General features: G+C 37.4%; 2 protein-coding genes, 1 long non-coding RNA gene and 1 pseudogene across 13 annotated transcripts; 2 read left to right on the top strand and 2 right to left on the bottom strand.

Annotated features, from left to right (window-relative positions):
* Positions 1–10714: 10714 nt before the first annotated feature.
* Eea1 (early endosome antigen 1) lies at positions 10715–113290 on the top strand. 2 transcript variants are annotated; one of them, XM_069989751.1, is made up of 30 exons: positions 10715–10910; positions 39973–40065; positions 48742–48867; positions 50939–51066; positions 52446–52500; positions 52854–52919; positions 54298–54337; positions 55232–55345; positions 56275–56396; positions 57455–57610; positions 63387–63503; positions 67033–67371; positions 73714–73863; positions 74724–74843; positions 80027–80230; positions 81784–81984; positions 84661–84774; positions 87445–87600; positions 89008–89147; positions 93154–93484; positions 95258–95359; positions 97450–97644; positions 98897–99079; positions 102738–102923; positions 104410–104541; positions 105953–106138; positions 107459–107697; positions 107949–108069; positions 108756–108854; positions 109697–113290. In XM_069989751.1, the coding sequence occupies exons 1-30, from the start codon at positions 10887–10889 to the stop codon at positions 109817–109819; spliced, it is 4362 nt and encodes a 1453-aa protein (XP_069845852.1). In that variant the 5' UTR covers positions 10715–10886; the 3' UTR covers positions 109820–113290. The 2 variants fall into 2 exon arrangements, with proteins under 2 accessions (XP_069845852.1, XP_069845861.1); XM_069989760.1 differs by lacking the exon at positions 48742–48867.
* LOC138838001 (cell division control protein 42 homolog pseudogene) lies at positions 29893–30954 on the bottom strand (annotated as a pseudogene). Its single transcript, XR_011375535.1, has one exon. The product of XR_011375535.1 is annotated as a cell division control protein 42 homolog pseudogene (transcript).
* A 3399-nt stretch (positions 113291–116689) lies between the features above and the next one.
* On the top strand, positions 116690–151569 carry LOC138805230 (uncharacterized). Its single transcript, XR_011365472.1, has 3 exons — positions 116690–116773; positions 134158–134326; positions 151439–151569. It is a non-coding gene; the product is annotated as an uncharacterized lncRNA (long non-coding RNA).
* Positions 116748–166985, bottom strand: Plekhg7 (pleckstrin homology and RhoGEF domain containing G7). 9 transcript variants are annotated; one of them, XM_069989774.1, is made up of 17 exons: positions 166689–166985; positions 162176–162891; positions 161665–161687; positions 151861–151988; positions 148549–148589; positions 143085–143183; positions 142027–142170; positions 138466–138561; positions 137190–137291; positions 134122–134235; positions 129753–129927; positions 127421–127536; positions 126989–127082; positions 123967–124046; positions 120646–120799; positions 118301–118398; positions 116748–116960 (listed from the first exon to the last, which is right to left on the bottom strand). In XM_069989774.1, exons 1-17 carry the CDS (start codon positions 166735–166737, stop codon positions 116853–116855), a joined length of 2337 nt encoding a protein of 778 aa, XP_069845875.1. In that variant the 5' UTR covers positions 166738–166985; the 3' UTR covers positions 116748–116852. The 9 variants fall into 9 exon arrangements, with proteins under 9 accessions (XP_069845875.1, XP_069845886.1, XP_069845891.1 ...); XM_069989785.1 differs by having other exon boundaries at positions 143085–143180; XM_069989790.1 differs by having other exon boundaries at positions 162176–162873.
* Positions 166986–249957: the final 82972 nt, after the last annotated feature.

Genomic DNA, 249957 nt, shown 5'->3' with positions numbered 1-249957 from the left:
CCCAAGCTGAAATGAAAGCTGTGAGTTGATAGTGAAGGGCACAGAGATACGTCATTTCTTTCTTATCAAGGCCTGCTTTTCTAATGAATCTATGAAGGTAGAAGGTGAGGTACTAGAGAAGAGACAAGTCAGATAGTAGAAAACTAAATCAAGACTTAAGAATGATGGCTTTTATCTTCTTCCTTTTGTCCTATTCTTCTTCCTCCCTTCATTTCTCCATAAACATCTGTCGAGTAGTGAGCCTGGAGTGCTTCAAGGTATGCACATTCTATGTCTAGAATACTTAGAGAGAGGTGTATTTAGCCTGCCATGTGCTAGTTACCTCATTGTGCTTCAGTTGGCCCATAAAAGCAGGTATCCAGAAGGATCTCCCATCATTTTAAATTCTACTCCAGCCTATGTTGATGTAAGAGTTGATCTTGTTTTCTTCCAGACTTATCCATGGATACTGATTCACCACTGTGCAGCTCTTAGTTAACTGTTTGCTCCTACTGTGATTGAGAACAAAATAAAATTGTTCTCTGATGACTCTTCAGTGAGTCAGTAGGTCTTCTTTTCATTTCTTAATTCTTATTCTACATAAGACTCCAATAAGCAATTCCTCTACCCAGCAATTACAATTAAACCCATTAATTAAAAATATAAACAGACCATAACACATCAGTTACCATGGTTATAGGATGTATTCAATAAAGCATGAGAATTAAACAAGTATGTAGTTGTATGTACAAATGTGGAAATGTTAGAGACAGAGTCTTATTTCCTCATTAAAAATATTTTTATTATCTTTAAGTAGTTGTACTTTATTATCTTTAAGTAGTTGCCATTCAACAAAGCAGTTTATGAACACAGTGCATCTTGATCAATTCTCACCCACACCTTCCAACCCTTCCTTCACTTAATTTTTTAAGACATGTATTGAACTTTTTTGCCATTTAACAAAGAGCAGTTTATGTATATATTGCCTCTTGTTCTATGTCATCCCTTTAACATTTTCATTCTCCTTCAATCCACCCCTTCCCTTATTTTTCTCAATTCTGTAAGCAACTTAGTTAGTAGGTCAATATAGCTGCTTCCTTATTTCCTACTGACTTTAGAAATATTTTTTTTCTTTTTTATATTGATTGTGTATTTGATAGACCACACAGGTTTTTCTAAGAACAGAAGACAAGAATTTGTTAGTTTAGGGGCATGATACATTCCACTGATACATGGAAATATGTTATGCAAATTTAAGCCTAAGTCATTCATTTAAAAATAAACTAGAAAATCCTGTAGAAGTAGCATGTATACCAAGTCAAGGATAAATTTTAATATACTTGTGTGAATATGAATATAGATTTGAATTTTCCTGTTGCCCAGAATTTAGAATAAATAACTTTAGTATTGCCAATAATGGAGTCTCTTCATATTTTAAAGAGGGACACTTAACACATGCTCAGACTTTACTATAACACTAATTTTGATGGAGTAACCATCACTCCCAGTAGCCTACCATGGAGAAGCTAGAGATTCATTAGGACAAGTGTTGTTGTTGTTGTTGTTCTTGGGACTTGATCTCTGGGCCTGGGTGCTGTCCCTCAGCTCTTCAGCTCAAGGCTGGTGCTCTACCACTTGAGCCCCAGTGCCACTTCCGATTTTCTGGTGGTTTATTGGAGATAAGAGTCTTACAACCTTTCCTGCCTGGGCTGGCTTTGAACCATGATCCTCAGATCTCACCTCCTGAGTAGCTAGGATTACAGGCCTGAGTTACTGGCACCTGGCTACAAGTGCATTTTTTTTTTTCTGTTTTGCTTATGTGGTGCTGAGGAATCGAACCCAGGGCCTCATGCATGCAAGGCAAGCGCTCTACCACTGAGCCACCTTCCCAGCCCCAAGTGCATTTTTTTTTTTAAAGGAACCATTCAAAAGGAAAGAGTGACAGAGCCAAACAGAAGGAGGCAGCAAGAGAACTCTAAAGCAAGAGTTCTTTAAATAGAACTTAGGATGCTAGCCATAAAGGCGTTTTAGACTTTTATTCCTGGCCAGATGTTGGCTGTGCAGGAGGAGTATAGAGCTGACTTTAGCCCCTATACCAGTGGAAGGCAGGGGAGTTGGAGGAAGAACTTGACAAGGATCCCCTGGAGTGTGAAGGGTCTAGAGAACTGTGAAGAACAAAGGCAGAAGGGTGCTTCCCTAGCAGCAGAGCAACATCAGAGGTTGCCATGAGAGCAATTTACACTGCTACCACTTGGCTGGAAAAAGTATACAAACCTCAGGAACATCATAGAGACTGCCCAACAAAGGAAATCAAACAGGCACTGTGCAATTTCCTCCATATTGGTCTCCATCTATGAGCTATAATAGGAGAGGGGAAAGGAAGAAGTGTTTTGAATTGAGCAAAAAATTAATGTTTAATTTAGACTGTACTAAAAATTTCTATAGTTAATTCTTCTCACCCCTGAGAGTGATTTCAAAGCTATACAATCTGCCCAATATGTCATCCAGGGGCAAAAGGGAGCTGTGCGTGTGTGAAGTTAGTTCTAAAGAGGGAAAAGCAGTATACAGATTCCTAATCACAGATTTGGCATGCTTAAGACATTAGTTACATAGCTTATTTTAAAAGTAAGCTGTTATATCTGCAATTGGCCATATTTGTCCAAAACAATTAAAAAAATTTTTTTTTGCCAATCCTGGGATTTGAACTCAGGGTCTGTGCCTGTCCCTGTGCCTCTCTGTGCTCAAGGCTACCACTCTACCACTTGAGCCACAGTGCACTTCTAGCCTTTTCTGTTTATGTGGTAATGAGGAATCAAACCCCGGGCTTCATGCACGCTAGGCAAGCACTCTACCACTAAGTCACATTCCCAGGCCAATTTTTAAATTTTGAAAATTATTATAAATTGTTATTATAAAAATAATTTTTAAAATTGTTATTATACAGTTACATAATTCAGATAGAGAGTCCATTTCATCCCTTTCTCTCGCCCAGTTTTCCCTCCTGTCCCATCCACAAGTTGTATACTTCATTTTCAACATAGTATCTAGTGAGTACCACTATTGCATTTGTTCATCCTTTGTAAATGGATGAAATCTTCTGTATGGTAAAAATGCTACAACTGCCATCACTATAAACAGTACCTAATTAATAAACCACAAATACTGGCATTGTTCATAAAATTTAACAGGCTTAAATGAAATTTTATAAAGTTCAACTGATGAAGCTTGTTCACTGAAATGTTTTGACTTGCACTGGTATTTAAAAAAAATTTTATTGTGAAAATACTGTACAGAGGGGATACAATTACATGGGCAAGGTAATGAGTACATTTCTTATCAAGCATTGTTGCCTCCTCCTTTGTTTCCCCTTCCCATCTTCCTCCCCCCCACCATGGGCATTTTTTATCCCTGCATTTATATTAAAAATTCACACAGACAAAAAGGAAAAAAAATGCCAATACCTGACTTCTGCCTCAAATTTTTCTACTTGCAATGGGGAAAAATACATTCAGAACTACTGATAACAGGAAGAGAAAAAAAAAAGAATGCAATGTTTCTGATCATAATGAATTATTCATGACTTTTTCCAATATGTGGAATGATCATCAGTATTTTCAGCACAATTGTTATACATTTGGTACACATGTTGAATCTTTTAAAAGGTCAATTAAAAGCCGAGTGTGGTTATGTACACCTCTAGCCCAGCACTTCAGAGTCTGAGGCCAAGAGTGCTGAGCTTTGAGGCCAGCCTGTGTCAAAAAAAGAAAAAAATAAAATAAAGATAAAAGCCACCCACAGATATGCCTCAGTTGCTTCAGGCAAAGTAGTAATAGCTAGGTCTGCTTTGAAGTCCTGAACAACTTCTCAAACCAGACGTTTGAATGGGAGTTTGGGAATCAGAAGGTCAGTGAGCTTCTGAGTGTGTCTAATTTCAAGAAAGCCAGAATACCAGGTTCATGATGACATTTCTTCGCCCCTCCATTAGAGGGTGCACTCTTACCGTACACTTTTCTAATTGTTTTCTGGGTGCTTTACCAAGGATGGATTTGTGCATTGTATAAACTGTGGTATACTTACTCCATTTCCTTACCTCACTTTTCTTGTGTGTGTATTTCAAAAGCTTTAATTTCTACAGTCTCATTATATAAGTTTAATTACATCTCCTATATATCTTTTAAAAATGTACTTTATTGTTATTTTAGAGGTGCTATACAGCAGGGTTATATTTACATATATCAGGTAACACATTCCTTTCGCAAAGTATCATCTGTGCCCTCATTCTCTCCCTCCCATCTACACTCACGAGTTGCATAGCTCACTTTCATCAATGTCCAGTGCGCTCCACTGCTGCACCTTTTCACTCTTTTCCCTCTGATTCTGTGCCCTTTCCCTACCCTTCCACAGATGCGCACACGAACACATTCTATGTAAGAATACGAATACAGAGTCATCAGAAAAAGAAAAAAACAAATCAAGAAAAAAGTCCTCTGTTTCCATATCTTTGGAGCTCCTTTCAGTATGTATATTATTTTATCTACGTATGAAGAAGAGATGCTTGGGTATTACACTTTTGTGATTCCCTCACTGTATGTATCTAGAATCCTGTGTAGGAAGTGGCACTGTAGCTCAAGCTGTAGAGCACTTGCCTTGAGCTGAAGGGCACAGGGACAGTGCTCAAGCCCAGAGTTCAAGCCCCACAACTGACAAAAATGGTACTAGAATCCTGTGTAATTTGTCATATCCCAGTGCATTTTTTGGATCTGACTTCTGCATATCAGGGAGAACATGCGCCATTTGTTTGTCTGATCTTGGCTTACTTCACTTAACATGATTTGTTCTAGTTCCATTTCCCTGCAAATGGCATTATTTTATTCTTTCTAATGGCTGTATAAAATTCCATTGTATAGAGATACCACAGTTTGGGGATCCACTCATTTATTATGGGGCACCTGGGTTCCTTCTGTATCTTGGCTATTGTGAATAGTGTGGCAATGAACCTGGATGTGCAGGTGTCCTTATCATATCCTTCAGGAAAAGGTGAGAGGGAGTGTGTCACTCTCATCTTGGGCCTCAGAGTGAGAGGTGAGTAGATATCCTACAGGCTAAGCTTTATTTCTCTATCTCAGCACATGCACCCTACTCACCTTTTAGTGAGCAGAGAATTCTTCTGTTCAGACAACATTCTGAGAGCTTGGACATCCTTCACACCACTAACTTAATTATTTTATGCTAGTCTACTTTTATTCTGTGGATTCAGTTTCAAACAGCTTGTATGTTTAAGGCAGAACTGAACTACAGCCTCTATTTATAGTCATTTATTTATTGTACACATATTTATTTACTTATGTAGTCAGTTGTGGAGCTTGAACTCTGGGCCTGGGATCTGTCCTTAAGCTCTCTTTGCTCAAGCCTAGTGCTCTTCCACTTTGAGCCACACCACCACTTCTGGTTTTCTGGTGGTTAACTGGAGAACTAATTCAGCAATGATACTCACTAGATACTATGTTGGAAATGAACTATACAACTTGGGGTGTGGGGGTTGGGACAGGAAAAACTGGGAGATAATGAGGGAGTGACACTGTTCCAAAAGTACTCATTACCTAACTTATGTAACTGTAACTCCTCTGTATATCACCTTTACAATTAAAAAAAAATCCAGTTTAAAAAGAAAGACTCTCAGGGCTTTCTTGGCTATGCTAGCTTTGAACTGTGATCTTCAGATCTCAGCCTTCTGAGTGAGGAGTGAGCCACCAGTACATGGCTTGCACACATATTTTACAGTATTGACTATGTGCCAGCAATTTTCTAGGTACTGAGGATGTAATAGCGTACAAAAGGGAACAAATGTCAGCCTTTTATTGTAATGGAGGCAAGAGAAAATAAAGAATAAAGAATGTCAACATGTAATGTATGTCACAGGATAGACAGTGATAATTGTAAGAGTTGAATTGTGCAGACAATGATGCAAACTTTTTTGTTCCAGAGGTACAGACATGTTGTGTAAGAAATTACAATTCAATTAGTTAAATTGTCACATATAGTATCATCTGGTTTTATGTAGTTTTTCATAATCTTATCCCAATATTTTTTCTTTCAGTGACTATAAATACATGTCTTACGCTCCATTAAATTGGCTTTATCATTCTATTGACTCTCTTATTCACAAGCTTTTTGCCTCTTTATGTATGTACTATGTGAGCCATGTTTATCTTTTCATAGTTACACATGGTGTGGCAGCACACACCTGTAACCAGGAGGCACTTGGAAAGAGGAAGCACCATATTCATGAGTTTGAGTCCAAGTTGGACTGTATGGTAAATTCCAGGCCACTCTAGGCTACAAAGAAAGACTCTGGTCTCTGCCACTCCCCTCAAATTGACTATTGACATATAGAATACAGTTGATATGCTCCTGATTTGTTATATATTTCTTTAATGGACAAAAATATTAAGTATGGGGCTGGGAAGGTAGCTCAGCGGTAGAGTGCATGCCTTGCAAGCATGAGGCCCTGGGTTCGATTCCTCAGCACCACATAAACAGAAAAAGCCGGAAGTGGCACTGTGGCTCCAGTGATAGAGCACTAGCCTTGAGCTGAAGAGCTGAGGGACAGTGCCCAGGCCCAGAGTTAATGCCCATGACCAGCAAAAAAAAAAAAAAAAAAAATTAAGTATGTATTAAAACAAGACATTTGATATAAAATCCTGTGGATGAATTTTTCCATACTCTAAATTGATACACTAAAAGGCATTAAAAATGAAAATTATGGGAGTCTTTAATTCCAATTTCCTGCATAGGGACAGGAAAAGATTTTCTCTTTTTCTGTTTTTTTTTTCTCTCTCTAATCCTATTATACTAAAATAAATTCTTGCTAAAAAAAAGAAAATTAAATATGCCTGTAAATGTAGCTTCTCAGTGATAGAGTACTTGTCTTGTTTGTACACTGCCTAGTTTATGCTGGGTTTGTAAGTCTAGCACACAGAAAAAGATATTATGAAGGCCATAAAGTTAAAGATGATAAAAACTTAGGAGCTTTTCTTTTCTTTTCTCTCTCTCTTTTTTTCCTTCCCTCCCTCCCTCCCTTCCTTTTTGCCAGTCCTGAGGCTTGAACTCAGGGCGTGGGCACTGTCCCTGACCTTCTTTTGTCCAAGGCTAGCACTCTACCACTTGAGCCACAGTGCCACTTCTGGCTTTTTCTGCTTATGTCGCACTGAGGAATCGAACCCAGGGCTTCATGTATGCTAGGCAAGCACTGAGCCAATACATTCCCAGCCCTAGGCTCATGTTTTTAAATACTCTAATAAGTAAATACTTAATTGGAAACAATATTGTGTAATATACTCTCAATAAAATGGTATTTGTCTTTTGACAAAACTTTCAGTGTGCTGACAAAAATTCAAGTTTTGAATCTGTAAAGCAAAGACTCAGAGCCTGAGCCTGCATCATAGTAAATGAACTTTCTGAGGGAAGTTCATCCTTTAACTCCCATCCTCCTCCTTCTTATTCTCGCTCCCTCCCCCCCCCAAAAAAATCCAAACTAAGTTCTGTGGCTACTGAAGTAAAACAGATCCAATAATATAGATTATAGATTTCTACATGTGTATCTGGAGATGTTAAGCTGTTCCTGTGCAGCAGAGTACATGGACAGCTGAATTTAACTAGGGTTTTAACTTGGATAGATGAAAATAATAGAGGAATGAGATAGAAGTGCAAAAGTCAAACATTTGTAAGAGTGCCTACAAAGTTGGATCATGGATTTTAACTTGTTTTTTTTTTTCTTTGAGACAGAGTCATAACTATGCTGCCTAGATAATCCTTCAGTTTACCATTTACCAAGTAGCTGAGGCTGTCTTTGAATCTGAAGCTCTCCTGTACCATTTTTGTGAGAACTTGGATTACAGATGTGAGACGCCATGCCTCCTGATTTTTAAACTGGCATTTGATGTAAATAAAAAGTTAAAGAAATGACTGCTACAAAGTAAGAAGGACCAATGGATTAGAGGCCTTAGGGAGGGTATAAATTAGTGATAGTTTTTGTGATGTTAATTTAAGAAAAATAAATGGATAGGGATTCGTGGTCACATAGGGTAAGAAGAACTATATGTGTAGGATTAGTGAAAGGGATTCTTATATGATTATGTTTTAACCACTGCTTAGTTTTTGGAATAATCAAGTTTTCAAGTGCATTATTCCAGTTATGAAGTTATTATAAATTGCAGAGAAGTACAATGTTTTTTGAACAAACTATACAGGTGAGCAGTAGGTATGAGCTCCTTTTAATAGTCAAAAAGATTCTACATAAGAACTCTAGAAGAAGGAAATGGCATATACTATTAATTAGTAGTTTTTTTTTTTTTTTTTTTTAAATCGGTCGTGGGGCTTGAACTCTGGGCTTGGGCGCTGTCCTTGTGCTCTTCAGCTCAAGGCGAGCGATCTACCACTTGAGCCACAACACCACTTCCGGTCTTCTAGCGGTTTATTGGAGATAAGAGTCTCACGAACTTTCCTGCCCCGGCTGGCTTTGAACCGCGATCCTTGATCCTCTGATCTCAGCCTCCTGAGTAGCTAGGATTACAGGTGTGAGCCACCGGCGCCCAGCTAATTAGTAGTTTTAAAACAAATCTTTTTTTTTTTTTTTTTGTCGGTCATGGGGTTTGAACTCTGGGCCTTCAGCTCTTCAGTTCCAGGCGAGTGCTCTACCACTTAAGCTACAGCACCACTTCCAGTTTTCTGGTGGTTTATTGGAGATAGAAATCTCACACTTTCCTGCCCGGGCTGGCTTTGAACCGCGATCCTCAGATCTCAGCCTCCTGAGTAGCTAGGATTACAGGCGTGAGCCTCCAGTGCCCGGCTTAAAATAAATCTTGATCCAGGCCAATGTCTGTAATCTTAACTACTCAGGAGGATGAGATTAGAAGATTTGGTTAAGCCAGCCCAGGCAGGAAATTCTGTGAGGCTCTTGTCTCTAATTAACCTGCAAGTCAAGTTGTGGCTCAAGTGGTAGAGTTCTAGCCTTCAGCAAGAAAGCTCAGGGACAGTGCCTAGGCCCCCAGTTCAAGCCTCAGAACCAGCACACAGATACACACATACACACATACACACACACACACACACACACACACACACACACACACACAGACATTTTGAAAAACAAACACAAAAAGTCACTTTAATTGAGAGGGGATATTTCTCATATTCCTTAAAAGAAAGTCCTTGGAGTATAGAAAGATGGAAATATATGCTTTGTAAGTAATTGCCAATAGTGATTAATAATGAATTAGTTGTGTTACACTGTTCTGTTCTGCTATACTATAGAGACAAACAGTAAAAACAAAATCTATTTGGGAAGAAATATGTATTATATAATTTTCCACACGTTACTAAAATATTTTCACATTCATCAACTCATTTGAAAATATTAACTTGAAAATATAGCTATTCAAAAGTTCTGTAAGTACTTTTTAATAAACTTTCCATTCATAGCTTGGCAGACTATTTAAGCATTATTAAACGTTTCTTCTTTTTCTGCTTTTTTCCCCCCAGCCCAGTGTTCAAATTGAGCCTCTAAGCTTGTAAACAGTGGCAGAATGGTAGGATTTAGGAGCTTTGATTTTCAAGCTTCAGTAATGACATTGACCCGGAGGTCAGTTCCAAGTCCACGCCCAGTTTCAGCACAGTATTTATCTATGACCTTATTTTCTCTTAATCTGTAAATCACAGGCATAAATGATGATTTATTTCATGTAACTCTTCAGAATAGGATTTAAAAATTCCTTAAAAGAGCCTAAGCATGGCTTTTAGAAGGTGCTGAAACTGGTTATGAAGAGAATGAGACTGATCCAAGTACACTGCCTATGGACCTGTGAACATGTCACCCCGTGTGCTGATGCTAAAAAAATGCTCAAATAATTCTTCACACATAAAAGGCACTCCATGTTAACATTATCAGTCCATTAAGTACTGCTATGATCCAAGAAAGGCAGCGCCCAACTTTTTTTGCCAAGTGCAGTTGCAGCTTCTCATCCCTTTAAATTACTTTTTTTTTTTGTCGGCAGTGGGGCTTGATCTCAGGGCCTAGGTGACGTCCCCGGGTTTTCGGAGTCCCAGGTCCACTTCCATGTTTTTTGGAAAGGCAGAGGGAAGCCCCAGCAGACCTCTGAAGCAGGTCTGCTTCTCTCCCGTCTGCGGGAACCCAGGGGCCGAGCACCCAAGTCAGCAAGAGGATCCCGCTCAGGATGGCGTCTCGCGTCCAGAGCCAGGAGTAAACAAGGGACGGGACGCGCTGACACATTTCACAGAAGGGCCAACCACTGTACCTCGCGGGTGTCTCCTCCTTCCGCCCTGGGCAGGGACATCCCCAGGTCGGGCTCCAGGAGTCTCTCTCAGCCCGTCAGCGGGGATGGCCCTGACAGTGCGCGCGCGCGGCCCTCTGACGGAGCCCCAGCGTGCGCTCCGCTGTCCCCGAGTCCTCCGGCCTGCCGGAAGAAGCCGCGGCGCCAGCGTCCGGCCGCTTGTCCGTCACGCAGCCGCCCACTCTCCCGCTGCTTCTGATTGGTCGCAGGCCGTGGCCAGCCCCCTATCAGGCCTACCCACCCCGGACGGACAGGCCGGGGAGGGCGGGGCGGCAGTGGCTCCGCCCCTCCCCACAGCCTCAGCTCGGGTCCGCCCAGCTGTCAGTTACGGGGGCGGCCCGGCGGGCGGGCGCTCGCAGGCTACCTCGTTGCTCGCACGCTCTCGCTCCCTCTCGCCGCCTGTGGGGAAGTCCGGGCCGCCCGAGCGGCCGCCACCACCACCTCCGTCCCTTCCTCCTCCCTCGCCTCCCCCTCTCGGCCCTCGCGACCCCGGAGTCTCGAGTCGCTCCGCGAAGGGTCCGGAGAGTCACCGCGGCGGCGCCGGGTGCGGGGTAAACCATGTTGAGGCGGATTTTGCAGAGGGTAAGAGAGGGAAACCGTCTTCCGGCAGCACGTGAGCGGGGCGGGCCGGAGTCGGCGGGCCGCGGACCGGGTGTCGAGGCGGCAGCGCGGGCCGCCTTCCTTCCCTAGGCCCCGCAGCCCGCAGGCCGCTGGGGCCTGCTCGTCCGGCTCGGGGGCGGGCCGCGGGGCGCAGGCCGGAGCCGCGGGCGGCTGTCACCGCGAGCGCGCGTGGCGCGGGCGGCCGGCCGGCCGGAGGGTGTGGTGGCCGCGCGGCTCTCCCAGAATCCCAGGATGAGATTGAAAATGGAGAGTTGAGTGGCGGAGACCGGCGGGGCTGGAAAACGCCCCGTGGGGGAGACGGGGAGGGGCGGCTTGCCGAGCTCTCCTCCGCCCTCCCCTCCCGCCGTGACACCCGGGCTCCCCTCGGTCTGACACGACCACGCACCTGACACGCCGCTTCCAGACCACGGCGCTGGCCGAGGGGAGACCTGGCCTAGTCCGGGCCCGATCTTGGGACTAACATCTGGCACAGTCAGCTGAGAAGGAAGCTATTACTCACTGTTGGAAACTTTTCCTTTTTAATTAAAAATGCATTTCCCCCTCCAAGCCACAGTACCTTATTTTAGCTGTCCAAAAAAGAAAAGAAAAGAATCTACCAGAAGCTTGATCAAATGGTGTACACTTCTTTACTTCCTACCAGTGCTATTTCGACTTGAAATCTGGAAAATCTTGAAGCTAAAGCTTTGGAACGTGATTAGATGCATTATTTGGGCAGCTTCTAGAATAACAATTAAAGTCTTTTTCTCTGAATTACTGTTTTTATTTTCCTTTTCGGTAAAGTGCAACGAAATGTAAATGATTTTTAAAGGGGCTCAGGACAGAATTTGTGGTACTCAGTCAAGGAATGTGCAGGAGAGTTGAGTCATCCAGTATATAAGAAAGGAATGTTTTTGCTTCTCCCAACTTTTTTGAACTTTTAAAGTCATACGAAACTTAGTTATATATCGGGAGTAAAAATTGATTTCTGTCTCTAACCCCATCGAATGACATTATGATGATGATGATGATATTTTGCATTGGTTTTGCCAAGGGTTTGAAATCTTGGATCAGCAGTGGTTTGGCAGTAGCAAGGATATGGCCTTTAGACCTGCCATCAGTTCTTTTGTTCAACAGTAGACATCTGTGTATGATTTACTTTAAGCACTTAAAGATATTTTCTTTTTATCAGACCTTGAGGAACTGATTACCTCATGCCTTGGATTTGTTTTTGCGCTAGTTCCACAAGTGAAAAATTAGTTTGCCTGTGCTTTTCTTTAAAGTTTATAAATAAACCAAGTGTTTCCTTATTTGAGGTTAGCTTCTGGTAGTTACAGATTAGCTGTTAAAAAATGTCAGAGGATTAATGTTAAGCATTGGGATTAGATAAAAACCACTTTTAGTGTTGTTTGCATACACATCTGCTGAGGACATTTTTATGGAAACTACAAAGTTGGCTTATTGTACTTATTGCTGAGATATATTATCAAATAATCATATTTGAAAAACACAGTTTGAATTGAATTTAATCATATTGAAACAACTCAGAAGTGTGATTAGATAATTCTTTGTTGTGGGGTGCTATCATACTGGGCACTGTAGGAAGTTAACAGCACTAGAGGCTAGGACCATTCTCTCAAATACTCCTTTGCCTCTGTGATAACCCAAAGTATCTCCGGCCTGTACTCAGATGTATTCTAGAGGCAAAACTTCTCCTGGTTGATAGATGTATGCACTCTTTTATAGAAAAGTTTGAAGTGATTCCCACAATTAACTTTCGGTGAAGTTTTACTGAAGGGAGGCTGAATAATGACATTTAGGAAATGAGATGAGATGCAGGGATTGGTGGGAGTTGAGGATACTCTGGTGGCTAAAGACCAGGTTTTGAGAGGACCTGGAGTCCCTTTGAAGGAGTTCAGCTTTTTATCTTGTAGATGGGTCAGTAGTATTACCTGATTTTGGTAGGAGTATTTTGATAAAAGTTTTAAATCTTGTGATTTACATGACTATTTTAGAATTTAGAATATATAACTTATTAACTTCGTAGGTGGTATTTACTAACAAGGAGAACTTGAATACTTAAATCATGTAACATGGCAACTTTTATTTTACCCCACCCTGATAACCTTATTTTATAGCATTGGTATTAAGACATAAAAATATGCTCTCTGATTTAGAGATTGTATGTGTGTGTGTGTTGGTCAACTTTCTTGCTTATGACTGGTTTTCTGCTACTGATTCACTGGCTTTTTGTTGGCTAATTGGAGACGGAGTCTTGCAGACTTCTCTGCTTGGGCTGATTTTTAAGCTCGGTCCTCCAGATTTTAGCCTTCTGTGTTGCTAGAATTATAGGTGTAAGCCACTGGCACCTGGCTAGAGATTTGTTTGAAACAGTCTTTATGCTTTGAAATCATTTTTCATTTCTTTAACAGTCTGTTTTTAGGTGACCTTTAATGATCATTTTCTTCTGAATTATGTCATTTAAATAACAAGTTTGAAAGAAGAAAGGGACAATGCATTTGTAATCAGTTACAACTCAGTCTTTGAATATTGCCAATAAGGTCATAGAAGTTTGGCTTCTGAATATTGCCAATAAGGTCATAGAAGTTTGGCTTCAGTGCCGCCTCCTCCTCTTCCTCCTCCTTCTCCATTCTCCTTCTTCATTCTCCTTTCCTTTTTTCCCGTTGGCCTTCTTTTCTCTTTCATTAGCTTACTAAAATAAAGATGTCACGCTGATGCTTAGAATGGTCTAGTGAAACATTAAGGGTGATGTGGTAGCTCCAATATGTATGTACTGAGTATTTTGCCTATAGTTCTGTGAAGACAAACCTGACTTTAAAAGGCTTGATGTCCAGAAAAATGATTAGCATTTACTACCTTAGGCAGTTTGTAAACTTTGCTGCCATTTCTTTCTCAAGGAATTTAGTAATAGTAGAATATTAGATTTCTTTTTCATTGGTAAATATAAAGGATATATCTATATCTATATCTATATCTATATCTATATATATATATTTTGGGTCTAGTCGTGGGGCCTGAACTCTGGGTCTGGGCGCTGTCCCTCAGCTCTTCAGCTCAAGGCTAGCGCTCTACCACTTGAGCCACAGCGCCACTTCTGGCTTTTTTCTTTTTGCTTATGTGCTGCTGAGGAATTGAACCCAGGGCCTCAGGCATGCAAGGCAAGCGCTCTACCACGGAGCCACCTTCCCAGCCCTAAAGGATATTGTTAAAGAATGGATTAAATTATTCCAGAATTGTAAAATAGAAGAGCTTACATGATTACCTGGTCTGTATCTTTGATTTTAAAAGTTAGGAAGTAAAAACTGAATGATAGTGATTTATGTAAAGTAACAGTTAAATACTAAAGACATCTAGGGACTAGAGTCAAATCTCCCAGTTCTGATCCATTTCTGTTTTTTTTTTTTTTTTTTTGGCCATTACACCCCTTTCTCCTCATTGCCCAATTGATATGATTAGTGCTATGCTAGTTATTGTGGAATATAAGGGATAAATTTCTGCTTAAAGGAACTTATATGTTAAGTGCTAAAGTAAATGATATCAGTAGAGGCTATAGTAGTACAGAAAAATGGGCAGAATGGATTTGTGTGTGTGTGTGTGTGTGTGTGTGTGTGTGTGTGTGTGTGTGTGTGTGTGTACACTTTGGAGAAAATTGTGAGATGAAGAATATATATTGAGGGACTGGGAAGGTGGCTTAGTGGTAGAGTGCTTGCCTTGCATGCATGAGGCCCTGGGTTCGATTCCTTAGCACCACATAAGCAAAAAAAAAAAAAGCTGTAAGTGGCACTGTGGCTCAAGTGGTAGAATGCTAGCCTTGAGCTGAAGAGCTGAGGGACAGCGCCCAGGCCCAGAGTTCAGGCCCCATGACCGGACACCCCTCCCCCCCCCAAAAGAAAATATACATTGAAGAGGCAAAGTTTCAGTGTAGGAAGGTGTTATAAGCAAAGATTCAGATATGAGAGTGAGTTAATTTCTCTCTTACTTATCCTTCTTTAGCATAATGCCTTTCAACAAATAGTTATTTATATTTTCTATGTGCTAGATTACTGGAGACAGCAATGAATAGACACTGTCACTACTCTTAACTTGCTTAAAATCAAGTGACTTTTAAAGAAAAAAGATAGAAAGAAAGTAAAAATGGAATGACGATTAATCTTGAAAATACTATATTATTTAACCTGGTATATTTAAGATATTTTTACAGGCAATCAATATATAGTTGTCAACATATTTTACATTTTTTATTTTGTATCTATTGGCACATCTCAATTTGAGTAACCACATTTAACCTGTTAAGCAGCCTCATATAGTTAGGGGCACTGTTTTGGACAATAAAGGTTAGTTGAATGTATACAGTACTTTTTTTTTTCGTTTGTTTGTTTTTGGGTCCAGTTGTGGGGCCTGAACCCTGGGCCTGGGCGCTGTCCCTCAGCTCTTCAGCTCAAGGCTAGCGCTCTACCACTTGAGCCACAGGGCCACTTCCGGCTTTTTTCTTTTTGCTTATGTGGTGCTGAGGAATCGAACCCAGGGCCTCAGGCATGCAAGGCAAGCGGTCTACCACTGAGCCAACTTCCCAGCCCCTGTATACAGTACTTTTAAACTTCTTACTTGTACTAAACTTTAAACTTATAGAATGTTTCAAGAGTTAAATAATGCAATAAACACTTACATTCTTTACCCAGATTCACCGGTTGTTATCATTTTACCTTATTTGCTTTAACATTTGCTCTCTCTCTCTGTCTCTCTGTCTCTCTGTGTCCCTGTGTCTCTCTTGTGTCTCTCTCTGGTCTCTCTGTCTCTGTCTCTCTGTCTGTCTGTCTGTCTGTCTGTCTGTCTCTCTCTCTCTCTTTTGGTGGTTGTGGGGCTTGAACCAGGGTCTGAGGGCTGTCCCTGAACCTCTTTGTGCTTGTCTGTACTCCACCACTTAAGCCCCAGTGCTACTTTTGGATTTTGTGTGGTTAATTGGAGATAAGAGTCTCATGTGGACTTTTCTGCCTGGACTGGCTTTGAACAGTGATACTCAGATCTCAGTCTCCTGAGTAGCTAGGATTTCAAGCATGAGCCACCAGTGCCTGGCATGCTCACTTTTTTTTTTTCCCTTCTTCCTTCTTTTTCTCTATGAATGATTTTTCCCCAGAGTCGCTCTCCTTTCTTTTTCTCTATGAATGTTTTTTCCCCAGAGTCATTTATTAATTACTCATATGCCTTCATTTTGAATACTTCCATTAAAAAATAGAAAAAAACAACTACAGTATAGTTGTCACCTTCATAATTTTATGTTAATTCAGTTTACTATCCATAATTCCAATCTTGTAGTTTATCTGATCATGTCCTTTGTTTCATATATGCTACTGTTAGTATGGGAATCAGAACTACATTTTATATCTAGCTGATATTTAGTAGGCATTGTATTTAGTTATTTTAATTTGGCCTCTCTGCATCCGGAATATTTTACAGTATTTGTTTTTATTCTATGACATTTTTGAAGAATATATTTCCTTTTCCTCTTCGTTTTGTGTTACTATAACAAAATACTTCAGGCCAGGTCATTTGTAAAGAAATGCAATTTGTTTCTTATATTTCTGGAGGCTGAGAGGTTCAAGATTGAAGGGCCCATGTCTGGTAAGGGCCTTCTGTGTTATCACACGGCATTAAGTGGAAGGGAAAAGAGAAAGAGGAGGACTGAGTTTACTTTTGTAACAACTAACTCTTTTAATAGTGAATCTACTCTTGTAATAATGACATTAATCCACTTATGAGGGCACTCTGCCCTCATGACTTTCCAATACTGTTGCATTGAGGATGAAGTTTCTAATATATAAACTTTAGGACATATCACAAACTTTTCCTCTTTAAGGGGACAGGTTCTGTATCTCCACACCATTTACTATATGGTTTTCGGAACCTATCTATACATATTACATACTACTAGTGTTGGTATTTTGCTGTAATAATAATAATAATAATTATTAAATACTATAATTTTTTGAATACTTAAAAAAATCACTGCATGCTGTAGTTTGGATATGACTTGCCCCCACCAAATGTCATGTTGACTCTCAGTCAACATGGGAGGTGATTAGGTCATAGGAACACTGTCTTTATTTATTTATTTTTTTTAATTTTTTTATTGTAAAGATACTATACAGAGGGTTACAGTTAGATGAGTGAGGTAATGAGTACACTTCCTCTTGAGCATTGTTACCCCTCCATTGTTTTCCCCCTACCATCCCCTCCCTCCCTCCCTTCCCCAAGGTTCTTTTTTTTTTTTTTTTTGATTGTGATTAAGTGATTACTTAATTTCCGGTAATTCACAGTATTGTGGAATAATGATGCTCGTTTAAAGTCACAAGTTCATTCTAACTTTCCTGGAGCAAATTGTCTATCACAGTCTGTAATATATAACGGTGCTCACGTGTTATATACCATATATATGATCAGCAGCATGGGGATATTTGGTAGTGGTTCAACCAGATGAGTGGGAGTTCTTTGTTTCTTAAGTCCTGTTAGTTTTGTCATATCACCTAACATTTTGGATTTATCATCCACTTATCAGGGAGACCATGTACTGTTTGTCTCTTCGTTCTTGGCTTACCTCGCTCAACATGATTCCTTCTAGCTCCATCCATTTCCTTCAAATGCCATTATTTTGTCATTTCTAATGGCTGCATAATATTCCATTGGGAACACTGTCTTTATAAGTAGATTAATGTCTTTCTTAAGAGACTAGGTTATTTCTTTAAAACTAGATTAGAACCTTTGAGAATAGGTTGTTATAACGTGAAGCTGGTGCTTCTCCTGGATCTGTCTTGTCCTCTCTTCTGCAGCTGTCTGCATCCCTTACCCCTTCTGTTGTACTGCTATACAGGGAGCAGCAGCAGAGTTCCTTATCAAATGCCAACACACTTTGCTGTCTGTCTGCAAATCCCTTCCCTATCCCCTTTTTAAAATGTATTGTCCATCTTCAGGTGTACTATTATAGCAAAAGAAAATAGACTAAGACATTATTTGTTTTGTTTAATACATTAAATTTTTTTTTATAGATGAGAGCTCCAGAGTATATATTTTGACATTCATTTAACATGTTGTTGTTGATCATGTATTCTTTGCTAACTACTGTGGCTGGGCTTTGGGATTAAAACACCCCAAGAATAAAACATGTGAGTTTAATGGAGATGATAGTTACTTATAGGTATAATGCAATCAGTGTAGTAGTTATACTGAGGAAGGGTTTGGAGCACAATCATAACTAATTCTGTTGTGCAATAAATTTGGGGTGGGGAAATGCAGAAAATGGAGATTATTGAAAAGTATGCAGAGACTGAAAGTGATTCAAGGAAGGAGAGGCAAGGGAGAGAAGGCTGTTTTGAAAATGTACCAGGCAAACATGAGTGTCATATAGCCTCATACTGAATAGGGGGACTGTATTTCAGCATGTGGATGGGGATACTTAATAAACTTTTCTGATGTATACTGTGGGCAGTTAGGGTCCTCCTAAAGATCTTTTTGGAAGGAAGATCTTCCAAAAATATGTTCTGTGAATCTATTAAAAGCAAGTCAGTGTTGTCATTTTTCTACCTAAAATTTGTTAGTGATTACTCAAGCCTCAGCATTAGTCTTTTGTCTCTGTGGCAGAAAACCTGAACAGACAATTTAAAGGAGGAAAAGTTTATTTAGGTTCATGTGTTTCAGAGTTTTTATAAAATCTCTTGGCCCATCATTGTTGACCTTTGCTGAGGTAGAATACAATAGGGGAGATTGCTTAGTGAAGCAGAGCTTTTCACCTCTTGCAGCCAGGATATGGAGAGAAAGCCAGGGAGGAATTACAGATGAGATATACTCATCAAAGGCACACCCCCAGTTACCTAGTCTTCTAATAGTTCCTAACTCCTAATGTTCAGTTATAAACTTAATAGTGGATTAAAATCATTGACTAAGTTATTGACCTCAAGATACAGTTACCTCTAAATAACACCACCACCTATAGACAAAATTTTCACCACATAAGTCTTTTGGGGAGATATTTCTTACCCATATCTTAACCATGTCTATAGGAGACACCTATACTTTAACTTATCATTCTAGCCCTTAATTCCCTGGTCCCTTTACACATACTGGGGCATCATCCTTACATACTCTGTGTATACACTGACTTTGCCATCCCTTGCTAATTGTTGTCCATTTGTTTACTGTTCAATTCAAGTGACACTAAGGGCCATTTGTCCAAAGCATCCTGTACTAATTGAGAGCATTAAGCCATCATTTAAGCTCTGGGTTTCTCTACTCATGGGGGTAAATCGGATGCAAAGTTTAAAGTAGTTACCATACTACCCAGCATTTTAACAAATACTGTATAATATCAATTAAAATTTTTAGAAAGTTTAATCAGTTTTTTTAAATTTTATTTTTTGTTGGTTGTGGGGCCTGAACTCTGGGCTTGGGTACCATCCCTCCAGCTCTTCAGCTCAAGGCTAGTACTCTACCACTTGAGCCACAGCGCCACTTCCAGCTTTTTCTGTTTATGTGGTGCTGAGGAATCGAACCCAGGGCCTCATGCATGCGAGGCAAGCACTCTACCATTGAGCCACCTTCCCAGCCCAGTTTATTTTTGAGGCCAGGTCTCACTATTTAATCAAAGCTGGCATTAAGCTCTCTGCGTAGCCCATTCTGGTCTTAAACTTGTAATCCTCCTATCTCAGCTGCCTGAGTATACTACTCCATTGGTTTTGTAATTTATTTATTTGACTTCTCTCCTTCCAGACTGTGAAGGAGATTTTATTTATTTTCTTAAGTGTTTCTGGGGTCCAATGTGGTGCTTGATGCTTGGTAGTTCAGTAACATATGTGACTTCTTTTTTTTTTTTTAATTTAATTTTATTTTATTTGAGAACATACTGTACAGAGAGGCTACAATTACATGGGCAGGATAATGCATACATTTCTTACCAAGCATTGCAGCCTCCTCCTTTGTTTACCCTTCACCTCCCTTCCCAGCCTCCCCCCTCCCCCCACCCAATTATACCCCCTTCCCCCCCCCCCACACTGACATTGTAAAGTTGGTTTTGACATGATATTTTGTACTTCTCATTGTTGCAACAGGTCCACCTGAATCCTTAAACGACTTGTTTGTCCCCATCTCCTCCACATGTTATACTGACATCAAATATAGTGAAAGCGGGGGTTACACTGTGGGGGAGGGACATACAAAGCAACAAAGAAATAATCTTATAAATGCGTTAGAAACACATGCATGAAAGAAACGAAAACATTAAAATACATATTTAAGGGTTCATTTTCCTAACATCACATTATCTGACCTTTTCCGCTTGACTCATACCTATACTAGATATTGCAAATAAGGGAAACCATGGGACCTATGCTTCTTTGGGCCTGGCTTACTTCACTTAATATAATTTTTTCCAAACCTTTCCATTTCCTAACAAATGGGGCAATGTCATTCTTTCTGATGGAGGCATAGAATTCCATTGTGTATATATACCACATTTTCTTGATCCATTCATCTACTGAGGGGCATCTGGGTTGGTTCCATATCTTAGCTATGGTAAATAACATATGTGACTTCTTGATGGTTGCTTTGTAGAAAGGATTTCATTAAGGAAAAGACCAGCCAGAAAGTTACTGTATTTGCTAAAATACACATTAGAATTATTTTTTTCAGTGCTTTAGACTGAACCTATAGCTTTGTGTATTTGAGGCAGGTACTCTACATGGCCCTTAAAAAAAGGACTCGAAGTTCTTATCAAATCAAAATTTCGGGGACCTCTGACTATAACTCTGGGAGATGATGAAAGCTCAAGTTCACCTCAGCCAATCAGCTTATAAAGAAAAAAAGTTTATTTTGACTCATGGTTTCACGTACTTCAGTTAGTAGGTCCTTTTCTTTCAGACCTATGACAAGGCAGAATATAATGGCCAGGAACATTTGGCAGAAGTTCGCTCACTTTATGGTAGCTGGGAGTCAAAGAGAAGGGCCAAAGTCCCCTATCCTTTGTATGTCCCCTATCCTTTGTATGACTGGCATCTCACCTTTAAAAGATTCTGTTATCTTCCAAGTAGTTCCTTGGCTGGTGACCAAGCCTTTAACATGGCTGTCCATGGTTATCTAAATCATAAGAACATCTTTTCTAGATCATTCTTCTATAAATAAACTTTACTATGGATCTGAAAAAGTGACAGTAACTCTGATTATTTTGGTTCTGAGAATAAGAGATTGCTGGCCACCGTGGTAAACACCTGTAATCCTAGCTACTCAATAGGCTGAGATCTGAGGATCATTGTTCAAAGCCAGCCTGGGCAGGAAAAGCTATGAAACTCTTATGTCCAGTAAACTACCAGAAAACCGGAAGTAGTGCTGTGGCTCAAGTGGTAGAGCGCTAGCCTTGAGCTGAAGAGCTGAGGGACAGTGCTTAGGCCCAGAGTTCAAGCCCCATGACTGACAAAAAAAGAATAAGAGATCTGTCAAGTTAGTTCAATAATAGGATAAGGATGCTTAGAAAGCTGTACTCCACAATAATAAATGTGTTACCTGCAACCGGGGCAGCATGACAGGATACTGGAGCTGAAGAAATGAGAAAGGAGACAGAGAATGGAAAAGTGAGGTACCAAGGGGCCCAGTGCTCACTGGCTTCTGAACCCTGAGCTCCCATTAAAAAGCTTATTTAGTTCAATACAGGGAAGGTGACTACAGGTAGGTACAGAAAATAGGGTATCAATTTATCTGTGTTTACAGCCATTAACATGAAGTATAGTATGTATATATATATATATATATATATATATATATATACATATATATATAGTGATAATTGACTTCTGTATTAATAGGGAGCAGAGGGAGTAGTAAACATTTAACTGGAACACATTCATCTAACTTAGTCTCAAGATCTCAAGTTTTTTGGAGCCAGGCGCCAGTGGCTCATGCCTATAATCCTGGTTGCTCAGGCCATTGAGATCTGAGGATCGCAGTTCAAAGCCAGCCTGGGCAGGAAAGTCCGTGAGACTCTTATCTCCAATTAACCACCAGAAAATAGGAAGTGTGGCTATGGCTCAAGTGGTAGAACACCAGCCTTGAGCTGTGTGAACTAGAGGTCTAGATATACCAGTGGAAATAAGATGTTCTGTGTCCAAGTAGAAATACAGGTCTGGCATTCAGGGGACAAGTCGAGGCAAGTGTTAGATATGTACAACTCTAACTTAAACATCTTAGGGTCCAGTTAATTGTGATTTAAATATTTGTCTTGCCTTGTCTGTTTGACCTTTCCAAGGTCCAGTTCTCAGCCTTCTGAGCACTGAAGAGGTGAGATTCCAACCTCTTAACCCTTCCCTAGTCTCACAGGTAAGCTCCAGAGTTCCCTACAAATAAAGATTAGACTTTAATAGAAGTCCAGAAGCAAAAATGTTATATGGGACAGAGCCTCTGAAACCTTTCTTTTTTAAACTGGAAGGCTTCACAGGATTCAGTGCAGTACAGTTCAGGACCTTCATGAAGGGTGTGATGCTTAATCTTGATTTTCAGTTTGATTGGATTGAGCAATGGTTAGGAAATTAGTAAAGCACACCTCAAAGCATCTCTGTGAGGGTATTTCCAAGGATGATTAACTGAGAAGGGAAGATCTGCTTTGAATGTAAGTGGCACATCCATATGCTTGGACTAAGATGAAATGGAAAAAATGAGAAAGCTAGTTGATACTGGTATTTTCTCCACTTTCTTTCTGCCATGCATGAACTATGTGCTACCTTGCCGTACCTTTCTTGCTATGACAAACTCATTTAAACTTTGAGTCAAAATATATATTTCTTTCTTAAATTGTTTTGTCCAGACATTTTGTCAGTAACAAAGGTCTGATTATATATAGATTTTATATAGATTATATAGACTATATTATAGATTTTTACTATAGAGTTCAGCTGTTAAATAGACTTGGTGTGTGCTCTTTTGTTTCTGATTACAGTTTGTTTTCCTGTCTACATAGCTTTTGCACATTCAGAATCTATGGTAATTTCAAACTTTGGCTGGTTTATAACTTTGCATATCTTTTTTTTTTTTTTTTTTGTCGGTTGCGGGGCCTGAACTCTGCCTGGGCACTGTCCCTCAGTTCTTCAGCTCAAGGCTAGGGCTCTACCACTTGAGCCACAATGCCACTTCTGGCCTTTTCTGCTTATGTGGTGTGGAGGAATTGAACCCAGGGCCTCATGCATACAAGGCAGGCACTCTACCACTGAGCCACCTTCCCAGCCCCTGGTTTATAACTTTGATTTGCTCAATTTTAGCTCATGACTGCAATTTTAGCTCAGAAGCCAATCATTTTCTGCTCACACTTTGCAATTAAAAATCCTAAACATAGGATCCATTAATTCATTCTTGTATTGGGAGCTCTTTATTTACTGCCACTGAGCCATTTTAGTGCTAGCTTGTGCCCAGCTGCTGCTGGGTCCAGGCAGTCATCTGGTTAATAAGCAAGAGGTATGAAATCATAAAACCTGGCTGTCTTGAGCTTTGTTCTTAAAGTGAAGCATGGTAGAGAAGCTTACTTTGGGATGCATCATAGCCACTCATGCCAGAAGATTAATTCATATATTTAATGAGTAACATGAACAATTTAGTTGCATAGATTTAGTTGCATATGATTAAGTAGTGCATGAGCATAGCAGTAGGCTCAGTTTAATAAAAATCACATCATTTTTTTCATCTTAGTTTTCTATATCAGACTGTGGATGAGTTTTACCTAAATCTATTAACCTGAATGTTTTCTGGTATCTCATTTGGGTTTTAATATCTAAATAATATTTGAAAAATATTTTATTATTTTTATTTTTTGTCGGTTGTGGGGCTTGAACTCTGGGCCTGGGCACTGTCCCTCATCTCTTCAGCTCAAGACAAAGGCTCTACCGCTTGAGCCACAGTTTTCTAGTAGTTTATTGGAGAGAAGAGTTTCAAGGACTTTATTGCCTGGGCTGGCTTTGTACTACGATCCTCAGATCTCAGCCTCCTGAGTAGCTAGGATTACAGGCGTGAGCCACTGGCTCCCGGCTGAAAAATATTTTAAACCTTATACTTTTCTATATCCAAACACATTTCTATGGGAGTTACATTAACTGGTAGGCCATATTGAGTTAGATCTCTAAAAAGAATTTATTTAGTTTGTTCTGTAAGATTTTTTTGTAGTGCTGGGCAGGCATAGTGACATTCACCTGGAATTCAGTCAGTACTCAGGAGGCTGAGGCAAGAGGATTATGAAGATGAATAATGGACATCAGGAAAATTTGGAAAGCTGAGAAAAGAAATTGAGAAATAGCTTAGGACTGTGGCATCCACTATCAGGTGGAATCCAAGTCATGCTTAATATTGGATTTGTGATCTTAACTAACAATAGCTTGTTTGAGGCTACTTTTTGTTTTTTGATCAGTTGTAGGTCTTGAACTCGGGGTCTGGGTGCTTTCCCTGAACCTCTTTTTGCTCAAGGCTAGTGCTGTACCACTTGAGCCACAGTGCCACTTCTGGGTTTTGAGTGGCTAATTGGAGGTAATAGTCTCACGGGGAATTTTCTGCCCTGGGCTGGCAACTGTGATCCTCAGATCTCAGTCTCCTGAGTAGCTAGGATTACAGGCATGAGGCATCAGTGTCTGGCTGACCTTATTTTTACCTTGGCTAAATATGAACAATCTTTTATTTTTAGTTAGGATTATTATGAGTATTAAACAATATGAAGCAAATAAAGTACCTAGGGTTGTGATTGTTATTTACTATATATGTTAGCTATTATTAATATTAAATATTTCTTCCAGTAGATTATCATTTTACATTCCTTTAATGTAAAACTCAAATTTCTCATTTTCTGAACTTTTACAAAAAATATTCTTACCTCATGATTATTTTGACTTTATTAAGCTTTTTGATTGTAAGGTACCAGAGCAAGTAGAGAAATCACTGAATTTAGAATCAAAAGGTTTGAGTTCAAGTTCTACTTCTGTTACCATCATGATTAGGAAATTTTCCTCTTCTTTTTAACTGTCCAATAAAGACATCACCTAGCTAATATCTAAAGTGCTTTTCAGGCAAAAGTTTTAGTTGAATACAAAGGAAGAACCAGGATCTTGAGTATGTAGATTATTTGTATCCTCTACCTAGTGTTTTAGGTATGTTATATCATTTAGGTATGTTATATCATTTTTATTGAGAAAAAGCAGATATCTTTAAGCAATGGTATAATTCATTGATATAGCTCATGTAAGGTGATGATGACAGCATCTTTCACATAGTAAGATCTAGGAGCTATCAGGCTATGTCCTCTGCTGAGACCTTTTCTCCCCACAGTGTTTCCCACACATGGTATCTCACATGCAAGTAAGGTTCATTATTGTAGTGTGATACCTATATCCCCATTTAGGGTGGAGACACGTTCCCCTGGAGTTATAGCTACATCTTTTTCCCCCCAGGGAATTGTCCTGGCAGAAGAAAGCTTCTTTCCCTAAGCTTATATCTCCTGGAAGAATCATCTCTTTGTCTTAATTAGGGACCTTTGTGAAGGGCCATTCCAACTTTACAATTCTTAAGTCTAGTGCTACTTGTGGTTCCAATTGTGTACTGTTTAACTTCTCTCTTTGTCCAGTCAGTCTTCTTTCCACCTAGTACTACTTCCCAAGAATCCTCCTACATGAAGATTTCTTTTTTTTTTTTTTTTTGGGTCCCATCATGAGGCTTAAACTCTGGGCCTGGGCGCTGTCCCTCAGCTCTTCAGCTCATGGCTAGTGCTCTACCACTTGAGCCACAGCGCCACTTCTGGCTTTTTTTTCTTTTTGCTTATATGGTGCTAAGGAATCGAACCCAGGGCCTCAGGCTTGCAAGGCAAGCGCTCTACCACTGAGCCACCTTCCCAGCCTACATGAAGATTTCTGTCTAGATTTTTTCTATAACCTGAATTATGAGAGTCATCTACTATTTGGATAGCCTTTCTCTGGGATTCTTGCATCTTTAAACTAATTATATTCAGGATAGATACTGATTTTTATGACATCTTCAGATTTTGTTGAATGTACCTAGGGCCTTGTGTATTTTAGGCAAGTGTTTTACTACTGAGCTATATACCTCTAGCCAAATATTGAAGGTGGTATTCTATGTATCTTTTATAGTAAGCTTCATACACAGAGAATTAAAATTTGTTACATTATAAAGTGCTACGTAATAGATTTTTAAATTCTATTAGATTGGAATTTGAGGAGGCTTGTCCATGCCATATTAAGAAACTTTACTGTTAAGACTCTTTCTTTGTTCTTCTAGGTGATTTTTGAGGAAATTCTCAAAACTAGACTGAAAGTTCTTATTTTGAGTATTTTAGGGCTCACTATTTGAGAGTCAAGACATTCTATACCCAAAACTTGTTTAAAATATGTCAATTCATTTTTTGTTAGATATTTAGAAAATTTTTAATCTTTATATTAAGTTGTTTATGATGTCTGTAAACCCAATTTAGTTAGTAGTAATATATAATCTATAATTAGTTGTGATTGTCCCAGTCTCTTGGCTGCATTGGAGAGGAAAATTGCTTTTATGTAACCATTAATAACCACCAAGTTAACTTTTAGTTTTGAAAATAGCTGTAAGAGAAGTAAGCGTATATAATAATTGGTAGTACATTTGATTTAGTTTCTATAGATAAACTTTTAAATTGGCCAATCTAAGGTTCAAACAAATGGCGGAGTTACAATTTTGGAACCTTTAAGGGCTTTATGTTCTTGCTGTGTCTTTGTAGTTTATCAGTGGAATTTAAACAAGAGAAGTTGTCTTGATTGCTTTGGGAACTATGAATGAGAAACATGTTGAGATTATAGAGAGACTGTTGATTGAGACCTTGGAAATGTAAATTTTAGTTGCAACTTTATTGTTAGATACCATAATGATATCAGGCAAGCAAGTTATTCTTGCTAGGGCTTAGTTTTTCAATTATGAAGTAATGTAGCTCTTAATGGATGATTTTGAGTGCCTTCTGTCTTTCAGATTTTGAATTTAGACCTCTTTATTTGGAGAACTTACAGTCATGTGTCTATTATTTGTAGTTGATTTACCACAAAATCAGGTACTGATTTAAACATTTTCCTTTTATTATTATTTAACCTGCATATTACTTTAGTGAAGCTATTATTTGTACCACTTTACAAAGGGAAATTTCATACTTAAGAAAGTTAAATTTAGGAAGCTTCTAAATGGCTAACTATAAGTTGGATAAGCTGAGTCACTATATCTAGATTTAGTTGGACCTTTGTTTTTGGAGCATTTACTTGTTCTTAAGAAAACACATCCAGTTGCAGTTAGATGGATATATGATGCTTCTGACTCTTTTCTCCTGTCTAGTATTGTGTGTTTATAGGTTTAGGCAGGAAGGACTTAGAGGCAGATAAGTGTTATGTGTTGTTACATGGGAGAAATTTTGTTGGAGAAGTAGAAGTTGAATCCAATACAACAGGGTGGATAACCAGCCTCTTAGGTGGTCTTCAAGAGGCAAATTGAATAGGTTTGCATTCAATTCACCATAAACAATATTGCAATGTAGCTCCATATTTGCTTGCTTAAAGTTGTAAATGTTGAGATACAGTTGAGAAAATAGAAATTATATTCAACTGAAAGTTGTAAATGTTGATAAAACTCAGAAAATAGAAATTATATTCAATGGAAAGCTGATCTAAATACATTAGGGCTAAATGTAGTATATTTTGAAAGATACTTTCTGTTGCACATGTTTTATGATGGATTGAAAAGCATCTGTGAAGTTACATGGAGAGTTCTATGATACCATAATTTTTCTAGATAAGGTCATATTGCAAAACCCTGATTAAGCTTTCTGATTAAGGATTTGATATTGATTGGGATATATTCAGTTTTAAGAAATTCAAGAAATTAGAAGGATCTGAAGACAATAAAAAGATTAGCAATGAATTATGAAGAAAGCTTAAATTTAGGGTTATAATGCCAATTGGAATGAGAAGCGTTTTCTCAAGGGTGAAAATTTAAAGCAAAAGGAAAAGAACTTAAAAAAAATTTTGTATGGGGGCTGGGAAGGTGGCTCAGTGGTAGAGCGCTTGCCTTGCAAGCCTGAGGCCCTGGGTTCGATTCCTCAGCACCATATAAGCAAAAAGAAAAAAGCCGGAAGTGGCGCTGTGGCTCAAGTGGTAGAGCGCTAGCCTTGAGCTGAAGAGCTGAGGGACAGCGCCCAGGCCCAGAGTTCAGGCCCCACAACCGGACCCAAAAAAAAAAAAAAAAAAAAAATTTTGTATGAAGTTTTGTGCTAAGAGTTTGGAATTAGGTTTAGGAGTACAAGAGGTACGAAATGAAAAGAAAATATTTTCCCCAGTAATCATTGTTAATGTTTTTCTAGGTATTCTTTCATAAATTTGGTTGCTGTCCATTAAGATGATCATGCTCTTTATATGAGTTTCTATTTTTCCCTTGTAATAGTTTTCAAATCTTTCAGCATCAGCACGGTCAGAACTAGTTTTACTTTTAATAACTGTATTATATTCATATGTAAATTATTGAAATTTATTTAACTAATCCCCCATTGAAGATCATGCTGTAAATGACATGCTAGTAACAATTTGGGGTATGTAAGTTTTTTATACTCCCATTAATAATATTTGGGAGTCCTATATTCTAACACCTTTTGACTATAAATATTATCAAAGAATAAAAACATTTTGATTTTAATTTAATGCCTTCTACCCAGGTTGGTAGTTTTTTTTTAGACTTCTAGTTTTTTTTTTCTCATTAATAGAAGGGAGAATTTTTATTGAAAGGCTTCTGGGACTAGAATCAGAATGTTTGATGGACAGTGAAGGTTCAGGAAGGCCTAGCTCAATGGTGCTGTTACCCTCTGTCAGGCTTTCTAACTTCTCTTTAGGAGAGGATGCTACAGGTATGATTGAATTCCCTTGAAACCGATCAGTTATTTTGCTTGAACACTGTAGCCATTTCTGCCTTTCTTCAATAGTTCTACCACAGCTGGTGTAGCCTTAGAGCCCCTTCTCAAATCCAATCTGGTTCTTCCTCCCTTTTCACAGAAGGCTTTAGGAACCTTACCTTTCTTTTTTCTCTGTATTGCCATCAACTATGCCATCATTTAGGTGATTTTCTCTTCTTAAAATGACCTGTGGAAAATAAAATAAAATACAATTAAAAAAAAATGACCTGTGGAGTAGAAAGGGATCAGAAAAAGAAAAAGAACATTTATATTACATGCCAACTAAAACCATTAAATAATAATGGCAATAGGATATGATGACAAAGCTTTTGGTCCTTGCCAAATATCAAAAGAGCAATAATCTTTGGTTACAATGATTAAACATAAATGCAGCCCCAGTCTGAGGTTGAACAGACAGTGAACAAGCATATTTCCTTATAAAAGTACTTTGTATATAAGGTTGTAGTGGCTTCTGATAGTTACTATCTGGTAACCATGTATAATGACCTTTTTTTGTTATAAGTCTCTGGTTCTAATTTCCTTCCTTCCTTCCTTCCTTCCTTCCTTCCTTCCTTCCTTCCTTCCTTCCTTCCTTTATTCCTTCCTTCCTTTCTTCCTTCCTTCCTTCCTTCCTTCCTTCCTCCCTTCCTTCCTTCCCCCCCCCCCCCCCCCCCCCCCCCCCGTAGAGCGCTAGCCTTAAGCTGAAGAGCTGAGGGACAGCGCCCAGGCCCAGAATTCAGGCCCCATGACCAGACCCCTCCCCCCCCCAAAAAAAGGAGTATGTTACTAAATGAGGCATTTACTATACTCCTTCCTAAGCACCAGATGGGGAACACATTTTCTATGCTAGTTCTAGGAAGTAGAATGTGGAATTAATCCGTCTTCCTCCCTGAAGAGCTCTCCACTGGTTAATTTCTTTTTTTAAAAAATACTAAAAAATGGATCCCCCACACATGACCCTCACCCCACCCCCTGAAAAAGTCTCTAAAATGTCCCAGATTACTGTCTAAAATGGAACCAGGGAGCAGCTTCAACAATTCAAAATTAGTCTGTTACAGTCATCACAAGCATGCCTTACTTTTAAACAAACAAAAAAGTTTTTTTTAAACAACAAAAACTAGTACTGATCACTTTCTGACAATACACAATTATCAAAATTAACTAGTACTTGGAAGGCGAAGCGGGGCATACCGACAGGCCTTGTCTCACATGAGTGCATGTGGGTAGGTGCAGGACATTTGTCATTATTGCAGAAACAAATTTTAATTTTTAATTTTAGTTTTATTTAAACATTGCTTTTAATTTGATGCTGAGACCAGCTGTGCTGAAAGGCTCTGAAGAGATGTTCAGCAGCATACACCTGCGGCTCTTCTTTGGCTCTGGAGGCTCCAAGGCAGCCAATATTGCTTCGTCAAACACATTCTTTAGGCCTTTCTGTATAAGTGCAGAACACTCCACATACTTGACAGCCTTCAGATCATGTGCCAACTTTTCAGCAGTCTCTGGAGTAATAGGCTTCTGTTTGTTCTTGGCAAGTGTCTCAGTAGTGGAAGGGTCATCTCTAAGATCAGTTTGGGGCCCAACAAGCAGGAAAGGAGTCTTTGGACTGTGGTGAGTAATCTCAGGCACCCACTTTTCTTTCACATTTTCAAATGAAGACGTAGAAACCACTGAAAAACAGACTAGAAATACATCTGTTTGTGGATAACTCAGTGGTCGTAATCTGTCATAATCTTCTTGCCCTACAATATCAAAAAGTCTAAGAGTATATGGCTCTCTACCAATCATAACTGTGACTGCATAGTTGTCAAAAACAGTTGGTACATATTCAGATGGAAACTTATTTGTTGTATTAGATATCAGGAGACATGTTTTACCAACAGCACCATCGCCCACAACAACACACTTAATTGTCTGCATGACAGAAATAGTTTTGTATCCACTTTAAATAATTCAAAGTTGATGATGACCTCAGCTTCTCTGCTGAGGCGTTGGCAGCACTGTGCGGGGTCTCCTCGCTTGCCAGATGGGGGCACGCGCCTGACCTCAAAATAGTTATTTTTTTTATGTAGTTATACTATTAATACCAAATTGAGTTTCTTTAAAAAATAGGGTTGGTGTATTATTACCTTAATAGTAAAGTGCTTGCTTGGCATGTCAAACTTTTCCCCCGCCTAAGAACAAAACAAAACCTCTAAACTTATTTCTGTGGGTGTACCTATCTATGGTGGTGTCCATCTGTAGTCTCAGCCACTTGGAATGCTGAGTTGGCAAAATCAGTTCATTCCATGAATTGGAGACCAGCCTGGGGAATATAATGAAATACTCTTCCTAGTAAATACATAACATGGGCTGGGAAGGTGGCTCAGTGGTAGAGTGCTTGGCCTTGCATGCTCTAGGCGTTGGGTTCGATTCTTCAGCACCACATAAGCAAAAAGAAAAAAGCTGGAAGTGGCACTGTGGCTCAACTGGTAGAGCGCTAGCCTTGAGCTGAAGAGCTGAGGGACAGCGCCCAGGCCGAGTTCAAGCCCCATGACGGGACCCAAAAAAAAAAAAAAGTAAATACATAACATAAGATGTACAAAACTAAGTGATATTCATTGTATTCCATTATTATATAATCATCACATCCATTAATTCCTGTAACTTTTCCACCATCTCAAAGGGAAACTCTATGTCCTATAAATAATAACACTGTATTCTTCTCCTGCTCCTGAGATCTTGGTAACCACTATTCTACTTTTTGCCTCTATGAATTTGATTATTCTTAGGTGTTAAAAGTGTAGTCAAGCAATAGTAATACTTTGTGTTTAGATCATTTCACTGAGCTTATGCTTTTATTTTTCATCTTTTTCACTTAATATTCTCTTGTGATTATATGCTATGTTTTTCTGTTCACCCATCTGTTGATGGACACTGGTTGTTTCTACTGTTCAGCTGTTGCAAATTGTGCTGCATTGAATTTTGGTGTGCAAATACCTGCTTGGTTTAGATTTTAATTGAGGTTTTTAAGAAGTAAGGATGTTATTAACTAAGCTAGAGAATATAATTTCCCCTCCCTGAGATGTATGGTAAAGAAGTGAGATATGAAAGAAGGGGTATTGGCTGTGATACATTTGATACCTTCTAGAAAATCCATTACTTGTTGTCTTAGGAAACAGTTCTGTTTTAGTTACTTTATGTTGTGTGACAAAATAACTGGCATAAACAGCTTAAAAGAATCGAAGGTTTATTTTGGCTCAGGATTTAATAAATTCTAGCTTATACTTTTTGGATGCTTTGATTCTGGACCCATGGTGAAGCTAAACATAATGGTGACTAGGATATGTGGAGAAGGTTGTTCACCTACGAGTAAACAGGAAGTAGGGAAAGAGGGACTAGAGACAAGATATAACCTTCAAATGCACACCCTCAATGATCTGTATTTCAGACAGGCTTTCCACCTGAAGTTTCATGATTTCCAAAATAGAATCATCACCAAGCATTCAACACATGAGCCTGTGGAAGACATTCCATATTTAAAACATAACATTCTGTGCCTGTCCTCCAAAGTCTTAGGGTTATCTCATAGTGCAAAATTCATTTAGCCCATATATTAGGCCAAATCAAGACTGAAATCACAAGGCAAGCATTAAATAACATAGCTCCATGTCTGGAATTTATGGGGAGGGACACACTATAGTGGCATGATATAAGCTCCAGGAGCTTATGCATTCCTGCCCCCACAGCCTCTTTCTTGGACTGGCATCACTCATTCCCCACAGTGTTCCTCAATAGACAGTCTGCATTTTATTATAAGGCTTCACCCTCACAGCTTCATCACTCTCTGTGCTATCCTACAGGGGATCTGACCCTGGTACACATAGCCTGGCCTCTCATGATTTCCTCTGGAATCTGAGTGGAAGCCTCCATGACCATACAACACTATATGCCTACAAGACCCACATCAATCTGTTGCCAGTTTGAACAGTAACTGGCCCCCCTTGGACCATGGCTGCAGTGGCCTCTGTGCTGTTAAGTGACTGAGCATGGTGAAGTGAATCCTTGAAAACCCATTTCTTACATTGCTCTGTATGAGCATGTGCCATGGAGCTCTTTTCTCAAGGTAAAGTTTTTTTTTCTTGTTTTATAAGTCAGGTTATGAGTAGAATGCTTCTTGGGCATTTTCACCTTCTTTCACTTTCCCCCTTCTGCCCCCTTCCATCCTTACCTAGTTCATTTTTTTTTTATCATAATGTATATTGAATACAATTACTGCATTTGCTTTCCCTTCTTCTGTCCATTCCTGTGCCCCTCCTTTGTCTACCATACCCCCCACAAGGAAAACAAAACCAAACAAATTAAAACAACATAAAAACAAAAGCAACAACATAAAAATGTTGCCATTTTTGGGAGTTTGTTTGATAAATAGTGCTTTAGATGTTCAGAGCTATTATGCATTTGGCTTTTCACCCTTCATATACCTTCCTTCAGTCAGCCCATTCATGGGTAAATACATAAAGCCCTGTATAAATGATAATGTTTAGTTTTATATGAGATCTAGCTTCCACATATGAGTTTGGCTTATATCACTTGACATGATTTATTCTATTTAGCTCTGTCCATTCCCTGTAAATCACATAATATTGTTCTTTCTGATGGATGAGTAAAATTCTATTATGTATATGTACCACAGTTTTTTGATCCACTCATCTATTGTAGGGCATCTTGGCAGTTTCTGTAACTTGGCTAATGTGAATAGCACAGCAATGAACATATCCTAACTTGTAAAGTTCTAAGTAGATGTCTAAGAGTAGTATGGCTGGATTATAGGGCTATGTTTAACTTTTTTGAGGAATTTCCAAACTACCCTCCAGAATGGTTGTATTGGTTTATACTCCCACCAACAGGTACAATAGGGTTCCTTTTCCCCATATTCCTGTCAGCATTTGCTATTGGTTGAATTCTTATGCAGGCCAGTCTCACTAGGGTGAGATGGAATCTCAGTGTTTTGATTTGTATTTCTTTTAAAGCCAGGGATGTTGAGCATTTCCTCAAAGCTTTATTGGCCATTCCATTCTTACTTCTGAGAAGTCTCTAGTTCCTTTGTTCTTTTATTGATTCATTTATTCATTTTTCTTTTTGTGTTGTTGGTCTTGGGGCTTGAACTCTGGGTCTGGGCGCTGTCCTTGAGCTCTTCAGCTCAAGGCAAGCACTCTACCACTTTAGCCACAGAGCCACTTCTGGTTTTCTGCTAGTTAATTGGAGATAAGAGTCTCTGGACTTTCCTGCCTGGGCAGGCTTTGAGCCATGATACTCAGATCTCAGCCTCCTGAGTAGCTAGGATTACAGGCATGAGCCACCAGTGCCTAGAAAATTTATTCACTTTTTATGTGGGGGTTTCTTGAGCTCCTTGTATATTTTGGATATTTTGTTGATGTAATAACTGGTAAAAATTGTCTCCCAGTCTGTTGGCTGTCTTTCTAGTTGTGCAATTTGTCCTTTGCTGTGTGTTAATTTGATATAATTCCATCTGTCAAGTCTCTCTTCTATTTGCAGTGTCCCAGGGACTCTCTTTCAAAAAGTTCCTGCCTATTCCTATAAGTTGTAATGTTTCTCCCACTCTATCTTTTAGTTTCAGAATATTGAGGTCTTTAATCTACTTTGATTTGACACTTGTGCATAGAGACCAACAGATTTAATATCCAGTTTTGTCCATATGGACATCCAGTTTTCCCAACACTAATTATTATTTATTTTTTAATGTTTTTATAAAGGTGATATACAGAGGGGTTACAGTTACAAAGGTCAGGTGAAGAGTACATTTCTTTTTGGACAGTGTCACCTCTACCCTCACTGCTAGCTTTTCCCTCCCATCCTTACCCATTTCAACACTAATTATTGAAGAGATGTTTTACCAACTTATATTTTGGCTTCCATATCTAATGTCAGATAACCGTAAATATATAGTTTTATCTCTGGGTTTTCTGTTCTGTTCCATGGTTCTTTAGGCCTGTTTTTGTGCCGGTAGTAAAGTAGTTCTGTAGTAAAGTTTGAGGTTTGGAATTGTGATACCTCCAGTATTGCTTTTTTGCCTAAAATTGCTTTGGCTTGTGGTTTTTTGTTGTTCATGTGAATTTTTGGATTGTTTTCTCTATCTCAGTGAAAAATGTCTTTGTGATTGTGAGGGGGATAGCACTGAATTTATAGATCACTTTTGGCAGTATGGCTATTTTCATGATATTACTTCTACCTATCCATGAACATGGGAGGTCTTTCCATTTCTGATGTCTTTCAGATCATTATAGTTCCACTGGAGATCTTTGGCTTCCTTGGTTAGACTTATTCCTAAGGGTTTTTATTTTGTTGTTATTTGTTTGTTTTGAGACTATTGCAAATGGGATTGTTTTTCAAGGTAAAGTTTTTTTTTTCTTTTTAATGAGTTAAACCTTTACAATTATTTGAGGGTCACTAATTCCAACATCTAAGAGACTAAGGTGTGAGTATTGCAAGTTTGAGACTAGCTTGGACTGCATAGTGATACCCTTTTTTAAAGAACTTGGTTATTTAATCCATTACTTTTAGATTCATCCTCAGAGTCATGGACAAAACGTAGACAAATGTTTTATTAGAACATAAAAATGGTCTCAAGTCTAGTTCCCAAGAGTCCTAATTTCCACCTGAAAGCTTTTGAGCACAGTCTTTATTGTCTGTATTTCTGTTGAAGAACGTAAAAAAAAATCATATATATATATATATATATGACAGCACCTAACAGCCATTTTTGCTTCTGTATGAATTGCTTTGTGCTAGATGATTGTATGGTTTTTGTATGATTTTAACTGTGACTGGTTTTAGTTACTCAGTAGTGGAATGTCAGCCTGGGAGCCTAGAATGCTTAGTAAAAGACTTCAAAGGGTTTACAGCCCTGACCAAGGGGGCAAAGTCCTCAGAATTATCCCCCCACAGCTGCAACACCCCTCCCAGAGGCCGAGGCAGTAAGGCCCTAGGGAAGAAATATAATGTTTTAAGAAACCTAAGCAACTCCATTTTTGTTTAACACTCCATCTCAGTTCTGCGATTTAACTCATGATCCACTTTAGCCCCAATGCTAGGAATTTATGACAGAAAGCCATGCACAATTCTTGGAGCCATAGATGGCGTTTGCTTAAGGCAGGTGTTAGCCCCCAAGTTGTGTTGCCCCCCAGCAACCTAGGACTAAGAGTTTCTAACCAACCCGTTCTTCAGAGCCCAGGGCGAGACATACCATACATTCTGTTGGTCCTTTCTGTCAAGCTATGGACCAAGGACATTTTTCTGTAAAGGTCAACCAATCATTATTTGCCCAGGTTAGCTTGCTTTAAATGTAAATGTTAACCAGTCATGTAATTTCTTATGTAAAAGTTCCTTAAAGTTGTTTGTTTAATACTATAAAAACTGCGCTGATTCTATGCTCAGGGCCTCTTAGCGTCACCGGTTACCATGTGCGCGGAGGACCAAGCTTGAGCTTGCAATAAACCTGCTCTTTGTTGCTTACATTGATCGTGGTCTCTGGTGGTCTTCTGGGGGTCCCCGAATTTCGGTATAACACTGTCAGCATTTTAATCTTCTGAGCTCCCATCAGAATTGTCTGTTAAGCTGAGTTTACAGAGGTTAATATTGTTTTATATTGATTTTGTAGGTTTTTCTTTGTGGTGTTGAATTGAACTCAAGGCTTTCTTTTTACTAGGCTGATGATGTAATGCTTGAATTACGCATCCAGCCTCTTTAATTATTTTTTGAATAGAGTTTTACATTTCTATCTGAGCAGGTCTGGAATGTGACCCATCTCTATATTCTATGGTTGGGATGTCAACTCATTCCACTATGCCTTGCTTTTTATTGGTTGAGATGAAGTCTTGTTAATTTTCGTTCAGGTTGGCCTTGCACTGCAATCCTCTGATCTCTGTCTCCCAGCCAAGTAGCTAGAGTTACATGCCACACTGATTTTGTAGTTTTTCCTAATGTGATTCTATTTATATATTACCAACGATCTAGTGTATTTTGTATGTTGTGGGCATCTGTTACTTGCTTGAATAAGTTTGTTTCCTAATTTCTACTATTGATGTGACACTGTGTTATAATAAGAAATAGATGTTGGAATTTCTTCCCACTTTATGGCAGAAAGCTCCTAAAACTGGAATTTTCTAAGTGATAAGAAGAGTGAAAGAGAGCTTGCTTCTTTTATTACTTATAATAAACCCTCTACTGCTGTACCTTAGTTTATGCTAATGAAATAGCTTAATGATTCTTTGGTTAGGTAGCTTTAGGTTGGGGATTGTTGTGTTACTTGACTCAAAGTCCAGCTGCTTACTGTACAATAGGATAATGGAGACAAGGTATCAGGATAAGGAAGATGGCTTTTTCAAAAAGCTGACTAGACAGAAAATAGGGGGCTCTAGGTACTCAGTTCCTCTTGCTAAGAAGCTGGTCTCATTTATATGTAGATGGTTTACAAGTATTGGTAGAGTGGTGGGCACTTTTCACAATGGGTAAGTATAGATTGGGGTGTACCATCTCATACTGGGTGGGACAGATGATTCACATGACTTGTGTAAATATCAAAAACAAAGATCATAGCTGGGTGGTGGTGGCTCACGTCTGTAATCCTACCTACTCAGGAAGCTGAGATCTGAGGATTTCGGTTCAAAGCCAGCCTGGGCAGGAAAATCTTATGAGACTCTTATCTCCAGTTAACTACCGGAAGATTAGAGGCTTGGAACTTTCAGCTAACTATACCTCTTACCCCCAGGAATAAAGAGAGGCTAGGAATTTAGTTAATCACCGATAGTGAATGATTGAAGTAATCATTTCTACTTAATAGAACCTCCATAAAAACCTTACATTTTAGGATCTGGAGACTATACAGGTTGTTGAACAAATCACTATTCTACCAGGATACTTCTTACGCTTAAGATTTTTCTAAATCTTGTTCTTTATACTCCTTCATCTGGTAGTTCATTTTTACCGTTTAAATATCCTTCATAGCAAGTCTAAGTAAAATGTTTCTCTGCATTATTTGAGGTGTTAGAGAAAATTATTGAATCAGAGGAGGAGATTGTGGGAAACACTGATCTGTTGCCACGTTTGACAGAACTGTGGATAATCTGGCAAATCTATTATATTTTTTGGTATGGAAAACCACACATTTAGTTCAGACCAGTAAACACAGTACATGGTTGGATTTTTTTTTTCACATGTCAAAAGACAATAGCCTTGGCCGACTTTCTACATTCTCATAGTAGGCCTGGATTCTTGCTTTTTTCTTTCTTTCCTTCCTTCCTTCCTTCCTTCCCTCCCTCCCTCCCTTTCTCCCTCCCTCCTTTCCTCTTTCCCTCCTTCTCTCTCTCCCTCCTCTCTCTCCCTGTCTCCCTCCCTCCCATCTTCCTTCCTTTCTTCTCCTTGTGTCCTATATCTCTCCTCTTTCTCCTCTCTTTCCCCTCTCTCCGCTCTCCTTTCTCTCCTCTAGGTCCTTGTACTCTCCATGATTTTTTTCACTCACAATTGGTGCTCTGCCACTTGAGCCATATCTCCAGTTCCAGCATTTCATTGATTAAGTGGAGAGGAGTCTCTTGAATTTGTCTGCTATGCCTAGCTCTGACCTGCAATCATTAGCTTTCAGTTTCCTGAGTAGCTAGTATTAGAGGCATGAGCGACTGATGCCCAGCTTAATTAAGGAGTTTACTTAAAATAGTTGTAGCAAACAATGATATATGTAAGCCCAAAAGACATGGAAAGTAGAAGAAAAACAAAACAAAACCATTATAAGGTAGGAGATTTAATTTTATATTTTTTGAAATCTCTAAAGGCTATATAAGAGGCTACAATTTAACATGTCTAAGTACTTGTCCAGTGCTTCTTAATCAGAGTCACCCCTTCCTGACTGTTCCTTGCCCCCAAACTCTTTTTGCTTTTTCCATTTTCTTTATCACATATGTACATTGAGTATTCTTCCTATATTTGTTCTCTATTTTCATCCATCCATTCCTCTTTTACAACTTGATGGAGACTTCTCATGTGTAGTTCCTTTCATTGTCTTTTAGTTTTGGCCAGAGATTTGTTTTTGTATTTTTCATCTTCAGTACTTATCAAAATCCTATGGATAACAAAATACTTTGGATAACAAAATACTTTGGACAACAAAGTACAGCCTCACTAACACTTTTGGGTTATAGTAGTTGCTGTTCTGAGGTGGGATACAGCTGTGAACTCTTTCTCTCTGTAATTGTTCCTTTTGAATTGTACCTTTAGTGTTTTCTAGCATATGTGTTGAAAGCATAGTTTTACAACTAATATTCTTCCCTTGTTTGTCTTATTAGACTTTCATAGACCACCAAGTCTCAGAATTCTGAAGAACATAAGAACAGATTTAATATCCCTTATTGGAAATTTTTGGAACCAAAAGTGTTTGTTGGATTTCAGATATTTTTCATACTTATATGTATGCAATATCTTGGGAAAGACAACCCAGTCTTAACACCAATGGTTAGGTTCTTACATGAAATTTATGTTTATATATATATGTATATATAATACATATAACCTGGAGGTAATTTTATACAATAGTAAGATAATTTTATGCATGAAATAGTTTAATATGGCATTTCTTCTTATATGTATGATAATACATATAAGATGTATAGATGTCGTGATTTACACAGGAAGTCTTCCATAAAGGATGCTCTTAGTATTATTGTTGGTTTTTTTTTTTTTTTGGGTCCGGTTGTGGGGCCTGAACTCTGGGCCTGGGCGCTGTCCCTCAGCTCTTCAGCTCAAGGCTAGCACTCTACCACTTGAGCCACAGCGCCACTTCCGGCTTTTTTCTTTTTGCTTATGTGGTGCTGAGGAATCAAACCCAGGGCCTCAGGCATGCAAGGCAAGTGCTCTACCACTGAGCCACCTTCCCAGCCCCAAGTATTATTGTTTATTATTATTGTGAAGACATTTATTCTCCTTATGAGAAAAGGTTTATATTGATACATGGTTTATGAATATATTGTAAATATCTGATTTGATTTTTCTCCTTTGTTTATATTTCAGACTCCTGGGAGAGTTGGCTCTCAAGGTTCTGATTTAGATTCTTCAGCAACTCCCATAAATGCAGTGGATGTGAATAATGAAAGCTCTTCAGAGGTATAAAATTATACTTTGGTGGCAAAATTCATTATCATTTAAAGGAAAATTAGCAACTATTTTTAGCAATAATTGATGACTTATTTTTATAGGAAAAGTTCTCAATGTTGTGTCTGTTGCCAATAAGAACATTACTTTTGAAGTGTATATACCTGTCAGTTGTGAGACTGAGAAAGTGCGTATTACTGCCAATTTGTCTCCCATGCTTCGGTCATCTTGATTTAATGAAGCTTTTTTCAGTCTTCTAATAAAGAATTAGTGGTCAATTCATATCTCCTTGTTTTATGTGTTTGTACTATCATGAACCATTCAGGGTAATGAAACTTAGGTTGTCTTTAAAATGTATTCAAGACCAATTTTATAGAAAGTTGCATTAGTATTCTTATTTTTAACAAGTAGTATTTGCTCATGTTAGAAAATGGAGATAAGGAAGAGAAGAACAAAAAACTCATCCATACTGCTGCCAAGAGAACTAGGACAAGACTGAAGTGGTAGAATACCTGCAAGCCCAATGTCCTGAGTTCAACCCCCAGTATTGCCACTAAAAGTAGTTTTTTTCTTTGGTGGTACATTACCAAGGATTGAACACTGGGCCCCATTCATGTTAGGCAAGTGTTCTAATACTCAGTTATCCACATAGCCCCAGTATTTTATATTTATTGTCTTTTGTGTTCATAAGTTACATAAGTTGTTTTGTATTGTTGCTACTTAGATTTTTCTATATTATTCATTCTTGTATCTTTAACCTTCCAGTTGCACTGTCTTCTTCATAATACATCCTTTTGATTGTCTTTTATGAAGGTTGACTTTCTAGATTCTAGGTTTTATTATAAAATTTATTTATTTAATTTTTTGTTTGTCAGCTGTGGGGCTTGAGCTCTGGGCCTGGGCACTGTCCCTCAGCTCTTCAGCTCAAGGCTAGTGCTCTACCACTTGAACTACAGTGCCATCTCCAGTTTTCTGAGTGGTTTATTGGAAATAAGAGTCTCATGGACTTTCCTACCGGGCTGGCTTTGAACCTCGATCCTCAGATTTCAGCCTTCTAAGTAGCTAGGATTACAGGCATGAGCCATTGGTGCCTGGCTAAAATTTTTTTTATTTCATGCTCGTTCTTGAAATAAGATTTTGCCAAGTGTAAAATTGTACATATTTTTTCCATATATTGAGCATATCCATCTCTTTCCTTTCTGGGTAACACTGTACTGCTTTCAATCTATTGTATGTTGTTTTTAGATAGTCTTTTCTTCTACTCCTCCAGTTGTTTTTATAATCAAGCAACCAACCCTGTCTGTATCTCTTTCTCTCATATTTCTGATTGTTATTTTATCCAGCTTGGGATTCACTGGGCTTCCTGCACCTATAAATGTGTTTTTGAAGTGTAGATGATTATCTTTGAATATTGCTTCTTTTTTTGTTATTGCTACTTGAAATGCAGATTAAATTTTTTGCTAAAATTTCTTATTCTATTCTTCATTCTATTTTTTTAAAATATATTTTTTGTCTGTTTTAAATTCCAGATTAAAAGATATATGTTATCCAACTTACTATTGTTTTCTGGAATGAAGCTACTACTTAATCATCCTACTTGTTTTTAATGTATTCCTTTTTGGTCCTAAAAGTTGTTTTCATGTCTGATCTTTGTAGTATTTTTAAAATTTTTCTTTTATTTAAGTATACGAAATATGATTATGTTTTCACCTGTTAATTTTATGAAGCTATTAAGCTATTTGAATCTTTGCAGGTTTGACTATTGCTGGTTCTTTCTTCTCGTTATTGTCCCTAACTCCTTATTTTCTTATATATTCTATGATTTATTTTTCTTAAATCTTAATGTCAAAATAAATGTAGTAAGCATTTGCACAGTTAGTACAATGATCCCATGTTCCCTTCACCTAGTTTTCCTGGTGGTTACATGCTACATGATGTTAGAGCACCATAAAAGCAGTTGACATTTGTACAATGTATGTGAATGATTTTTATGCCATTATAATACACACCATAGACTTGTGTAACTACTACTACACACAAGAGGTAGAACTCTCCATTACTATAGAGATCTCCCTGTGCTATCCAAGAGTGAGTTGTCACCATGCTTATGATTTATTTTTGAAATGGGTTCTCCCTGTATAGCTCCTTCTGGCCCCAAACTCTTGATCTCTGACTGTGTCTCTAGTAGCTGGGATTATATTATAGGTATGAACCACCAAACCTGAATAAAAAAAATGAATTTATGCTCAGGAGGCTGAGATGTGACATGGTTACAAACCAGCTGGGGCAGAGAGTCTGCAAGACTTCATCTCCAGTTAACCAGCAAAATTCTAGCCTAGAGGCATGGCTTAAGTGGTAGAGTGCCAGAGGTGAGCAAGAAACCAAACACAAAGACCTTACATCAAGCCCTGTTACCAACACTAAACAACAATAAATGGTTAATTAGCTCTTTATAATTGAATTGTAAGAATTCCTTATTCTTTATCAAATTTAAATCTTTTTTTTTTTTTTTGTCGGTGGTGGGGCTTGATCTCTGGGCTTGGGCGCTGTCCCTCAGCTCTTCAGCTCAAGGCGAGAACTCTACCGCTTGAGGTACAGTGGTTTATTGGAGATAAGAGTCTCACAGACTTTCCTGCCCGGGGTGGCTTTGAACCTCGATCCTCAGATCTCAGCCTCCTGAGTAGCTAGGATTACAGGCGTGAGCCACCAGTGCCCGGCTTAAAATAAATCTTGATCCAGGCCAATGCCTGTAATCCTAGCTACTCTGGAGGATGAGATTTGAAGATTTGGCTAAGCCAGCCCAGTCAGGAAATTCTGTGAGGCTCTTGTCTCTAATTAACCTGGAAGTCAGTTGTGGCTCAAGTGGTAGAGTTCTAGCCTTCAGCAAGAAAGCTCAGGGACAGCACACAGATACACATTCTCTCTCTCTCTCTCTCTCTCTCTCTCTCTCTCTCTCTCTCTCTCTTTCTCTCTCTCTCTCTCTCTCTCTCTCTCTCTCTCTCTCTCTCTCTCTCTCTCTGTCTCTCTCTTAAATCTTTTGTTGGTGTTTTATTATGGAATGTCTGAACATTGGATGGATGTGATACATAGCAACTTATTTGGCAATATATTCACAGCCTTGAGGTGGATACCAAATGACAGGGAGTGCTACTTGAAGATTGTACTTGGGAACAAAATGAGCAGTCAATGGCTGTGGGAGGCAGGCTTTACAGTATCAAGAGGATGAAATACCTCCTTGTTTCTAGAGGAGGTATGATTCACTCGTTTGAATAATTCCAGGGGCTGGCAGAGAATTAAAACCCTCTAATCAAGGATAAGCAGGCACTGTGCCTGGTCCCTATGATAACAAGCATTTGACTAGGGGGACTTATCTGCTAGAGCAGAGTGGGGAGAGGAAATTGTGGATAGGACATTTGAAGCCCTCCCCATCATATGTCAAGGAAGCACTCAAAATTTGGACTTAATTTTAGGTAGCATATAAAATACAGTTGTGGAGAGCAGTTATCTTGTTTTGTTTCTGAACCTAGAAGACTAGTATTTAAGGCTTTTTTTTTTTTTATTAAGAATGATAGTAGACATATTTTTCCTCTATGAATGAGGGTTTCTATTCTTTTTTTTTTTTTTTGGGTCCGGTCGTGGGGCCTGAACTCTGGGCTTGGGCGCTGTCCCTCAGATCTAGGTTAGAGCTCTACCACTTGAGCCACAGCACCACTTCCAGCTTTTTTCTTTTTGCTTATGTGGTGCTGAGGAATCAAACCCAGGGCCTCAGGCATGCAAGGCAAGCGCTCTACCACTGAGCCACCTTCCCAGCTCCTGAGGGTTTCTATTCTTTTTTTTTGGTATTGCATTTGTTCTTTTTTTTTTTTTTTTTTTTAATTTATTTGTGAACATACTGTGCAGAGGGGTTACAATTACATGGGCAAGATAATGCATACATTTCTTACCAAGCATTGCAGCCTCCTCCTTTGTTTACCCTTCACCTCCCTTCCCAGCCTCCCCCCTCGCCCCCCACCCAATCCTCCCCCCCCTCCCCCCTACCGACATTGTAAAGCTCCTTTTTGACATGACAATTTGTACTTCTCATTGTTGCAACAGGTCCACCTGAATCCTTAAATGACTTGTTTTTCCCCATCTCCTCCATAAGTTATACTGACATCAAATATAGTGAAAGCGGGGGTTATACTGTGGGGGAGGGACATACAAAGCAACAAAGAAATAAACTTATAAATGCGTTAGAAACACATGCATGAAAGAAAAAAAAACATTAAAATACCTATCTAAGGATTCATTTTCCTAACATCACATTATCTGACTTTTTCTGCTTGACTCATACATATACTAGATATTGCAAATAAGGGAAACCATGGGACCTGTGTTTCTTTGTGTCTGGCTTACTTCACTTAATATAATTTTTTCCAAGTTTTTCCATTTCCTAACAAATGGGGCAATGTCATTCTTTCTGATGGAGGCATAGAATTCCATTGTGTATATATACCACATTTTCTTGATCCATTCATCTACTGAAGGGCATCTGGGTTGGTTCCATATCTTAGCTATGGTAAATAATGCTGCAGTAAACATAGTTGTGCTGGTAACTTTAGTGTGGTCTTATTTGTGAACATTTGAGTAAATGCCCAAAAGTGGGATTGCTGGGTCATAGGGGAGCTCTATGTGAAGTCTTTTGAGGAACCTCCATACTTCTTTCCAAAGTGGTTGAACAAGTTTACATTCCCACCAACAATGAAGTAAGGTTCCCTTCTGTCCACATCCCCTCCAGCATCTGTTGTTAGAGTTCTTGATTTTTGTCATTCTAACTGGAGTGAGGTGGTATCTCAATGTTGCTTTGATTTGCATTTCTTTTATGGACTCCACTCCCAAATTACTCAAGCTGATTCAAAACTTTGCAAAGTAGCAGGTTATAAAATTAACCCCCAAAAATCAATGGCTTTTCTGTATGCCAACAATGAGAAAAGTGTGGCTGAAATTAGGAAAGCAACTCCATTTGTAATAGCCCCACAAAAAATAAAATACCTAGGAATTAACTTAACCAAAGAAGTGAAGGACCTCTATGATGAAAACTTTAAAATCTTGAAAAAGGAAATCAACACAGAACTTAAAAAATGGCAAAACCTCCCATGCTCCTGGATTGGAAAGATTAACATCGTGAAAATGGCAATACTTCCCAAGGCTATCTACAAATTCAACGCAATACCTATCAAATTTCCAACCTCATTCTTCAAGGAAATAGAAGAGGCAATCCAAAAATTCATATGGAACAATAAAAGACCCCGAATAGCAAAAACGCTCCTCAATGGAAAGAACACTGCTGGAGGAATATCAATACCAAATTTCAAACTCTACTATAAAGCCATAGTAATCAAAACAGCTTGGTATTGGCATAAGAACAGACCTCAGGACCAATGGAATAGAATTGAAAACCCAGAAATGAACCCACAGACCTATCGCCATCTAATCTTCGATAAGGGAGCTAAAACAATAGAATGGAAGAAAGACAGCCTCTTCAGTAAATGGTGCTGGCAAAATTGGTTAACTACATGTAGAAAACTAAAGCTAGATCCTTATATATCACCCTGCACCAGAATCAACTCCAAATGGATCAAAGACCTCGAAGTCAAAGCAGAAACTCTGAAAACATTACAGGATGGAATAGGAGAAACCCTAGGTCTCCTTGGCTCAGGCCGAAATTTTCTGAATAGAGACCCGGAAACACAACAAATCAAAGAAAGGTTGGCCAAATGGGATTGCATAAAGTTGCAGAGCTTCTGCATGGCAAACGACATAGCTAGCATGATCAATAGAAAGCCCATGGATTGGGAGAAGATCTTTACTAGCCATACAACGGACAAGGGTCTCATATCTAAAATATACTTGGAACTCAAAAAATTAAATCCCCCAACAACAAATCCTCAAAGAAACAACTGCCCAATAAATAAGTGGGCTAAATACTTAAAGAGAAACTTCTCTGAAGAAGAAAGAAGGATGGCCAATAGACTCATGAAGAAATGCTCAACATCCCTAGCCATAAAAGAAATGCAAATCAAAGGGTTTCTATTCTAATGATGTTTTCTATTCAGTTTCCTTGAACACATGAGCCTTTTGGGGGAAAGACTTCATTTCCAAGCCATAACACATTTATTCTAATTTAATTGTCATGAGACCTATATATAGTACTTATTACTGTTAAATCACTTAACAGTTGAGGAAATTGAAGGTCACCCAGCTACTCCAAGTGCTATGAATCAGGATTTAAGCCTACCCTAGGGGCGTCCCCCCCACACCTTTTTTGATACTAGGGTTTGATCTCAGGGCCTCATACTTTTTAAGCTTGCTTTACTCAGCAGTTACTCTACCATTTAAGCCATATCTACAGCCCTACTATTTTCTGGTTATTTCAGAGATAGAGTCTCACAGACCTTGCTGTGTGGAATAGCCTCAAATTGTGATTTTCTGAATCTCAGCCTCCTGAATAGCTAGAATTATGGGTATGACCTAGTCAGGTCTGATTTGTATTTATTTTTATTATCATAAGTAGCTAAATAAAGTGGTTTCAATCAACATATCCATTTATTTGTGCATCTTCATCAATATCTTCCCTTCCATTGTTCTTTTTCATTTCTCTGAACCTCGTCTATCCCTTCAAGTTACCTGGTCCCATTTTTATATATGTATAGTGAATATTATGATTATATCTGCCTACTTTTGTTCTCTCCATTCATTTGCCCTTCTCTTGACCTCCCTCCTTCCCAACATGTTTCAACTTCCTGGTATTCATTTTATTAATTGATGAGTTAGTTGTTTGAAGGAGTTGTGTCATTGCAACTCTCCCTAACATATACTATCCTTTAGAAGAAAAGTTTGTGTGTATAAGCATATAACCCTGTATATGTTTTCTCATTTTTTCCTGTATATGTTTTCAAATGTTCATAATTTAAACCTAACTTCCACATATGAGAGAAAACATGCTCCCTTTGTCTCTAAGTCAGGCCTAACTCTTATTTGCTATCTTGACATACCTCCTACTTTTGAAACTTACCTTTTGTCTTTCTATACTTCCTTGCTGTTATCTTAAGTGAAATCTAGTGACTCAAGGAGCAGTGTACCTCTCCAGTTCTTGATGTTGCCAGTTCCAATAATCTTCATTACTTCTTTCCTAGCTACTTAGTTCTGTTAATACCTGTTTGTTTCTCATCAGCTTAACCTAAAATATTAAAATCATTATCTCTTCATTTTCTGTGTGTGTATGTGTATGTGTGTCTGTTTGTGTGTGTGTGTGTGTGTTTGTGTGTGTGTGTGTGTGTGTTTGTGTGTGTGTGTGTGTGTGTGTGTGTGTGTGTGTGTGTGTGTGTGGTTACGAAGGGTTGAAATTGATCTTTGCATTTGCCGGCAAGTACTCTATATGAGCCACACTCAAGCCCCTCCCCCCCCCTTTTTTTTTCAAACAGAGTCACCCTTTCTATTTGGGCCATCCTGAATTAAGGTCTTCCAATTAATGCTTCCTCCTACTTAGCTAGGATGACAAGCCAATCTGGCTTTTTGTTGGTTTGTATGGCATCTTGCATGCTTTTTGCCTGGGTTATCCTTGAACCAGCATTTTCCAGTCTAAACTAGGGAGACTATGTCAGGCTGAGATAAATAATATCTCCTTATTCTTTCCCTTGTCAGTCCTTTCAGAAATTTTCTTTCTCATATTCTCACTACTTAATTTCTTTGGTTTTGCTGAGTAACCCAGGTTTTTAATTGCCATTTTTATTTCAACTCTGTCTTTTCCTTGCTTTATTTCCTTTTATCATCAAGTATTTACATTTATGGGCAGTTGATACTTGTTAAGCACTAATAGAATCTTAACATTTTAACAACTTAGGCATTTTATGTGCACAGTAACTCTAGTAGAATAGGTGATTTATTTTATAGACTTGGAAACTAACACAAAGTAAGTTCCTACAAATCATATAATCAGCTTTTGTTAGGACTTAAATCTACATCTGTTTTTAATAACATTATAGCATTTTGTCTTTGTTATTGTACTTTAATTTTCTTACTTTGCTCTTGATATTTTAAATTTTCTTATTTTTCTCATCCTCTATCATTCTTATCTGCTAAAACATCAAGCCATAGATTAGTGTAACAGCTTACATTTAAAGCTTACATATTACTAGCTATAAGGTATTTGAAAGATCATTTAAAAATGCTTTTACTAAGTTTAGAATTGGATAGAATGATTATTTTTGGGAGTTACTGATATGCTTAGGCTAGTATGTTATGGTAATGACTGAAAATGGCTTTCATTCAGAAACTCTTGAGACTATTGTATCACAAAAAAGTATTTGCTGTGTATTATAGTAATTTCTTCATCTAAAATAAAAGATAACTTGCCAATAATAGGTCGTGGGCAAGAATGAAATATCATAAACAAAAGAATATATTCTAATCAAAGCAACTTTGTACCTTAATAAAAATAGGAGCCAATGAAAAATTATAGTGTGAGAATGGGAGCTAATTTTAGATCCTGCTTTGGATGAATCTTTCATCTTTTGTACAGTTACCACTTGCAAGTTTTCCTTAAATAAAGGTAATGCAAATTATTTTCGTGTGATAACTGTTTGCATGTTTACATTTTGTTTCATAAAATTTTTAGTGTATGTCCTTCTAAAAGTTGTTATTTCACAGGGTTTCATCTGCCCATTATGTATGAAAAGATGTATAACTGCTATTGACTTGTCGGAACATTATCAGAAAGTACATGCAGAAAATGAAACAAGAGGACAGGAGCTTCTTAATGACTCCAGTGTTACTGTGGGTCCTGTGTATTTCATTTTAGCAGCTTGGTTATGGGTTGCTCAAAATAGCTTTGTTTTTCCCTGCCTGGGTGTTGGTTACCTTTTATGCTACAAGGGAGTATGGATTGCTTTGATTGTGCATGCTTAAATGAAGGCTCAATAAGAAAAATAGTCTCTTGCATCATCTGCTCGGTTTCTCTTACTGTTTGCAACAACCCTTTTGTGAACTTGTAAATAAATATAAAAATCAAGTTAATATTTTTACGTACATTTTGTCATAACATTTGAAACATTTTGCCATAACATTTGAAATGTAAAGTGGTATAACTTCAGCATTTGTAAAGTATTCCATTTTATGTTTGCATCCATAATAGAGAAACATTTTATGTATTTGATGAAAAATTTTTTTTGCTTCAAATGAGTAGAATTGGATCTTTAGTAAAGAATGTTTTTTTTTTATAAAGCCCCATTTTATCACTGAATTAATGAATGACCTTCAGTATTCTTTAACATATGATAACCAAATACATTGTATAGGGATATTCTTGTGAGTTTGTGTTCAAGAAAGCTTTTTTTTTTTTTTATCTTTGTTATTATAAAGGTGATGTACATAGTGGTTACATTTATAAAAATCAGGTAATGAGTACTTTTTAAAAATCTTTGTTGAGAAGGTGATGAGTAGGGGAGGGTGTTACAGTTACATACATAAGGTAATGGTTACATTTGTTTTTAAACACTGTTACCCCATCCCTTCAGTACATTTCTTTTCGGACAGTGTCACTCCTGTTCCAGTTTTCTTCCAGTTTTTTGCAACATTCCCACCTTCAAGTACATAGTTCACTTTATACATAGAGCTTATTCTATTTTTTTTTAAATTGATAGGTTCTTGCTTCCTTTTGCATCCTCCATCTCTGCCTCCTGAGTAGATGGGATTGCAGGCTTGACCCCTGAACTATTTTTGTTTCGTTTTTGACTTTAATTTGTGATCACCCTCCTTCAGCCCCTCTTGTGCTGGTATTATAGTAGTCATTCCACCCACCATGCATGGATAGAATGGCTGATTTCATTACTGTCCATTAGAATTTTTGAGTGCAAATGATTTAGAGAAGTTTAAAGTTGAAAGATATTACTATTGTGTATTTGATTGATTATGCTAATATCTAATATTATAAATACTACTGACAATTGAATGTTATAGAAATCATATAAATACTTTTCTTTTTTTTTTTTTTTTTTTGTCGGTCGTGGGGCTTGAACTCTGGGCCTGGGCGCTGTCCCTCAGCTCTTCAGCTCAAGGCGAGCGCTCTACCACTTGAGCCACAGCGCCACTTCCGGTTTTCTGGTGGTTTATTGGAGATAGGAGTCTCACGGTCTCTCCTGCCCGGGCTGGCTTTGAACCGCGATCCTCAGATCTCAGCCTCCTGAGTAGCTAGGATTACAGGCGTGAGCCACCAGCGCCCGGCTCTAGAGAACAAACAACTAGAGAGAAATCTATTTTAGTCTTTGACTTGTTAATACATTTTTGTAGGTGTGTATATATATATATATATATATATATATATATATATGTATTTAATTTTAATGCACCCAGTTAATCATTAATTCAGTTTCATAAAAAGATACTTTTTCATATGTGTATAGTCTGTCTTCTCAGTTTATTGAAGGCTGAGATTGTATTTTACAAATTATATCCTCCACAGAACTATCATAGAATTTAAATGATACCAGATGGGGCTGGGAAGGTGGCTCAGTGGTAGAGCGCATGCCTTGCATGCCAGAGGCCCTGGGTTCGATTCCTCAGCACCACATAAGCAAAAAGAAAAAAGCCAGAAGTGGCGCTGTGGCTCAAGTGGTAGAGCGCTACCTTGAGCTGAAGAGCTGAGGGACAGCGCGCAGGCCCAGAGTTCAGGCCCCATGACCGGACCCCAAAAAACAAAAAAACAAACAAATAAAATTATACCAGAACTTGGACTTTAAACAGTAAATTACAGTATGAGTTATGACTATATTTTTATATATAAATTGTCGTGTTATATAAATAGTATTTTGAAAGTTTTTCTCTGCCCCCCCCCCCTTTTTTTTAATAGGGCTTTATATGTCCCCAGTGTATGAAATCTCTTGGATCTGCTGATGAGCTTTTCAAACACTACCAGGCAGTTCATGATACTGATAATGATTCTAGTCATGGAGGGGAGGCTAATCTGGCTTTGAAGAGGTACAATATGATAATTTGGATATGAAATATTGCTATGGAATGTGAATGTCATATGTCATAATTCATAATTAGTTTTGAAATAACTCTTTTCAGCCAGGTATGTTGACATAGTTCTATTATCCCAGGCTGAAGTAGGAGTATTATGAATTTAAGAACAGCTTGAACTTCATAATGATATCTTATAAAAACAAAAAATCCTTTCTTGAGTCCTGTTGGTTGTGACTATTATCTTTATTCCTATTTTTATTTCTATTATAAAACTGAGAGTTATGTATAACATTTACTTACGTACATGCTTCTTTTGTTAGAATGCACAACTTGAGAGTTTGGCATAGATAATTCATGACTGTTGAGTAAGGACTCATTTCTTCTTTTTTTATACTAGCTCTATTTTACAGATGAAACTGTCATACTGTCATATATCCTGTCTGCTCCTATCACCAGCCTAGAATATTGCTCTCCTACCAGTCTATCCCATGATTTTTCAAAATCTTGCTAATACATTTTACCTCTGCTAGAGTAGGCTTGCCTTTCTTAATTGTTCAAACTGGCCATTCTCTTCTATTCCTTTTTTTTTTTTTTCTTTTTTTTTCCCCCCAGGGCTGAGGACCGAACCCAGGGCCTTGCGTGTGCCGGGTAGGCGCCCTTCCGCTGGACTAAACCCCCAGCCCTTCTTCTATTCCCTTTAAGACTCATTCAATTCATTGGAATTTTCCTACTCAACTCCTGTTTTTGTATTTTCTATCATGGCTGCCATTGGTAGTGAGATGGAGCAATGAGGATGCCATTATTTACTGTTTACTGTTCAATAGAGGAAGATACATTCTTGACATCCATAATAATAATCTTAAATGAGAGATTCACATGGACTCTGTCCTGCATTTGGGCCTAGCAAAATGTACTTACAATTCTTTGTCAGTTTGTGTCTTAGATGAAGGTAGTGAGAAGCTTCTGAGACAGAAAAGAGAATGTCATACTCAAGGAACAGAAACAATTTAAATGAATAAAGGGGATAATTCTAGATCATCTACATCTTGTCCTTATTAATAAATTTAGATTTCATGCTAACTGCATAGGAAGCCATGAATGTATTGATGGTAAACTAATAAAAGATATTTTGCTTCTGCTCTAGTCACTTGAAGGTGTGTAATTATTTCTTTGAGCAAATTTTTTGGTTTGTTTTATAAAACATGAACTTTGAAATTATTTTTCTAAGAGCTTATATATATATATATGGTGTTGTACAATCTTTAGTAGTTTTTAAAAAAATAATTTGGAAAACTACAGTATTAGTATCTAGTAGTTATTTTTTAAGAGATAAGTGTGTAACTTAAAGAAGATTAACTATTATTTTCTTCCTTCTACCCATACATATTTAGAGATGATATAACACTACTCAGACAAGAGGTACAGGACTTACAGGCTTCACTTAAGGTGAGAATTAAAATGATACTTGTTTATTTTCAGTGTTTCAGATTAAAAATATTTTATTTTTATTTTTATTTTTTTTAAATTTAATTTTATTTTATTTGAGAACATACTGTACAGAGGGGCTACAATTACATGGGCAGGATAATGCATACATTTCTTACCAAGCATTGCAGCCTCCTCCTTTGTTTACCCTTCACCTCCCTTCCCAGCCTCCCCCCTCCCTCCACCCAATTATACCCCCCTCCCCCCCCACACCGACATTGTAAAACTGGTTTTGACATGACATTTTGTACTTCTCATTGTTGCAACAGGTAAAAATATTTTAAAATTTACTAATCAAAAATCTCTTTAATTAGGAAGAAAAATGGTACTCAGAAGAATTAAAGAAAGAACTAGAAAAATATCAAGGACTGCAGCAGCAAGTAATTGCTTTTTTTATTGGCTTATGTTAGCTGTATATGGGGAGATTTCTTTGTTACATTACCACACATGTTTACCTTGTATTCCAATCAATTTCACCCCTATCTATTATACTTCCTGCCCCCTAGTAACTTTCTTGAATACTTGAAATGTGTTTTTTTTTTCTTTTTTTTTTTAATTGTGAAAATACTATTCAGAGGGGTTACAATTACATGGGCAAGATAATGAGTACATTTCTTATCAAGCATTGTTGCCTCCTCCTACTTGTTTATTTTCATTGATGAAAATTAAGCATAAAACCTTTTTGTAGTAACAATATAATTTTAGAATTTGATTTTCTGTGTTTAATAGCCTATAACATATTCTTTGTAATTCTTATGAATGGAAAGAAATGTATGAGACAAGCTCCCACAGAGTTTAACCCAAAGAAAAATGAAAAAAAAAAAAAAAAAAAGTCTCCCTTTCCCTTGCTCTCTCCTAGTTTTCACTGCTGTCACCACCTGCAAGTTATATAGTTCATTTTTCCATGATTTTAAAAAAATATTAATTATTTTAGTGGTGATAGTTTAATGACATTCTAGCTTATTACTTTCATATGATGTTTTATACGGTAACAATAAGGAGACTAGCAAGGTATGATTTTATAATCATATGGTTTATTACTATACAAAGAAGTTTCTTAGATCTACAATGCTTAAACAAGGGTATAATAATGTTAACAAATCCCACAGAAAATATACCCAATAGATGACATACATTAATTATATAGTGGGTTCCATAATTATTAAGTTCTTAATTGCTGAATGATGTTAGAAGCATGTCTCTGTGGAAGGTAAAGTTAATTAAATTTTGAGATATTTCTTTTGAGTAGTCTCTTGGGAGTGATATCCAACCTAGTAGGGAGAGATCACTTGCTGCTAAATGAAGGTACAGATGATACTTCAGAGTTAAAGGCCAAGTGAGCCTGAGCTATGTATGGGTTTTGGAAAGGTAGTTGAGAGAGTTCTTGCCTGCTTGGGTGTGCTGGATTTAAGCTTTTACTCAAGCTGAGTGCTGGACTTAAAGCTGTGAGACTCAGGTTTAAATATAGTAGTTGAGGTTAGTACCTCACAGATGGGATTTTATAAGCTCTGATATCATATATATATATATATTTACATAATTCTATCTTTGAACTGGTAAACTGGTTGTTAAATCACTGTTAGTCTGTCTAATTACATCTTAAGGATATGGAATAATGAGAACTCCTAAACTTTAATTTTCGACAAAATCTTGCTATTTAACCTAGACGACCTGGCTATCGGACATAATTTTAAGACTGAAAATTATACAGTGCTGCCTTCTCTTTTTCTAATGCATTTGTCTTTTTTCCCCACCAAGGAGCCAAAGCCTGATGGACTGGTGGCTGATTCATCATCAGGTAAACTTAAAACTTTTCATTTTGCTTTTATTTTCTCATTCTGTTTTTTTGTTTGTTTAATGCCTACTAGAGGAATTTTATTAGTAGTTGTACTTTAAGGCTGGAAAACACTCAAGATAATTCTAGATGTAGAAAGTTACCTGTGTACTTCATACTTACTTGGACAGTTGACTAAAATCTTGATGTTTTAGTTCATTATATCCTGAAGTTATAAACTTCTAAAGCATTACCACAATATTATTGTTTAATACAAATTTAAGTCTGTATTAAAGAATGATACAGTTTTTGTCCCTTGAAGTAAATTGATGAAACTAACATTGTTGTGTCTTTAGAGGAATGCTCAACAAATACTTAAAATTAGATTGTGATATTAGATGTTGTATTTAAAAAAGCTCTTTTAAGAATGAAGCAATAGTGGGGTACCATGGCTTATGCCTGTAAACCTAGGTATTCAGTATGCTGAGATCTGAGGATTGCAGTTTGAAGCCAGCCTTGGCAGAAAAGTCCCTGTGAGAGTTATCGCCAATCAGCCACTCAAAATGGAAGTGCAGTTGTGACTCAAAGTGGTAGAGAGCTATCCTTGAGTAGAAAAGAGCTCAGGGCAGCACCCAGGCCCTGAGTTCAAGTCCCACAATGGATCAAAAAACACACACAAAAAAAAGAAACAATTTTATAGATTTGATTGTATACTCGAATTTTTTCAAGTACTTGATCTTAACCATTTCTAATTTCATCTCTTTTTTTTTAACTTATAAGAAGAGCAGAATTTCTACTTCTAATTAGATAATAGACATGTTGGTTGTTATTACTACTACAATAATTATGATATAGTTAATAACAGTTTCATATATGCAACTAGGATTGCATTTAAATAACTGCTATACATTTTTGTAGAACTGCAGTCTTTGGAACAACAATTAGAAGAAGCTCAAACAGAAAATTTTAATATTAAACAAATGAAAGATTTATTTGAACAGAAAGCAGCCCAACTTGCTACTGAAATTGCAGGTAAATTTATTAGAATATTTTAGCTAAGTATTCAGTCTTACTATCTTTTCTTACTACATATTCTAGAAAAAGCCATAGTGTTTCAATGTAATAGGGTGATTGCTATAATGGTGATTATTCAGTGGAATTTAATGATAGTACAATTGCTTCTTCAAAGGACTTTTTTTTTCCTGTAGATTTTTATTGAAATTTACAGAAGATAGATTTTCTCTTGTGGTATTCTAAATGAATAAAAGATAATATTTTAAATAATTACATAATGTAATAGGCATTTAATGCTTGGTTTTGCCAGCAGGTACACGTAACTGTAGAGTTTTTTATTTTTGCTTGTTACCACTATAAAATTTTTTAAATTACCTTTTAAGTAGTTGTACAAATGCATTGCTGTTTATGAATATAAAACATTGAATGTGATTAAGTATATATTAAAATGCTCATTGGCTTAGTGTTGGGGGGAATTTATGTAGACAAAAATATTTCACTGCTTTTTTTTCCACTGATCATTTAATGTAACCAGAAGTGTAATTTTATTGTGCATATTTATAATTACATAAAGAATGTGAATTAGATGGGAGCTGGTGTCTCACACCTGTAATCCTAACTACTCAGGAGGCTGAGATCTGAGGATTGCTGTTCAAAGCCAGCCCAGGCAAGAAAGTCTCTGAGACTCGTATCTCCAGTTAAGTAACAGAAAACCAGAAGTGGCACTGTGGCTGAAGTAGTAGAAAGCTCGTCTTGAGCTGAAGAACTGAGGGACATCACCCAGGCCCAGAATTCAAGCCCTATGACCGACCAAAGGAAAATAAAAAAGAATGTGAATTAGAATTAGAGTGGCATATAGATATGTAGAGTACTATATAAGAATTTAAAAAACTGTCTTTTAGAGTTAATGTCATAAAGCTAATATTTATATTATTATATATGATTAGATTTAAAGTCAAAATATGATGAGGAAAGGAGTCTTCGAGAAGCTGCTGAACAAAAAGTGATACATTTGACAGAAGAATTAAACAAACAGGCCACTGTCATTCAAGATCTGAAAACTGAGCTGGTAATTTAGAAACTGTTTATTGGAATTGTACCTTTCTAGAGTAAAATGAAATGAAAACTCTGAAGATTCTTTTTTTTTCAATTGCTTTTATGGTGCTGAGGAATATACTTTGAGCATCATATATATTGTAGAATATACTCTTTCATATGCTGAAGAAATATTTTAAAATTAGTTAGAATAAACGGAGGAAAGTAAAAAAATAACCTATATCTTGCCATCTGTGATAAATACTGAAAACAAAAATGGTATATTATTATGCATAACTTATTACCTTAACATTTTTGTTATTTAAATATAATGTCTTTTTAGTGTTTTCCATATCTTATTTTTCCTCACAGTTTAGTTCTATAAAAACACACCTACTTTTAGGATACCTTCAGTTTGATTTCTAGCTTTCATTTAAATTTAATTTAAAATTAACTTCGTATAAAATCCAAGCCATCATATTTCTTCCATGACTGCATTTCTCTCATTGCTACCATAATTTACATTCTCCCAGGCTTCACAGCCTTGAGTTAATCTTTGACTTCTTTTTTTCCTTTATAAATATATGAATCAATTAATTAATTATAAACCTTAATGATGCTCACATCTTTTCCTTTTTAAAATATATTTTGTTGTTGTTGCTTATAATGCTGGGGATAAAATCCAGAACCTTATGCATGCTAGGCATAAGCTCTACCATTGACGTACATTCTTTAATTTTCATTTCTAGTTTCCTAGGATAGAAATGGGAAGACTACAACATTTATCAAGTCATTGTTATTACTAATGTATACTATTTGTGAAGGAAAAGATAGCAAATAAAATAGTAAAGATAAGTAAAGATAATGTGCAGTTGTGACATTAAACCTCTAAGTTGTAATACTATTAAATACAAGGTAACATGGGAAGAGTAGGTTGCCTCATTAGGGAGGAATTGGTGCTCAATATTTGGAGTAAAAAGTTAATAGTAAGGATTTCTTTCATTCTGATTTCCTTTTAGTGAAACTATTCTAAAGATTGGCAACTAGTTGTAATTTTTTGCTGTAAATTTTAAATAAAATCTGTTTTCATAGCTTCAGAGGCCTGGTATAGAAGATGTTGCTGTGCTAAAGAAAGAACTGGTCCAAGTTCAAACTCTAATGGATAATATGACATTGGAGCGTGAGAGAGAATCTGAAAAACTCAAAGATGAATGTAAAAAGTTACAAGAAGAATATGCTAACACAGAGGTAATGAAGTCAGCATATTTAAATGTAATTGAGAGTATAGAGTTTATTATTGAGTAAAGCCTGCATTTGAAATTTTGCTGAGTGGCCTTTCAAAATGCCATCATTTCATTTGATCTGAATGGTTTATATCTGCAGTCATTGTGGTTTGATAGTGTGTCTTAATTTTATTTTATAAAGATTGACACTTGGAGTGGAATGTTTTTATAATAGATTATTAATTTGGTAAATAAATGACACAAGAAAAGATTGTATTTAAAGTTAAATTTATTCAAGGCTAGTTAATAAATTGTAATTGAGATTATCTTAATTTTGTAGGAATAAAGGAAGAATGATACTTAATTCATATTCTACAATTATACCTATATTATAAATACTGTTTGTTTTGTTTATTTGGAGGCTTGAACTTAGGCTGTAAGCTTTTGGTCTACTTGTTTGTTCATGGCCATTTCAGATGGTCTGATAATTGCCTTATAAATGAATTTCTGCTATTTAAAAAAATTATTACCTTTGTATTTTCCCAAATTATTTAATATATTTGTTATAAGTCGAGAACCAGTGGCTCATGCCTGTAATCCTAGCTACTCAGTAGGCTGAGAGCTGAGGATCGTGGTTCAAAGCTAGCCTGGACAGGAAATCTGTGAGACTCTTATCTCCAAGAAACTACTCAAAAAAGCATGAAGTGTCACTGTGGCTCAAGTGGTACAACATTCACCTTCAGCAAAAGAAGCTCAGAGACAACACCCTGTGTTCAGGTCCCCCTCCCCAAATTTTTTTTAACAATAACTTGAAATGTTTTTGAATTGTATCTTTCACCATTTCTGTATGAAAAAATTAGTTTGATTCCTTGATCTCATTTATTTGTTTATAACTTAATTAGTTTTTAGCTTTTATTTTTTTCTGAATCTGTTGTGTGCATTTTATGAATTTATTAATATTTAGTCCTACTTATTCTTGCTATAGCACTGAACCATATGAACTTAAATATTTAAGCCAACAGTAAAGCCCATTAAAAACCATTAAAGAGGGAAAAACTGAGAGAGAATGAGCGAAGGGATGACGTTGTGCAAAAGAAATGCATTCATTACCTGACTCATGTACTGTAACTCCTCTCTATACAATAAAAATTAAAAATTAAAAAAGCCATTAAAGATACTTAAGATCCAAGAATTTATCACTTGGCATTTCTAGTTGGAACTGAAGACACAGAGAATGATTTATGTTATTATATGTCTTAGTGTTCATTGTTTTTATTGAAAGTATTTACCTTGTGAATTGATTGGAAATGGAGGATTTAAAGGTTACATGTTATTTCATAAAATATATATATAATTTAAAATACTAAAGTTTAACAGTGGGTGTGATCTTCAATGGAAATTATTTAAGAAATTTTTATTTGTATTCCAGTACATTCATTTGCAGCCTGTGTTTTTTTTTTTTTTTGGTTGGTCGTGGTCCTTGAACTCTGGCCTGGGCACTGTCCCTGTGCTCTTCAGCTCAAGGCTCCCGCTCTACCACTTGAGCCACAGTGCCACTTCTGGCTTTCTGGTGGTTAATTGAGATGAGAGTCTCATAGACTTTCCTGCCTGGGCTGGCTTTGAACCATGATTCTCAGATCTCAGCCTCCTGAGTAGCTAGGATTACAGGTGTGAGCTCCTGGTACCTGGCTGCATCCTGGTTTTAAGTGCAAAGTGGTTTATATCAGTATAGAATATGTATGTTAAAAGCCATGCAAAGTTTTTAGGGCATTTAAAAATTAATATTTATATGTATTATATATATATAGTAATTTGAAACCATATTCATAGGCATATTTGGTCATTTATATTATGTGCTCTATGTGTGTTTTTGTCAGTCTTGTCTTCCATCTTTCATCCATCATTTTATTATTTTTCTGCTTTCTAATGGAGATGCTTAAATTTGAGGTAATGTGTTTTTAAAAGCTTTTTAATATTAATAATATGCCTAACATTTCACCTTTTCATGTCTTAAGACAATGTTATGTTTTAAGTCAATCTCAGAACTTCAAAGACATACTTATTTTTTGATTTGCTATCAAGCAAATTTTCTAACATATAAAAATGATTTTTTCAATGCTAGTAGAATATTAAAGCAATACTTCTAATGTATTTAAAGTACCAACAGGATTTTTGATCAAAGTATTGTTCCTTAAAACAATTCATATTGAGTGACTGGGAAGGTGGCTCAGTGATAGACTGCTTGCCTTGCATTCATGAGGCCCTGGGGTTGATTTCTCAATACCACATTAGCAGAAAAAGCTGTGGCTCAAGTAGTAGAATGCTAACCTTGAGCTGAAGAGCTGAGGGACAGCGCCCAGGCCCAGGGTTCAGGCTCCATTACTGGCAAAAGAAAACAAAAAATCATATTGAATTCAATAACATATAGTATCAAGGAAATGCAAACTTGTATAGGATCTAATATGCTGTTTCTGTGATAATAGCTATCAGGTGAGTAGAATTGTGATCTTTTTGGAGTGCGTATTAAGTGGCAGGAACTACTTTAAGTGTGAGAAATATAACACTGAATATGAGTGCCTGATCTTAAAAGACTTACATTCCTTTGTGGAACTCAAACAGTATATAATTAAACTATTTGGGACATCTAGTGTGTGGGTTTTCACTGCTGTGAAAGACACTTGAGAGAAGCAATTTAAAATGAAGAAAGATTTGTTTGTCTCACTTTTTCAGAGGTTTCACTTGAAGATTGGTTGAATCACTTGCTTTGACCTTGATGTGAGACAGAATATCATGACAGTGGGAGTGTGTAGCAGAGGCTATTTTCTTCATAACAGACAAGTAGCAGAGAGGAAGGGGTTTGGGGACAGAATAGACCCACCAAAGATATGCTCCCAGTGACCTCCTTCCTTCCACTAGGCTCTACCCCTGAAAGTTTCCATCACCTCCCAGTAAGGTCAGCAAATAGATTCCATCAGTAGACCAATTCATTGATTAGGTTTAGGTCCTCACAATCCATTCAACTATCAACGATTGGATCCATCATGTGAGTCCATCACCTGAGTCTAGTCCCTCTAGCTCTTGAGTCTTTTGGCGGGGGGATCTTTCATATCCAAACTGTAATGTGACAGAAAGAACAAAGATGTTATGAAGATTGCACATTGCTTGTGCCATGATGGAACATTTGGGGAAATTTTAAATAGAATGGTCAGGAATCATCTCAAGGAGGATCTAAGTGATAATAAAGTTAGGTAGAATCATGGTGAAGCACTGAGTGTGAAGATCTCTGGGAAGAAGTACAACAGATGTTGAAATCAAAGGTGTAGATGAGCCTGTCTGTTAAGCTGCAAGGAGATTCAATGGAACAAAAGCTGAGATCCTAGAGTTTCAATTATTGTGACATATGAAGAGGGAACATATTTTATTCCTTTGAAACTGGTCTTTCTTTAATATTTTATAAAAGATTGAAACAATTGTAATTCATCTTCTTCCTCCCCTTCCTTATGGTTAAGTCTACCTTTTAGTATGTACTCCTCCCATGCTTTTCATTTTTGGAAGAGACTTCATCTTGACCAAATTATCTTTGTAAAAATTTTAGATTTTTAAAAAATAATAAAATTTAGTGTACAAAAGGTAAATACGATACCTAAATTTCTAGTTCTTTAGTTGTTTAGTTTGTATCACTATCACAATGAATTAGTAGCCTATTCATCTTTAAAATTAAAGCACTCATTTGTAACATATGCATGTGTAACTATTAATATGTTAAGAATGTTCTAAAATTATTTCTTACCAGTAATACAAAATTTATTCAGTAAAAAAGATACAGGCAATGGAAAAACTAACTTTAACAATATAAAAAGCAAAACCAGCAAACAATATTAGAAATACAGATTTCTTTGTTCATGTGATTTGCAGGAAACCATTCTTAAAAAACAGTAGCTGCCGCGGACCGGGTTCTGTCGGGACGAAGGAGGATACCTAGGGGAGGAACCTGGAATAGGACGGGGAGATGGCAAACAGACAACTCACACACATTAGGAGTGGATGCTGAGTGCTGAGTGCTGAGTGCGATTTAATGCAGAGGATAACAAACTTTTATAGCAAAAAGTCTCCATAAGAAAGGACAAAAGGTTACATAATCTTGCTGCAGGGCTTCATTCTTGGGCGGTCACCAGCTGGTCGCCTGAAAGGCACTTGTTTCCGGCTTTACCTCTATTTTTAAGAAATACAATTGGTTTCGATGATTGTCACCAATTAACCACTACTTTTTTCTATAGAGGCCTTAACTGTCCCATTAAGATCTTTCCTGTTCCTTCTTTAATAGTAAGCACCAAGGAGACTTAGATTTAGCAAGTCTCTTAGTAAATGAGGAAGTTCTTTCTCCTAAGTAGTTATCTCAGCAATTGCCATACATTCTTTCTGTTCTAGCCGCGCCTACAACTTTTTGTAAATCTCTTACAAACAATTCCTTCTGCTGAAGTGACTTTGTGAAACCCCCAATACTTTTATATTTACTTATAACTTGTCTACTAGCCTCCATAAGAGGGGTTTCAGGGTAGCACTTAACTCTGGTGAGTTAGTCATATTTTTAAGACACTCATCAGATATTGGAGTCGTCAAACACTCTTAAGAGCTTTGAATAAGGGAACGTTGACAATGAGTAAGTACAATGAGCAGTAGAAACAGTAAAAGATTAATAGGCACTCTTATGAGGAAAAGATAGGCAGAAACACATCTTTTCCAGGGGTTTTGCCAGCCTTTTCCCAGGAGTAGGCCTCTTAGAAGCCCTATTCTCCGAGGTAGACTTCGGTGAAGTCCCAAAACTTGGAGATAGGTTTCTGTAAAGCCCCGTTCTCTGAGGTAGACTTCGGTGAAGTCCCAAAACTCAGAGATAGGTCTCGAGGCCCCTATCATGGTCTGATAGATGGTTTCCCATGCTAAGCAGACTCTACTGGGGTCGGCGTGGCAAGTAGCCTTTTAAATGTTTGAACTAATTGAAAGTTCACGTTGCCAATATCTTTGCTTATTTGATTTTCTCATTTTTTGAAAAATAAGCAGTTATTTTAATAATAAACATTAATTTTTGTTTTTTAAAAATGTTAAAATACATTAAAGCATTTTTTTTATGCTAATACTGGGGCTTGAACTCAAGGCTTCACATTCTTGCTTGGCTTTTTGTCTTAAAGTTGGCACTCTGTCATTTGAGCCACATGTACATCTCTGGACTCTTGCTGGTTAATTGGAGACACTAAAGCAAAGTTTTTTTTTTGTTGTTGTTGTTGTTTTTTGTTTTCCAACTTTTATACCTGACCATTGAGTGATCTAGCTTAATGAAACCACATGTAATTTTAGTTAGAAACTTCTTAGGACAAATAATTAGAAAGGTGATTCGCAAAGATCAAAGATGTTTGAATATATATGCCTTAAAAGGAAAAGCTTTTGCTATGGAAATTCAGAGAAATTAAAAATGTAATATCAGAGAATTGAAGAATACCATTTAAAAACCAATAAAGTTCCCAGCTGGTCTCTGGATAGATTAAAATGTTTCATTTCATGTATCAGTGAATAAATGAAGTTGTGCATCTTGGGTAAATATTAAATTAATTTTAAACATCTCCTAAAAGGGTGAGGCAGAAGAGAGAGTGTTCAAGTAAAGAAAGAATTTGGAAGTTCTACGTATTATTTCAGTTTAATCACATCAAAATAAATAAATAAATAAATAAATATGTAATCTTAAGGTCTTTGTTTTCTTTCATGTACTTTTTCACTTAGTTTACTCTTGTTATTATTTTATTTTGTAGGCTACAATAAGTCAGCTAAAGAGTGAACTTGCCAAAGGCCCTCAAGAAGTTGCTGTGTATGTACAAGAACTACAAAAACTTAAAAGTTCAATTAATGAATTAACACAAAAAAATCAGGTGAGAACTTTAAACCTACATATGATCAATTCATTTTTATCTATCTTAAATTTTAATTTTTATGTTTTATTTGTATTCTAGTTCAAGACAATGTCCTTATGTATGTATATTTATTTATGTTGTATGCATGTATATTAATGCTCATAGTTTTGGAGCAGGGATTAATACTAATTCTTTTCCCCTATTCCTGTATTTTCTTGGTGGTGAGAAAGTACAGAGCTATTTAAAAAAAACTCTTTAGGGGCTGGGAAGGTGGCTCAGTGGTAGAGCGCTTGCTTTGCATGCTCAAGGCCCTGGGTTTGATTCCTCAGCACCACATAAGCAAAAAGAAAAAAGCCGGAAGTGGTGCTGTGGCTCAAGTGGTAGAGCGCTAGCCTTGAGCTGAAGAGCTGAGGTACAGTGCCCAGGCCCAGAGTTCAGGCTCCATGACTGGACCCCCCCCCCCCCAAAAAAAAAAAAACTCTTCAAAGATATGATGAATATATTGGCTTTGCTTTAATTACTTCAACCTAATATTTTGGTGGACTATCACATGGGAAAGTAAAAAAAGAAAAAAAATGATGGTAGGGAAAATTGATAAACATAATTGTCTATAAGTATTAAGCCTTCTTCCACAAGCGTGTGAGTGAGCTTTGAAGCTCATTCTTCACTCCTACCATGGTCTTGAGAAACTGTAGCTCTATTCCCACTTCGTGAGAGACTATGGATCCACCCATTTAATCTATTGATCCTCAGACATTATGTGAGGCAGTAGATGTTGTAAAGAGTGCGGCAAAGGTTGAGGGACATTTGTTGCTTGTGTCTTTGACTAGTAGTTCTCTTTGTACTCTCAAATATATTAAAGATTCTAAAACATTTATTGGATGGTATGGAGGAGAGATTACATCTGTAGATACTTCCTATATTATAAATTTTTAAAGAAGTAATTAATTTTTTTTTTTTTGTTTGGTCATGGGGCCAGAACTCTGGGCCTGGGTGCTGTCCCTCAGCTCTTCAGCTCAAGGCTAGGCTCTTCCACTTGAGCCACAGTGCCACTTCCAGCTTATTTTCTGCTTATGTGGTGCTAAGGAATTGAACCTTGGGCCTCATACATGCAAGGCAAGCACTCTACCACTGAGCCACCTTCCCAGCCCCTTACTTTATTTATAAGTGTTAACTACTTAAATCTTTTTTTTTTTTTTTTTTTTGGGTCCGGTCGTGGGGCCTGAACTCTGGGCCTGGGCACTGTCCCTCAGCTCTTCAGCTCAAGGCTAGTGCTCTGCCACTTGAGCCACAGCACCACTTCCGGCTTTTTGCTTATGTGGTGCTGAGGAATCGAACCCAGGGTCTCAGGCATGCAAGGCAAGCGCTCTACCACTGAGCCACCTTCCCAGCCCCAACTACTTAAATCTTAACCTAATGTTTCTTAAAAAAAATTCAGTTAGACTAGTGATATTTTCTCAAGTTTTTTTTAAATACCTGGCTTAATAGAAGACGGATGAATTGTGACATAGTTGAAGTAAATGAGGAAAACTCAACCTAACAGAGATAGGTAGAAAAAAGAGAAATATCCAATAGCTTTTTCAGGTAGTTGTATCTATTTTTATTTGACACTATATTAAAACTTAGTAAGAGGTGCTTTCTCAAAATGTAGTAACAATGTAGAATATAAAACCATGTCAATTGACATTAAAATTCATTGGTCTGCTTTGCATTTTTAGTTTATCTTTTCTTTTGCATGATTTTGTAGCATCATCTATTATGTGGAAAATATTGGCTCACTGAGCTGTTGCATCTTGTAATGTTGACACATCTCATTGTGTAATACAAAAACAATGACATCCTTTAGTATCATAGTCTCAGAATAGGCTTTAAATATGAGGAGACTGTCAAGCTCATGATAGTGGATACAAGTTTTCCATGATTCTAACTTTCATTCTAAGTTCATTTGAATTTTAGCAATGATATAAATACTAAAAATTTTATTCCTCAAATTGACACGTTTTTTCCCTCCACAAATGTGAATAATTTTTTTATTTTTTCCATTGCCTGGCTTTTTAGTTCATTCTTGATTGTGCATTGTGTTTTAACTTTTTTAGAAAATACTTTTGGATATGCTTGTTTCATTTAGATTACAGTTTGTTTAGGGTACAGAGGTTTTTTTAAAAAAATTGTCCTTATTTCTTTATTATCCCATTTCAGACCACTGCATATAATAAATGTACCCTCTTTTTAAGTTTATTTTTGAATTAACATACACTTTTAGTGTGAGGGGGTTTCACTGGGATATTTCCATCTATAAACACAATGCACTAACTTCCACCATATTTCTATTCCTCCTTATAGTACTCTCTTATCCTTGCTCTTTTTCTTACAGGAGTTAAAATTTGGATCCGTATTTTATGCATTAACTTGTTAATTTGAAATCTTTAATGTTATTTGAACTGGGAGTCTAGATTTGACATTTAAGTTAACTGATCTAGATTTTTGAGGGTTTTAGTTATATTTCACACATGATACTGTTGAGCAAAATAAAATACGAGGCAGGAAAGTGTTATTTTTAGGTCATATTAGTATATTCTTATATACTCAATAATTTTGGTCTAGTTTTAGTCTTTATCAGAAAAAGAAAAATGTTTAGTCAATGGGAATAGACACACTAGCACAGTGATGATAATTGTGATGTTGTGGCTCTAATCAACTGAAATTACAAAGTCCAAACCAGAATTGGCATGATGTATGTATCTGTTTCTAATTTTTAACTCATATGGAAATAAACATTCTTGGAAATAAACTTATTTATTTCCATATATTGCATATCCAAAAGAATTCAGTAGATTTTAGTATTTTCAGTTTATGTCACATTTTCTTTGCACTTTCTATGTAAGTTTACTCATGTGGACCAATAATAAAATCATGTTAGAATATAATTCTTGACTAGAATGGTTTATTTTACCTTGTAATATTGGCAAACATTTAATAGCAGATAGTGTGGCCCCAAAATTGTTTTAAAAATTGGATAAATTATCTACATAACATTTTGTACATCTCGAAAATGAACTTTACAACTTTGGCGCAGGAGGGGAGGGGAAGAGGAGGGTGGGGGAGATGGGAAGGGGTGGTAAGGGGAAACAAAGGAGGAGGCAACAATGCTTGATAAGAAATGCACTCATTACCTTGCCATGTAATTGTAACCCCTCTGTACAGCATTTTCACAATTTAAAAAAAAGGAAAAAAATGGATAAATTAAAAATAGCAGGAAAATAATAATTTTTTTTTTTTTTTTGTCGGTCGTGGGGCTTGAACTCTGGGCTTGGGTGCTGTCCCTCAGCTCTTCAGCTCAAGGCGAGCGCTCTACCACTTGAGCCACAGCGCCACTTCCGATTTTCTGGTGGTTTATTGGAGATAGGAGTCTCACGGTCTCTCCTGCCCGGGCTGGCTTTGAACCGCGATCCTCAGATCTCAGCCTCCTGAGTAGCTAGGATTATAGGCGTGAGCCACCAGCGCCCAGCTGAAAATAATAAATTTTTAAATTGATTTTGTTTTTCAGAATTTAACAGAAAAGCTGCTAAAGAAAGAACTGGATTATACCCAGTTAGAGGAGAAGCATAATGAAGAATCTATGAGTAAAAAGAATTTACAAGTAATCTTTCATCAAAAGGACCTAGATTGTCAACAGCTTCAGTCAAGGTTATCTGCATCTGAAACTTCATTGCAGAGGATACAGGCAGAACTAAGTGAGAAAGGAGAGGCTACACAAAAGCTCAAAGAAGAATTATCTGAAGTAGAGACCAAGTACCAGCATCTTAAAGCAGAATTCAAACAACTACAACAACAAAGAGAAGAAAAGGAACAGCATGGGTTACAACTCCAAAGTGAAATTAATCAAGTAAGAGATCTTGGGATTTTTTAGAACATTTTTTAATAGCATATATTAGATATACAGAAAAATTTCATTGTGGCATTTCCATGTATACAAACTACGTACCCTGATCAAACTCACTCTTTCTTTGTCAGTTGTTGGGCTTTAACTCAAGGCCTGGGCAGTGTCCCTGAGCTCTTTTGCTTAAGGCTAATATTCTACTGCTTTGAGCCACAGCTCCACTTCCTATATTCTGGTGGTTAATTGGGAGATAGGAGACTCACAGACTTCCCTGACTGAGCTGGCTATTATCCACAATCCTCAAATCTCAGCCTCTGAGTAGCTAGGATTACAGGCAGGAGCCAGTGAGTGGCTCCTGGCAAACTCACTCCCATTAAAGGTATTAGTTTTATTTATGGTTTCCTCTTGGTGTACTTAATTGATACTTGATAATAACATAATTTTATACCCTCAATTGTCAGATTTTTTTTTTTTTGTCAGTCGTGGGGCCTGAACTCTGAGCCTGGGTACTGTCCCTCAGCTCTTTAGCTCAAGGATAGTGGTCTACCACTTGAGCCATAGCACCACTTCTGGCTTTTTCTGCTTATGTGGTGCTGAGGAATTGAACCCAGGACCTCATACATGCGAGGCAAGCACTCTACCACTGAGCCACCTTCTCAGCCCGCCAGATCTCTATTTCTTTTAAATTTGTTTTTTTAAAGAAGAAAGGTAGTCTATAGCATTATTGTGAAGCATTTATGATTTAATACAGATAAATTGCTTATAATGTTATCTGGCATATGATCGATACCTGCTAAGTTTTAGTTAATAAGAAGGTGAGTATTCTTACAGGTGAGGATTCTTTTCTCTTTTTTGTTTTAAAATATATTTATTATAAATCTAGTAGCATAAATATTAGGTATTTTAAAGGTACTTTACACTGTTAATAGTTTTTTTAATTTGCATATTGCATTCATCCATCACCCTCATAGGGCTGTGAACTTTACAATTTGAGAAATTTATTTCATTTTATACTCTGAAAGCCTCTTGATGCAAAGATTTCAATAAGAAAACTTTCCCCTTTCCTTTTTTAATATCTTTAAAGACAGTAGGTATGATTTGTTTTATGCTCCACTGTATTATTAGCACCTTCTACAGTGCTGGTAAAATAAGGTAGCTGACAATTGTCAGGACTTAGTATATATGTTTGTGTTCATGAGCACATCTAAAATAACCAGAGAGAGATAAGGATTTATTACTAAAAGATTGGATGTCATCAATTTATTTTTTATTTATTTATTTTTTGCTGGTCAGTGGCTCAAGCTCAAGGACTCAGGTCTTTCCATTTACTCAGGTCTTTCCATTTTCTTAAAATTTGAGCTATACCTCCAATTTCAGCATCTTGCTAGTTAATTGGAAATAAGAGTCTCTCAGGTTTGTCTGCCCAGGCTGGCATCAAAGTATAATCTTCAGACTATTTAATTCTTTTTTTAAATTGTTATTGTAAAGTTGATATACAGATAATGAGTACATTTCTGTTTGATCATTGTCACCTTTTCCCTCATTTTCTTCCAGTTTTTTCCTCCTGAACCCTCCACAGGTTGTATAGTTCATTTTCAACGTAGTGTCTAGTGAGTATCTGCTGCATTCGTAACCCTTTGTCCCAACATTTCTGTGCTTCTCCTTGGCCTCCCCCAAACAAATGAAATTATACATAAGACAAAAAGTACAGAAAACAAAACAACAACATAGGAGAAACAAAAACCCGAACCAAAAAGCAAAATAACAATAAACGTCATTTCTATTTCTTGGAGTTCATTTTGATAAACATCTTTTTTTATGATCATATGCATGTAGTTGTTGAGCCTTTGTGATCCTCTCCTGAGAACATCCTCCTCTAGTCTCACTGTGAATGTCATGAGTCCTGTATAATTTATCATGTCTAAGTATATTTTTGTCTTTTGCCATCTAGTATATCTACTTGTATATTTATAGGCACATTTTAGTTACAACAAATAAGGGAAACCATACAATCTATGTTTCTTTGGGTCTGGCTTACTTTGCTTAATATAATTTTTTCCAAGTCTTTCCATTTCCTTATGAATGGTGCAAACTGATTGTTTCTGAAGGAAGCATAGAATCCCATTCTGTATATATACCACATTTTCTTGGTCAATTTGTCCACAGAGAGGCATCTGGGTTAAGAACAGTGTTAGAGGAATATCAATACCAAACTTCAAGATTTTTTACAAAGCCATAGTAATAAAAACAGCTTGATAGCAAAAGAATAGGCCTGAGTACCAATGGAACAGAAGACAAGACCCAGAAATGAACCCACAGACATATGGCCACCTAATATTTGGTAAGGGAGCTAGAAACACAGAATGGAAGAAAGACAAACGGTGCTTCAACAGATGGTGCTAGCAGAATTGGCTATTCACATGTAGAAAATGGAAGCTAGATCCTTATATATGATCCTGCACCAGAATCAATTCTAAATGGATTAAAGACCTCACTGTTAAGCCAGATATCATAAACATATTACAGTAAGGGATGGGGAAAACACTAGAGCTTCTTGACACTGGTTAAAATTTCCTAAGAAAAGATCCAGAATCGCAGCAAATCAAAGAAAGACTGGATAAGTGGGATTGCATCAAACTGAAGAGTTTCTGCATGGCAAAGGACTTAGCAAGTTAAGTAGTCCACAAAATTGGAGAAAAATTTTTTATTAGCTATGCATTCAGACAAGAGTTTCCTATCTAAAATATACTTAGAGATAAAAAAATTAACCTCTCCCCCAAAATAAATCTTAAAGAAGCAACAAACCAATTAATAAATGGGCTAAAGACTTAAAGAGAGATTTCTTAGGAGAAAAAGTAAGAATGGCCAATAGATGCATGAAGAAATATTCAACATCTCTGGCCATATTAGAAATAAATACAAATGAAGACCACATTGAGATTCCACCTCACCCCAGTTAGAATGGCCATTATCAAGAAAACCAACAGTAACAGATGTTGGAGGGAATGTGGCCAAAACGCTATTACACTGCTGGTATATCTCATTTGAGAACATGATAAACTTGTTCAGCCACTCTGGAAAGCAGTATAGAAGCTCCTCAAAAGACTAAAAATAAAGTTTCCCTATGACCCAGAAATTCCACTCCTGGGCGTTTTCCCAATAGACCACAAACACGGCCACACTAAAGTTACCAGCACAACCATATTCACTGAAGTATTATTTAATTCAATTATTTTATTAATTATAACTTTTATAAAATAATTTTATTAATTTATTAAATTGAATTGTTTAATTAAAAATTATCTAGAGCCAGGTGCCTGTGGCTCACATCTGTAATCCTAGCTACTTAGGAGGCTGAGAGCTGAGGATCACAATTCAAAGACAGCCTGGGCAAGAAACTCCATGAGACTCTTATCTCTAATAAACCACTCAGAAAACTGGAAGTGGCACTGTGGCTCAAGTAGAGCACTCACCTTGAGCTGCAGAGCTGAGGGACAGCGTCCAAGTCCAGAGTTAAAGCCCCACAACCGACCCCCAAAATTATATATATATATATATATATATATATATATATAAAACATATATAATATACATATTATATATATAATATATATGTGTGTGTATATATAAATATATATACATATATAAAACATGCCATCTCAAATAGCATAGTGGTTGATAAGCATGGACTGGAATACCAACAGCCTGAGTTCTAGTTCAATAGGCTGCAAGTTGTGTGATCATGAGCAAACTACGTAGTCTGTGCCTTAGTTTATTCATCTGTAAAATGAGAAGAATAATGAAACTTTCTTCATAAGGTTGTTGTAAAGATTAGTTTTTTGTGAGATATGTAGAAGATTGTTTGAAACCTAAACATTGCTAGGGGTATAATTAATACAACCCTATATAAATATTTAAAACTAAGTTTATTCAAAATATGTTTCACAGTATGACAATATAGACCATCCAATGTGTATTATTTTCATATTGGTATTAACACCTTTGTTCTCAAATGATACAGGCATTATTGTTAAGGTGACTTTGGTCTACTTCCATCTACTGACAGCTTTGAAATTCATTGCTTTGTTAAAGATTTAGGACTTATCCAGAGTTGTAGAGCAATAAATAAGAAAGCTGTATTTATAATATAAATCTCACCCTTCAGTCCTCATTATGGAACAAGAGTTGTCTTTAATTCAGTGGTAATCAAATTTGATCTTATATAAAAAGCACAGGGGTGATTTTAATAATGACCCTTGTTCAGGGCCTCATTCTTGGACCTCTTAAATATTAATTTCTGGCATAAGCCTGGGTATCAATATATTTAAAAGTTTCCTCTATATTGTACTGTTCAGCCAAGATTGAAAATTGAGGCTTTTTAAATTGCTACTGTTTTGGCAACTAATTTGTGAGCTTTCCTGAAACTAGATTTTGACTGGTTCTTCTGAAAACATAGATTCTTGGGCTTCAGTGCATATATATTAAGCTTAAATTACTAGGGGAGAAGTCTTATTTCTGTATGTATTGACAGTGACATCAGGAGATACTAAGGCAACACATTCAGGCACTATGCGTGTACGATGCCTCTGTGTAAGACATCAGATATGAAGATGCTTGAAATATGAACTTGTTGTACAGGCTTCTTTGTTTTCAGCTATCAGGGTTGAGTCTTCTAGTAAGGCCAGTAGTAGTTACTGCAATAAAGCATTTTCTCTTTGCTGGTTATCTTAGTTTATGTCTCTCAACCAAAACAATAAGGAAAAGAATAAAAAGATCTGTCAGGGTGCTGTGAAAAACAAGGGCAAAAGAAACATGTTTTCTGTAAATAGTGTTTTAATTAGACATAAGATGTGTTTTACTTTAGGAATATAAATTCTATTTTATTCTTACATTCTGATAGCTACATATAGTTTCATTGCATCAGAAAGAATGAGTATTTCAGTTTTCTTACAGAATTATTTTTTCATTGCAAGTATGAATTTTCATGAAGAAATATGTGAGTATAAAAATTTGTACACAAAACAAATGTAAACATTTATGGATAGAGTTTATAGAGTATAGAAAATATGATAGAAGACTAAAAATTCTTAATATTTTCAGATTTAACTTGAAGAGTTCTGCTAAAAGCAATGAGATAGTGTTTTGTTACTTTGCAAGTCTGTCCAGTGCATCCTCTTCTCCATCCTCTTCTCCTTTGTTCTATACTCCCATCATTTGTTCAATAATTTTTCCTAAATTAACACAAGCTTTGTTCTTTTTTAATTAAAGAAGAAAAAATAAAAGCTTCTTTCTCCCTAGTTCTTCTAAGAAAAGGACAACTATTATTTCTGGTAGTATTAGAGAAAACAATTGAGAAAATGATAGTTCCTGGCTTCAGGGCAAATTTCTTCTTTAGTTTTAATACCTCTCTTCACCCTCATGCTGAGAAATAAACCCAGAGCTTTATATGTAAGTTCTGAAGTATATACTGTACAGCCCCTGGGTAACGTTTTTAAATGTAATAAAGTGAGAATTACCTAGTTTTTTTTTTTAGTTGGTCGTGGGGTTTGAACTCTGGGCTAAGCGCTGTCCCTCAGCTCTTCAGCTCAAGGCTAATGCTCTACCGCTTGAGCTACGGCGCCACTTCTGAGAATTATCTAGTTTTTAAATTAATAAAATTGTTTATTCTATTTACAAATTATGTACCAATTTAAGGACTTAGGAATGCCTTGAGCTTTATTTAAAACCCCAAACTGAAAGGTCAAGTGTGGTTCTTCTTTTTTTGGGGGGGGGTCGATTGTGGGGTCTGAACTCTGGGCCTGGGCACTGTCCCTCTGCTCTTCAGCTCAAGACTAGCACTCTATCACTTGAGCCACAGCACCACTTCCGGCTTTTTTTCTGCTTATGTGGTGCTGAGGAATCGAACCTGGGGCCTCATGCATTACCACTGAGCCATCTTCACAGCCCAAGTGTGGTTGTTCTTAATATGATATAATTCGAACAGTAATCACTCTGGATTTTTTTAAAACACTTGTGAAGTAGGTCTTTGTGTGACGTGAGTATCATAAATTTGTTTCATTTTATTATTTTAAGTTTCTCAAATGATAACAATACTTAAATCCAAATGAGAACACCTGGTTCCCAGTATTTTTTAAAAGAGCAAAAAGACAAAAATCTATAATGCTTGCTCATAATCTTACATTATTTATTATAAGTATGTGATTAAAATTTAGTTGCAATTTAACTTATTATGTATTTCTTAGGTTTCTTGAGTATAAGATAGTATACTGGTGAAAAATAAGATATGATTTGGAAAGTAGTGTTTACACTCATATACATATTTATACTATTTTGATTTCCTTTTTAAAGTTACATAACAAACTTTTGGAGACTGAACGCCAACTAGGGGAAGCCCATGGTAGACTGAAAGAGCAGAGACAGCTTTCAAGTGAAAAGTTAATGGATAAAGAACAACAAGTAGCTGATTTACAACTCAAACTTTCTCGCTTAGAAGAGCAGGTAAGCTGACATTTTTAGTGTGTAAATGCTAGAAAGTTCATTAGTAAACTTGAGGCATCTTAAATATGGGAATGGTTCATTAATCCTTTATCAAGAACTTTATTGGACTTTTTTCACTTTAAATCACATTTTATTTCTCCCCAATAAAACCATCCTATTTATTGACCACATTTTTGCTTGTTTGTTTGAGACAAGGTCTTGCTATGTAACATAGTTCAGGTTAGTATTGAACTTAATATCCTCCTGCCTCAGGCTCTCAAAACTAAGATTATAAGTATGTACTATCATGCCTATTAACTACATTTTTAAGTATGTGACTGAATTCTATCCTAATTAAGTTTTCACAAGGACACCCTTATGTGGTTAGAATAAACATTATCTTCAAATGATATATTTTATTTGAACAAATACTCAAGATTAAGATCTGTATTGTTAACAATAGATTTCCTTTAATTTAGAGCTAATATTTTAGATGTGATATATGATTAATTTTATTTCTAATAAGTGATAACTGACTATTATAGAAAAAAGTAAAAAATACTTGTACTGTTTTAGTTTATTGTTACAAATAAAGTATACATTATTCCTTGATGATATTAGTATACAAAAAAAATAATGAACTAAATAGCTTGAAGGGAGTTTTACTTTTGTAGGATAAATCTATTTCTAGAGAATATGTTCTTCATCATGAAATTAAAAATTTATAAATAATGAGATATTGCTTTTCAAATTGCTTTACTATATTATTTGAATTAATTTTTTGGTTCAGGTTTGAGAATTCCAGTAATAAATATCAGATGTTTATGGATGAGAGCATTATACACTAAGTTGTTAACTGACAGTCTACATTTTTTTTTAAGTTGAAGGAAAAAGTAACAAACTCCACAGAATTACAACATCAATTAGAGAAAACAAAGCAACATCATCAAGAACAACAAGCCCTTCAGCAAAGCACAACAGCAAAACTTCGAGAAGCTCAGGTAAACACTGTGTTAATAATTAATCTGTTAACAAAAATTAAACCAAATTATTTTATTGTGATAGAACTAGACAATGAAAAATACTTGATTATAGGAGTTTTGATTATTTTCAGTGTCTTACAGTCAAGAAATTATTTTTGTCCATGGTGAAAGTTAAAATTTCTTATTTATTATAAAAATTTATTATATATTTATATAAGATATTTTATTTATTGAATTTTATTATATTGTTTTATGTTAAATGTACCCAGCTTAATACAGTCTATTGAAATTATTGATATTTTTGTTTATTGAAATATACCTCATTAAACATAAAAACATTCAAATAAAATTTCTTGTTTTCTTAGCTCAGTAAATAAAGAACATTTCATATTTTCCACAATGGAACTTATTATTTATTGGTGATGCCTTTTACTTATTAATATTAATCTGAACATTGTACTTATAGGTATAGAAAATTAATTGAGTTAAGTTTATACAGTTTCTCCTGCAAAGCTTAAAAGGTTTAGATAAGTTTATTTTTTAGTAAGGGAAGTATTCTAAAGTGCTTAAAGTGAGTTTGATTTTAGTAGTCATTTATTTTTCTTTTGTTATTCCATTAATTAATCAAATACTATTGAGCACTGTATGTCAGACACTGTGATCAGCACTGAGAATAAAGTGGCACAGTGCCTGCCATTTAGGAATCTAATGGTTTGTATTGGGAATAATTGTGGAGTCTGAGGGGGCAGGAAGTAATTTTTACATTTTGAATTTGGAGTATGGCACAGAAATCAGACAAATAGAGATGAAAATATTGGATTCATTTGTCTGTTCTTTTATTCAGTCAGTCAACAAGTATTTATGTCTACTCTCAGCCAAGGAACTGATTTTGTGACTATGGCAGCGAACAAAACAGACAAAAATGTCTGCTCTCATGAAGCTTAGTAAGGGAGGCAAACAATAACCAAGGTAAATAAGTAAAATATATAGTATGTTAAATGGTGATAATGCTGTAGAGATGAAAATAAAAGGAAAGAAAAGAAAGGAGGGTGACACTTAGACATAGCAGCAAGGATGTAGTAGATAAAAGTGGGATTGTTATGTTAGGTAGATGACTAGGAAAGACTTCTCTAAGATAAAAGACCTGAAACAGGGTGAGTGTGAGTCATGAATATCAGAGAGACAATCATTAGAAGAACATTAGAAGGGCCTATGGCAGGAGCAAGTCTCAGCAATGATAGGAAGTCAGTGGCTGAGGTGGTGTGAATGATGATTTAAAAGGGGGCATAGAGGTCACAGGGAATCAAAACATGGAAGGTAATTCATAGACAATTTTAAGAAATTGATATTTATTAATCTTTGAGTAAGATGAGAGAAATCATTGGCAGGTTCTGAGGAAAGGCATGACATGATATGATTTACCATTTCGCAGGATTACTCTGAATTCTTTGTACTTTCTATAATAGAACTTAGTATTGAGAGTAGATTCTAGGGGTATAGAAGTAGAAACAGACAGATTAGCCAAGAGAAACTATGATAATTTAAACAATGAATTTTGTGATTTAGACCCAAGTGGAAACAGTTTAGGTAGTGAGAATTGGTCTGATTTCAGACAGATTTTGAAGATGAACTTAATTTCCTATAGACTGATATAGAGTATTGAGTGAGAAAACAAGATAACAAGGGCTTTGGGCCTGATGAATCAGAAGGATAGAGGTCAAGCAAGGTAAAAACTGACAATTTCATTGTATTGGCCATCAGTCTTTGAGGACCTTCATAAGAAGAATTTGGGTAGAGAAGTGGGATGAAAGCTTTATTAAAAGATTTCAAGAGAGAACTGAAAGAGAGAAGTCTGATTATGTTTGAGAAGTTTGAAGTTGGATCTTTATGGGATTTTACTATATGTAGGGTAGTAAAGCTAACATGGAGAATTTGACATAAATCAGCATCCAAATGGACTTTTTAATATTGTATACTTAAGGTTTATTCATTTAATTGTATTCAAAGATGGAAATACAGTCTTTAAAATTCTTACATGAAGGGAGAAAATGGGGCTCAGTTGAGCATGTTTAGTTTCTTATTCCACACTTACCAATAATTTTAAATTCTTACATTCTGAGGACTAATAAGAAAGAGATGAAAATAGAGGCCAAGCATAACCTCTTATTCTGGAAATATGAAAGTCCTAAAAATTAAGTGAGAATAGTTCTGAATTTTGGCATGTAGATAAAATTATTATGGAAACACAGATGAAAGTTACCAAACCCAAACAGAGTCTTGAAAAGAGGAGTCACAGGAAACTTTAGAAGTGATAATCTGAGTTACTGGGAGATAGTTCTGGGGTACAAAGATAGTAATAGTGTTATGTGCCAGCTAGAAGCCTCAAGTTTGAAGAAAGAGAAACTAGTCTGCTTTAAAATGTTAGGTTATGTTGGAGTTTAATATGTGAGAGAAATTTTTAATTCAGTATGAGTATAAGATGGAATGCCCAATATGATCAGTGAAAGTAAAGATTTAAAAACAGGTGGGTAACCTTGTTCAGTACAGTTTCGATAAAGTGATAGAAATGGAAATCTGATGTTTGATTGATGAGGAGTGACAGATGAGAGAGTTGGGAAAATAAGTATAAATTACTTTTGAAATTTAAATTTGAATTTTATAATGATGGGGTAGAAATGAAAGTGAACTTTATCTAGGTAGTATTTTTGAGAAAAACAGAGTATGTTTCTAGTCCAGGACAAAGACTATGGTAGAAAGGGAATTATTAAAGATATTGGACTCAGATAATAATAAAAAGAAGCTATGATGTGCCTCATACAGTGGGGGAATACATTTGAATTTACCCACTGAAACTTGAGAATGGGAAGTAAATAGGAGACACACATATACACATACATCCATATGTAGTTCTATTGATAGGAGAATAGAAAGCGAAGATACATGATTCCTGACAATCTTATGCTTCAGCATAGAGCTAGTGATAGTAATAGCTGAGTATTAGGTAAGCAGAGATTGAGAACTTGGAGAAAATATTTTAATATTAAAGTAGTTACTGAGGAGAATGATTGAGGATGAGGATTTCATTCAGATGAAAGGATTGAAATGATTCTCAGTAAAATGGAAGTTGGAATCAAGAAATTTGAAGTGGCAAAATTTTATGGAGGTGTGTGCTTTTTTTGGTACTGGGCTTTGAGCTAAGGACTTGGTATTTGCTCATCTTGCTACCTTAGTCCTCTGCTGACATTCTACCGCTTGAGCCATACCTCCAGCCTACTTTTTGCTGATAGTTTTAGAGTTGGAGTTTCATTGATTTTATTGCCTAAGCTGACTTTGAACCATGCTTGTTTAATCTCAGTTTCCTGAGTAGCTAGGATTAAGGTTTGATCTGTAACTTTTCCAGTATTTTTAACCTAAATTTATGAGAAGTATAGAGTGGAGAAAATAGATTGTACATTGTATCTCATATTATGATTTTTGGGAGATAGTTGCCTTGGAAATATTGAAGTGAAAGGAAATAGAGGATGTAGTTGAAATAATTGTTAAGATCATATTCATGTGAAAGTTTTAGAAAGATAAGCTAAGTATATAGTGAATAATCTAGAAGGAAAATGATGTCTCTGGCTTGGAGATGAGGTCATGAAATTGGAAGGTAGTCAGGAAGATGTGGTAACAGTAAGTTGGAAGTTTTTAGCTGGAACAGTTTTAGGATATTATAAGCTCCTATGTTAATGATTGCAATATGGAATGAATTAAGGTCCAGGAATAAAGACTATATGAATATGAAGGCTGTACTGTTAATTCTGTGTGCATTTTGTATTTCCCAGGAAATTGGCAGAAATTGGGATTGAGAGAAAAACTAAATCAGGTCTCAAGTCTTCAGTGAATGAGGTAGGGATTTTTAGACAATAGCAGTAGGGTATAGGAGATAGCTTAGGTAAGAATGGTTAATTTTTCAAAGCGGTACAAAGCTTTTACATGAAAGAAAGAATGGTGACAACAAAAAACAAGGAAACAGCCAACTTTGTGTGCTTACTTGGTGAGTAAGCCTTTCTGACCAGAGATAGTAAGGGGAAATTGGAGTCTGTAAAGGGAAGATCCACATTTCAATCAAGACTTAGAAACAGTGACTCTTCTGGAAATAAGCTTACAACTGAAACTATAGTTCTAGTTAGAGGAATGTGGAGAGAGGAATTATTGGTGGCAGGAACAGAAGCTGAAAGTAGAGAGGTTATGCTGGTTTTCATTATTTCGTGACTGAAGCCTAGAAGAATGACAAGTGTGTTTGAAAGTGACTTTAAATACATTAATATTGGCACAACTCATGGAGGGTCCAACTAGCTTCTGGCTTTGTTTCATTAAGGTGGTGTAGTCTACCTACTAAAGGGAATGGTTAGAGTTTTATTCTGGTCTAGGCTGTCTTAAAAAAGACAAATGCTGCAGGATTAGATAGCTTGAGAAAGTGAGTATTGTTATGGAGTTAGCCATTGCATTGTGAAGAACAAGAAGAGGGATCTCTTCATTTGTGGAACAGTCTACCTAGTCCAATCACTTATTGTTTTTATCCATTCCATGAATGTTTTACAACATGTGTGTCAAGTATCTTAGATATGTGTCAGTGAATAACACAGAAAATCTTGTCCATCATACATTCTAAGGGAGTGTGGAAGGAGGTAGATAAATATTAAAAAACAAGTAAATTATTTAGTGTGTTAGAGGTAAGTGGATGAAAGAAAAATATAACTGACATGGAATGTAGGAAAAGGCTATAAATTTAAATTGGTCAACTCAGGCTTGATTGAAAAGGTGACACTTGAGCAAAAATTTGAAGGAGAAAAAGGGATCATATGACTCTGTGAGGGAAGTACATCAGGATTATGCATGCAAAGGCTCAGAGGTGGGAGTGTGCCTTGTGTGCCAAGGAATAATGAGATCCAGGTGTCTGAAATGGAACAAAAGAGTAGAAGAGACAGTCTGAATGACAGAAAATGAGTTTTTTATCTGCTTTTATTAAATTCTAGTTTATAATTTACAATATGGATCTATAATGTTAAATAATTAAAAACTTCCATGGCAATATGTAATATTTAGTTTTTATAAAGTAAGACTAAGAATTTGATAAAATATATTCCTAGTCATTCTCTGTTGAAGGAAAACTTTTTAAATTTGCTGTTTTTAAAATGGTGGTTTGTAATTCTTTGCAGAATGACCTAGAACAAGTACTGCGTCAAATTGGTGATAAGGACCAAAAGATCCAGAACCTTGAAGCCTTATTACAGAAGAGTAAAGAAAATATTTCATTGCTAGAAAAGGAAAGAGAAGATCTTTATGCAAAAATTCAGGCTGGTGAAGGAGAGACTGCTGTTCTTAATCAATTGCAAGAAAAAAACCATACATTACAAGAGCAAGTAAGCTTGTAAAACGTATTTCTAAAATTCACTTTTATCTCTCCAAATCATATTAAATGTCTTGCTTAAGTGATTTATTATTCCTTTTTACTACTTGTAAAATGTTATGTATTTTTGACAGATACCATCTTATTTACCTTCCTTACTATGGTGAAAGTTAGATAACATGATTTGACAAAAGAAATTTTCATGTCCCAGGATGTAAGTAATTACATGAGTGATTCTGGATAAATCATTTCACCTTGTTATCTCCTTATAAGAATTATTAGGAATGCACACCTTGCTTCTTGGAATTTTGTGATGTTAAAAAAGGAAAAAGGAATGAATAGCTGAATGCCAGTGGTTCAGGCCTATGATCCTAGCTATTCAGGAGGCTGGGATCTGAGGATTATGGTTTGAAGCCATCACAGAGAGAAAAGTCCATGAAACTATCTATAATTAACCACCAAAAAGCTGGAAGTGGAGCTGTGGAAATCTAGCCTTGATTGAAAAAGCTAAGGGACAGCACTCAGACCATTATTTTAAGCCTTACTACTGGCATAAACAAACCAACAACAGCGACAAAAGCAATGAATAATAAAGTATATTAATATGTTAAAAGAACGATTCAAGGGGCTGAGAAGGTGGCTCAGTGGTAGAGCGCTTGCCTTGCATGCATGAGGCCCTGGGTTCGATTCCTCAGCACCACATAAGCAGAAAAAAAAGCCGAAGTGGCGCTGTGGCTCAAGTGGTAGAGCGCTAGCCTTGAGCTGAAGAGCTGAGGGACAGCGCCCAGGCCCAGAGTTCAGGCCCCATGACCGGATCAAAAAAAAAAAAAAAAAAAAAAAAGAACGATTCAAGTACATTACTCTGTATTGGTTAATATTCAAATTTAATAGTTATATTTTGATAATGCTTTTGTCTTTCTACAACATATAGCAAATAATGCCTGAAAAATTTAAATTTGATTATTAATATCAGATGAATTGGATTTTATCTAAATTTCAAAAATGAATGTTCTTCAATAGATATCATTATAAAAACAAAAGGCAAGGTACTCTGGGAGGAAATATTTGAGATATCTGATAATAGTTCCTATTTTTCTGACAGCTTATAAATATTCAGAATATGTGAGGGACTCTTCCGACTCAAACAGTTCAATGATTATCTTGAGTTAGAGATGAGAAGTAAGAGTAAGTGCAGAGAGGTAGGAGAAAATGTTTTAGGATAACGAAAGTGTTCCTTATCTTAATGTAGTGATGGGAAAATGAGTATATACATTTTCTCAGATTACTAATTATATCCTTAGATGAACTTATTATGTGTAACTTATAGCTGAATAGAGATTATTTTAAAATAATATGTCTGAATTTGGTGTTGCTTCAGTTGAAATAGCATGTTACTTAATTTTGGAAAGATGTGAATAATTTTACTTATAAAAATATGAAACACCAAAAAAATATGAAACAGCCTATCCTAAAGCACCATAGTATTCTCTTAGGCTTGCATCTGGGTTTCTTAGTTTTGTTATGTCATTTGTGAATTTCATAATTAGAGTCTTATTTGTATAATAGGTAACTCAACTAACAGAGAAGCTGAAAAATCAGTCAGAAAGCCATAAACAAGCCCAGGAGAATTTACATGACCAGGTACAAGAACAGAAGGCACACCTTAGAGCTGCACAAGACCGTGTCCTTTCCCTAGAAACCAGTGTCAGTGAATTAAATAGTCAATTAAATGAAAGCAAGGAGAAGGTTTCCCAGCTTGACATACAGGTAATACTGAATTCTGCTGTTCAATAAGTTTGTGTAAAAAAGACTTGTTTCACAGTACCACATGTTTTTACGTCTCTCTTTTTTTGTTGTACATATTGATAAAATAGTATTAGAAATAAAATTAAAGAATGTAGTTGTTAAGTGTTCTTATTTGTGTAGCTTGTAAAGTCCTTTCCCTCCCTTCACCTCCTTTTGTTTTCTTTCCCATTTTTTCAAACTTTTTTTTTAATCTATCTGAAAACTGTATCTTCTAAAGATATTGGATGGTTTAGCTTTTCTTTGTTTTGAACAAGTCCATATTGCTTTGTACATTCAAATTCATTTGATATTATTCCTTTATATTTCTAGATTAAATATGTTTGGCTAGTTTGGGCACAAATAGACCCTCATTTCAGCCAATAACTAGGCATGGTGCTATATGCATCTATCATCCTAGGTCTGCTGTAGGCATAAGAAGATGAGGGTCCAGCCTGGCTAGGGCATAAACTAGAATCTTTGCCTGAAAATAACTAAAGCACAAAGCACATGACTTAAGTGGTAGAACATTTGCCTACAAGTATGAGGCCCTAAATTTAGCCCCTAGTATAACCACTGCCTTTCTCCCCTCACCTTCCATAAAACTCTTCAAGTGAAAAGTTTCAGGGAATAGTGAATTGCAAATATATTTCTAGTTTGTTTTGAATATGGATTCTGACAGTCTTGAGTATCTTTGGAGCCATCTTCTTTGACACAGTTATTTAGTTCATTGTAATAGTGGTAAACTTCAGACAAACAATTCTGAAAAAGACAGTGACTTTTCCCAGTAAAAATATGTAATGTTTTGATGTGATCAAGGAATATCTTTTCATTGTAATCAAAACATTATCAAGAGTCACCTTTCTTACCTATTCCTGTTTGGGAGATTCACATATATATTTTTTAGTATCTAAGTATTTTTAAAATTATTTTATTGTAAAGATGCTGTACAGAGGGGTTATAGTTACATGAATTAGGCAATGAATACATTTCTTGTCAAACATAGTTACCCACTCATTTTTCTCCTACTACCCTTCCCCCCTCCCCTTCCCTGCAAGTTGTAAAGTTCATTTCCAACATAGTATCTTGTGAGTAGCATCATTGCATTGGGTTCATATTGGCTCAATTGCTATGTACATATGACCACATAGAATGATGCTAATTGAAATGAACTCCAAGACATGGAAACAACAGGTATTTTTTTGGTGGTTGACCTTGTTGTTGTCAATGTACTGTATTTAGTTATTTCTTTTTACTTTATTTCAGTTTGCTTGGCCATTGGTTTATCCCTGGCAATCACTGTCTTTGATTCTGGTACCCTGAATCTTGTGTATACATTTGTCTGATTTAGGGGAGGGAAGGGGAATAACAAAATAAGGTTTTTTTGTTTTTTGTTTTTGTTTTTGTCAGTCATGGGGCGCTGTCACTCAGCTCTTCAGCTCAAGGCTAGCTCCTTTACTACTTGAGCCACAGTGCCACTTCCAGCCTTTTCTGTTTATGTGGTGCTGAGGAATCGAACCCAGGGCCTCATGTGTGCAAGGCAAGCACTCTACCACTGAGCCACCTTCCCAGCCAACAAAATAAGTATTTTTTAATCAATTTTTAAATAGTGGAGTGACAAAAACAAAGTGCACTCAACCAAGAGAAAACTAAAATGCAAAATTAACTGTTGGTGGGAGTGTAAACTTGTTCAACCACTCTGGAAAGAAGTATGAAGGTTCCTCAAAAGACTACACATTAGAGTTCCCTATGACCCAGCAATCCCACTTCTGGGCTTTTACCCAAATGATCACAAACTAGGCCATACTAAAGCTACCAGCACAGCTATGTTTATTGCAGCATTATTCACCATAGCTAAGATATGGAACCAACCCAGATGCCCCTCAGTAGATGAATGGATCAAGAAATGTGATATATATATATATATACACACACACACACACACACACACACACACACACACACATACACAATGGAACTCTATTCTTCCATCAGAAAGAATGACACCACCCCATTTGTTAGGAAATTGGAGGACTTGGAAAAAAATCATATTAAGTGAAGTAAGCCAGACACAAATATAGGTCCCATGGTTTCCCTCATTTGCAATAATTAGTGTATGTCTAGGATAATTTTATCAGATGAGCAGAAAAGCTAAAAAACTATGCACATATGATCACATAAGATGATGTTAAGTGAAATGAACCCCAAGATATGGACACAAGAGGTCTTTCTTTGTTGTTATTTTTAATGTACTTTGTGATTTTTTTTTTTGTTTCCTTTGTATGTTCTTCCCCCTATGGTATTCCCCTGTTGTCATTGTACTTGATTTTGGTACCCTGCATCTTGTATATACATTTGTCTAATTTAGGGAGGGGAATGGCTTAACAAAATGCTGAAACAAGGACACAGGATGACCCATTGCAATAATGATACCCACAAGACAGTATATTGGAAATGAACTTTACAACTTAGGGAGCGGCTGGGAGGAGGAGGGAGGAAGGTAGAGGAGGGAAGAGATAGTGGGAAAACAGCAAGCGAAGGGTAACAATGCTCCACAAGAAATGGACTCTGCCTTACTCATGTAACTGTAACCCCTCTGTACAGCATCTTTACAATAAAATAAAATTTAAAAAATTAAATAACCTGTAAATTTTGTTACAGATTAAAGCCAAAACTGAATTATTGCTGTCAGCAGAAGCAGCAAAAACTGCTCAAAGAGCTGATCTTCAGAATCACTTGGACACAGCTCAAAATGCATTACAGGATAAACAGCAGGTAAGAACCTGATATAATTTCATACCCTAACCTACTGCTTTGGTAGATAAGTTAATTATAAACACATATAAAAGCCGGGTGCTAGTGGCTCATGCCTGTAATTCTAGCTGCTCAGGAGGCTGAGATCTGAGGATCGTGGTTCAAAGCCAGCCTGGGCCGGAAAGTCTGTGAGATTCTTGTCTCCAATAAACTGCTCAGAAAACTGGAAGTGGTGCTGTGCCTCAAGTGGTAGAATGCTAGCCTTGAGCTGAAGAGCTGAGGGACAGCCCAGGGCCAGAGTTCAAGCCCCATGACTGACAAAAAAAAAAAAAAAAAAGCAAAAACATAAAATTAATAGCAAATTCTATGTTATCTTATCAAGTGACAGATTTGCTTATTTTCACTTAATCTCTCCCTGAGTTTGGGACCAGTTGAGTAGAAAATGTAGGAGCCAGGCATATGGAAATAAAAATACCTCTTATCTTTGACGAAACTCAACTAATGTTCACTAGTGGTTGGGATTCCTAATACTGTATTACATTTCTTCCTTAGCAGAGGCCTTGGTATGGAGATGATTCATTTACTCCTAATTATAGAACTGTTGCCTCACTCCATCAAGAACCAATGGTTGGGAAAGAGATATAAAACCTCCATACTTGTTTTTAGTAAGTAAGCTAGGCCATGGCCCAGATGTACTTGACACTTAGAAGCAGGAAAAGAACACTGTTTTCTATCTCAATAATAAGAATTATTCTTTTTCTTGGTAGGAGGAAATAAGGGAAAGGAGAATTTACTTTAGGATCAAGGTCAAAATTCCAGTCATATTTTTCAGATAGAAATTTTTAGAATTTATTTATTCAAGAATTAATACTTGTTCATTTGTCCATTTTTAAAAAAATACAGCTATATATCTAATCTTAAAAGCAAAACTAAACTGTTTTCTATATTCATCCTTTATTTAACTCTCATTTTTCTCCTTAGATGGAATATTTGCTATTAAATTCAGTATATATACCTCTAGGTCTTCATAAGCATTGAAAAATTATATAATATATATATATATATGTTATACACATTAATTTTTTATGAATATTTAACCATACAAGGAAAATAGCATATAGAAAAGGAAGGAAAGTCATCAAAACATTAACAGTAGTTATCTGTAGATACAGATTTACTAATTTTTATTTTATTCTTTTAGTGCAACTGAATATTCTAATGATGTGAGCAAATATTGCAAATATGTAAAGGTTTGGGAGGAAAAAAAGAATATCTTCCTCTCAATATAATCTGAATTTTTGTGTTTATTATCTTCATTTTGGTTCCTTCCTTGGAGACATAAAACATCTCTTACTTCCCCATAACCACTGGGAAATTTTAGCTTCTAGCTAGAAGAATGATGTCTAGAGAGTAGGGTGAAGAGGTAAGAACCAGAATTAATACAATAAAAGCAAAACAAAAATGTAATCATTATGATATTTCAAAAGTATCTTTTAAGAGGTATTTGAAGTCAGGGCCTTGTGTTTACTAGGTAGGCATTCTAACTCTCAGGCACCCTTCCAGTCCTGTTTTGCGCTGGTTTTTATTGGGATTGGGTCTCCCTTCCTGTCCAGATGCATGCTTGGATCTCCATCTTCCAGTTTTTCACTTCAGATGCAAAGTACATGCCATCACTTCCATTTATGGATTGAGAAAGTCTCTTGTGAACTTCCTTGCAAGGGCTGGCTTCAAACCTTAATCCTCCCAACCTTATTCTCCCAAGTAGCTAAGACTAGAGACATGAGCTATTGGCCCCTTGGTCCCAGAATATTATTTAAAAAATAGTGTTTGAATGTTTAAAACATTTAGTTATAACATAATAGTTACTTTGCTATTATTCCTATTTAATATTTGGTTATATATTTTGCCTCCTAAAAATTGTTTCTGGAGCATCATTAAATAACTAAGAATTTAGTGCATAGCCAACAAAATTAAGAAGAGGAGAAAAAGGGTGGGTAGGGGAAGAATAGCTGAGAATGTTGAAAGAGGTTACATTGGTCTAGATATTTTGTATTCATAGACTGCTTTGTTCAATCACAACTCCTTTGTAAATACTTAAAGATATAATAAAGAGGAAAAAATGAGGAGCTACCTTAAAAAAATTCATTTGAGGATGTATTTCTATAGTAGAGTGCTTACCTAGCATGTAGGAGTCCCTGTGTTTGTTTGTTTGTTTGTTTGGGTCCGATCATGGGGTCTGAACTCTGGGCCTGGGCGCTGTCCCTCAGCTCTTCAGCTCAAGGCTAGCGCTCTACCACTTGAGCCACAGCACCACTTCCGGCTTTTTTCTTTTTGCTTATGTAGTGCTGAGGAATCAAACCCAGGGCCTCATGCATGCAAGGCAAGCGCTCTACCACTGAGCCACCTTCCCAGCCCGAGTCCCTGTGTTTGATTCCCAGTACTGCCAAAAACAAACAAAAAGATACCAAAAGACACAAACATTTTAATTATTTATAAGCACGAATTTAGTATCTCATACTCTGTAAAACTTTTAATAATTTTATATTAGTACATAAAGGTATATCATTTAACTTTAGTTTTTACTTCACATATTTTAATACTTAAAAATTAGAGGTTTTGCTTTTACTTTGAGCATCTGAACACTACAGCATATAAAGACTTATCAAGTTTTCAATTGTGCTTTTTCTGTAGGAGTTAAATAAGATTATTACACAATTGGATCAGATCACTACAAAGTTACAAGATAAGCAAGAACATTGCAGTCAGCTAGAAAGTCATCTTAAGGAATATAAAGAAAAACAGCTCTCTTTAGAACAAAAAGCTGAAGAGCTAGAAGGCCAAATTAAGGTTTGTACAAATGATGTTGAATTTAGCCATATTTTCTATTAAATAGCCTTGAAATCTGATAACCTACATGCAATAAAGTTTTTAATTAACTAAGTGTAATATAAGCTTTCAAAAAATACTTGTTATATCTTAATTTTGAATTCAGTCTTTTTCAATTGCTTCATAAACAGGTGACTTTTATAAATGACAATTAACATATATACTGACTTCATTGTAAACTATTTCCAAAAGACAGTTTAACAGAGATTTACTCTATAATTATGTGGAATTTATCAAATTCTTGTTGCTTTAATAAAGTCTCTTATATTCTTTCATTTTTCCATCGTCTTAATTCCAATCTATTTTGGATATATACTTTTTATTTTTCACTTTATACTTACAGCTTTTTCATTTTGCTTCTAAATTAATACACTAACATAGTAAACTATAACAGAATTCCAACAGACCAAAGTGTGGATTTACTGAAGACATAAAATAAATAGATATTTCAGGAAAGGATTTGACTTGAATCTTTTGATTGTTTATCAGTTAAGGTTTTCTCAAGTTATATGTATATAACTTAGACTTCTACAGTCAAGTGAAACATAAATGATTATTGAATTATGTGATGTGGATATGTACATATACATATATATATATACATATATGAAGTATATGTATGTACAAAGTCTATGCTAGGTCCTCTGAAAGACTGTAAACTAAATAATTTCCTTACTCAATGGTTTTGGAGGTTTTTTTTTTTTTCTTTTCTTTTCTTTTCTTTCTTTCTTTTGAGAGTTGGAACTTAGGACCTTGTGCTTCTAGGTACTCTAATGGCTTGTGTCCCAGCCCTTTGTTGCTTATTTTTCAGATAAGGTCTGTTGTTTTTACCCAAAGCTGGCCTTAGACCATAATCCCCCTAAATAAACCTCTCTAGCTGGAACACCAGAAGGGAATTAATAATGCCTAGCTTATTTTTGCAATGGAGTAACAATGACAGTTTGCCTGGAACTACAATTCTGATTTCTGCCTCATAAGAACTTGGAATTACAGGAGTGATTTACATGTCTGGCCTCAGAATGTGTTTTCTACTGTAACATAAATATTTTATGGTTATTATTTGTGTGTAATGTTGATAACAATTTGAGTATTAAGTAGAATGTCATAATATTTAGTAACAGACTGATGCCAGGTATCTATCCACCTGATATCCTAGTAATCTGAAGGCAGAAGAAACAGGAGGACTGCAAATTGAAGCCAGACTGGAAAAAGTTAGTGAGATCATATCTTGGAAACAAATGGCTCGGTGCATAGCTCAAGTGGTAGAGAATTTAGCAAATATGAATCTTTTTGTTCAATTTCTAGTGCAGTCAATAAAAATCGTGCTAATTATTAACATTAAAACAACTGTTACATTTTTTTCCATAGAAATTAGAAACTGATACTCTTGAAGTTAAAGCAAGCAAGGAACAAGCTTTACAGGATCTCCAACAGCAAAGACAGCTGAACACAGATTTAGAACTTAGAATCACAGAACTGAGTAAACAACTTGAAATGGAGAGTGAAATGTAAGATAAACTAACACTTTAAAACCAAAGTTTATAAACAAAGTATTAACATTTCCTTAAGATTTTATTTTCTGTCATTGCTTTTAAAGTTTCATTAAATGTTTATTTTGTTAGTTTAATAAACTACTAATGTTAATGTGAATGAAAAATAAAGCCATCATAGTAATTTCTTTTGGGTGCCAGTCCTGTGGTTTAAACTGAGGACCTAGGCACTGTTCCTGAGCTCCTTGCTCAAAGCTAGTGCTCTACTATTTGAGCCACAGGTGCAGTTTTTTGGGTAGTTTATTGTAGATAAGAATCTTTCAGGGCTGGGAAGGTGGCTCAGTGGTAGAGCGCTTGCCTTGCATGCATGAGGCCCTGGGTTCGATTCCTCAGTTACCACATAAGCAAAAAAGAAAAAAAAAGTGGCGCTGTGGCTCAGGTGGTAGAGCACTACCTTGAGCTGAAGAGCTGAGGGACAGCACCCAGGCCCAGAGTTCAGACCCCATGACCAGACCCAAAAAAACAAAACAAAAAAAAGAATCTTTCATTCCCAGGCTGCCTTCCAACCTTAATCCTCAGATCTTAGCTTCCTGAGTTGTTAAGATTATAGGTGTTAGCCACTGGCGCCTAGCTCATCATAATATTTTTAAAGTTAACTTCACTAGAAAGGACTGAAAAATTAGATATTTTGGATCAGCTTTTGTATTTCCAAGAATAATATTATACCTGTTTCTTATAAGCAATTATTTTGAGTTATTCACCAGATTATATAAACCAATATAAAATTTTAAATATAGGTGTGTATGTGTATATATGTGTGTACATATACCTCCCATGAAGTGAGGGAGGACCAAGTTAAAAATGTATTCTTATAAAAATGATTTTTTTCAGCTCTCTGACACCTTTTTTTTTTTTTTTTTTTCAAGTCTTGGGGCATGAACTCTGGGCACTGTCCCTGAGCTTTGTTCAAGGCTAGCACTCTACCATTTGAGCCATAGTACCACTTCTGGCTTTTTCTGTATATGTGGTACTGAGGAATCAAACCCAGGGCTTCATGAGTGCTAGGCAAACATTCTACCTCTAAGCCACATTCCCAGCCCTCTCTTGTTATATTTTTACAGATTGTCTATGATTAACACCAAAATCAGTCTATGTTCTTATTTGTTATTACCAAGGTAAATTATCACCCAGTTAAAGGTACAGATTTTGCATGTATAATTAGAGTTACAGTAAGCATACTCTCTAGAACCACAGGACTTCCCCACACCTGTCTTCAGTATGGAATGTTTTTTATCATTCCTATAGTTTCCTCATTTGCCTTTCTAGTCAGTCCATTTGCCTTGTAAACTTTCTATTGATTAGTTTTGTTTTGAACTCATGTAAGTAGATCATACTCTATATTCTTTTGGTGTGCATAATGGCCAATAGACACATGAAGAAATGCTCAACATCTCTGGCCATAAAAGAAATGAAAATCAAAACAACATTGAGATTCTACCTCACCCCAGTTAGAATGGCTATAATCAAGAACTCTAATAACAACAGATGCTGGAGAGGATGTGGCCAAAAGGGAATGCTACTACACTTTTGGTGGGAGTGTAAACTTGTTCAACCACTCTGGAAAGAAGTATGAAGGTTCCTCAAAAGACTACACATAGAGCTCCCTGAAGACCCAGCAATCCCACTTCTGGGCTTTTACCCAAGTGATCACAAACAAGGCCATACTAAAGCTACCAGCACAACTATGTTTATCGCAGCATTATTCACCATAGCTAAGATATGGAACCAACCCAGATGCCCCTCAGGAGATGAATGGATCAAGAAAATACACACACACACACACACACACACACACACACACACACACACACACACACACACACACACACACACACACACACACACACACACACACACACACACACACACACACACACACACACACACACACGGGAATTCTCTGCTTCCATCAGAAAGAATGGCACTGCCCCATTTGTAAGGAAATGGAAGGACTTGGAAAAAATCATACTAAGTGAAGTAAGCCGGACACACACACACAACACGCACACACACACAACACGCACACACACACACACACACACACACACACACACACACACCACGCACACACACACAACACGCACACACACACACACACACACACACACACACACACACACACACACACACACACACACACACACACACACACACACACACAGGAATTCTCTGCTTCCATCAGAAAGAATGGCACTGCCCCATTTGTAAGGAAATGGAAGGACTTGGAAAAAATCATACTAAGTGAAGTAAGCCAGAGCCAAAGAAACATAGGTCCAATGGTCTCCCTTATTTGTAATAATTAGTATACATTTAGGATAATCTTAGCAGATGAGCAGAATAACTCAATAGCTATGTACATATGACCATATAAGATGATGCTAAGTGAAGTGAACTCCAAGACATGGACACAAGAGGTTTTTCTTTGTTGTTGTTGTTTTCAATGTACTATGTGATTTCTTTTTTTCTCCCTATGGTATATCTCCTATTGTCACCTTGTTTGATTTTGGATCCCTGGGTATTGCATATATAATACATTTATCTGAACTAGGGAAGGAAAGGGGAACAACAAAATGGTGAGACAAAGGACAAAGGAGGAACCTATGCAACAGTGATATTCACAAGACAATATGTTGGAAATGATTTGTAAAACGTGGGTGGGGGGGAGGGGAGAGAAAAATGAGGGAAAGGGTAATAAGTTAGACAAGAAATGGAATCACTTACTTTACTTATGTAACTAATCCCTCTGGTATACCACCTTGACAATAAAATTTTTTAAAAAAGAAAAAACACATAGACTCCTTTTAATGGTTAGATGATAAAAAATAAATCTAAAATAAGCAAAAATAAAAAAAGATTATGAGGGAAGGTTGAAGGCTCAACCTTTTGCCTCTGTACACCATTAAATTGTTCTAATACTATTTGGAAGAAAACTTTTTTTCCCATAATATATGTGGTGTTGTGTATAGCCTTTATCTTGTTTCATTGATCTGTCCTGATACTGCTACATCCTGTGTAGATTATTTGAACTTTCTGAAATATTAAAAAAATATTTAAAATTCATTGCTTTTCTATAACAGATTTCAATTAACTCCTCCCTCTATAGAATAAAATGTTTTTTTAAAAATTGGAATTGCATTGAAATTAGAATTCAATTTGAAGAGAATCTTTCCTTTCATGTAATTTATTTACTATAGTGTTGATTAATTTTAAAGGAAAAATTATAACAAATCACTTGTATAAGCTACTTGGTTTTAGAGTTGAGCAAAATCACTTGTCTTTCATTTATTTTATGTTTTTGTATCTAGGTGTTGTCTCTGAGATTCTTTTGCTCAAGGCTAGCACTCTAGCACTGGATCCACAGCATCACTTCTGGCTTCTTTTGAGTAGTTTATTGGAGATAAGAATCTCATGGACTTTCATGCCTAAGCTGATTTTAAATTGTGATCCTTACATATCAGCCTCCTGAGTTGGCTAGGATTACAGGTGTGAGCCACTGGTGGTGTCTGGCTCTTTCATTTATAATTCAGTTATAGCTTTTATATCTAATATTTTCTCTATTATCTTAATTTTTTGAGGTTTAAGACCTATCAAATATAACTTACTTTGTGTTTTTGAGGGAAGAAGCAAAGTTCATAATGTACTTAGAAACTAACACATTGAGCAAGTTCTTTAGAATGCATGGAAAACCTTTTTGGCTGTTGAATACCTGCTGTGGTTTACTATATTTAGTTTTTTTTGTTTATTTATTATGGACAGATTAGATTAAGTCAAGAGGCTTAAATTATTAACTTGTTGCCTAGAAGAAAATCATGTAATATGTTTAATGATCAAAATCAGGCATCTTTCAATTGTGTAAATTTATGAAATTAAAGTAGTTTTGCTTTTGAACTATATAAGAAAATTTCAAAACTCAATAATTATTAACTTTGATAAACTGTGCATTATTTGTTCCTTAAATACCCAGAGGATCCAGTACAAAATTAAATCTACAGAAAAAATCTGAAGCCCTTGAAAATATTAAACAGATGCTTACTAAGCAAGAAGAAGAGAAGATTGTCCTGAAGCAAGAAATTGAAAAATTAAGTAAAGATGCAACGATGCAGCACAAGGAATTGAGTAGCAGAATTCAAACAGCAGTAACAGAATTGAAACAAGTAAATACGGAGAAAGAAAAGTTAATGAGAGAGTTGTCTACAGCAAAAGAAAAATTGTCAAAAGCTTCAGAGTCATTGAAAAATACCCAAAGTGAATTTGAAAAGGAGAATCAGAAAGGAAAAGCTACTATATTAGATTTGGTTAGTTCTTTATGTTTACTTTATGCTTATTTAAGATGTTTTGGGCTGGAGGTATATAGCTCAGCTGGGTAACACACTTTCCTAGCAAAACCCTTATACCACCAAAATTAATTAATTAGTAAGTGTATTGAATTGTTCAGCTTAATTCACTGTTGGCTTTGCTTCCTACATTTAATTATTTTAAAATAGTTCTTGTAAATGAAAGGAAGTCTGATTTCTTACCCAGAAAAAGTTCGCCCAACATAATGGCATGTGTGCAACACCATTTTCTCAAGGCCAGTAATAGTTTCAGCTTACTGTACAGTTTTTTCTGTTGTTGTTTTTATGATAGATTTTAGATAATCTGCAACATGTTTATTCTTTCAATTTTTCCATAAAGAGTAGAGCTATCAGTGAAAGTCATTATTAATGACTTACCTGGAAAAAAAAGAAAATACAAAGAATCAATTTTAATTATAGTACCATAAGTTTTTTGATTATTGAATGTTCTAAAACACTTGGTAATACTTGTTTAGTAATACCATAAAATATCTATAAATTACAGACAAAAATTAGTTTCATGAACTGCTTAGAAAATGAGTTCTTAGGGGCTGGGAAGGTGGCTCAGTGGTAGAGCACTTGCCTTGCATGCGTGAGGCCCTGGGTTCGATTCCTCAGCACCACATAAGCAGAAAAAGCCGGAAGTGGCGCTGTGGCTCAAGTGGTAGAGCGCTAGCTTTGAGCTGAAGAGCTGAGGGACAGCGCCCAGGCCCAGAGTTCAGGCCCTATGACCGGACCCCCCCCCCCAAAAAAAAAGAAAATGAGTTCTTAGAAATATGATAATATAAAATAACAGCAGAAGCAAAACTCTTCTGTAAAAGTGTAAGAGTGGAAGTGTTTTGGAGCATAAAAAAAGAAGGTATTGCTATGCTACCTTTTTGTTTCTTCCTGTTTGGAGTTGACTTTTACTATGTCCATCTCTCTTGAGTTATGTGATTAGTTTTTATTAACATTTTCTTTTAAAAGTTTTCCTGCTGCTATTAAATCTAGTTATTTTACTTTGTAAATGAAATGACAAATCAATTATAATTGATTTTTGTGACAAGAATGTGGTTTCTAAATTGTAATCTCTAAAGGATTATCTAAACTTCCCTCCCTCCCTCCCTCCCTCCCTCCCTCCCACCCTCCCTCCCTTCCTCCCTTCCTTCCTTCCTTCCTTCCTTCCTTCCTTCCTTCCTTCCTTCCTAACTTCCTCCCTCCCTCCCTTCCTCCCTTCCTTCCTTCCTTCCTCCCTTCCTCCCTTCCTCCCTCTTGCCTGCCTGCCTGCCTACTTCCCTTCTTTCCTCCCTTCCTCCCTCCTTCCCTCCCTCCTTGTCTCCCCCCCTTTTTTTGTGATGATACTTGAACTCAGGTCCCTTGCATATTTGCTGGGCTTTTTCTCTTACAGCTGATGTTCTACTACTAAGTCACACCTCCAGTTCTGGCCTTTTGCTGGTTAATTGTAGATATTAGTCTCTCAGGTTTGTCTGCCTGGAGTTGGCTTCTAACTGCAAATCCTCAGATCTCAGCCTTTGAGGCGCTAGAATTACAGGTGTCGATGATTGAAATCCCTAGCATTTTGCTTCTCCCTTACTCCTGTAAAAGTTGCCTGTTGGTATCATTGAAACAAATGATCTTGTCCTATTTTAGCTCATAAATTTTAGTTTATTTCCTATGTTTAATTTTCTAAGTTTATAAAACCAAACTTTTTAATGCTACATTAAAAATAATGTTACATTATTTCTTCCTTTTTAGGAAAAAGCTTGCAAAGAACTAAAGCATCAACTTCAAGTACAGACAGAAAGCACAGTAAAGGAACAGAATGAGCTGAAACAATTACTTGAGAAAGAGAGGGAGGTAAGATGTGCCCTTTTAAGGCATAAATATGTGAAGTATAGTAAGCCTTTATATTTGCAAAATAGTTTTACCCTAATTCTTAGGTCAAAAGAATGTTCATTTCTCTTAAATGCAATGGACTATACATACAAATAACATATATATATATATATATATATATGTTTGTATGCATTGTATATTTCATTAATGTATATTCCATTACATTTATATACATACACATATTTGTGTCCTACTTATTTCTAAAACAATTTAATTTTAAATAAAAGACCCAAATAAAGGGATAAATTTTATAAAAGCAGAAAATTGGACCAACTGACTATGTACTAATAAACTAATCAGTAATTTAGGTTAGAACATTATTATGGCAGATAATATTAAATTTTGTAGACATATCCTTTTAAGGACTATTTATTTCAGAGGTATTTATAATGATGATATATTATGTATACATAATTATCAAGAAATATTTCTGTGCTGAGGATGTAATTCAGTAGTAGACTGCTTTCCTAGTAGGTACAAACTCCTGAATTCAATCCTTAGCACCACAAAAAAGATTATGAGGTATTTCTATTGTCAATATTTTGGTAGATATCCAGTTAAAATACACAGCAAATGAGTAAATAAGTAGGTGTTGCACATAGTTTTTACTCTTTGAAGACATTCCCTTTAACAGCTAGAATTCTAGGCATGCAACTTTCTAAAAAATGTGATTTGATAAAGCAACAAAATGAAGTCTTGACAATTGTTTGATGTCATTGTATTCTGATAGTTGATTGAAAGAAGACATTTGTGATATAGATATCAACCATGTAAATGACAAAACTATCTTTTCATAGTGTTCAGGTTCTGAATCAAAACTGTCCAAATAGGGCTGGGAACGAGGCTTAGTCGTAGAGTGCTTGCCTAGTATTCATGAAGCCCTGAGTTCGATTCCTGAGTACCACATAAACAGAAAAGGCTGGAAATGGTGCTGGATCTCTAGTGGTAGAGCACTAGCCTTGAGCAAAAGAGGCTCAACGACAGTGCCCAAGGTCCTGAGTTCAAGCCCGAGGACTGGCAAAAAAAATTGTCTAGATAATAAATGTTCTTCTTATGCAGTTTATTCACCATAACTTTTGACATGTTTGACAGTTTCCCTAATCATTCTGTCCTCCACTCTCCTCAGCAATTAAAGGGGACTAACTTAGAAATAAATGGATTAATATACTTAAAGTGCTCAGAAGGCTGATTATAACAAAGTAGATGCTTATATGTTAGTTACTATTTTATAACCAGTTTTTATAGTATTATAATTGTTATTGCTATATTATCTGACTCCTGTTTTAGATAAAATTATCTATACATTGAAGATATATCATGAAAACTTTTTTGAAAATCATTTTGAATATGATCAAATTCTCAAATGCAATTCTACGTTCATAATGAAATATACATAAAGTAGGGAAATATAACTTGGCTGGAAAAAATTAAAATAGTGCTTCTTTGTGGCCACAGAAGAATTGTGACTTCTAGATGTTCTAAATTTGAACAGGAATATCTTAGTGGATGGCTAAAACAAAATAGAAATAAAATATGCATACATGTTCAAATGAGGTAATTATTATGTAATATAATTTAGTGTCATGAAACAGATGATAAAATACTTGCCCCAAAGGATGTTAGTTTTATCAAAGTTAATATAGAACTTTTCATTCTGATTATGAAAAATAGGCTCAGTAGCATTTGAGAATGCTTTTGGAAGTGAATAGATATTCTATCTAAACTTGATGTTGACATTCTTAATCTATATGATACAAGTGCATATTAATCTACTTCATTTGCAACTCTACCTACATATGCAATTATAAGTTTAAAAAGGAAAATAATACTAAGTAAATCATAACAGATATTACTCTTGCCTGTAATAATGAATAGTGTCAGTTCTTAAAGCAGAATGAGAGCAGCATTTTTTTTTTTTCTCTTGCTTCCTGCTGATTCTTTGTTGCCAAGGGGTCAGTAATTTCTACCAAGGGTAGTGTGTGACATGTTGTAGGTACTCAATGAATGGATTATTGACTCCCAATCACCATTCTTTTTTTTTTTTTTTCCAGATTACTCATCAGGTGACCTTGGAACTCAGTTCAATTAAGGAAGAAGTCATTCAAGCCCAAAATACTTTAAAACTAAAGGAAAAAGAAGAGCAGCAACTTCTGGAAAACATAAAAGAGCTAAAACAATCAACTGAAAAGAAGAAAAAGCAAATTGAAGCACTCCAAGGAGAAGTTAAAATAGCTGTTTCACTGAAGGTATTGATAAGAAATTTGTTTACTTATGATAGGAAGGAAAAATAGGCAATTAAGCTAATAATATGATTCAAACACATGATTTTATCCTAGCAAAGTATACATATTCTCAATTTTCTAAACTTTTCTATGTTAAATGTCTTCCTGTGTTTTATTATGTGATTAAATATCTGTCTGGATTTCCACTCACTATAGTCATCTTATAATTTAAAATTGTATTGTCAATCATTTATCTAATACACAAATAACATTAGGCAATTTATTATTTTAGTATATTAGAAAAATTTAAATTCTAAACAAATCATCTTTACTAAAGAAAGCAATAAAAAAAAAGTTTCATATAGTATATTTAATTTTTTTTTTGATGCTAGTCCTAGAATTTGAACTTAGGGACTGGATGCTCTCTTTGAGGCTTTTTAAAAAATTTTTTTATTTTTTTTTAAACTTTTTTTTTGCACTTTGGTTGACAGTTTATTAAATCCCAATAAACTTCTAACACATTCTTTTCCTTTATTGAGGGGATGGGAGTCCGGTCATGGGGTCTGAACTCTGGGTCTGGGCGCTGTCCCTCAGCTCTTCAGCTCAAAGCTAGCGCTCTACCGCTTGAGCCACAGTGCCACTTGTGGCTTTTTTCTTTTTGCTTATGTGGTACTGAGGAATCGAACCCAGGGCCTCAGGCATGCAAGGCAAGTGCTCTACCACTGAGCCACCTTCCCAGCCCCTCCTTGAGGCTTTTTGCACAAACTACCAGTGCTCTACCAGTTGAGTCACAACCCCTCTTTGAGCCTTCGGGTGGTTTATTATGGATAAAAGAGCCTCAGACTTTCCTGCCCAATCTGGCTTCAAACTGTGATCATCAGATCTCAGACTCCTGAGTAGCTAAGATTTCAGGCATAAACCCCTTGCATCTATTTTTTTTTGTAACCTTTAAGTTTACTGGTAAAGCAGTTAATAAACCGTTATATTTATTGTTTTTTTAGACTTTTTTTTTTCCTTTTGGTCAATCTGGGACCTTGAACTTTGGGTAGCAAGGATTACAGGCATGAGCCACTGGATGCATTACATAGTTTTAAAATTGTGACTTAAATTTTGTCATTTTTAACTTTATGATATAAAGTACTCATTATGAAGTAGAATTTTAGAACATAAATACAGATGAACTTGTTTTGAAAAATGATTAATTGTATGAGTTTCATTTTATATTTATAATGATTTTTATAAACATTCTGTTTTAAATACTTACTGTATGTTTCAGACAGAGCTTGAAAATAAACTCCAGCAGCAGTCAGCAGAGGCAGCCCAGGAACTTGCAGCAGAAAAAGAAAAAGTAGCATTGTTAAAAACCACATATGAAAAATGTCAGGAAAATCTAAAACAGCTTCAATCTGATTTCTATGGAAAGGAATCTGAACTTCTAGCCACAAGGCAAGATCTTAAGGTATTTAAACTATATTATGCCATAAAATTCAGCTAGTTGTTTATAGACATTGATTACTTGATTCATTTGAGCCCAAATGGGCAAGAAACTGTTCATATTTTTAGATCATTGTGCTTGTTTTCTATAAAATGTTATTTTTAGATTAACATGCTTTTCAAAAAATTGTTTTATATATAACAGAATAATGATATACGTTAATGTGGGCATTTTAAAGTAAGTTCTACTTGTTATAGTGAAATAATAGTTACATATGTCAGCTAGTTTAGTTTAAGAATCTTGATGTTTTTACTTGAAGATAACTAATGATGGGTCATGTTACAAAATCTAAGGAATTTTTAAATACAAGCACTAGTGAAAATGCAAATAATTTTACTGTAATTAGTTAGGCAATACTGATTTTAGGTTTTGTTATTTGTTACCTTCATGAGATTACTAGAATATTAACTGATTAAATTTAGGACATTATAGCTCAAACTTAACCTTTATTATCCAATGATGTGTAGATATTTTGTTTTGGGGTATTATTTTGTCAGCAATAAAGTAATAAGCTTATTAAAATGAAGGACATGGAAAAAGATAAACACTTTTTGCATAACATTACCAGTTCTGTAAGAGAAATGAAATATTTGTGCTTCCTCATGGAAAATTCAGCCAGTCTTTTCTCTTCTTTCTTCTCCGTTCTCCTAAATACCATGCTTTCTGTTTCTTTCCTATGTCTTAGATTAAAAAAATTTTTTTTAAATTAAATTTTGCTGGGTGCCAGTGCCTCATGCCTATAATCCTAGCTGCTCAGGAGGCTGAGATCTGAGGATCTAGGTTCAAAGCCAGCCCGGGCAGGAAGCTCTGTAACCACTCAGAAAACCAGAGTGACACTGTAGCTCAAATGGTAGAGTGCTCACCTTGAGCTGAAGAGCTGAGGTATAGTGCCCAGGCCCAGAGTTCAAGTCCCATGACCGACAAAAAAAGAAAAAAAAAGAAAATAGATTTTATTGTTAAGGTGATATACAGAGGGGTTATAGTTACATAAGTAAGGTAGTGAGTACATTTCTTGTCAAACTTGTTATCCTGTCCTTCATTTTTCTCCCACTTTCCCTCCCCCTCTCCCCCCACACACTTCTGGCTTTTTTTTTTCTGGTTGAGATAACAGAGTTTTATCTTTTATTTTGCCTAAGCTGATGTTGAACTTCAGTCCTTAACTCTAAACCACAGATTACAAGCCATGAGCACTTGGTTCCCACCTCTTTTTAAAAGCAAGAAATGTGGCAATTTTTCCAGTGCAATGGCCTTCAGTTATTTGTTTATTTAAGGTGCAGAATTGTAACATTATTGAAAATCAGGCATTAGAATGTTTATTTACATATATAATGTATATATTTTATGCATAGGTTCTGGTGGGAAAGTCTTTTTGGAGGAGAAAGGACTTGACTGGGCCCTGAAGGATATGTAGATTTTGAATATGCAGAATCCTGAGAAAGGTCATTCCACTCAGGGGCACATTTGAGAAAAGGTACTACAGTGGGAGTAAGCAAAGCTAGGACATGCTTAATGTGATGTCTCCCTGTAGTGCTGGATGTATTTGGAATTTAGGTTAAAAGTTCTATCTAAATTGTGAAGTATTTTAGATGCATAACAAAGACCAGTGGATTTTATATGGTAGAAAAAGTGAAAAGTCTAAGTATAGAGGTAAAATGAAGAAAACAGTATTTTTGAAAAAATTTTCAGTTTTAAGGAAATTTTTTAAAAGAATCTTGAGTTGATTGATCTTACAAAGATTAGTTAAGATGTTCTCTCTTTTTCTATTTGAATAAACAGGTGTGAGTTCTTAAGAACTAGGATTAAATGAAGTTAGTAAAGATAGAAGTGATTAGTGGTAGGGAGACTAAACCAAAGGTCTGAATATATAACAGGCTGCAAGACAAGTGAAGAAATCAATAGTAATTAATGATTTGACACAGATGTAGAAAATCAGGTAAAAGAATTTTCCTAGAGCCAATAGCATGTACATGCAACAGCAAAATACCAAATTAAGCTGGGCATTATGGTACACATTTGTGATCCCAGTACTGGGGAATCTGAGGCAGGAGAATCACAAGTTTGAGGCTAGCTTAGAGCACATAGCAAAATTCTGTCTTAAAAACAAAATTAGCAAGACAAATTTAGATAGTGTTAAATTGTTATGATTTCTTTTTCATAGCATTGAAATGCAAGGAAGGTTTGTGGAGGAGTTTGGGTTTAAACTAAGGAACTAATGAAGGGAGATAACATAGTTTTGTATTTGGGGCAAATGTCTGATAGCAGAATGACAAAAAGGTTAGGGGGGAACAAGGCTGGAAGCAAAGACTGGAAAGGGTATGGTAGTCTTAAGTGCAGGATGATGTTGGTTTGGGTTGGTAATAACTTAAGGATGGAGGAAAGTAGAATTTGAAGGGTATTCAGTGATGGATAGAATTTATGATTGATTGTATAAGTTCTGTATAAATCACAGTTTTCCTGTGGATATGTCATTTACCTAGAGCTTAGTCTAGTAGGATTTATAGCTCATAAATCAACACTTTCATTATGGCAAAATTATTATTATGGCATGCATCTAGAATGAGAAGTATTATTTAAAATGAGAAGTATAATTATGACTTAGGAAATTATTTTTAAATTATTTTATTTTAAATTACTGGTAAATTTAAATGATATCTATAGATGAGAATGAGAGTTATTAACCATTATTTCCCTTTGGTTCAGTGATTTTTTTGATTTTATATAAAACACAAAAGGAGGTTTAGAACCTTTTGTAACATGACACCAACCTTTGTGAAGTCTTTCTACTGTGGACGCCAGTAGAATGGAAGACATGCTGGGCTGATTTATGCCATTAGCCCCATCTGCTGGATGGTTTATGAAATACTTGTTTGTTGACGGGATATGTCAAATTGGCTAAGCTATATGTATACATAATATAGAATTTGACTATAGCTCTTTTAAATTGTTTTTCCTATCTCAACTTGCCTTTTCTCTAACTCTATATACAATTCCCTGGCATATTTGATATCATTATGATATTCCTTTATATCACCCAGATAATATTAAAGATATGCATTCAGTTTTAAATTATTTCTAAAACTTCAGTTAAAAACTTCAGTTTTTACTGAGTATTTTACTCTGTAGATATTAGAGTACATAATTTAGTTTTTTGTCTTTTAAATGATCATATTGAATACTGTCTTCCTACACTATAGTCACATTTTCATTATGAAGCTTCTGTTAGCAACAGTCCAGGAGTAATATTATAAGACTATAAAGAGTTGAAAAATTCCTATTATTTGATGTTTTTCCTAAAATTTTCTATGTTTAAATATTAAACACACAAATATTCAACAATCCTGTTATAGTCTTGAATGTTTTAACATGTACAGGTTTGTAGCCTGGAGGCAACAGGCTATATCATGTACTTCAGGCATGAAGTAGACTAACCATCTTAAGTTTGTTTTTAACTGAATGCTTTGATGATATTCACATGACAGAAAGGCTGTGAAGGATATTCAGAACATGTGTATTGTTAATTGGAGAAAAGACTAGTGTTTCCCATAATGTTTTTGTTAACTAATGTTTCTGTTGAATTTTGTTAAAAATGACATAATAATTTGGGGAAATTGTTTTTTGTAAGTCTGTAGAAGAGAAGCTTTCTCTAGCACAGGAAGATTTGATTTCAAACAGAAATCAGATTGGAAACCAAAATAAATTGATTCAAGAACTAAAGACTGCCAAAGCTACTTTGGAGCAAGATTCAGTAAAGAAAGAACAGCAACTGAAGGAGCAGAGTAAAGCATTACAAGATACTCAGAGAGAAAAGGTACTTCATTTCTGACTTAATCCAGACTCCTAGAAGAAGTTCAGTGGCCTTTTAGATCATCTAGTAACACCTTTTTTTTTTTCTTTCTTTGTTTTTATTTTTTTGGCCATTCCTGGGGCTTGAACTCAGGGCTTGGTTGGGCACTGTCCCTGAACTTCTTTTACTCAAGGCTAGCACTCTACCACTTGAGCTACAGCACCACTTCTGACTTTTTCTGTTTATGTGGTGCTCAGGAATCGAACCCAGGGCTTCTTGCATCTTAGGCAAGCCACATTCCTAGCCCTAGTAACACTTTTCAGTACTGATATCACTTTTATTTCAATAGCTCTCTTAGAAGACCTAGATGCTAGAACATTTTTAATATTGTGATTTTTAGGCCAGCAAGTATTCTTAATCACTTCCTTGTTATGTATAGTCACTTTTCTTACTGCTCTTCAAAGGTTTATAAACGCCATGGACTCTTGACTGTTTGAGAATAAACTATTTCTCCTATAATGTTATCCTCTAAATGTGTGAATGCAAAATTAGAAAGTTTAAAATAATTGTTTGTTAACTATTCTTAAAATTAAGAATCAGCTTTTACTCAGGAAACAGAGTTTTACATAAACTCTGCTAAACTATAAATTTAAAAGCATTTGTTTAGGCTTAGAGATATGGCTCATCAGTAGAGTACCTGCGTAGCAAATGTGAGACCTTGAGTTCAAACTCCAGTTCCACAAAAAAAACAAAAAAGATTTATATGACCAACACATTAAAAATTACTTTAAATTTTATGTAAAGAGAAATTCAGATTCTAGTAAACACTTTATTTTTTGTTTGGCTTTTGAAATTATATATTTCTACCAGATGTTTGGGTATTATTCTGAAATACACAATTCCTGGCATTCTTGATATATTCTGAATTGTGGAATTCTTGAAATTCTCTTTAGTTAAAAAATTTGGGATGTTTTTGTAAAGGTGCAAATAGTGAGCTAGAATGATCTAAATTTATGACTTACGCTCCAAGTTTAGGAAGTTCTGTAGTGTATAAGTATTTAATTATGAGGGGCTTTAGATCAAACACAGTTTAGTGTTAGAACTGTTTCTAAATAGATCATTAAAATTTTCTTAAACCTTTGCTCCTTTACCTTTAAAATGGAGATTGAAAAATCTATCTGCTGTAGAGATTAAATGATATAATACATAATGTTCCACTTAGTACCTTATATAATTTAGTGATACTAAAAGGAGTTAAAAGAATAAAAATGGTATGTTTTTGGCTAAACTTTATAGTATTCTTATTTTGTCCAGACATTCATTTCACATTATTAATGATAACTATTTAATCCTGTTCATGGCATTATTAAGGGAAATAGGAAGAGAGGATATATAATTTGTGTGGTTGGTAGAAAGGGCAGTCAATATTAAATAATAGCAGCCTTTTATTATACTCATTTTCAGTTAAATGTTTGATTTTTTAAAAAATATTTTTAACATTTTTTTACAGTCCATGAAAGAGAAGGAGCTAGTGAATGAAAAATCTAAATTGACAGAGATAGAGGAAATTAAGTGTAGACAAGAAAAAGAAATTACTAAACTAAGTGAAGACCTCAAATCCTACAAACAGGAAAGCCTAAAGGTAGGTTCATAGTTTTCTTGTCTTCTATGTTATTCTTTAAATTTATATATAATTATATATTCAAGAAATTAAGAAAACCCACTATGTGCAGGCAAATTATTTTGTTTTTGACAAATAACTTATGCCAAAGTACTCTTGTATTCATGGTATCAATATACATATTGAATTTATGTTAGTTTTGTTTTGTGATTACTAGATAAGGCAAAGTAGCCCTAAAGTTTAGATTTCACTGAGATTATAATCAGGAATTGATTTAGAAAACTATGTTAATAATTTAATAGGCTTACCATTTGCAAGAATTTAGAAGTAAGATTTTTTTTTTTTTTTTATCAGTTGTGAGGCTTAAACTCAGTGCCTGGGCACTATCCCTGATCTCTTCTGTTCAATACTAGCATTCTACCACTTAGTCACTCCATCACTTCTGGTTTTCTGGTAGTTAATTGGAGTAACAGTCTTATGGACTTCCCTGCCCAAGCTGGCTTTGAACTGTGATTCTCAGATCACAGCCTCCTGAGTAGCTAGGATTATAGCATGAGTCACTGGTTCCTGATTAGAAGTAAGATTTTTGATGGAGTATGTTTTTCAGTTATTTTTCTTTTCTTTTTATTTTTGTTGTAAAGGTGATGTACAGAGGGGTTGCAGTTACATAAGTCAGGTAATGAGTACATTTCTTTTTGAACAGTGTGATCTCTTCCCTCATTTTCTCCCAGTTTTTCTCTCCTGACCCCTTTCCTCCACAAGTTGTATAGTTCATTTTCAAGATAGTGTCTAGTGATTATCACTGCTGAATTAGTTCACCCTTTCCCCCACCATTTTTGTGCTTCCCCTTACCTTCCTCAAATCAGATAAACTTATAGATAAGACAAAAGGTATGTTTTTCAACTATTTTTCTTCAAATCCTTTAATAATGTCTTGTTTTTAACATTTTATCCCTTAGAAGATTGAGTGGCAATTGAAGAATCTAGTCCTCATTTGTCATGTACATATTATCTAATATCTTAGTGAAAGGTTACACTCTGTCTTGAGAACTCGAAAGTTTATCACCATGCTTACCATTTTACATCCTAAATTATTTTATGTTATTCCCTCTAGCATGAGACTTAAAGCAGAGAATATAAAATTATGTCCTCAGTACAGTGTATAATGACCAAATGATGATCAATAAATATTTGTTGTGTGAGAAATGGAAAGTAGGAAGTAGAGATTTTCCCACATAACATACTCAAAATGTGCATGGTAAGTGTCACCTGAATCAAATGATTAGTGATCAGGAAGTAATCTGGCCTCTTTTAACTGATTGTTTGAAATACTGAACTTGAGTCTCCCAAGGATGTAAAACTCAGTGTATCTGTTGTGGTAATTTAAAAATATTTACTATTTATGATGATTTGATTTTGGCCTTTTTCAACAGGAGGTAACAAATCTCAAGGATGCCAAACAGCTTTTGATTCAGCAGAAATTAGAACTTCAAGGAAAAGTCGACTCCTTGAAGGCTACTCTTGAACAGGAGAAAAAAAACCAGCAAATGCTAAAAGAGCAGGTGAAAAGGGAAGAAGATGAGTTGAAGAAAGAATTTGTTGAGAAAGAAGCTAAACTGGTCAGTGAGTAGTTAGTGCTGTGACTTACACTTTTTTTTTTCTTGGTCGTGGGGCTTGAACTCTGGGCTTGTGCTCTGTCCCTGCGCTCTTTAGCTCAAGGCGAGTGCTCTACCTCTTGAGCCACAGTGTCACTTCTGGTTTTCTAAATGGTTTATTGGAGATAAGAGTCTCACAGACTTTCCTGCCTGGGCTGGCTTTGTACCTCCTCAGATCTCAGCCTCCGTGTAGCTAGGATTATAGCCGTGAACCACTGGCTTTAAATCAGTCCATTGAAAGGAGTTTTATATCTAGAAATTAGGATTGTCATTTTCTTTTAACATTTTATATTTAAAGAGATACAATCTGGTCTGCTTAAATAGCTGATGTGATTGGAAATTTTTTTTTTTGTGAACTCTGGGCTTGGGCGCTATCCCTCAGCTCTTCAGCTCAAGGCAAGCGCTCTACAACTTGAGCCACAGCACTGCTTTTGGTTTTCTAGTGGTTTATTGGAGATAAGAGTCTCATGGACTTTCCTTGCCCAGGCTGGCTTTGAACCGTGATCCTCAGATCTCAGCCTCCTCAGTAGCTAGGATTACACGCATGAGCCACCAGCGCCCAGTTAACTGGAAATATTTTATTCCTTAATTATATCCTGGTTTATAGAAATAAAAATTAAAATACAATTTTAAAACACTTTCAAAGCTAAAAGAAACTTATATAGATTGAGGTAAATAGTGTGAAAGTTAATCAGATTAAACTCATTTGTTTTGGTCAAAATGAATGCTGGTACAGAGTAACAGAAACTTTTATTCGGAATTAAAGTAACCAGGGTCTATTTTTCTCTCCCTATAATGGACATGCCAAATGGGAAGCATCTGGCTTCCTTTACTGAACTGACTCCAAATATTCTCAGATAAGTTGACTGTTCAAACAGTAGTTTGAAGTGCTTGTATTGTTTTTTGGTGGGTAGAAACTGAAGGATGCATCGAAAGACAATGGAAAGCTGGAAATACCAGCTCTGGAGAACTTTTTATGTTAACCCTGCATATCTTCCCTTGGTCTGGAAGAAAAAAAGAATATCAAGTTGTGTTACCTTACCTTAATTTATAAGAAGTTTGCTGCTTAACCATCATTTCTACATTATGGTGTTTGAGTACATCTAAGTTAAGACACACAGATACTTGCAGAATAAATTTGATTAGTGTATGATGAAACAGTATTTTCAATATTTTTAAGAGGAAACTATACTGAATGAACAGGATTTTCATTATTTTCAACTCAATAATTTAAATTTATTTTGCACTATTTTTGTAATAACCTCCACCTTTTTTTTTTCTCAGCATTCTGAAATAAAAGAAAAAGAAGTAGGAATGAAGAAACATGAAGAAAATGAGGCTAAACTTACCATGCAGATCACAGCATTAAATGAGAACTTAGGCACTGTAAAGAAGGAGTGGCAATCTAGTCAACGGAGAGTTAGTGAGCTTGAGAAGCAAACGGATGATTTACGGGGGGAAATAGCAGTCCTAGAAGCAACGGTTCAGAATAATCAAGATGAAAGAAGAGCACTACTGGAAAGGTGATTGATGACTAGGAAAATTAGTTTATACCTTTTATAAATGATAAAAAAAGATTGTCATATTCCACAGTTTTAAGATAGAGGAAGAATTGAGAAAATTGTGTAGCTCCTGAAGGTATGTAAGTAGCCATTTAAAAATTAACCCATAAACCAATTAGGTATTTGAAATTAATGATTATTTAAAATTATTAGTTACTTTTTTCTACAGGATTTTTAATGATGGAAAAAATTACTTTTGCAATCTATTCCAGGTGTCTTAAAGGAGAAGGTGAAATTGAAAAGCTTCAGACCAAAGTACTAGAATTGCAAAGAAAGCTGGATAATACAACTGCTGCTGTCCAGGAGCTTGGCAGAGAAAACCAGTCCCTCCAGGTAAGCTACCATGATATAAGATAGTTCCTTAGCCTAGAATTGACCTCTTAGTGAAAATTCTGTTTTTCATCTTTTAGTAGAGACCTCTAGGATTAAGAGTATAGCTAAGTGGTAAAGTTTTTTGCTCAGCATATTCAAAGCTTTGAGTTCCACCTCCAGCACCACAAAACAAATACAACAGCATCAACAACAACAAAAACTCATGTTTAATAATTACTTTCAAATAGCTACTGTCTGGATTATAGGTTTTATGGTATTTAAATAAAAAAGATGTGAAGAACTTGATTCAGATATCTTAAGGATTAATTTGAGAACCATGACATTCATGAATTTTCATTATAGGGAAAGAATTATAGAATTCAGGAATACTAAGAAATAGATGTCATTATCTTAAAGAAATGATCTTGGTGTGTACTCAGAATCCTAAGAAAGGATTTATCATTAAGCTTTGAGTGGATGGGAAATCACCAAAGGGTCAAAATTACCATTGCCCGGAGGACTAATTTTTTTTTTAGAAGTTTCAGATTTATATCTGTTTTTGAAAAACAAAAGTTGATCAAAGTATTCCTGACTTATAAAGTTTTATTCCATGTTGCATAGTCAAAATTTTGTAAATATCTGATATGAATTAGGAATAGTGTGTCATTCTTTAAAATGTGAATAATATATTAAAACTTTTTTAATAGATCAAACATACCCAAGCATTGAACAGAAAGTGGGCTGAGGACAATGAAGTACAAAACTGCATGGCCTGTGGGAAAGGCTTCTCGGTCACTGTGAGACGGGTAATGATTTTGCTCAGAGAGCTGTGGTTATGGATTTAGTTGGTTTTATTTTAACTATCAAAATCATTCTGCACTTGAAAGATTAATTTTTTTCTATTTATTGATAAAATTGGTAGGTAGGTCTGGGATTGTGGCTTAGTGATAGAGTGCTTGCTTAGCATGCATCAAGCCCTAGGTTCAATTCCTCAATACCATATAAACAGTAAAAGCTGGAAGTGGCGCTGTGACTCAAGTGGTAGAGTGCTAGGCTTGAGCACAGAGAGGCTCAGGGACAGTGCCTAGGCCTTGAGTTCAACAGAACTGGCCAAAAAAAAATTGGTAGTTAAACATCATAGTTTCTGGATAGCATTTTGTGTTTGAATTTTAGTTTTACTTCTAGCTGTTTCCTTAATGAATTGGTCTCTGGAATATTCATTTTCTGAGCTAGCATACAAATATTAAACTTATCTTTTAATCACCGAGTTCCTTTAAATAAGGAAAAACAGGTAGAAAATGTATTCTAAGTAATACTATCATGTTTATAAATTCCAATTGAAAACATTATTCCTGAAACTTTTGGCAAATTGGAATAGATTTTGTATTTAATAGTGTGTTTTACACTTTTAAAAGGCCTTCTAAACTGGTGAATTTCATGCTAAAAACTACATGAAATATTTAAGAGTATTTGGCAAATGTGAAGTGTTTGATTTAATATAACAAAAATTAAATTAACATAATGAAATTAAACAACAAAGTAATCACTGGAAAGTTAGCATTGACAGTGTAGTTTGAGATATTCATGTAGTTTTATAATACTTTTGGTATAGTTTTGTGCTTGAGAATGTTAATTTTTGTATTTACAGCATCACTGCCGGCAGTGTGGAAATATCTTCTGTGCTGAGTGTTCAGCCAAAAGTGCCTTAACTCCTTCTTCCAAGAAGCCTGTTCGTGTCTGTGATGCATGTTTCAATGACTTGCAAGGATAATGGGATATCAGAACTTCAGAGTATTATTACACTAACATTAGATTTTTAATAAATGTGTTTCAAAACAGTCTTGGACTACTCTTTGATTTGGACTCTGGTTATATATTAGACCAAATTAGAATTAGTATATTTTGGAATGTTATCAATATCAAGTACAACTCTTCTATTTTTGTGAGACTTGAGTTTATCTTTTGTTATTTTTTCCATTTGTTCTTTCGGGCAGCTTTCATGCCAAGTTCAGAATTAACCAATGAAATGTAAATAAACTTTGGACAGAAAATAGCAATGTATTTTTTTAATATAATTTCATTGTTCACCAGTGATTAATTCAATCCATAACTTTCTTCTTTTTCCATCTATAAAAATGTATGTGGTTGTTGTTATCACTTGTTGCTGTTTTGTTGCACAATAGCACATTAATTGCATTAAATCTTTTCTTTGTAGAGTCATACGCAGGACTGTAATTCTCACTATTCATTTCTCTAATATATAGGTCTCTGGCTTAGTTACATAAATTTATTCCTTGGGTATTCTAAATACAGTTTATGTTAAAATGTATATTCCCCATGGATTCAAACATGGCTTTTGTTTTAATAGTAATGACTAAATTCTTAAGTAGATGCTGTGAAAGCCTCTCTGTAAAATCAATTTGCTTACTTTATTGTAATACTTGGATTATATGTCATAGATTAGGGTTAATTCTTTTTGTTTTTGTTTTGTTTTCCAATTTTATTTGTAAATTTCCATATACTTTCTTCAAAAATCCTATAAAACTTCCCACCTTAGTTGAAGGATAAAAGAAATTGCATAATGGTCCTATTGTCATTTTCTTATTAATGGAAAGTCTTCTGAGATTACCCTTCACATTATACTCTTATTTTGACTTCTCAACATCTTTAGGAATGTTTGTTTTTATACATTTACTTTTGTTTGTTCGTTTGTTGTTTCTGAGACTGGGTCTTGAACTCAGGGCCTCAAAATATCAGTTTTTTTCACTCATGGGTGGCGCTCTATCACTTGAGCCACACTTCTGCTCTGGCTTTTTGCTAGTTATTTGAAGGTTAAAGTCTCTTGTATTTGTCTGGCTAGGTAGGTCCAAACTTTGGAATCACATCATGATTCTCTGATTTTAGCCTCTAGGGTTATAGGCGTGAGCCTCCAGCAACAGGCACTACTTTTTTCTTGATTTAACCTTCACACGCATAGCTCAGCTTCCTTGTAATTGTTTTGCTATTTTTTACTTTAAAGCTACTAACTGATAATCCTGTACTCTTACCTATGAAAACAAAACATAAAATGGTGAGAAAACTTTAGATATTCTAAGTTATATTTTCTTCTTAATAGGGAAGAATTTTGAAATTATAAAATTGATTCAAAATGTTTCTAAGCTACAGTTCCATGTTAGCTGGGAAATCTTTTAACTTTAGGAAAAAAAAAACAACTGTGAAATTACCTTTAACAACTAATAAACAGTATCACCTAAAAGAAATACATTTTAGGAACCCCAAATTTGCAATAAAAACAAACAGCATTATTAAGTACCTTAAGGATAATTTGTAAGCTGAATAATGGAACTAAACTTAATTTTTTTCAGTCATATTAATTCAAGAGTTTGGAAAATTAACACTTGTATATTATCTTCCTGAAGGAAAAACGTAAAGTTACACACGCATTTAGTGTGTTTATTTAATAACAATAGCAGAGGATAACAGTATTTTATTTACAATAAATTATTAAATATACTTCTAAATATAATTCTGAAAGGAAATTATATGTTTATGCCATACATAAAGCATATTTTTAAAAAGACATGGAGAGATGTTGTTTATTAAAACAATTTAGGTAAACTGTGTTGTCAATAGCTCTCAAGTCCATAAACTTAGACAAACAATATATCCTTGATCATATATAAAGATGAAATGCAATGGCACTATTAAAATAAGTTATCTAATATAAACTGAACTATTTATGCATTTTATATACTTGTAAGTCCTTTCAAATATTTTAATTCCATACTTTTGCACATAAATAACCTAAGTGTGTTGGGAAAACACGGATATTCATAGCACCAAACCTTCTGGTTCCAACCCCACTCTTCTCAACATTCACACACACACACACACACACAAAAGGTGTGAGGAAAACCAGTATAACCTTTTATGTTTAGGTGAATTTTTTGTTTTCATAGCTTTCAAAGTATTTATTTATTATAGGTTACTATGCTGATAGAACTCATGAAACCAAACATCTTTTGCTATTAACTCTGATTTAATTATTTGGGGAATAAAATTAGTTTTTTTGTTCATTTTTACTTAAAAAATCCTCTTCTGAGTTCTTTTTGGTTCTTTTAATTATTTGCTGGTACTATTGTTTTGTCTTGAGTAGAAGCTGGCACATGTGGAGACCGACATTTGGTTGTAATTGAAAACATTGGCATCAATTGTTAGCACAGAAACGTTAGTTAAAATCAGGTCTTGGTGGATTTGTGTTTAATAGAAAGAAGGCAAAGCTACTGGTATAGAATTTGTTCCTTTTTGAAAAAAAGATAAAGAGGGAAACAAACACAAAAACCTCAATGCAGTGTACAAATAACATTTTGTTCAACTACCTCTGAAAGTGGAATTAGCGTTTAATAGTTTCATTACAGTAATGTTAAATAGTAACTGCCAAATTTATTTTCCCATCTCTTAAAAAGTCTTTATGATTATTTTATATAGTTTTAAGATCTTTAAAGCTACTTTTTAAACTTTGAATTAGCATAAAATGTGTAGCTTTTAAGTGGAAAGCAAACTATGATCATATATTTTGATATTCATTACCTGTTTGACTATAGCAGTCTTTTTTTGTTGTTGTTGTTAAATGCACTTTGGCAGTAAAAACCATGGATAATTTGATCCATAAGATTTTAATGTGCCATCAGTTTAGTATTATTTCTAGACAGGAGATTGATGAATGATAATCTGTATTTACCGTGTCTTAATTGCCCTTTGCCTGAATTTTAATTATCAATTTGTTACTGTTGCAGATGTATATGTTGTGCATAAACTTATAAAAGCTAAGTAAAAATGTATAAAATAGAATTGGGAATCACTAAGATTTTTCTGTGTAGAAGTGATGAACTTATTGTAAAATGAACCAGTTGTGTGTATGACATTCTATCTTTCCTTGAACTGGATCATATATTCATAGCTCTGTATATACTCTTGCATGAATATTTTCTCATTTAGTTTTGCCTTCATAATTTGTATTGTGTTTATTACTTGTGATCATGTAGTTGTGCCTTATTTTGTGAGTTTGGCTCAGTAAATACTGTAATTTCTAACCTCAGTGTTTAGAAGGCTGTTGATTATATATATAATTGATGAATTAATTACCAGACAGCATTTAAATCTGTGTAAAAAATGGAAGGATCCTTATTGAATTGTTTTTATAATATGTTAAAGATGATATTAAAAACACTTCTTTGTAGTAGATGTTATTCTATGACTATAAATTATTTTGTCTATTTAAAAAGAGAGAGAAAACTGGGTTCCAGTGGCTCATGTCTATAATTCTAGCTTCTCAGGAGATTGAGATCTGAGAATCATGGTTTGAAACTAGCCCTGGGAAAGAAAGACCATGAGACTCTTATCTCCATTTAACCACCAAAAAGCCACAAATGGAGCTGTAGCTCAAGTGGTAGACCACTAGCCTTGAGCAAAAGAGTTAGCAATAGAAAGAAGCCCAGGAATGGCACAAAAAAATTTTGACAAAGGTCGGGGTGTGGGGGAACGGGTGAGGAGAAGAGAAAATATTAACCATTTTGTACTAATTTACAGAATATTAGACTTTGCACCTAGATTTAGAGAGTGGTTGTGTTTTAAGGTTGTTAAGATAGCAATTAACTTCCTGATCTAAAAAAGAAGTTGTTTTTTGGGGCTTTGCGCTGTGGCTCAAACTGGCCTTAAACTTGTGATCTTCCTGACTCAGATTCCAAAGTACTGAGATCACTGGCATATTCCCCATCAGGACTCGTTAAAGAGAAATTATTTGTAACAATTTGCTCAGGACAGCTCCTTTTCACTAAATATTGTGGGGGAATTAGCAAAACTAAAAATGACAAAATATAAAATTAATCCCAGATGACCATTTAAAGATACTTTTTTGTTGTTATCTTTGAGCCACAGCTTTTTAAAATACTCCAGGCTGCCTGGAACTTGCTAGGTATCTCAGGCAGCCTTGAACTCTTGATCCTCTGTCCTTCCCTTGCAAGTGCTAGGGTTACATGCATGGTGTATACATATATGGTGTGCCACCGTATAAAGATACATTGGGAGGGGGAAGATTTTAACTCAGAGCTTTAATGGCAAGCACTTAAGCTATGCCACCAGTTTTGTTTAGTTTATTTTTCAGATAGGATCTCTTGACTTTATTTATTTATTTTTGGGTCCGGTCGTGGGGCTTACACTCGGCCTGGGTGCTGTCCCTCAGCTCTTCAACTCAAGGCTAGCACTCTACCACTTGAGCCACAGCCCCACTTCCGGCTTTTTTCTTTTTTGCTTATGTGGTGCTGAGGAATCGAGCCCAGGGCCTCAGGCATGCAAGGCAAGCGCTCTACCACTGAGCCACCTTCCCAGCCCCATCTTTTGACTTTTTTGCCAAGGGCTCGCCTTACACTGCCATCTTCCTACTTCCACCTCCCTACTAGCTAGAATTAGAGGCATCTACCACTGCACCTTGCTTAACAGTACTTTTTTGGAAGGCTCAATATGCCATTGATTGTGCCGTGTGTGTGTGTGTGTGTGTGTGTGTGTGTGTGTGTGTGTGTGTGTGTGTGTGTGTGTGTGTGTGTGTGTGTGTGTGTGTGTGTGTGTGTGTGTGTGTGTGTGTGTGTGTGTGTGTGTGTGTGTGTGTGTGTGTGTGTTAGCATTCCAGACTTTTTTTTGTAGGTTGTGGGTCTTGAACTCTGGGCTACAGAGCTGTCCCTCAGCTCTTCAGCTCAAGGCTAGCACTCTACCACTTGAGACACAGTGCTGCTTCTGGTTTTCTGGTGGTTTATTGGAGATCAGAGTCTCATGGACTTTCCTGCCCGTGCTGGCTTTGAACCACAATCCTCACATCTTAGTCTCCTCAGTAGCTAGGATTACAGGCATGAGCCACCAGTGCCTGGCTGCTTACCAGACTCCCCCAACCCGCATTTTATTCTAAAGTACTTCTCTCTAACGAGTTTAATGTGTGTATGTGTGTACATCCTCATGCATGTAGTATTATATTAGGTGTTATTTTGTGAGACAGAATTCAAGATTTTATATGTGGCATGTTCTTGAACTATTTTATATCTTTTATGTTAATTTAGTCTTTCCTTTTAATGAACTTCAAAGAAAAGTTCTCTATATAGAGAGAATGTGTATGTGTCATGTATCTCTATGATATATATCGTGTGTACGTGTGTATGTATGTGTGTATCATCTAGCCATAATTCCATTTTCTTTCTACTTTATAGATAAAAATCCTTAAAATATGATTATTTTTTCATAAAAGTAATTATTTTAGCCAGTTATTTCTTCATACATCTTACCTTACACAAATCTCTTGCCTTCTCTTGGACATATTTTCCTTCAGTCCCATGTAGATACCATCCCTAAGAACTTCTTGAAAACTGTTCTCCTCTGCCTTTTTCCCTCTTCTCTTAAAAATAGTTATTGCTTTCCAGATTTTCCTTGTATTTTCTATCACTTATAGTAAATGTCTGACCTGATTTAAAGAGACTTTAAAGAGATCTGACTTTCCTAATAGCACCTGGCCCTTGCACAACAGCCTTTCAGTATTTCATTGTGCTTGTTGGTGATATTTATGAACTTCTCAGAGAATTACATCCACCCAACTCCCTCAAATGTATCATCTCTACTTACCCTGTTTCTTAATGAAACAACAACAACAGCTAATGGTTCTTGCAAATTTGGTTTACAGCCAGATTTGATAAGTTTGTTTCTTGTCCTTTGAGAATTACAAAAGGCACCATACTGAAATTGAAGTTTATGGTCTCCTATTTGATATGTCTTAATGATTCTTTATGTGCTATTAATAGTAAATAGTATCACTGAAGATATAGATCAGCAATAGAGTACTCTCTCTCTCTCACACACACACACACACACACGTTTACCATGTTAAGTAAATATTAAGTTTACCATGTTAAGTGAGCTCTGTACCCACACACATATACACACACACACCCCTCAAACCCAATATGCATATTTTTATAAATATCATTTGAAAAATGAAGTTAAGGGCTATGGGGCATAGCTCAAGCTGTTGAATGATTGCCTAGCAAGCACAAGACCCTGAGTTCAAAACCCAGTACTATACAAAAAAATACTAAATTTCTTTAATCATCTCCCATGTAAAAGTGTTAAGCAGCAAATATGGATCAAATATTAGCTTTTCTTTCTTCATGTACTTTAGTCTTTGAGGTTTTCTACTTTGAAGTTAGAATATTACAACTATATTGCATATAAAAACTGATTGCTGGAGAATAAGAACTTAAAATCTATTAGAATATAGATCTTACTTATTGTTTAACATATTAAAAGGGCAGTCAACCATACATCAAAATTATCATTGTGTTTGAGGTAGGACTGTAAAGCAGTCAGATTGATTTATAAGCAGTAAGAAAATTGTTTTAATTATTTTATAGATATATTGAGTAAGATGTTAGAATTTATATTGGACAGACACAGTGGGCATTGTCTTCTTTCTGATGCTCCATTTATCTCATCATTCATCCTTTATAAGTTATATTAGCACCATTCTTCTTGTGTCTTTTACAGATCCAACTGAAACATTGAGGATAGTCTGGATATCAATATGTATTTAACAACAAGTCCCCCAGAGTTCAAATTTGGATTTTCTGGCTGAAATTCTCAAATTCTAGAATGCCTTCCAAATGCATATTTCCTTCCAGTTCATCACAAGGTAAGTGTTAGGAAAGTTCATATGAAAGAATACCTTAAGTCCTAACCTCTAAAAAAATCATACCACTTAGTTTAGGTGCCTAAATTTCAGAGGATTCTGTAGATAATGTGAATAAAGATTTTTTCTTGGTTTTCTGACTCTTGGTGAAGCCAGAGATGGCTGTTGCTATTTGTGTTATCCATGTTTTCTGTTGAAAAAAGAAGAAAAATCCATATATAAATGCAAATTAGAATTTTGAATTGATATTTTTTTTTACATATTTGGGTTACTATTTTCCATGATACTTTATTGACTTGGTTATTAAATTGGAGACTAACAAAAAATTTGCATATGTTTTCCTTTTTCTTATAACGAATATAAATACCCTAATCATCCAGAGAAATGCAAATGGATTAAATTAATATGCTGCACAAGTTGGTTAAACAGTCCTAGTCAATTAAGGTCCTCAGTAGTTTCCTAATGAGAGCTCAAAAAATTTGAATTCGGTCATAATATTCAATGAATATCCTCTGAAATTAAGAAAATTGAGGGGAGGGATTGGGTTAGGAAGGACGGGGAGAATGCTGTTGGTCAAAATGCATTGTATTCATACACTGATTTATTGAATGGTAACTTGTACAACTACTTAAAGATAAAAATATAATTAAAGATTCACTATAAAAATCCACTTTCAAACTATATTCTCACAACTTATTTTTCTAATTTAGAATTAAATAATTTGGAAGTTGAATTTTTGAGTTCACAGTAAGAAAGTTTTTAGTCAGTGATGTAATTTGAAAAGCACACTGAGGGAGGTGACTCAGGAAACTGAGTTGTTAAGAATAATACAGGAGGGTTTGGTAACACATGCTTATAATCCTACCCTTAGGATCCTGAGGCAGAAAGATAGCAAGTTCAAGACTGGCCTACAATAATACATAGAAAGACCCTATCTCAAAACATAAAGTAAAACCAAGAACAATAATGCAGTATTGATGATATTGCAGTTAATAATTGCCTTTTTTGTCTAGCTATATTGTTGCTATGATTGATGACTACCAGAGGAAAGACAAAAATAGAAACTTCTGAGATAGAGAAACAGGGTTAGGCAGCTGCTTTTCTCCATAATTGTAAAAATAATGACATCTTTTCAAAGACTGAAGAGCTGATTTGACCTGGCTCATTATTGCATTGCACTTTTCTTGAAGCTGTTAACATTCTGGAAATTGTGGCACCTTAAAGTTAATTATGAAATCCAAAGCAATTTCTCCTTTTTTTCCTATAGAAACTTCAGAGAGGTAGCACTTGACTTTCTGAAGCAGGAAACAAATGAGAGGCTGTGTAAAATCAGCAAGTTTAAGGAAGTTTTCAATAACCAGCTTTGTAGCAGGAAATGGGCTAGATGTCTCTCTCCCTTCCTCTCCTCTTTCAGAAGCTGCTTAGAAAGTATGCAAAACTTTGTAGTTGGCAACTACTTAGGAGGCTTGGAATCTCTTAGGAGCCTAGGGAATCTGAAGAACTAAATACCTACAAAATTAAGATACATACTTTGATATGTTCCGTTTGGGCTTGTAATAAGAATGCTGCTATACACTGTTGATATCTGTTTTCATGTTGTATAAGAAAAGCATGTCTCAGACCAAAGACTAGAAAAACAATATTACAGAGACAAAAAGTCAGATCACTTTATATGAAATCCAAACATTTTTCTAGAATAAAAACCTGGGGTTTGTCTTTCATTTTATTTTTTTCTTTTTATTTTAATGAAGGTAAGAGTTTTATGTAGATACCAAGAAAAAGTTCAGATTCAAAGGCTAAGATTCCAGTACTGTGTTGAAACAGTTCATTTAGTGTGAAAAGCCTGTCTCCCTTAGCTAATGATGTCAGCGGAGGGAGAAAATGCACCTGAAGCTTAGGTTGGGAAAAGTAGGCTTTTCACACAATGAGAATCCATACAGAGTGGGTTCTGTGTATGTCTGTTAAAATGTAGATAATGAAAATGTAGAAAAATGATAAAATTATTTGCTATTGGTAATCACCTCTTTTTAATTGTTTGCTATTATATTTAAATAGCAGTTATATCACAAGTGTTATAATAAATTTAAGATGTGGTTAAAGTATAAAATCCCCTGAAATCTTCACAGCAGTCCAAGAAAAGTTAAAAAAAATGGATTCAAATAACAGCTATTGAGTGTGAAACAAAGCAAAACAAAAAGAAATGCATAGTTTTTTTGTCTGCCAAAGAAATAATCTGTTTGGTTATTTTCTATCTGGTCTCAAAGAAATGGCAGAATATACTAGAAGAGCAGATTCCTTCTTTTTTTTGGTGGGGGGGTCAAGTTGTGGGGCCTGAATCCTGGGCCTGAGCGCTGTCCCTCAGCTCTTCAGCTCAAGTCTAGCACTCTACCACTTGAGCTGCAGTGCCACTTCTGGCTCTTTTCTTTTTGCTTATGTGTTGCTGAGGAATCGAACCCAAGGCAAGCGCTCTACCACTGAGCCATCTTCCCAGCCCTGATTGCTTCTTTAAAAAAAAAAAAACAAAAAAAAAAACATAGAGATCTGTAAATGGAAGCCTGTTCCTTGAATTATTAGTCAAACACAAGGAACAAAATTCTGGGGCTTTCTATGTTTGCTAATGTTTAGAAACAAATCAGGGCTGTCTCCTGGTTGTAGCAAAATCTTTAGGCCTCTTGCCTAAGGCAGCGAAGGATTAGTTCTCCTACTTCACTGTCATTGTTATTGGTGAAATTTGTGAATTTGATTCACCAGGTTTGCATCATGTCAAGTGAATGCAAGACTTTTGTTTGCCTAATTGTATGAATGATTCAAGTATCATAGATTACTCTCACTCATCTAAACCTTACTTGCCCTAAATTCTATTACAGCAAAGTCTGCTAGAGTTGGGTCATAAAATCCTGTCTTGTTTGTCTAGGATGAAACCTACTTAAATGACTTTCTGGAAAAATTATTTTACTATGCTTCTTTTACTCCCTGATTTTTTCCCTCATACATTTCCTACAGTAAACGAGGCTTCAGAGATCCTGTTGTTGTTCTTGGTTACTGTTTGGAATGTATTATCCTCAAAAATTTAAAATTGAAATTCCAGTCAGAATGAATCATTTGGATTATAATATAGGTATAAGGCCTTGTTATGGCTGGGCCTGTAAAGTACAGCAAGGAAGAGAATAGTCATAATACTGTAAGAATGGCTGGGAAAAGCTCTTCCCCCCACCCCTGATTTTCTACTATAATAACACTGTTTTTATACATTTTTCTGTGTACTGGCCCTATGCTATGAATTTCTATAAGTCCACTAGTTCCCATTCGCAAATGAGGAACCAGGAACTAGAAGTGCATAGTTTGAAAGGATGTTTTTGTGCCTCTCATACCCAGTCTTTCTTTGTCCACTTTTACTCTTGTTCACTCTATAGCTCCTCTGCCTCATACTTTATATTTGAACTGTCAAAATTCAGATGAGAGGAACAATAAAGACACTTTTTAAAAAAACATTGTAAATTACAAATTAGAAGTGATAAAAGTATAGTGTTTTGGAAAGCTATGTGTGCATTGCATTTAGAGAAGGAGCTGAGGAGAAAAACTCAAAGTAATTCAGTAATTCAGTAATAGCAGATTTTACCAAAAGTATATATAGCTTTTACAGCTGATTAGGCTGGAACTAAACTGGCCCGTTATCTAGGCTGCTTCATCTTTCCTGCTGGGAGTGAAGAGTCTTCCTCAATTCAGGAAGCTAGACTCTTAATGACTTCTATACACCACATAGGAATACAGTCTTGTCTTTTATGAAGACTTATGGTTCATATCCTGTTACCAAAAATGCCAACATAAAACTGTGATGACAAACAGAGGAGCTGAATGATGGGAGAGGCACATACCTGATACATGAAGTGGATCAATGCTCTTGACCACTAGTCTATCTAGTGGAATGGGCTGATCGAGTACCATGCATGAACCACCCTCTTTTATAACAGTTTGCAGCTCTGGAGTAAGTGAAGGGCATATCAAACCAAAGTCTGTGCCCCCAAGTTTCTGAAATTAAAGAGGAAACAGTATAAGGTATAAAAAGCAAATATTGATTCATTCTTTTTTTTTGGGTCCGGTCGTGGGGCCTGAACTCTGGGCCTGGGCACTGTCCCTCAACTCTTCAGCTCAAGGCTAGCACTCTACCACTTGAGCCACAGCGCCACTTCCGGCTTTTTTCTTTTTGCTTATGTGGTGCTGAGGAATCGAACCCAGGGCCTCAGGCATGCAAGGCAAGCACTCTACCACTGAGCCACCTTCCCAGCCCTATTGATTCATTCTTAAGCAAACATTCTTAGAAGTAAGCCTGCTGACATCAGGCTTACTGTATTTTCTAGATCTCAAAAATAATTGTTCTCAAAGCATGGTGATTTAAAGTAAGGTGCTTCTGATCTTCATGTTTAAGTACCTAAATACATAATGATTGGCATCTATAATTGGGTTAAATTATCCTTTTACTTTTTTGGTTGTGCTGGCGTTTGAATTCAAGTCCTTGGGTTTATTGGGCAGATACCCTACCACTGAGCTATATGTCCAACCCTTTTAGGCAGTGGTTATTTATGACTTCTTTTGGCTGTCTGGGACAACACTTGAACCACCTATTTTAAGCTTCTTGTCATATCTGGGACAACAGTGATATACAAATTCTTCCTGTTGAGATGAAGTCTCAGACTTTTTTGTCTGAACTGGTCTGTAATTGGGATCTTCCAATCTCAGCCTCCCACATAACTAGCATGGAATGTGTGTATCACTGTACTTAGTTATAGGATGAGAAAATATCCCATATATATACTCTGGTTGACCTCAGGACACTATCCTCATGGTTTTAGCCATCCTTGTAGCTAAGACAACAGACATGAGCCACCAGTGTCCAACTATAGTAACTATTTTAATCATATCACTGGGAAGATTTTCATTCTGAATATTTAATACCTAGTGTTAAATTTAGAGAATGAGGGCTGGGACGGTGGCTCAGTGGTAGAGTGCTTGCCTTGCATTGAGGCCCTGTGTTCTATTCCTCAGCACTACATAGGCAGAAAAAGCCGGAAGTGATGCTATGGCTCAAGTGGTAGAGGGCTAGCCTTGAGCTGAAGAGCTGAGGACAGTGCCCTGGCCCCAGAGTTCAAGCCCCACAACCGACAACAACAACAACAACAAAAAAAGGAGAATGATAAAGGGAGCCTCATATCGGTCAACTCCATGTGTGGGTTCTAATGTAAAACTGCAAGTAGATTCTATGTTCTAGAATCTGTAAATGAGATAATGAATTTTTTTTTAAATTTAATTTTATTTTATTTGTGAACATACTGTACAGAGGAGTTACAATTACATGGGCAGGATAATGCGTACATTTCTTACCAAGCATTGCAGCCTCCTCCTTTGTTTACCCTTCACATCCCTTCCCAGCCTCCCCCCTCCCCCCCAATCCCAATCCTTCTCCTTCCCCCCCCCCCCCCCCGCACCGACGTTGTAAAGCTCGTTTTGGACATGACAACTTGTACTTCTCATTGTTGCAACAGGTCCACCTGTATCCTTAAACAACTGGTTTTTGAGATAATGAATTTTTAAAAAAGGGTACAAAAGATGGCATTTGTGTGCTGTGCATTGAACACAGCAGCAAAGGGAAATGTAAACACATAATATTCCTTATCTTGAAGTCAAATTATGAAACATGAAGCCAGAAGTTACCTTACAAGATGATAAATCCTGTGCTATGATTTGTGCAACTCTAAAGTGAAAATAGTCTATACAGGCATCAAGGTTTCTGAAGGAATAAAAATTTTCTGAAGTTGGCTTCTAGAGACATGTTAGTCTAAATATCTTAAAATAGGAGGTCATAAAAATTCTGAAATAATGACTTTCCAGTCTTTTCCAACACCTACTTCCTCTCAGTCACCTAGCTATGTATAGTTTGATTAATGAGGATCTATTTTATTGCTCAAAGGTTGTTGAATTATTTAGCTCAACTAAGCAACAAGTTCTCTAGAGGCATAGTTTATTAAAAGACATGAGATACCTAGACTTACGATATTATCTGTGTAAGACTAGACCTTTGGTGAAGGAATGAGTAGAAGAAACAATACCAGATATCTGATGCTTTTAATATACATTGTAGTTCTACCTCTGAGAATAGGTATCTGTGAACCTTAGAGGAGTTGCCCTTCTTGATACTACTGTCATCCACCATTCAGGGAGCAGACTGTGAAATTGGAAATTTGACAGAAAGCTTTTTGTGGACCAGCATACCCAACAGCTTCAGGGGTAATAAAAATGAAGACAGTAGGCACGAGGCATGGCTCACCATTATTACTACCAACTACAATAGGCCAGACATGGTGGTTACTGCTTATAATCCCAGCTACTGAGAAATCAGATTGGTAGGATCAGAGTTTGAAAACAGCCAAGGCCAAAAGTTAATGAGACCCACATTTCTGCCAACAGGGGGAAATGGTGGTATATACCTGTGATAGTAGGAGAATAGTGATCTGAGGCTGGATGCAGGCAAAAATTTGAGATTCGAAAATGTGAGACTCCCTTTAAAAAAACCTAAAAGCAAGAAGACCTTAAGGCCTGGTTTAACTGGTAGAGCACTTGCTTAGCAAGTGTTAGGCCTTGAGTTCAATCTCTAGTACTGGAAAAAAAAAAAAAAAAAAGACAACCCACAGCAGTAATAATGGTAATGAAGAGTTCCTATTCTCGTCAGAGATTTGTGACTGTAGCCCCTAGTTAACTCATTTTATCTGTGATGCCAGCTACATGCTTGTTCAGCTTCTGAAGTTCTTGTACTGGTAACACTGAAAGATCAAAGCTCTGTCTCTCCTCCAGCCCTCAGGTCATCATTTCTCAGGAAAGGTGAGAGTTTTCAAACGAGAGTGAGTGATGGATCCCACTTTTTTACACAGTACTGGAGCCCCACTGGACCCTGGCAGCTCCCCTTGTTGTGGCCAGCATGAGTTCCAGTGCCTACATATGTCAGGCAGTTAGCTTTAAAGAACACAGAATACCTTGACCTAAAATCATACAATTACTTTGGCATACTTGAGAAATATGATTTGTTTATTCTCTTTTTTTAGAGTGTGAGATTGTGAGATTCAATTGGGTATAGAAGAACACTAGAGTTTTGACAGGAAAAATATGCTTAAACTCATTTAGAAACATTAGAAATAGCATTTTACCTTTTTGTTACGCTTAGTTTTTGTAACCAGGAGGAAATCATCAAAGAGAAACAGATAAACATCTAGGAATCTTGTACTTTCTGAGGAAAGATAGACAAAATAAAAATGTAGACAGGAAATGATAAGTAGTCTTTTTAAAAATAAGTGAAGAATCCCTTACAAAACAGAATGGTTTTGTGGCTCAGGGAGTTTCAGGAAGATGGGTCAGAAGGGCTGCCTGTTGTAGAGTTGATTTTTTCCCAAAGCACAAACTTGATCACAGACCCATCTTTCAATTTAAAAGATAATGTATTTGTGCTATATTCCTGGGTGGATTGAAGGTAACTTGAGTAGTATTTGTAATGGTTTCAACTAAGCCAAAGGCAAATCCATCAGTGAATTAAACCTACAGAATTTTGGCCCCTTCACTCATCCCTGTTGATGGCCTTTGAAAACAATGCATATTTTAAAAAAGTCATTTTGTCATTTTTATGCACTGAACTATGTCCTCCCCTGTTCCTATGTTTAACTTCTAACCCACATGTGCCTGTATTTGGATGAAAGAAGAAATTGTGGCAAATAATTATAGTTCAAATAAGTATATTGTAAGTAGGGAAGTTGTTGATATAATAGGATTAGTGTCTTCATGAGAGGAGTTGTCAGTGATCCCTTTTTCTTCCTTTTTAGGACACTAGAAAGTCACCTGCAAGCCAGGGTGACAGACCTCAGTAAGAACCACCAGGACCAATTCGCCAGCACCTTAATTAGAGATATCCAGTCTTCTGTCTAGACACTCTCATAGAGTGTCTGTGTTTGGAATACTCATCTGATGACATTTTGGGCAGTGCTAATTGACTAAAAGCCATTAAAATAGTTATTTCTTATGTTTGATATTGTTTCCATAAATGTTTAGATGTTTTGCATGAAGCATTGTGTTTACAAATTTTCTTGTGTCACTTTTAATAGTTATTTAAGGCAAATAGACTTTCCTACTTTTCTTTTTCTTTCTTTTGTTGTTGTTGTCAGTTGTGGGGCTTGAACTCTGGGCCTGGGCGCTGTCCCTGAGCTCTTCAGCTCAAGGCAAGCACTCTACCACTTGAGCCACAGTGCCACTTCTGGTTTTCTGGTGGTTAATTGGAGATAAGAGTCTCACAGACTTTCCTGCCTGGCTAGGTCTCAGCCTCTTGAGTAGCTAGGATTACAGGTGTGAGCCACCAGCGCCCAGCTACGTTTCTAATTTTCTTAAAGAGGGGAGCAATAGGAGAGAAATCAATGTTACTGTAGTTTACTATTTAGTTAGTAGAAAAGGAAATGTATACATTTCAGTGATTTCAGAGGAAAAGATAGTTTGCTCTGAAGAGGTTGTGACAATTACTTAAAAAGCAAATGTAGGAAAATCCCATCATTTTTGTAGTCTGTCCTATTTGTATTTATTTATATTATTCTAGAAGTTATTCCTTTGTGATTTTATTCCTACAAGCTGGATGGCAAAAAATAAGTAAAAGGAAGTGGGAGGTTTGGTTATCTACAAGGTTAAAAATGGATGAGTACTACAGGCACAGATTATTCTTACCTCCCCTGCTTCATCCTAGACTTCCTGCCTAGTCATTCTGGTTTCATTTCCTCTCTGCCATTTTTTTCCACATTGCTTCTTAGTAATTCTTAAGTAAACATGTTTTTAGGCCTTACATCCCTTTCATGAACTCAGTGACTGGTGCTAGATGAGTAGCACAGTGGTAGAGGAAAGGCAAATCTTGAGTTTGACGTGCATCACCAATAAAATAAAAATAGATATAAAGGAGTTTAGTGATTTTATTTTTTTGCCCACTTTTCCTGGCTGAGTCCTGCTGTTTGTTTTTGTGCTTCTAGAAGGCTCTCAGGTCAGTATCGTCTGGCTTGAGTCAGGACTCTGCTGTTTACCTGCCTGATAACTTTGAGCATGATATAAAATGCCCCATAAGCTCAGATTCCATACATAAAACACACAGGGGTAAACATAACTTTTCTGTATATCTCATTAGATCTCTTTGATCTAAAACACTGACTTATCTGCCTTTCTTGCTTCACAGTTGCCTGTGCTGTCTCTGAAATACAGCAGATGGTCAATAAATGTTAAGAGTAAACAATTTGACTCCTGTGTATTCTTCTCACAAGATCTCTGCTATCACCAGCAGGCATCTCCTTTGGGTCTTATACACAGCTGTTAACAGCAAGATTTTGTGTAGGAATGAATGAATGGGGATTACAAAATGTATTCTGGCCAGGCCACATTCAGATTGTACTATTATGTCCATTCTTCTTTTAGGTGCTGTACATCTATTGGGCCATTTATTCCTTACAACAAAAAGAGGAGGTGGAAGAGGGAAGACCTCTGTGACAGGCAGAACAGGCAGTTAACTGCAGGAGTTTGCCCTCCTGTTCACTCTGCCTGGAGCCTATTCTCCCAGGTGGCTTCAACCTCCTAGCCCCTTGTACTGCCTTCAATATCTGCCCTGTCTTTCATCAACCTCATCTTTCCTATTTCTTAAAGTTCACCCCAGACCCTTGTGTTGCATAAAGACTTTGCTGGCATTTCAGCCTAAAGACTAATCTGAACTTAAACTTTACGTTTACAATTAGGATAGAGCCTCCCAACCAGAGAGAGAATGGAGTATACAGAGTATTTTGGGTTTCAGTGGCACCTATCTAGTACAATGTGTGCTATGTAATGAGTTCTCAGTAAACACTTGGAAATTTGATTGTTTATCTCTCTACAGGAGTAAAATGATGATAATGGTGATGATTGCTAGTTCTGACCCAGAGTTTACTGTATACCAGACTTTATGTAAGCTGTTTTGTTTTAACAATGATTTTATGAGCTAGATACAGCAATCCTACTTTTCAAATAGAACATAGCTATTTCCACTGTGAAGTCTTAGGTCAAGCTGGGCTCTTATTCACAGCTTCCATCATCCTGATGATTTCCTGGTACTTCAACTAATAGCAGTTGAACAAGTTATAAATGAGCAAAGATGTTGGGATTTTATGAGAATCATTTATTTACCTGCAAGAGTTAATTTTCCTTCATAGAGAAGGTGTCTGTTGGTTGGTGACAAGATGTTTTCTGCCATGTGTTCTTTAAAAATGTGTTTCAAACACTTGCAAAACAAGGGAGAAAATAAGAGAGATATTACTGATAAAAAGAACACATTCAAGGACCTGAGGGTATTAACTCATCTAGAAAGTGGGGACATTTAGGAATGCCTCTGGATGAACACTGGGTATGAAAAAGAGTGGGAAAACCTCTCAGAGAGACTTGTCTCCAGAATAGTACAGTGATGTCATTCTCTCTCCCCACATAGAAATAATGCCATATAGACAAAGGCAAAACTACCCCTTGCTCATAAAACTAGATTTGTTCTTCAAGTGGATAGCTGGGGACTAAGACAGTCCACTTAAATGTTAGACTTCCAGAAAGGGATATAACTTTTTGTACCTCTGGAATGAAAAATCTTTTATCTCTATCCCAGAGAGGAGGCCACACTATAATTTCCTGTAGATGTCTAAATTTTTGGAAATTGTCAAGCCACTTCACTTTTCCTTCAAGATCCCCTGAAAGACAAGATGTATGTGATATGTTTTTAAATGCACATAACATTGCAGTATAAATTTTAACCAGCACATGCAATATCATTTAGACATTCTGCCTTCCCCTGCAGTTTTCTTTAACTTATTTGCTGTTTAAATATCTTAGAAAACTCATGAATTTTAAAGCAACCTCTTGCAGAGAAAAGTAATACAAAGCTTTTGTAAATCTTTTTTTTTTTTTTTTTGGTCGGTCATGGGGCTTGAACTCTGGTTCTGGGCGCTGTCTCAGCTTTTCAGCTCAAGGCGAGCACTCTACCACCTGAGCCACAGAGCCACTTCCAGTTTTCTGGTGGTTAATTGAAGATAAGAGTCTCATGGACTTTCCTGCCTGGGCTGGCTTTGAACCATGATCTTCAGATCTCATCCTCCTGAGTAGCTAGATTACAGGTGTGAGCCACTGGTGCCTGGGGTAAATTTTTTTTTATACTCCCATACCACACAGGCTGTTAAGCAAAGGAAGAAAAAACATAGGACTACTAAGGACAAGCATGGCTTTTGACTTTAAAAGCCTACATTCTCTTCATGATAAGAATGATTATTTCAGCCAGGCACTAGTTCTGTCTACTCAGGAGGCTGAGATCTGAGTATCATGGTTCAAAGCCAGCCCGGCCAGGAAAGTCTATGAGACTCTTATCTCCAAGTAAATCACAGAAAAAGCTGGAAGTGGAACTATGGTTCCAGTGGTGGAGTGCTAGCCTTGAGAAAAATGAGCTCAGGGACAGCACCCAGACGAGTTCAATCATTGGAACTGGCAAAAAAAAAAAAAAAAATAGAATGATTATTTCTTTTTTAGCTGTGTACAAGGCTTATGTCTGTAATCTCAGCTACTCAGGAGGCTGCAATCTGAAGATCATAGTTTGAAGCCAGCACAGGTCGGAAGGTCTGAGACTTTTTGTTGTTGTTTTTGTTTGTCATGGGGCTTGAATTCTGGGCCTATGTGTGGTCCCTCAGCTCTTCAGCTCAAGGCAAGCACTCTACCACTTGAGCCACAGCACCACTCCCAGTTTTCTGAGTGGTTTGTTGGAGATAAGAGTCTCACAGATTGGACTGGGAAGGTGGCTCAGTGGTAGAGTGCTTGCCTTGCATGCCTGAGGCCCTCGGTTCGATTCCTCAGCACCACATAAGCAGAAAAAGCTGGAAGTGGCGCTGTGGCTCAAGTGGTAGAGCGCTAGCCTTGAGCTGAAGAGCTGAGGGACAGCACCCAGGCCCAGAGTTCAGGCCCCACGACCGGACCAAAAAAAAAAAAAAAGAGTCTCACAGATTTTCCTGCCTGGTGTCTGGCTTTGAACCATGATCCTCAGATCTCAGCCTCCTGAGTAATTAGGATTATAGGCATGAGCCACCAGTGCCCAGCTTTTTGGACTTTTATTTCCAGTTAAGCACCGAAAAAGCTGGAAATGGAGCTGTGGCTGAGGTGGTAGAGTGCTACCCTTAAGAAAAAAAAAAATAGCTCAGGGACAGCACCTGAGCCTTGAGTTCAATCCCTAATATCAGCACACACACACAAAAAAAATCAAAAACCAAAACCAAAAATAAAACGTTAGGGTTTTTTTTTTTTTTTTGGTAAAACTCAGTTTGCCTTTTGAAGCTTCACATTAATTTTCCAGCACTTTTTAATGACATTTTGCTTTATGGCATATATCCTAGATTCCTTATTTGAATTTCAAATATATATATAGCTACAAAAATAATCTCAAAGGATTTGCTCAGATCTCATCCTAAATTTCAGTTCTAAAGATTGCATCTGGAATTATTTTAATATTGGCCCTGGATTCCAGTGATTTAAACACAGAATGAATGGCAATTTCTGCAGCAGATAGGTTTCTCAGGATGTTTACTCTCATTTGCTTTGTGGGAATTCAGAATGGATGTTAAAAACAGTGCTTTCAATCATCTGGGAAATAGGACTTTTCCTGCCTGAACTCACTTCTGAAACCTTTCACAGCAGAGCTATGTCCCATGCAAATTTGATGTTAACTATTCTCTTAAATTTGTCAGGATATGACTGGAACCCATTGTTTTGTGTGTTTAATTTATAATGTACTCACACTTGGATCTCATTTCCCTGAGTCATGACCCCAGGTCACTGTAATTACCTTCTAGGATGGAAGCCCAGATGTTCCCAGGAGCCACAGAACTCCCCAACTTTGTAATTAAGATCACATTTCTGGGGGACTTACGAATAGACTTTTCCACCTTTTCCTTGATGGAGTAGATCATGATTTTCTCAGTGGAATCTGTACTTCTTTTCCAGATGTTCTTTAGCAATAAGGGATATCGAGTCAGCCTGTGCAAAGGGGCCACCAAGAGTTCAGGCAGGTGAAGTCGCTTGCACTGTTCATTTTGCTCACACCACTGAGGAGGGAGAAAAGCAGACGTGTCAGAATATCATCTCCCCTGTGGAGGTGTGAGCAAACCTGTAGATAAGAAGTTTTTAGAGACTTGATAGCATTCAATTCTGAGCTTGCTGGAGCATTTTATAAGCAATAGACTAGCTTTTGAAAATTCCATATTACATAGCCTTTAGTAAGCCTTATATACTAGTGCAAAGTTTTCACTTGTTTTCCGTTGCTCAAGTATGCCTTGCATAATGGTGCTAGCCACACTAGTAGCTTTATCGAAGTATTTCTTCTTTTCTTCACACAAGAATCTTTCCAAGTACGCTCTTCCCTATACCCTATATACCAACACTGAGTCATGAAAAAGAACATGGGACATGGTCACAGCTTCAGGAGTCAGGCTTATAAGGACCGTCTTCCTTTCTCTGGACCTTGGGTTTCTCTTCTGTGAAGTAGCAAGAGCACTTGATGATATCCACGTTCTCATGTAGCTCCACATGGCTGTGAGTAGAGTGGTAATAGGTAGAAAGAACGGGAGGAGGATAGGAGAGCTGTGGCTTCATTGGCTGATTTCCAGGCTGACTCAACAGCATTCCAGTGATACTTCCTGGTTCTCCTAGGTACCTGGGGAGTACCAGTAACTGACTTCCCAATAGCAACTAGGGATCCCTTCAAAACATCCAACTTGGGCCAGTTCTCCAAATTACTGTGCTGAATAGCTCTAACTTCCAGCACTCACTGGTAGTCAGTGTAAATGTAAGTATGGGTGTAGTCCAAATACCAACCCAACAAAGCATAATGGAGACAAAGATTCAAGCCCAGGGATATCAGAGACTTTTAGTGTTCTGGTAAACCTCAGAAGGGAAAGAAAAAACCTCCGACAATTATGAATGTAAAGCTACTTTTCTTTAATCTCCTTTTTTGGCCTTATTTTTGGGTGCATTAGGAAGATCAATACATCTATCAAGAAAGATTGGACATAAAAGAACCTTTCATTGATGAGTCTAGATCAACATGTTTTATAAAAAAAATCCATGTTGTTTAATGAAACAGCAAGAAAAGGGACACAAATAAAAATATTTTCCTAGCAAAAATATCTTGGTAAGATGCAGCATTGAGCTGGGCAGTGAATATACCTGGAACCTTGGGTAAATCTTGGGTAGTACGGGGGATAAACTCCAGACCTCATTCTTGCAGGTGTTCTTACCACTTGAGCTATGCCAGCAGAGAAAATTTGGAAGAGTTACTGCTTCAAATTTCACCTGCCACAGGTAGATAGTAAGAATAACTATTTCACTGGGTTGTTGAGAAGTTTGAGCTACCTCATCTATGACCCATCTCAAACATTGAATCTTAGGGCTCTAGAGTCCTGAGCTATACAAAGACCTTGTATTGGTTCCAGTCTCTCCCTCTGCATCATTCTAATTGATTATAGAATAGCAGGGAAAACCTATTCACATCAATGCACACCTAGATAATGTTTGTACATCCAAAAAACCCAATCCCACCCAGGAACCAGGGGCTCACACCTATAATCCTAGCTACTCAGGAAGCTGAGATCTGAGGATCACGGTTCGAAGCCAGCCTGAGCAGAAAAATCCCCGTGAGACTCTTCTCTCCAATTAACCACTCAAAAACCAGAAGTGGTGCTGTGATTCAAGTAGCAGAGCACTAGCCTTGAGCGTAAAAAGGGACAGTGCCCAGGCCTTCAATTCAAGCCCCACAACTGACCAAAAAAAAAAAAAAAAAAAAAAAAAAAAAAAAAAAAAAAACCAAAAAAACAAACCAAAAATCCCAGATGGTAGGTGAGTAAATTCTTTCTAGTCCATTGATAATCCAGTTTGAGCCAGCCTATAACCTGAGAGATGTAAATTTCTAAGAAAGGTATTTATAGCACAGCACAGCAAAGCAGGAGAATGAATATCAGCTTCAGATAAGCCTGAATTAGAATCCTTCCTACTCCTCTAACAGCAAGTTGCCTAAATTTTCCAAGTTTTTGGAATAATTCCACAGAGTTATTGTGTAGCCAAAGATATCATAAAGCAAGCATAGTGCCTGGTCCATAGCAGGGGTTAAAAATCAGTCCTCATTAGTTTGTATATGGATATTTTTGTTCTTTAATTTGCGGTGGTGGAAGGTGGATTTCTTTTCAACTCCTCAAAAGTCTCTCCTGGCCCCTTAGTTTTGCCTCATGTCTAGCAATGCATTATACACTTTTTTTTTTTTTTTTTGGCTGGTCCTGGGGCTTGAACTTAGGGCCTGGGTGCTGTCCCTGAGCTGCTTTTGCCCAAGGCTAGCATTCTACTACTTGAGCCACAGCTCCACTTCCATCTTTTTCTATGATTGAGATAAAAGTCTAACAGACTTTTTCTGCTCAGGCTGGCTTCAAACTGTGATCTTCAGATCTCACATTCCTGAGTAGCTAGGATTACAGGTGTGAGCTACTGGCACCAGACAACATAATACATTTTAAAATCATTTTATTATTGTAACAACATTTCATCCTTTACCCCTTTTCCTGAATACCTCTGGATAATATAATTTCACATATTAACATAAAGTTAACAGATCCTTGGCAACAATGACCCCAGGGATGGGAAAGAGTGCTAATACAAAGAACACTGGATTTAAAAAAAATTAAATTGAGTATTTTAGTTAATACACAAGAACATATTTAAAGGGTACCATGTGATTTTCAATATATGTATTCATCATGTTTAGATCACATTAAATAGCTAAGGATCTTAATATGCTTTCTTTGCCATTTTTGCAACGTATGACATCACAAATGTCACATAACCTCTGTGAGCCTCAGGAACATGTGGGAACAGCATAATCACATTTGTAAGTTGATTAAATCATCTTTAAGAGATGGTCAAGGTAGTGCCTGGTAAAACACTCCACATTATACATGCATTATGTGTTACCACAACAACATTGCACCCTTATTGCCTTTCTCTAATATCCTTAGATGCTGTGCTTGTTTCCTATATTAACATAAATGACACTTCTGTATCACAATTTGAAAATGGTGGCTAGATTTTGTCAAAGTCATCTTTCCCACAGTGTAAGAGGTGTAACTTAGAGTCTTGGCCAAGAATCTAATCCCTTAGTTTTCAGAGAAAATATTTACAGAATGATTGTCCCATATGCTTGCTAATGAAACGAGGTTTCAGTTTTTGCTTTTGAAAGCAAAGAAAATATTGAAAGGTGGAAGTTACCCAAGATCGGGTTAAGCCTCTTCACTTCTCTTTTCTCATCCCTGCCAAACCTAGGCTTCCTGTCACATGTAGGCCATGGCAAAAACCCATGGACTCACAGCTGAGTCATTGGGAGCCCAGGAAACCTTTCCTTCCAGGCCTTTGAGAAGATGTTCTGCCAGGAGTTCTTGCAGCTGTAGGGAAAAGCTGGTTTTCTGGAATGGGTTGGACTACTTTCCCTGGTTCATACAAAAAGACTCAGGCATAGTTCTGAAAAGATACAGTTCAGGCTAAAAAAATGTCAGAGGAGGCAAAGGAGTTGGAGAAGACAAGGGAAATTGGTTCCCAGTTTGTTTGTTAGCAAATACTGAATGCCTCAGCAGAAATCCTTTGTTCTAATGTTTCTGAGCCCCAGAGCTGCCACACTACACAGTTCTAAGAGCAACAATTACATTGGGCTCTGTGAACTAACCTAGAAGGTGCTGTTTGTACAGAATGCAATGTAAATAGTGCTCCTAATTTTTGTGCAATAGGACTTTACTGGGACAAAATCCTACAAGGTACAAACGTCTAGTCACCAACAAAGTCTTTATTTTTATTCTACTTTCTCCTTACAACTGATGGATTTCTTTTGTTTGTTTTTGTTTTGTTTTGTTTTACAATGGAGAGGACTGAACTCTGGGCCTTGCACTTACTAGTCAAGTGCTCTTCCACTGAGGTAAATCCCCAACCCCACGGATGACTAGCTTCTATCACAAGCAAACCAATGCAGAAATAAAACATTCTAAAGCCCAAGACAAAATTTCAAGAAGGATATTAGATATAATTTTTTCATATGTACTATTTGAAATTATTTAGTGTGTAGAGAAAGATGTATTTATGAGAAAGGTAGAATTAATATTCTATACCATATATTTTTTCTTCCCTTGGATCCAGCTATAATAATTCTTAGTTTCTGTTACAACCAAAGAGTGCCAGAAAACATGAAAGACAATTAACTTGTACTGTACTTTTAGATAAATGCTGAAGTCATCTCTCTGCTTCAGGCTCTCAAGATAAAACACAGCAGCAGAGTAATTCAAGCAGTAGGTCTGGTGGCTCTGACAGAGGCTTCCTCGGAAATACTGGAAGAAGAGGAAGAGAATCAGCAGACGTTCACGTAGGCTCCACTATGATCTCAAGGGAGCTGTGGCTGTATAGTTTATAAACTGACTGGTAAGCTCTGCAGCATATATTCTTCTAAAAAATATGCTGTTCCTATAATAAAATTAACACCCCAGAAAATGGTCTCCTTATCCTCTACACTAAAGGAAAATTCTATTTAAAGGATCATGATTTAATTAATCATTTTCTCCTCATTTTATGCTTAGTTGAGGATCATGAAACATGAATTGTGCCTAATAACTAATTGCCTTTGATTTCATTGTTGGTTGATGTTAAGCTTGTGTTGATTGTAATTATAGTAACAATGTTTAACTTTCTATCAGATATTTCTCAAAAATACCCATTTTATCCTCCTGGCCTCTAAAAATGTAGAAATTCGGAACATCTCTATAAAGTGTGCATATTCAGTACCATGCATTTTGTTTAGTAGTCTTATCTACCATAATGTTTATCTTCTTCATAATTCTTTGTAATTCCTGAAGCTTGATATAATGAGTATATATATATATATATTCATATATATAATGGTCAAACTGAGCATATCATGTGATATGCCACCATTTCAGTTAAGTATCTCTTTTGAAAACTATGGTTATTCTCTCTTCAGCAATATTTCTGATTCATTACAGGCAGATACTTTCTTTAGGATTCCATAATATCTATCAGCCTATGTGTCTGTTGATAGGTTTAGTGATTAATAGAACACTCCATGAGCCCTGTTAAGGAATTTCCAATATTACCAAAATGGGGTAGATCAGCAAAGAAGACACTTGCGGGAAATGTTTGTACTAACATAGTAGAATAGAAATATAGTGAGTAGAGGAAGCAGACCCAGTAAAAATAAAACAATATATACACATTCTCTCTCTCTCACACACACATATCACACACAGAGAAGTGACAGCAATAAAGCCAGAGACAATGAAAATCTATAATTTTTTTCACAGACTTTAGAGGATGAAATACTAATGGAAAGCAATGTTAGGTATAGACAAAAGTCATTTGGAAGAATATTGTGAGAGTTTATTTTGGAGGATGTGTGTTGATGGCTGAGCTGAGAAGAGGACTTGGAGGGAACATCTTCTCTCAGGTACTGTGTGCCTGAGAAACTACTCAAGGAGGAGGCCAATAGCATGAGTTATTAGTGATTAGGATTAGAAATCCAGTTCTAGTACTTATCTACCTAGCCAAGCCTCAGTTTCCTTCTTAGTGACTTCCTCAGATGGTTGGTGTTTGACTCCAAGGTGTCCTAATCTTGCAGCATCTTGTGAGAAGCTGTGATAGACTATTTACTCTTCATCTAGTTGCATGTACATGCTCCTCTGGTGGTACATAATGATTTGCTGTGGCTAATGAAATGTGATCAGATGAGCCAAGTTTGCTTTAGGCAGAAAACTAAATAGCCAGTACTTGGCAACAAATGCTCATTTTTGCTATAGCAGTTTGTGATGTTCCAAGTGGTGACTGCTCCACCAACATGTATCCTAAAGTTGGAACAGAGACAGATGGAACACTGAGCACAAGTGGATACAAACCAGCTGCAGAGGTCTGAGGGTTGCTAGTTACTGTGGCATAATTGAATCTAACCTGACTGGTATAGAACCTTTTATATGTTGGAAAACTTTATAAACCATCTTTGCAAGCCTGAAACAAAGTACAGAGGATTCATATGCAAGTTATATTCTAGACCCTTAGTAAAGAATCTACTAATATCCTGTTCTTTAGAAGGCCATGCATTTTGGTAGAGAGTTGCTATTTCTCCAGACTACAAAAAAAAAGTCAAAATAGTTTTGACTTCCATGAAAGTATGGAGATTTTTTAATTTCCCAATGTTATATATTTTTTATATTTTCTGAGCTTTTTACATTTAAATCTTTCTGATATAGTAAAACTCTTTCATACCCAACCTTTAGCACCATTTCTCCATGAACCATTTCCCTCAGTAATGATTCAAACTCCCACCCCAACTTAGAAGGTTATCTTTGTTGGAATCTCAAAATATCTACATTCTCTTTTTCAGCAGATAATCATCAGTCGCATTATTAGATGACTTTCTCCTCCACTACAATGGAGATTCCTCAAGGGTAGGGATTTGTATAATGTTGTATGTTGGGTGCAGGACATACTTCACACATTATATTCAGTAAGTGTTAAATAAATCTCAATATCTATTTTTTTTGGGGGGGGGAGTCCGGTCGTGGGGCCTGAATTCTGGGCCTGGGCGCTGTTTCTCAGCTCTTCAGCTCAAGGCTAGCGCTCTACCACTTGAGCCACAATGCCACTTCCGGCTTTTTTCTTTTTGCTTATGTGGTACTAAGGAATCGAACCCAGGGCCTCATGCATGCAAGGCAAGTGCTCTACCACTGAGCCACCTTCCCAGCCCCTCAATATCTATTTTTAATGGAGCATGAATTAAAATCTTGCTGAGTGAGACTTGATAGAGATTGGATTAAAGGTCAGAGTAAAAATGAGTGGGAGGTCCATCTATCTACAAAGGAAATAAGTAACTCTGATCAAGCCAGGACTATGAGATATTATCAAGGGTGTGATGGATCTGAAAGTTTATTTTTTTATGAGAGATGGACATTTTTGTTAAAAGAACAATTGAACCATGTAATTAGTGAATACTAAACTTTTGCCACAGATATTGCTTTAAGAACAGATTTGGAAATGGCTTTTCTGTGCATGCAGATTTTTTGTATTAATAAATCAACAGGAGACATGCCAGAGGTAAACAAAGTTTGCATGTCATCTCTAAAACCATTCATTGGTAAGGAAAGAGAGGGCTCCTTTCTGGGGAGGTGATGGCAGAAATTTTCCAGGAACAGCAAAGAAATTAAGTAGCTATGAACATCTGTCCTGGGAGATGGCTGCGTTCATTTCATGAAGATGAGATCTTCCAGAAGGGTTTTACCTTTGTGAGCACAGGAATGAAATCCACCAATCGTGAAGTCTCAGAAGCATCTACATAGTCCTTGATGATACTCAAAAGACTGTTCACAAAACCAAGGCTTGTCTAGGGCCAGAGAGAAATAAAACAAAACAAGAGTAGGTACAAATTCAGGGTAGGGAATCGAAGTATGATGAAACTGGTTATGGTGGCATATGATGAAACTGGTTATGGTGGCATATGATGAAACTGGTTATGGTGGCATATGTCTGTAGTCCAAGTACCTGGAGGAGTGAAACAAGAAGATCTGGAGTTCAAGGCTAGACTGTTTTAGATAACAAAACTTTGTCTTAAAATGCCACAAAAACTTAGACATAAAAACATGATGAAGCTGGGCACCCATGGCTCACACCTGTAATCCTAGCTACTCAGGAGACTGAGATGTGAGGATTACGGTTCAAAGCCAGCCCTGGCAGGAAAGTGCATGAGACTTATCTTCAATTAACCACCAGAAAACGGGAAGTGGCACTATGGCTCAAGTAGTGGAGCGCTCGCCTTGAGCTGAAGAGCTGAGGGACAGTGCCCAGGCCCAGAGTTCAAGCCCCACCACTGACAAAAACAAAAAACAAAAACCAACCTTCCCCCGCAAAAAAAAAAAAAGATGAATCTTAATTGTCATTCTTTCAGATGTTTTCTATTTTACCAAAATTTTAAAGATTTATTTCTTCAACACTTCTATATATGTGTATCATGTGTGTGTATTTAAAAAACTATTAAGCATATATACATATACACATATATAAAGAGAGAGACAGACAGACAGACAGACAGATAGACAGACAGACAGACACAGAGCTGAAGATCTAACTCAGAACTTTGCTCATGCTAGGCAATGCTTACTACCAAACTGCAAACTGTATCCCAATCTCAGATGAATAAATTATTATCGCTGTCTTTCCCTCATTCTTATTCTCTCATTCTTATTATACATGAGAAAATGGCCTTCATTTGAAATTAGCAATTTATAAAAATGATGCAGATATTTGGATTTTGTCTACTTTCTCAAACAGTTATAGAAAATAAAAAATGAAGATTCTTGGTAAGAAGACAGTGGATATGTTTTAGAAGTCCTTTTTATAAAACTGAATTCATGACCAGATTTGGAGATAGAATGTAAAATAAATTACATTACATATTTTAATATGGAATACAAGTTGTAGATAAGCACCAAGCATGAAGTTTCATGATCTTTTGGTGAATTTTAATACATGATTGCTGGTATCTTGCTACTTTGGCTTACCTGAGTTAGCTCCTCCAGATTTGCAAAAAGTCTCCACAAATCCACATCCAGGAGATATTCATGAATTTGCAGATACTTTAGTGTACTCATAAAGATCTTTAAAAAATAAGTGCACATTATTTTGTGTTTTAAATTTTGAAGAATATCATATATACTTATTGATATTACTATAGACTGTAGAAATAAGTATTCCCAACATTTAAGAATTTTAATACAAATCATGGCATTTAAGTTTGATAGAATATATTGGAGATGTGCCCTTCCATATAAAGTTGTTCCTGAAGTGAGTCCTTACAATGTTCCTGTTGAATACAATCTGTCCAAATGGACTTTCTGTGCTTCACATTGCCCAAGAAATCCCAAAGTTTCTCTTCTTGCTGACAGCACTAAATTCATAGCTCAAGATATGTTCTCATTTATTCCTTCCTTTATAAAAACCCAAATGTCTGTAACTTCCAAGGAATTGAAAATAGAGAATGAGTCAATTAATGACTAGTAAGTAGTAATGTGAGTCAATTTGGATAAATGTGTTAATTATTAATGAAGAGGCTAAGCAAGTCTTGAGTTATTATTTCTTAAGTTGATGCTTTTACACAAAAGAGGAGCAACAATGAGTCAAGAAAGAATAAACACAATTAATCTGCTCCTTATTCTATAAACTGCAGAGAATAATTAATTGGCAGAGGAGTACTTGACTTACATTAGCATTTAAAGGGACAATTTTAAGAATTTTAAGTGTGAAAAGATGAGGCTTCAGATGACTAATCTTCCTCAGGTGCCATACCTGAGTTATGTAACCAGTGCAGAGAGTGGTTCTTGAACAAGCATCAAATTATCCAGAGACCTTGTTAAACCAGAGCTTGCTAGTCTCCAACTCAGAGATTCTGATTCTGTAGATCTGGCATGGGGTCTGAGGATGTGCTGCTAACCAGTTCCCTAATGATTCAGATGAAGCTGATCTAAAGGCCAAATGTGGAGAACCATTAACCCAGAGCTTCCTAAATCCAGATTGGTATTGGTAGTCTAAAAATATGTCAATTCCAACCTTTGAAACAGTTGGCAAAACAAGCAACCAAATCCATAACAAAACAAAACCCAAGAATCCATAATGATAGCTCAATTGGGACAGGTTAGAAGGAACTAGTTTATTGTTGTTGTTTTTATAATTCATGGTTTCTCTGAAATATTTGAGATTAAAAATATATTGGGTTCTCCAGCATATTTATCTTATTATTTGAGTTACAAATTACTTAAATACACTGGGGAATTTAAAAATAAATTCAAATTAGCCTTTTCTTAAACAGAAATTGTTAGTTTGAAAAGCTTAGGTAGTGGGATGGAAGTTTCTGAGTCCTTAGGACCAGGTATACTTAATTGGGTGAATCATTATTGCTTTGCAGGTGACCTTCCTGCTCTAGTGCTGTCCTCCGTGATAGAATCCTGGCTTTCACCTTATTCTCTCTTCCCCAGGCTGGCCATGTGCCTTGTGGCCTACTGACCTGGCTTCCATCAGTGGCCTTGATGGGCTTAAGCCAGTTAGTATTTATTCCTTATCTAGTTAAAATTGTTAGTTCAGGGTTGGACATGTGAATGAAGCTGTTGAACAAAATGAATCTCAAGAATTTTTTAGAATGCAGAGGAAAAAGTGTCCACCCACCTCTCTCTTCCTTTCTCTCTCCTCTCCTGCCCAAAGACTAGCTATTTTGTGATTATAAGAGAAACTAGTCATAGGCTGCAGCTAATGCCTGGGAAGGCAGGTATGAAAGAGGAAAATAAATTTTGTCCTTGTTTTTGAGCCCTTTGATCAAACAAACTTCAAATTCTCCTTCCTGTGACTTTATCATCACATGGCCAATTTACTACTATGGTAGTTAATCTACTTTTCTGTTACTTGCTCTCCTAAACATCCTGAAATACATACTCTAAATTTCAGTTTTTTCAGAGTGTCTTGTGGTTAAAACTTTGCTAAGAAGGGACTTAGTGTGGTAACTGACAATAAATCTTATAAAAAAACAACTTATACTTGGATAGCACTTAATAGAGTTCAAACAAAATGAATTTGATATACAATAATTGAATATGATAGAGAGGACATTGCCATGCTTTTTTTATAGCCTAGTTCAGAGATTGTCAGACTACAGTCTGTAGGCTGTAACTCATTGCAGCCACCTGTTTTGTAAATCATGTTTTACAGTGATGCTTTCATGTACATCCCTCTACGTATTATCTGTACCTGTTTTTATACTGCAATGGCAAATTGAGAAGTTGCAATGAAGACCGTATGGTCTGAAAGCTTAAAATATTTACTGTCTGAATTTCTGATTTGTTTTCTCATCAATCCATGAGTTGGAAACTTAATCCACAGTGATTTAGTGTTGGAAAAGCTTATTAGGCCATAGGACTTCTACCCTTATGAATGAGTTAGAATTAGTTATGTTGGAGCAACTTTGTCACCTCAAAAGTGGGCTTGTTATAAAGGTGAGGGGACCTTACTTTTGTTCTCTTTGTGGTTTCTCTCACTATATGATAGTTTCTTCCATGTTTTGATGCTGCAAAAAGGCATCCACCAGATACAACCCTGCCATTTCTGCCTCCATGAGTCAAATAAGTACTTTATTTACAAATTTCAGCAACCCAAAGTAGACTTAAGATATAGGCCTTTACGGAAAATGTTTGCAAAAGCCTGGCTTAGAAAATAGAGAAGGACAGGATGGTAGGGGAAAAACAAAGGAGGAGGCAACAACGCTGGATAAGAAATGTACTCATTACCTTGCTCATGTAACTGTAACCCTTCTGCACAGTATTTTCACAATAAAAAACGTACTTAAAAAAAGAAAATAGAGAAGTCACATTGAAGTAAGAGATTCACTGATTGAACTCAGTTTTCCCAAAGCAGTGCTCTCTAGATATGAAGACTAGAATTCAAAAATGTTATGGGCAGAGGTAGTGTTGAAAAACACATAGATCAGTCTTCTTTGTGGTCTCCATTCCCTCTTTTCCTCTGTAGTTCTTCTATAATGAACTAACTGTATTCTTGGATCTTCTCCAGAATGGGCTGTAGCACTGTACAATCACCATAAGGTTAATCACGAATATACCATATAATCTAACTATGTTGTGTTTTATGTGGATATAGCCCCAGAAATCTGTACCTGTGACGGTGCAGTTGGTGAATACTTTGACCTGGCATTATTTCTGAGGGAGCAAAAACTCCAGAAGAGGAAACCCATTAAAGCTGGGCTGGGCTGCTTTGAGGGTGGTAGAGAACTTTCTCACATAGGAGTAAGTGAATGCTGGTGAGAAGGAAGCAGAAGAGATGTACATGGCCAATAGGACATGGGACAGTGTACTAGGAGAAGATTTCATCTGATCCTTAGAGACTACATTTAAGAAAAGATTGAAAAGACAGCCATTAATAGCTGAGCACAAATAAGCAATAAGTGAAACTTTCTTCAAGATCTTCAGAAAGGGAAAAATTTCTTTTTTTTAAGCACAAACTCAAATCCTTAAAGAACCAAATTAATATTTCCCAGATACTATAAAAATTAAAGCCAGCATTACCATCTTAAGAACTAGCAAATGGTCCAAGAAATAAGTGCATTCACTTGTGAAAAGTTCCCATATGGCCTCTTGCTGCTTTGTCAAATCGAATTGATCATCAGGGAGTTTTTTATGTGTTTCCATGACTTCACTCCAGGTTTTATCCTATACATGGGGAGACAGAGAGTAAAACATTTCTACCTCATTGAGTTGACCTGTTCTCAGTTTCCTTCATCCACACTGTGTCAGGAATCCTTATGCAGATGCTGTGTCCCCATTGACAGCTCTTCGAACTACCCAAACCACAGCTTTTCCTTGAGGCTCAGGGACACCAGTTCCTCAGTATGAAGCATGTGGATTTAGCACAAAAAACAAATTCAAATTGATGATGTTTGGAATTATGCTTGAGAATTTAATGAATCATTTCCAGCTTGTTTTAAGCCTCAAAGAGTCAAATCTAGAACAGGGTAGTCTTGATTCTAAGTTCCACTGGCAAAAGCTTGTAGATCATGATTATAACTGTTTTTGAACTCTAAAAGACTGTTAAAGTGTCTACAAGCAACGTATTTCTCAAATGAGGGAAGACACAGAGGTGAATGCTAGTAACAACTGTAGTTATTTGTTCTGAAAAGTTCTCCTTTAGCCAATTTGGTGGTTATGAGACCATCATGTGATAGGCAAACTAAGATGACTGAGGTATCACTAGTCAGCTTATCTTATGAGACCATAAATATGGTCCATTACTGACAGAAATGAAATATTTTCTAATTGTGATTTTTAAATTTACTGTCTATTAATTTATAAAGGGATTTCAACATGACATATATGGTAGTTGACTGTGGTAACATTTCTAAAGGGCTTTGTGGCCTGCATGGTGCTCTCATCCATTATCTGTTTCAGCTAAAGTAACTTCCCCTTAGGTTCAGTTTCAGTGTTTCTCCCAGGCCTGAGATCATTCCTTGAACCTGGCTGTTAGGTTATTATGAACAAGGCAATAATCTGATAATTTAAAACAATGATAAGAAAATAGAAGAAGAAAATGGAAAGCTATTCCACATAACAAACAATTCAAGACAAACCTTAAGACTGTAGAATTCGTAGCCCCTGAAGTCTGTAATCCGCACAGAGGAAAGGCAGCTTTCCAGATTGGACATGTGTTTGTGTTTATCTTTGTTCTGCTTAAAGATGGCAAGAATATAGTATTTTCAAACATGAATTCCTTAGTGACATGGTTTTAGTAGCCTCTGCATCTCCTGTTGTCTCTCTGATATTCACACCAAACCACAAACAGATCCAGCATTTTAAACCACAAACAGCTCCAAGGCCATTTTAAGTTATATTATGACCTGCCAAGTCACAGAATGACAGAGCTGGAGGCTTAAGATATTGTCTAGTTTAAACCTTTCATTCCACTAATAGAAAAAAAAGTGGTCATACAACAAATACATGGACTCTTAAGTCTAGTGTCCACCCTGTGGAGTAACATATATTCTTCTGAGCTCAGACTTTTACACAGGCCATCAGCATGAGAAAGCACCATGGCTGTAATAGTTTGACCCCTCATATAGCAGATGTCTAAATAAAGCTGATAGTGTTAAGTAGGCTTGTCCAACACTATGATTCTCTACCAAAGAATAACAAATAACATGAAAAACTCTAGTTTTCTTAAAATGAGACTACCCACTTAATTTTGGTATTATAGTATCTCTTCTAAATAACATTCGTTTAAAAAATCAGATTACAAAAAGCTGGATGCTGGTGGCTCATGCCTATAATCCTCGCTACTTAGGAGGCTAAGATCTGAAGATTGCATTTTGAAGACAGTTCAGGCAGGAAAGTCCCTGAGACTCTTTATCTCCAATTAACCACAAGAAGCCAGAAGTGGAGTTGTGGCTCAAAGTAGAGTATTAGCCTTGGGGCACAAAAGCTCAGGGACAGTGCTTAGGCCCAGAGTTCAAACCCCAGGAATGGAAAAAAAAATATGACTTCAAAGGCACTGTAGAAAACCTGAGAAACAAAGAAAAACAATAACAAAATTAAAGCCATTCATAATCCTCACTTTCAGATAACCATCAAACATTCTAGTCATATTCATAATCTTTTTAAGTTGTGTTTATTTACACATCTGTTTTAAGTTTCTTTTCTCCTCTTCTTCCTCCTCCTCCTCTTCTTCCTCTTCTTCCTTCTCCTCCTTCTCCTTCTCCTCCTCCTTCCTCCCCTGACCCTTCCCTCTTTGGCAAGACTGAGGAGGTTTAAATGTCTTAAGCTTGATAGGTAAACATTTTACCATTTTATCCCTACCTCCATCTACTTTTGCCTTGGTTATTTTTGAGTGCAGGTCTTGCTTTATGTCCTGGCTATCCTAGGCTATGATCTTCCTAATTTCTGCTTCCCCTTGTATTTGCCATTGTGTTTACTCTGTAGCTGGGATAAGATCTATGTGCCACCATGCTCAGCCATTGGCTGAGATGGAGTCTCACAAACTTTTATGCCTGGGTTGGCCTGAAACAGCAAATCCCTGATCCCCACCTCCCCAGTGACAGGGATGACAGGCTTAAGCCATGGAATCTGGTTTATAATTCTTTTTAAACAATATATTGTGAACATTATTTTTGGTTCATTCAGTATTCTGTTGCAACAGAGAATGTTGCCCACTTGAAGAGTTCATATTACCAACCAAACCAGGAAGAAGCTATCAAATAAAAGGGTAGACTTTCTAACATCAGCTTGGCTACATTTCAGTGGAATATTTATCACCAGTAATTTTTCAGCATTCAGTTGCCTCTTTCTGTTGGCAAGTGACTTAGCATTATGCTAAGAACAAAAGACCCATCTGACAGCTATTGTGGGAAGGAGATCCTGTGAACTGGATAGGAGACCCTGTAACAGCTTCAAAATTGTTATAAGGGGCCATGGTGGATTTCTCTGGCCTAGCTGTAGCACTGATAGACAAAATCTCTTGTTGATGCTTTATTCTTCATGTTAGCTAGCAAAGAAATCTTGGAGCCAGTTGGGGGCATATGCCTTTTGTTTATGTCTGAAACCATAGTGATTGTATGTTGTAGCAATTTAAAAAAACCAGCCAGTTGGAAGAGAAAGAAGCTAAGACAATGGCAGTGTTGGAATTGTGGGGAAGTGGGTGCCAGCTTCATACTTTGAAGGGTACTCACTGTGGCTACCATTGGGTTTGACCAAGTTCCTGCTCAAAAACATTTGAGGAAGGTGTCCCTCCCTTGGGACTGTTTCTATCTAGTGGGAGCTCTGCTTATCTTGTTCTTCAACAAGAACATTTTACTTTTTAAAATACCTTGATTTTTTATTTAAAAAATTGGCGGAGGGTGGGGAGTGTTTCCAGGAGAAGGGAGGTGACAGTTTCCCAGTGGTCATATTAACCCTTTCAAATCACAGTGCTATCTAGTACCTGTTGCTGGCAGGAATCTGCAGCGTATTGGGGAGATATAGTGGGTAAAGAAAAGTAAGAAGCCAAGATTGACTTGGTGGGTTCTCATATTTACTACCTAACATGTAAATTGTAGGGCAGTAGATTCTGGTGATGAAGAATTGGAGTGACTAAATGGTCAAACCAACTGTGTACATTTTGGAGAAGCTGAGAAAGAGATAGCATTGTGTGGATGAGGACAGTAAGGACAGTCAGAAAAGAGGAAGTAGTATCCAGTGTTGACTACTCCCTGCCCCTCCCCAGTTGGAGGGATGGTGCAATGTTGGGGTTAGCTAGAAACATACCTGGTCCACTATTTACAAGCTCTGTGATTGTAGGCAGATTGTTCAGTGTCTCTAGACCCAGTTCTCCATTTGTGAATTTAAGTAATAATGCCATATACCTTATTGAGTTGTTGTAAGAACTTAAGAGTTCATGTACATAAGCTATGAGATACATGCACAATGATATATGTAATCAGAAACAGTGCCTGGTAATGTGGTAACATTACATATGTGTGTATATATAACAACATTACTAAGAAAGTATATATTATATAGATAGAGAGAAAGAAAGGTCAAGAAAGGTGGGGGGGAACTCCTACCTATATAAATGATAATTCCAATAAGTTTTGATGGGTTTTCCAAGTCTATTATAGAATTTTTTTCTTCCTTCTCTCTCTCTCCTTTTTTCTGACTATCAATAACAGTAAGCTATTGGCTAAAAAAGGAAATTCTATAATAGACTGGGAAAGTGCATCATAATTTATAGCTGTATGATATTGTGTGTGATATCGATAAGGATTATGCCATTTATATAGGTAGGAGATATTCAATAAATAAGGCTGAGGAAGAAGGAAGGAGGTAGACATAGTGATTTTAAGCAAACCAGATATTATATCCTTTTAAAACTGGACCTTCAAGAAGTTTGTTTTTCTTCATTGCTGAGAACATTGTCCTAAGCCATTTTTCTGTTTTACTTCTGTGTTGATAAGTTCCACATCAAGTTCCACCCAACCACAGATCAAAAATATTTTTAAGAATTTTATCTGGGGCTGGGAAGGTGGCTCAGTGGTAGAGTGCTTGCCTTGCATGCCTAAGGCCCTGGGTTCGATTCCTCAGCACATAAGCAAAAAGAAAAAAGCCTAACGTGGTGCTGTGGCTCAAGTGGTAGAGTGCTAGCCTTGAGCTGAAGAGCTGAGGGACAGTGCCCAGGCCCAGAGTTCAGGCCCCACGACCAGACCCCCCCCCCCCAAAAAAAAAGAATTGTATCTGTGCTGAACATGTGCAAACTCATTTTCCTATATTTCTCCAAAGTTTAGAATATGAACTATTTGCATAACATAGTATTGGCTACCATAATTAATCTGAAGACGATGTAGGGTCTACAGAGGGGTATATTTAAGTTACTTGCAAACATTATGCCATCTGGGGCTGTACTGGAGTTTGTACTCAGGGCCTTTTGCTTTCTAGGAAAGCAAAAAGTCACTTGAGCTGTGCCTCCAGTCAATGCCATCATGTGCAAGGGGTTGATCTTTTTCTTTATATTGCCACCACTGCACCAACCTGAATATACATGGAACCTTACATGTGCCCAGTCCTTGGCACAAGTTCACCCAATGTGTGGAACAAACTGCTTCCTTAAGGAGAAGTAATGGATTGATTCTAACTACTTGTAGGACATTTCTTTCATAGCTAGGTCCTTCCCTTCTGAATAGGAAACTCCTATAGATGTATTACCTGGGAGAGCCAGGGGAAACTAGGCTCCGCCTATGATCTCACACCTGACTAGTGACCTGCCCTGCCTCTTGTTTATATGATATGCTTAGGAGAGAATGCTCTGTCTTAAATATCTCATAAAAACAGAGAAAGTATGTCCCTAAATGACTGATGAGCCAATAGCCCTAGGAATCATGGTGGTGTTGCCATGTAATTAACAATTTATTATTTGTAACTCATAATATTTAGACTCAGTTCCATATAAAACTATTAATTAAAAATATAAACATTAATCATATACCTGGCTATGAGAACAAGTAGTTTTCCAAATGTTAATTAAAAACACTACTACAATAATATGACCAATACTGAATGAGTGTTTTTGAGTGCCTAGTGTTCCACATTATCTATGCTTTTGTCATTGAAACCATCTTGTCAGGCTTCAGTGATTACTTTCCATCTTTGCAAAGAGAAGACATAGAGCGAGGGAGACATAGACCTGTATGTTAAGTAGGTGTGATTAGAACCTTAGGGGGCTTTTAATTGAACTACTAGGCTTAAAAAAAAAACCCTTAAGATGTTTATGTCTATGAAACCATCATAGATCTCAGCAATGGGTAACAAACAGACTGAAGAGATCATGTGCGCAGATTTTTATCAGAAAATGCATAGGGACTTTCCATAGGCTTTGCTCCTGGGAAAGACTGTCATGTATGTGTATTGCAAGCAGAAATATATCAGAGGACCCAGCAACAGGATTTTCCTTTGGTCTATAAAGTAGCCAGGTAGGCTGGTTATGATCATGAAACCTCCCTCCCTGCATCCACAGTAGGAAAGGCTTAACTTGTCCCAGACCATCTTTGTCCTAGGCAGTAAAGACTTAGGGACTGCTGATTTAGATGTATTGCTCTTTAATAATTGACAGAACCAAGAATGAATTAAAAAATCCAGTTAGACTGATCCCACTGACTTTCCCAGAATAGAAGGGTATTTGTAGAGTCTGTTTCTGTAATATCTCATTAATTTTTGAACATTTCCCATATATGTGGTGCTGGCTGCCACCTGGGACATAGATTTATGCAGGTTTCATTTTATTGAGTGAGCTGTTTCTAAACCATATTAAGTTATAAGTTTAGTGCTCAAAAACATCCCTCTGTTAGAATTGCATTGCTTTCTTTTTTGTAGAACTCATTAACAGCTGCAATTAGTACTGTTTTGATGCACAAAATGGCACTATTTGGCATGTTTCATATCCAATAGTATGGATGTGATATCATTTACATTTCACATACCATGTGCTTTTATGTTAAGACAAAGCAGAAGAGGCTCTTCAGCCATTTATTTTGCTTTCTTAGCTTAATTTTAAAAAAAAGACAGTGCACTTACCACTCCTCTTTTGGAGAAAGGCCATCTTGGTTTCTTGGATTCTAATAGGTGAAATAAAGGGAAATGTATCATTAACACAACTACTGACAGATCATTGCAGTCCTTTCTGCAAGCAGCTTTTTGAAAATGAGACAAACACAATCTGCTGTACTTTAATCTTCTTTGCTTATGTACATAATACATATTTATATTTCTGCAGATGAGTGATTCCATGTGACAACCTAGATGTTGATGTTCCATTGTTCTTCAATGTGGTATTATGCTGCTGCTTCAGGGTGCTATTTAGGCCTTCTTTTCCCCAACACCTGGGAAGAAATCTACAAATTGCAATAAAGACATTGAATATTAATTTAATACAGAATCATAGCACCTTGTGACTGAAAGAATTAGCCTTTATTTTACATGACACTTTCATAAAGCATCCCCTCATATTCAATGACAGCAGCTTACCTAAACAGGAAACTTGGAGCTTTCTTCAACCCAGTAATCCCCAGGTGCTGTTAAATAGGAACATCAACATTCCTTCCATTTCTATGGGGCTCGTTGTTGCTATTGGTTACCATCCCACTAGTCTTTAGGAGTTGCTTTGAATTGGCCTTTTGATTTTTATGTTGTTTATGATATTCAGAAAATTCTGGGTCAGGCGTGGTGGCACACACTAGAATCTTAGCACCTAGGAAACTGTGGCGGGAAGATCTTGAGTTCAAGCAGCTCAGGATGCATAGTGAGATACTTTAAAAAAAAAATCTGGGAATTATGTCTTAGGTTTATGTGGTATGCTATGAGCCCTCAGAGCATGGAGGTCATCTAAATTTGTCTCTGTGAGACTCTAATGTCTTCTTAATTTTTCAGTCAGTAGAAGTCACTTTCTGGGGAGCATCCACTGTAAATATTCACTTGAGGACTTTTTCTACTGTTGCCTTGGACAGGCCCAAATCAGCCAACTTGATAATCCTCTCATCCATTCTGACCACAATACTATCTTTGTACTTAGGAGAGTAGGTAAAATCTTCCCTAGTGTGGACAGTAACTCTGAGTTATTGTCCCTCATATGACTGGTAGTGAGTTATCATATGCAGTTTGAACTGCAATTATTGGGGCCCCAGTCTTTGGCAAATTTCTCTCTTTTGTTTTTTGAACTTTGTGGATAACATTTAGAATCTTGGGAAAATCTTACAAGTTTTCAGGAGATTATGAATACATAGTCTTTCATCATCTGTGTTAAATTTCTTTGCTGAATCAGAATCTCCACTTAAACAATACCTCAGGAGACTCATATGTGTATCACAGCTCAAGAGGCACTGCTTTAGAGCATGACTCTAGAATATGATATCTAGATTCTAAACTCCTTAGAAAAGGGCATGGAGGGAACAAGTGTGGTGATGTTTGCCTGTTATCACAGTTATTTGGGAGGTAGAGATAGGAGGAGGGATCTTGGTTCCAGTCCAGTAAGTACAAAAGTATGAGACTGAATCTGAAAAACAAGCTAAAAGCAAAAGGATTGGAATCTTCTCTAGAGAGCACAAAGTCAGAGGAATCTGAGTCCAATTCCCAGTACTACAAAACAAAACAACAACCAAAAATAAAATAGGGAATGGAGAACTATAGTAGGGGATTTGTTCATCTTCGACTGTGTGGCATCTACCATGATGCTAGGCATATAATTTATAAGAGAAACTTAGAAAACATCTAGAAGAATCATCACATAGCACTCAAGGTTTTGTTCCTTACTCTGGGGACTCTTAAATTTCATTGCAGGGTTTGTTAAAACACAGATTGCTGGACACCATCCTGAGTTTCTGATCCAGGAAGTGTGAGGTGGGGCCCCACAATCTGCATTTCTGACAACTTTTCAAGAACTGCTGCTGTAGTTGTTAATGGGTATAGAGCATTTGTGAGAGTCATGATATATATATTAATCTATGTACTAATCTTAGTTCATGACACATAATCTTAGTTTATGACACATAGGCTAGGTTATGTTTAGTTTAGACTTAGCTCTGATTTCTGCATGTGGAACATATCCTTAAGCATCTTATTTTGTACCTTCTGGTTTGTTATTTGACTTGTATCATAGTAGATGATAGATATTCATTCCAATGCATTGTAATCACTTAAGATAGGAAGTGTAAAAGAGAACTACAAAAATGAAGAGCCATAAAAATGTATGTTATCCTTATTCCCTGGTGGATTCTAGGTTTTGAATCTAGAGGACTCCATCTGCCATTTAGTGTGTGGCTGAAGCAAGCTAATAAAAGAACTTGGAGCAAGAGTCAGGAGCCTTAATTCCATTCCTCTAATACAAATCACCTCTCACCATGACTATGCCACTTCTTTATGAGTTTCATTTTGGACAGTGGTGAATAAACAATGAGCTTGGTGGTTTTTTTTTTTTTGTTTTTTGGGGGGTCTGGTCATGGGGCCTGAACTCTGGGCCTGGGCGCTGTTCCTCAGCTCTTCAGCTCAAGGCTAGTGCTCTACCACTTGAGCTACAGTGCCACTTCTGGCTTTTTTCTTTTTTGCTTATGTGGTGCTGAGGAATTGAACCCAGGGCCTCAGGTATGCAAGGCAAGCGCTCTACTACTGAGCCACCTTCCCAGCCCATAGAGCTTGGTGTTTTTTTTAAAAGTAGTTTTCCAGATGTCTATGGCTTCTGAGAATGCCATAGATATGTCTTTGAATCCCTTCTAGATTTAGTTAATGAACTTGAACTAGATCTATTATATATACTAGATTTCTAAGTAAGGATTCTTCCATAAAATGGACCCTAGTTTAAAAACTACTAGTTTTTTTTTTTAGTTCTCAAAGGCTTTGAGTTGCCTGCCCTCAAAACTATGAGTAAAGCCCCCTCCCATACCTCCTTCATCACAAGTACTCTCTTCTTTCACAGTTGAAGATCCACCCGTAAGACTGCCTCTCTTTACCAGACATTCATGTGCTACCAGCATCCCTGATTCTACAGTGTCACCCTAGTTGGAAGATACCAGTTGAGGCCGAATGAAGTAATGGATAAACTGTACAATAACTATAGGTAGGTTGTTTACTAGTCCACCAAGGGCCTTGATCTGAAATGTTCACCTTTATTGGTGGACCTGTCCTAAGTCCTGAACCTGGTATAATTATTTGACAAATGCTTTATCTATCTCTGTAAGTGGACTGCATAATACAAGACTGGTAGATGATTCTGGTGATTCATGTCTGTGCCTATTCAAATTGATGAGAATTTCAGTCTAACTGATCAACTTTTGGAAAGTCTCTTTTACTTAATGACAATATGTGCCCAATATTAGACATAGGTAGAATGAATAGCACCTGGATTCAGCAGCAGAAGTGGGTGACACAGGTAATCAGCAGCTCCATCAGACACCAGAAGATCTCCAGGGAATACTTCAAGTCCTGGCAAGTTCAGCACCACAGAACTCCGTCTGTGTTCATAGAACCTGTGTTCAGTAGATGCAGGTGAAAGTTTAGAGCTGGGTTCAGGCAGGTTTATCATTCAGTTTATCTGGTTGGTATGAGGAAATAGCTGCTAGTGGGAAGTGCCTGCTAGCTACTTGGTCTCTTACGAAGAATTCAGAGGTCACTTCTGGATCCAGGCATGGGAGGGTCATGATGACATACAAATAGCACACATTAATTTGCCACTTCTTTGATCCTTGTTATTGAAATAGGGTGATTGGGTCTGGCCAGTGCCATCTTGGCCACATAGTGGATGGTAGAGTCTGGCATCTTGTCTTCATGGTGAGCAAAAGTGAAGCCCCCACCACCCAGGAGATGGGTATGCCACCTGAATCCCTGGAGGCAGGGTCAGGCTCTTGGCTGATAGGTTACCAAACCTGTCAGTCCAGTGCCTGGGACTGGGAGTTTCTTGTGACCCTGCCCTCTGACCTAACTCTATTTAAGCCTGGACCACTTCAGGCGCCATTATGCCATGCCACATGTCTCTGTGTTCATGTCCTATCTCCTGGTTCTTGCCTCTTCTTCCGTCACCATGGAGTCCCACTTCAGCTTTCCATTGGAGCTTAATTGATTAGTTGGTATTTTTTGTTCTTTCTTTCTTCTCCAGCCTTCATGGTTTAGTTTCCTCACTGTGTTAAGTATACTTGCTGTCTGCTGGTCTTTGAGACAGGAATCTACCATTTAGTAGCCAGCCTTTTAATAAAGACTCCAAATTTTGACCTCTCAAAATGTGGCTTCTAGCTGGGCACTGGTAGCTCATGCCTGTAATCTGAGCTACTCAGGAGGCTGAGATCTGAGGATAGTGGTTCAAAGCCAGCCTGGGCAGGAAAGTCCATGAGACTCTAATCTCCAAATAACCACCAGAAAACTGGAAGTAGCTCTGTGGCTTAAGTGTGCTCACCTTAAGCTGAAGAGCTGAGGGACAATGCCCAGGCCCAGAGTTCAAGACCCACGACTGACAAAAAACAAAAACAAAAAACAAACAAACAAAAAACCCCAAAACAACAAAATGTGTTTTTTCACCTTACAACATTATCATTTCTTACTTTTTTTTTTTTTTTTTTTTTTTTTTGGTCAGTCATGGATCTTGAACTCTGGGCTTGGGTGCTATCCCTGCACTCTTGGAGCCATTTTTGGTTTTCTAGTGGTTTATTGGCGATAAGAGTCTCATGGACTTTTCCTGCCCCGGCTGGCTTTGAACTATGATCCTCAGATCTCAGCCTCCTGAGTAGCTAGGTCACAAGCATGAGCCACCAGTGCCCGCCATACACATCTATTTTTACATCATATTTTTGAAATACGGATTTCCATACACTGCAGTAAATACAAGAAATCTCATTACATATGCAAATTGATACATTTCATATTGCACTATGTTCATTTACACCTTTGCAATGTGATAGTAACATAATTTTGCATCTGGTGCCATAACCCTTCTTTTTTTTTTTTTTTGCCAGTTCCAAGGATTGAACTGGTCTGGGTGCTGTCCCTGAGCTCCTTTTTCTCAAGGCCAGCACTCTACTACTGGAACCACAGCTCTACTTCCAGCTTTTTCTGTAATTTACTTGGAGATAAGAGTCTCATAGACTTTCCTGGCCGGGCTGGCTTTGAACCATGATACTCAGATCTCAGCCTCCTGAGTAGATAGAATTAGTGCCTGGCTGAAATAATCATTCTTATCATGAAGAGAATGTAGGCTTTTGATTAAAATAAAAAGCCATGCTTGTCCTTATTAGTCCTTTGAACTGAGCTCCTCAGACCTCAGCCTCCTGAGTAACTAGGATTACAGGCATGAGCTACCCGTTTCCAGCCAACATAATCATTTCTAATCTTGACTAATTTAAAGCAGAAGGGATCATGTGGACATGTCAACTCAAATCACATGAGACTAGGGGAAAGTTCTCAAACCCAGAAGTCTTTGCAAATGATGTACAGAAGTGAGCAAGCCTGTGGAGGTGGTCCCTTCACTCCTACGAATCCAACACTGATTGTTTGAGGTTGTTACTTTAGTGTTTCTTAGATGCCTTGTTGGAAAAGCTAGTAAGTAGGATAATTCACTGTATCTCTCTATACACTTTATGAAATTTCCCCTCTTTGGGGGTACTCACAGAATAAGTGGTTGATATATTACACACAGTGGGGAGAAGTACCAAAGTTGGTGGGCATTTGCTCCATAATATCTAAGGAGCTTAGTGAGTTGAGAGGTTGGCCCTTTTGGAACCTGCCTGAACAACAAATCCTAGAATTTCTCATAGCTTCTTTACTAGAACTATTCAGAGCCCTTTGCTCTATTCTCAGGGATGGGAGATATAATTCTCCTCTTATTTAACAGCTATGACCTTCAAGTTATTTTTTCTTCAACCAGTAGTTTAGCTTATAGGATACTTCATGTAGGAAATTTGTTTTGATTCAGCAGCAAGGGCTTTGAAATTTCCTGAAAAATTTCAAGCTCAGGTTTGTCATACTCCTCTAATCATGAAGGTGTTAGCTATGATTTTTTTTTCATTTGGCACTCATTATACCCAAGTGCCTTTATCTGAAGCACCAGTAATCTCCCTAGCCCAGCCCTTCCTCTGATCCTTCCACCTTCCTATCTACTTACTCAGGTCTTACCATGTTTAATAGACAAGTCCTATGATCTGATCTTCCAGTGGCTCATGGTCTTTCTGCCTACACTTTGATCTCTTGCTTCTTAATTATGCAATCTTGGATCTTGTATACTTTTTTTTTACACGTGCAAACTTATTTTCATTAGGTAATTATGACTGGAGGTCTTAAGGATGTATACTTTCTCTTTTTTCTCTCCTCCCTCTCTCCATCTCCCTTTCTTTCTCCTTCCCTTCCTCTCACTCCATCCCTTTCTCCCTTCCTGCCTCTCCCTTCCTTGTTCCTCCTCCTTTCTTTCCCCTTCCTTCCTCCCCTTTCTCCCTTTCTTCCTCTCTCCCTATTCTTCCCTCCCTCTCCATCTCTTTTTTCCTCCCTGCCTATCTCTCTTCTTTCTACTTTTTCTTCCCTCCCTTTCTCTCTCACAGAACACCTGGCCCCATGCTGTTTTCTTATCAATATGTTTGATATTGAGATCCTGACCATAGCCTGTCAAGTTCATCAAGCTACTGACCAGTCTGCTGTACATTAGTACTCTCTATGGGATTTATTACAAATGCCACCCCTAAGTTCCATTTTTGTGATTCTGAGTCAGTGGGTTTAAGGTGGGCCACTACATCTGTAATTTTACCCACTTTCCTAGATACTCACTAGAGGAGGAAAGCAGGCAGTTTTGACACTATAAATAATTTGGTACAATTCTTTTACATATTTGAAAATAGGATCACTTAAAATGTTTAGTTAGCCTTTGGCTAAACCCCTCCCCTGTTTAAAAGGATCATTTAAAGTATGAATAGTAGAACAAATTATTTATGATTTTCTACTTAGCAAATAACTTATATTCTATAAAATTCTATAAAATATAAGAAAGATGCCTCAGCCTCTACAGATAGATGTTGTGGACAAATATTAAGTTTCAGTTATGAATGGTCACTTGCTCCAAGTCTTCCCTGATGTTTTAAGAAGTAATTCTTCCTCTTTATGCTCTCCTCTGTAAACTGTCAGATAAGCTGTTTGCATTGTTTATATGTGTTAATAAAATCAACCTCTTAACTTGGTTCTTCCCCTTCAGTTTATCCTCCTGACTGTGTTCTGTACAGTCACTCAAGGTGAGTTATCCAAGATTTAAGTGTAACTTTATTCTCCTCTGGCTTCAGAGGGTGTTTGGTTGTCTTATACCAGCAAAGCATGTTAATCTATATACTCAACACTTGCATGATCTGGTTTCATTTACCTTCCTTAGTTTTTACTTGGAAATTTATTCTCTGGAAAAAGGAATGGTTTATAAATCACTGCTCATAATGGTGTCTCAAATGTTAGAGACTTGGATAGAAATGCTTTACACTTTCCTTATTCCCAGGCCTCAACCTACGTACACCAGGAGATGCAGGCTCAGGGGGTATCTAAAAGAAATACCTTAAAAGAGAAATATGGAAATAAAATTGGACTCATCTTTATTTGATTATCTCTTCTCTTTGGGGTTTGAATCTGTTTGTACCTGTCTTTGCTTTTCTCAAACCATTGTCATGGATGAAACAGGAAGGAATTGCATAATCCTCTCATGTTGTCCTCTCTCAAGGAAAGTGCTTTACTTTAAAAGGTTGTTTTTTAGATTCATGCCTATTTCCTCTCTTACCCTGTACTCCTAGCTCCTGGTCTAAATGCCCCTGTTTAGTGACAACTCAGTGAACATTTGTTGGGTAAATGGCACAATAAGCACAATAGGGCTTAGAACTTTCCTTATCATTTGCCAACATGAAATCCTGTAGAATATGGATTCCAGTAATTATCTGTATAGTGTTCTCTAATTGTGCTCTGCATGAATGTCCTGTCTGCCTATACGCCTTGGCTCCTGTAATGCCCATCTGCCTGCTCCTCTCCATTCTGTTTGCCTGGCAAAAAGATCCACCTTGAAACCCTTGGCCTAGATATCCTTGCTCAGAAATCATTGTTTTTGACTATTCAAGGAATATCATCTCTCTCTCTCTTACACACACACACACACACACACACACACACACACACACACACACACACACACACGTACACGTACACACACACATTCTGTCTCCTACCTATACATTTTATCTTATAATGACTTCATTGACAGCTTCTCTTGGTTTGTTGTATATCACAGAATCAAATCACTAAGCATAGAGCCTGACTTAAAGCAGGTTTTCTAAAAGCTTCTTGAATACCTAGACATGTTGACCTATACAATAAAATACTGACAGTCCTCAAATGAATTGTGGGGATAAATAAACAGTAATACGCATATACAATAGCAAAATACAGTTTGAGACCCTCACCTTCTCTCTACCCCATTATTGATGGTTGCCCTCATCCCATGCATCTCTCTTTTGTCTAGAGTACCTTCTAACACAAGAGACATCTATTTGACAGGAGCTAGGTCAGGTTTGGGGTTGAGTTTGCATATATGCAGCAGAGGAAAGAACTAGCCTGCACAAGCCTGAGTCCATGACCTTGGCTTTTGCTTTGGTGGGTAAAACCCTGTGATGCTCATTCTAGGAAGGTAGAAATGCCCCTGGAGGGGCGTCACAGACCCTCTATGGACATTTGTTGGTTTTTGTTCATCAAACGACAGCAGGGGTTAACAAAAAGTATCGTAACCATACAGAGACCTAGGAAAGCTATTAGAGGGAATGCTTGTACCCAACAACATGAAGAGGCATAGCTGTAGAAAATGAGGCCTTGTATAATTCATGCTTGCCAGTGTACTAGATTTCCTGAAATTGACAATGACCCTGTTCTGCCACTTGGAGTTGCTCAGAACACTGGACAAATGATACCAATACAAACAACAGTAGTGAAATTAATGATAATTTGAATTTAGGTTGCTTGTGTGTGGGGGGGTGTTTTGTTGGTTAGAAATTGGTGTCTTGTTAGATTGCTTCTTTTAAAAGGTGGTATGTATGTAAGAATTCTGTGTTCTGTTCTGGACTTTCTACCTACTGGAAGTAATCATTTATTGCTCCCCCCAGACAAAATTGTGTGTGTGTGTGTTTGTGTGTGTGTGTGTGTGTGTGTGTGTGTGTGTGTGTGTGTGTGTGTAATTTCCTCATAAGGAGATTAAGCTAAGAAACTAATGATAAATGTAAAACAGTTAGGGGGTGGCTAGTAACCTACTGTCATGGTACATGGTACTATCATAGTACTTAGTGAGTATATTGCCCTTTATTGAGAAACACATTTTGTTATTGTTTTGTCTGATACTTGGCTAGCTTCAGGATAAATTTCTAGGTTCAAAAAAGTTGTATTACTTGATGACTCACCCAGACTTGGCAGTCCTTTAGGGTGTGTCAGCCTATACCTGGCCTACCCCCATTACCACCCAGAACCCCATAACAGCAACATATACACTAACCCTGAGTTGTGTTGTCCCAAGCTGGTCAAATCCGAAGGAACTAGTCCCATGGTTGCTGGAATAACCTTGCCTCCCTTCTGGTACCAGAATGTCTCCTTCTGTCCTTCACAGCAGATTGGAAGACCCATGGTGTGGGCTGAGACAGCAGCAATGTAGAGAATCCCAGGAATTCCCCCCACAGACTAGCAAGCTTTGTGCCCAGGAGTCAGCACTCAGCTAGATGAGGCTGCTCTGGCATATGAGTGCCTGAGGAAATGCTAGAGGGAAAGTTTCTGCTGCTAGAAATACGTACCCCATTGGGCACCAAATTCATAGGTTTCATAAACAGTAGATTGGTCAGGATGATTTATTATTCTTATTTAATATCAGCTGGCATTTACTGAGTTCATATTCTCCCTAGACTATCTGTAGAGCAGTTAGAGTGCTTGCTTTAAAGGATAGGTTGATTAGGAAGAGTAAATTAAGATTCAGTTGATAATCTTTAAAAATTTTTTTTTCTTGTTCTCAGAAGAGAAATGGTAGTTCTCTTGCTTAAATCTAGGATATATCTTTTTCCACTGAGTGTCTTAGAAGATGGTTGGGAATATTCACTTGTATGCTTGTCTATAATTTCTAGTTCAACTTCCATCTAAAATATCTTATTGGATGGAAATCCATTGGAGAAGGCAGAAAGAACAGGAACGTTCTACAGTTTATTTTTGTTTAGAACCTGGCACCTGATGGCTGTATTATAAATGCAGAGTGGAGTGAATAATTGGAAGACATATCCCTTTAAAACCCAGAGCAAAGTTGCCACCCAGAAGTCTCACCATAGACTCTCACATAGGACAGGGGTACTCCCTACCTACCCTGTGGTGCTTTAGGGTTAATCAGTTATATATGTTTGGTTTTATGTTGCCCAGCCTTGTCTTGACCTCATTATCCTCCTGCCTACCCTTTTGAGTGTTTGGATTACAGGTTTGTGCCACCATGCCCAATTTTTGATTACTAAAGATATGGGTAATTAGACTGGTAACAATTTAGAATGTCACCCTCTTTCTAGGCTACTGCTCTTTTTGTGACAAGTCAACATACTACTAAATGGGATTAAAAAATAATTATTCAACTGCCCAAGACTCTAAATTATTTTCATGTGGTAAGTACAAAAGTAAGATGTCAACCTTGAGCTTGTCAAGAAACAAGAGGGGGATAAGTAAGTACTTGGAGGAGAAGAATATACAAAATAATTTCCTGCAGGGGCTGGGAAGGTGGCTCAGTGGTAGAGTGCTTGCCTAGCATGCATGAAGCCCTGGGTTCCATTCCTCAGCACCACATAAGCAAAAAGAAAAAAAGCCGGAAGTGGCGCTGTGGCTCAAGTGGTAGAGCACTACCCTTGAGCTGAAGAGCTGAGGGACAGTGCCCAGGTCCAGAGTTCAGGCCCCATGACCGGACCCCCCCCAAAAAAAATAATAATTTCCCCTACAGGCAAGTCCAAACCTAACTAACTGATCCACTTGTTTTCCTTTCTATAATATTGAATACCAACTCTGTGCCAGGCAATAAATAAAGTATTTGGAAGGTATTAAACTCAATATTCAGATACATCAGATGAGTGTTCCACAATCAGTCATTTAACTCAGTGTCATAGTAGGTTAGAAAGAATTATAAATCAATAAATTGCATGAGAAGTGCTGAATGAATGAATGAATTGTGCCTCTAAAAATAATAGCAATTATTTGACTTACAATATTTAATAGGTACAAAAGACTTCTGAAATAGATATTCATTCTATCTCTACTCCATGGATGAAGATGTCCTCAAGCTGATAAAGAAGTTGTCTATGATGGTGTTGCCAGAGACAAGTGGAGATAGAATTCAGATTCAGATATTTGACTCAGCTTTTAGCTAATTCCATGTTATGCTGCCCTCTAATGGTACCCTAGGTGGAAAGAGTATCTGGGATTCTTCATCAATATTTTTCTCTTTTTTCCTTCCCCTTCAAGATAGACTGTCAAATACCATGTCATTTGGTTTCCAAGGTAATTTTACCCCCACTTTCTAATTTGAGTATATTTAACTTTTTTCCTACTTCCTTTTGAGGGTCAGTTTTTCAGGGTAACATGGAAGTTAGATGAGATTAACAGCTTTTCGTGACTATGGAATATAAAGAAGTCTCCCTACCCACAAATTTTCCTTCCTTCTTTCCTGATGTATAAAATTCCACTCACACAGCTTATTTGCTTGGCTTTTAGATAAGTCCTTTGTCAAAACAAAAATACATTGGAGGTAGTTCATTGCATTGTAATCCTAAATTGCTTATCAGCCTGCCTGTTTCCTTCTATCCATTTCTTCCTTCAGTATATTTGGAAATAGACTCTAGTTGACTCCTGGATGTTAGAATGGTCTTTGCTCTTGGAAAATTTATTTTTATTTTTATTTTTATTTACTTTTTTCTGTCGTGGGGTCTGAACTCTGGGCCTGGGCACTGTTCCTCAGCTCTTCAGCTCAAGGCTAATGCTCTACCACTTGAGTCACAGTGCCACTTCTGGCTTTTTCTGATTATGTGGTGCTGAGGAATCAAACCCAGGGCCTCATGCATGCAAGGCAAGCACTCTGCCACTGTGCCACCTTCCCAGCCCCTGGAAAAATTTTTCTCCTCATAATTTTTAATGAAGCAATGACTGGTTGTTATTCATTTTTGGAGTAGTTTGTTATATACAATAATTGATATACTACATATAATAATTTGCCTTTTCTGAGGCTCCATAACTAATTTATACTTTTGACCATACATTTAGGGAAATCAGGATTAATGAATAAAAGAATATATATATATATATATATATATATATATATATATATATATATATGAATAGCAAACTGGATCAAGGACTGGGGTCTGGTATAACAGTAACTATTTCTCCCAGGACTCCTCTGAGTCTATCTACATGATCTTTCATGCCAGTTCCACAAATTGGGTAGATGAAATTGGGTGTGGAACCAAATTTTATTTCTACCACAGAAACTCTTCATCTGTGGGAGGGAAGACACACAACTACTACAACCCAGAGGCCATGCTGAAACTTCAGAGCCCTCGTTTCCAAAGCAGCACAATCAACTTGTATTCTAGATAAGGGTACAGGCTGTCATATTCATTTTAAAGTCATGCTAGATTTAAAGAGGACATCTTGTTCCTTTTAATCTTTTCTCTTTGAATTTCTTTTTGAAAGGCTGTGAATATTTCTAGACTTTCCATTTTCTTTGCCAGAGAAAATCACTACTAAATGGACATTAATCAAGCCACAGGGTCTAGATATGGACAATTCAAAATGAAAGCCATGAGTTTATATTGCTGTTATACCCTGCCCAAAAGAGTCATAACAAAATATTGTGCTCTTAAGGGAGTCTTCTGAAATGAAGACTCTTGTACTCCCAAGCTCAAATTCAGATGAGATGTTAAACCAAGTGCACTGATACATGCCTTCTGGTTACTGTACCAGGGCAGAAATAAAGGCATAAAAGTATGGGTAAGAATTATTGGGGGGGATATTGATTAAGATGTATTGTACTTATAAATGCACACACTGAATTTAAACTTTTTTGTATAACTATTTAACGACAATAAAAAAGACATAAGAGTAAATGGTCAGTAAATATCATATCTCTGGAAAAAATAAGTACATACACACCTGGATCCATAGAATTCTTCTCCCTGCAATGAATTAAACATATTGTTTTAATATGGTTTAAAACTATCCAAAAGGCCAAAACAGACACCTTGGAAGGACACACAATTTGTCTTGTAGCTAAAATGTTCTACCTTGGGGGAGAGGGACAAGTAAGTAAGAAATGTGAATAGTTAGCTCTCTCTCCTCTTTTAAATCACCTATTTCATCTTATTTTCACGTGGTGTGTATTTGCAAGAGGGCTGGAGTTGCTATTCAATGCCTGACAGACCCTAGGTGGCTTAAGTATCATAAAAAACACATAATAAAATGAATTGGAGTAATTCTTCATTTTTCTTCTTCACCAAGTGTGGTGAATGAGATTTGGTGCTCCTCAAAGAGTGTATGTCTACTTAATATCGTTCTGGGCTGTCTCCCATGATGCAGTCCCCTGACCTTTGGGGTAATGGGGCAATTCTAAGACCTGTTTCACTTTGTTGTCCACCAGCTGCATGGGTAATTATAGCTACGTTACCTTAGGACTTGGGTACCCTGGGGTGGCGCAAGGCAGGCTAAGGTCTTCGTTGGCCTGGTGAAGAGACCCCTCATTGATGAGCTGCAGCCCAGGAAGAACATCCTCAGTGGGCCTGGGTTGGAATCTGACTTTGCCATCTGTGTTATTGATGCTTGCAGGGTCAGAAGGCAATCTTGAGTGAGGTGTCAGGGGTGACAGGGAGGGTGATGAACCCTTTGGACTTCCAGGGAGACTCTTAGAAAGACAGCCTTGGGCCTTCACAGGTCCTCTCCAGCTTCCCCAAGTGGGTAATTCCAGGGCATTTTGCTGGGGTAGCAAGGATGAAATTCCCCAGCCACTACCCCTCAACCTCCTCAAAGTGGGAGAGGTGGAAATGCGGCCTGGAGCTTGTCGGTCAAACTGGAGCATGTGGCTCTGACTCTCACAGGGTTTCTTTAACAAGTGCCACGGGTTCTGAGGTGATATCCCAGAGTCATGGGACTTTGTCTCTGGGCTGGATGATTCCGTCTTCTCCATGAAGCTAAGAGGACTGGTTGCTGGAAGGTTCCAGGAGATATTGTTACTATTCTCTGGATCACAGTGGGGTTGCTCAGTGTCTACATTCAAGAGCCACTCATTCCCTGGTATTTTTTTGTGCTTTTCTAGAGGCGAATGACATGAAGGTTGGTGCATCTTCTGTGAGGAGCAGTCTATGGAACCTGTAGTAAATGAGGAGGCTGGGGTGAAAAAACAAGGTGACTTTAAATTCTTCTGTAGAGATACGTAAAGCCCAGTTCTCATTACCACCCTTTATATTTAGAAGATAATTAACACATGTCTTCCTAACTAAGTCGTATATTGGCATCTCTTACTTAATATCCTTCTAGGCTCAAACAAATAATCTTGTAAAGACTTTGTTGTCTTTTGGAAGTCATATAGCTAATAACCTATTGATTATACCATTTTAAGAGAATCAGATATACATTGAATTTACACTGTTTTTATGTATGTGTATTTTAGACACATTTCTGCATTTCTGGGATGTACAAACAAGAAAAACAAGGGTTTTCTGTCAGAGTTTAAATTATGTAATGAGGCATGCCTTCAGGGTCATTTGATGTGAGCTAGGCCTGGTGATGCATGCCTATAGTTGTAGATGAGGAGGAAGCTCATAAGTACCAAGCCAGTCTAGGCTACCTTGTGAGACCCTATCTCAACTCTTTCCCTCTCAAAACCAACGACCAACCAAATCAAGCAACCAACGAAATGAAAAAGATAATTGATGTAAATTTTTTGGTAAAAAGACAGATTTCATCAATCTTCCTATTTTAGACAAATGACTTATGAGTTTGAAAAGAAAACCCCAGATGTCACTAAATGCCCATCTAATGATGAGGAGTGTCTTCTAGGATTCACAGGTATAGTTGCCTTCTAGCAAATCCTTCTCATGCTCAAACAAAGCTGATTCTGACATTTGACAATTGAATCACAGGGACATGGAAATGACTTAGAGCAGCTCTTTTATTCTGTAATTTTCTGTATGAATGAAGAATGTGTGGGAAAATATCAATCTTTACCTATCCCATCAATTACTGCTTAGTGTTGGTGGGGAAGTGGGGGAAACTGTGGAATAGATACCACAGCCATCTGCTCTGCCTTGGGCAATGTGGAAAGTAGTTTCAGACTGTGCAAAGATTGGTTTTCTGTGGCTAAGCATCAGCAGTTGATCACATATTCTAGAATCTCCAGAATACACAATGATTTGGAATTGCTTACAAATGAATATATTTGGAAATGCAAGATTTTAGGATTATAATATTATACTCTTTAATTCTATGTAATTTTATTTGCATAGACAAGACTTTTTGATAGAGCTATTTCTTTTGTTCACCAGATGTGTTTGTGCCAATTGATTGTATTTGTTTTTATTATCTTTAAATAGTTGTACAAAGGAGTTGCCATTCAACAAAGCAGTTTATGATACATTCATTGTGATCAGTCTTATCCCTTTCAACATTCTCCCCTTTCCCATTTCTCCCAACCCATCACTTCCCTCACTTTTCTTAATTTTGTAAGATATACATTGATTTTTAATTTTGCCAGTCCTGGGGCTTGAATTCTGGTCTGGAGCCCTGTTCCTGAGCTCCTTTTTTGCTAATGCTCTACCACTAGATCCACAGCACAACTTCCAGCTTTTTCTATGATTAATTTGAGAGAAGGGTCACATGTACCTTCCTACTCCAGCTGGCTTCAAACTGTGATCCTCAGATCTCAGCCTCCTGAGTAGCTAGAATAACAGGCATGACCTACTGGTGCCTGGCTACATTGAGTTTTGACTGCATCCTTCTCCCCCCCCACTTTAATCTCTTCATTTGTCTATGCTTCTTGAGCTTTTTCTTTAGTGTGTCATTTACTTTTTCTATGTGATAATAGCAAACGCTAAAAACATGAGCTGACCTCCTTTTCTTGATTATCACCACAGCACCTGAATTGGAATTAGTACTGTTTGCTGGGGTTCTGTGGACATAAAACAACCAATGCAGGCTTTTATTGGCCATGATACTTCAATACTAAATGGTCTAACACTGATGCACTCCTGACTTTTATTCATTACTTCTTATTTTACTTTAGGCGGTTGGCTAAGTCAGGCACTTTCCACCCTGTAGTTGTTTCTTTCTTTCCTTCCTTCCTCCCTCCCTCCTTTCTTCCCTTCCTCCCCTCCCCCCTTTCTTTCATTTTTTTTGTTGGTTGTGGGGCTTGAATTATGGGCCTTTGGCACTGTCCCTCAGCACTTTGGCTCAAAGCTAGCACTCTACACTTGAGCCACAGTGCTACTTCCAGTTTTCTGGTGGTTAATTGGAGATGAGTCTCAAGGGCTTTCCTTCCAGGGCTGGCTTTGAACCGTGATCCTCAGATCTCAGCCTCCTGAAGTATTACCACCAGAAGTAGTTTCTTTTAATCTGCTTCAGGCCTAGGAAGTTCTGACATCTTTGCATAAGAAGAGTTAACAGCTCTTCCATCTTCCCTTATCAGTAAAGGGGTAAAGAAACTTGATATTATGTTATTGTCATGACTATATTGTGATATTGATTCTGGGAACTTCACGCTCTCTTAATTTACTCCATGACTCTCCCCTAGTTTAAGGACAAATCAAACTAACAAATACTGGGGCGCCTTTAAGGAGTTGCTTAGATATCAACGAAAGTCAATTAAATTCATATTTATCAAAGCAATCTTACATTTGTATTGTTGGGTTTGCTCTGATGGCCAAGGACTTGAGTGTTCAAGAATTTCACATATTCATCTAGAATGCATTAGAGGGGGTTGGGTAAGGAAGGAGAATAATACCAAGTAAAATGTACATTTAGTGATGGTGGGGCTGAACTGCCTTCAAGATTGATAATTTCTAGTTGCTGCTCTAGAGACGGATGCCAGCTTCATGGGAAGTGCAGAGAATAAAATGGCTGTTCTGACTATTGACCCAGTCAAGTGTAGTAAGTTGCTTAAGGTCCTGAGCTCTGGGCTTGTTTTATGGTGGGGTTAGTTCCTTATTCTCCTAACAAACAAACAGCTGAGCTGAGGACTGGAGTTATAGGTACTTTCACACATGTCCACGCCCAGAAATTTAATTTTCTTTTTCCTTTAGCGGATTATCCAAGATCTAGACAACAAGAATGTAAAAGAAATTAAGTAAGTTTACATAGGCACTTTTGTAATAGGTATATCAGAATCTTTAGGCTTTGAATTGGCCTTTTTTCTCCTTTGAGGGATTAGAATACAGCACTGGGGATTCTTTCCAGTCATCTAGTCTCAGGATAGGACAACTGGTGAGCCCAATAGTATTAAAGATTCATTAAATATTATTTATTGGTTAGTGTCTTAAATTTTAAAAGCACAGCAATGATAACTACACATCAGCCAAAGTAATAGTAATGGCTAGGATGACTCACCAAAGGACTGGAGAAACTGTATGTACAGTTTGGGATGTGATTTGCAGAGAATCAGGAAATGCTGGAGTAAACGGATCTGGTTTCTCTTCCAGCCTCACTGCCAATAAGCTGTGTGACCTGAGATGGGCCCTTTCTCTTCTGTCTGCCTCCACGCAGCATTTATAAGAAGGCATAACAATGCCTCCCAAGCAGATTTCTTGCAGGAATTAGTGAGATAGTGGCTACTGCTTTGGGGAGGTGCCTTTCCTCAATACAACTCTGGCTGGCAGTGATGGAGTCAGAAATTAATAGTAATTCTATTCACCTATCTCTTCTTTGCCCTCTTTAAAAGACTCCATCAGTATGTGATCATTATAAAGAAAAGTCACCAGCTTTGACCTCCCAAGCGTTGTTCCAGTAAATAGCCACTCATACTGTTGGGGAAGGATCTCTTTGTACCAGTTATAAAACCTTATAGATTAATGATTCACTAATTCTTATTAAACCTGGAAAGACCAGCTAGGCAGGACCAAACAAAGCTGGTAGCAACAGGAACCAAACAAACATGTAGAGAGAAACAGAAAGCAGTCAAACATTATTAGTACCTGAGGGATGATCGGCCTCTGAATGTGACATTGGCTGGATCCTGCCCATCCACAGCGTCTACTTAGTTACAGAGCCAGTGACCAGATGAAGTTTTTAGACAGCCGGTTACATACCTGCAACCACGGGCCCTCCCCTAGGAGGAGCACAAGCAACTTTGATACAGCTAAAATGAGGAACTGGCCTCTCCTCTTCTTAGAGATGTTTCCAGTTATTTGTTTATGAAAAAAGAAGCAAGTTGAGAATCTAAGTGCACCGAAGAAAAAAGCCAGTGTGATTAGCTTTTCCTGAACAATGGCTGTTCCAATGTAGAATTGATGACAAATGTGGCTTTCTACTTCCTGTTAAGAGGTCCAATAATTTTCTCTAATGGTGCAGTGGGCAGGTCTGAGTTTCTAAAGCGATGAATAATTTACTAGAATCTATCACCCCAACTTAAAAATATTTTGTGTTGATCTATATTCTTAATTGGGTGCTTGGATAAACATTAAATATAGAGGAGATGATTATTGTCTTTTGGAACAAGTTTGTGTACATTAGTAATTAAAATGTAAATGAAACCAGTCCAAGTGACTTACACCGGTAATACTAGCTACTCAGAAGGTTGAGATCTAAGGATCCAGGGTGAAAGCCAGCCTAGGTAGGAAAGACCTTAAGAATCTTATCTCCAATTAACTACCCAAAAAAGTCAGAAATGCAGCTAGTAGTAGCACACTAGACTTGAGCTCAAGGACAGAGCCCAGGCCCTGAGTTCAAGCTCCAGGACTGGTACAAAATTCTTTTTAAAAGGGAAAAGTATTGTATCCTCCATGATCTTGATTAGGTCACCATCCTCTAAGAACATTTATTTGATATCTAGATGGACTGTTTAATTCATGCATCATTAAAAATATTTCTGTAGTTTCATTCTGAAAACAAATTCAAACTAACCTATTTACTAATCTACTGATGTTATTACCAGTTAGAACTATTACAGATACTTATTAGAAAGTTTCTTATAAATCAGTGATTTTCAAAATACCGTTGTTGGGCCAGCAGCCAGCATCATCATTTGGGAACTTTTTGACACCAAAAACCCTTTCCAAAGCCATGAACAGATGATTTATGCCTGTAATCTTAACCTCCTGAGAAGTGAGAATCACAGTTTAAAACCAGCCCTGGCAGTCCATGAGACTCTTATTTCCAATTAATCATGAAAAAGTTGGAAGTAGAAGTATTTCTAATGTAGTAGTCTTGAGCAAATAAGCCAAGTGAGAGCACAAGGCTGGCCCCAGTACTGTCACAATAAACAAACAGAAACAACAACAACAACAAAACATTCACTTACCATCAAAATCTCTATGATTGGGTTCAATGTTTGGGGTTTTAACAAGATGTATGGATGACTCTTCCAAGGCTTAAAATTTGAGAAACCCTGCCTTAGGAGAAAATATGTCTAATTTAAAGCTCTTGGCTTTTATATTTATCTTTAATTCTTTCATATCAGATTTCTTTGAATAGCATTAACTCAGCACATAGAAAAATAACTAGATCTTCCTGGGCCACCAGGGCCATCGTGACCACCTGTAAACTTAACATAGACTATCAAGGAATATCTATTATGCCACTATAGTACAGGAGACCAAACGATTTGCTCTTCTGCCAAGGCTGACTAAAAATAGATTTTTTTTTCACTTTAGGAAGAAAGAAAAGTGAGTAAGTTTTTTGCTTTTGGTTTATGGTAGGAAGGTCACTCATCTCCCAGTCTCCTCACGTATACACACATGATTATAAAGCTGTCTCTCCTAGAGGATAATGATAATAGAAAACTGGATTCCAATGCAAAAAGTGTCCAACTCTGGTTGTAACTTAAGAAAATTATGATTCTCTAGAACTTAGGGGAGAGGCAGGGACTGCAAGCCTGGTATGTGGCTTCTGGGATACTATGTTCCATTTCTTGATCTGAGAGGTGATACCTCAGTTGGTTCTTCTTTTGAGTATACACAGCTACTGGCACAACAATGAGAGCTACATATTTAGGCTTATGTATGCTTCACCTCAATAAAAACTGCTTTTCACGCTGAGCTTCTCTGCATGCCTGACCTTCTTTCAAGACTTTTACCAGGATAAAAATTGGAAGACTTCCTGTTACTGCTGTTGGATCTCTACATCTGTGTATCTGCTCAAGTGAGAAGGTTGGAAGGGCCGGACTTCCTGATGAAAACCTCCCTTGTGTGGAATCTCAATATCACAGCTGTGAATTTGAGTTTTAGTAGATACTTGTATATAGCTTCCTTGTATCCATGACCCACTGCTCTTTCCAAAGACTTTAGATTTCTTTTCTATATTTCCCTCATGCTTATTTCATGGCCAGCTTGAGGGGTAGAATCCTTGGCTCTAGTGAAGCCAAATATGCATTTCAATCCCAGGAGCTACAGGAAGGAGTGGCTTAGAATTGGCATGTAAATTAAGTCAGTCATTGAGCCCACCCAACTCAGTGATTTTTGTAGAGAATACTGGAACAAGGACTCTCTTTTCTGCTGGAGGTAGACCGAAGAATGGGAACAATTGACATACTGAGGACCTTCCAGGTTCCACCTCTTACCAAGTTGAGGAAAGTGGAGATACAAAAAACAAAATAGAAAATAGGACTTTAGTGACAATACCAAGGGACTGAGTCAGTTCTCCTCAAACTCCAGAAAACTCTTTATATTTAACTTTCTTAAACTCAAATTTCTTTTGTTAAGTTATACTGAGTCATACTTTTTTTCTCTTGCATCTAAATACAACCTCATTGATCTAAAGGCAGTCTGTTGATGATTGATATAAAGGGAGTCTGTTCATATTTCTTCCTGCCATCCTGAAACATTCCCACCAGAAAGAGGGCAGCCTTCAGGATGTTCCTTTGCATCTAAGAATTGACTTCTTCTGGTTTCTGGATGTCAGTTGGCAGCCTGGCATCATTTTTTTTTTTGAGACAGGGTCATTCTATGTAGTACAGGATGATTAAAACTTATGATTCTACTACCTTAGCCTCCCAAATGCTGGGATTGTAAATCTGCTGGCATAGTATCTCCCCCTCCCCCACCCACCCACACCCTTAGACTTTTGGCACCTAATTTTCAGTGGTTATTCAGATTTTCCAATGTCGATTTTTTAAATGTCAATCTTTTGATGGTTACTGTATTAGTTTTCTATAGCTATATAACAATTTGCCATAAATTTAGTGGCTCCAAACAGAATGTATTTGTTTCCTTGCAATTTCTAGGTGCTCAGGAGTCTAGACATGGTTTATTTGAATTCTTTCCTGTCTTACAAGGCCATCACATATCATCTTTGATACATTATTTTCTGGAGCTCAGGGTCCTCTTCTCATCTGTGGTTGCTACAATGCAGCTTCTTGAGGTTGTAGGACTCTGGCTTCGGCAGGTGGAGTTCCCACCTTCAGTTCTCTGCCATTTAGTCATCCCCATGGACACACATCACAGCTTGTCTTCAAAGCTAAGAGGACAGTCTGCCCACCTAGTAAGATGGGGTTTTCTGGATACATTGTAATATGACTATAGGAGTGACATCTCAGTACCTTTGTCATATTTTATTGGTTAGAGTCAATCATAGTCCTACCCACATTTAACAGATGGTGGCTACACAAAATGTAACAGTTGGGGCTGGGAAGGTGGCTCAGTGGTAGAGCGCTTGCCTTGCATGCATGAGGCCCTGGGTTTGATTCCTCAGCACCACATAAGCAAAAAGAAAAAAAGCCGGAAGTGGCGCTGTGGCTCAAGTGGTAGAGCGCTAGCCTTGAGCTGAAGAGCTGAGGGACAGCGCCCAGGCCCAGAGTTCAGGCCCCACTACCGGACCCCCCCCCCCCCAAAAAAGAAAAAATAAAATGTAACAGTTAAGCGGTATCTGTTACATTTAAACACTTTTTTTAAAAAATTGGTATGTGGCTAGGCTATAAGATATGTCCCTCATGTCTAGCACCATATATTTCTTTTACTCTATTTTTGGCATATTTTTAAAGCCTGGCCACTGAAGGATAGAAGTCAGTATGGAAAAATAGAAGTTAATCAAGTATTGGCACATCATAGAGACCTAGGAAGCAGCCACAGCTAGGTTTTCCTGATCTCTAGGACTGCCCTTGCCTCTGTTTTAGCCCACCTGTGTTTGTGAATACCGGACAGAGACAGGGGCTTATTTCTTCAGTTTAATCTGAGTTTAGACTGGCTTGAATCTTACTTTGACAGGGACTCACAATAGTAATTTAGACCCTATGTGAATGAACTTGTTCCGTTGATGAAACCAGCAATCAATTGTTTTATCTTGAAAAATGTGGAGATGAGAATTCACCATGAAATTCATTTAGAGTTCTAATTTCAACAGTATACTGCACCTAGCTTCACTCTACCAACTTTTAGTTCTGACAGTTTTAAAATGACTGAATTTGCCTCCCTTGTCAGAATTGTCACTGTGAACAAGTTAATGACTACAATAACAACACTGGAAATGAATTTTAAAAGCCTGATAAGGGAAAATAAGCCTGTGAATCTTAGTTTTAGTTTGTTTTTTTTTTTTAAGGATAGAACAGACAATTGGGCCTGAAAATTAGCTTGTTTCGTTTTTTTTTTTCTTTCTGTGTATGTGTGATTTTAAACCCATTGTAAGACTTTATCTATCTCCCTATGATCTCTGTCCCTAAGTCATAATTCTGGCATAATTATGTCAAAATTATCTCCACAGTAACCAATTCTAATGTTTTAAACAGGGAATTAAGGCTTCAGGTGGTGAATAAGCAGAAACAGCAGGGTCCCAGGGAATTGGGAGGAAAGTGTTCCTGGGGACAGCAAAGCAAGAAAGAGAGAAGAAAACAACCATGATCTGTTATATAATGCAAGGCTCATTTCTAAAGGAAGGAACATCAATTCAATTTAAGTGACATTTATGAAACTTTCTCAAGCAAAGGGATTCTGTTAGAAGAGTCTTAGATTGTCTGATTCTACATGGCTACACATTTTTTCCAAAGACAATACAAATTGTTTCTGATACAATGTATAATTACTGAATATAGGTAGGCATCTTTAAACATTTATGACCAAGAAGCCCTTTGCTTAATTTTATTTGTTGTTTTCTTTGTAGGTAAGATGGGATGGTAGGTTGCTGTCTACAGAATTATAATGAGCAGAAATTGATTTATGTCATGCTTCCATGCATGGTAAGGGTACTTACTTGGGCATGGCAGTGAGTAAGGTTGATTATATTAACACTAGGTAATGAGGTAATAGTTTATAATTTAGTGATCTTGTTTCTCTCATTGGTTGCTCCTGTATGCTTGCTATATATTTGATTCACATTTCACAGAGTCAGATTAACTTATGAAAGACTACATGGGTCTGAAAAATTAATAATATTTATACTTATTTTCTGCTTTTATTAAGAACAGAGAGAGTATTTATGCATTTACTAATAGCAAAATTTGTGAGAAGGCTGTAAGTCCAGCAATATGAGAATGGTTAAGTAAAACTATATGGTGTATATATGTTCCAAAATCAATTATTCACAATAACCAAGTTATGGAAACAACCCAGATGCCCTATAATAAATGATTGGATCAAAAGAAAAAATGTTGTACCTATAAACAATGGATTTTTTTTTTTTTTGCTTGTCATGGGACCTGAACTCTGGGCCTGGGTGCTGTGCCTCAGCTCTTCAGCTCAGGGCTAGCACTCTACCACTTGAGCCATAGCTCCGGCTTTTTCTGCTTATGTGGTGCTGAGGAATCAAATCCAGGGCCTCATGCATGTAAGGCAAGCACTCTACCGCTGAGCCACCTTCCCAACCCTACACAATGGATTTTTACACAGCCATTAGAAAGAATAATGTTATTTGCAAGAAAATGGATGGATCTAGAACAAATTATGTTACTTGAGATAAGCCAAACTCAGGGTGACAAACAGGACATACATTCATTCTCTCATATGTAGAAGTTAGATCTAAAACACCCTGGGATGTGATAAATCTACAGGACTCTAGACACACATATGCTGTGAGACCAAAGGAATTTACTCTTGCAGGAGGAACACAGGGACACAATGCCTATGTGCCTCTAATCATATAAAATAACATTTATCAAAATGAACTCTAAGAAATGGAACCAAGTTTATTTTTCTTTGTTGCGGTTTTCTTTTCTTTTTGTCTTGTTCATTTATCTGTCTTTGTGTGGGAAAGGGGCAGCACAGAAATGGAGGGACAAAGGGTGAACAAATGCAGCAGTGATACTTACTAGACACTATGTTGAAAATAAACAATCGATTGTTGGGGATATCAGGGAAAAACTGAACAGAGAGAGGTGGGGGAAGGGTTGACATTGTCCAAAAAGAAATGTACTCTGACTTATGTAACTGTAACCCCTCTGTACATCACCTTTATAATAACAATTTTAAAAAGTTTTAAAAAGCTGTGCATTGTGTCCTGAGGCCATGGTTCAGAGGCTGCTGAGCAATAATGGGAACAACGCTCAGTGAGCCTGACATTCTCAGTGTGCCTACTTTGGGTACATACCCGTTCAGTCCTTGTATGTTTCCTCCATCATAGCAATAGTGACTTTGAACCAAGCTCCCATCTTTTTTCATCCAGTGCATGAAGATTGGGTTAAGATAGGTTCTTGCTAGCTTTTTGCCTAAGTGGCCTCAAACTGAGCGTCCTCATAAATGTGAACCGCTATGCCCAGCCTTTATATTCCTTTTTTAAAAAAATTATGGTTGAATGATATTTTACTGAAGAAGTGTGTGTGTGTGTGTGTGCGCGCGCGCACGCTAGTGTGCATCTGCTAGTACTAGGGCTTGAACTCAAGTTCTAGGTGCTATCCCTTAGCATTTTTTGCTTGTGGCTAGCCCCTACCATTTGAGCCACAGATCCACTTCCAGTTTATTTTTTGCTGGAGATAAGAGTGTAATGAAACCACATTTTCTTTTATTCATTCATTTGACATTTAGGCTGATTCCCTATGTTAGCTATTGTGCCTAGTGTCACTGTAAACCTGGGCTTGTGGGTGCCTCTTGGATATGCTAGTATCATTTTCTTTTCCCTTAAGTCATTAAGCATGGTGACAGCACCTAATTATTTTCTTGCTTTGTTCTTAACATTATGCTCCTCACTTTTTATCAACCATTAGTACTTGACACACATATGGCAAAGATGGATGAAGAGAGCAGTTCAGTGACACTGTGGTATCAGACTCAAAGCTCTGACAAGCACCTTGTATCCCTTGTTCTGCTATAAGCAGGTGCTCTGCCCCTTTTGGGACAGTGTTTCAGAGTTTCCAGATTGGGGTCTTTGACCCTCCCTTGTTTTGAGATTCAGTCTTAGAGACCAACTGTCAACTACATCTGTTATTATTCTTACATCTGGGACAGTCCTTGACATTTCATATTATGGAGTGCATTCTGAAAATAGACTTCTCTTGTTAAAGGTAGTTTTAATGTCTGGGCATTTATTTTCCCTTCAATCAAAATCATCTCTGTTGCTAGAAAGCAGAGATAATTTCCAGGTGGGTCTGGACTTCTCTTTAGTATTTATTGTTGAACATTTATTTCACTCTGGATACTTTTGTTAAGCCTTGCATAAAATTATCTCAGTTAATTTTTATCAAAGCTCTTTAAAAGAAGTCATATTTTTTTGGGGGGGGAGTTGGTTGTGGGGCTTGAGCTTTGGGCCTGGGGGCTGTCCCTCAGCTCTTCAGCTCAAACTTAAACCAAGTGCCACTTCTGTTTTCCAGTGGTTAATTGGAGATAAGAGTCTCATGGATGTTCCTGCCTGGGCTGGCTTTGAACCGTGATCCCCAGATCTCAGCCTCCTGAGTAGCTAGGATTATAGGTGTGAGTCACGGATGCCCAGCTAGAAGTAGTATTTTTTAGAGCTTGAATTCAAAGCCTTATGCTTTCACTTGGCTTTGTTACGCATAGCTGGTACTTGCCTCTGAGGTATCTTTTTGCTAGTTAATTGGAGGCAAAATCTTGCAGACTTTTCTGCCTGTGCTGGTTTTGAATTTCAATACTTTAGGTCTCAGCTTCCTAAGTAGTTAGAATTACAGGAGTGAGTCAGCATCCTGTTAAAAAACAACTAGTACTCTTATTGTCCCTGGCTTACTAGGGTGAATTGAAGCCTAGAGTTTACTTCCCCACAATCACACAGCAGAGTGGACATGGTGTCCACAATCACACAGCAGAGCAGACATGGTTTTGAACTCTGGTCCTTTAATTCTAGAATCCCTTAATCATTATACTATTCTGAATGTGCTTCTTTACTCCCAGATTTTCAATGAGAGCTAGATATGGCCTGGACAGCTCAACACATCATCATAATCTAATCAGTCCTGATGTCAGCAGTGCTGTCCAGATAGAGGATGAAACCAGGGACTTCTACAGGGCACTGGAGCAGACCACAAGTCCATTGGAATCTCTGCAATGTCCAGGACTGGCTTCATAGACCTTTTATACCGTAGCTACCATCTTTTGGATTTGTTGCTCTCCATCTCCGTATTACTTAAACAATAAATTGGATGATAGATCTGAGGCTTGTGTGTGTGTGTGTGTGTTTGTGTGTGTGTGTGTGTGTGTGTGTGTGTGTGTGTGTGTGTGTGTGTTGGTACTGAGGCTTGAATTCAGTTATGAGCTCTCATTTCACTTTTATTGGTCATGGCTGGTGTTCTACTCTTTTAGTTGTACCTACAGTCTGGTTTTTTGCTTTTGTTTTTTACTGGTTAATTGGAGATAGAGTCTCTGAGACTTTTCTGTTCAGTCTGGCTTTGAACTTTGTCACCTGTCAACCTCTTGAATAACTAGGATTATAGATGTAAACTGTATATCTTGGATATTGATATACCTGGCGAAGTCTGGGGCTTTGATGAGCCCTTTATATCTGCAGCAAGGTGGACAAGGCCAGACTGATGATGCGGTATTCTAGTTCCACAAGCCTGACTTAGGGATGGCTTCCTGATTTTGTCATATTTGGTGTGCAGTAGAAGAATCATGGAACTGTTTGACATTGTTCCCAAGCCCCTCATTTAGCAGCTGCATGTAAGCAAGCATACCATTTATCTCTACAGCATACCCCGCTTGTTAATGGTAACTGGGCTGGCTGATTCTTTTTTTTTTTTTTTTTCATTTCAACTACATAGATGGTTCACAGGAGTCTGAAATGGCAACAAGTACAGTAGTTTGAGGAAGGATCAGGCTGGTGATGGCTTTAAACACAAGGCTTGTTTCTGGGATATGTAAATATGGTTCCTAAATCATATAAATCAGGGCCTTTCTTTTCTGGGGATGTGAATCTAGTTTTGCCCTTAGTGTTGAAAAGCCTGTCTGGACTTGAAAAATCATTTTGCTCTTTTTTTTTTTTTTTGTCGGTCGTAGGGCTTGAACTCTGGGCTTGGGCACTGATCCTGTGCTCTTCAGCTCAAGGCGAGCACTGTACTGCTTGAGCCACAGCGTCACTTCCTGGAAAATCATTTTGATTCCAGGAGGTCTTAGGCATCCTTATAGTAATAAATATATCCTGAGTTCATTATTCAAATTATAATTGGGAAAATAGGGCATTGAGGGGTGTGTGTGTGTGTGTGTGTGTGTGTGTGTGTGTGTGTGTGTGTGTGTGTGTGTGTGTGTGTGTGTGTGTGTGTGTGTGTGTGTGTAAGAAATACTCTTATTCATGGTGCTAATCCTAGCCTTGAGCAAAAGAGCTCAGTGACAGTGCCCAGGCCCTGAATTCAAGCCCCATGACCAACAATAAATAAATAAATAAATAAATAAATAAATAATTTTTGTGCTTTTAGAAGATACAAGTGCTGGAGCAGATGGCAGCCACATGATTGAAGGCTTCCTAACCCTTTTGAGGTAGCCCAGCTTACAAAGCTCTCCACTTGCCATCATTCCAAAGACCCCCAAAGCTCCATTCTATACAGGAAGAGCAATATTTAAAGGTGAATCTATTGAGAATTCAAGGTCACCATTTAGTTACTAGGTATGGAATTGCTCTCTATTCTATTAATGAGTCTCTATTCTATTAATGAGTCTGTTGTCTTCAAACAACAAATGTTAGAGATAGGAAAATTGCAGATTGCTGACAACCACCTTTTCTGGGCTTCTGTGGACCAACTACAGGAATGTGGCATGCAGCTTCTCTGAGAGGGAGTATACTTTCATTTGCTCACGTCTGTATCAAAAGCTTCTATTGGCCCTGTCATGAGAGAGCCACACAATTTAAGGAGGGTCAGTCCTTCCTTATAGCTTCATGTGGTCACATTCTCCAATCTAGCCATTATCAATAATACTTTCACTCAACTAGAAGTTGCATCATTTCTCAGCTTCCCAATCTCCAACAATTGTCAGTGTTGTTGTTTAGTCAGTTGTGCATACTAGCTAAGATGTTTGTGAAGAATATAATGAGGAAGGGAAAGTTTTGATCCATCTGTCTGATACAAATTAACCTTTTTCTGTTCCTCTGGGAAGCTCTTGCTTCTTTTTTTTATAATTTTATTTTATTGTAAAGGTGAAGAGGAGTTACAATTACATATGTAAGGTAATGAGAACATTTCTTGTTGAAGTTTTACCCTTGTTTTCTTCAACTCCCGCACCCCCGACCCTGACTCACCTCAATCTTGAAGTTGTAAAGTTCATTTCCAACATAATGTTTTATGAGTAACACTGTTGCATTGGTTCACCTTTTGTCCTTTGTCTACCATTTTGTGATTCCCTTCCCCAAATCAGGGCACCAAAATAGAAAACAGTGACATCACAGGGGATAAACCAAAGGAAGAAGAGTTAAAGAAAAAAGAAATAACTTCACACAGTACATTAAAAAACAAAACAAACAAAAAAATCCCCAGATGTCCTTCAGTACATGATGGATCAAGAAAATGTGGAATATATGCACAATAGAATCCTATGCTTCCATCAAAAAGAATGATATTGCCTCATTCGTAAGGAAATGGAAAATACTTGGAAAAATTGTATTAAGTGAAGTAAGCCAAAGAAACATAGCTCAATGCTTTCCCTCATTTGCAATTATTAGTATATGTCTAGGATAGTCCTAGAAGGGGATCACAATAGCTCAATAGCTGTGTATGTATGACCGTATAAAATGATGCTAATCGAAATGAACTCCAACCTCTTGATTCTTTAAGAACAATTTAGGCTAGATTTGGGACTAACTTCTCCATTGGTAATTTTGTCCATTCTCTATCTGCAGTGTCTGTCTCTGCAGGAAGATGGTATTATTGTGAGCTCAAGACTCAGGTAGAGTTATTTCCAGTGGGGCTGGGACCAGTGGTTGATGAATTGAAGTGTGACTTGCCTGACCCCTGCAGAGAAGAGCTTTACTATGAGGCTGTGCTTGGCAGGTGGCCAAAAGGGATTTTAGTACTCAGTCATTGCATCTTGTAGCTCCTAGTTTTTCAAATAAGAGTCCTTTCCTTATTGACTTACCTCATCCATCATTTGTGACAAGCTGTCATTTTGTTCTTGCTTTGTGGAAAAAAAATTTTCTAAAATTAGTTTGCCATAATTATACCTCAAGAATTGCCAAGACAAAAACAAAAAAACCATATCTGACAAAGACAGAAGATATGATAGAGAACTTTTGCTGGTGGCTTTAAGATAGCCCACTCCTCTTTTATTTCCAAAATAAAATAGGAAGGGGGAAATAAACACTGAAATTAATTACTAGACATTGAGAATTAATATTGGATGTTTTTTATCATATCTTTATTATAACAAAATACAATTTCACCTCCCAAAGATTCATGAAATTAAGAGGCTGTTTGTGAGGATGTAATGAGATGAAAGAACTAACATTGACATTGAAATATAGGGTCAGGCTCCCGTCTTTCAATGAATAATAATAACTCTGCCAATAGGATGATCATTTACAAAGGCTAGAGGGTGGTTCTTTAGGGGTATGCCACTTATCTACCAACTGAACAGCAAGTGCCTGTTTCCAACCTAATCAGTGCTTCATAAACTGCTATTCCAGGGAATAGGATTTACAATATGCTAATAGTTGGCTTGAAAAGAAAAATGCAAGTGTTCCATGGTTGAGCAAGTTCGAGAAACCCTGCATTCTGACTGCTCCCTCTCCCTAGAGATTCCCAGTGTATGCTCTTTCCTTTTCTTTCTTTTTCTCTTTTTTCTTTCCTTTTCCTTTCCTTTCTTTTCTTTCTTCTCTTTTCTTCCTTTCTTCCCCCTCTCCCTCCCTCCCTCCTTTCCTTCCTTCCTTCCCTCCTCTCCTTCCTTCCCTCCTTCCGTCCTTCCTTCCTTCCTTTCCTCCTTCCTTCCTTTCTTTCTTTCCTCTTTCTTTCCTCTTTCTTTCTTTCTTTCTTTCCTTTCTTTCTTTCTTTCTTTCTTTCTTTCTTTCTTTCTTTCTTTCTTTCTTTCTTTCCTTTCTTTCTTTCTTTCTTTCTTTCTTTCTTTCTTTCTTTCTTTCTTTCTTTCTTTCTTTCTTTCTTTCTTTCTTTCTTTCTTTCTTTCTTTCTTTCTTTCTTTCTTTCTTTCTTTCTTTCTTTCTTTCTTTCTTTCTTTCTTTCTTTCTTTCTTTCTTTCTTTTTCTTTCTTTCTCTGGGCTTGGGTGCTGTCCCTCATCCTGAGTTGCTAGGATTATAGGTGTGAGCCACCAATGCCCAGCCTCGCTTTTTCTTTTTCTTTCCTTCCTTCCTTTCTTCCTTCCTTCCTTCCTTCCTTCCTTCCTTCCTTCCTTCCTTCCTTCTTTCTTTCTTTCTTTCTTTTTTTCTTTCTTTCTTTCTTTCTTTCTTTCTTTCTTTCTTTCTTTCTTTCTTTCTTTCTTTCTTTCTTTCTTTCTTTCTTTCTTTCTTTCTTTCTTTCTTTCTTCTTTCTTTTTAATAATCTTTAAGAAATCTCACAGGAAAGAAATCTGGTTCTTCCTGCTTATGTCTCTTTCCCAAAGTAACTGAGCACATCCTCTCCATTCTGTACACTGTTAGCAGAAACATCCATGCCAAAGACACATAAACTCCAGGGCTTTGGAATGACTGTTCTCTCAGGGAGGAGTATTTCTATTGTCCTCTCTTCACATTTGCCTGTTGGCTGTCCTCACTGTTATTCTGCTCTGTTGTCACTTTCTTAGGGCTCACATCACCGCAGTGTAGGTCCTTCACAGAATTCACAGCTTGCACACTTACTAAAAGTTTATGTACTTATGTCTCGCCCATCCTAATACTGTGAGACTGAGGAGGATACCTCTTCCTCCTTATAGAATCTGCACAGAAGACCTGTATATCAAGCGGGGTGGGCCAGCATAGTAATTCTAAATGGTGAACTTGGTTTCTGCCTTTTCCAATTGCCCAAGGTAAACTGTGATCTGGAAATATTAAGTGGAAAATTCCAGAAGTGGTTAATAAGTTCTAAACTGTTGTCTGTTCTGAGTAGCATGATAAGTTCTTGCTCTATCTTGCTTCTTCCCATTCTAGAAGTGAGCCATCTCTTTGTCCAGTGAGTCTATGGTGGGTACCCCATCCAGGCTATTTTGTCTGTTCATTAGTCATTTGGTAGCTGTTTCAGTTCTCACATCTACTGTGCTGTGGGCAGTGTTTGTACAGGGTTTGGCACTGTCTGGCTTCAGCTATCCATCATGGTTCTTGAGACATATTTCTTATGGATAGAAAGGGTAACTATTATATGATTTCTGTTGTTTCAGTTTTGTTTGCTGTTATGAAAACATGTTTACTCACTCCTTTTCTCCCTGGGTTCATCCCTGTTTTCCTCTTTCCTTCCCTCTTTTCCTTCTCTTTCCAGTCTCATGAAGGAAGCTTTCTTTGATGAAGAGACTTTACATATTGTACACACCTTTACTCCCTCCAGTTACTGAAGGGTTTCCTTGAAAAAGAAACTTATGGTCTACCGAAAAGCTCTTAATAGTCATCTTCATGATTTGTGTGGCTGGGCTTTCTTCTTGAGTTGTCCTTGGGCTCTGCATGTGTCCTGGCTAGCGTCTATAGCAGCATTGCTTTTGTGAGATGGATGTTAGGAATTCTATAAAAGCCTCCTTGGGGTTGTGGACTTTCCAAAAGAAGTTGGATCCTGCCCAGAAGTGCCCATTCAGTTAGCAACAGAATGCTAGCCACATGTTAGAGCTAAAGACTTGAGTTCTTTCTATGTCTATCTAAGGGCTGTGGGGCTCAAAACCACCCAAATGGGCTAGAGGCTCCATTTCAAAGAGCCTTTAAAGGAATACACCACTTAAGTCCAAGTCAGAGGTAATTTTGACATAAATAAAATCATTCTTATAAGAATTATTTCTAATCTAGATTTTAAAACTGTAAAATTTTCCCTAACTTCTGCTTCCCTTTCTAAGTTTTCACTTTATTAGCTAGATTACTGTGATTTGAACCTACAAACAGGTCATATTGATAAAACCAAAAGACAGCAGAGCCTTTGGAATATCTCACAGGCTGTAAACCTCTTCCAAAGATTGTAGTCTGTTAGCTTTTGTGGGTCTCTGTTTAGCAAAACAAGAGGATTTGATTGTGCTGGCATTGTTCTGATCATTTTGTTTCTCAGTTAGACCTGAGACAAAGAATAGCTTCTCCTTTGGCAAGGACTTCCACAAAGCAGTGTTGGGCAGGCTTTCTATGGTCATTAAAAGTTGACCATTGAAGTTCAAGAGTTGTCACAGGAAAACACAGATGCTAATCAGAGTTAAGTTGTTGGGAGATTCAGGGAGCAGATGTTTTCGATTTCCTTTGCCACCAAATCTTTTCTTCACTCTCATCTATCTGCTGCTGTCAACTACATACTGGTTGGGAGTTAATTTCACCCTTGCTGCTACTTTCTAGAAGCTATCAATTCTTCTGACACTTAATAATATCATGAGGGGATGGTATCCAAGGTCAAGGCTCATCAATATTCTAAAATATTCCACTCAGGGGTCATTAATAATAATGAAAATAATAATAGGAAAGTGCTAAACTATTCACTTATCTTTAGCCTGGTTTCTTTTATACTCTTTTAATGTCTTTCATAATTTATGAGCCATTAGTTTATGCTAATCTCAATGTAAATTAGAAGCCAACTTCTTGTATTTGTAGGATACATGGACATAAAATTCCAAGTATTAGACTCTAATCATAGTGTAATCTCAGGTAAATTTTTTACTAGAACATACTTCAGTTTCCTCACTATTACAGGGGGTTTATAACTTTTCTTTCTTTCTTTTTTTTTTTTGGTCGGTCAAGGGGCTGGAACTCTGGGCCTGGGCGCTGTCCCTTAGCTCTTTAGCTCCAGGCTAGTGCTCTACCACTTGAGCTACAGAGCCACTTCCGGTTTTCTGGTGGTTTATTGGAGATAAGATTTCACGGTCTCTCCTGCCCGGGCTGGCTTTGAACCGCGATCCTCAGATCTCAGCCTCCTGAGTAGCTAGGATTACAGGCGTGAGCCACCAGCGCCCGGCCTGGCTGATTTTTTTATATCTACTGTACAAACTGTTGGAGATATAAAAGTCTTTTGGCAAATATAAAAACCATATGTAAATGCACTGGATTATTATTACCTTTTCATGACTTATCTTGAGAAAAATTTTAACCTAAATATTTTAACCTAAACATTTCACCACAGTATCAAAGAAATCACCAAGTTTATTTATTTATTTTTTTATTACAAAGGTCAGGGAAGAACATAGCAAAATTATTTCTCTCCATTGTTAGGGCCTAGAAGGGGAAATGGTAAATGTGTAGGGTGGGCCCCTTCTGATGGTTGATGATTGATAGGGAGGCAAGCACAAATAGAAGCTTCTTTAACTTACCATCATTTGGTAAGCACAATTTGGAGAATGGTTCAAGATTAGTAGCCCTTCCTTTGCTCTTAACTAAGTCTTCCCCCGGCTTGCCACCATATGCCACCCTTGCAATAGATCCTGTGTAAGCAGATAGCTACAAAAATGCTGTGATTCCACCTAGCCTCTCATGGTTTCCCTGTGGGACCCCAGACCAGGTAGGTCCTTGAGTTCAGCTGTGGTGTTGGAGGGTTTTCCAAAACTGACAGGATACATGTTTGCTTTCCTCTATCACCTGTGAGGGATGCACAGTGCTGGCCGTAGCAGGGGAGTCTGGCTCTACTGAGGCCTGGAATTCATCACAATGTTTCTTACAAGTAACTATGGAATCAATGATAGTATGAAATGTTTTGTCCTTATTACATGTGTAAAAAATGTTATCTGTTTAGAACAAATGAGAGCATATTACTTTTTCAAGATCATTTAAAATAATTTTTCTAGTTTACTTTTAAATCTATTCTTTTGGCTCTTCTCTGCTACATTTAGTTGATGTTGGAGGAGCATGAACGTTTTATGTCATTCTCAGATGGATGAGTGTATCTTAGACATTGTTCTCAATTCTAGTTTCCATTACTGTGGTAGATATCAGTTTCTACCTTGATTTTTCTAAAACATGGGATATGAGTTTCACTCTCTTCCTTTGATAGCATACTGAGGTTTGAATTCAGGGCCTTGTAAGGCAGACCCTACTTGTAGCAACTACTAGACAAGTGCTCTACCAGTTGAGCCACACATTCATTTCTCAATTTGACCTGTCCTGAAAACCTCTGGTACAAAATATCTTCCCTAAAGCCTTATTTCCTAGCTTTAAATAGACAGAAATATGGCTGAAATAAACTATGTGTCTTTTTGTAGCAACCCATCAATGAAGGTCTTCCTTTCACTGGCCCATTCGGAAGTTTCAGGGGTTTGGCCTTCTCTGCTGTGTCTTTCACTGTCAGGCTCACCACCTCATTCTTGATTTATTTTCATAATCTTTTCTCCTTGACTTCCTGCCTTCTTATTACCTTGTTCCAAATCTTCCAGTACACCCCATCCTTGGACATAAAATAACAATCCAGGCGCTGGTGGCTCACACCTGTAATCCTACCTACCAGAAGGCTAAGATCTGAGCATCATGGTTGGAAGCTGGCCTGGGCAAACAAATCCCAGAGACTCTTTTCTCTAATCAGCAAAAATCTAGAACTGGAGGTGTGGCTTAAATGGTAGAGTGCCAGCTCTGAACAAAAGAGCCAAACAAGAGCATGTGGTCCTGACTGGCACGTACACAAATAAGAATAAAAGAAAACAACAATACCACCCAAGTGAACCATCAGTGTTCCTTGGCCAATTCAAGTTAAGAAAGGGAAATAAATCTCACCCTTAGACAAGGGTAGTTGAAATGCCATAAGGATAAGCAATACACGAAGAATATTTCGCTTTCATTTTAGTAGTTATTAGTTACCTTCCAAATATGTTCCAATCTTTCTAACCCTTAAAACCTATCATAGAGTACATATTGATTGCTCAAGTTTATATTTAGAGTTCAAGCTCTTCACAGATGACTAGGAATTGATCTCTTTTCACATTTTCAGAAACAATAGATTAGGAGTCATAAGATCATTTTGCTCATGTATAAAAATATTGTCTCAACTTTTGTTGAAGTAGCAAGCTTAATTCATGGAGATATTCATTTTAAATGCACTTTCCATGTCTGAAAAATCCAATAAAATGTATAATTACAGTCTAATAAAAGGTTTTGAGTCACTTAAATGTCAGCCTGTGGAGGAGATATTTTGTTTCTTTCCTCTTTCCAGAGAGTTAGAAAAAGCATAGAAATTGTTCAGAAGGGCATTCATTTCTCTGGTTCCAGGACAATGATTTAAGAGAAGACAAAGAAAGCTATTTATAGAAGCTATCTATAAATCAAGGGCCTGAATTATGTGGAGGTAATATTTCTGCCAAATGCTTTGCAGTAAAAGGGAAACTTTCTGTTATTTGAGACCTTGACAAGTTCACTTAGTTTGATGGTAAGGGAAAGTGAAGAGAAGGTTGATGAAACAGCTGTTCTACATCGACAGCATTAATTGTCTGCTGTAAACTCACGGGATTTACCTGTGATCTGCTGGAGCCACCTTGTTCACGCTAATGAGACCCAAGGCTTTCTGAGTCCCTGTAACATTGTTAAGGATGTGTAACATACCACTGGGCTTTACCTACATAAAAAATGATGGCTATCACTGCCTGAGGATGTTTACAAAAAACCTTTGTGAAGGAGGAATAGAAGGTTTTCTTTTTTTTTTTTTCTGGTTGTGGGGCTTGAACTCTGGGCCTGGGTGCTGTCCCTTTGCCCTTCAGCTCAAGGCGAGTGCTCTACCGCTTGAGCCACAGCACCACTTCCTAATAGAGGGTTTTCTTTGGCATCTTTGGCATCATCTTCAGCCTTCCAGCCTGCTGGTAGCCTAATTAGACAGGAGCAAAGAAAGAGCTCCTGTTCTTGAGGAAGATGGTAAACTTGTTGCTCCACATCTACTGACTCTTTCACTGGGCTCAGGCCTGCTTGCTCCTTATTGTTTTGAAGTGCTTCGACATCCTGTTAGCACAAAGGCCAAAATGGAAGCAGCTCTATGTTATAGAATTTTGCTCCTTGGCCTTCTGCTCTGAATCTTTTACTTGCCAGTGTTTCCATCTGCAAAATAAAGATGAGACATCTGCTTCTTCCCACTGGGCAAGTACTTATAGGACGTGCCAGGTTGCCTTTCACTGTAGAGTGAAAAGTGGCACAGAATAAAATTGTTAAAGAATCCTTGAAGAAGAGTCTCTGTGGAGAAGGAAGAAGAAAAGGAGACAAGTTGGAAGTTACTGGGTAAGACCTTGGTATGGAAAATATAGTTTATTAGAGGGGATTACCTGAGACCTGGTCACAAATGGAAATTCTCAGGTCTTCAGTTTGTATTTTAAGAAGATTTCGTGTTTTGTATGTACATTGTATTGTTCTTGGAATGAGAGAATTAGCAATATATTGTATTGGAAGGTATGTTTCTAGTTTTTACTTCAATGTAAGCATTTAGTACCCAGTCTTTTATTTTCATTTATTTTTAATTTTTTAAGTTCTAATTTAAGCTTCTAGCTTAGAAAACAGCTGGGCATTTTCAGAAACAACTTTAACACAATCATCATAGTAGAAAAATATATCATATTAATTTGCCTAAAATAGTGACATGTTTACATTAGAAGCAGGAGGAAAGCAAGAGCTAATATTTCACCATGATGGCAGAAACCAATAGGTAGAAAGTGTAAAAACAAAACAAAAAAGCAGCATTAGTACGTTATTTGGGATAGGAAGGTAATAACCAGGGCTTAAATGATATAAAGTAGTTGCTTCTGGAAAGTAGGCCCTCCCTCTTTATCTCTGTCTGAACTATTTAAAAAATATGAACATGTAGTATTTTGATGTCATTTAAAGATTAGTGTCATTTTGTGTTTTAACCATAGAACGATCTTAAGTCCTTTCTGAGAGCAATGTGGAATACAAAACAAGCAAACAACACCATCTTTCCCAGGAAGAACCAAGAGTAAATATAGTAGCTATAATAAGAAACCGTTGTTTGATTCAAAGACCAGTATGGAAGCATAGTAAGCAAGAGAAGAACTAAGCTGTTCATAATAGCAATGACCTTCTATCAGATGAGAAAAGGAAAAGACATAGACTTTTGGGAAATAGACAAGTCATATGAGGTACAGGGTAATCACAAGAAAACATATGACCAGGATAGGAATGTATCTCAGAGAGATTTCCCTGGTGATTTGCCTGTTAGTGATAAAAGACCAGTGCAAACTGTAAGAGTTTCTAAAAGGTAGAAACTCCGAGTATATGTTGGCGGGTTTAGACCCAGCAACCGAGAGCTTTCACCGTGCTTTCAAAACGCTTTAACCTCTCAGTTCAAAGGGACATGAATGGGCAGTAAACATGTTGCAGCCGTAAATCTCCCTCATTTAGTAAGGCTTGCGATTTGCTAATGGTCCTCTTCAAGGTCAGTGGGAAAGCAAGTTTTGACCTCAGTATCCTTGACCTTTGTGCAGTGCTCCTTTCAATTTTCCTTTCTGACATGTGACATAGTAGAGCAGATGGCTCCAATGTACTACAAATCTGTAAAAACAAGAGACTGGCTCAGCCTCTTCACTGACTCAGACTGCTCGCCATGTAATAGGACTACAAAAAAAACACCACGTGTTGATTAAATGAAATATACAGTGTCATAAATTGCCTGAAATCCTTGATGCTTTGAGGGAGTGAAATGGAGTTTAAAGGTGTGAGGAAGACAGTTAATTCATCTTCTAAGATTCTCTTCTCCAGGAAGAGAAGTTAGTCCCTTGAAGATAAATGATATACTATTTTTATCTCTTCAAGCCTTTCATGATCCTTTCACAATCTCTCTCCAGCCTGCTACTCCTCAGCCAGGGTGTTTTCACTTACTTGGAATTAAGATCTTTAAGTGTTCCTGCCTCTGAATAGTATAGAATGCAGGCCACTTTCTTTTAGACTACCTCCACAGTAAGTATCTCTTCTATCTATTGAGATTGCTTTTGACTATGGAAGTATATGTCTTGGAGCTCTTTTCATAGACCCACAAGTTGTGATAATGGTATCCTCTCTATGGTATCTCAGAACCTTCTTTATTTGGTCTTAGCTAAGTTCTCTTGACTTTAGCTCTGTTACAAAGAGATAGAATAGATAACGCTAGCCCAGTAGCTCAGCTGTAATCACTCACTGTAATTGTCTTTTAATGCAGTGCCTTGAGAAGGGAACCTGTGCGTGAGGTCTGTGCTGTGGTGTCAAGGGTTTCCATTTAGTTTAGGCAAAGATAGCAGTTAAAGGTAATTTCCTGGATGACTTCTGCCTGTGCTTTAATACAAGCTGCTCCCTCCCAGGTGCTCCAGTCATTTGGCTTTGAGAATGAACATCAGGAAAGGGACATGAAAAGAGGTAAGAAAGAGTAATCTATCAGCCTTCGAGATACCAGATTTAGAGGCTATAGGTCAGTTTGGTGGTTAGTATAGTCTCTAGGGATGTGATGTGTCCAGTTCACCTTGCTATTCTTTGAAGAATAGGTAAAGTTGTTTATTAGCTGACTGCTTGGGCTGAGTAAAATGGTCAGTTATTTCTCCCACCTTGATACTTATTCCACTGTGCTGAAGTTACCTTTCCAAGAGAGCAACTACAAAGATTATGCTATCTTCTCTGCCAAGAAGGTGAACCAGAGAAGGGACTGGCAGGACATGGTGTGGCTGCAAGAGACATGCTAGCTTTCAAGCAGGTAATTTGGCCAGAAGGACTTTTAAAAATTGGCATCAGAGTCTTTCCACTTTAAATTATTTTCTGAAAATAAATGAACCAGGTACATTATACTTGTATTCAATTATATAACAAGTCTCCATTCATTAACAAACCAAGGCAGGGATCCCACTTGTACTTCAGTGACTTTGAAAGTGCAGCTCCCCACTCAGTCCAAGATTAAGCAATTTCAACCTCAGTTCTGCCAGCTCAGGTGTCCTGGGAGTGATTTAGTGTTTACATATTCAGAAATAAGAGCTGAATCATTCTCAATGGAGTTTAGAGGGCTCAGGGCTTGTCATCTATATCTGGGGTATGAAATAATTAAAAATATCAGAGTTCCAGTTGGGTATGGTGGTAGATATCTGTAATGTTAGCACCAGGAGGAGCTTGTTCAAAGCCAGTCTATACAGTGATACCTTGTCTCAAAAACCCAAGGTCTTGGGGTATAGCTTAGTGGTAGAGAGCTTGCCTAGCATGTGCAAGGCAAAATAAAACAGAAAACACAGACTCTGGTTTCATCCTATGTTGTGAGGGAAGGCCATTACCATTTATCCAGGTGGGTTGTACCCTTGGATAACCAATGTAATTGCTCCAAAAAACTACAGATTTCATTGAAAAAAATAGGATTCCATCTCTCTAGAAAATAAAGAATGAGAATTCTGATTTTTTTATTGTGAAAATACTGTACAGAGGGGTTACAGTTACATGGGCAAGAAATGAGTACATTTCTTATCAAGCATTGTAGCCTTCTCCTTTGTTTCCAGTTCCCATCCCATCCCCCCCCCCCCCCACAAAGCTGTAAAGTTGGTTTTCGACATAATGACTTGTACGTCTCATTGTTGCAACGGGTCCACCTGTATCCCTATTTAAACGATTTGTTTTTTTCCCTTCCCCTCCACAAATTATAACAACATCAAATACAGTGAAATCAGGGGTTATACCGTGGGGGAGGGACATACAAAACAACAAAGAAATAATCTTATAAATGTGTTAGAAACAATCGCATGAAAGAAAAAAAAATTGAATACATATCTTAGGGTTCATTTCCCTAACATCAAGTTATCTGATCTTTTCTGCTTGACTCAGACATATACTAATTATTGCAAATAAGGGAAGCCATGGGACCTATGTTTTTTTGGGCCTGGCTTACTTCACTTAAGAATTCTGATTTTTTTAACCTTTTTTTTTTTTTTTTTTTTTTTTTTTGCCAGTCCTAGGGCTTGAACTCAGGGCCTTGCCTCTGTCCCTAAGCCCCTCTGTGCTCAAGGCTAGCACTCTACCACTTGAGCCACAGTGCCACTTCCAGCCTTTTTTGTTTATGTGGTACTGAGGAATCAAACCCAGGGTTTCATGCATGTTAGGCAAGTACTCTACCATTAAGCTACATTCCCAGGAGAGAATTCCTATTTTTGAAAAATTTCCAGAAAAGTTTTGGTCATTGCCTTAGAAGTAACCCCAAATAGATATTCATGAGGATACTTTATACATGTGTGGAAATTTCACAATGAAGCCCCCTTTATATGACTAATGTACTCTAATAATAAATAGAACAAGACAACATGGTTAATGTAATAGAAGGCAAGAAAGAAAAGGAAGGGAGCATAAACAGAAAATTCATACTAAAATAGAAAGTAAAGACATGAGTGTGTCAACATCACATTAAATGTACACAAATACTCCAAAAGCAAAAAAAAAGTAAAACCAAATAATATTTGGGTTGGAAGATGTTGCACTATAGTGGCAGCTTTTCATTTGTAGCTATCAGGAAAACATAGTGATACCCATGGCCATACTTCAATCTGACACTTGGCCCTGATGGTGTAGATCAGATGTAAGACCTGGCTGCCCAGGTTCAAATCCAGCCTTGGTCCTATACTAGACTGCTTAATCCTCTGTACCTGAGATTCCTTACCTGCAAAATGAAGCCCAAAGCAGTGTTTACTTCAGAGACTGGTGATGGACAAATATATGAAGGATTATGGCACACACAAGCAAAATTTATGTTACTATCACATTGCAAAGGTGTAAATGAACATAGTGCAATATGAAATGGATCAATTTGCATATGTAATATGATTTCTTGTATTTACTGCAGTGTATGGAAATCTGTGTTTCATAATGTGTATGGCTGGGCATTGGTGGCACATGCTTGTAACCCTAGCTATTCAGGAGGCTGAGATCTGAGGATCACAGTTCAAAGCCAGCCCAGGCAGGAAAATCCATGAGACACTTTTTTTTTTTTGGTCAGTCGTGGGGCTTGAACTCTGGGCTTGGGCACTGTCTCTGCGCTCTTCAGCTCAAGGCGAGTGCTCTACTGCTTGAGCCAAAGTGCCACCTCTGGTTTTCTAGTGGTTTATTGGAGATAAGAGTCTCATGGGCTTTCCTGCCCCGGCTGGCTTTGAACTGCAATCCTCAGATCTCAGCCTCCTGAGTAGCTAGGATTACAGGCGTGAGCCAGCAGCCCTTGGCTCCATGAGACTCTATCTCCAGTAAACCACCAGAAAACCGAAAGTGGTGCTGTGGCTCATGGGATAGAGCACTAGCCTTGAACTGAAGAGTTGAGGGACAGCACCCAGGTCCAGAGGTCAAGCCCTACTACCAACAAAAAAAATAGTTGTGTATGTTTATATATGTATATAAGGTTGAAATTAATGTAGGTTTTTATTAAACAATATTTTGAATGCCCTGGGGGAAAATCTTAGTTAAAGGAATCTCATTGGAAAGGAATCTTTTTGAGGCAATGAATGACATTTCTCTTTATAATATTGCTATCTTTAAAATTGTAGATTATATTAGCTGGTTCTCAATGTGGGAATCTGAATGTTTGAGGAAATAGAAATTTGACCAGATCTCTAACCACCAATGCTCTTGAAGGCTCTTTTGAAAACTTTATTGGTTGATTATTTTTTAAATTAAAAAATAGCTTTACTTATACAAAGGAGATTCAATTCAGTATAGCAATTAATGAGTACAATTCATCTTGATCTTGATTAATGTAACCCCTTCCATTGTTCTCTCCCATCTCTCCCAACCCCAACCATCTCCCAAAGTTATATATTTTGATGTATGCACATTGAAGCTTACTATTTGAATCTATTCTTCTCTTCTTCATCCTTCTCTCTGCTTGAGTTTGCCCCTTCTCAACAAAACATGTTTCAGAAAGTCCTATTTTTTTTAATATTTTAGTGGCAGAAGGGAAGAAAGTTGGTGAGTTCTTTTCTCAGCTCCATAAGAACAGAGAAAAACTTACTAGATGGTAACTCCAGTTCTTTGCAGACATCATCTTTTAATTCTTACAACATCTCTGAAAAGTTCTTACTATTCCCATTGTACAGACAAGGAAACAATCCCATCATTCACTTGGTAAATTTGTACTCTGGTCTGTCAGACTCCAAATCCTGTGCCTGCAAGTTATCTTGTGACAAATGTGACCTGCATTTTCCCTGATGAGTTAGGACATTGCTTCTATATTCTTTCCCAAACAGTATCTTCTTCAGTTCTTATTCCTGATTCCCAAGGGTTTATGTGACTGATTGACTGCTTTGTCAGGTTGCAGCTTTGTTTCTAAACTCAGCATGCAGTAACCACATGGTGGCAGTATAAGCTTACACAGTTTACATAATGGAGAAAATACACATCTTCCCAACATGTTACCCTGGTCAGACTTCACACACACACACACACACACACACACACACACACACACACACACACACACACACACACACACACACACACACACACACACACACACACACACACACACACACACACATCACATTTTCTTGATCCATTCATCTCCTGAGGGGCATCTGGGTTGGTTCCATATTTTAGCTATGGTGAATAATGCTGCGATAAACATAGTTGTGCTGGTAGCTTTAGTATGGCCTTGTTTGTGATCACTTGGGTAAAAGCCCAGAAGTGGGATTGCTGGGTCATCGGGGAGCTCTATGTGTAGTCTTTTGAGGAACCTCCATACTTCTTTCCAGAGTGGTTGAACAAGTTTACACTCCCACCAAAAGTGTAGTAGCATTCCCTTTTGGCCACATCCTCTCCAGCATCTGTTGTTTATTAGAGTTCTTGATTATAGCCATTCTAACTGGGGTGAGGTAGAATCTCAATGTTGTTTTGATTTTCATTTCTTTTATGGCCAGAGATGTTGAGCATTTCTTCATGTGTCTATTGGCCATTCTTATTTCTTCTTCAGAGAATTCTCTCGTTAAGTCTTCAGCCCACTTATTAATGGGGCGATTGTTTCTTTGAGGATTTGTTTTTGGGGGATTTAATTTTTGAGTTCTAAGTATATTTTAGATATGAAGGGCCAGTAAGTTTTATGGAGGCATCTTTCACAGCTAATTCTTCACAAGGGCTGTGCTCTCTGGACATAGCCCAGGACTAGAAGTCTGTTATTCTTGTTTGAAAGCTGCTTCTGTTATTTACTGCCTTTATGATTTAGGGCCAGTCTCCAAACCTAAGGTTCTCAATTGAAAAATGGGGCAAATTATTGTAATTATTCTTGGGCAGGTGTGTATAAGACTAGGTAAAAGGGCTAGACATTGTGTTTCACAACTGTATTCCAAGCTACTAGAGCAGTGGGAGGATCATTGAGACAATTCTGGTCAAAATGTTAGTAAGCTGTCCCCCCTCACCTCAACCACCAAGCCAAATGTGGTGGTACATACTAATAATTCTTTCTGTGTGGGAAGCATAAGTAGGAGAATCATGATCCAAGGCCAGATCCAGATAAAAATGCAAGACTATCTGAAGAATAACTAATGCCAAAAAGGCTTGGGGGGCTTGGCTCAAGTTTTAAGAGCATCTGCATAGTAAATGCAAGGACTTGGATTTAAGTTCTCAGTATTGACTAAAAAGGAAAAAAAAAACAATGAGATTGTGTAAAAGGTTTAGCAAAGAATGAACTCTTAATCATTTATTCTTTTTTTTCTCCCCCTTGGCACTACTGGTGTTTGAATTCAGGATATTATGCTTGCTAGGCAAGTACTATAACACTTGAACCACCCTCTGTACTATTTTACTTACATTATTTTTTGAATAGGGTTTCATTTTTTTTGTCCAGGGCTGGCTTTGGATGATTATCTTCCTACTTAGGTTTTCCATGTAGTTGGGATTACGACTGTGAACCACCATATCCAGTTTATTGAGATGGGGACAGGGAATAGAAAGTGATCATTGCTTGCTGCTCTCTCTACTGCTCTCTCTTGGAAGGTAGCTCAGATCATCCTCTCTGGACTCCCTTTCTGAGATTCAGTTGTTTACATCAGGCTAACTTGACGTCTGTTGCCCATATATTGCATTCTTGGGGACTAGCTGTGACCTCTGAATGCTTTGAACTAAGAGGCTTGTGCAAGGCATTGCGGTCAGTGGGTTCAGAGTAGTTTCTGGCTTCTATTGGTTCCCAGAAGAGGCCTCTGCATGCCATAGCACTTCCTGATCATAATTTCCATTCTCTGACTTCCCATTTCTTACCCTTTATAGTGACACTTCTGTCTGCAGTCAGATGCCTTTATGCTCTCCTCCCAGTCATCCTTGTGGAACTGAATCATTACAGAAATGATTATGTTCTCTAACATTACTGGTTTGACCACCAGCACCCATGCCATCTAGAAGTGTAAAACTGTCTGTCTTCATTATCTTTAATCTTGAGACTGTAAGTTGAAACCCGATTTTTGGATGTTGTGTGAAAATGTAACAATAATTTGGCTGTTTGGAGTATTATAGCTCTAATAATGCTAGTGACAAGACCAGTATGCTAAGCAAGGCAAATAGCCCCATACATTTTATGTTTCTGTCTCATATACTTTGTCATTTCATTCTTGCTTTTGCTTTACGCATCACACTTTTCTTAAAAAAAATGTGGAATCCAAGATTACATCTTTTTTTTCTTTCTTCTGGTCATGGTACTTGAACTCAGGACCTGGCTCTATCCCTGAGCTCTTTTGCTCAAGGCTAGTACTCTACCACTTTAAGCCACAGTGTCACTTCTGGTTTTCTGGGGTTAATTGGAGATAAGAGTCTCACTGATTTTCCTTCCCAGGCTTTGAACTGTGGTACTGAAATCTCAACCTCTTGAGTACCTAAGATAATAGGTGTGAGCCACCACCACCACCTTTAATCATTGGGTACTGTGGGTATTTGAGGGTGGGATGTCATTTGATTTTAAATTGGAATGTCTCTTGGAGCAACAATAACAATTGATGCATATTGGTGATTTCTATGTGCTAGGCCCTGTAAGAGGTGTTTTCTGTTTCCTGTTGGATCCATGAAGTAGCCTAGTGAGGTAGGAAACACTGCTGTTTCCATTATACCAGTGGAAGGCAATCTTACAAAGGGTTAATAACTCACCTGTGTCCTACATAATCTGGATTCAGGTGTTAACATAGTCATTGTGATGCACAATAATGGTCTTAAACTTATCTCTTCTAAGTGAAATTACAGTGTTTTTTGTTTGTTTGTTTATATTGAACCAACGTCTCCCATTCTCCTACCTCAGCCTCTTCTAGCCACTATTTAATCTCTGTTCCCATGAGTTCTACTTTCTTACTCTCTACATGTAAGTGACATCATGTGTTATTTGCCCTTTTGTACATGGCTTCTTTCACTTAAATAACCTCTTACAGATTTTCTATGTTGTTGCAAATGACAGAATTTAATTCTTCTTGAAGACTGCCTATTATTCTACTATTTGTTAGTTCCACATTTTCTTTGTCCACTTACCCCTTGATGGACAAAACTGTCACTGTTTCCTTGCTATTGTCCATAGTGCTGTCAGGAACAAGAGAAGCAGTGTATCGTTGACATATTGACCTCATTTGTTTGGATTTATAACCAGTTGGATTTCTGGATGAGATGGTAGGTAGTACTATTGTTAATTTATTGAGAAACCTTCATAGTGATTTCTGTAATGACTGTACTAATTTCCATTCCCTGAAACAGGGTGCAAAGTTTCTACTTTAACCACATTCTTGTCAATACTTATTATCTGTTTAGTTTTTGATATTAGCCCCTTAACCAAGGTGAGGTCATGTCTTGTAATTTTGACTTGGATTTTTCTGTTCATTAGTAATGTTGAATATTTTTTCATGAACATGTTATAGTTCATTTGTATGGATTTGTTTTGAGAAATGTCTTTCCAATGCCTTTGCTCGTGTGTGTGTGTGTGTGTGTGTGTGTGTGTGTGTGTGTGTGTGTGTGTGTGTGTGTATGTTGGAAGGTAGAGTCTTGAACTAAGGGCCTCAAGCTCTCACTCAGCTTTCTTGCTCACAGTTGGCACTTTATCACTTGAGCCATGCCTCCAGCTCAGATTTTTGGTTATTAATTAGAGATGAAGTCTTGAGGACTTTTCTGTCTAGGTTGGCTTCAAGCCATGATCCTCTAAGTCAGCCTCCTCAGTAGCTTGGGTTCCAGGTATGAACTACTGTGCTTTTGTTTATTTCTGAATTCTTTCAGACAAGAACCTAGAAATATTGGGTAGAATCTCAGTTTTTCACATCTCTCCTGAGACGTCCCAGTGCCTCAGTGAAAATGACAGTGTCAGACATATGATTTATGCTATGTTCTCCCAATTTGTAGGTTGTGTCTTCACTGGGTTATTTCCTTTGCTCTACAGAAGCTTTGTAGTCTCATGTAATTTCATTTGTCTAGTTTTTCTTTTACTGCTTATTTGGGGGAGTTTATTATATGAAAGTAATTGCCTATAACTGTAATTTTTATAGTTTGGGTCTTGAGTATCAGTCTTTTCTTCATTTTGGTTGATTTTTATATACAGTGTGAAATGAGGGTCAAAATCTGAAAGTCCTTGCTCTTAACCTGTATTGATGATGCCTGTAGGCACAGTACCTGGACCCTGCAATAAAACACAAGAAAAAACAAGAGACTCCACCAAAAGCTTGACTTCTTTCAGTCACAATACTATTTGGGAGACAGGAGTACCTTGTTTATTGGTGTTTTATTTTGTTAATTATCCTATCTCTTTCCAGACAGGATTTTAGAAGATCTGTGAAATATCTCACATAATCTCTACTTTATCCACAGGTAAGAAGGACAGGGCTATCATAAGAAGTGATGGCCTACATGATTATTTATGTTAATTAGTGTTAATTAACATGACAGCTAGCTATCTGCATTATCATTCTGCAAAGGGCCCAAGTTCAGTGCCCGCTTGAGACATCTCCCTATCAGTTCAATAGGAAAGTGCTTTGAGTCAGAAGAGTGAAAGGATAATTGTGAATAGCCTCATAAGTATTCCAATGGTATGGAAAGATTTAAAGCAAGAAAGATTTCATACTTTTCTAGAATCAGATTTTAACATCTCAGTGCTTTAGGACACTAGGCATTGAACAGAGCTGAAGAGGAGAAGATAAAACATTAGTCTCTTCAGGGGCTGGGAAGGTGGCTCAGTGGTAGAGCACTTGCCTTGCATGCTCGAGGCCCTGGGTTCGATTCCTCAGCACCACATAAGAAAAAAGCCGGAAGTGACGCTGTGGCTCAAGTGGTAGAGTGCTAGCCTTGAGCTGAAGAGCTGAGGGACAGCGCCCAGGCCCAGAGTTCAGGCCCCACGACCGGACCCCCCCCCCCAAAAAAAAAAACATTAATCTCTTCAAAGCAGATTGGATTTCTATTTCCAATGGAAACAATTCTACTTTCCTCTTTGGCTTGGTCTAGACCTTGGTCCTCAAAAGGCTGAGCATGCCTAGTGAGACTTATGCTGTAGGTAATCCTATCATCAGCTACACTCTAATTAGGCTTTATTGGTCTTAGGCTCAGTCAAGAGCCTTGTGTTTTAATAACCAGAATACAGTAGTTCATCATTATCTTAGGTGCCAACAGATTGTTTCTTGTTCCTAAGAACTTGTGCAGGAAATAGAGTTGCATGCCATAATGCTACTCAAAAACTCAGTTTTGAGATGAGATCCTATTGTAAATTCAGTGATACCAAAATACAATTTATATAGCATATTTTTTTTAACATAATGTACAATTCACCTACTTAAAGCATACAATTCAAAGATTTTTTTTATTGTGAAAATACCATATAGAGGGGTTACAATTACATGAGCAAGGTAATGAGTACATTTCTTATCAGGCATTGTTGCCTCCTCCTTTGTTTCCCTTACCATCCCTTCCCATCACTCTCCCCATCACCCCCCCCCCTGTGCTTCCCATCTCCTCCCTCCCCCAACGCCAAAGTTGTAAAGTTCGTTTTTCAACATAAAGTTTGGACGAATGGGATTGCATGAAATTGCAGAGCTTCTGCATGGCAAAGGACATAGCTAGCAAGATCAATAGAAAGCCCATGGTTTGGGAGAAGATCTTCACTAGCCATATCACAGACAAGGGTCTCATATCTAAAATATACCCAGAATTCAAAAAAATTAAATCTCCTAGAAATGTGTGCATTATCCTGCCCATGTAATTGTAACCCCTCTGTACAGTATGTTCTCAAATAAAATAAAATAAAAAAAAGAAAGTAAATAAAAAAAATTAAATCTCCTAACAACAAATCCTCAAAGAAACAACTGCCCAATAAATAAGTGGGCTAAAGACTTAAAGAGAAACTTCTCTGAAGAGGAAAGAAGGATGGCCAATAGACACATGAAGAAATGCTCAACCTCCCTATGCATAAAAGAAATGCAAATCAAAACAACATTGAGATACCACCTCACTCCAGTTAGAATGGCTATAATCAAGAGCTCTAATAACAACAGATGCTGGAGGGGATGTGGACAGAAGGGAACCTTACTGCATTGTTGGTGGGAGTGTAAACTTGTTCAACCACTTTGGAAAGTAGTATGGAGGCTCCTCAAAAGACTTCCACATAAAGCTTTTTTGGGGGAGAGATAAATTCATAGAAGTTGCAACAAGCATCATAATCAATTTCAGGGTATTTTTGCCTCTCCCCAAAGAAACTAAGTATTCTTTTTTTTTTTTAAATACCGTACAGAGGGGTTACAATTACGTGGGCAAGGTAATGAGTACCTTGTTGCCTCCTCCTTTGTTTCCCCTTACCATCCCCTTCCTATCTTGCAGCGCCCCTCCTCCCCCACACCAAAGTTCATTTTTCAACATAAGGTCTTGTACATCTCATTGTTGCAATGGGTCCATCTTCCCCCTCCACAAATTATACCTATATCAAATAAACAAGGGTTATACCATGGGGGAGGGACATACAAAGCAACAAAGAAATATCTTATAAATATGTTAGAAACAATAGCAAGAAAGAAAAACCATTCGAGTCCTTATCTTGGGGTTCATTTCGCCTAACATCAACTTATCCGACCGTTTCTGCTTGTCTCAGACATATACTAGTTATTGCAAATAAGGGAAACCATGGGACCTATGTTTCTTTGGGCCTGGAGAAACGAAGTATTCTTTAGGTATTGCTCTTAATTGTTCCCATTTCCTCCCCTAGTCCCAGCTCCAATCAGTCACTGGTTTTGTTTCTGCCTTTGTAGATTTGTTTGGTTTGGAAATTTCACATAAATGTAACTTCCCTGCGTGTACATTTTGCTAAGATGTGTAGGCAGGGTGCTGTGGTGGCTATGAGGCAGGTACAGATTTGCTTTTCACTCCCTGCATCCCTTCTGCCCACCTGTGCAACCATGGGCAGAGGGCAAACTGAATTTGCCATCTCTCTTGCCAAGTGAGGGCTTTATTCTCCATTTGCTTTTATTAGAAACTTCACATTTGGGGTGGGATGTAGCTCAGTGGCAGAGCACTTGCCTAGCAAGTGCAACATCCTAGGTTTAAAAGGAAAAGGCAAAAATAAAAGCCCCTTCATGTTTTGCAATAATTTCAAACTTACAGCTAGTTGAAAGAATAGAACACTGTGTACATTCTGAGGGTTAATATTATTCTAATACAGATACATTTTCATGTTGTTTCTCTTTTGTGTATATATCTTCTGGAACCATTTGAAGATAAAATGCAGATGCTCCTTTATTCCTAAATACGTTATTGTGCATTTCCTCAAAATGACCAAGATATGAAGATTGATGTCACAGTGGTATCAAATCTATAGACCTTATTCAAACTTGGCCAGTTTTCCAATGATATTGATAGTCATCTTTGTCCTTATCCTTGTTTAAGATATAACAGTTTCTCTGGCATTCTTTGTTTTTTATTTCTTTGACCTTCTGAAGAGAATTCCTCTGCTTTGATGGAATGCCCCTCAATGAGTGTTTCTCTATTGCTTCTCTGTGGTGAGTTTAGGTTTTGCAGTTGCTCACTAAGTTCATAGTCCTTGGTCAAGGAGGTATATGACAGGTTTTTCCACTCTATAGTGACCAGTTCCAGTTTTTGCAATTATGAAATGTTTTTGTGAAAAGATAATCTGAGAACTTTTATGTAACTATCTTATTTCCCATCAAGCTTTCATTTACTAGTTGTACATCTGTAGGTGATTTGTAAGTTATGTTTGATGATGATGATGGCATAATGACTTTCTCATTTCAATCACTGCTTCTGGTTTATTATCTGCATGCTACTTTAAGGTAGAAATTTTTCTATTATAACCATTATCATATCATGATTGATTTTTGCTCAGATTTGACCCATGGGGCCTTCTTCAGTCTGGCCTCTGTGTTATTTTGACATATCATCATCAGTCTTACGTTACTTCCTTATTACATTCTGGTGCAGACAATTTTTGGAATCATTTTGTGTGTACACTGCTCTATCAGCTCTAGAATCTATCCTTTCTCCAAAGAGCTGATTCTTCTAAATGGAGATAGAGCTTAGAAACCAGTGTGTTCCTGCTCCTGGGATTCCATCCTGGCTCTCTGAGTGAAAAGAGCTAGGAAATATATGTGGACATGTTCATATGTACACGTGGATGTCTGTTTATAATTTTCATGCACTCCAACCACCTATAGGAGAAATTATGAAATCTCCAATTCTATCCCAGTGTCCTGAGGTTCATTCACACCTTCTCTCTTCTAATGCTTGAACCTCTTTTCTTGGACAGTGAGAAACCTAGCTCTGATTCTTTGCATATTATTTTTATCTTTTGAAAGTGTTGTTCCTTCTCCTCCAGAAGTGAGAGTTTTTGAGGACTGCCACCTAGAAATTCATGTCTGTATCTCTTCTATAGTCATTTTATGCTCTAAGAGCAGATTTTTCTGTCTGGAGGTAAGTTTAGATCTTCTGAAGGTCCTCTCTGGAAGGCCCTCTCTAGTTCTTTTCAGTATTTATGACTTTAGAACAGATATTTTTTTTTGGAGTTGTGTTTAGATCTATTGTAGTTTTCCTGCTTAGCTCTTGTGTGTAGTTAAGGCTTGCTATGAAATATAAATCCCTGAGGTTTGATGTTGTTTCTTCTTATGTGTACTTTGAGGTTTGGGCATTCTCTGTTTTCTATTCCTGCTGAAGGTATGGGTTTCAAATGGCTTTATTTATTCCTATTGTCCCATATAATTTCTGAGGAGATGTGGGGAGACTTAGATATGAGAACTGACTTCATTCTCAGTTCCCTAGCAATTCAGATAAAAATGTTTATTTTGTGAAGTATGTGTGTGTGTGTCTGTGTGTGTGTGTGTGTGAGTTTGAGAGAGGGGGATGTAGTATGTCGAAAGCATGATAACTGATATCTAGAGTTAATAATAATAGCAAGAGATACTTAACAAAAGATTCCTAACAGGGTTTTCTGTAATTTCTTCAATATTAAATTTTATAAAATTATATACATATATATTACATATATTAATATTTACATATAGTTTTAAATTCATTTGGTTTTATTTAGAGAAAGGGTATTGCTGTGTAGTACAAGCTGGCCTCAGGCTTATATTTTTCCTGCTTAGCCTCCTTCTCATATATAGGTTTGTTGTTTATTACTTTACTAATTTGCTTTCTTTTCACATGTAGTATTTTTTGAATTTTTAAATTGTCTTTAAGTGCTGTAGTTATACAAGAGAGGTGCCTTTATGAAAACAATGCATCTTTAAAATTTTTTTATTATCTTTAAGTAGTAGTACAAAGAAGTTCCCATTCTACAAAACAGTATATGAGTAAAAAGTGTCTGACAACATTGTAATCCATCTCTCTTAACCCATCCCTTCTCTCACTTTTTTTCTTTAATTGAGATTAGGTGATTACATAAATTTCACAGTATTGTGGAATAGTGATACTTGGAGTCACAGACACATTTTAACTTTCACAAGGCAAATTGTCACTATCATGGTCTATACAGTTTGTGAATTTTATAAGCTTTGACAATACAAGTTATTTTTCCACATCAGGTGATGTTTACATTTCTTTGCTTTTGCTTAGTGTGGGCTGTTCCCACTTATTCTGTTCCTCCTCCTGGCTTCCCTCTGTTGCGTGCAGATATCTACCATATATATGGTCTAGAACATGGAGTCATTTAGCATTGGGTGGCTGTCCTTTGTTTCTTGAGTCCTGTTTGCCTTATCTTCTTGTATTTTGGCTTTAGCATCCACATATCAGGGAGACCATGTGCCATTTGTCTCTTTGTTCTTGGCTTACTTTGTTCAAAATAATCTGCTCTAGTTCCATCCATTTCCCTGCAAATGCCATTATTTTGTCCTTTCTAATGGCTGCATAATATTCCATTGTATTTAGGTACCACAATTTTTGGATCCACTCATCAGTAGTGGGGCATCTGGGTTGTTTCCAAATCTTGGCTATTATGAACAGTGCTGCAATAAACATGGAGGTGCATGTGTCTTTGTATACTGGTTCATGTTGCTCAGGGTAGATGCCTAGGAGTGGTATGGCTGGGTCATAGGTGAGGTCTATATTTAGCTTTCTGAGGTATCTCCAGACTGTTTTCCAAAGTGGTTGTATAAGTATACATTCTCACCAGCAATGCAGTAGGGTTCCTCTTTCTCTGCATCCCCTCCAGCATTTGTCGTTGGCTGACTTTAGGATGTGGGCCATTCTGACTGGGGTAAGGTGGTATCTCAGTGTTGTTTTTATTTGTATTTCCTTTACAGCTCGGGATGATGAACATTTTCCTAGTGTGTTTCTTTGCCATTTTTATCTCTTCTTCTGAGAAGTCTCTCTTCAGTTCCCTTGCCCATTTCATGATTAGTTTGTAAGATTTGTGAGGGGTTAGTTTCTTGAGTTCCCTGTATATGAGGGATATTAGACCCTATAACAATGCATCTTGATCAATGTTACCCTCTTCAATATTCTCATTCCCCTTTGACCTACCCTTCACTTACTTTTTAAATTTTTGTGGTGCATACAAAATTGTATATACTTCACTCTCCCACCTTTATGCTATATATGCAATTGTATATACCTTGCATTATTCCCCTTTTCCCCCTTGTCCCTGCTGCTTGCATGTACCCATTTCCTGGTGTTAATTTTGTTTGACTTTTACCTAGTCTTTCTAAATGATTATACTATTTGAGCACTCCATAGAGTCTATTATACTTCAGTTACTTCACTTGTAATTACTTGCCTACCACCCAATGTGTTTACTTATAGATTAACAGGTACATTCTGTCTACCACAAATGAGGGAAACCATGCAAATGTTTATCTAGGTCTAGTTTACTTCACTTAATATAATATTTTCCATATCTTTCCATTTCCTTACCAATGGTACAATAGCATTCTTAGTAATAGATGAGTAAAATTCCATTGTGTATATATACTACATTTTCTTGATCAATATCATGAAAATGGCGCCCAAAGCAATTTACAAATTCATTGCAATATCATTCAAAATCACAACATTCTATATATACTACATTTTCTTGATCAACATCATGAAAATGGCGCCCAAAGCAATTTACAAATTCATCGCAATATGATTCAAAATCACAACATTCTTCAATGAGATAGAAAAAGCAATCCAAAAATTCATATGGAATAGTAAAAGACCTTGAACAGCAGAAAGCAATCATTAGTAGGCAGAACAGCATTGGAGGAATATCAGTACCAAACTTAAACTATTACAAAGCTATAGTATAGTAGTGAAAACAGCTTTGTACTGGCACAAAAGTAGGCCTGCGGATCAATGGAACAGAGTAGAAGACCTAGAAATGAACCCACACATATCCTTCTAATACTTGATAAGAGAGGCAAAAACATAGGCTAGAAGAAAGACAGCCTCTTTAACAAATGGTGCTGGCAAAACTGGATATCTGCATACAGAAAACTGAAAGTAGATCCTCATATGTCACCTTGTACCAGCATCAATTAAGAATGGACCAGAGAACTCAATGTAAGACTTAGAAACCATGAAATGTGTAGTCTTAAATGCTGATAGCTCTTCTACAGAGAAATAGTCTTAGATTTACCATTTCATATCCCAAGACCACTACTCTAGTCATTTCTTCTGCTACTTACTCTTTTTTTTTTTTTTGGGTCCGGTCATGGGGCCTGAACTCTGGGCCTAGGCGCTGTCCCTCAGCTCTTCAGCTCAAGGCTAGCGCTCTACCACTTGAGCCACAGCACCACTTCCGGCTTTTTTCTTTTTGCTTATGTGGTGCTGAGGAATGGAACCCAGGGCCTCATGCATGCAAGGCAAGTGCTCTACCACTGAGCCACCTTCCCAGCCCCTGCTACTTACTCTTTTATTCTTAAATAACATGCATAGATTTTGTTATTAATTTTAGATAATTGAAATAATTTGTTAAATCAGGCCCCAGTTGCCCAGGGCTTTTATTATTTAATCAAGAGATTGCCACCTAAACACTTTTAGTAATATGAAATTCTAGACATTTACAAGAAGAACAGTTTTTCAGCATAGATCATACTGTTTGTACAAATAGTTTGGGCATGGTAAATCATTCATTACTTATCTTGAATTCTAAGATACCAGCAAAGGGCTGAAAGTCCAACTTTGTAAGCAAGACACTTAATGCAGAGTGGTCAGGTCTATTATATGTCATTTGTTTGCAGCAAGATGGTTTTGGTAAAGGTCTTTCACACGAGCAAAGTCAATATTTTTATTACATCAAAGTAATATAATTATGTCTCTTTTCTTGTGTAACTTTTGTTTGCCCTAGTGTCAATTCTTTCAAATTTTGTTATTTGCTTGCTTAATTTTCTTGGAGACTATTACTAACTCCCAACTCCTACAGAAATCAAGAAGAGTGCTAAATAGTGAGGTTTGAAAGTTGACCTGGGGCTATATTGTAGGAAGATTTGTGTACTGTCACTGTGGATGTTTGTACCCCTCTAGTTTCCTATGATGAAATTTGAACTCTCAGTGTGTTGTTATTGGGAAGTGGGGCCTATACAAGGTCATTGGGTCATCTTGAATGAGATTAGGGCTCTTAACAAAAGAAACTCCACAGAGCTTGCTTTCTCTCTGTTTACTGGGAGGGAATGTGAAGAGAGAACCATACAGAACTAAGAAGCAGACCCTCTCAGTAAACACATCTGCCAGAGTCTGGTCTTGGACTTCCCAGTTACCAGAATTGTGCAAAACATTGTTTATTGTTTGAGCCACTCCACCTATAGTGTTGTTAAAACTGCCAGAACTAGAGAGCTACTATATAATTCAGCTATACTACTCTTAGGTATTTTATCTGAAGGAAGATAAATAAGCATACAGTAAAGATATCTGCACATCCATGTTCACTGAGCACTATTCACAATGGCTAAGCTATGAAACCAGCATCAGCCAATGAATGGATAAACAAAATGTGGTATATATATACATAATATAGTATTATCCAACCATAAAGAAGAATTATTTCATGTGAGGGAAAATGGGTGGAACTAGAGATTATCACATTGAGCAAGATATGCCATAGCATATCTTCCTTCAGATAAAATACCTAAGAGTAGTATAACTGGATTATATGGTAGCTCTCTCTTCTTAGTTTTTTGGGGAACAGTGATTTTCACAGTGACTACACTAATTTATATTCCCACCAAAAATGGATAAAAGGGGGCTGGGAAGGTGGCTCGGTGGTAGAGTGCTTGCCCTACATGCATGAGGTCCTGGGTTTGATTCCTCAGCACCACATAAGCAGAAAAAAGCTGGAAGTGGTGCTGTGGCTCAAGTGGTAGAGCACTAGCCTTGAGCTGAAGAGCTGAGGGACAGTGCCCAGGCCCAGAGTTTTGCCACCACGACTGACAAAAAAAAAGGATAAAGGCTCATTCCCTTCCCCCCCAATCTCACCAGCATTTGTTGATAGTTTTCTTGATAGCTATTCTGACTGATATGGAATATCAGTGTATGTTGTGATTCTCATTTCCTTTATGATTAAGGATGTTAGATATTTATTTCTTCATGTACTTACTATACAATTATACTTCTTCTTTTGAGAACTCTCTGTTCTATTCATTTGCTTATTTATTAATTGCATTAATTTCTCTTTCACTGTTTAACTTTTTAAGCTCTTGGATATTATGGAACCTTGTGTTATTGCTTAGTCTTTTCTGCTGTGGATGTCAAGCTACCACTTAAGCTATGGCTCCAGTCTAGATTTTTTGCTGGTTAACTGGAGACAAAGTCTTATGAACTTTCTGTTCAGGATGGCTTCAAAGTGTGGTTCTCACATCTCAGCCTCCTGAGTAGCTAGGATTGTACGTGTGAGCCATAGGCACCTGATTAAATAATTCTTCTTACACTAATCAGGTAAAATAATTTAGAGAGAATAAAAATTTAAGCATCTCCAGTACATTTCCCATGAAATAAAACCTTGCTAGTGAGTTTTGATAGGCCCAATGGAGGCTGAAAAAATTGTACATTGTGATGGAACTGGTCATCATCAGTGGGCCTCAGCCTGTAGTTCATAATCAAGAGCAACAGATCTGCTCATGGCCACAGATATGGATAATAATAATTGATAACATGTTAGTTTCTATTGCAGAGAAAAACAAAGCACGATCAATTTTGGCTTATAATTTCAGAAGTGGCAGTTCATGGATTCAGAGGTTTCAGAATATGAAACTCTGGATCCATTGCTCTGTAATGTGAGGCAGAATATTCTGGTAATAAAAGCATGTGGCAGAGGCTGCTCACCTTGTGATATCCAGGAAGCAGAGAGGAATAGGAAGGGGTCAGGACCAAGATATATCCTTTAAAAGCATGTTATCTGTGGCTTACTTCTTTTAACTAATCTTCACCTTCAACAGATATACCAACTCAAAACAGTTTATTCAGATTTTGAATCTATAAATTGGATTAAACTATTGATTAGGTCAAAGCCCTCATAATAGTCTCTGGAAATGCCCACACAGATCCACCCAGAGATATACTTTTCTGATTTTCAAAGAATCTTTCAATCCAGTCAAGTTGACAATTAAGATTGACTAACATAACTCTTAACCATCCAATGAAAGAAATATTATAATTAACTTCCTCTTACAAAGGCAACATGAAAAGGTCCCACAAATAGTAAGTGGAAGAATTCTCTTTAGCCTTGAGTTTTGCTATAAGTTGTTTCTGTTTTCTTTTTTAAAAATTAATTTTGCCATACCTATATATGGTTTTTGGCTAGATGGCTTTGAGCAAAGCATTTAATGTCATCATCATTAGATCTTTTCTTTCTTTCTTTTTTATTTTGACCAGTCCTGGGGCTTGAACTCAAGGCCTGGGCACTGTCCCTGAGTTTCTTTTGCTCAAGGCTAGCACTCTACCACTTGAGCCACAGTGCCACTCTGGCTTTTTCTATTTATGTGGTATGGAGAAATTGAACCCAGGGCTTCATGCATGCTAGGCACTCAACCACTAAGCCACATTCCCAGCCCTAGATCTCTTCTTTAAAAGATTCTTTAAAAATAAGTTTATTATAATTAACAAATATAAAATCTGGAAGACATTCTCAAGCATTTTTCAAAAAGAAAAAGCAGAACCCTTCCCTGTTTCTCCTCCCCATGAGATACAGAAAATAACTTGGCAGTAAAACAGTATAAACCCAAACATAAAATTCTCATTCATCTATTGGTCCTAAATAGTTCTAACACATTATGTCTTAAATGAAAGTCCACTAAAGTAGGAAACGAACAAACAGTTTGACATTTTTATAGTTTAACTTGCTTTCTATTGGCATTATGATACTCAACCAAAATGTTAGGGACAAGAACAAAAAAATATATAACTGCATGTGACAGACATTCAGAGTGCCCAACTACAAATACCCATAAGACTATTGGGTTTGGAATTAAACAGAGACTTTAAGAATAAGCCAAGGAAATCTATGTACATTTTAGCCTCTGTATCTGATTTAACATGTTTTTTCCTTATAAAGCTCTTAATGTGGCTTTTCTGTGTACTTTTATGCTCCAAATTCCAGGCACCAAGGCTATCTTTATTTGAGGTCTTGCAGATAGTTTTTCTGGCCAATCTCTATATTGGTTCAGATCTGCCACTTGCTACAGCCTTCTTTTACCATCTTGGTTTTCAATTCTTTCATCAGATAGTTACTATATATTTTTATGTGTTACAATTGCCTTGTCTTCCTGAAAACAGAGACTTTGTGTATGTTGTCTCATTTAGGAGTCCTAGCCACAGCTCAGTTCCTAGTGTAGACTAGACACTTTTAAATTCTTAGTGATTGAATGAAGAAAAAAATAACTTCGGTAGGAGGAATAAGCCTATAATGCAAACCGAGTATATAGACTAGTGATGAAAATCAGTATGTAGTGATGGCTGTATATTATCAGTTACTAAAGAGAGTGACCAAATATATAGTATAGTTATATATTTTACGTATTGATTACGTAGGAATTGAGTTCATCAGCAAGCCTATGTAATTTACAAGCAAGTATAAAATAGCTAAAAATTGATACTTGAGAATATATAAATATAAAAAGAGAAGGCTATGTAAAGGTCTAGAATAAATATTTAGACTGGAGAGTCCTACAAAGTTAATAAAATTGAGCTGTAAATGTAATTCTGTGCTTGCTGGGAGAGAAATAAAAAATGAAAATATGATCAGTCCTATGATGGTCATTGACCTGAGGGGAAACTCATTCTGGTCCTCTGGGAGGAATTTTTGTTTTTGATTTCATAGGCTCTCTCTCTTCTGCCCCTGAAAGAAATTTCTTTGAAGGCACAACACTTATTTTCTTCATGGCTTCTTGAGCAGCTTGGCAGCCTTCCAAAATCTGCAGCATTAGAAGGTCATAGATTTCCATGTTCTTTTCCTCTTCTGAAATTTTTGTCTCACTGTAATTTTAAAAAGTATGATCTTTTCCAGGGTTAAGATGATATGTGTGTGTATCTGAGTATGAGTGTGTGTATGTGTGTGTGTTTGTGAATGTCTTAAGTCTGCCAGGCCCTAACTCAATAGTGTCAAAATCCTCCAACAGACTGCTCCATTGCTGGCTCTACACCCACCAGCCTGATGCTCAGAGTGAGTCACTAGACTCAGCCTTTTGTTTGCAGGGGCTGCACACAAAGGTTAGCTGAGAAAATGAATGAAATTAAACCCTGAGTTGTGCCTGGTAGAACCCAAGTTCAATAAATGATACCATGAAATTCATATAAAATCACTGAGAATATCATGCATATTTGAAAAAACTCCTGTGTGTGGATGTGTGAATATTCTAGAGACTCCAGAAGAGATCAGACTTAGTTCACTTCTCTTACAAACAAAAAGAGGAAGGAAGACTTGAACTTATCACTGGTTAATAATAATTTCCTTTCTTGAAGTTTAATTTTGATGTTTTTTCTTATATTTTGCCTAACACAAGTAAACAGAGATAGTGTCCTAGCCTCCAATCTTTTTACTTAATGGATATGTACATATATATATATATATATATATATATATATAATTTAAGAGTGTCGATTTGTGTAATATTAAAAAATCATTATTTCTACATCATTATTCAAGTGAAAACAGAACAGGAAGCTGTGGAATTCATGGTCAAGAGTCAGGGATGACCTAACAGTTGAGGTTTAACTTAACAGTTGAGTGAAGGTTCCTCATCCTCTCTGCATTTCTACCAAGATTCTGAGCCCCTGTGCTCAGTTCAACCTAATGACTTGAAGATATTTCTCTATATCATTTTCAGAATGTGTGTCTTATCTCATTTGTCAAATTTGTAAATTAAAAAAAGGAAGGCACTGATTTAGCTGATAAACTCTGTGATCCCAGAGCAAATTCCTCTTGCCTGTCTAACTTATTTGAATCAGATTTATTTATTTGAGGAAAGTCTTGAGAAATACAGAGCATCTTTAGGATCACTTCAGACATGGAAGTTTCTGACAAAGTCTTGGGAGGACCAATGATTGGCTCCGTGATTACCAGCTCTGACAACAGAGGAACATCCTTATCTGTAATAGTAATTTCCTCTCTATTTTTTCTCTTGCAAGAAAATATTCTGGTAGCATAACAACTCTAAAATTGGATGTGCTGTATGTGTCTCATTATGGCTCTGTGGACAAAAGAACTAAAAACAATGGAAGTTCAAAAATAAAATTGTTTCCTTTCCTCTGGCAGTGTCAGAAGTGTAGACTCTTTTACCAGCAAAAGAAGGGTACTAATTGTGTGGTTGTAGAATACTCAGAATTGTAATTGGTAAAGGCTGAGTAGGAATTCTACAAAAAAACCCAGGGCATTTATCTCCATTTAAAATATTTAGATTTAGTAGTCTGTGGATGTTAAATTTTAAAGGTTTTAATGACCAATAGCCATCCAGAAGTGACATTGGCTTGGCTGCTGGACCACTCTGTTTTGGACATCTGGCATTTCACTGGGATCAGCAAGTTTCTGTCTTTAAATGATTGGCTTGGGAAAGCCAATCAAAGGAGCCACTCAGGGCTGTTCTTCCTGATTTGTGAAACACTATTATGCAATCCTGTACCAGGATCAGCAAGCCACATTTCTAGCACAGGCATTTTTGTAGCATCTGCCATAGGATTCATACCATGAGTCATAAAATGAAGATGAACATACTATTTTCCCCTTACTGAGTACTTAGTGTGTTAGATATAACTCAAAGTACTTTCACTATTATCATTTCATTTAATTCCTAGAGTTGATATTATTATAATGTCCATTTCATAGAAAAGAAATTAAGGTTAAGTGACACATTGTATGTATCATGGGGCACTCATATGAATCAGGTTTCTTCTTTCTTCTAAATTGCCATATATACTTCTCAAATATCTAAATAGTGATTATTGGCAATCCAGAGAATTGAAGTCTTGTGTTTTAGCCAGAGCTTTCTAGCTTTTTCCTTATGTGAACTTGGTCTTTTATGTGTCCAAGGTTATATTATTAACTTACTCATTATTAATGATTATTATCCAAGATTATATTATCTTTGGCATTGGTTCCCTACCAGTTCTCTACCCGAACTGTCTACTAATGTGGACAGTTGACCTGGATGTTTTTGGAGATTCCCCTTATCATCATATTTTATCAGTCTGTGATTAATGTGAGTTATTCAGGTAGTTTAGATAATTTAGGACAGCAGTAACTGTTGTGAGAGATACTTTATAGTAACACAGTGCATGATGGTATGCACAGAAGAGAAAGCCATAAATTAGGCATCAGATGACTTTCCCAAAGGAGGGAGAGAGCAGAGTGGTGTCTTGAACTGTTCAGGTTGCTATAACAAAATGCCATAGACTGAAGGTATTACAAACAATAGAAATGTATTTCTCATAGTTAAGGGGGCTGAGAGGATACCAGCAGATTTGGGGTCCAGTGAGGGCCCATCTCCTGATTAGTAAATAGCACTTTCTCAGTGTATCTTATATAATGTGCAGGTAGAATTAGAGTCTCTTCACAATTTTATAAGACACTAGTCTCATTAATGAGAACTCTTTCATGACCTAATCATTTCCCAAAGGGCCTACCTACTGGTAAGATGATATCATGTTTGGAAAAAAATATCATGTTTGGAAAAATATCATGTTTGGAAAAAATATATATATGTATTTTGAAGCAACACAACTATCTTGATCACCCTAGCTAGTAGTCTACTTACTACAAACATACTACAAACAATTCACTTCAGTATAGCATATCTAAGTTTTGCTTTTCTCATCTGAAACACATCCATATGAATCTCATACTTAATGTTTTGGAATTAAAATAATTATTTCATAGAAAATATTTTTTGAAAAAAACCTTTGTATATGCAAAGGCACAATTATTAGTATAATTACTAAAGAATATTAATAAACAATGACCAATAGTGGAGTAAAATATGTAATAACCATACAGGTCACAGAACAACTGATTACTGAAGCATGCATACTTGCTTCCTGCTGTAATGGAAGAACAGCAATGATTTCTTCTCTCTAGGTTTTAAGGTCCCTCTGAATGCCTCCTCAGATTCAGTTTTTGTGATGCTTCCTCCGGGGGGTAGATAGCTGGGACACAGGCCAGGACTCCAGATCCATCTTTGTTGTCACACCATAGTGAGGTTGAGCTGCTCACTTGTGTGTCTCAGTTTTTTGAAGTATGAGCAGAGTAAGGGACTTGGATTAGCTTATTTTTACCTCACTATGACCTAGTCCAATGCCTACACAAAGTCAGCATTCCATTAATGCTTTTTGGTAGACTGAAAGCCATTGAAGTCTCTTTATACATATGATACAGTTCGAATTCACTTAGGAGTGAATGAACACCAATAATGGTATAAAAGTTGGACAACAAAATGAAAACAAAACAAAAAAGAAAAATAGCAACTGCTTATTGAGAACAAGGATCTCAGCTAATGAAGTCATTGTTTGGCTATAAACACAATTGGACTCATATATTTTACCTTAATTGTCCTTTCCATGCTGAATTTGGACCTTTGGACCTAAGATAAACAAATGTTATTTGCAGCCTGGTTGACCTATCTCTCTGTTGATAGTTCAGTTTGGGCAACATTCTATTTTAATCTTTAGAGTGATGGTTTATTCATTGATTTAAATGTTATTGCTTTCCTGCACTAACCTGATAAAATGCTGGAATGGAAAAATGAAAGTATAAGAGTATTGACACCAGTTTTTATGCATATGTGTGCAGATACTGGGGCTTGAACTCAGGGCCTTCCACCTTACTTAGCTTTTTCACCTAAGACTAGAACTGTGCATGCAAGCTACAACTCCACCTCTGCTTTTGTTTTTTGTTTTTTTTTCAAGTATAAAAGAGTTTATTAATTTTTTTAATTGTGAAAATACCATACAGAGGGATTACAATTACATGGGCAAGGTAATGAGTACATTTCTTATCAAGCATTGTTGCCTCCTCCTTTGTTTCCCCTTCCCCTTCCCTTCCCTTCCCATCTCCTCCCCCCCCTTCTCTCCCCACCCCCAATGTTGGTATAATATGTGGAGGGGAAGGACAAAAACAAATTGTTTAAATAGGGATACAGGTGGACCCATTGCAACAATGAGAAGTACAAGTGGTTATGTCGAAAAACGCACTTCTGCTTTTGTTGATGATTAATTGGAGATAATAGTCTGACATTACTTTTCCTACTCAGGCTGGCTTCAAACTGTGATCCTGAGATCTCAGCAGGCATGAGCCACCAGTACCTGGCAAGAGTGTTGTGATTAATAATAAACTCATAAGATTAATTCATCTTAGAAAAAAAGATAGAAATCATTAACATACCAGAAATGGGGACAATTTATCTTTAATTGGACATCCATTAATCTTAAGCCAGTCAATTGTCAAAGCAAAGAACAAAATTCTAAAACATGTGCAACATTCTACAAATCCGTACTCAAAGGTTATGCTTAAGATGATGTAACAGAATTTTGTCTTATTTTGACAGCACCCTTGATATGGAGACCTACTGGGAGAATATGTAATAATGATGCTCAACTTGTACAAATTGGAAAAATTTCAGCAAATGTAGAAAAATTGAGACCTTTGTATGTACATTTGTCCTAATTCTCTGAACACTTCTTCAAGGAATCCTCACTATCAAAGGCAAATCAGATGTTTGTAAATTGCAAAGTTGTATGTACTAGTTTGCTAGGACTGGTAAAGCAAAGTACTACAGGCCTGAACTCTTTTTTCCCCAGGTCTAGAGGCTAGAAACCCAAGATCAAGGTGTTGGCAGTGCTTCCAAGGCCTTCCCCTGGGCTTGCTAGATGGCAGACTTAAAACTGAACCCTCACATGGCTGTGTCATCTCCCTTTGGAGAACACCAGTCATTTGGACTAGGAAACACTTAGGTTACCTCATTTTGCCTTCATTACCTCTTTAAAGGCCCTTTCTAGGGTAACTTAAAGGGACACAATCCAATCCATAACTCCGTGGCAAAATCCAAAGTTAGTGACTAAACAGATGATTTTTTTGTTGTTAAAGAGGAAGTAGGACCAAATAAAGATGGCAAAGAAAGTCTTAACTGGGAGGCCCATTTGGGCCAGGTGATGCAGGGCACTAGTAAGAGAAATGAATTCAGGGAGATCAATATTTTCTTTCCCTAGATCAGTGCTTGGCTTTTTCCATTGTTGATAGAGTATGAAAAACAAAACAGAATAAAATGAAATAATCATCTAAGCAACATGATCCCAGTACAAAGCGGAACTAGGCCAGGCACATATTACTGTTCTGGGTAATCAGAGGATGGCAGTTCCACTGCAGAATGGTTAAGGCATCCAGAGAGCTTTAATCAACCTAATCAGGTCATCCCTGGGACTAAAGGGGTTCTGGTTACATATCTTCAAAAGCTCTGAACTACTTTCTGCATCCACAGGCTAAAAGGGTTATTAAATTAGTTGCACAGAGAGACAGAATTAATACTACTTGATTGAGCTAAGATCATCATATTCTAAAAAGCAATTAAAATCGTTCTGACCTTTGAAAAGTAAATCACTCAATTTTTATGTTACATTTGAATCAGAGAGAAATCAAACAGTGAATTTAATAAGTATGGATGAGTTATGCAACTAAAGAACTTTTGGTGGACTTTAATATATAATTTTCTTTAAAAACTAATTTAGTGGTTCTAAAAGTTCACATCTTTACATTCCATTTTAGATTCAAGGCTGGCACTTCATATGTGTGACTATATCCCAATTCATATTTGTACCTACAGATACTAAAATATGTGTCTTCATAGATATTGGCCAAAACTGAATTGATTGCTCATTTCCCCAAGTGTTCAGGTGTCATATTCTTTGTCACTTTAATTGGCTGCACAGGAAAACAAGCAAACTGACATCTCAGAAGCAAAAATACGTGTTAAAAGCTGAGTATTCAAGTATTAGAACTTGAGTCAGAGTGGACTCCCATATTTGTAGAATTTAATCACTCTGACATTGAACATTACACATTTGAAGAGAGCTTCAGCAAAACAGGTACAAAGAAAATACTAAGGTGGGGGAGATGGGAGGGGAGGAATGGTAAGGGGAAAAAAAGGAGGAAGCTTTGATAAGAAATGTACTTGATAAGAAATGCTTGATAAGAAATGTACTCATTACCTTGCTCATGTAATTATAACCCCTCTGTATGGTATTTTCATAATAAAAAACTTATTAATAAAAAATGAACAAAAAAGAAAAAGAAAATGCTGAGGACAGGTAGGAAGAAATGACAAGAGTCAGGAAATGAACCATCTTCAAAGATCCTGAAAATATTACCATATAGCTATTTGGGATAGATAACTGATGCACAGTAATAAAAGAAGCATTAAATCGCATGGCTAGCTTCTATTAAAGAGGGAAGATCAGTATGGAATGTAACATGGTACCCCTGGAAAACTAAGTTGTAGGAACTCTTCTATTCATTCACTTATTAATCCCTACATATATCAAGTGCCTGCTATTTATTCATTTCCCAGCACCTATTTATAGGAGTGCCCTCTCTCCTAGGCACTAGTCTAGACTCTAGGAACACGTGTACCTTCTCATGACATAAATGTCTGTCCTTGTGCTGCTCACACCTCACTTGGGGGAAACATGCTAAATGCAGAATGTTTCTGCAGACAATGTTCAGTATGGTGGGGAAAATAAGGCAGTGTGAGAAAGAGAGAGATAGTAAGTGCCTATCCTCACAAAATTTATACCTACTAGCCCAAGGTGAAGACAGGTGTACAGTGGTGGGGTGACCAAGCAGCAAGGTGGTACAGTGCACTTTGAATAGACACCATTGGTTGGCCCAGGGAAAGGGAATTCTGGGGGCAAAGGCAAGCCTCAGGAAGCATCATGGAATTGTTACTGGTGGTAGGCTGTTACCCATATACCTTGGATTTGGTTACAACATCTAAGATGCTGGCCCTGCTCTGGATGTAGAAGAGCCATCAAAATTGGGAAGATAGTGAGGAGTGATTTATTAGCAAAGTAGAATGATACCTTAAGAGATGAACTGTATAGTTCAGGTAGCTTGGCTTCTAGGCAAAGTGAAGCTATTGGATAGCATGAAACTGGCCCTCCCTTTTATGGTCCTACCCGGTGACCCTCCCCTTGTGGTCCTTTGTCACTGCAGATTGTTGGTGTGGAAAGCACATACCTTCATTCTTAGGCCTTTCTCTTTGGCCTTTCCCATTTGTTTCTCATGGTTCTCCTCAATTTATTCCTTTTCTGGAGAGTGGGCTCCATAAGAGGCATATGTCCGTTATAATCATCAGCATAGGATATGGACTATTATGTCAATTGTTGGTCCAGAGTCTGAACTATCTGGAGATTTTAAAATGGACTCTTGTAGCCTTGGCATCTTTCAGTTCCTGCTCATGACTTCCAATCTGCTTACCATGATTAAGCTAATGGCCTTGTATCATTATGGAGTCCACTCTGCACATCAAAGTTAAACTAGCAAGGGCCAAATTCCATTCCCAGGAAAGGCAAAAAGATCAAATGCGCAGGCTCTGTCTTCCCAGCTGAGCAGCCTCTGCTAAGTGGCAAAGCTATTAGAGAATGGCTACACCTAGTGATCCAACCTGATTAAATAGGCCCTGATATCTTCCACACTGTCAGTCCTTACTTGAACTGTCTACTTCACCCCAGGATGTATACTTTTACTTTCCTAATTGCAATGTTATTACTCCTTGTAGTTCTTTAGCTGTACCTGGGACAACATCCTAATCTTAAACATGGTACTCAGTAATGAGGGAACATCTAGAACACTTCATACGCTGATAATAAGGAGCAAGTGGGAGGAAAAGAAAGCAGATCTGGCCAGGCAAGCAGTCATGGTAGTTGCATAGATTGTGGAAAGCAAAAAGGGCTTAGGTGAAAGAATAAAATAGCTTTGATAGAAATAAATAGAAGAATAAGGAAAAGGAACCAAGATGAAAAGAAAAAAATGAAGAACTTAAGTTTTTACTCCAATATGATGTATTATTGATGGTTTAGCATCTGTACTTAAAACTTTTGAATTTTACCATGGTGGGAAAGCAGTGTACATTGAGTAGACTTTTTAAATCTTATCCTCCCCAATCCCCCAGACTTGCAATATGTCTCTAGAGACTCTCCCTATTCTGGGACATTACAGAAGCTGTGGCTGCCAGTCATCCACACAGTCATGGGGGAGACAATGGACACTCCTCAGCAGACTGTATTGCACTGTTTATTGGATTCAGATACTCTCAGCATATAAAATAGACTCTGGGTAAGATGATTCTGCCTCATTGGGAGCTCATATAAATGTTTGGAGCATGCTTAGGATAGTCTAGGCTAAGTTGTATTATATGGTTGAATCTTATGTGAATACTATAAACATGTTATATGCATTTTCTACTCATGGTACACACATATGTATACTCACATGCATATGTGAGTATGTACCCATGTATTTGGTGATACTGAGTTTTGAACTCGGGAGTTTGAACTTGAAATAAGCCCTGTACTGCTTGAGTCACACCTGCAGCGCCTTTTGCTTTAATTTATTTTTCATCTATGATCTCTGTTTTGTCCAGGGCCAGCTTCAACCCATCGTATCTCTACTTTCCAAGTAGATAGGAGTACAGACATTAGTCAGCAGGGCTAGCCGTCGACTAATAATATTTTCAACTTCTAATGCATTTATCAGCTATAACTCCATTATAAATCAAGGATCACCTTACATAATCAATCAATTCACTGGGCATGCTCCCTGGTGTGATATATCATTTGCCCTGAAGCTATATTAGTCCTAAAGCCTGTAAGCATTCCTATGTGGCTGGAGGTCTACAAATCCAGTTGGAGTGGCAATAAGGATGAAAAGGTAGCTTAGAAATTCTTCCATGTGGAAGTACACAGGGATGTGCACTTGCTTGTGTGCACCTCTTTCAATTAGTGAGCTATAGTCTGAAATGTCATCAATTAATGCTTTGAAATAACTCTTCAAATAATGTTTTTATATTCCAAGTCTTAGTGTACCCCCCCCCCGACATTTCCTCTTGCACACTCAGCAGTATTCAAGAACAAAAGCCAAACAGAATCTGCTGTTGCAGTTTTCCATCAGCTAGTGCTATGAGAATGATGGGCAAACTGAATTGCAGTGGTATTATTAAAATTCATGAACCAGAGAATTACTGGCATGTAATATTCAAACCTGCAAGGGTGCTAAGTATCTTTGACATATTCCTTAAAGCGTCAAGCATTTTGGGGGGAAAAAGCCATGTTAGAAGTGTGTTGGGAACATATTGGATTTTCCTAAAGCATATGGTGATGAAATAGAGTATCATTTTATGAGAAAATATTGTCATACTGGCTTCCTGGTCCGACATGCCGTAGTCATTTCATATTTAATTTTGTAGTTGCCTTTCTTTGGTGCCCTTTATTTCAGGATGAATTTCATTTGGGTTTTGGAAGAATGTCATTGTTTCCCCTTTCTTTTTTTTCCCCAGACCATCCCTTTGTCTTTATTCTTTCTTTCAGAGTCTTTTGTTCTCTACAATAAAGTCTTTCTACTGAGGTTTAAGACCAGGAGGTGCAGGCTTTGATCAAGTTTTTGCTTTGAGGACACTTAGAGGGTTTTTATCTTCCAGCCCTTTCTCCCCTACATGGTTTGTGTTTCACCATTTTTCTGAAGTAGTTGCTTTTATCTCAGGCCCTGCTGGGTTGCTAGAATGGAAGTGGCTCTTCTCTAGCTTACATTTGAAAAAAAAATTCCAAGAAAATGGATGAGTAGAAAAAAAATATTCCCTAAGGCTTTTTACCACATTCTCTATTTGGTTCCCTTAGGCTCTTTTTAAACTTTGAACATGTTCCCAGAGCTGGCCAAACCCACATCACCCACTTGCAGGCAATGTTGTGGGTTGGCATCCTCCATGGGTGTCTGGTTGGTAATTTACAAATTCCTGGAACTGTCATATTGAACTATTTACTCAGGCCACTAAGAAGTAATGCATACTTCCCTAAGGGATTTTTTTTATTATTATTTTAGTGTTTCTGGTTGGCTGTGAGTTCTGTGGAACCCCACTCTCAATGATTAAGAACTGGTGAGCTTTGGTTAAACTGTGCTTCAGCCCATTGCCCTGCTAGAGACAGCTGGTGCAACATGTAATTCTCTCCTTTTTCCCCATGAGGACAATGGAGGCCTGCCCGAAAGAACTTTGGAACACAACAGTGTTAACATTTCCCATTGGAAAATGGGATGAGGAAATATGGCAGAAACCTGGGGCCAGAGCAAAGATCAGGCAGCTCTACATCACTTAGGCTATATGCAGGCTGTTGGGAAGAGAGCCCTCTCTGACGTGGAGTCAGCCAGAGATAGCAAATTACAGTGTATGCAGAGGAGTTAGGAAGATTGGGTCAGTAAACATTCCTGCAAACCAGCAAGTGTCTAGAGGAATTGTCTATATATAAATCATTAAGCATGCTATTTAAAAACCCTATGAAATTATGCTAAAATTTTATTTAACACTTAAAAAAATTAAGTGGGCTAGTCATCCCCAGCAAGATGATCCCCAAAAGAGGCTTAACGTTCAATAGTAAAAATAAGGAATGCATTTATTAGAGGGATACAATAAGAAAACAAAATACTTAGTATGCTATGCAAAATCTTTTTTTTTTTTTTTTTGGGTCCGGTCGGGGGGCCTGAACTCTGGGCCTGAGCGCTGTCCCTCAGCTCTTCAGCTCAAGGCTAGCACTCTACCACTTGAGCCACAGCACCATTTCCGGCTTTTTAAAATTTTTTTTCTGCTTATGTGGTGCTGAGGAATTGAACCCAGGGCCTCATGCATTCAAGGCAAGCGCTCTACCACTGAGCCACCTTCCCAGCCCAGCTATGCAAAATCTTAATAGTCCAAGAGTTCTTGTGTTCATGATCTTCTTCCTCTCTCTATTCTTTCCAGCACACTCATAACTGCATGCCTCCTATGTCCTATGCCATTTATACACTTTGTGGACTTTTGGTTTGTGATCCAATCTGTCTCTCTCATAGCTTGGGATGACAGATATGTGCCACTGTACCTGAATATATGGGTTGAAAAGGAATGCCAAGAACTTTTCTGCCTGTGCTAGCTTCAAATCGTGATCCTCCCATTTTCTGCCTTCTAAGTAGCTAGGATTACAGGTATAAGGCTTTGAACATTTGACTTGGAGGTGGTTGTTATTACTTCCGGGTTTTCAAGTACTGTGTAGGAGGCCCAGTGTAGTTATTATAGCAGGAGATGCAGATCAATGTGATTAGCAGGGCTGTAGACTCCAAATTCCTGCACTTTTGCCTTGTGTTGGATAACTCTATAACTTTATAGATTTGAAGTGGGGGCCAGGTATAGTTCAAGGTGTTTGTGATCATCCATCTTCAAAAACAAGACAGATTCTTCTAACATGTCAGATAAATAGTAGAATAATATTATACTCATTCTGAAGTTGTCTTAGATCTACAATCCTCTTGTCTTCATCTAGTTGTTTGTTTTATAAATGGCTGAGCAGTTATGCCAGAGAATTATCACCTATATTGGAGACTTTTTAAAAAGTCAGAAAAAATTTTGTATCTTAAGGAAGGTAGTTGATGCCTCATTTCTCCCTTAACATCAATGTGTTTTAATAGTTTTGACTACCATTAAACATGAATGAAAAATGAAAAATGAATTATTACAGTTTAAAGGAGTAAATAGATCCTGATATATATGTACATATATACATATATATAAGGACACACACACACACACACACACACATATATATGTAGGTTCTATATATATATTATATATGCATATATATAATTAGCAATTGAAATTGCTTTCAAAATGACTCAGAAACCATTTTTTTTGTATTTGTTTCTCTCCCTTTTATGTGCGAATGCCCATGAGAAGTAAATGGAAACCTAAGTGATTTCCTCAGATTTTAGAGTTAGCAATAAAATACTGGGTTTGGAGAATTTAGGCTGGGAAAACTTCCATTCTCTTTTCTCTGGCGTTTCTATTTCTCTGAATTCTCTACTGGTTCATATAGTTTTCTGGCACAGCTCTTAGAAATGTGTCACTCATGAAATGAGGTATTGATTCCCTGGTTTATCCCTTTGCTCCTCCCGACTCAAACTTCCTTTCACTTTCCACAGAAGGAAAGGGAAAAAAATGAACTACTGGAACTGAATACTGAAATGATGAGAGAAACAAAGGCTGCAAGCCGGAATACTGACCTGTGCTAGCTAGCTTTCAGTTCATTCTAATGATCACAGTAAGGCAGATTTATATAGAAACAGCTTAGTCTTGATGTATTATGAAAACCACCATGAACACTGGTAGTTAGATGTATATCATAAATAACAAAAGATAGTCTCCACAATCTAAAAATGATTCCTGAGCCTTCAGTAGATAGTCACACAAATTCACATGTTTTCATAGGCTGCTGAGTTATTTATGACAGTGATAAGGGTCAGGTATATGAGACAATGATAGTTTTCCTGGAATGTGATAACATTGAAAGCTTATGCCCTACTCACAAGCTGTATGCATTGCTCCCACTGGTTGCTTCCAAATAGGAATCCTATCTGCGCCATACAAAACTGATTTCAAGAGTTTTTTTTCAAGGTGCACATCTCAATTTAATGCTGGAATTCTTTTCAATGGTTATTCTCTGGTGCAAAGAACCCATATACTGGTAGGTTTCAGCTTGTAATGAGCTGAGTTTTCCCTTACATAGAGGATAACATTGTATTTATTTACTTATTTTTTAATTTTTAAAATTTATTTTTATTATATATTTTTTATTGTAAAGATACTGTACAGAGGGGTTACAGTTACATGAATAAGGTAATGAATATCTTTATTTTTATTTATTTTGGTGGTACTAGAGTTTGCACTTGCTAGACAGATGCTCAACCACTTAAGCCGTGCCTCTAGTCCACCTTTTCTTTGGCTTTTTAAGTTATTTTTCATGTCGAGCCTCATAATTCTTCCTGAGGCAGATTGTGCTGTGATCCTTTTACTGTCTACCTATCATGTAAGTAATACCACAGACACATTTTATTTGCATGTTATTGACGGAAACAGGTTCTGACTAACATTTTTCCCTGCCTGGCCTCAAACTGAAATTTCTAGATCTCTGCTTCTGGAGTATCTGGGATTATAAGTGTGGCCCACCACCTGGGTATTTTTTATTTTTTAATTTTATTCTAAAGTCAAAAGACAATAATGAAGTTCTGAGAGCCTAAGAATACACCATGAGACATAATTATTTCAAAGAAATCTGTTCTTTGAGGCTCCAAATAAACATTATCTAGAAAGCAAACAAAGGATCTCAATTTAGATTCAAATGAATAGTGCTAATAACTTTAGAACAAGGATAGAAGTTGTTGTTAGGGTTTGGATATGGTAGTGTGCACCAAAAGAAGAGGTGACTGGATCCTTAGGGCTGTGATCTGATCCATTGATGGCTTCATAGTTATTGCCATTATTTCAAGGTGGAGGAAATTAAGAGGTGAGGCCACCTCGGAGGAAATAACTCAGGCATTCTGTGCTGGGTCTATCATGTCCCTGTTGTCTTCCTGTTTCTCTCTCTGCTTCCTAGCTGCCATGAGGTGAGCAGCCCTCTTCCTCCACACATCTGCCATGATGTTTTGGCCCTGCCAGTGACCTCAAAGTAATGAAGCAAGTCTACCATGGACTGACTGAAAGTTCCGTACCTGAAATCTTTCCACCTTGAAGTTTCTTTCAGGAATTCAGTCATAGTGGTAGAAAACTGACTAACATAAGAACATAGTGTACAATGAGTAAAAATGAGTAACATCTTACTAGTTTTTCATGGCTGTTTTTGAGCTCTATGTCAGTTATCTTATTTTATTTATTTATTTATTTTTGCTGGTTGTGGAGTCTGAACTCAGGGCCTGGGCACTGTCCTTGAGCCTCTCTGTGCTCAAGGCTAGAGCCACAGCACCACTTCTAGCTTTTTCTGTGTATGTGGTACTGAGGAATTGAACCCAGGGCTTCATGCATGCCAGGCAAGCACTCTATTGCTAAGCCACATTCCCAGCCCTCTGTCAGTTATTTTAGAAACCAAAGGTCACATATATGCTGTCCAATATGGCTTCACAGAGTACTGAAACAAATATGTAAATTCATAGTGGTGCTTGCAACAACTTTAGCAACAGGTCTGTCATAGATAACTACCAACTAGAACAGCTTTTGCTTTAAAAAAGAGCAGTACAGATACATTGATGCACACTGGCTCATACCATACTTTTGCTGCTCGGCTACTCCAAGTATAGACCTCACACCAGTGTAATAGTATTACCTTGTTAGAAATGAAGAAATTTCAGAACCTTCTCAGACTTACTGGATCAAAGTCTATATTTTAACAGAATCTCCAATATGCCTGTAATATGCCTATTACAGTTTAAAGAGCATTGCCTTGGGAAACTTTATCTTGCTCTTTGCATTCTACCATATTTTACATTCAAGTGATTGAAATCTTACTTTTGTCACTTCAATTAGACTGTGAATTTACTGAGAGCAAAAGTTACGCTTAAAAATTCATCTTACGATGCTTAGCGTTTTGGCTGTAATAAAGATCGCAAAGTTTGTGTTGAATAAAATGGAAGGTAATTAAAAATTGTCATAGCAGTTATTGTACTCATTAGGTTCATTTTCTTCTATGTGCCTGATGTGGGTTTAAATATTTTACAAATTGTATTTTATTTAGTCCTCGCAATAACATAAAAGATAGGAATCATCATCATGTTAATGGTGCAGGAGGAAGAGCTGAGGAAGTTTGTAGAAGACATCTAGGGGCAGAGAGAAGACCCAGCTTTGATGCCCCACTGTTCTGTAATATAATCAGAGGTGCTCAAAGAAAATAAGAGAGGGACATTGGAAGACAATGATTTCCAGCTTATAAGCCTGAGAGAGACTAGAAGAATGTTTTATTCTTACTGGCATTGGAGGACTCATCTATAACTGTCTTGGGAATCTTATCTTGGAGATAAAATACTTCTTTTGACAATAGCAACTTTCTGCTGCTTAATACTCACCCTTGACCAGAAGATGGAGCACTTTTGTCTTCCTGCTTTATTGATTCATCTTCCTGGAGATGAAAAAGCTAGAAAGAACATTTTTATCCTTTGACAGACATTTTTCCTTTCCTCCTAAAGAAGCAAAAGGAATGAAGAACTCAGCTAAAAGCAGGAAAGATGATTTAGAGTGTAGATAGAAAAAAAAGAGAACAATGTTACTCTACTTTTCAGACCCTTTGAGTGGGAAGCAAAGAGCTAGCTACATTTTGCAGCAGCACTAGTAGTGGAAGGAGGTCACCAAACAGTATTATCATGATGATGATAGGCAGTGTGTGATTATTTGTAATATATGGTCCTGGCTAGGGCTTGGAGTGTTATCATGTTGCTGTTCAATAAGAAAGCAGGAGCTTCTGTTTTGTGTACTGGGACAGAAACCAACCTAAGTATGCACATAAAACATGAAATGAAAAGCTTAATGGGCAAGCTTTGAGATATTTGAAATTGACCTTTGGCAAAGAAGTATGGTCACTACAACCTAAGGAACCCACTGAAGAATGTTATGGGCAGAATCTGAGCATATGGTTGACAACAGGTTAATTGTAAAACATCAAGCTCAAACATATATCGTCAAAAGTAGATGAACATGTCTCATGAGAAATCTCTTAGATTTGAGGATTAATTAGTGCCTTATAATAATTTATTTAAGATCCATATGGAACCACACATCTAAACTTCTATAATTATCTCTTCTGGGATAGTAACACTTTAAAAATTTTAGTTTTCTTTTTGGTTGATTTAACTTTTATATCTTTTGATTGGCTACTTAAGTAATTTGAACAGCTACTTCAAATACAAAAATTGAGCCTAAACATATATTAAAATCTGTTTCAGCATGATATTCAGAAACTCATAATTTAGGATATAGGATAATTTAAATCATGGAAATGCATGCTTTAAACCTTGGGTTCTATTTTATTATATGAAAGACAAAACTTATTATGCTTACTGGTAAGTATTTTAACTATCAAAGTGTTTTATGCATAAAAATACTAAAGACTAATCAGAATGTTCTTTTTATACAAAGAGACTTCTAAAATGCCTTTGTAGTTTTCTACTTAGGACTTGAATTGTAAAAAGAACTCTAGCTTTGAATTAAGACTGTCTTCAATTCTGGAGGAAATATCAATTGCCTCCAAATCCAGACAGTGCTTACCACCTTCTATTCCCTTTTAAGAGCTCCAGAGCTAGGGTAAGGCTGCCTCTTTGGTGATTAGGGTTTAACTTTGGACACTGGTTTGAAGTGACACTTTTGAAATCTGCAATTACATGGCCTAAGATAAATTATGCAATGCCTCTGCTTCTCCCATTCACTATTTGTAAATGAAGAGCAATAAGTCACATTCCATTGCAAGGAAAGATTGGACTCAATGAGATAATGCAGGTACAGGACTTGACTTCATGATTTTCTCCAAAATAAGTGCCCTTAAAACAGTTCACTTTTTTTTTTAATTATCAAGAGTAGGAGTCTAGTACTCACTGGCTTAATTTAGTCATTAAGTAAATCAACAGGAGTTAATTGCTACAATTTAATTTGGTTTTTGAAATAGCATCACTATACTTATAGATATATATAAACAAGAAGAAAAGGCTCGTTCAAGGTCTTAGAGTGAGAGAGGACATTTATATACATAATGAATGGATATATAGACCCATGAAAAATTTTTCCCTGCAAACATGTACCTCTACAATGCAAGGCATAAACAACCCTCAAGTAAGATTAGAAATCTTACACACATGTTTTGTGTGCTTCCTTGGTTTAATTCCTGCCTACCACTCAGTAAGCTACCGGACCTTTGGCATTGGGGTCTCTTTTATTGATTTCTTTGATTGTGAAAGGGAATAAATACAGGGTTTTGAGTGGTTTGAGGATCAAATAAGAATTCATACAAAGTGTAGTACACTTTATTATGGAAATCACTGGGTAGGACTTATCTTTCAAGGATTCCATCTTAAGGGCCTTCTTATTGGTAACATGCCAATAAATGGAGTGTGAATCTATTCACCTTTAACACTCTGATTTACTATATGCCTTTAAGTTTGTGTATGATCAATGTTGAAATTTCAATGTTGAAATTAAGTGACTTAATAATAGAAAAGTCTACCTTTGTTGAGACAAAACATATCCACCAGAAGATTGTATTTTTGAACAAGATTTAATAATATTGAGAATTAGAATTGTATCTTATGCGTACTCATGTTCCTCACCTATCTGCATCGTATGCATGAATATTAAATTCTGGTGATATGAAAAATTAATAGTCTATAAACACTCACCAATTCTGAGAAAGAGAAAGCTTACTTGGTGTCCTAAATGCCCTACTTTAGAGGAGACAATTTAATGAGTGGATAAAATATATGATTCACCATTACTAAAGTGCATTAGAAAATATGTTTTGGCTTTGCTTTAAACCTTTATAGGATTAAATATCTTTTCGTCAGGTTTACATTTGCTTTCTTCTATTCATCAGTACAAAGTATATTAAAGCAAAAGATGAAAGACTTGCTATAAAACACCTAAAATCTGCCTCGTGGTGATTATAACAGAAATCATCCATTACAACTTTATAATTAAAGCCTTGATGAAATACACATATTAAGTGAGGCTTTTTTAGAAGTCTCCCTTTCTTCATTCCCTTTTAGGAGAATAATTCATTTAACTGAAACTGACAGCGGGAAGGAAATGTATCCAGTCTCAAACTTTGGTTTGAAAACAATTAAGTTCTGCCTTTTCCAAAATATCTGTTGTGCAATTAATGAGGAACTTGGCTAGAGCAAGATTGTTGACACAATGTCGCTAGACGTTTTGACTATTTTTAGTTATTATGCTGTTTGTGCTTAATAACATTTAACACACTTACTTACATGTGTTATCCCTTTAAGATGTAAAGAAGAAACAGTATTTCTTTTGGAAAATGTCCAGTTTTCAGTAAACAAGATAAAACAGGACACCAAACATATACTGCAATTTGGAAGAAATACATATGTTTATTGACTGGAACTGGGGATGAAATTGTATTTAGGATACAACGTCATAACTTAAAAATCTTACTCTGAAGAAATAAAAATTCTCATTTATAAAACATTTCATCCTTTCCTCTTTACTTTTAAATGTATCAGAGTCACTGATAGTGGCCTAAAAAGTTTGTATCTGGTAGGGAACATTAAAGGAATGACTCTAATAACAGAAGGACTTTTAACTATCATTATTAGAAATATAGGGGTCTCCAAAGACCTTGGAAATGCTTGAAAACATTCCTGCTTTAGAAGATTATTCCTATTAGGATGTTTCTCACCATGTTTTTTCTCCTGAGCAGTAAAAGATCATCTGTGCTTGTTAAGTACTATACATTTCTAATGAATGAGCATGCATTAACAATATGGTGAGTACCAGAATCCTTGGGCTTCAACGTCTCAGTTTTGTTTACCTCCCACAAGTAAACACTATATCCAAATCTGAGCCTGCATGGTGGAGCTTAAGCTTCTGCCCTGGCCTACCCTGAAATTTTCAGACCTGTCAGTGGATCTGCCCTATTGATGCCCTCGTATATGTTCAGGATCTTAATACATACATAGACAGCTTCTCAGTGATTGTGTTCACTTATGTATGCAACGTGATGAAAACTCTTTACTTGCTGTAGACTCACTTTGTCATTTATTGAGATGATAACACTGAAGGAGAAATGGATTAGGATTGAGGAAATGATGTGTATGATTATTTTAGTAGTCATGTGTATGATTATTTAGTAAGTGGAACTTTAAATAAAAGGAAACTTTATAGAGAGATTTATAAAGATAAAAATAAAATTTTGATGGTACTCAAAGCTCTACTTTGAGTTATTTGGGTAGTTAATTGGAGCTAAGAGTCTCACAGACCTTCCTATCCATGCTATCAACTATGATCCTCAGATCTCAGCTATCTGAGTAGCTAGGATTATAGGCGTGAGCCACTGGTGCCTAGTCATGATCCTTTCAATTTGATCTTCCTGCTGTAGCTAGGCTGACAGGTGCTAGACACTATACTTAGATATTTTTCTGTTCAGATAAAGTGTCACAAACATTTTTTGCTCAGGTTGGTCTAGAACTATAATTCTCCAAAGTAGCTAAGATTATAGACAAGAATCATTGCTGACTTACAAGAAAAAATAATGTTCTCAATTTGTAGTCTATGTGAACTAGCCTGTATTTTTTTGCTCATAGAATGCTTTCTCAAGAATAGAAACTGTGTTGAGGTATACATACTAGGAGGGGTTAAATTCACTTACCAGGGAGAGATCTTTTTGTTATGAATGATTCAGCTACATGACTAAACCAACCTACATAGCTATCATGATCTTGACAGAATGTTCTGATAAACGTTAGCCTCGTGAACACTAAGGGTACATTCAGAGGGAAATAAGTTTGTCTTAACTGACAACTCAGATGAACTTTGAACAGATGCCCAGGAAATTGTTTAGAAGCTGTATTTGTATTTGCTGAAAAGATAGATGACATCAGTTTTCAGCATCTCCCTTGGATATAGAAGAAAAATGTAACCAGTACAAAAGTATTTGTTGACCCTCTATCATCCTTCAGGTAGAGAAAAAATAAATTAAATGAATGTTTCAACATGTGTGGCCCTAGACATATCATTTCAAACTTTGTAAAAAGGAAGAAGCATAAAACTTTGAAGGGACTGTCTTGTGATTAACACCTGGAGCAAATTCCAAGAGGTGGAATACAATGTTGTCATTGTTCATCTCTTGGTCATAATATTTGTTTTTTTTAAATTTAATTTAATTTTATTTGTGAACATACTGTACAGAGGAGTTACAATTACATGGGCAGGATAATGAGTACATTTCTTACCAAGCATTGCAGCCTCCTCCTTTGTTTACCCTTCACATCCCTTCCCAGCCTCCTTTGGTCATAATATTTGAATACAAGCTGGCTGAAAATCCTTCTCAGATACTAATGTATATTAGGTACAGAAAAACTGTTTAATTAAGACTGGGCAAGTTCTATAAATCTGGCTGGGATCCAGTTAGATCCTATGGCTCTAATAGGCAATAGGGCAGACCATTTTCATTCTCTCCCATCTTATTCTATGTACAGATATGACATGTTTTCCTTTAGTAACTTCCATATAATTAGGCTCTAGCATTCCCCCAACAGTCTCTCAGACATTCCTAGCAAATGGAAGCCTTTTGCTACCTACCCTAGAGAGGATTCTGGTGATTATATAAAGCATTTTGAGACAGCAGATAAGTTTGCATTCATTGGAGAGGAGCAGCATTTTTGTTGAATACTGAGGAGAGGGCTGCCAACCTCTATGCAGGTGGCCAGAGAAGCCTTGTGTGAGATATTAGATAATAATCAAGGACTCTTTCAAGACTCTGTGAATAATGACAAAAGTAATTATTACCACGAGGAAACAAAAGGGAAATCATAACTTGGGAAAAATTAGTAAAACAAATCATAGTAATTTTCTGGCTAAAAATTAACCTCAATTTCTAGCAAAGAGAAGACCACTAGTGATTTCTGTAATTTAGACCTTTTTGTTAAGGAGCTGTAGGGTATAACTGAAGGACAACAGGAAAAAAGGGGTTACACTCCAAAGAATTACTTTTATTTGCCCTACAATTCTTTCTGGGGGGTTGAAAATGAATAGAAAGCAAGTGCATGCCTGTCTATTATTTGGTTATGTTTGTGTGGAATCAAAGAAAGAGTTGGGAGGGGATATTTGAGGTCATCTAAGTTATATGGTTTCAAATTATTCTTTAGAACAGCATACCTTTTTTTTGTTGTTTGAACAAGCTCTTTTATTGAACTCTAATGCAAACACTTCAAAGCAGATGTGACTGTGTAGGAGATGGACTAGAGAGCCAGGACTTTGATCCACTGTGCTTGTATTTCTCTCCATCCACTAATTTTTCTATCAGACATTGTGTTTTCATTTTGGAGGTACTGGGCTTTGCACTTAGAGCTTCATATTTGTTTAGCAGGTGCTCTGTCACTTGAGCTACACTTCAATTCCTTTTTGCTTTAGTTGTTTTATGGAGAGGGTTTTTATTTTTCCCTGGGGCTTATCTTGGACTCTGACCCTCCTATCTATACCTCCCATGTACCTGGGAACACAGAAGCATGGTTGAGATGGAGTAACTTTTTTATTTTGCCTGGTCTTTCCTTCCTTCTTTCCTTCCTTCCTTCCTTCCTTCCTTCCTTCCTTCCTTCCTTCCTTCCTTCCTTCCTTCCTTCCTTCCTTTCCTTCTTTTCTTTGCTTCTTCTTCTTTTTTTTTTTTTTTGGTTGGTCAGCCTGAACTCGGCCTGGGCACTGTCCCTCAGCTCTTAAGCTCAAGGCTAGCGCTCTACCACTTGAGCCACAGTGCCACTTCTGGCTTTTTCTGCTTATGTGGTACTGAAGAATTGAACCCAGGGCCTCAAGCATGCAGGGGAAGTACTGTACCACTGAGCCACCTTCCCAGCCCCTGGGCTGTTCTTATTTCTACTTCTCAAATACCAGTTTTTAGAGCCGTGTTTTTTGGTCAGAGAATTGTGTTCTAAAGATTCAATTTGAAAATGAAAATCTAACCTCTTCATCTTAAAAATAGGAGATAAAGTGATGTGCTCACAATCCACACAATTAGTTGCCTGCCCAGACTACATCTCTGTACAATGATCATTCTTTTAAGATAGACTTAGTAAGTGAATGCTGATCCTCTTGCTTCCCTAGTCCTTCTCTAAAGTTTCTTCTCTCTCATGATAAGAGAGTGCATTCAGCCAGGCATTGATGGCTGGCTCATGCCTGTAACCCTAGCTACTCAGAAGGCTGAGATCTGAAGATCATGTTTTGAAGCCAGTTGGGGAAGGAAAGTCCATGATTCTCGTATCTTCAATTAAACACCAGAAAACTGGAAGTGGAACTGTGGCTCAAGGTGGAAGTGCTAGGATTGAAAAAGCTCAGGGACAGAGCCTAAGTTCAAGTCCCATGGCCAACAACACACACACACACACACACACACACACACACACACACACACACACACACACACACACACACACACACACACACACACACACACACACACACACACACACACACACACACACACACACACACACACACACACACACGGTTCATTCAATAGACTCTGCTCTGGCCATTGGCATTTTCATGGCAGTTCAGTGAGAAATGTACCTGACTCCATATGCCTACAAGGGAACATTGGTTCTACCTTCCCCCATTGTAGGTTCATATAGTTTCTGCTTCCAATTATGTTCTCTAAACAAGAGTTCTAGACCAACACAACAGGGGAAAACACCTTCCATTGTATTCCCTGGCCATGGCACAGGAAAGGGAACATGATATTCTCTGTAGACCTCAGGTTGTTTGTGAATCTGCATTTTTCTCAGAATTGATATTATATTTGGCCTTTGATAAATGATGTTACCATATCCTCTTTTGTTGTATAAGAGTTTTAAGTCATGTGCAGTTGGTAGACTTTTAAAGCACAAGAGTTTTTAATCACTTGAATAAAAAGAAGTACTAGTTTAACAAGGACACATATTTCTAAGTAGTACCAATTTTTAGAGCAACATGGTCTTAGAGAATTTTTTAGCCATGCTTTCCTCTGACATCTGAAGCAGCTGATGCCTAGAGTGGTGAAGGGCTAGGTTTGCAATGAAGCAGTGACTGAGGAATGAGCTTAGTCCTTCTTGCCTGAAGTCCATTTCTCATTCCACTCCTTAATTGGGTTGATTTTCTTGAAAACATATCATTAAGTGTCCCTTACGGAACTCCTAGGTGTGTGTGTATGTGTGAAAGAGACAGACAGAAAAATTATACAACAAAGGCCTTGTAAGAGCTGGGACTTTTACCTCATTTCTATTATAAGAGAGATTTGTATCCTTAAAAGCTCCTTTGGCTGTGTTTTGGGCCAAGAAAGTAAAGGCTATTTTCATGCTTTGTGCCAGGAGCTTAGCCACAATTTGGTGTGCTGGCTGTGCTCTTTAGATAAATGCTGGCTTGTTTATCTTTTACATAAAGTAAAATATAATTTGATTTATTACCTCAAATACCATCAAGACTACAGATTGGATCTCCATTGAGCTAATTTACTGATTGCAGATCCATACCCACCAATTTCACCACTAGGCATCAAACTATCAGGTACATGTGAGGCACAAGAATGACAATGGATCTGTATAGATCCCTTATCTTGGCTGGAGTGATGGGTGAGACTGTATATGGCAATGATGAGGGAGAAGAGCTTACATTATAGTAGATTTGTCCATAAAGAATAATTAGTGCTAATTGTTTTTCAATATTTTTGAAGTCAGTTTAATAGAGATTAAGTGCTTGAACTTTGGAATTGGATTGTTTGTGAATCCCAGCCCTTCTTGTGCCTGGCTCTGTGACCTCCACTGAGTCACTCAACTTCCTTGAGCCCCACTTCCCTCATCTGTAAACTAGGTTAATATGACAAAGAGCTCAAGTGTTATTCTAGAGAGGGACTAGATGAATATATGCAGTTGCTGGGATAGTCTGCCATATGGTAAGCACTTAATAAATATCATTATCATTATCCTGATATAGATGAAAACATCCTATAAATTCCAGTTAAACAGCAAACTTGAAATTATTTATGCAGCTCTCAGTAGCTATCATACTTTCTATGTTCAGGAAACTCTGAGTCTTGTCAATCACTGAGTGCCTCTTCTGGGAAGACTTCACATGTTATAGAAGCCCTGAGTTATGGGAAGTTCTATTTCCTGCAATTTTGTCTATTTTCTCTGCATTCTTGGCTGGGTGAACTGGGGCTGAGGGAAGCGTGGGAATGAGGATGCAAAGGTGATCCTGATGTTAGCTGTTCTTAAAGGCTTGGAGTGACATGTGGGGTAAAGTGGGGGTGAAAAAACCATATATAAATGGTCTTTGACTTCAAAGAGCCCACTGTCTTGAGAGATAGTCAGTAAACAGTGACAAAAGAAGTGAGAGATGTACGAAGTGCTAAATGAGCAGAAGAGGAAATGACTAAGACAGCCTGAAGAGAACTCTGAAAGCTTCACACAGGAAATAACTTAAAAGCTGGGTCATGAAGGATGATTAGCTGTCTTCTGGAGGAAGAGGAGAACTGTGTGTACAAAGGCTTGGTGGCACAACACACCCAGGTCAGCAATAATTGGCAACACAAACAGCTCAGAAGGTGAACAACATGCTCTGGTTCAAGGATCTGTTGTTGTCCAACCTCTTAACTCTTGCTAACAGTCTGGCAAGTGGTGGTTTCTGCTCATTTCCCCAAGCCCATCTCCAGCCACACAATCTAAGGTCCCTTGGCTTCTTTTAGTTTCTGGATCATGGAAGCATGATTCCACAACTGCAGCATTTACTCCTTATTTCTGGAGTATTCTTCCCTGCTTTTCATATGACTGAACCCTTCTTCCTCTTCAGGTATTCTTAGCAAGGCCATTTATGCCCTTAAGCTGTTATTCCAAACATAGCACATTTTACATAGCACATTTTCATGGCCTTGAATTACTTTACTCTTTGCTTTGCTTATTGTCTATCTGCCCCCTAGAAGGCAATATGAAAGGAAGGATGCTGATGGAACTCAATTGAAATTGTTGGGTAGGGATGGGCTAGTGTCGTGTAAGGGCTAATTCTGTTATAATTATCTTGGAAAATGAATGTGTGTCTGACGCACTTCTACCAGGCAGAGAAGCCTTTCACATAGCTCACTTTGTTCTATTTGCTTTGGTCCATGCTTTCTTCTCAGAAGTCTTTTTAAGTTTGCCACCTATTTTGTAATTGTTCTGGAAAGTTAAAATTAGATGATATTTCCACATGTTGGCTTAACTAGTCACACCCACACACCCACACCATAATTAGTGAAATTAAACGAGTAAAATTGTATAGCAGTCACTATGCATGCCTCTCTTGTGTTGATTCCCTTGTTCTCACTTAGGACTCCCTCTATTGCTTACCTGAGGTATGACACCTGACAGGCAGACAGGTGTCATAATGAAGAGCAGAGAGGCTTAATCTCTTCCTTTCTTTGACAAAAATAAATGTGTGCTGGTTTTTCATACCTGTAGGATGCCTGTAGTATACTTTGGGGATCATGTGTATGCATCATGGGCAGAATTTATAAGGAGGACCAGTTAGAAGGCTGGATCTCTTTTAGTTATGAAAATTGTATTAGTTCTACTCAGAGCTCTCCGCCTCCATGACTTCTTTGCATTGTAATTTTCTTATTCTTTTCCCTATCTCTGACAAAGAAAAGAAAAAAATTATAATGACTTCTTTTTGAAGTAATTTGACCAGGTTGTTAAGCAGAATAGGGCTGGGAATTTTAGGAAGCATTTTAAGCTCAGCTACAAAGATGAACCTTAGCTTCTATCCCTCATAGGGGTTATGACTACCTCAGATTCATGATCTAAAATTTCAGAAAACTTAAATAACCACAAAAGGGTAAAAGGTGTTGATTCCTCAGCTTGGAGGCAGAGCACCTTTGAAGATACTTATTCTCTTTTGTTCTTATACACTAAGAACCCAACTCTCTCTCCATATAGCAAATGCTCTCTTATTGCATCATGGCTTCTTATGGTTTCTTCCTTTACAGCTGGAGATTCTTACTTGGCTACCAATCCAATTAATGCTCTAAGTGACTAAGGATTTAGATGGGGTGATAAACAAAGACTACCTAGTTCTTTTCTTTGCTTAGTTTGGATTAATTTTCTTGAGCCCATATTATAATATGTTGAGATAAATGTGAAATGATATTACGTGTCTTTGGGAGGAAATGGCACCCCCATAATTACAGGCCGGGAAAGATGGGAAAAGAGATTTCTCTTTGCATAGAAACCTTGGTGAGGATGCCTATCTTGCTAAGAGAATTAGAATTAAGTAAGTAATTTCCAAATGAGGCAAGTTGCAATGCAGCATAAGGGAGTAAAGTATCCTGCTTTTCTCTTTGGGCAGTTAACACCAGCCATAGTTCTGTGGTGCTCTGGTCCCAACACATCAGACAATCTCTGAGTGCTGAGTCTCACCAGTCCCTGTCTTCTTTCATGGACAAGCCTTCTCATGTGTTATGACTATGTAAAAAACCTTGGAGTTGGAGTGGAGTATCCTAGCACAGGAAATAGGACGATAACTGCTAGAGAATAAGTGGTAGTGGAGAGCCAATATTAGAAGATTAGGGGACAGGAAATAGCCAAGAATTAACCAAAGGGCAGAGGATGATCCTGGGTTCTATGGGGGAAGTGAGTCTGTGTCCCAGCCCTGTAGCATCTGGCTTTGAATATGCTGCTGTGCACTTCTAGAGAAGGCGAGTAAGGAAATAAGCCACAAATTACACTCTTAAGAGAGAAGAAAAGCACACAGAATTTCTATGCCTACTGATCAGTTCTGTAATCCACTAAGACACCGTAGGAAATATAAAAACATTGTTAAGAATGTGAAAAGGTAGTATTTTAAATATATTTCTATTATTTCTGACAGAATAGGTCAAGCAATTTACTTTGTTCAGACTGGGCTTTTTACAATGGTTTGAGCAATTTGGGAAGGCATTAAGATTCTTTAATAAGACACACAGAGTGACTGTTTTTCAGGCCACATACTTGTGGGACTACACAGGTAATGCTGTACACACTCTTGGAATCTGGGACAAAGAGCCACTGCTGTCTGCCCTGCAAAGAAGCCTCTTAGGTCTCCCACCTGTGGTCGGTCACATAATCACCCTGGCCATGCACTTGGGACAGACCAGGGAGGGCCAAGGTAGCTCTTAGCTGTTGGAAAAAACCCAGTGGATATATTGTGATCTGTCTATTGCTTTTATTTTATTTGTTGTCAGTTGCAAGGTTTGAACCCAGGGTCTGAGCTCTGTCCCTGAGCTTTTTCACTCAAGGTAGCCACACTCTACCTCTTTGAGCCATAGATCCATTTCTGGTTTTCTGGTAGTTAATTGGAGTTAAGAATCTCATGGACTTTCCCCCAGGCTGTCTTTGAATTGCAATCCTCCCATCTCAGCCTCCTGAGTAGCTAGGATTACAACATGAGCACTGGAACCAGGCTCTATTCACTTTTTTTGCTGTTGTTGTTGGTCTTGGGGCTTGAACTCTGGGTCTGGGCCCTGTCCCTCAGCTCTTCAGCTCAAGGCTAGCACTCTACCACTTGAGCCACAGAGCCACTTCCGGTTTTCTGAGTGGTTTATTAAAGAGTCTCACGGACTTTATTGCTTGGGCTGGCTTTGAACCTTGATCCTCAGATCTCAACCTCCTGAGTAGCTAGGATTACAGGTGTGAGCCACTGGTGCCCTGGGCTTCTGTTCACTTACACTCCTAGCCCTTACCAAATCCCCGTGATTAACTTCTACTGCTTTCTTCTTCTGTGGCCACTGTGATACTGGAAATACGCTTTTTCAATTCAACCATGTACTCTTTAAAAAGGAAAAAGTGGAAGCATTTATTTCATTTATTTTGGCTCATGGTTTCAGATTTAGTCCATTGTCACTTGGACCTATGCTCTTGGGCAAAATATCAAAACATCATGATAGCAGGAATCTGAGACGGAGAGCCTTTTACCTCCTCTCATGGTCAACAGGAAACGGAACAGGGCACAAACATGCTGCCTCTCAGTTTTTGCTACCCCTTCTTCCACCAGATCCATTATTGACCTCTCTTACTCCTAGTAGGTGATCATTTCACCTATTTTCCTCGGGAGGTTTGTTTTGATTTAGTTTTTCTACCTTGGCCTCAAAATTCTGTCTCCCTCCCTCCCCACAAACCCCCCAATTTGTCTCCTTGTTTGCCTGGATGATGTGTCAAGTGGCATTGGCTTGTCTCTTCCACCTCCATTTCCACAGATGCCTTTAGTTCTTTATAGACAATGATCAGTACCCACCTTCATTGAAAATATCTGCAGACTCTTGAAATTTTGCCTCTCCTCCTCAAGTCATCATTTCCACTTGGCTGGTAAACTTCACTGCTATCGTTTTTCCAAAATATATATTTTATACTTTCCCACACTTCTTTATGACTCTTTGACTTTTTACTATTTCCTTTCACTCTTTGGGTACTATGAGTGGATGATGAGTTTGGAGACGAACAGGCCCTGTTAATGCAAGCAATTTGAGTTAAATTATATGAAGGGCTCACTGGGGGAAAAGGATGAATTGTTGTATAATGTAAAGTGGAGAATCTGAATTGGTGAGTAAGGCTACAGTGAAACAGATTGCAGTGCAATATCAAGAAGCATCCCTTTACCATCAGAATGACCCAGAGAGTTAGATGAGCTGCTATGGATAACAACCTTCCTATTCCTGGAGATATTCAAACTTAGTTTGAATGGATTCAAACATCAGATATGTTCTTACTCACTGGCTCTATGTCTGAATTCTGAGATTTTGTGATAATCACAGATCATTTATTTAGCCATGGGTTCGAACTCAAAGACCCACTGAGTGCCCCAACACCTACCTAATAAGCATAAATTGAGTCGGCCTCCAGGCTTTTTTTTGCTTTAGTACTGTGTATATTTTTCCCAGGCTGGCATGGGAAAAGCATACATCTTACACTTAAATGTGACTACTGTATAGATATGAATCACCATGTCCAGCTTGTTTTTTGAGATGGGAGTTTTTTTTGGCATGTTCTCACAGCTAATGACAAGAGCACAAGTTGAAACACACAGTTCTTAACACTCTTTGCTTAAAAAAATGGCTAATTTTTTTTTTTCCTGAAGAAAGCCCGGTGGCTGAAACTGGGGTTACAACCTAAACACAAGAGATGAAAAATTGGGGAATTAATGTAATCAACTTATCATACTTGGCCAGTAGATGTCAACAGAGATGTATTCCTGAAGTCCTCTCTCTCTCTCTCTTTCTCTCTCTCTCTATTTAATATGATAGTACTAGGGCTTGAATTCCAAGTCTTATGCTCAGCAGTTTTGTTTATGGATGGCCGTCTACTACTTGAGCCATGCCTCTAATTCCATAGTTTTGCTGGTTAACTGGATGGAGATAAAGAGTTGCTCAGATTTGTCTGCTTGAGCTGGCTTTGAACTGTGATCTTTAGATTTCAGCCTCCTGAATCACTAGGTTTACTTGAGAGTCACTAGTGCCAAGCTATAGCAAACCAATCTTTTAAAAAATTTTATTTAATAAGTTTTTTTTATCGTGAAAATATTGTACAGAGGGGTTACAATTACATGAGCAAGGTAATAAGTACATTTCTTATCAAGCATTGCTACCTCCTCCTTTGTTTTTCCCCTATCATCCCTGCCCTCCCATCTCCAGGACTACACTCCCCCCCCCCCCCCCCCCCAGCAAGCCAATTTTGTATAGCATATTTTGTGTGTTATCTAATTTGGGCCTAGAAAATATCACTGCATTTATTTAATTTGCTATATAACTTTTCTTGGTTTTTAATTCATCCTAAGTCTAAGATAGACTTGCTCAGCCTATTTTTTTTGTTTTACTTTTTATTTCTTTTTACAAACAAGCTATAAGTAGAGAACTTCATTTTTAATGATAGGAAATGTAGTGATTATTGAACTCTACACAGGTCCATGCAGGACAATAGAGAACAAACATAGTTTTATTTTTCTCCAGTCAAGGGGAGATGGATAAAATGAAGTGACTATGGCTAATTACATTCAAAGGAACTTTGATAGTGGCAGCTGGCCCAGGAAGATTGCAAGTTCCATTTAAAAGGGCAGACATATTGTCCATACATTGAAATGGTATAGCTAAGGAATGTAGGAGATTATATTTGCTGCCCTGAGTAGCCTTGAATTAGGAATGCCTTTCCCTTTTTCGTTTTTTCCTTTTCTTTTTTAAAGAAAAGTTGTAACCAACTCTTTGTGCCTCAGCAGGAGAAAAGAATAAAACTTGACCTCTTTTTGTTCCAACAACAGCCCACAACTGCCCTATACCATTGACCAAACAGTGTCATCAGTCAGTCTTCAATTCTCCTTCCTGGACACAGCTACATTCTCCTTGTGTTAATACTTTTCTATGTGATGTCCTTTCTCATTTGGTTTTAGAATTTAAAGGAAAAAAAAAGACCATGAAAAATGTGTAAGTTGGATGCTATTCATTCTCTTATTTATAGATAAATGGAAACTGACAGGCGACTCTTCAGAAAGTGTTTACTGTATGGACAAGTGTTGATGACATGGACTGAAAGACACAGTCTGGTGCCACCAGGACCAGCTGCTCCTTCGGTGGCTACCATTGTGCAGTCTCCCTTTTGTTTCGGTTTGGCACATGTATTTTAGGCCTGCCTGACATTGAGTCTCCAGGATACTTTATCTCTGGCACTGTCTGCCAAAGACAATAGATGGGCCTTTTCACCAGTCCTGAGAGCTTGGGCTTTGTGTGCACTTGATCTCTGGTGCTGTGGCTGCTGACATAATGGGCTATGCTTGATGCCAATGGATGCATCTGCTGTTGGCCCAGTCACTTTGCTTCATGGACATGATACTCAATATTTTGTTCTTCATGCTGCTAGGCTGACATTTGCTAAACTGGACAAATGTTTTTGTTTTCCATGGAGAAGAAACACTGCTTGTTGCTTAGCTAGGGGAAAAGTGGATTAAGCTGTTGGATTTATAGTAGATGGCAGGCTGGCTCACAGGACAGATTCTAAGCAATTGCTCTTCAGTTATTCCAGGGGTGGTACCCCCTGGGGGCTGTAAGGAAGTAGGTGGTTGGATTCCTTAGAAAAGTGAGACTCCTCTGGGTTGCAGACTCTTATGCAGTTACAACAAAGGAGTTGAGTCCTTGTCTTCCACTGTACCAAGTAATCAACTAACTGATGAACATATATTAGATCCTACTTGAATCAGGACACTGAGTTGGGAACACAAATAGGCATTTGCTATATCCTGCTTTAGAGGTGTACAGTCTGATTAAGAAAAATCATAGCCAGGTGCCGATGGCTTGTGCTTGTAATCCTAACTAGCTAGCTACTCAGGTGGCTGACACCTGAGGATTGAAGTTCAAAGCCAACCCCTGGCAGAAAAGTCCTCGTGAGACTCTTATTTCCAATGAACCACTAGAAAACCAGAAGTGGAGCCGTGGCTCAAAGTGGTACAGGGCTAACCTTGAGCAAAAGAGTTTAGGGGCAGTACTCAGGCCCTGAGTTCAAACCCCACAACTGACAAAAAGAAAAAAAGAAAAAAAAAGAAAAATCACACACACATACACACAGATGAGATTTTTGTTGTTGTTGTTGTTTTGTTTTTCGGTTGTGGAACTTGAACTCTGGGCCTGGGTGCTGTCCCTCAGCTCTTCAGCTCAAGGATAGCCACAGTGCCACTTGTGGTTTTTTTCTGGTTGTTTATTGGAGATAAGAGTCTCACGGACATTCCTGCCTGGGCTGGCTTTGAACAACGATCCTCAGATCTCAGCCTCTTGAGTAGCTAGGATTATAGGCGTGAGCCACCAGCACCCAGCATAGATAAGATTTTGTTTAAAGGCATTGGGGTGGGTTGAAGTGCTTAGGAAAGGGGAAGATCATAGCAAGTTGAACTGCCTGGGGGAAATGAAATTTAAACAAAATATGAAAGACTGATATATTGAGGGTTGAGTGAACCCAGATGGATACAGTCATAAACAAAGCTATTCTTGGATATACAATGATTATATTAAAAACCAAAACACCCCCTGCTTTTAGAAATCACATTTCAGTTCACAAGATGCATACTGTCATTTGTCTTTGTTTGCTAGATTCTCCAGAGACCTTAGTAAAATGGGCAGCAAGGGAGAGGGACTGGCACACATTAATCGTCTTCTGTTTGTCATGGCCTGTTTTATGTACTTTCTCTCAGTTCTTCTGTGATCCTGGGAACTATGTATTATTGTTCCTACATACAGATGAGGAAATTGAGGTTAGGAGAGGCTCACTCACTCACTTACATTTTCTTACAGCATTAAAATGGTCTGTCTTCTTACATTTCTTACAACATTAAATTGGGCCCTCTGGGTTACCTATATACAAATGGTAACTTACATAATTTTGAAGGGAGTTAAGAGTGGTAAAGTTCAATACCAATGCTGTTTTAAAATATGCCTATGTATATATACATATATAAATACTCACTTAGGTGGCAATATTACAAAATCTAATTTAAATGAAAAAAGAAAACTAACATAAAAAGAAATAGAAGTATTCCACTGAAAATATTTATCGTGTGTGTGTGTGTGTGTGTGTGTGTGTGTGTGTGTGTGTGTGTGTGTGTGTGTGTGTGTGTATGTTGGTCTTGAACTCTGGGCCTGAGTGTTGTTCCTGAGCATTTGTGCTCAAGTCTAGCACTCTACTAGAGCCACAGCCCCATGTCCAGCTTTTTCCTTCAGGTTAGTGGAGATAAGAATCTTATAGACTTTCCTACCTGGGCTGGCTTTGAACTGCTATCCTCAGATCTCAGCCTCCTGAGTAGCTAGGATTACAGATGTGAGCCACTGGTACCTGGCTAATATGTATCCTTTTGATACACATATGATATAAGATCTATGCCATGGGAAGAACCAAATGTGTGTGCACGCGTGCACATGTGTGACGTGTGTGTGTGTGTGTGTGTGTGTGTGTGTGTGTGTGTGTGTGTGTGACATGCTGGGGACTACAGTCTTTTGAATTGATTCACTCTGCACATTTATGGTAATTAATGGCAGGGCCAACGTCTGATACATTAGAATTGTTACAAAATGATGAACAACAGTTCATCACACTTTTATAGTGATAGATGTTCTATAGTTACATATTACTTTGGGAAACCAAACTAGACCCTCTGAACCTAAAATAATGAGCCAAAAATATAAGTAAGGAAGGAGAAAATGGAGACGTATGAAAGGAAAAAATGGGGACTTATAGCAAGGCAGAATGTTCTTTTTGAGTGATGGCTCTCAGATTTTGCTCTGTGGGTCAATCTCTGGCCTAGCCTGACTGTTCTCTCTTGATTCTCCCCTTATAGAGTCAGTGTCTTTTCACACTCTTGGCCAGAGACCTTCCCTGTCTGCTATGAATGGAGTAATGAAAGCTCCCACACATCATGGGCTAGGGCAGTGACTTGGTAAGGCAGCAGACTAAGGATTGTAAGGGTGTTACTTGCCCAGTTCATTGTTGCAGATTGAACTGTGCCCAGTGTCCTTTAGGCATTCTTGGTGAATTTCCAGGTGGATAAATACTCCCTTGTGGTCCAGTCCCTGCAGGATCCCTGGATGGGATCATCACCTCTCCCCTGCTTGTCTAGCATTGCTCTTGCATTCTGGGCTCATACACACAGTTAAACTGAATGTCTATGGACCTGCCACCAAGGGTAGAGAAGAGATGACTTTATTGCCTTCATGGACCTTCTCAAAAATTTGTCCATTTTAGGTCTTGCTGATAAGTTACTTATATATAAATGTTTCTTTCATCAGCATCACCTACCTTGATGACCTGTAGTAGGCTGCATTGAGCTGAAAGACATTTTCATGGTGATATAATACAAGCAGAAGAGTTCACCAAGCGGTATAAAGTGAAGGCTCATGTCATTCCACCTCTTTTTCTCTCAAGATAGCCTGTCCTGACTTGTTTGGTGATCATTTCTGAACATGTGTGTGCATGTATGCAGGTGTGTATTTGTGCATGCATGTGATATACATGTGTGTTCACATGTGTGTATGTGTGTGCTGGCCACAAACACAACTTAGTTCAAAAAACTTACTTTGGAAACTAAGATTTTTTTTTTTTGTGCACCTTACTCTATTTTAGCTTTGCAAGGAAAGACTCCATTATAAAACCCGAGACTGCATGAAAGGAGACTTCAGCACACACCTGGGCAAATTCCTACTTGATCATTTGCTAGTTGAGTGGCTTTTGGTAGGGAACATGCGTGCGCGCACACAAACACACACACACACACATGTACGCATGCACATACACACACTCTTAATGTTCATTTTTCTTGTTTCCTTATCTTTACAGTTTGGGATAAGCTCATGTGCCTCCACATCCTTCCCGCCCTAGACTCCTTATAGACAGTGAGGTGACATGAAATCCCCTCATGTATTTATAGGCAGGTGCTTGGCTATGCTCAGGACCCCTTTACTTGGATTGCTTGCTTTCTGGCAACTGGTACTTATGAAGTCATCCTTTATAGTTCCCAGATCCTCCTGTACCCCACTCCCCTCCAGTAAAACTTGTCTGCCTTGCAGCTCCCACTCCAGACAAGGGTATACAGAGAACAGTGTGTGATCTGACTGTTCACACATTGATTTCTGCAATGCAGTTCTACGGTGAGTGTCTGAAGGGATGGTTTTCTTGACTAATGGTAGTCACAGGGTAGATGCTGGTTAAATGAATGAATAAACAAATAAGCTCTTATCTCTGCTCCTTTGCTGAGAGATTATCATCTTTGGCAGAGGTAAAAACATTGGAAAAATCACAAGGAGGGATATGGGGCACAGGTTAAGAGCTATTGCATGGGGTAGGTAGACTGCAATCAATTGCTTGCCAAACCAGCAAGCTGTTCTCATTCACTCCCCAGATCCACTCCTATGAAAGCACTAGCCAATCAGTCCAATTGTTAACTGGGAAAATAAATTAATGGTATCAGCTTTAGTTTAGCCATCAGTCAAATGTGTACCTATCTCAGAGAACTGTGAGGAAAAATTGGTATAAAAGGATTCTCTGCTTAGAGCAGAGCCTGGCCCACTATAAACCTCCACTAAGCATGGTCTTTGTTATTACTGTTACTGCAAATGAGTTAGTAATAAAATGACAGGAGAATTTAAAGGAAGACTATATATTGTTGGAGAGATTTGAGGAGATTCTCACGGGAAGGGCTTATAACTTTGTGCTGAGCTTTGAGGTTGTGCCATGCTGAGATTTGACTTATTTTCCATCTTAGGTCTCAATGCTACTCCCTCATTTGGGTGATTCCCCTACCTTCAGTGCCTGGGAGTTCCCTGTTCACCCTCAACTCTTATCTGAGATGTCATTTTTTTTCCTATGACAGCTTTCTTTGATCCTCCTGTTCATGTACTCAGAACACTGGATGCTTGGACTTTAGAAGACCAAGTTCAACTTGTATGTATGGATTTGTTAGTGAAATTATTTATTTGATTTCCAATCAATTCTCCTATTAGATGTGGAAAAGTGTTTTGCTTTGTTTTGTTTTGTTTTTACTATATCCCAGTGTTTAAAATGCAGCTCAGAGTTTGCAGTAACACCCTTCTGCGTGCCCCCCTCCCCCTCAGGAAGTCATTTCAGGAAGAGAGGAAAATGAACAGAATCAAAGATGTGCTTTACTTAATCTGAAATGCATCTCAATAATGTGCTAAGAGCATACTCCCTTTTAGACAATGTGCAGCTCAGTTGTGATTTCAGAAAGTCTCTTCTCCCCTCCCCCCCCCCCCCCCCACCAGAAAGAAAGCCTCAGTGAGAATCTGGGAGTCCATAAAGAAGAGGCTGGGGTGGGATGAGCATTTGGGAATAGATCAATCCCATTGGTCCCTTAAATCCTACCTTCCAGTGTGTGGCCCCGATGAAGGCAGTGTGGTGGTTTGGGAATGGAAATATTCAAGAGGCATTGGGGAGGTAGAGTGCAGAGTGTCTGAGACCCTGGACTGGCAGCCAGATGTTCTCCCTGAACAGAATGTAAACTGGTCTTAATAGGGGTCCTTTGCATGTTTGGATATTAACCCCTTATTTGCTAAATGATTTGCAGTAGGGCCTTACTTCCTGCCTGGGTGGTCGCTTAGATTGTGAGCCACCAATTTTAGGTTGCCATCGTAGTTGGGATGACTGATGTATTCCACTGATGTATGCCTAGTCTTGTCTTTTCTTCATATACAGATAATATCTATTAAAGATACTGTACAGAGGGGTTAAAGTTGCATGAGTAAGGTAACAAGTACATTTCCTAGGGAGCATTGTTACCTTCTCCTTTATTTTCCCCCTACCATCCTTCCCTTCCCACCTCCGCAACTCCTCCCTCCCTCCCCCAAGTTGTAAAGTTCATTTTCAATATAGTGCCTTGTATATCTCATTGCTACAATGGGTCAATCTATAGCCTTGTTTCAGTTATCTTTTCTTTTTTGTCTTTCCCTCCCTTCTTCCCTCCCTCCCTTCTTCCCTTCCTCCCTTCTTCCCTCCCTCCCTTCTTTTCTCCCTCCCTCCCTCCTTCCCTCCCTCCCTCCCTCCCTCCCTCCCTTCCTTCCTTCCTTCCTTCCTTCCTTCCTTCCTTCCTTCCTTCCTTCCTTCTTGCCTGCCTGCCTGCCTGCCTGCCTTGTAATGAGGTTTGAACTAGAGCCATGTGTCCAGTCCTAGTGTGTTCAGTTCAGACTGAATCTTACTTTTTTCATGCCCAGCATGGTCTGTATCTGTAATTCCCACACAGATAGAATGATAGGTTTGTGTCACCATGTCCAGCTATCTATGTGTAATTTTGTTACAATATTTTCTTTTTAATATTAAATTTAACAAGACAGGCTGAAGTAGTGTTTTGGTTTTTTAAACAAATTTTCAGAAATATTTCATATAGGGTTGTCTTAATTTGAGAAGAAAAAAGGAAGTATTTGAAGTGTCATGGAGAAAGATTATAAATGTGTTAAGGCATGCATGAACGGAGACTCTCAGGGATGTGTTCCAGGAACTGTACAGTTTTGGGTTGTCTCCTATTCAGTCTCTTATGCAATAATTTTTTAGAAAACTTTACAAGTACAGGACCCCACAGGCTCAAAATCTGTTTGTAAATCACTCTTCTTCAAGGAGTTCAAAGTGCTTGGCAGATGGTTTCTAACCAACTTTCAAAATTCATTGGCAATGAGGTGGGGTGCAGTGAATGAGAATGCAGTACTTTGTTTTTGGAACACTGAAGTACCTCATCAGAGGTCAGCAGATCAGTCACCTAGCTGAGAACCAGAGTTCTCAGCTAGGCCAGAGTTACCATCTGCTTGTTAAATAAGATTACTATTATTTTATCACATATTGTGGGATTGTTCTCTCTTTCCATTCTATTTGCTTTGATAAACTCTCAATTTTTGGTAAAATAGTTTTTGATTCATTAACTAGATGACTGAGCAAATATGATTGACAGTTTGTGCAACTAATGAGTTAAGTAAATTCAGCTCAGAAAATAACATCAATGTTAGTTCTTACTATTAAAACCTTATTTCATAGACCTAAAATTTGGGTACAGATATATTACATATTGCATTAGTTGTTAGAAATTACTTCTTTAGTTAGCATTTCAAGAGTCTAGATCACTACTGTTATAAATAGGGAAGAAATGTAGTTAGACTCCAGTGAGGGCCAACCTTCTATATACTAGATCACTTTAAACAAGTATTTCCTTTGAAATATTAAAAAAAAAAACCTCACCTGTCATTTCCATGACTGCTATTGCCTGAGTTCCACTCAGAATCCAATTTCCTGCTTGGCCTTTGACCTTCCCTATACAATCTTCCATTCTACTCTTCTGAGAGTACTCTCCCAGTAAGTCTTTGAACAAAAACCCTCCATCTCAGCTTCTGCTTTTGAGCAGTTTAACTTAAAACATCTACTAGACTGGGCACTGATGGCTTACACCTATAAGCCTAGCTACTCAGGAGGCTGAGATTTGAGGATCAAAGCCAGTATGTACAGGAATATCCGTGTGACTCTTATCTCCAATAAACCACTCAGAAAACTGGGAGTGGTCCTGTGGCTCAAGTGGTAGAGTGCTAGCCTTGAGCTGAAGAGCTGAGGGACAGCCCCTAGGCCCAGTGTTCAAGCCCCATGCCCACCACCACCAACAACAAAATCTCCCATTTTACAGATGAAGAAATTGAATTCAGAGTGATTAAGTTGCTTCTATCCATCACACAGCAGGAAAGGAATACAAGGCCCAGTTTCATATGACTTGCTGTGTTCAGTTATTATATAATGGTTTCTCTACGCTATTTTGGTTTACGAATTTCTCTGCTTCAAGTGGGTAGGGGAAGTTTTGTTTTCAGTGTGGACAGACAGCTGGGTTCAAATCCAGTGTGCAGAGTAGGACAGAGTAAGCCAATAAGACAAGAGCTAAAGAGAAATGAACAGAATCTTTATAAAGTGGTATTTCCTGATGGGGGAGGGGAGGGTAGGGGTCATGCTGTTCCCCAGCTTCTCACTGCAATTTAAGGACAAATTGGAAGCATATATCCATTTTCTGGTTCTTGCTGCAACCATAGAATTGTCCTATTAAATGAGCATGGCCAGGGATGTTTAAAAAAATCTTGCAACATTCGAGATGTTCCAGTCAACAAAGAATTGTTCTGCACCAAATGCTAATTATACCCATGTTGAGAAACACTACAAAGTGCCCTGGGTCAAAAAGTAAGTGAGCCAAATGCAGGAAGTCAGTCCAAAGGGCAAGACAATGATGAAAAGTAGATGAAAAAGTCAAAGAATAAGGAGAAAGCCAGGCAGCTGGAGGGCTGGTGCCAGACCTGGCTGGCTGTTCTTAGCATCCACTCTATGGGGTAAAGGGAGAGTGTGTTCTGGTCACTCTACATGTTTTAGACAAAAAAAAGAACTTCAAGTGGATGTCATGGGAACCCAGAGCAAAAGATACTTGGTAACATTCGATTCATTGTTCTTTTATTTATTTCAACCAGAAAATGTTGAGCCCTGTGACATTTGGATGTATACTGAGTCTTGAGAAAACAGACAATTTTGTCTGTAGTCGGTGCTAACTAAGCAATAGGTACATTAATGGCTGGCTAGGATATAACTCTGGCTGCCCTGAATTTGAACTTTATCTGATACAGTGCAGAAGGCTAAGATATCCTCCTTGTATATAGCCTGGGAACCTTCTCTGATTCAGAATTGTAGGGATAACCAAGAGGGCAGAGAGCAGAAGAGAGTCGTCAGTGTCATAGCAGCAAGGCTGGCTCTCGGTGGCCAGTGAAGGTAGCCCTGGAGAGGTGGTTTCCAGTGGCTTAAGGGTAAGGTCACTAATGCTAAGGACAGTGTCTGTTCTGCATTGCTGACCTCATTGTGTGCTATTTGGGCCCTGATTTCTAGCAGTGTCAGTCTCAGTGCTGGATACGCAAGCTTCCAGAAGATTCTGGAAATTACCCAACATCCTTGGCCTAAAATAATCTCTTAAACTAGCTACAAATAGTACCTTTTTGGGGGAGGGGGGTAGAAATGGACATATATCATTTACCAATTGCTAGGGAAATAGGCAAAATCAGAATAAGGTGCTGCGATTGATCTAGTTTCAATCCCCAATCCTAATTTCTACAAAGCAGTAAAGACCACAGCTGGCTGGCTGGCTGGTTTACTGGTAATCATAGGATTTCAAATTTACAATGAAAGAAATAAGACAATCTTTGAGAAGCTAAGGGCCATGGATAAACTGGGCCAGAAATCCAAGTGCTATACCCAGCTCTCTGTCCTCCATTTCCATAGATGGTCAGGGAGAAATCTGACCCTACCAGTAACCCTTTCTGTGCAGCCATCATGCCATTCCTGTTCCATCATTTTCATTCATAAGTCTTGATGGGTTCAGGTGCATTTTGTGATACAGTTCTCACTTCTGGTCCATGTTGTGTTGTAACAAAATCTGTGAGCACTACCCTTCATTTTCTTTACTTACTTTTAATGTCTACAAGCTCCTGGAAAAGCTAAGGGCTTTTCTGGTCCTTAGCTTCACTGTAAACATTTATTCTTTCCTCTTCACAGTAACTGTGGGCCTCAGTAACACTCATGCTACAGGATTCGCTGAGTCTAACCTGGGGACCGTCTTCTTTTCCTCCAAAGTATGTGCAGCACCTTAGCACATAGCCATTGATTGTTGACTCATGTTATCCATGATCCTAAACTTTTCACAATTTGTCTTATCTCTTCCATTATAAGTTGGAAATTCTATGATTCCTAGTATATAAACCACTCGGCTGTGTTTTCTGTTGTTTTGTCCAAATGACATGGAATGTTTCTTAATGGAAGATCAGAAAGGTTGAGTTCAATACTCTATTTCTCTTTATTACATAGCTCTCCCCATTGATCGGTCTCCTCTGTGCCAGGCTTCTTTCTGCACACTATCTTTTATCTTCAAAATAACCATCCAAGCAGGGATTATGCGGTTAGTTTTAGAGGCTAGGCCTGAGGACTTGGCTAAAGCTTCAGAGCTGTGGTGACAAAACTTTGACTCTAGGTGATTTGGCTCCATTCCTACTTGTTTTCCTTGAAACACCATCCTGCTTCCTTCTCAGATATCTGAGGTCAAGGACCATGAGTTCTGCCACAAGGAGAGCTTTTCCATCTATCTGTTGTAGGTCATAACCCACGTTCTGTAGGGGTTAGTTGGGGCTGAATTAAAGATTGAGCATTCTTGTGGAGTACTGGTGGCTCACACCCGTAATCCTAGCTACTCAGGAGGCTGAGATCTGAGGATCATGGTTCAAAGCCAACCCCGGGCAGGAAAGTCCCTGAGACTCTTACCTCCAATAAACCACCAGAAACCCGGAAGTGGCATTGTGGCTCAAGTGGTTGAGTGCTCACCTTGAGCTGAAGAGCTGAGGGACAGCACCCAAGCTCAGAGTTCAAGCCCCATGACTGACCCCACCCCCGTCAAAAAAAAAAACATTGAGCATTCTTAAGGGTTGACTAAGGCAAGTTACATGATTAGAAAAGAGATGAATGGCAAATAAATCTTTCTGGCTTAGGACATTTCTATGATTAAAGCATTGTGTTATAAGACTCCTTTTAGGCTTGAGATCTTGAATTTAGCTTAGAATGCAGGTATCTGTGTCTCTCTACATCCACTGGCAGGAGGTGGTGTGGTTAGGTGTGGTTAGGTGTGGTTAGGTGGGAGGTCAGTAGCATGGGTGGGGGCTCCATAGGGCTGATCTGTCGGCCTTCACCCCTGGGGCTAGGAGGATGTGGGTGAGCAAGAGTATAGAGTAATGATTACTGTAAAGGTAAGAAGGAAAAAAGAGCATTTATTAGGCACATACTATGTATTACACCGTATTCGTATTTAGTTTATCTGTACAAATCTATGAGACTATTTTCTGTTGTTGTTGTTTTGGTATCAGTCCTGGGCTTGAACTCAGGTGTTGTCCTTGAGCTTCTTTTGCTTAAGGCTAGTCCTCTACCACTTGAGCCACACTCCACTTCTGGCTTTTTTTTTTGGTACTTCATTAGAGATATGAGTCTCATGGATCTATTTTTTTTTTTAAATCGGAGCTGGCTTCAAACCACGATTCTCAGATCTTAGCCTTCTGAACAGCTATTACATCAGCCATGGGTATGACTCTGGGTAAGACTGGGTAAGACTCTGTTTTTGAAAATGGGGAAAAACTCTGGAGGGTCTGCAAGTTCCTCAACAGCACACAAAGAGCAGTAGGCTTTAGGGGACTCACTCACATAACTTCCTTCATTCAGAGCTCAAGTCTAAGAACTCACAAGATACTTACTAAACATGGGTGAGCAGTTCCAGCTTGTCTCAGAAGTTATTTTACAGTTATTGCCCTCATAGTCAACAACCATCCACTGGTGCCTACTTTATTATAGGTGATATGTTTCCAAGGAAGAAAAGACTTGATCCTTGCCCTAATGGTGAAAGAGAAAAACAAAACTGATCAGAAAGACACAAATAGACACATAATTAGACACCATGCTATGATGGAAAAGTACAGAAGATGAGAAGGCCTGTCATCATCATGGGACCTGACCTAATCTGTCAGATCAGCAATACCACAGGGATGAGTGTACTTAACTGGGAGGAAGGGAAGGAGAATGAGAGAAGAAAATTATTGTCAGAATGCAGGGCATGCAAAAAGACCTCAAGGCAGGCAGGCAGGAAGAAAGGCAGTGGCCGTTATAAATTCCTGCTCTCGGAATTTGAGTAACTGGTATT

This window comes from Dipodomys merriami, unplaced genomic scaffold, assembly GCF_024711535.1.
Source record: "Dipodomys merriami isolate MVZ:Mamm:240054 unplaced genomic scaffold, mDipMer1.0.p SCAF_10, whole genome shotgun sequence".
NCBI classification, from domain to species: Eukaryota; Metazoa; Chordata; class Mammalia; order Rodentia; family Heteromyidae; genus Dipodomys; species Dipodomys merriami.
The sequence above is the reverse complement of the archived record's forward strand: the minus strand, read 5'-3'. Positions and strand labels throughout refer to the sequence as shown.

What these genes read in the sequence shown, in the direction of transcription:
- Eea1 (XM_069989751.1), top strand. Translation starts at nt 10,887, where the DNA reads ATGTTGAGGCGGATTTTGCAGAGG. An exon ending in ATAATGAAAGCTCTTCAGAG is followed by an intron (nt 40,066 to 48,741) that starts GTATAAAATTAT and finishes GTTATTTCACAG; the next exon opens with GGTTTCATCTGCCCATTATG. An exon ending in AAGATCTGAAAACTGAGCTG is followed by an intron (nt 56,397 to 57,454) that starts GTAATTTAGAAA and finishes CTGTTTTCATAG; the next exon opens with CTTCAGAGGCCTGGTATAGA.
- Plekhg7 (XM_069989774.1), bottom strand. Translation starts at nt 166,737, where the DNA reads ATGGGCAGGATCCAGCCAATGTCACATTCAGAGGCCGATCATCCCTCA. An exon ending in AGAGGCCGATCATCCCTCAG is followed by an intron (nt 162,892 to 166,688) that starts GTACTAATAATG and finishes TTTTCACCCCAG; the next exon opens with CCTCCTCATTTACTACAGGT. An exon ending in TGATCCACTTCATGTATCAG is followed by an intron (nt 118,399 to 120,645) that starts GTATGTGCCTCT and finishes TTGTTTTTCTAG; the next exon opens with TCTTTGGTCTGAGACATGCT.